This window comes from Scyliorhinus torazame, chromosome 13 (genome assembly GCF_047496885.1).
Source record: "Scyliorhinus torazame isolate Kashiwa2021f chromosome 13, sScyTor2.1, whole genome shotgun sequence".
Classification (NCBI taxonomy): Eukaryota; Metazoa; Chordata; class Chondrichthyes; order Carcharhiniformes; family Scyliorhinidae; genus Scyliorhinus; species Scyliorhinus torazame.
The window spans coordinates 205,179,375-205,456,212 of NC_092719.1; the positions used below are offsets into that span (position 1 = coordinate 205,179,375).

The 276,838-nt window shown below is 47.4% G+C and overlaps 2 protein-coding genes and 1 pseudogene across 8 annotated transcripts; 2 read left to right on the top strand and 1 right to left on the bottom strand.

Moving 5' to 3' along the window:
• Window positions 1-12,044: 12,044 nt before the first annotated feature.
• On the top strand, window positions 12,045-162,033 carry twf2 (twinfilin-2). 5 transcript variants are annotated; one of them, XM_072472942.1, is made up of 10 exons: window positions 12,045-12,150; window positions 34,664-34,741; window positions 103,171-103,349; window positions 118,725-118,820; window positions 125,953-126,057; window positions 127,326-127,340; window positions 149,099-149,224; window positions 152,124-152,274; window positions 153,970-154,091; window positions 154,781-162,033. In XM_072472942.1, exons 1-10 carry the CDS (start codon window positions 12,126-12,128, stop codon window positions 154,952-154,954), a joined length of 1,071 nt encoding a protein of 356 aa, XP_072329043.1. In that variant the 5' UTR covers window positions 12,045-12,125; the 3' UTR covers window positions 154,955-162,033. The 5 variants fall into 5 exon arrangements, with proteins under 5 accessions (XP_072329043.1, XP_072329040.1, XP_072329041.1 ...); XM_072472939.1 differs by lacking the exon at window positions 127,326-127,340 and adding an exon at window positions 137,715-137,750; XM_072472940.1 differs by lacking the exon at window positions 127,326-127,340 and adding an exon at window positions 138,598-138,615.
• On the bottom strand, window positions 111,727-111,932 carry LOC140388684 (U2 spliceosomal RNA; annotated as a pseudogene).
• A 31,916-nt stretch (window positions 162,034-193,949) lies between the features above and the next one.
• LOC140388553 (protein phosphatase 1M-like) lies at window positions 193,950-261,556 on the top strand. Of its 3 annotated transcripts, none has more exons than XM_072472946.1 (10): window positions 193,950-194,212; window positions 226,568-226,688; window positions 229,895-230,167; window positions 230,873-230,985; window positions 232,750-232,834; window positions 236,118-236,236; window positions 247,260-247,323; window positions 248,268-248,375; window positions 257,650-257,798; window positions 259,601-261,556. In XM_072472946.1, the coding sequence occupies exons 2-10, from the start codon at window positions 226,641-226,643 to the stop codon at window positions 259,746-259,748; spliced, it is 1,107 nt and encodes a 368-aa protein (XP_072329047.1). In that variant the 5' UTR covers window positions 193,950-194,212; window positions 226,568-226,640; the 3' UTR covers window positions 259,749-261,556. The 3 variants fall into 3 exon arrangements, with proteins under 3 accessions (XP_072329047.1, XP_072329045.1, XP_072329046.1); XM_072472944.1 differs by lacking the exon at window positions 193,950-194,212 and adding an exon at window positions 212,195-212,582; XM_072472945.1 differs by lacking the exon at window positions 193,950-194,212 and adding an exon at window positions 212,602-212,620.
• The last annotated feature ends 15,282 nt before the right edge of the window (window positions 261,557-276,838 follow it).

Sequence of the window (276,838 nt, forward strand, 5' to 3'; positions counted from 1 at the left end):
ATTCAATTAGCCTGAGCTGAAACTGAGTGTCAACAAGCTATCCCAGCAGGATGGGGCGTCACAACTGAGCCCAACACTGTCCATGTCTCCACATGAGACCTTCACCCACATTTGCCGTGCCCGTGGGCTCGGGCGGCAGTCATCTCATCCTCTCCTGTACAGCCTCACCCCTCAGTATAAACTCCAAATCATTTTGCCATCACCCCTTACCAGTCTCCTTTAGTTCACTGACACCCCCCCCCCAACCCCCACTCCCCGCCCCACTGTATTATATTGAAAATCCCCCACTTTCTCACCTCACCCAGCAATCATAGAATCATAGAATTTACAGTGCAGAAGGAGGCCATTCGGCCCATCGCGTCTGCGCCGGCTCTTGGAAAAAGCACCCTACCCAAGGTCCACACCTCCACCCTATCCCCATAACCCAGTAACTCCACCCAACACTAAGGGCAATTAGGACACTAAGGGCAATTTAGCATGGCCAATCCACCTAACCTGCACATCTTTGGACTGTGGGAGGAAACCAGAGCACCCGGATGAAACCCACGCAGACACGGGGAGAATGTGTAGACTACGCACAGACAGTGACCCAAGCCGGGAATTGAACCTGGGAACCTGGAGCTGTGAAGCAATTGTGCTAACCACTATGCTACTGTGCTGCCCTCCATTTTGTTGGAGGAAAACCCTGAAGCTGTGGGTCAGAGTGGTATTTTTATTCATATAGTTTATAAATCCTTGTTTGCTGACTCCTTGCTGTCATAATACACCAGTATATCATGGTGCAGACACATGCTGATGGACACACAGTGGGACCAATCAACATACACAACACCGCAGCCAATCACCAGTGAGAGCACATGCACTATAAAGACAGGGGACATCAGAGTTCCCGCTCATTCGAGTAGCAGCTAGCTCGGAGCACAGAGCTCACAGCTTGCAACACAGACATTCGCCATGTGCTAATTGCATCAACTGGTTAGGACAAGGCAAAGGTCTTTAGTTAAAGCTGGTATCGTATTTACCCACAGTTAAAGTATGTTTAAGTAGTTAACCTTTTAATAAAATAGTGTTGCACTACTTCAAGTGTTGGTGACCTGTGTGTGATCCAGAACACCCAACACATCATTGCATTAGGAAAGGTTATTGAGACTGGACTGCTCTCCAGCCACTGCACAAATCTTGTGCTATTTCCTGATCACCAGATGGGGCCTGGGCTTTTTGCAGTCTTTGTGCTTATCCTGTGTGTGTGTGTGTGTGTGTTTTGGTGGGACTGGGGAGAGGTGGGTGTCAGTATGTTTTGTTAGGGCCCCGAAGAATCCAGCACGAGTTTTAAGGATACAAAATAATAAAGTTTATTTACTATAACAATATATACATAACAGTAGCAGTAACTTCCCTTGCTACCTTCTCCTTCCTCCTGGTTCCTGGACTGGTCAGCTTATTTATAGTAGGAGTTTCTCCGCCCCCTCATTGGGGAAGTTCATACTCCCATAGGATTGTGGGATAGTCATTAGTCCCCAGCCAATCGTCAGTAGGCAGGTTATAACATCGCTCCCCCCCAAAGTCCAAGGAATCCACCGTAGGCCCTGGCGAAGGAAAGCGTCAAACTCGTTTGGCCGCAGGCCGGATGCCATTTGCATGCGGCGCTGGATCAGGAGGCGTATAACGAGACGGAGACCGGCGCTTCCGTGATGAACGGCGCGGTTGTACATCCACGGCCTGTGGACCCGAGGATTCCCCCTCTGATTCATCCTGTGTCTCCATCTCGGAGTCAGAGTCTGCTGCCTCCATCATGTCAGCGTCTCTGTCCCCATTCGGTCCCGTCACGACCTGCGCAGGCTTCGAGTGAGGCACCAGTGGAAGATTTGGAGGACTACCTTCTTGTTTCTGGTCTTTGCCGCTGTTGAACTGAGCTCCGGGGGCGGGGAATCTTTTGCGGGGATGATCTTCTGGACCGGACGTGGTCTACATGTTTTCGCTGGAGACGACCCTGGGCTTGCACTTGGTACGATATAGGGCCCGTTTGGGAAAGATTACACCAGCAACCCATTGGGCACCACCAGCAAAATTCCGCACGAATACTGGGTCACCGGGCGCAAACTGCCGAATCGGACGATGCCGAGACAATCCCGGTCCCTGCCGTTCTTGTGTGCGGCGTACTTTTGCGCCAATGTCCGGGAAGACCATACTAAGGCGGGTGCGAAGTCTCCGGCCCATTAGGAGTTCTGCGGGAGCTACCCCAGTCACTGTATGGGGGGTGGTCCTGTACGTAAACAAAAACCGAGCCAGTCTCGTGTCCATTGATCCGGAAGACTGCTTCTTTAGGCCTCTTTTGAATGTTTGCACTGCACGCTCTGCCAACCCATTTGAAGCCGGGTGGTAAGGGGCAGTGCGGATATGGCGGATGCCGTTCGTCTTTGTAAACCTAGCAAACTCCTCACTCGTGAATGGAGTGCCATTATCCGTGACCAGCACCTCGGGGAAGCCATGCGTGCTAAATGATAAACGCATTTTTTCAATTGTTGCGCAGGACGTTGTCCCCTGCATCTTATGCACCTCCAGCCATTTGGACTGGGCGTCAATTAGTAGAAGGAACATGGATCCCTGAAAAGGACCTGCGAAATCTGCATGTAAGCGTGCCCAAGGCCGCCCTGGCCATTCCCAGTGATGTAGGGGCGCGGCCGGCGGAAGCTTCTGATGCTCCTGGCAAATGGAGCAGTTTTGGGCCACCTTCTCAATGTCGGTGTCGAGGCCTGGCCACCAGACATAACTCCGGGCCAACATTTTCATCTTGGTCACGCCCGGATGCCCATTGTGCAAGTCTGATAATATCAGCCCCTGGCCTTTTTCCGGGACAATCACACGCGTCCCCCACAAGAGGATGCCGTCTTCCACGCTGAACTCTGACAGCTTGGAGGAAAATGCCCTCCATGACACGTTGAAAAATTGCGCAGGCAGAGGATACTCCAAAGGGCAACCGTGTATATTCATACAGGCCCCGGTGTGTGTTAATTGTTACATATGGTCGGGAGGCAGGGTCCAGCTCCAACTGCAGGTAGGCGTGACTCATATCTAATTTTGTGAATGAGAGCCCGCCTGCAAGTTTCGCGTAGAGATCCTCTATGCGAGGCATTGGGTATCGGTCGAGTCGGGACACTGTATTCACTGTAAGTTTATAGTCGCCACACAAGCGAACTGTGGCATCTGGCTTCATTACTGGTACAATTGGTGCTGCCCAGTCAGCAAAACGGACGGGCCTGATAATACCCAAACTCTCCAAACGAGTGAGCTCCCCTTCTACCTTCTCGAGCAAAGCGTAAGGCACTGGGCGCGCCCGGAAATAGCGCGGCGTGGCTCCTGGTTCAACTTGGATACGGGCTACGGCCCCTTTTATTTTCCCCAAACCAGGCTGGAATACCTCTGGGTATCGTCCTAGCACCTCAGTCAACCCTCCAGAAACTGTTTGGAGGATGTGCTGCCATTGCAACCGCAAATGGCGCAACCAGTCCCAACCCAACAGGCTGGGCCCATGGCCACGCACTACGATAAGTGGGAAACGCCCCTCCTGGCGTCCATAGACAACAGGGGTCATTGTAGTTCCTGCAATGTCCAGTGGTTCCCCAGTGTAGGTGGCCAACCTGGCCTGTGAGTCAGTTAATGTAAGGGTCTGTATACCCTGCTTGATGCGGTCAAATGTCCTCTGGGCGATCACGGAGACCGCTGCGCCAGTATCCAACTCCATCTCCAGCGGGTGGCCATTGACCCGTACTGTCACCTTAATGGGGGCCACACGGGGAGCTGCCACACAATGCAGCTGCAGGCAGTCGTCCTCCGTCTCCACGTCCTCAGGAGTGGTCGCCGCAGGTTCATCCACATGGAAGGTACGGCCTCTGGGCTGGTCCCAGTTACGGCCCCTGGGCTGGTCCCAGTTGCGGTCGGAACGACGGCGGCGCCCCCAGGACCGCCGTCCGCGACGGGGTCGGCGCCTACAAGTCTGACACGGACATGGCTCCTCATCCATTGGCTCTGGAGAAGGCTCCCTTCGGGGAGGAATGTCCGATGGCCACTGGCGTCGGTCTGGTCGTTGCCTCGCCCAAGGTACCGCAGGAGTGCGGGGGGACGTTTTTGGGCGGAAAGGGTTGCGCCCCAAGGCATGCACTTCCATTCCCTGTAGCTCCTGTACTCCTCGCTCTGCGCTCTCTCGGGACAAGACTATTTGTATTGCCTGTTGAAAAGTCAATGTTGGCTCCGCTAACAACTTTCTCTGGGTGGCCGCATTGTTAATACCGCAAACCAAACGGTCGCGTAACATTTCTGACAAGGTCTCACCATAGTCACAGTATTCCGCAATCCCGCGTAGCCTGGATAAAAAATTCGGCAAGGGATTCTCCAGGGGTCCTCTCAGCGGTATTAAACCGGTAACGCTGGACTATCGTGGATGGGGTTGGGTTAAAGTGTTGCCCCACTTATATTCACAAGTTTGTCAAACGTTTTGGTGTCCGGCGCAGCTGGGTACGTAAGGCTCCTAATCACCCCAAACGTATGCGGCCCGCAGGCGGTGAGCAATATGACCACCTGGCGCTCGTTTTCAGTGATATTGTTTGCCCGGAAATAGTAACGCATCCGTTGTGTCTACTGGTTCCAGCTTTCCAGCGCAGCATCAAAAACATCCAAACGTCCGTACAGAGGCATGGTATAATAGAAAACAACTTCCAACCTGTATCCAACAAAAATCCAGGGAGGTGGCTTCAGCAGTGTAGACAGCTATTCACTTTTACCTTCGTCGCCAGTTTTGTAAAGGCCCCGAAGAATCCAGCACGAGTTTTAAGGATACAAAATAATAACGTTTATTTACTATAACAATATATACATAACAGTAGCAGTAACTTCCCTTGCTACCTTCTCCTTCCTCCTGGTTCCTGGACTGGTCAGCTTATTTATAGTAGGAGTTTCTCCGCCCCCCTCATTGGGGAAGTTCATACTCCCATAGGATTGTGGGATAGTCATTAGTCCCCAGCCAATCGTCAGTAGGCAGGTTATAACAGTATGGAAGGAGATATGAGGGTGCTGAAGACAGCGAGGATGATGATGGGAAGAGGGTATTTCTCGGTGGAGGGTGAAATCTTGGTGCAGGCGTTACCTCAATTCTCTCTCTACAGTTGTTGTAGCTCTCTCCACTAAATCTGCCGGCAACAACCACTCCTTAAAAATGTACGTCACCATCCTGGCAAGTTATCACCCCATCTACAACCTCCCTTTCCTCTCCAAAGTCCTGGAACTCATTGTGACCTCCCAAATCCCTGCCCAATGTTTGAATCCCCCCAATCAGGTTTCTGCCCGTGTCACAGTACCAACGTGGATCTTTAAAAAAGGCACAAGTCACAACCTAAGTGACAAAGATAAGCTCACCCTCCTCGTTCTTCTCAACCTGCCTGCAGCTTTTTACATGATATTCTCCTCCATCCACTTTTACGCTCTCTCCTTGACCCTACACCCAGAGCCAAGATTGGTTCGCTGAAAATAATGAGGTAATCCAGAAACTAGTGGAGGAGAAGACCCTACGCAGAGCTGAAGGAGTGCAAGGAAGGGACAACACCTCTCTCGGGCAGGCTCACCACACTCTTTGGAGTGGCTCATACAGTATTCTTCACCCCACTCTCACCTATAGGTTTGATTTGATTTTGATTTGATTTGATTTATTGTCACGTGTACCGAAGTACAGTGAAAGTATTTTTCAGCGGCCAAGGAACGTACACAGTACGTACACAGACGACAAAAGAATAATCAACAGAGAACATTGGCAAATGGTACATTGACAAACAGTGGTTGGTTACGGTGCGGAACAAGAGGCCAAACAAAGCAAATACATGAGCAAGGGCAGCATAGGGCGTCATGAATAGTGTTCTTACAGGGAACAGATCAGTCCGAGGGGGTGTCATTGAGGAGTCTTGTAGCTGTGGGGAAGAAGCTGTTCCTATGTCTGGATCTTCAGACTTCTGTACCTTCTGCCTGATGGAAGGGTCTGGAAGAAGGCAATGCCTGGGTGGGAAGGGTCTCTGACAATGCTGTCTGCCTTCCTGAGGCAGCAGGAGGTGTAGACAGAATCAATGTGGGGGTGGCAAGCTTGTGTGATGCGTTGGGCTGAGTTCACCACACTCTGCAGTTTCTTGCAATCTTGGACCGACCAGTTGCCATACCAGGCTGTGATGCAGCCGGATAGGATGCTCTCTATCGCACATCTGTAGAAGTTTGTGAGAGTCGATGCAGACATGCCAAATTTCTTTAGCTTCCGTAGGAAGTAAAGACGTTGTTGGGCTTTCTTGACTGTTGCATCAACGTGAATGAACCAGGACAGACTGTTGGTGACCCCCGGAACTTAAAGCTACCGACCATCTCCACTTCGGAACCATTGATGCAGCCAGGAGTGTGTGTCGTGCTACGCTTACTGAAGTCGATGATCAGTTCCTTGGTCTTTCCAACATTTAGAGAGAGGTTGTTTTCGGTACACCATGCAACCAAGTAACTTATCTCCGTCCTGTAGTCTGATTCGTCGTTGTTTGAGATATGGCCCACCACAATCGTATCATCCACAAACTTATAGATTGAGATTCAAGTCATTGTTAGCATCAGGCAGTGGCCACGCCTCAATAAACCTCCTTGACTGCCGGGTCAAACCAGCTGAGGGTAGCCATTGGGTCTTCTGCCGCAGCAACTTATGGATTTGTCTATCCTGGCATGTGAAGACTGATTCCAGCGGACTGGACAAATGAGATCAATCTCAGGTTCAACAGTCTTGTTGTGGAATGTGTGGAGTTTGACAAGACAAAAAAGACACCCTGTTTACCCACTGCATCTGGGTCTATCGCCAGCCGAGTAGACTGGTCTTGTCACTGGGCCAAGCTAGATCAGGAAGAGAGAGCGGGGCTGAGAAAGTGCGACTCTCCCTCACTATAATCCAATTCACACACAAGTCATGTTCATCACCTTTCTGTCATTTATCATATATGGTATTATCGTAACTGTCAGAACTGCAAGGGTTAATGAAGTGTCAAGAGTAGCCACTAGAGGGAGCTACAGTTACAACTATATAAGGCAGTGATGCTAAGCCTTGTGGGAGAGCGTGTGCAGGAGTTAGATAGATCATAGTTTAAACCAGTAGTGAGATTAGCTGTAGATGAGTGTAGTTTAGATGTTATTAAACACCTGTGCATTCTTAAATACGTGTCAAATCCAAGTTAGTAGTGTTAATAAATTTATAGCTTTGTTTAAGTTCAAGCTATTTTGTGGTCTTTGTGAACAGAACGCCAACCATCCTGAAATAAGCAACACAAAGAACACCACATCATGTGCCTCTAAGTCCTATGGAAATGGGTGAGTGACACAGCAGCAGAGAGCTGTAGCCATGAACCTGCACACATAACATTTAAGAAGTATTTGGCTGTGCACTTGCGATCCCAAAGCATACACGCCTAGGGGCCAAGTGCTGGGAAATGGGATTAGAGTAGTTGGGTGGTTGTTTTTGACTGGTGCAGACTCAATGGGCCGAAGGGCCTTTTCTGTGCTGTATGACTCTATGGCAGCTCAGGCCATTTTTCACTGGAATGAAGCAGATCTGAAACTTTAAAAAAAACGAATTTAGAGTACCCAATTTTTTTTTTTCCCATTAAGGGGCAATTTAGTGTGGTCAATCAACCTAACCTGCACATCTTTTAGGTTGTGGGGGGGGGCGGGGGCACGCAAACACGGTGAGAATGTGCAAACTCCACACGGCCAGTGACCCAGAGCCGGGATCGAACCTGGGACCTCAGTGCCGTGAGGCAGCAGTGCTAACCACTGCGCCACCGTGCTGCCCTGCAGATGTGGAACTTGGCAGATCCCCGAGCGATTGAGCAGCCCTGCACGGAACCACACTGCGTAATTGCCCAGTATGAGTAAGAGGTGAAATAAAGTGCTGTAAACATTGTCTGCTTCACCACCCTGGCTCGCATTGCTACAACTGGCTGTAACTCAGTGGTAAGTCAATCTCAAGAAAGAAAGTAAAGGTGACACCAGTCACTATTGGTGCATGGAACGCGTGTGCCCTCATGGACAACACTGCAGCAGACAGACCGGAGAGATGGACTGCTCCTGATGGTAGAAAGCTGGCCAGCTACAACACACAGATCGCAGCTCTCTGTGAGACTTGTCTACCTGAGGTGGGTCAGCTCAAGGAAATCAGTGAACGGGGTCGGAAGGGGTGATCAGAAAAACGGGGTTGGCAGTTGCAATGTTCCCCCTTTGATGAAGTTGTGTGCTGAGCTCTCAATCACCAACACAGGTTTCCATCTCCCTAATCCCAACAAGATGTCTTGGACGAACGCCCACTCTCTGCACCACTTTGTACCAAAACATCTGCAGGACGTTCTACACAATCTCGGAGAGATACAAGACATTTGGTCAAATCAGAACACAAGCAAACTTTAGTCATATACAGGTAAGGGGAACTGGAAGAGGCTGCTGTGAAATATGAATTCCAATGCTCCAAAATCCGCCTACAAACCCCAGTTTACTGGATCGTTACCATTCCTCGGTGCTGACAAGTCAATACTTTAGAAAAAATTAATTCAAGAGATGTGGGCATCACTGGCTAGGCCAGCGTTTATTGTCCTTGAGAAGGGGCAGTGAGCTGCCTTATTGAACCGCTCCAGTCATGTCGTGTAGGTACCCCCACATCTCTGTTAGGGAGGACATTCCAGGATTTTTACCCAGCGATAGTGAAGGAATGGTAATAAATTTCCAAGGCAGGTTGGTGAGCGGCTTGGAGGGGAACTTCCAAGTTGTTGTGTTTCCATGATTTTGCTGACCTTGCCCATCTTGATGGTTATGCATGTGGAAGGTGCTGCCTACAGTGCTGCTCACAGAAAAAGTTCAAATTCTAGAAAGCTGGACAGAGCATCTTAATTACACCCTCAATCTGCCCTCTCTTTATGATCATCCCTCAGTGTTAGAAACGATGAGCATGAGTAAACTTCTGTCTGGCAGCAAAGATCCAGGAGCTGATGCCCTCCCAGCTGAGATCTACGAGGCTGGAGATCAATGGTTGGTCAAGAAGCTCACTGACTCTTTCAGTCTAAGTCAGTGCATGGAACCATGCTGCAAGAATATAACAATGTCACCATTGCCCACCCGTATTATCAGGAAGGATGTGACAATCATCGAGGAATCTCACTCCTCTCCATTCCCTAACATTGGGAACATTTGTCCTGCATCTAGCCTGTCCAGTCCCATCAGGATTTTAATTGTTTCCCTGAGATCCCCTCTCATTCTTCTAAACTCCAGTGAGTACGAGCCCAGTCGATCCAGTCTTTCTTCATATGTCAGTCCTGCCATCCTGGGAATTAGTCTGGTGAACCTTCGCTGGACATCCTCAATAGCAAGAATGTCCTTCCTCATACTAGGAGACCCAAACTGCACACAGTACTCAATGTGTGGCCTCACCAAGGCCCTGTATAACTTCAGCAACACATCCCTACTCCTATACTCCAATCTCCTCGCTTTGAGGACCAGCATGCCATTAGCTTTCCTCACTGCCCGCTGTACCTGCATGCCCACCTTCAGTGACTGTTCCACCATGACACCCAGGTCTCGTTGCACTTCCCCTTTTCCTAAACTGCCACCATTCAGATAATAATCTGCCTTCCTGTTTTTGCCACCAATGTAGATAACCTCACATTTACCCACGTTATGTTGCATTTGCCAAGTATTTGCCCACTCAGCCAGTCTGCCCAAGTCACCGTGCAGCCTCTTTGCATCCCCCTCACAGCACACACTGCCACCCAGTTTAGTGTCGTCTGCAAATTTGGAGATATTACTTGCAATTCCTTCGTCCAAATCATTAATGTATATTGTGAACAGTTGGGGTCCCAGCACTGAACCCTGCAGTACCCCACTAGTCACTGCCTGCCACTCTGAAAAGGACCTGTTTATTCCCACTCTCTGCTTCCTGTCTGCCAACCAGTTCTCTATCCACAATACATGGGCAGCACGGTAGCATAGTGATTAGCACAATTGCTTCACAGCTCCAGGGTCCCAGGTTCGATTCCCGGCTTGGGTCACTGTCTGTGCAGAGTCTGCACGTTCTCCCCGTGTGTGCGTGGGTTTCCTCCGGGTGCTCCCACATCCAAAGACGTGCAGGTTAGGTGGATTGACCATGCAAAATTGCCCTTAGTGTCCAAAATTGCCCTTAGTGTTGGGTGGGGTAACTGGGTGCTGGGGATAGGGTGGAGGCGTGTGGTTGGGAAGGGTGCTCTTTCCAAGAGCCGGTGCAGACTCGATGGGCCGAATGGCCTCCTTCTGCACTGCAAATGCTATATAAAATTACTTCCAATACCATGAGCATTAATTTTGCTCGCTAATCTCTTGTGTGGGACCTTGTCATAAACTTTTTGAAAGTCCAGATACACAACATCCACTGGTACAATGGGAGTTGGAGTGGGGAGCAGATGGGTGTTTAAACTGCAGAATATATATTGGTGTCTGGCAACTAAGAGGTGGGGAAAAAAACTTCTTTATAAAGGTGCCAGGGGGTGAGAAAGACCTGTGTCTGTGTTTGGATGCCAGGGGGTTGGAGACAGATATGTATATTTGTGTGGATACAAATGGGATGGAGAAGAGCTAGGTCCTTATGTGGACACTGGGTGAGGAGAGCTGAGTTTATTTGTGGCCATTTCAGATGGGGAAGAGCTATGATTTTCAGAGTGGCAGGTGGTAACTAGTGGGGTACCGCAGGGTTCAGTTCTAGGACCCCAGCTGTTCTCAATACACATGAATGATTTGGACGAAGGAATTGCATGCAATATTTCCAAATGTCTCCTTATTGCTGTCCATTTCGGACAGAGATAAGGAGACATTTCTTCACACAAAGAGTGGTGAGCCTGTGGAATTCATTGCCACAGGGAGTAGTTGATGCTAAAACTTTGAATATATTCAAGAGGCGGCTTGACACTGGACATAACATTTGAGGAGAATGGGATCAAAGGCTATGTGGAGAAAGCAGGATTAGGCTATTGAGTTGGATGATCAGCCATGATGGTGATGAATGGCGGAGCAGGCTCGAAGGGCCAAAAGGCCTCCGCCTGCTCCTATCTTCTATGTATCGATGTTTGAACAGTGATGCTGTGGGGGCGTTGTCCTCTGTGTGGGTTTGGAGTGAGAGTTGTTTCTCAGTGTGGTGCCAGGGTATTGGGATTGATCTGGGCGGCACAGTGGCTAGCACAGCTGCCTCACAATGCCAGGGACCCGGGTTCGATTCCGGCCTCAAGTGACTGTGTGGAGTTTGCACATTCTTCCCATGTCTGCACGTGTTTCCTCCGGGTGCTCCAATTTCCTCCCGCTGTCCAAAGATGTGCAGGTTAGGTGGATTGACCATGACAAATTGCCACGAGGTGGATTACAGGGATCGGGTGGGGTATTGGGCCTCGGTACGGTGCCCTTTCAGAGGGCCGGTGCAAATTCGATGGGCGATGGGGGTGATCGGTGTGTGGGCGATGGGGGTGATCCGTGTGTGGGCAATGATGGGTGATCCATGAGGGGTGTTGGGGGTGATCGGTGTGTGGGCGATGGGGGTGATCCGTGTGTAGGTGATCTGTGTCTGTTTTTAGAACATAGAACAGCACAGTACATTTTATCCGCGAGATGTCGCTATTTGCCTCTTATCCACGGGGGCGGGGCTTTGGAAGGACTGCAATGCCGGCATCTGAGCGTGGGATGGCGCTGCAGCTGGGCTGCCTGCCGTGGAGCACGAGCGGATTGGTTCCGCCCCCACTGCGCTGGAGCTCCGCCCCGGACTGTAGCCCCGCCCTCCGGGGACTGTCTCCGTACTGCAGCTCCGCCCTCCAGGGACTGGCCCCGCCCTCCAGGGACTGGCCCCGCCTCGTACTGTGGCCCCGCCCTCCGGGACTAGCTCCGACCTCCGGGACTTGCTCCGCCCTCCAGGGTCTGGCACCGCCCTGACTGTAGCTCCGCCCCGCACTGTAGCCCCGCCCTCCTGGTACTGGCCCCGCCCCGCACTGTAGCTCCGCCTCCCGCGGTGGTTTGCGGCTGGCACCGTTACTCTCAGCGTCTCTCTCTAAAGCAGCGCCTCAGCAATGTCGCACCAGACAGGGATCCCCGGTAAGAGCCTCCGCCAATAGAACATGAATTTCAGGGACGATCTGTTCCTAATAACGGTTTGCGTGAGGCGCGGACTCTCCGGTTTATTTGAATCGTGGCCGTTTTTTCATTTGACTCCCAGCTGCCGTTTCTGTTGCTGGGGAAACCCGGCGCCTGACTCCCTGAAGCCGGGACCGGAAGTTCCGCCCCTGGGCTGCGCCGATTGATGGAAAGCGACTTCCGGGCAGCGCGGCGTTTGCTGATTGGCCGGCCCGCAGATCAATCACAATCAGTGCAGCTTCCCTGCACCTGGGGGAGGAGGTTGGGGACTGCAGCCACAACATGGGTTTTAAACCTTCAAGGCTCACTTAACCTTCCACTGGCTTTGTGAGGGGGGGTCAAGGTGCAAAAAACACAATGTGCAGCATAGTGTCTGGGATACCTCTCTAAGGTCAGGTCATCCCTTGGGTGTGTTTGCACTTTGCTCAGTGTCTCCATTTTGATGGAAAATAAAACACCTCAGATCACAGCTTATCTGGAAATTGTAATGCATTCTGACGCCAAAAGCTGCAGCAGTGGCCTTTATAGAAAAATAAACCTGCAGCTGGCATGTCACACAAGTGATAGGTTACTGGAAGTGAATGTCAGTTCGAGGGAAATGAAATGAGCTCTCTTCCCCCCCCCCCCCCCCCGCCACCTTGTTAGATTGGCAGAGTGGGGGTGGACTTCTGACATTAGGTTTGCAACGACGCCAAAGTTCCTTCAGATGCGACGAGTTACACATCTGTGGTGCCTACTGTCCATAATAGGGAGCATTGAGGCAAATTGTGTATGTGCATTAATCGTGATGGAGAAATGAATAAATGGTAATGCTGACCGGGTTGAAGAGAGGTAGGAGGAAGGTCTAGTGGGGCACAAACACTGGCTTGGACCTTTGAACCGAATGGCCTGTTTTGTGCATTCTGTGTAATGACAGCAGGTTTCGGTTACACATCATGTGTTGTTGATATACAACATTCCCCAGGTGAATTAATCTTGTTTTATGAAGTTGCAAACAATTTAACCAAATCAAATAGTCCCCATTGTAACTTGTACTGTTTAGTATAAACACACTGCTTTTTATAAGCTTTCTATATCCCATGGCAGTTTGGAATCTCTTTTGTTTAGACTACTGTTTGGTCTACATATGGACAACATGTACTTGCTCCAGATGTCTGAGTGTAGATTAAAATGCAATCTTTTAAATAATTTGTGATAACAAATTACTAACTGCAAATGTTGAATTTATTAAATCAACATTTCGATGCCGCAGTGCCATTAGCAGGGGTTCAAATTATGAAACATTGAGTTGAAGCAATCTGTCACGATTGTGGCTTTGATTGCAATTTTTATTTTTTAAATTTAGAATTAATTTTTTCCAACGAATGGGCAATTTAGCGTGGCCAATCCACCTACCCTGCACATCTTTGGGTTTTTGGGGGCGAAACCCACGCAAACACGGGGAGAATGTGCAAACTCCTCACGGACAGTGACCCAGACCCGGGATTGAACCTGGGACCTTGGCGCCGTGAGGCAGCAATACTAACCACTGCACCACAGTGCTGCCCCTGATTGCAATGTAATTGTGTCTCCTTTCGAGTGACCTGACTTGGTAGTTCTACATCAGCCATTTTTGTCTCTGTAGTTTGGCTTAAGGAACTATCAAATAGAAGGTTGGTGCTTCTGTACCCAAGGAGAGGAGGGAAAGGAAGGGGAGAGATTCCTTTGTTGCTCTTCCGAACATCCTGATATAATGGCCAGAGTATCATTAACAATAGAAGCATGCCACCTGTCATAGTGTCATTTATGGCACAGAAAGAGACTGTATTTGGTCATAGAAGTCAGAGAGTAGCAGTGGAAGTGTGCTTTTCTGAATGGAGAGCTGTGATTATTGGTGTTCCGCAGGGATCGGCGCTGGGACCTTTGTTTGTAGTTTATTTCAATGATTTGGAGGAAAATGTAACTGGTTTGATTAGTAAGTTTGCTGATGACACAAAGGTTGGTGGAATTGGGGAAGTTTGGGTAGTGATGACGACTGTCACAGGATACAGCAGTATATAGATTAGTTGGAGACTTGGGCGGAGAGATGGCAGATGGAGTTTAATCCGGACAAATATGTGGTAATGCATTTGGGAAATATACAGTGAATGGTAGAACCTTTAAGAGTATTGACAGGCAGAGGGATCTCGGTTTAAAGGTCCACAGGTCACTGAAAGTGGCAATGCAGGTGGAAAAGGTAGTCAAGAAGGCATACGGCATGCTTGACTTCATCAACAGGGGCATTGAATATAAAAATTGGCAAGTCATGCTGCAGCTGTATAGAACCTTAGTTAGGAATATTGTATACAATTCTGGTCGCCACACTACCAGGAGGATGTGGAGGCTTTGGAGAGGGTGCAGAGGAGGTTTACAGTTTGTTGCCTGATATGCAGGGCATTAGATATGAGGAGAGGTTGGATAAACTCGGTGTGTTCTCACTGAAGCGACGGAGGTTGAGGGGCGACCTGATAGAAGTCTACAAAATTATGAGGGGCATGGACAGAGTGGATAGTCAGAAGCTTTTTCCCAGGGTGAAGGGGTCATTACTAGGGCACATAGATTTGAGGTGCGAGGGGCAAAATTTAGAGGAGATATGTGAGGTAAATGTTTTACACAGAGGGTAGGGGTGCTTGGAACTCGCTGCCAGAAGAGGTGGTGGAAGCAGATACGATGGTGACGTTTAAGTGGCATCTTGACAAATACATGAATAGGATGGGAATAGAGGGATACGGATGTGGAGAAGATTTTAGTTTAGACGGGCAGCATATTCGGTGCAGCCTTGGAGGCCCGAAGGACCTGTTCCTGTGCTGTACTTTTCTTTGTTCTTTATTTGGCCCATGGAGTCTAAGCCAGCTCTCAATGGAGCAATTCACCCACTCTATCACCATTAATTTATTTCCTTCAAGAGCTCATCCAATTTCTTTTTCAAATCATTGACTGTCTCTGCCTCCACCACCCACATGAGCAGCGAGTTTCTGTCTACCCTTCTGGTTGCAGATCTGATGACAAGTACTCGTGTCTCAGCCGGATATATATTGCAGTTTTGACTTGGTAGTATCAAATATTTGGAGCCCATACAGAATCCTGTTCCCAGTGTGTGCAACTGCATTAAAACATAATTGGCATCATCTTGTAGAAGCTAGAAGCTTAAGCCACCTTCAGAATAAATTACCATCTGCTTCATTATGTGATAATGGAAGGAATGATCTCGTCATTGCTCCACTCGGTGTGTGTTACATTGCTACGGTATGGCTGTTTTGTCAATAATTATGTGAATGTAGTCGTGTGGTCTGCTGTCATATTACGCAAGGATTGAAATTAATCCCTTCACATGTATACCCCAAGCTCACATTACCCATTTGTTTGTACTCTGATTCCTCCACGTAGAGTGTGATTGATTGTGAAAGCGGGAAGGCATCAGGTGGGCGCCACTCGTCAGCCCTCACAAGATATACTTTGAATAAATATTCATGAATGAGCATTGTGTTACCTGACCACAACGCAAATGGCCCTCAGCTAAAATATTAATTAATTGAGAGAATCCACTTCGCTCACCGTGCAATGTCAGTCATAATCAGCACGCTGTTGAGCAATGGGCACCAACTTTTTTTGTTGTTTCCTGTTGAGAGAAACTTTCAGCAGAAGATTGTCTACATGCTGTATTTAATAATGAATAAGAAATGCATCATGCATGAATAATACAGGAGTGCTGTTGGATTTAGTGAGGCTGTCAACTTGCCTTAAAATGCATTAGTTCTGATTAGATTGATTGTATATACTTTTGTGTTTGGCCAGTTATATGTGGCACCGATAGCGAGTGTGCGGACCAATGACATGGATTCACGGAACTTTGAACTCCACAGGGGAACAAGGCAAATGTGCCCGCTTTTGCCACTGCTGTTTGAGCTGGCTATAAAGCCTCTGGCAATGGCTCTTGGGGAGTTGGCAGAGTGGCGAGGGATTACGAGGGGACGAAGGGAGCATCGGGTGTTGCTATTCGCGGATGACCTACTATTATATGTTTCTGACCCCCCGGAGAGCATGGAGAGGATAATGGGCCTGTTGGGGAAGTTTGGGTGTTTCTTTGGATATAGGTTAAATGTAGGGAAAAGCAAAGTGTTCCCAGTGAACGAGTTGGGTTGGCGAGCCAGTCTAGGGGGCATCATTTAAGGTGGCCAGAGACAGGTTTAGATACCTGGGGATTTGGGTAGCGAGGGAATGGGTGATGCTGCACAAAAGGAATTTAACAAAACTGGTGGAGGAGGTGAGGAATGATCTGAAGAGGTGGGACTGGCTGCATTTGACTTTGACAGGTAGGGCCCAAGTGGTGAAGATGAACATTCTGCTGAGGTTCCTGTTCAAATTCCAGACACTCCTGATCTTTGAACCGAAGTCCTTCTTTTGAAAACTGGAAATGATTATTTCAGACTTTGTATGGGCAGGGAAGGTGCCAAAGATTAAGAGGACCCTGTGACAGAGGCAGAAGGGGGATTGGCATTGCCAAACCTGCTACATTATTACTGGGTGGCAAATGTGGAGAAGGTGAGGTGGTTGTGGGAAGGAGAAGGGGTAGAATAAGAATTATTATTATTATTGTCACAACAATGTTACATTAACACTGCAATGAAGTTTCTGTGATAATGGGTTAGGATGGAGGAAGAATCCTGTAGGGGGGTCCAGCTTGAGGGCAGTGGTGAAGGCAACATTGCCAATGGCACCAAGGAAACACTTGGAGAGCTCTGTAGTGCAGTCCACGGTGCAGGTCTGGAACCAGCTGAGGAGGCACTTTAGGATTATGGGGATGTTGATGTTAATGCCATTGTGCAAAAAACATGGTTTTGAGCTGGGGAGGGGATAGATGGCCTGTATAGGAAGTGGAGAGAAGTGGGGCTGGTTAAGGCGAGGAATCTGTGCCTGGAAGATGGGTTTGCCAGTATAAAGGAACTGAAAGAGAGGATAGAGCTCCCGAGAGGAAGTGAGTTCAGGTACCTGCAGGTAACTGACTTCGTGCGGAAGGTTTGGAAACAGTTCCCCATGTTGCCGAGGTACACCCTGTTGGAGCGACTGCTGCTTCCAGATGTGGAAGGGGAGGGCAGAATTGGAGACATATATGGGTGGTTGGGAGAACAAGCTTGGCGGCTTGACTGGGGGACTTATATGACTTTCTTCAGTTGGAAAAGATTAAGTACGAATTAAGGGGTTCAGCGGAGGGCTTCGAGGCAAGGTGGAGATGTTCGTGACCATCTTTGAGGAGCTGTTCGGTGCGGCGGGGGAGGGAGGAGGCGGTGAAAAAGGGGAAAATTCATACACTGCATAATTGTGTGTTGGCCAGTTTTTTCCCTGAATTATTTATGTTTTGCAACCTTTTTTATACGTTTGGAATAAAATACATTTCAAAAATATACATATTTTTGTGATTGCGGAGGGATTTTCTTCCAACAAAAATTTGACAGGGGTTGCTTTGAAGGTTTTAAGTTTTGTTTTTGAGCAGATTTTCTCATGAATTGGTTTGTGCAATCATGCTTAAAAATAGATACTGGTTCATCAAAACAGTTAGCAATCATACGCATGATGCAAAGTCAGGTTAAAAAAAAAATGCAGCATCATCTGGCTAATTCAGTGAAGTAAAGCTGGCTTTTATATGGAGTCTAGTGCCATAAAAATGAATTGGAAGAAAAATATACCTGAGGTAGAATGGTTGATGGTCAGAATGTATGACTGATTTGCTTTTGAAAGGGATGTTAGTTTTGCCTAAAGTAAAAACAGAAAATGCTGGAAATTTTCATCAGGTTAGAGAGCCGCTGTGGAGAGAAGCAGAGTTAACATTTCCAGTTGAGGATGGCTCTGAGCAAATGAAGGAGGGGAAAGGAAGACCAAAAGGGAAAGTCTGTGATAGGGTAGAGGGCAGGAGAGATTAAACATAGACATAAAAAATAAAGCGAAGGCCACTCGGCCCTTCGAGCCTGCTCCACCATTCATTATGATCATGGCTGATCATCCAACTCAATAGCCTAACCCCGCTTTCCCCCATATCCTTTGATCCTCTTCACCCTAAGTGCTATAGCTAACTGCTCCTTGAAACATACAATGTTTTGGCCTCAACTACTTCCTGTAGTAATGAATTCCACAGGCTGATCACTCTCTGGGTGAAGAGATTTCTCTTCATCTCTGACCCAAATGGTCTATCCTGTAACCTCAGACTGTGACTCCTGGTTCTGGACACACCCACCACCGGGAACATCCTTCCTGCATCTACCCTGTCTAGTCCAGTTAGAATTTTATAGGTTTCTATGAGACCCCCCCCCCACCCCTCATTTTTCTGAACTCTAGCGAATACAATCCTAACCGATTCAATCTCTCCTCATACGTCAGTCCTACCATCCCAGGAATCAGTCGAGTAAACCTTTGCTGTACACTCTCTAGAACAAGAACATCTTTCCTCAGATTTGTAGACCAAAACTGCACACAATATTCCAGGTGTGGCCTCACCGAGGCCCTGTATAATTGCAGCAACACATCCCTGCTCCTGTACTCGAACCGTCTCGCTATGAAGGCCAACATATCATCTGCCTTCTTTACCGCCTGCTGTACCGGCATGCTTACCTTCAGTGACTAGTGTACGAGGACACCCAGGTCTCATTGTACATTCCCCGCTCCTAATTTATGGCCATTCAGATAATAGCTGTGTTAGTTTTGCCTGCTGGTTCTTTGTTATTTCACAATACAATTTACCAAATGTGAAGAACCTCAATCTGAGGTCCAAAGCAACATGGAGTTTGAGGAATCACCAATCAATGAACAGGCAAGTGGACTGATTTCCTGAATAGTGTTGTTGTGTATTGTGATTTAAAAACTGACTTTCCTTCAGCTGGCCCTAACATAACAACAAAGGCAAGAGAGAAAGAAAAAGCACAATACATGTTTTCGAGCTGACTAGCAGATGTTGAGAAAGGAGGTGTACTCACTTGTCACAAGACTAAACTAGATGGTTTCCAGAGCCAGCAGGCAGCAGGATGTTAGATTCAAAAATTAATTCCAGTCCTTTCAAACACTCAATGCAGCATTACCACCTACCAGACTTGTTCTGAAGCAAAATACCAGAGAGAAAGAATGAATCCTTCAACTGATATGTTAACCATTTTTATACAGCATGGTTTTATAACCTTTGTACCTCAGTGAAAAATATGACCATTTATGATAGTTTTATTAGGGACCTGAAGAAATGTAAAATCATAGAAAGCTACATGCATAAGGAGACCATTCGGCCCATCACGTCTGCACCGACCCTCCAAAAGAGCACCCTACCTAAACCCACTGCCCCGCCCCATCCCCGCAACCCAACCTAACCTTTGGACACTAAGGGGCAATTTAGCATGGCCAATCCACCTAACCACATCTTTGGATTGTGGGAGGAAACCAGAGCACCCGGAGGAAACCCACACAGACACAGGGTGAATGTACAAACTCCACACAGACAGTCACCCAAGGTCAGAATCGAACCCGGGTCCTTGGCGGTGTGAGGCAGCAGTGCTAACCACTGTTCCATCGTGCCATCCCAATGTGTCAGAAGTTGTAGTAATTTGTTTTCGGAATTGGGGAACTATTGTATACAGAAGTTTTTTTTAAATTAGCCATGTTTTTTTGACTCTCCTTGTTAAAAGGTGCATTGAATGTATATAAAGTAAAGTAATCTTTATTGTCACAAGTAGGCTTACATTAATACTGAAATGAAGTTACGGTGAAAAGCCCCTAGTGGCCATTTTCCGGCGCCTGTTCGGGTACACAGAGGGCGAATTCAGAATGTCCAAATTACCTAACAGCACGTCTTTCAGGATTATGGGAGGAAACCGGAGCGCCTGGAGGAAACCCACGCAGACACGGGGAGAACGTGCAGACTCCGCACAGACAGTGACCCAACCCGGGAATCGAACTTGAACGCCGCAGCTGTGAAGCAACAGTGCTAACCACTGTGCTCCGTGCTGTATAAGGATGCCGTAGTGATGATTTCATACTCTGGATGTGAGCCAGGAAGGAGAACTGACACATTTCACTGTGCTGTCTGCTTAATTATTAACATGTGTACAGAGCTGGTTCTCCTGTTATCTGTAAATCAATAAGACTACCTCACCAATACCTCGGAACTCTGTGTCAATGTAAACTCTTGTGTTTCTCCCTCACCACCATTAATTGTTGTCCTTTTTCAAATATTAGCAGCCAGGTGCAGCAAGCGTGGAATGGCACCTGGAAGTGTCAAACTTACTGTGAAATTATATGTGAAGAATCTTAATTAACCATGAGGATTGCTCAAAGGAACTGTAACATAAAATTCGCTTGCCTGCAATTAATCATTTTAATTGTTTAGTCAAGCGGTTTTTGATTTTGTTTATTCATAATATTTGCTTACTCTTACTCTTTACAGCATACTTAGAGTTATGAAATTATAAAATTAATTTGTATGCAAGAGTTATATTTGAAGTTTAAACTTGCTATTTACTTGTAGTGTGTGCTTCATTGCTTTCTACTTGAAAAGGAGCACTTATAGACTGAAGAATGTACACCATTTTGTACTCACCATTGATAACCTGTTCATATCCCTTTTCTGTAAAGCTTCTGGGCAGCATAGTGGGTTAGCACTGCTGCCTCTCAGCGCCAGGGACCTGGGTTCAATAATAGCCTTCGGTGACTGTGGAGTTTGTATGGTCCCCCCGTGTCTGCGTGGGTTTCCTCCAGGTGCTCCGGTTTCTTCACACAGTTCACTGCGCCACAGTGCTGCTCAACAACATAGCAGAAGCCTCCACCATGTTCTCTTCTACTGAGGGTCAAGGAACATCCTCGTCTGACGGCGATCCCTTGCTCGCCTTCTGCTGAATATTGTATTTGCCAGACATTACTTTTATGAAGGGACCCTAGCCCACCAAACTAAACTAAAGTCCCTCAAAAAATCATCCTTAAACCGAGCAAAAAGTGACAAAATCAAAGTATCCTGGAAAGACCCACTGCTTGTGTGACTGTTCACCACATAGCCACTACTGGAAGTCCCCACCCCCAGGATGTTAATTGTGGGAGCCTCAGTAATGGTAATGCCATTACAGTATGTCATTGGAACCTCTGGTGTTGCTGGGGTTGAGGGAGACATGTTCTGGTGCCCGCCTGAACAAGGTACAGAAAATGTATCCTGAACTCACATGGTTATGGCAGGCAATTGCTACGTGGTCTTCTCCTTATCTCCCTTGTTCTCTGGTGGTGCGTATTGAGGCACTAAGTTGAGTCTATTGATTGTACTGAACCAATTATATTGCTGTACTCCTGTTCCTGTCTGTATCCATATGTATTGAGACCCTTTTATTTTTGCTGAGCAGTACCGTTCCTGTGGTTGTGTTGTGTTATTTGTTCAAATGAAAAATGTCAATAAAAATACTTTTAAAAAAACTGCAGTCCAGGTGTACATAGATCCAAATTATCTTCCGCTGTTAAACTATCTAAACAGACCCGCAAGCCTGATGTTGTTAGTGTGGCTTAGTTAGTAGCACAGTGTTAGTCATCTATTCCATACACATGAATGAAATATCACAGATCATTGTAGAAAATAAATGGAAAATAAAATCTTCCTGTGGATAAGCATCCATGAGACCCTAACAGTTAAAGAAACAATGAAAGTGATCCGATTGTGCAGTAGATCTCAGCTGCAGTGTCATTTAGACTCACAAAATGATTCAGCACAAAAGGAGGCCATTGTATCTGTGCATGCTTGTTATAAAATACACTCAATTAATCCCATACTCTTCCAAACATTTCTTCTTTTTAAGTATTTATCCAGTTCCCTTTTGAAAGCTACAATTAATCTTTTACCATCTTTCAGGTCTTCAATCGCAACTTGAGTGTAATGTAGCACACAGCTCATTGATCATCATCAGTTCAATATAAATAATTTTAAAAAGCCCTGAGCAATAATACAGGTAATCCATAGAGTGATGATCTTTCCCATACATGCTGCATATGCCTGTTGATGAAATGCTGTAGTGAGCTGCATGTATTTGATGTGCTCAGTCAGAAAACTGAGGGTATATAATTAATTATCAAGGAATACAATTTTATTGAAGAGTACAATGTCTTTGTACAATGTAATTGTATAAATGGACATATATCTGGAGTTCACTGCATTCAAATGGTATGTAGTAACCTTTGCTTTTTAGAATGTGATTTTATTTGCAATCACCAGTACTCCACATGTGTCGAAGGGAGATTTCTTCCCTGAATTTTGCTCTTTAAATTCCACTTTAAAATTGGGTGTAGTAATAAGGGATCCGTCTGCAGTTAACATGTAGCCCGAAAGTCCATTGGCCCAGATTAAGGATTATCATAATGTGTTATGTTCTATATTAAGTGATGATACGTCATCAGCCTGAAGAATTTGTGAATACAAAAACAGAAGTTGTGACAGCATTAGGAATAAATGAGCTAATCAAATGCCTATTGTATGAGTGCGTTGTTGTGCAGATCCCCATCTTACTAATGGCTAAATCAGATTAATGTAGAGGCTTTGAAGGTATCTATATTTATAGAAATGTTCACCGAGAAGGAGGCTGCCATGTATCTTCTGTTCTGTGGCAAATGTGTGTAACAGTGTACTAATTTGTATTTTGTGCTGAATCTTTACAGCCACAGAAATTTGGTATCAGCTATGTGTATCAATTCAGATCAGTCTAGTTTTGTCCATGGTCCAAAACACATACACAATATTAGGACAGCTGTTTAAAAAATGAATATAACAGGCAACCAGACCATAATATCCAGAAAGAAAAATCTAATCTAAGACTATATATTTGCTCATTGAACAACTTCAATGTTAATAACTGAAATAGCATAATGTCCTGCATATTGTAAACATGAAATAAAAATCTACACAAAATTGGATACAGCGGAACTGTAAAAAACTATTGGCTATAATTTCATATACAAAATGTCAAACTGTACAATTTTCTGCATTGTCTATTTTTGTTGTAGCATGATGTTTTACTGTCTCATAAAATCATGGCACCAAAGATAGACCACTTAACCCTGTCCACCTTTCAATATGATCATATTGATTGGTATCTTAACTTCATTCACCTTGGCTCTATATTGTCATATACCTTTGCCAGATCACTCACTGACTGCAAACAAGCCTCTCAAGACTTCACCAAAGCTCCCTGTATCAGCTGGAAGAGGATTTACAAAGGGGGAGGGATTTTGTTGTGGATGACTGTCTTTCATTTCCTTCCATCGTGGAGAATGGAGCTTATGTACAACTCCAGTGGTTCCCAAACATTCTTTGGTCACGTACCCTAATTCAGATTTACCAACTTTTTGCGTACCCCGACAGCATTTTCTTTTTTAACTGTCCCTTTAATGGCCACATGTTGTACAAATCATCATAATTTCACATTACAGGTAAACATATGCCTATATTTTTTTTTAAACTTACCATCAATGTGATGGATGAGTTTATATGTTTGTTGGAGCATAAGCACAGAAAGTTGGGAGAAATGGGTGTCGCCGATTGTTTCCAATACATAAAGGGTAATCAATACATACTTTGATTTAATTCCAGTGAATGCCAAAAATTCTGTTTCACAGATATGATGTGCAGAAAAGCATCAAAGCCTCAATAGTTCTGTCTGACAGCTGGCAATCTGCTTGCATCTGGACCCAAAAGTTTACTTTAGTTGTCACTCAAGTCTTGGGAATTCCATGAGTTGCTCTGTCAAGGAGTGTCTCTTGTTCTTTTACAGCCAGCTCTTCTTGTGACTTGGGAATGGGAGAAAAATTTGAAAAAGTATTGTAAATCCAGCTCTTTGTGTTGTCCATCGCGGACGGATGGGAAATACTCACTTAACTTTTGTGCCAGTTTAGTGATATGTTGTTTGATGTTACCTTGAATGCTGTTCTGCAAGATTATCTCATTAGTCATCAGGAATTTATGCAGCCTTGAAAGTATTTCCATGTTATTTTCCTCCACACATTGAGCCCCAAATTCCAGCTTTTTAAGCATGGCCTAAATTCTTTTCCTGGGCGCTGAATATTGTTGTGCTCAGACTTTGGATATACAAATATATTTAGCTCATTTAGGTGAGAGAAAGAATCTGAACAAGTAGCCCAGACACGAGAACCAGGGTGTGGCATGCAGATTTGCAGAGAGGGAATGGGTGATCTGTGAAGAATAGCGTTATTTTGGAGTGCATGGAACCTGTGATTTGCCACAATAACGCTAGCGAACGTCCACGTGGAGCAACAGATTGATGTGTTTGCTTTCCCTTTCGTAACCATTTTCTTTATTAAAAAATATTTATAGAGTACCCAATTATTTTTTTCCCGATTAAGGGCAATTTAGTGAGGCCAAAAGCAGCACGTGGCGCAAGTGGTTAGCACGGCTGCCTCACGGCACTGAGGTCCCAGATTCGATCCCGGCTCTGGGTCACTGTCCGTGTGGAGTTTGCACATTCTCCCTGGGCGGGATTCTCCACTCCCACGCCGAAGTGGCCGCGCCATCGTGAACGCCGTCGAGGTTCACGACGGAGCGGAACGGCCCCGGTCCCGACCGATTCAGGCCCTGACAATGGGCCAGTATCGGGGCCGCCTCATCTACACGCGCCAGGCCTTGTCGCCTGCGTAAAAGCGGCGCCGCATAGATGACGTGGCCGGCGCTGCATAACGGACGTCATCCACGCATGCGCGGGTTGGTCGGCGCCAACCCACGCATGCGTGATTGCCGTCCTCTCTAAGTCCACCCCGCAAGAAGATGGGGGACGGATCTTGCGGGGCCGCGGAAGGAAGGAGGTCCTCCTTCAGAGAGGACGGTCCGACGATTGGTGGGCACCGATCGCGGGCCACCCCACATTCCAGGTGAAGCCCGGTGCAGGATCCCCCCTCCCCCCCCAGCGTTCACGCACCACCCACTACTGCAGCAACCAGGTGTGGACGGCGCCGGGGGGAACCCACCGTTTTGGCCTGGCCGCTCGGCCCATCCGGGCCTCAGAATAGCGGGGGTGCCGGAGAATCGCCATTTTGGGTGTCTCTGGCGATTCTCCGGCCTGCGGCCCGCGAAACTCGACCGGGCCATTCCCGCCGTTTGGGAGAATCACGGGAGGGCGTCGGACCGGCGTCCCCGGAAATCTTGGCAGCCCAGGCGATTCTCCCAACCAGCGTGGGAGTGGAGAATCGCGCCCCCTGTGTTTGCGTGGGTTTCACCCTCACAACCCAAAAGATGTGCAGGATCGGTGGATTAGCCACACTAAATAGCCCCTGAATTGGAAAAAGCGAATTGGATACTCTAAATTTATTTTAATAAATAAATTTAGTGTGGCCAATCCTCCTAACCTGCACATCTTTGGGTTGTGGGGGTGAAACCCACATTGACATGGGGAGAATGTGCAAACTCCATATGGACAGTGACCCAGGGCCAGGATTGAAACCTGAGACATCAGCGCCGTAGTCCCAGTGCTAACCACTGCGCCACATGCCGCCCTCTAAGTTAACCATTCTCGTCCAGCTTGCCTTCCTGTGTTTCAGCAATTCATCCACAATGTATTTGAGGCAAAATACAACAGAAAATGCTGGAAAAACTCAGCAGGTCTGGAGAACGAAACAAAGTTAAAGCTTTGCATCTGTATGACTTCTTCAGAGCTAACTGAACTGGTGTTTTGGGCAAATTAAAAGGGAAGAGTGGGAAGAACAACTTAAGCAAATGTTTGTTATAGGGTGAAGGGCAGGAGAGATTAAATAATAAGGCTTCACGATGAAGGGTCTAAGGGTGAGGTAATGGACAAATGAAGAAACAAAAGCACTGCCGAGACCAGAGGAGGTAAGAGTGGCAGGATCCTGAATAGCTGCCGTTCAAAAGCAAAGTTTTAAGGAAAGAGAGAAACAGGCAAAAAAATACAAACCAGTGGGGGGAAAAAAATCCAAATAGCAACAGAGGTTCCAATATAAAAATTGTTGAACCCAATGTTGAATCCAGAAGACTTTGAAATACCAATTCAAAAGGTGGGGTGCTGTTCTGCGGCGTTATGTTGAGCTTCATTGGAACACTGCAGCGGGCTGAGGGAAGAAAGATCAGAGTGGGATCAAAGCGGAGAACTAAAATAACAGGTGACTGGAAGCTCATGCTTGCAGACTGAACAGAGATTTTCTGCAATGCAGTTAACCAGTCGATTTAATCTCCCCTCTCCAATGCAGAGTGAACCACATTGATTACAGTATATTAAACTGAAAGAAGTACAAGTAAATCGCTGTTTCAACTGGAAGGAATGTTTGGGACCTTGGACAATAGTGAATCAGTACTCCTCCATGAATTGGAGGAAGCACCGAGGAGTGGGAAGGACACAGAATGTTCTCTAGGTGGGGGACTTCAATGTCCATCACCAAGAGTGGCTCAGTAGCACCACTACCAACCAAGCTGCTTCCTGAAGGGCATAGCTGCAAGGCTAGGCGTACGGCAGGTGGTGGGGGAACCAACAAGAGGGAAAAACCTACTTGATCTCATCCTCACCAATCTGCCTGTCACAGATGTATCTGTCTATGACTATAGGTATAAGCGACTGTCACACAACCCTTTGGAGTCAAAATCCCATCTTCCCATTCAGGATACTCTCCAACATGATGTGTGGCACTATCAAAATGCTAAATGGGATAGATGTTCAGCAAATCTGCCAACTCAAATCATGAGGCACTATGGGCTGTCCTGCAACCTCATGGCCCCATATATCCCCCACTCTACCATTACCATCAAGCTGGGCAATCAACACTGGTTCAATGAAGAGTGCAAGAGGATATACCAGGAGGAGCACCGGCCATACCTGAAAATGAGGTGTCAACCTGGTGATGCTACAAGACATGGCTACTTGCATACCAAACAGTGGAAGCAGCAATGCAATAGACAGAGCTAAGCAATCCCATGACCCATGTGTTTGGGAATAGCATCATTGACGGTGGCAGAATTAGTGGAGGATCCATTGAATGCGTAGGTTGGTGGGATGGAAGGCGAGGACAAGGGGAATACGATTGTGGTTTTGGGAGGGAAGGAAACGGATGAGTGCAGAAGTGAATGAAATAGAACAGACCCAGCTGAAGGCCCCGTCAACTATGTTGGGTGAGGAAAATTGACTTGATTGAGGAAAAGGGAAGACATAGCGGACATTCTAATATGGAATGTTGCATTGTCGGAAGGTTGTGACAGTGACTGTGAAACTAAGGCCGGAATTCTCCGGCTATCAGGATTCTCTGTTTCCGCCGGCAGCGCACCCCCAGCCCCGGGTTTCCCACCAAGGCAGGGTGGCTTTAATGGAAAATCCCATTGACAAGCGGTGGGAATAGAGAATCTCGCCAACAGTGAACGGAGCGGCGCCGAGAAACACGCAACTGGGGGACTGGAGAATCCAGCCCAAATTGATAGGGAGGAAGTTACAGGTTCTCTCCAGACCCCAGCAGTGTTAGGAACTCCAGCCTGGAAGAATAGGTGCAACACTTTGTAATAATTCAGAAAGGGAGAGCAGTGAAAGAATTTAGTGTCAGATAAATTAAAGGATAACTTAACTCTCTCTCTGACTGAGCTGATCTGTGACATCAAACAAAATGCCTCTGCCTTCAATGAACTGAAAAGCAACAATACACTACGAACAGGTCATTTGCAGATAAGATTATTCACCCCTTTTGTGACTGATAGTAGTTCATTGTGGCCACAGAGTTCAGTTTGGAATAGAGTTGTGAAATCAATCCATTTTCATCAATTGGAGAATGAACTTAACAATATTCATAAAATCATAGAATCCCTACAGTGCAGAAGGACGCCATTCAGCCCATCCAATCTGCACCGACCTTCCGAAAGAGCGTCTTACCTAGGCCCATTCCCTTGCCCTATGCCCATAACCCCACCTAACCTTTGGATACTAAGGTGCAATTTAGCAAGCCAATCCACCTAACCTGCACATCTTTGGACTGTGGGAGGAAACAGGAGCACTCGGAGGAAACCCACGCAGACACAGGGAGACAGTCACCCGAGGTCAGAATCGAACCTGGGTCCCTGAAGCCGTGCTTGCCACCATGCTGCCCCATATAATATTATTATAGTTGGAAGAGAAAAGGAACAATAATTGACAAAGTAGTAAAATTATAAGAAGATAAAATCACTCCGGGAAACTAGGGAGGTCCTGGTAAAGGTACTGCTTCATATTTGCATTTAAATATACATTTTTTTAAAGTTCATGGATCAGGGGATGGTGTCAAATAATTGGCAGATACCTAATTTGTTTCAAAGGAGACAACAAAACTTGGGAACTAAAGACAGTTAATGTCAATGATAGGCATGGCCTTGGTGTCTGTACTAAGAGAAGCAAAAGAGCATCTAGAGACAGAAAATAAAATAAAAATTATCAAGAGATACTCCAAAAGAATAAGTCCTGCTCAACTAATTTGAGTTCTTTGAAGAGGTTAACTGAAAGAATAGGTAAGTTTAATGCAGTGCATGTTGTATGCTCGGATTTTCAAAAGTCCTTCAATAAGGTACCACAGGCACTTGTTAAAGAACAAAGAACAAAGAAAAGTACAGCACAGGAACAGGCCCTACGGCCCTCCAAGCCCGTGCCGACCATGCTGCCCGACTAAACTACAATCTTAAAGAACAAAGAAAAGTACAGCACAGGAACAGGCCCTTCGGCCCTCCAAGCCCGTGCCGACCATGCTGCCCGACTAAACTACAATCTTAAAGAACAAAGAAAAGTACAGCACAGGAACAGGCCCTTAAAGGTTAGAGTACGGTGGCCAGCCATCTGGGGCTGGAATCTCCACTGTCGGGATTCTCCGTTGCGCCGGCAGCCCGGGATTTCCCGAAGGCATGTGGCTGCCCACAATGGGAAACCCCATTGGCCAGCTGGCGAGATGGAGAATCCCGTGGGCGTGCCGCACCAGATTGTGCGGTGGGACAGAGAATCCCACCCCTGGTTTTCTGCTAGACAGTTGGTTTTATAGCCGTTCTGCCACAGTCTGACCGACACTGGATGGTTTCACACCTGGCATTTTGACCTGTGGTCCATTGAAGCATCGGCAGGGACGTGTGCTCATTCGTTTCCTGGCCTGCAGCAGTCTTTATGCTCCGGGGATGCAAAAGTCAAGTTTGTTTTGATATTTTGTTGATTCTTTCCTTGCATTACACTTCCCGCCACCTCCTGCCCCGTTGTCTCTCGGGCATCTATTTGAGTAATAAAACACCTGAGCCCCAGAAAAGAAGACTGCTTGATTGACAGTTCTGGTATATGCTGTTTATTTGCACAAATCAGGAGGTTTCAGGGGCTTTCAATTTCAGCTAGGATTGACACTTTTATTGGGGGGGCATGAGGGGCCATGGGGATTGTTTGGGGGCATACCTTAACATAGATAGGGACATGGAGGACCATAGGAGTATAGGTTGGCAAAGGAGAATTTTTTGAACTTACCTTTCAAAGGGGTCCCCATACAGACTATGGTGCATAACATCTCTGAGGTGGCATGAACCCCAACTCTTTGAAAAGCTGTCCCAACTCCATGAAAATTGTGGCTGTCTAGGACATGCCTACCTCTGCAATGGAGCTGGCCAGGTCTGGAGTGCTGGATTCAGGATCACAACCCAAACCAGCCCGTACCCTTAAAGGAACTCCTGAAAATAGGAATCCCTGAGAATAGGAACAGGAACTCTGGAATCATGACTTGCTGTAAATTTTTTTAAAATTCTCATGTCATCCCAACTCAGCGAATACCCGGGTATCCAATCAATATTGTGTTATCACAGCATGGGTCCAAGTAAATTCCATGTGATTTTCACAGACAAGAAAAGAAAGCTGGAATGTAACAATTCTGATAGAAAACATTTCTGGTCTTACCTGCATTTCACTTTCTGTGGAGACCCACCATTTTTGATGTTCTCTTTACTGGGAATATCTCTGTTGACATCATCAACAGTTCAACTGGGACTGACAATCTAGCTAACAACTGGTCTGATTAGTAAGTTTGCAGACGACACAAAGGTTGGTGGAATTGCGGATAGCGATGAGGACTGTCTGAGGATACAGCAGGATTTAGATTGTCTGGAGACTTGGGCGGAGAGATGGCAGATGGAGTTTAACCTGGACAAATGTGAGGTAATGCATTTTGGAAGGGCTAATGCAGGTAGGGAATATACGGTGAATGGTAGAACCCTCAAGAGTATTGAAAGTCAAAGAGATCTAGGAGTACAGGTCCACAGATCACTGAAAGGGGCTACACAGGTGGAGAAGGTAGTCAAGAAGGCATACGGCATGCTTGCCTTCATTGGCCGGGGCATTGAGTATAAGAATTGGCAAGTCATGTTGCAGCTGTATAGAACCTTAGTTAGGCCACACTTGGAGTATAGTGTTCAATTCTGGTCGCCACACTACCAGAAGGATGTGGAGGCTTTAGAGAGGGTGCAGAAGAGATTTACCAGAATGTTGCCTGGTATGGAGGGCATAAGCTATGAGGAGCGATTGAATAAACTCGGTTTGTTCTCACTGGAACGAAGGAGGTTGAGGGGCGACCTGATAGAGGTATACAAAATTATGAGGGGCATAGACAGAGTGGATAGTCAGAGGCTTTTCCCCAGGGTAGAGGGGTCAATTACTAGGGGGCATAGGTTTAAGGTGAGAGGGGCAAAGTTTAGAGTAGATGTACGAGGCAAGTTTTTTACGCAGAGGGTAGTGGGTGCCTGGAACTCACTACCGGAGGAGGTAGTGGAGGCAGGGACGATAGGGACATTTAAGGGGCATCTTGACAAATATATGAATAGGATGGGAATAGAAGGATACGGACCCAGGAAGTGTAGAAGATTGTAGTTTAGTCGGGCAGTATGGTCGGCGCGGGCTTGGAGGGCCGAAGGGCCTGTTCCTGTGCTGTACATTTCTTTGTTCTTTGTTTGTTGTTTGTTCCTGAATGTTGGCTTTTATTCATAAATCTGTAGTAAATCATAAAATACTAATTTTGGCAAAAGGTGATTCTTCTGTTTTAATATTGGACATGAAACTTAAATGTTGATGTTCAGAGAGGCCTGAGTGTATTCATACAAAGAACAAAAAAAATGAGCGTGCAGGTACAGTAAGCAATTAGGAAGACAAACAGAATGTTGGCCTTTATTGCAAGGGGATTGGAGTCCAAGAATAAATAAGTCTGGCTATAATTCTACAGGGTTTTGATGAGACCAAACCTGTAATACTTTGTGTACGATCGATCCCTACCTCAGCCCATGCCACACTCTGTCCCTGTAACCCAGTAATCCCACCTAACCTTTTGGACACTAAGGGGTAATTTAGCATGGCCAATCCATCTAACCTGCACATCTTTGGACTGTGGGGGGAAACCAGAGCACCCGGAGGAAACCCACGCAGACATGGGGAGACATAAGGAAGGATATACTTGCATTGGAGATGGTTCACCAGATTGGTGCATGGGGCAAGAGGGTTGTCCTATAATGAGAGGCTGAGTAAATTGGGTCTAGATTCTCTGGAGTTTAGAAGAATGAGAGGTGATCTCATTGTCACATTCAATATTATGAAGGGGTTTGACAGGGTAGACACTGAAACATTGTCTCTCCTGACTCGGGAATCTAGAACAAGGATAAGAGGCTGATCTATTAGAACTGAGATGAGAAATTTCTTCACTCGGGTTTTGGATCCACCATCATTGGGGCAGCACTGTGGCACAGTGGTTAGCATTGCTACCTCACGGTGACAAGGACCCGGGTTACTGTCTGTGTGGAGTTTGTCCATTCTTTCCGTGTCTGCGTGGGTCTCACCCCCACAACCTAAAAGAATGGGGTACTCTCAATTTTTTTTTTTTAAAGTAGATGCACCATCATTGAATGTATTTAAGGCTGAGATAGACAGATATTTGGTCCTTCAGGAAATCAAAGGATATAGAGAAAGGGTGGAAAAGTGGAATTGAAGCCCAAGATTAGCCGTAATCATATTGAGCAGTGGAGCAGACTCAATGGGCTATTTGGTCTTCCCTTGCTCCTGTTTCTTATGTTCTTAAAAAATGCTTATTTCTATCTCTGATTCATCAGTGGAAATTGTCCTTTCAAAGGAAATTGTCCTTTCAAAACAATCTTAACATCTTGGGAAGAAGACAAATAAATTGCCAATCCGTGTTACATGATAACATTCCTGTTTCCAAAGGTAATTTAAATTCCTGATGCACTCTACCGAGTCCTACCTTCCAACCTTAAATAATGTCAGTTCACCCAAAGCTCTGCTGCCTGTGTCCTATCCCAGTCACCCATCAGTCCCATGTTTACAGACCTACATTTGTTCACAGTCCCTCAAAGCCTCAAATTTAAAATGATCATCCTCCTGTTCAGATCACTTCAAGGCATCATCCCTACCCACCCTCATAGTTGTCTCCAGTCCTACACCCCTTTGAGAACTCTGCATTTCTCGAACTCTGTCCTCTTGTATATCCCCAAATCCCTTTGCCCAATCGTTGACAGCTATGCCTTCAGTAATCTTGGCTCCAAGCTTTGGAGTTCTCACCTAAACCTACCATTTCCTTTTTTAAGACCTACCTTAAAACCCTCTTCCTTGACCAAGCTTTAAGTTATACTTCCTAATCTTCCTTTTTGTCTCGCTGTCAACTTTTGTCTCATTACCTCATTACTCATTTTGTCTCATTTGGCGCATCACCTCCATATGCCCAGAACGCCTTGATCCACTGCAATTCGCATACCGCTGCAACCGGTCCACATCAGACACCATTTCACTGGCCCTACACTCATCCCTAGAGCATCTCGAAAACAAGGACTCCTACATTAGACTCCTATTTATTGACTACAGCTCTGCCTTCAACACCATAATCCCAGCCTAGCTCATACCAAAGCTCCAAAACCTAGGACTTGGCTCCCCACTCTGCAACTGGATCCTCGATTTTCTGACCAACAGACCACAATCAGTAAGAATGAACAACAACACCTCCTCCACAATAGTCCTCAACACCGGCACCCCGCAAGGCTGCGTACTTAGCCCCCTACTCTACTCCCTGTACACACACGACTGCGTGGCAAAACTTGGTTCCAACTCCATCTACAAGTTTGCTGATGATACAACCATAGTGGGCCGGATGTCGAATAACGATGAGTCCGAATACAGGAGGGAGATAGAGAACCTAGTGGAGTGGTGTAGCGACAACAATCTCTCCCTCAATGCCAGCAAAACTAAAGAGCTGGTAATTGACTTCAGGAAGCAAAGTACTGTACACACCCCTGTCATCATCAACGGGGCCGAGGTGGAGATGGTTAGCAGTTCCAAATTCCTAGGGGTTTACATCTCCAATGATCTGTCCTGGTCCACCCACGTCGACGCTACCACCAAGAAAGCACAACAGCGCCTATACTTCCTCAGGAAACTAAGGAAATTCGGCATGTCCACATTGACTCTTACCAACTTTTACATATGCACCATAGAAAGCATCCTATCAGGCTGCATCACAGCCTGGTAAGGCAACTGCTCGGCCCAGGACCGCAAGAAACTTCAGAGAGTCATGAACACCACCCAGTCCATCACACGAACCTGCCTCCCATCCATTGACTCCATCTACACCTCCCGCTGCCTGGGGAAAGCGGGCAGTATAATCAAAGATCCCTCCCACCCGGCGTACTCACTCTTCCAACTTCTTCCATCAGCAGGAGATACAGAAGTCTGAGAACACGCACGAACAGACTCAAAAACAGCTTCCCCACTGTCACCAGACTCCTAAATGACCCTCTTATGGACTGATTTCATTAACACTACACCCTGTATGCTTCATCCGATGCCAGTGCTTATGTAGTTACATTGTATATGTTGTGTTGCCCTATTATGTATTTTCTTTTATTCCCTTTTCTTCTCATGTACTTAATGATCTGTTGAGCTGCTCGCAGAAAAATACTTTTCACTGTACCTCGGTACACGTGACAATAAACAAATCCAATCCAATCCAATTATCCTTCCGTGAAGCACCTTGGAAATGTTTTTCAGTGCGGAAGGTACTATTTAAATGCAGGTTGTTGCATCTGGCACAAGACAGTAATTATATTTTTTGTGTCTCTATTAATTAAAATAAAGAAATCCTTAAGCCTGAGTGAGCTGCATGCTGTACAGCTTGGTAAAATATATATATATCATAAATGATCACTTGAGCTCTTCCATTGGCCTTGCCATTCCCAGCTAAATTTGGGGATTATGTTCCCCCATGGTGGTATCAGGTTCTCCTGATCACATGCACACACACACTATCTAATACTGGAGTCTTACAGAACTTCAGTGCTTTACTGTGTACTTCGCAGTTTCCACAACGCAGACTGACTTAGCATAATTGTGTCTGTAAAGCTCAAGTTGGTTGTCAGGTTTTGCTGGGGAAAAGCAGTTTGTGGAGTTTTGTTTAATCAACATGTTTCTGATTCTCCTAGCTACCAGGGAATTGAGGGACTTCTTTGCTAAGGCTCGCAATGGATCTATTCGTATTATGAAGGTTATCATCAAAGATGGTGAGTTTTGTCTGTTTCTCTTACTATACTGTGGCCAAATGTTTAACTGTAATTAAAGTAGGAATGTGTGTATTTGTGGAATGAATCTGCACAGCTGCTATATTTATATAGATTGGGATATTGTATACAAAGTACAGTAAGAAGACGGAGCTCGTGTTGAAGTTTTTTAAAAAAAGCTGCGGTGTAGGCCTTTGAGTCAAGTTTATTACAACGTTAATGTACTTTTTAGTTGCATCTAAGAACATTGTTTTAAGAAATGTAATGGATTTTTATTGCTCGTCAGACACTCAGGCTATCGGTAGCTTTTTGCAGTCCTCCTGACTGGATACTTTTAAGATTCAGTATCTGTCAGCTTTCTCACTCCATTGCAGAAACTCATTTGATTCCTAAGTATGAAATGAGTCTGTGATCCTCCATCCCCAATTGCACGAAATCTTGATTACTTAACTGTGGACATTGTTGACCAGCTGAGAGAAGAGGACCTGTAATCATATCTAATAAACGCTTTGAATTAACATTGTCTAAATATGTTTGAGCACTGTCACCCCCCCCCCCTTCCACAATAAGTTTCAACTCACAGGATAAAACTGCCACAATTAGAGTATAAATGGGAACAAATGGTCAGTCTCATATCGGATGGATGATGTAGAGAAGGAGAATGTTGTACCGGGGCAAGAGGGAATGTTGCTCTGATAATAATGTAAAGGCATCTGGTTGGATATGGTACAAAGACGGTGGTTTATCCAAGATCTATCTAACCCATGTTAAACCCATGGATTGTGAATACTTGATCTGACATGCACAACTCAATCAACACAAAATATGCTATTTACTTTTAAAGATTGCATCTGATTTCTTAAAGGGACTTCTTTGTGAGATATTGCAGTGCTCCCATTTAACATTCACTCTAATTTTGTGATAGGATTTATGAGTTTTGGTGATGATGAGACGTTCAGCAAATAAAATTGCAATTTAATTTCATATCTGGCATATTAGCATCCTTGTTACATGATGGCATATTATGTACATGAAGGACAAATTCTAATTGCTGACTTTTGAGGGTGGGGGTTCCTATACACTTGACCTTTTTTTGGAAAAAATGTACTAAATGGTGTATTTTCAGTTGTGCATGGAGAGTCAGGATGTGAATTTGTAATTTCCCAAACACTCAGCTTGGATTGATCATGCACAGAACTGTTTGCTATTAGACGGAGTGAGTATATGGACCATGTTGGTTGGGGTCTGTGTTTGGGGGGCTGGCTGTGTTATTGTGGGTTTTTTGTCTTTGTTGGATCTTTCCGTTTAAAAGTGTTAAAATCATAAACGCCTTAATAAAATATTTTCTAAAAAAAAAAGAACTGTTTGCTATTAACCACCCACAGCACCCTTTTATGAAAGTTAGTGGTTACTGAGGTACAACTCGCCCTGAGTTGCATGTGCCAGTTCCTGGTGACTAGAGTGGCATTGACAGATGCCAATACCAGTTCACCAGTCTAATTATCGCCTAAGGGATAAGTGCAGGGTGAAGTCTAAAAAGGAGAGAACAAAGGTCCAATTTGTCTTTCTTTAAATGTATTCCTCTCTGCGATTAATTATCTTGTCTGATATTTTTGATTGTTATATACACAACCTGGACACATGATCTGTTTATGACAATCAGTAAATTTCAGAAGATATTTTTCCATTAATCAATGCCTAGCTTGTTGATGGAGTGCACTGAAAAACATAGATTCAGAACAGTATGTGCTTGACTGGGATTTATTTCCATCATGGTGAAATAGCTGTATGGAGCAACTCAGAATTGGGAGGGGGGGGTGACACGGGTGTGGTGGGTGGGCACTGAACATGTAGTGATGTCAGGTGACTTGTCATCTTGCTCTGAAAGTGATGACAGCTGCAGGCTCTGCTTAAAATAGTGCATCCAGCTAATGGGTTCGGCTGGACTCGACTCAGCTGATCAAACAACATCATGAGTTTGTGGCAAAGAACAAAAACATGCTACTGGTACTGAAGATGTTACTCTATAAACATGAAAAGCATGGATTAAGTATCAATTACAGATTTCTGTGTACATAGAAGGTGGCGTAGGATGAATTTGGATATAGTAGTCTTGTTTAATATAGAAATCACTCCATCGCTATTATAATACAGGTTGAGCATCCCTTATCCAAAATTCCGAAAACCCCAAAATTCCGAAATCATACTTTTGTTTTAGCGCAAATGTGGCGTCACTACGGGGAAATCTCACAAGGCTCTGGGGAGGTTCCAGGCAATGCGCAGGTCTCACCGCGCCTCAGATGTGCAGGTCCCAACGCGCCTCACATGCGCAGGTCCCAACGCGCCGCACACGCGCAAGTTCCAAGGCACCACAGATGCACATTATATTCCGAAATCCCAAAAATGTTGATACCCGATACACACTCGGCTCCAAGCATTTCAGATAAAATAAATAAATAAATAATCTTTATTAGTGTCACAAAGTAAGCTGACATTAACAATGCAATGAAGTTACTGTGGAAAAACCCCTAGTCGCCACACTCCGGTGCCTGTTCGGGTACACTGAGGGGCAATTCAGGATGTCCAATTCACCTGACAAGCATGTCTTTCGGGACTTTGTGGGAGGAAACCGGAGCACCCGGAGGAAACCCACACAGACACAGAGGGAACATGCAGACTCCGCACAGACAGTGACCAAGCCGGGAATCGAACCCAGGTCCCTGGCACTGTGAAGCGACAGTACTACCTATAAGGGATGCTCGACCTGTATTGTTCTCAGGAATCCAGCATCTTTTGCATTCTGTTGTGACACTTACAGTTCACAAGTCGCATTTTCCCAAAGTTATGGAAGCTGCTGTTAATTCTAACATTATCCATCAGCTTGAACATTCAGGGCGACTATGTCATTTTTCGCAAAAGTATCCCATCTATAGTTTTGTTGCATACATTATATACTTCTGGAACCTGCTCTTGAAGACTTAGCTGTCATTGTCTTGAACATTTTCAAGGCTGTTGACAGGGCCTGGACGAGAGGGGGGTGGGATTCTATATTTGGGGACTGCTTTTTGCAGATTGTGGGATGGCGCCATTAAGATAGAATCCCCCATCTTCTTCCCACCCACCTGCTGCCTTAAACCCACCATCCCTAAACACCCCCTCCCTAACTTATAATAATCTTTATTCTTGTTACAAGTAGGCTTACATGAACAATGATGTGAGATGCCGGGTTTGGACTGGGGTGGGCACAGTAAGAAGTCTTACAACACCAGGTTAAAGTCCAACAGGTTTGTTTCAAATCACTAGCTTTCAGAGCACAGCTCCTTCATCAGGTCACTCTCCGAAAGCTAGTGATTCGAAGCAAAACTTTTTTTTAAAGAAATATCCCCTGGTCGCCACACTCCGCCGGCTGTTTAAGTACACCGAGGGAGAATTCAGAATGTCCAAATTACCTAACAGCACTTCTTTCGGGACTTGTGGGAGGAAACTGGAGCACCCAGATAAAACCCATGCAGACATGGGGAGAACCCATGCAGACTCCGCACAGACAGTGACTCAAGCCGGGAATCAAACCCAGGTCCCTGGCTCTGTGAGGCACTGTGCTACCGTGCCGTCCCTTCATGTATCTCAGGACTATCACCAGCCCCCATTTCTTTTTTATTCTTTTTTAAAAATAAATTTCGAGTGCCCAATTTATTTTTTCCAATTAAGGGGCAATTTAGCATGGCCAATCCACCCACCCTGCACATCTTTGTGTTGTGGGGGCGAAACCCACACAAACACGTGGTGAATGTGCAAACTCCACAGGACAGTGACCCAGAGCCGGGATCGAACCTGGGACCTCGGTGCCGTGAGACAGCAGTGCTAACCACTGCGCCACCATGCTGCCCTTCCAGCAACCATTTCTTGATTTGGAAGGCTCCAACCATCTTCCCCTCAACAACTTTCTATAATTTACCTGATCTGTACGCATTGGATACATTTGCTCAACCACCAGTCTAGAATGTAGAGAAATAAATTTGTGTATTTATATAGCATCTTTCTCAATCTCAGAACATTCCAAAGCACTTTACAGCCAATGAAATATTTTTTGAACTGTAACCACTATAGGAAATGCAGCAGCCAGTTTGCACACAGCAAGCTTCCAGAACAGCAATGTGCTAATAAGCAGATAATTTGTTTTAGCGATGTTGATTAGAACATAGAACAGTACAGCACAGAACAGGCCCTTCGGCCCTCGATGTTGTGCTGAGCATTGTCCGAAACCAAGATCAAGCTATCCCACTCCCTGTCATTCTGGTGTGCTCCATGTGCCTATCCAATAACCACTTGAAAGTTCCTAAAGTGTCTGACTCCACTATCACAGCAGGCAGTCCATTCCACACCCTAACCACTCTCTGAGTAAAGAACCTACCTCGGGCATCCCTCCTATATCTCCCACCCTGAATCTTATAGTTATGCCCCTTGTAACAGCTACATCCACCCGAGGAAATAGTCTCTGAGCGTCCACTCTATCTATCCCCCTCATCATCTTATAAACTTCTATTAAGTCGCCTCTCATCCACCTCCGCTCCAAAGAGAAAAGCCCTAGCTCCCTCAACCTTTCCTCATAAAACCTATCCTGCAAACCAGGCAGCATCCTGGTAAAACTCCTTTGCACCCTTTCCAATGCTTCCACATCCTTCCTATAGTGAGGTGACCAGAACTGCACACAATACTCCAAATGTGGTCTCACCAGGGTCATGTACAGTTGCAGCATAACCCCGCAGCTCTTAAACTCAAGCCCCCTGTTAATAAACACTAACACACTATAGGCCTTCTTCACGGCTCTATCCACTTGAGTGGGAACCTTCAGTGATCTGTGGACATGAACCCCAAGATCTCTCTGTTCCTCCGCATTCCTCAGAACCCTGCTGTTGACCCTGTAATCTGCATTCAAATGTTTTCGACCAAAATGAATCACCTCGCACTTATCAGGGTTAAACTCCATCTGCCATTTTTTGGCCCAGCTCTGCATCCTATCAATGTCTCTTTGCAGCCTACAACAGCCTTCCACCTCATCCACTACTCCACCAATCTTGGTCTCATCAGCAAATTTACTGACCCACCCTTCAGCCCCCTCCTCCAAGTCATTGATAAAAATCACAAATAGCAGAGGACCCAGCACTGATCCCTGTGGTACACCGCTGGTAATAGTCTCCAGACTGAAAATTTTCCATCCACCACCACCCTCTGTCTTCTATGTGATAGCCAGTTACTTATCCAATTGGCCAAATTTCCCTCTATCCCACACCCCCTTACTTCCTTCATAAGCCGACCATGGGGAACCTCATCAAACGCCTCACTAAAATCCATGTATACAACATCAACTGCTCTACCTTCACCTACACACTTAGTTACCTCCTCAAAGAATTCAATCAAATTTGTGAGGCAAGACTTACCCTTCACAAATCCGTGTTGACTATCCCTGATTTAAGCTGCATTTTTTCAAATGGTCATAAATCTTATCCTTCAGGACATTTTCTATTAACTTACCGACCACCAAAGTAGATTAACCAGCCGATAATTACCAGGGTCATTCCTATTCCCTTTCTTGAACAGAGGAACAACATTCACCACTCTCAAGTCCTCTGGCACTATCCCCGTGGACAGTGAGGATCAAAGCCAAAGGCTCTGCAATCTCATCCCTTGCCTCCCAAAGAATCCTTGGATATATCCCATCTGGCCCAGGGGATTTGTCGACCCTAAGGTTTTTCAAATTGCTGATACATCCTTCCTCAGAACATCTACCTCCTCCAGCCTACCCGCCTGTATCACACTCTCATCCTCAAAAACAAAAAGGTCCCTCTCCTTGGTGAACACTGAAGAAAAGTATTCATTCAACGCTTCTCCTATTTCTTCTGACTCATGCACAAGTTCCCACTACTGTCCTTGACCGGCCCTAACCTCACCCTGGTCATTCTTTTATTTCTCACATAAGAGTAAAAAGCCTTGGGGTTTTTCTTGATCCAACTCGCCAAGGACTTCTCATGCCCCCTCCTAGCTCTCCTAAGCCCTTTTTTTTAGCTCATTCCTTGCTACCTTGTAATCCTCAAGCGACCCAACTGAACCTTGTTTTCTCATCCTTACATACGCTTCGTTTTTCCTCTTGACAAGACATTCAACCTCTTTTGTGAACCATGGTTCCCTCACACGGCCATTTCCTCCCTGTCTGACATGGACATACCTATCAAGGACACACAGTATTTGTTTCATGAACAAGCTCCACTTTTCATTTGTGCTTTCCCCTGACAGTTTCTGTTCCCATCTTATGCTCCCTAATTCTTGCCTAATCGCAAAGTAACTACCCCTCCCCCAATTATAAACCTTGCCCTGCCGTATGGCCCTATCCCTCTCCATTGCAATAGTGAAAGACACTGAATTGTGGTCACTATCTCCAAAGTGCTCTCTCACAAACAAATCTGACACTTGGCCCAGTTCATTACCCAGTTCCAAATCCAATGTGGCCCCCCCTCTTGTCGGCCTATCCACATATTGTATCAGGAAACCCTCCTGCACACACTGTACAAAAACTGCCCCATCCGAACTGTTCGACCTATAGAGGTTCCAATCAATATTTGGCAAGTTAAAGTCACCCATGACAACTATCCTGAGACCTCCACACCTATCCATAATCTGTTTTGCAATTTCTTCCTCCACGTTTCTATTACTATTTGGGGGCCTATAGAAAACTCCTAACAACGTGACCGTTCCTTTCCTATTTCTAACTTCGGCCCATATTACCTCAGTAGGCAGATCCCCTACAAACTGCCTTTCTGCAGCCGTCAAACTATCCTTGATTAACAATGTTACCCCTCCACCTCTTTTACCACCTTCCCTACTCTTACTGAAACATCTATACCCCAGAACTTCCAACAACCATTCCTGTCCCTGTTCTAACCATGTCTCCGTAATGGCCACAACATCGTAGTCCCAAGTACCAATCCATGCTCCAAGTTCACCTACCTTATTCCGGATGCTCCTTGCATTGAAGTAGACACACTTCAACCCACCTTTCTGTCTGCCGGTACATTCCTGCGACCTTGATACCCTCCTCAGTACCTCACTCCTCTCAACACTGGCTTCTGGACTGCAGCTCGTTTTCCCATCCCCGAAGAGCCGTAGCAAATTTCCCTCCCAGGATATTGGTGCCCCTCTGGTTGAGAGAGAACTATTGAGCAGGACACCTGGGTGATCTCCCCTGATCTTCAAATAATGCCACAAGATCTTTTCATCCATCAAAAGGGCAGATTGGACCTCCTCACAAAGAAGGCAAAAACTGTGCAGCATTTCCTCGCTTCTCCACTTGCTGAACTTGGGAACTGGTTACTTGGTGTCTTTTTGTGTTGTGTGCTGACAGGAAACTGGACAAAAAGTATTTAAATCTGATTGGTCTCCATAATTGAGTGAACTTTGTCTATTTTTCTGACATTCACCATAAAGGTTTTGGGCCTTGGCCCAGGGTTATCTAGTTTTGAAGGCATATAAATTAAATTAAATCCTTGTTTAAATATCAGCCAGCTTTTCCTATCAGGATTTGAGAGAAATCCCAGGAAATGTTACATCACTAAGCTGTGTGTACCCACTGGTCTGCATAGCAGCGCCATATTAAGCTGTGTTTATTCACTGATCTGTATTAAGCACCATATTAAGCTTTGTTTATCCTGTGGTCTGTAACAGAAATGTGCATTGGCTAACATAAACCATGAGATGTTTAATCTCTGAGAGAATCTATATTTTGTTGGCTGCAGTGAGTGAGATATATCTAGTATTATGTGATCAAAGTGAAAATAAAATATATTTGTCCTACGGATTGGAAAACTAGACTAATTTATCCCAGGTTAAGAATGGCATTCTCCCTGCACTCAATGTTGGCGTCATTTCTGGTAACAATCACAATATCACAGAAAACATTCAAAGTTCTCCGAACTATAACTGTGAAGCATACGTAAAGTTATTTGAGGTATTTTTATCCAGATGGTAACTAAAATATTACGAAATTGGGAAATTCCAATTTCAGCCGCAGTCTTGTGGGAAAGATGAATGGACTTGAATTTTGGATCAACACCATGTCCGGAACTCTCCAATCAGGTTTCCTCCACTACACAACTGAAACATCCATCATCAAAGTCACAAATGGCACCCAATCTGACTGTGACTATGTTAAACTATCCTTGAAACTGATTTTTGACCTGTCCACAATTTTGACACAGTTGACTGCACCATCTTCCTTCAAAGTTGCTCCTCCCTTGCCCAGCAGCGTGGAAGTGCCCAAATCTGGTTCAATTCCTATCCAGTAGTAACCAGAGACTCGCCCACAATTGCTTTTCTTCCCACATTGCCTCTGGAGTTTCAGTTCTTGGCCCTCTCCTATTTTTCATTTATATGGTGGTTTCAGACAACATTATCTGAAAATGTGTCAGGTTTCACATGTACATTAATAACACATAACTCAGCTTCATTCATTGCCACTTCTCTTGACACCTCCACAGTCTTTGATTTGTCAGACAATTCGTCCTACATGAACATAAATTTTCTCCAGTTAAATAATGAAGAGTGAATGGTCCTGAGCTTCCCAGCCAATGACTCCAGCTCTCTCGCCGGCAACTGTCAAGAGGCAGAAAGAGACCATTCATCAATCTTTTTGTCTTTTGCATCATGACAACTGCCTACTTTTACCTCTGTAAGATCACCCATCTTCATCGGGCGACATGATGGCGCCTCACGGCGCCAAGGACCCGGGTTCGATCCCGGCCCCGGGTCACTGTCCGTGTGGAGTTTGCACATTCTCCCCGTTTCTGCGTGGGTCTCACCCCCACAATCTGAAGATGTGCAGGGTGGGTGGATTGGCCGTGCTTAATTGCTTCTTAATTGGAAAAAATATAATTGGGTACTCTAAATTTATGGAGAAAAAAATCACCCATCTTCACCCTGCCGTATCGCATCCATGCCTCTGCTACCTCTAGACTTAACTATTCCAGTGCTCCCCTGGCCAGCTTGTATTTTGCCTAAAACACATCCTAACTCCCACTAAATCCTGTTCACCATCACAGCTGCCAACACTGGTTCATGGCCTTGGATTTTAACATTCTCATCCCTGCTTTTAAATCTGTTCATGGCCTCAGCAGCATCCTTAGCTCTTCCAGATTTGTAATCCTCGGAGACATCTGTGTTCCTCCAAGTCTGGCTCTTTGCACATCCCTGATTTTAATTGTTACCGATTGATGCTGCCCTAAATCTCTCTCTCCTTTAAGATGCTTCTTAAAACCACCACTTTGACTGAGTTTTTGTCACCTGCTGTCTGTGACTTGGTGTCAGATTTGGTTGGATACTATTCCTGTGCAATGCCTTGCAATATTTTATTATGTTATAGACATATAAATGCAAATTATTTATGTTTTATTCAACTTTACCCTCAAAGCTGATTTTATTGATCAATGCTTTCTCGCAAATGTAGCACCTTATTTCAGAAAGGAAGAAGACCGAAAGCAGGAAACTATAGACCAGTTAGCCTAATATCTGTAACTAAGTAAATGCTGGAACCCATTGTTCAGGAAGTAGTAACAGGCGTTTAGAAAGCCATAATATAAGTAAGCAGAATTATTGTGGTTTTATGGAAGGAAAATCATGTTTGACAAATTTATTAGTGTTGTTTAAAGATGTAATAAGCAAGATGGATAAAGGAGAACCAGTAGACATAGTGTATTTGGATTTCCAAAAGATGTTTGATAAAGTACCACATAAAAGGTTACTGCACAAGCCCAAGAGTTCACGGTGTTGGAGATGTATAGTACAAAGTCTTACAACACCAGGTTAAAGTCCAACAGGTGAACAACTCTCTCATTTGGAGAGTTAGGGCAGACACAATAGACGGAATGGCGCTGAGGGCGGGGCCATTCCCTGCGACAAATGGCCCCGCCCTCAGCGCCATTCCGTCTATTGTGTCTGCCCTAACTCTCCAAATGAGAGAGTTGTTCACCTGTTGGACTTTAACCTGGTGTTGTAAGACTTCGTACTGTGCTCACCCCAGTCCAACGCCGGCATCTCCACATCTTGGAGATGTATGTTAACATGAATCGAGAACTGGCTAATAAACAGGAAACAGTATAAATGGGTAATTTCCAGATTGGGAGATTGTAATGAATGGGATGCTACAGGGGCCAGTCCTAGATCCTCAACTATATACAATCTATATGGATAATTTGGATGAAGGGACGTATTGTAGCCAAATTTTCTGATGATACAAAGAGAGGTAGGAAAGCAAGTAGAGAGGAGGACGCGAAGAGTAGGATTTATCTCATGGGCTTCAGGACCCTGACATCAGCATCAGAAGTCTGCACTGTGGGGTACAGGCAATAAGGCATACCGTATCTAGGCACATGGCCCTGACCAATGGACCCTTGCCAGCCGGTGTCTGCGGGAACCAATCAGAGCCTGATAGCTTTGTATTTGCTGATAGGCTCGTTGTTGAGCCTATCAGTAGGCAATGCAGAGTGACATCAGACTCTGAGGTCGAGTCCCCTTAGAGTGGGGTAACACATGTGGCCATTGAGGGAGAGAGGCAGCATTCAAGGCAAAGATCTCCTGTGTTTACTTAACTAACTCTTTTGTGGATTGGCGAAAAAAGCCACGAGGGAAGGAGGTGGTCTGCCAGCCAGTCAATCGGGACTCGGAAACAAGCCATCGTCAAGGGGAGCAGGGGCTATGACCCCCTAGCCAGGGCTGGGGTAGTCTGGGCAGCGAGATGAGGTGCGAGGTGCCGCCAGGCGAATTGGCAAAAAAAAGCCATGGGGGAGATGATGAGTGAGCCAGCCAGCGGCCCGCTAGGACTCAGAGTAGCTGTTGCCAAGCAGCGAGGGGAACAGGGGTGACTCAACCTCCCAGGGCTGACGAGGGCACAAAAAGCTTAGTCTTTCAGAAAATTCATATTCATTAAAACCAAGAAAGATCACTTAATATAAAGCGCCACTATCAAACTGGCAGTCAAAAACGCAGAAAATTGAAGGCGAGGCAAGAGGGCAAAGCTAGGCAAAAAGACAATTTGGCATTTTACTTTATTAAATGTTCGGAGTATTGAATAGTATGCAAATTGCACATTCATCCTCAACTACCAAAAGTATGGGTGAATTATCTGATGACTTAGACGTGCCGATTTCAGGAGAAACCACATCGCCTGAAAAAGTTGAACAAGAAGTGGAATCTGAAATGGCAATGAAACGACAAGTTGTTTCTTCTGATGAAGTGATGGATGATACCTGCCCTGAAGATATTGCCTTAAAGTCAAAATCTGTCCCATTGGGTATGATAGAATTTTTGTACTAAATGAACCAGAAACATAGGTAACATGGAAAATTTGAGAAAAGAGTTTGAGGTTGAAGGCCGAAAGCACGTTCATAAGTCCCATTTTCTGAGGGTGAAGAGGAATGGGATGACAGAAATTAAAGTTTTTGGGAAACCTCTGAGGCAGTTTCCTGTCATGTTTGCAAATTATTACCCGATCCTAGTAAAGGGAAACAAGCATTTGTCAATGGTACTTTAACTGGTGAAATGTTGGAAGAGATATTGCTGATCATGAAACTTCCAAAGCTCATATTAAGGCGATGTGTATGTTCATTCAAAGATGTAAATTATCTGGAAGAATTGATTCTGTGCTATCGGCTCACTTTGTAAAGCAGTGTTTTGATTGGAGGAAAGTGCTGAGATGTGTTGTGGCCACAGTCAAACTGCTGTCTTCCTTGGGACTACATCTAAGAGGACATGATGAGTCATCATTGCCAACTCAAAGAGGTAAGTTTTTACCCTGCTTGAATATCTCAGTGAATTTGATGAGCTTCTCAAAGAGCATTTGAAAAGTTATCAATATTGTGGCTCAGGAAAAAATAACTTTTTAATGCACAGAACTACAATGGCTTTATTATTGCAATGGTAGAGTGACTCAGAAACCAATTCGCTAATGAAGTCAAAGATGCCAAATACTATTCCATAAAAATTGATTCAACACCAGATGGGAGTCATGTGGACCAATTAACATTAATTTCAAGATATATGATCAGCAATGTTGAAGTTGTAGAACCATTTTTCTATCGTGGCCAGCTACAATCCCACACTTCGGAGTGTCTGGAGACAATTGTTTTGGAAATCATTGTAAATTTAGCTTTAGACACCAAAAATTGTCGTGGGCAGAACTTCGATGATGCCCCAAATATGGCAAGAAAATATTCAGGCCTACAAGCAAGACTAAACAATGCATGTCCCGTGCATTATTCATCCTATGTTCCAGTCACTCTTTGAATTTAATCTGCAATGCTGCAGCTGAATACTGTGAGAGCTGTACATTTTTAAAACTTTGTTCAAAAATTGTTTGCCTTTTTTCCGGCTTCCACGCATTGGTGGAATATTCTGCAATCAAGCTTGGAGCAGGCAAATGGGAAACATTTGACAGTCAAAATAATTTGTGACACCAGGTGGTCCTTTCTTGCAGATGCTGTTTTGGCTTTGAGGATGATCTTTGTTGATATAAAGGAAATCTTATCAGACACAGCCGCATCAAATTCAGAGATCAATTCAGTCCATACGAGGGTCATTCAGGAGTCTGGTAACAGCAGGGAAGAAGCTGTTTTTGAATCTGTTAGTGCGTGTTCTCAGACTTTTGTATCTCCTGCCCGATAGAATTTGATTTGATTTGATTTATTATTGTCACTTGTATTAGTATACAGTGAAAAGTATTGTTTCTTGCATGCTGTACAAACAATGCACCGTACATAGGGAAGGAAGGAGAGACTTAATATAATGCAGAATATAATGTTACAGTTATAGCAAGGTGTAGAGAAAAGATCAACTTAATACGAGGTAGGTCCATTCAAAAGTCTATGGCAGTAGGGAAGAAGCTGTTCTTGAGTCAGTTGGTACGTGACCTCAAACTTTGGTATCTTTTTCCTGACGGAAGAAGGTGGAAGAGAGTGTGTCCAGGGTGCGTGGAGTCCTTAATTATGCTGGCTGCCTTTCTGAGGCAGCGGGAATTATAGATAGAGTCAATGGATGGGAGGCTGGTTTGTGTGATGGACTGGGCTACATTCACGACCTTTTGTAGTTTCCTGCGGTCTTGGGCAGAGCAGACTCCATACCAAGCTGTGATACAACAAGAAAGAAAGCTTTCTATGCTGCATCTGTAGAAGTTGGTGAGGGTCGTAGCTGACATGCCAAATTTCCTTAGTCTTCTGAGAAAGTAGAGTTGCTGGTGGGTTTTCTTAACTATAGTGTCGGCATGGGGGGACCAGGACAGGCTGTTGGTGATCTGTACACCTAAAAACTTGAAGCTCTCGACCCTTTCTACTTCGTTCCCATTGATGTAGACAGGGGCATGTTCTCCACTACGCTTCCTGAAGTCGATGACAATCTCCTTCATTTTGTTGATATTGAGGGAGAGATTATTGTCGTCGCACCAGTTCACCAGATTCTCTATCTCATGCCTATGCTCTGTCTCATCATTGTTTGAAATCCGACCCACTACGGTGGTGTCATCAGCAAATTTGAAAATCGAGTTGGAGGGGAATTTGGACATACAGTCGTAGGTGTATAAGGAGTATAGTAGGGGGCTGAGGACAGAGCGTTGTGGGGCATCAGTATTTAGGATGATCGTGGAGGAGGTGTTGTTGCCTATCTTTACTGATTGTGGCCTGTAGGTTAGAAAGTTCAGGATCCAGTCGCAGAGGGAGGAGCCGAGGTCAAGGCCACGGAGTTTGGAGATGGGTTTCGTAGGAATGATGGTATTGAAGGCTGAGCTGTAGTCGATAAATAGGAGTCTGACATAGGTGTCTTTGTTATCTAGGTGTTCCAGGGTAGAGTGCAGGGCCATTGAGATGGCGTCTGCTGCGGACCTGTTGCAGCGGTAGACGAACTGTAGTGGATCAAGGCAATCCGAGAGGCTGGAGTTGATTCGTGCCATGACTAACCTTTCGAAGCACTTCATGATGATGGATGTCAGAGCCACTGGACGATAGTCATTAAGGCACGCTGCTTGACTTTTTTTTGGTACAGGGATTATGGTTGTCTTCTTGAAGCAGATAGGGACCTCAGATTGTTGTAAAGAGAGGTTGAAGAAGAGGTTGGAAGAGAGAATAACCTGGGTGGGAGGGGTCTTTGATTATGCTGCCCGCTTTCCCAAGTCAGCGGGAGGTGTAGACAGAGTCAATGGATGGGAGGCGGGTTCACGTGATGGACTGGGCTGTGTTTACGACTCACTGTAGTTTCTTACGCTCTTGGGCTGAGAAGTTGCCATATATGGCTGCAAGGCAGCCAGATAAGATGCTTTCTATGGTGCATCTGTAAAAATTGGTAAGAGTCAATATGGACAAGCCAAATTTCTTGTTCACTTTAGTTTGGAAAGTGGTGGTTGGCTGCACATTAAGGACCACATCTCAGCTAATTTCGAAATTTCAGTCAGCTTGTTTGTGACTTGCCAATTCAACAGTTTAGCCGTCGAAGATTACTTGTAAGTAGGGCACGATTCCAACTGTGTTTGAGATAGGAAAGTCCGAATGAGAACAATCTGTTTCTTTATTTGAACAATCTGTTCTAAGATGGGGGTCATTTAGAAAAGAAAATATGATAAAGGTCAGATTAATTCTTTCTCTTGCATCTTGTGCCAGTGATCCAAATTTGTGAGTTTGTAGCAGAATCTCAGGAACTGAACACACATGAATCAGTAGTTATTCGAATTGGATGTCAAGGTTAAACTTCAGTCTCTTTCTTGTCTGATCCGAAATTAGCATTTCTCTAGTTCTCCTCAATCTTCTCTGCTCTAAAGAGAACTTTTCCAGCTTTGCCAGCCTCTCCCTGTAACTGAATTCCCACACCTGTGGTGCCCCTTCTGCACGCTCGGCAAAGCCTTGACATCCTTCCTTTCTTTTAAAAGAATTTAGAGTATCCAATTCATTTATTCCAATTAAGGGGCAATTTGGCGTGGCCAATCCACCTACCCTGCACATCTTTAGGTTGTGGGGGCGAAACCCACGCAGACACGGGGAGAATGTGCAAACTCCACACGGACAGTGACCCAGAGCCGGGATCGGACCTGGGACCTCAGCTCCGTGAGGCAGATGTGGTAACCACTGCGCCAGGTGCTGCTCTTGTCCCCTTGACATCCTTCCTAAGTCTATTGTGCAGAAATGAACACATTATCCATACTCGGCTGTGCCCTAAATAATGCTTTTCTGAAGGTTTAGAATAACTTTCTCGCCTTTCTATTCCACGCCTTTACTTATAAAGCCAAGAAGTCCGGATTTTTTTTAGCGTAACCGAACATTTGCTTCACCTGACAAAAAACCTGTTGGTTCATTAATTCAAATTGTATACACGCACATGACACCGTGATAATCTCTGAAGGTGTAAAAGTTCAGGAATTTTTAGATACTTATTCAGCCGATTGAGTTTAAATCTCTTTTTTTTAAAAAAAATGTTATTAAAGGTTTTCATAAAATATCAATAACAAAATGAAAATGGAACCCAACAGGGTTAAGTACAAAACACAGTCCAGAAGAACAACCCTCCATACCCACCTCCCCCCCCGTACATAAATAATAAATTAACATTAACACCCCGACTTAATACAACAAGTATATACACCCCCTCAGACCCTCCAGCGTAAGTAACAAAAACAAAAAATAAAGTGACGACCCCCCCCCCCCCCCCCGAGTTTCTGCTGCCATTGACCAATGTCTACCGCTCTGCCAGGAAGTCTAAGAACGGTTGCCACCGCCTAAACAACCCTTGTACCGACCCTCTCAAGGCGAATTTCACCCTCTCCAACTTAATAAACCCCGCCATATCGTTGATCCAGGATTCCACGCTTGGGGACCTCGCATCCTTCCACTGAAGAAGAATCCTCCGCCGGGCTACCAGGGACGCAAAGGCCAGAATTCCAGCCTCTTTCACCTCCTGCACTCCCGGCTCCTCTGCCACCCCAAATATTGCGATCCCCCAGCCCGGTTTGACCCTGGATCCTACCACCCTCGACACCGTACTCGCTACGCCCTTCCAAAATTCCTTCAGCGCTGGGCATGCCCAGAACATATGGGTGTGGTTTGTTGGGCTCCCTGAGCACCTAACACACCTGTCCTCACCCCCAAAAAACCGACTCACCCTTGTCCCGGTCATGTGTGCCCTGTGCAGCACCTTAAACTGTATGAGGCTGAGCCTCGCGCACGATGAGGAAGTGTTCACTCTCCCCAGGGCATCTGCCCACATCCCTTCCTCAATTTCCTCTCCCAACTCTTCCTCCCACTTAACTTTTACCTTCACCACCGAGGCCTCCTCCTCCTCCTGCATGACCTGGTAAGTTTCCGAGATCTTCCCCACTCCCACCCACCCCCCCGAGAGCACCTTGTCCTGTACTGTGTGTGGCCGTAGCCACGGGAATTCCACCACCTACCGTCGGGCAAACACCCTTACCTGTAAGTACCTGAAGGTGTTCCCCGGGGGGGAGCCCGTACTTCTCCTCCAGCTCACCCAGGCTCGCGAACTTCCCGTCCGCAAACAGGTCCCCCAACTTTCGCATCCCTGCCCTGTGCCACCCCGCAAACCCGCCACCTGTTCTTCCTGGGGCAAATTGGTGGTTCCCCTGTAATGGGGTCCCCGCCGAGGCCCCAACTTCCCCCCTGTGCCGCCTCCACTGCCCCCAAATTTTGAGGGCAGCCACCACCACCGGGCTCGTGTTATACCTCCTTGGAGGGAGCAGCAGCGGCGCCGTTGCCAGCGCCCCCAGACTCGTACCGACACAAGACGCCGTCTCCAGCCTCTTCCATGCAGCCCCCTCCCCCTCCATCACCCACTTGCTCACCATCGTCGCATTTGCGGCCCAGTAGTATCCACAGAGGTTGGGCAGCGCCAGTCCCCCCCCTATCTCTACTCCGCTCCAGGAACTCCCTTCTCACCCTCGGAGTCCCTCGCGCCCACACAAACCCCAATATACTCCTGTTAACCCGCCTGAAAAAAGCCTTCGGGGTAAACACGGGGAGGCACTGGAACAGGAACAAAAACCTTGGGAGCACTGTCATTTTGATTGACTGCACCCTACCCGACAAGGACAGCGGCAACGTGTCCCACCTCTTGAACTCCTCCTCCATTTGCTCCACCAGCCTTGTAAAATTAAGCCTATGCAGGGCCCTCCAGCTCCTGGCCACCTGGGCTCCCAGATACCTGAAGCTCCTCTCCGCCTTTTTTAGTGGGAGCTCACCAATCCCCCTCTCCTGGTCCCCTGGATGATCTACGAACAGCTCGCTCTTCCCCATGTTGAACTTGTACCCCGAATGGTCCCCTAATTCCCTAAGAATCCTCATTACCTCCGGCATTCCTCCCACCGGGTCCGCCACATACAGCAGCAGGTCGTTCGCATAAAGTGATACCCTATGCTCCTCTCCACCACGCACCAACCCCCTCCAGTTGCTTGACTCCCTCAGTGCCATAGCCAGGGGTTCAATTGCCAGTGCGAAGAGCAGGGGGGACAGGGTACACCCCTGCCTCGACCCTTGGTGCAGCCGAAAGTACTCGGACCTCCTCCTGTTTGTGGCCACACTCGCCATCGGGATTTCATACAACACCCTAACCCACCTGACAAACCCCTCCCCAAAGCCGAACCTCTTCAGCACCTCCCACAGGTACCCCCACTCTACCCTATCGAAGGCTTTCTCAGCGTCCATCGCCACCACTATCTCCGCCTCCCCCTCCCTCGCCGGCATCATGATAACATTCAAAAGCCTCCGCACATTTGTGTTCAACTGCCTCCCCTTCACAAACCCCGTCTGGTCTTCATGGATGATCTGCGGCACACAATCCTCAATCCTCGTGGCTAAGACCTTCGCCAGCACCTTGGCATCTACATTTAGCAAGGAAATCGGTCTGTAAGACCCACATTGCAGGGGACCCTTGTCCCGCTTCAGGACCAAGGAGATCAGTGCCCGGGACATCGTCGGGGGTAAAGCCCCCCTCCTCTCTTACCTCATTGAAGGTCCTAACTAACAGCGGGCCCAACAGGTCCATATATTTTTGATAGAATTCGACCGGGAAAACGTCCGGCCCCGGTGCCTTCCCCGCCTGCATGCTTCCTAACCCTTTGATCAGCTCCTCCAGCCCAATCGGGGCCCCCAATCCCGCCACCAGTCCCTCCTCCACCTTTGGAAACCTCAATTGGTCCAGGAAGCCACCCATCCCTCCCTCCTCTCGTGGGGGCTCGGATCGGTACAATTCCTCGTAGAAGTCCCTGAAGACCCCATTGATGCCAACTCCACTCCGCACCACACTCCCTCCCCTGTCCTTAACTCCCCCGATCTCCCTAGCTGCGTCCCGCTTCCGAAGCTGATGCGCCAGCATCCGGCTTGCCTTTTCCCCATACTCGTAGACCGCCCCCTGGGCCTTCCTCCACTGCACCTCCACCTTCCTGGTGGTCACCAGGTCAAATTCGGCCTGGAGGCTACACCTCTTCCTCAACAATCCTTCCTCGGGCTCCTCCGCATACCTCCTGTCTACCCTCACCATCTCTCCCACCAGCCTCTCCGTCTCCCTCCGCTCCTTGTGGGCCCTAATGGAGATCAGTTCTCCCCTCCCCACCACCTTCAGTGCCTCCCATACCATCCCCACTCGGACCTCCCCGTTGTCGTTGGTCTCCAGGTACCTCTCTATACTTCCTCGGACCCGCTCGCTCACCTCCTCGTCCGCCAACAGCCCCACCTCCAAGCGCCACAGCGGGCGCTGGTCCCTCTCCTCCCCCATCTCCAAGTCCACCCAATGCGGGGCGTGGTCCGAAATGGCTATTGCCGAATACTCAGTATCCTCTACTCTCGCTATCAGCGCCCTACTTAAGATGAAAAAGTTGATTCGGGAATAAGCCTTATGGACATGTGAGAAGAATGAAAATTCCCTAGCCCCCGGCCTTGCAAATCTCCAAGGGTCCACCCCTCCCATCTGGTCCATAAACCCCCTCAGCACTCGAGCCGCCGCCGGCTTCCTACCCGTCCTAGACCTGGAGCGATCCAGTGCCGGATCCAGCACCGTGTTAAAGTCTCCCCCCATTATCAGGCCCCCCCACTTCCAAGTCTGGGATCCGACCCAACATACGCCGCATTAAACCCGCATCGTCCCAGTTCGGGGCATACACATTGACCAGTACCACCCTCTCTCCCTGCAACTTACCACTTACCATTATGTACCTGCCACCATTATCTGCCACAATGCTCGACGCCTCAAATGACACCTTCTTTCCCACCAAGATCGCCACCCCTCGATTTTTGGCATCCAGCCCCGAGTGAAACACCTGACCTACCCACCCTTTCCTCAATCTTACCTGGTCTGCCACCTTCAGGTGTGTCTCCTGAAGCATAACCACATCCGCCTTGAGCCCCTTCAGGTGCGCGAACACGCGGGCCCGCTTAACCGGCCTATTCAGTCCCCTTACATTCCAGGTTATCAGCCGGATCAGGGGGCTAGCCGGATCAGGGGGCTACCCGCTCCCCCTCCCCCGCCGACTAGCCATGACCCCTCCTTGGCCAGCCACGTGCCTGCACCCCACACCAGGCCCATTCCCCACAGCGGCATACCCCCGTCTCGACCTACCCCCACTCGCTCCAGCTCCTCCTTGACCATAGCGGCAGCAACTCGATTCCCCCCCACCCAACCTCCCACCCCTGGCTAGGACCCATCCTAGCTGGTTTACTCCCCCCATTGCACTTCCGCAAGTCAGCTGACTCCTGCTGACCCTGGCCACTCCCGCCTCTCCTTCGACTCCTCCCATTGTGTGGCACACCCTCCTCTCCCGTCCCCATCCACAGGCTCTCCCCCTCCCCCTTCCGTTCTAAGCGCGGGAAACAACCCTCGCTTCCCCGGCCCGGCCCCGCACCCTCCAGTCTTCAGCACAGGAGAAAGCCCGCGCTTTCCACTTACCAGGCCCCGCCACCTCTGACGCAGCTCCTTTTACAGGCCCGGACCCCTCACCCCTGACTTGGACCTCCCCCTCACCCGCGGGGCCCCATCTCGCCTCCAAGAGCCCCCCCGGACCAACCCAAACAGAACAGTACCCAACCCGCCCCAGCCACCCTCACTGACCCAAAAGAGATAAAATAAAAAGAAACAGTAACCCGGAGCAATACAAAGGCCCCCCCCCTCGAAACAAAAATAAACATAGCATATCAGCCGCAGTCCCCAATCGCCCGTCCCGACCCTCAATCTGTGTCCAACTTCTCGGCCTGAACAAAGGCCCACGCCTCCTCCGGAGACTCAAAATAATGGTGCCGGTCCTTGTAGGTAACCCACAGTCGCGCTGGCTGCAACATGCCAAACTTCACCCCCTTCCTGTGCAGCACCGCCTTCGCTCGATTGTACCCGGCCCTCCTCTTCGCCACCTCCGCACTCCAGTCCTGATATATCCGAACCTCCGTGTTCTCCCACCTGCTGCTCCTCTCCTTGGCCCACCTGCGAACACACTCCCGATCGACGAACCGATGGAACCTCACCAGCACCGCCCGTGGAGGCTCGTTAGCCTTGGGCCTCCTCGCCAGTACTCTGTGGGCCCCTTCCAGCTCCAGGGGCCCCTAGAAGGACTCCGCTCCCATCAGCGAGTTCAACATGGTGACCACATAGGTCCCCACGTCCGGCCCCTCCAGCCCCTCCGGGAGGCCCAGAATCCGCAGATTCTTCCGCCTCGACCGATTCTCCATCTCCTTGAACCGCTCCTGCCATTTCTTGTGGAGCGCCTCGTGCGCCTCCACCTTTACCGCCAGGCCTAAGATCTCGTCCTCATTGTCAGAAATCTTTTGTCGAGCCTCGCGGATCGCCATTCCCTGGGCCGTCTGTGTCTCCAGCAGCTTATCAATAGACGCCTTCATCGGCTCTAGTAGGTCCACTTTAATCTCTCTGAAGCAGCGCTGGATACCCTCCTGCTGCTCTTCCGCCCACTGCATCCACGCTGCCTGGTCTCCGCCCACCACCATTTTGTCCTTCTTCCCTCGCACCTTCTTCGGGTCCACCACCACCTTTTTTGTTGCCCCGCTCCTAGTTGAAGCCATATACTGATGGGGAGCTGTTGTAGACTCCTTCCTACACCGGGAAACGTAAAAAAAAGTGCCGTTGGGGGCCCTGAAAAGAGCCCAAAAGTCAGTTTTTGCGCCGAATGTGCAACTTAGCTCCGCATAGCCGCAACCGGAAGTGAGTTTAAATCTCATGCTTCCAACAAGCTGACAACAGCTTTCCCAAGCAAGCTCTTGTTACAGAGTGGAATTTATTTCCTATAATTTTGAAATGCAGCCTGTAAAACAGAATTTGGTTTGACATCTGTTTATGATGCTGCCCTGCTAACATGCCAAATCTCAAAACAAGAAGATGAACAGGAGATCAGTTACTTTGCATTGCAAGCAGTCACTTTTTTAAAAAAATGCTGGCAATTGACACTCAAGCAACCTAATAGAATTGTGAAATGATACAGGATGGAAGGGGGCCATTCAGTCTATGAAGCCAATTTGACGGTGGGATCCAATTGATCCCACTACCCTACTCTGTTCTCATAGTACAAACCTGTGTACAATACTTAGAAGAAGGGAAAGGAGACACGGGGCCTACCTGGGTGCTGTTGGAGTCTGGGTCATGTAGGAGGTACAGTTTGGGGGCGCTGGTGATGGCATCCCTGCCATTTGCTCTGGCAAAATATTCGTCGGAAGGGAGAATAACCCGGGTGGGAGGGGTCTTTGATTATGCTGGCCGCTTTCACAAGGCAGCGGGAAGTGTAGAAAAAGTCAATGGATGGAAGGCTAATGTATGTGATGCACTGGGCTCTGTTCACAACTCTCGTCTTGTATAATAATCTTTATTGTCACAAGTAGGCATACATTAACACTGCAACGAAGTTACTGTGAAAAGCACCTCCACAGTGACTTAAGAAGAATATGTGTTTAGTACCCCGAGAACTTTGTACAATAATTTTACATTGCATTAATTAGTGTTTTATTGGCAAACCAACCAGTCCTGATATATCCGAACCTCTGCGTTCTCCCACCTGCTGCTCCTCTCCTTCTTGGCCCACCTGAGAACTCACTCCCGATCGACGAACCGATGGAACCTCACCAGCACCGCCCGTGGAGGCTCGTTAGCCTTGGGCCTCCTCGCCAGCACTCTATGGGCCCCCACAGGATAATTGAATTCTAGTTTGGTTTGCCAGCTAATTTTGTCAGCTACTTTTAGGAAACCTGTTGGAATCTGTAGGCAGATATAGTTCAATATGTATTTTAATAGCTTGACACGGAGTTACTGACAAGAAGGTTTTAAATAATTGCAATAATATATGAAAGACTTCAATTAAAGTAGAACATTTCCCATCCTCAGGAAGCGCCAAAGTGTTTTACAGCCAGTGAATTGAGTGGCACAGGGTTAGCACTGCTGCCTCACAGCTCCAGGGATTCAGGTTCAATTTCACCCTCCGGTTTCCTCCCACAGTCCAAAGATGTGAAGCTTAGGTGGATTGGCCACGCTAAATTACCCCTTAGTGTCCAAAAGGTTAGGTGTAGTTACTGGTTACGGGGATAGGGTGGAGGTGTGAGCTTAAGTAAGGCACTCTTTCTAAGGGTTGGTACAGCCCCAATGGCCCAAATGGCCTTCTTCTGCACTATAGGGATTCTATTTTATTCTATTCTAATACTGCAGCCTGATCCTAATGAGATGAATGAGCAGTGTAATCTGATTCTGGTGATGATGGTTGAGAGACAAATGTTGGCCAGGGCACCTTGGAAAAAGTGCCATGGAATTGATTATACCACCAGAGTAGGTGGAGAGGTCCTCGGCTTGGATGGGGCTGTTTAGCACAGGGCTAAATCGCTGGCTTTGAAAGCAGGCCAGCAGCACAGTTCAATTCCCGTAACAGCCTCCCCGAACAGGCGCCGGAATGTGGCGACTAGGGGCTTTTCACAGTAACTTCATTTGAAGCCTAATTGTGACAATAAGCGATTTTCATTTCATTTTTTTTTTACAAGATAGCACCTCCAAAAATACAACCTCCCTCATACACTGAAAGATCAGCCTACATTATGAGCTCAAGTCTCAATATCCTTTGGACTCGAGAATAGAGTGTGCTTCCAATGGTCACTTGTTTGATGGTGTACCGAAAACAACCTCTGTCTAAATGTTGGCAAGACCAAGGAACTGATCATCGTCTTCAGGATTTGTTTTGATTTATTGTCACATGTACCGAAGTACAGTGAAAGTGAAGGCCCCCCCCCCCCCGTCTATGTCAATGGCTCCGAAGTGGAGATGGTTGATAGCTTTAGGTTCCTGAGGATCACCATCACCAACAGTCTGTCCTGGTCCACTCACGTTGATGCAACAGTCAAGAAAGTCCAACAACGTCTCTACTTCCTATGGAAGCTAAAGAAATTCTTCATGGCTGCATCGACTTTCACAAACTTCTACAGATTTGCCATACAGCATCCTATCCGGCTACATCACAGCTTGGTATGGCAACTGCTTGCCCCAAGATCGCAAGAAACTGCAAAGTGTGGTGAACACAGCCCAACGCATCACACAAGCTTGCCACCTTCCATTGATTCTGTCTACATTTCCCGCTGCCTCAGGAAGGCAGACAGCGAAGCTCTTACCCACTATGAAATTTACAGGAACATTCTGAAACATGAGCAATGACCCCTCCACACCCATGCTTTGCCCTCTTCCAGCCCCTTCCAACAGGCAGAAGACACAGAAGTCTGAAGACCCACACATCCAGACATAGGAACAACTTCTTCCCCGCAGCTACTTGACTCCTCAACAACTCCCCCACAGACTGATCAGTTCCCTGTAAGAACACTATTCACGACGCCTTATGCTGCTCTTGCTCATGTATTTGCTTTGTTTGGCCCTTGTTCCACACGGTAACCAATCACTATTTGTCAATGTACTCTGTTGATTATTCTTTTTGTCTACCATGTACGTACTGTGTAAGTTCCCTTGACTGCAGAAAAATACTTTTCACTGTACTTCGGTACATGTGACAATAAATCAATCAATCAATCAATGAGCTACTAATTGACATTGATCATCAAGCATCAAACTAACAATACACCAGTAATTCTAAAATGGGCAGGACTATGTGGTGTTGCCCCAAAGTCTCGAACTATATGTCGAATAATAAATCCTATGCAAACAGCTAAGACTTTCATTTAAGAAGTTAGAACGTTAGCTGTAAAGTGCAGAAAAAAATTAATGTCACAATTTAGAGAATTCAGATAGAGTTAGTAGTTTACATAATCATCTGCCACTCAAATGATTTTTTTCCAAAAATATATCTTCTGTCATATACCGAACGTACACTTTTTCTTTTTTTAAATGTATTTTATTTAAATTGTTAATTAAATATGAACATAAATGTATTTTTAAATTTAAGTTGGCTAACAAGAATGTGTGCAACATACAGCATGCATATATTTGCATGCAGACTATATTAATACAATTTTCACCCATTGTTACCAATATTTAAAATGTACGATGGGTGTTTGTAAAGGATCCGACTTTATTGTCAATGAGATTCTAACTGATCTCTCTTTCAGAATAATATCGAAAGTGATGCACATGTTGTTAGAGAGGATCAATGAAAGATGGAGATCTGCCTAAATACTGAATCAAGAAAAGTCCTTCACAATCCCCAACCTAAATAACCAATATTTCTTTATGCAGCAAGCAGATTCACTAAATTACATGTAGCAACAAATGAAACAATTTTACTTATATGCAAACCATTGAAATTATAAACTCCAGATTGTCTACGTAGACCTTTTTGTTGTTCTACCAATTTGATTCCTATACTCACTCTCTAACTACTAGTTAGCCTTAGATTGCTGACAAAAAGCGTTATTAAACAGGCTAATGATATGCCATTGAGCCACTGTTCTAATGAGAGGTTGTTAGATTTGTCATTATTTCTAAACAAAGGTTAATCCTGATAAAATCTTTCCTGCAATTTATATTTCCTCAAATCAGAATAGCCTTCCATTGTGGGCTGTACTGCTTTTTAGTTAATGTGCAGAATTATTTAAGACATCATTATTATATCAGTCATTGCTCATGTTTCATAACATTCCTGTAAATTTCTTAGTGGGTAAGAGCTTCACTGTACACATAGACTGAGATCCTGCAATGTAATCTGAACTCTACATATCATATTCACATGGATAATTAGTGAAGCTTCCCTCATGCGACTGCATGGTTTTACGAAGGAAACTGTACACACATTTTTTTGGTGGTGGGGTAGAGAAGAGATTGCCTAGCTATGCATGTACACATATTGCAGAGGGGAGGAGGATTATTTTTGCACCACGACAGCAGCTGACAGGGAATTATACAGGATGGATTTAGTGCACAATATCGGGAGGGATTTAGCGTGTGCAATGTGGGATGTGTCATGCATCTGCATTGGTATTGAGGTAAAACAGTTATTAAGATTGTTTATTTTAATGCCAGTTCTGATTCAACACATATCATTGATGACATTTTGAGTTCTTTGTTTCCAATTTAAACCATCCCAATGCAAATTTGTTTGGTATTTGCCCTGCATCTATCAAGACTTCAGATGGTATTTCTAAATCTTTTGGCTTTCACCATATCTTGTGTTCAAATTAGAGCGCACAATCACTCCAAACCATATCTCACATGCACAATATCTGCTATTGTAGTTTTATCTAGAGATCAAAATGTAGTTTTAATTTGTTTTCTGAATGTGACACATGAATATGACCTATGATGTAATTCACTTGGATAGTCAAAACATAATCCTACCAGATTGGAAGTTAGATATAAATAGTCGAACAAACTTATTAAAAGTATGAGCTAGGAAGTACCAATAATGTATAAAAGCTTGCTATATTTTAATAGAAGCTTTAATTCACTCTCTTCTCTGGTTCAAAAATAATAAAAGATGCAGGATTTCACTAACTCCACTGGCAATGCTAATCTTGGTCTCAAATCCGTATTTTAACACTTAGGCATTGCAAATACATTTTCATAATGGAACTCCATGTGACCACCTTCCCATACGCTGTGATCCAGTGAATCAAGAATAACTGTCCAGCTGAGGTAGATTACACAAGATAGATATCTGTATGGTCATGGGGCCAGAGCCATTGCAACATAAGTCATAAACTGGTGGCTACGGATCAATAGATCTAAAATTTGGGTGGGGCATATAATAGGCATTATATCTTTTACAACTTGTTCTGAAGGTGAAGGTCAACCCCTTATGAAACGTCTCATTGTCACGATAGCTGGGCCACTTCAGTTTAAGCCTTTCATCTGTTTCGAGGAGAAATAAATTCACATCTTTATCTTCCGTGCTTTTATAAGGTGGCCCAGAATTTAAGATGCATGGGATACCCGCTGATCAGGGATCACATTTTCTGATTTAAGAGCACAATTAGGTAAAGTGACCCAAAATCAACTCCCCTTTTCACGTCTGGAAAAGTTGAGACCTCATTCAGGGTATTTTCCATTTGTCCCCGTACCACCACATGATTTTCCTACCCACTGGAATGAATGGAATGGAAAAAGATCACACAAGTGGAAAAACTTGACTCTTCAGTTATTGAACAACTGCATCAATTACTCTTAGAGCAAAGCAAGTGGTGCTTATTTGGTGTTATATCTGAATGGCTGGTTTGAGATGCAGCGCGACACCAACAACGTGGGTTCAATTCCCGTACTGGCTAAGGTTGCCCATGAAGGTCTTCTGAACCTTGCCCCTCACCTGAGACCTGGTTGGTGACCCTTGAGTTAAATCGCCACCAGTCAGCTCTCTCAAAAGGGGAGAGCAGCCTATGGTCCTTGGGGACTATGGCGACTTTCATTTCATTTCATATCATATCATTACTTTGTGATTTTGCCCTCATGGCATAAAGCCCAAACAAGAACAACAGTCTCAGAGCCTCCTGGTGTTAAGTGCATATTTTCAGTCAGATTTATAGCTAATGTAAGATGAATTAGAAGTGACCAGTTACCTGAATTGAAAATAAGAAATAGACTTGCTTATGATTCGAAATCTGATTAAAATTTCCTATTTTTCATGACACAGATGCTGCACAACTGAAGTTGAATAGCAGATGTTTTGAAGCTGATCTGTCCTCATTTTTACATCCTTTCTGATTCAGGTCAAATTTACCCAATCCAATCAAAACTTCAGATGCCATCTCTTCCCTTTCTCAGAAGTATAGAATTCTGGATTGTGGGATAAAGTTGGAAAGGACCCAGGGAAAGGCGAGAAAATATGATATTAGAGAAAGCTTTAGTTATTTTTCTCTTTGATACGCCCTCTGGGAAGGTCAAATTTGCTATGATCAATTCTGATCTCGGTATTTAGATTCCTCTTGCACAGACCACTTTCATGTCTCATATTCCATTAACTTATAGACACCAGCAACTGGGGATTTAAATTGGACCGTTTGCATCAGTTCAAACCCATTACTTCATTGCCAGCTTTAAGCGTGCATTGCACTTGCCTTGTTTTGAGGGAGGGAGAACACTGAGAACACAACTCAGTTTTCTTTCCTTTATACATACCATGCACCTACTCAAGGTACAGTAAAATCTTTATTATCAGACATGCATTGGGAATTGGTGGTGCCGGTTAGTCAAAAATGCTGGTTAACAGAGTTCCATTTCCCAATGGAATACAGCACAATGCTTGCTTGCAGCATCAACTAATCTGCAAATACTTGGGAAGTAAAGAACAGTGGTTTTTTTCCTTCTAATCTTCAACAACAATAAAAAAAAATGAAATGAAAATCGCTTATTGTCACAAGTAGGCTTCAAATGAAGTCCCTAGTCGCCACATTCCGGCGCCTGTTCGGGGAGGCTGGTACGGGAATTGAACCGTGCTGCTGGCCTGCCTTGGTCTGCTTTAAAAGCCAGCTATTTAGCCCAGTGTGCTAAACCAGCCCCTAAATTCTTAAGTATAAAATAATACAGTATACAGATACGAGTTGGGGATAATTTCATAATTGCATCTGGTGACTGTAAAGTGATTTTGTATGAAGGGAACATCAGAAATCAGGGGCGAAATTCTCCGGTATCGGCGCGATGTCCGCCGACCGGTGCCAAAAACGGCGCAAATCAGTCGGGCGTCGCGCCGCCCCAAAGGTGCGGAATCCTCCGCATCTTGAGGGGCCGAGCCCCAACCTTGAGGGGCTAGGCCCGCGCCGGACTAATTTCCGCCCCGCCAGCTGGTGGAAAAGGCCTTTGTGCCCCGCCAGCTGGCGCGGAAATGACATCTCCAGGCGGCGCATGCGCGGGAGCGTTAGCGGCCGCTCACGGCATCCCCGCGCATGCGCTGTGGAGGGAGTCTCTTCCGCCTCCACCATGGTGGAGACCGTGGCGAAGGCGGAAGGAAAAGAGTGCCCCCACGGCACAGGCCCGCCCGCGGATCGGCACCCCCCCCCCCCCGGGGCCAGATCGCCCCGTGCGCCCCCCCCCCCCCCCAGGACATCGGAGCCCGCCCGTGCCGCCTTGTCCCGCCGGTAAGGTAGGTGGTTCAATCCACGCCAGCGGGACGTCGGCCCATCAGGGCCGCAGAATCGCAGGGGTGGGTCCCGCCAACCGGCGCGGTGCGATTCCCACCCCCGCCGAATCTCCGGTGTCGGAGAATTCGGCAACCGGCGGGGGCGGTATTCACGCCAGCCCCCGGCGATTCTCCGACCTGGCGGGGGGTCGGAGAATCTCGCCCCTGGTTAGTAAAGAATTCCGATTGGTAGAGTGCTGAATAACACAACATTTACTGTGGTGGGTAAGAGGGGTGTTGAAGCAAGAGTTAGGAACCAGAGGTAATTAACAAAAAAATGTAAATTTATGTCCCTGAGTGAATGACAAACCTAAGCTTTTAGCATTCCAAGGTCCATGGCGCCAGCCGTGAAATCTGAGTCATGAACTGTTTGAAGAATGTCTGTTACTCGTGAGATTTAAAAGAGATGCTCAAAATCACAGGCATTGATAGAGTAAATAAACAGAGTGGAAGAGTCAGAAACCTGAGGAACTTGGATTTAAGGTAAATGTAAAGGACCCAGACATGACGTGAGGAATTGTTAGACAGTAAGTTGTTGAGACCTGGAGCACACTTCCTGAAAGGGCAGTGGAAGCATATTCAGTGGTTTCATTCAAAATGAAATTGAATAAGTGAAGGAAATGTGATTTAGTTCCAAATCAGGATGATGTGTGACTAGGAGGGGAACCTGCAGGTGGTGATGTTTCCATGTGCCTACTCTTTCGCCCTCTAGGTTGTAGAGGTCACAGGTTTGGAAAATGCTGTTGTGAAGGAGTCTGGCTGCAGTGCATCAAGTAGATGGTACACACTGCTGTCACTGTGCACCATTGGTGGAGGGAGTGAAGTTTACGTTGGTGGATGGGATGCCGATCAAGTGGGCTCCTTTGTCTTGGATGGCATTGTTGTCTATAAATTATGAAACACTTCAACCAGTTTATTCGTAAAATCTTTTACCCAGGTGCCCTTCTATACGAGATGAACAAAGAGCAAACACAGGTTCACAATTCAACCCAAATTTATTCACAAACAAAATAAACAGTTATTCTCCCAAACTATCCCAAATATTATCTGCCCAAGAATCTGATGCTACCCTTGATCGAGCCGCAGGTCCAATTCTCTGAGTCTCAGTCACCTGCGAAGGTGATTCTTGCACGGCTCTTCTGTCGGACTCTGGTCTGCCGTTGAGTCTTCTCTGTTGGCTCTGTGTCGATTCTTCGCTGGGGAGGGTCTGTACGTGTCTCTTCTTAACCCCTTCTTCGCGCCCTTCTAAACATTTCTCTGGCCCTCAGCCAATGAGGTCAGTGAGGAGGGGTCACAACACCCATAGAATTGCCGATTGCAACTCTGCAGGACACCAGGAACTCGATCCCCCCCCCCCCCCCCAACACCCCAGTGGTCCATCCTCAGATGTGTCGTCCGCACATAACCGTATCCCAAATAAGGTAAAGGTGGGAAATCAAGATGCCAGAAAGTCTGGCTGCATCTGGGTAATCCACAACAATCGATCTATCTGAATGGGGCCAATTATCTCTGAACTCCTGTTTCCAAGGCAAATCCAGACTGGCCCGGCTTGTCTGTCTCTGTCCACTGTATTCAAACTTGGCTGTTTGAGTTCCCATCAGGCATGTCTGTAGTTTAATTTAAAATGTCCAATTCTGAATTTATTGTTAAAAAATTTTTTAAATTTTAGAATACCCAATTATTTTTTTTCCAATTACATACAGAGATACATAGAAGATAGGAGCAGGAGCCTGCTCCGCCATTCATCACGCTCATGGCTGATCATCCAACTCAATAGCCTAATCCTGCTTTCTCCCCATAGCCTTTAATTCCATTCTCCCCAAGTGCTATATCCAGCCGCCTCTTGAATATATTCAAAGTTTTAGCATCAACTATTTCCTGTGATAATGAATTCCATAGGCTCACCACTCTTTGTGTGAAGAAATGTCTCCTTATCTCTGTCCGAAATGGTTTCCCCTGAATCCTTAGGCTGTGACCTCTGGTTCTGGACACACCCATCATTGGTAACATCTTCCCTGCATCTACCCTGTCTAGTCCTGTTCGAATTTTATAAGTCTCTATGAGATTCCCCCTCATTCTTCTGAACTCCAGCGAGAACAATCCCAACCTAGTCAATCTCTCCTCACATGACAGTCCCGCCATCCCTGGAATCAGTCTGGTAAATCTTCGCTGCACTCGCTCGAGAGCAAGAACATCCTTCCTCAGCGAGTGAGACCAAAACTGCACACAATACTCCAAGTGTGGCCTCACTAAGGCCCTGTACAATGTAGCAACACATCCCTGCTTCTATACTCGAAACCTCTTGCAATGAAGGCCAACATACCGTTAGCCTTCTTTACCGTCTGCTGCACCTGCATGCTTGCCTTCAGCGAATGGTGCACAAGGACACGCAGGTCCCGCTGCACACTCCCCTCTCCCAATTTACAACCATTCAGGTAGTAAACTGCCTTCCTGTTTTTGCTTCCAAAATGAGTAACCTCACACTTATCCAAATTATATTGCATCTGCCATTGGTTTGCCCACTCGCCCAAACTATCCAGATCTTGCTGTAGGATCCCTGCATCCTCGTCATAATTTACTCTCCCACCTAATTTGGTATCATCTGCAAGCTTTGAGATGTTACATTTTGTTCCCTCATCCAAATCATTAATATATATTGTGAATAGCTGGGGTCCCAGCACCGATCCCTGTGGTACCCCACTGGGTACTGACTGCCAATTTGAAAAGAACCCATTAGTCCCTACTCTTTGTTTCCTCTCTGCCAACCAGTTTTCTATCCACCTCAATACATTTCCCCCAATCCCATGCGCTTTGATTTTGCACAATAATCTCTCATGCGGGACTTTGTCAAAAGCCTTTTGAAAGTCCAAATATACCACATCGACTGGCTCCCCCTTGTCAACTGTACTGGTTACCTCTTCAAAGAATTCCAATAGATTTGTCAAGCATAATTTTCCCTTCATAAATCCATGCTGACTTGACTGATCCTGCCACTACTTTCTAAAGGTTCCACTATAAAGTCCTTGATAATGGATTCAAGCATTTTCCCCACTACCGCTGTTAGGCTTACTGGTCTATAATTCCTTGCTTTCTCTCTAACTCCCTTTTTGAATATCAGAGTAACGTGAGCTACCGTCCAATCTGCAGGGACAGTTCCAGAGTCTATAGAATCCCAGAAGATGACCACCAATGCATCCACTATTTCCAGAGCCACCTCCTTAAGCACTCTGGGATGCAGATTCTCAGGCCCTGGGGATTTATCCATCTTCAATCCCATCAGTTTTCCCAGCACCATTTCTCTACTAATGTTGATCTCCCTCAGTCCTTCCCTCTCACTAAACTTTTCATTCTCCAACATTTCTGGGATCTGATTCGTGTCCTCATTTGTGAAGACAGAACCAAAGTATGTATTCAATTGCTCAGCCATTTCTTTGTCCCTTATTATGCATTTCCCTGTTTCTGTCTGTAGGGGATCTACATTTCTCTTTAACAATCTCTTTCTCTTCACATATCTGTAGAAACTCTTAGTGTCAGTCTTTATGTTCCCTGCAAGCTTCCTTTCGTACTGTACTTTCCCCTTCTTAATCAATCCCTTCACCATTCTTTGCTGAATTCTAAACTGCTCCCAATCATCGGACATGTGATTTTTCTTGGCCAATCTGTATGCTTTTTCCTTGTATTGGATACTATTTCTAATTTCCTTTGTAAGCCATCGATTGGTCCTCTTACCCCCTTTGCTTTTGTGCTAGACAGGAATGAACAGTTGCTGTAGTTTCTCCATGCGTTCCTTGAATGTTTGCCATTGTCTATCCATTGTCATCCCTTTAAGTAACTCTCCCCAATCTATCAAGGCCAACTCATGCCTCATATCCTTATAGTTCCCTTTATTAAGATTCAGCACCCTAGTCTCCGAATCAACTACTTCATTCTCCATCTTGATAAAAAATGTTCGCATTTATGATCGCTCATCCCCAAGGGGTCTCGTACAGCCAGATTGGCAATGATTCCCTTCTCAATACACAGTACCCAGTCTAAGATGGCCTGCTCTCTGGTTGGTTCCTCCACATATTGGTCAAGAAAACCATCCCATATACACTCCAGGAATTCCTCCTCTACTGCATTGTGGCTAATTTGATTTGCCCAATCTATGTGAAAATTAAAATGACCCATAATCACCAATATTCCCTTATTACATGCATCTCAAATTTCTTGTTTAATGCCATTCTCAACCTCACCAGTGCAGTTTGGGGGTCTATATACGACACCCACTAATGTTTTTTGTCCCGTGGTATTTCTCACCTCTACCCATACAGATTCCACATTGGGGCAATTTAGCATGGCCAATCCACCTAACCAGCACATCTTTGGGTTGTGGGGGTGAAACCCACGCCGACACGGGGAGAATGTGCAAACTCCACACGGAGAGTGACCCAGGGCCGGGATTTGAACTCGGTCCTCAGCGCCGCAGTCCCAGTGCTAACCACTACGCCCGTGCCGCCCCTTCAATTCCGAATTTAAAGTGTCCAATTCTGTGTTTTGCCTAATATTCAGGCCGTTTGCCATTTTACCAAAGCGTTGAGCTTCTTTTTTTTTTTAAATAAATGTTTTATTGAAAATTTTTCCCCAAACAACAATTTTTCCCCTCTTACAAAGCAAACGCAACAATAACAAGACAGAAATTTTAAACAATACACAAGTAACAAAACCCCTTTATCTTTGACCTAAACTAAACCCCCCCTCCCCCCCCCCCCCCCCCCCCCGCCTCCCCCTGGGTTGCTGCTGCTGGTCATCTGTCTTCCCTCTAACGTTCCCCTAGGTAGTCGAGAAATGGCTGCCACCGCCTGGTGAACCCTTGAGCCGATCCTCTCAGGGCAAACTTTATCTGCTCCAGTTTAATGAACCCCGCCATATCATTTACCCAGGCCTCCAGTCCGGGGGGTTTCGCCTCCTTCCACATGAGTAGGATCCTGCGCCGGGCTACTAGGGACGCAAAGGCCACAACGTCGGCCTCTTTCGCCTCCTGCACTCCCGGCTCTTCCGCAACTCCAAATAGAGCTAACCGCCAGCCTGGTTTGACCCGGGCCTTCACCACCCACGAAATCACTCCCGTCACTCCCTTCCAATACCCTTCCAGTGCCGGGCACGCCCAAAACATATGTGCGTGGTTTGCCGGGCTCCCGCCACACCTCCCACATTTGTCCTCCACTCCAAAGAACCTGCTCAATCTTGCTCCCGTTATGTGTGCTCTATGTAGCACCTTAAATTGAATCAGGCTAAGCCTGGCGCATGAGGAAGAGGAATTTACCCTGCTTAGGGCATCAGCCCACATACCCTCCTCTATCTCCTCCCCTAGTTCTTCTTCCCACTTTCCTTTTAGTTCGCCCACCGACTCCTCCCCCTCTTCCCTCATCTCTCGGTAAATCTCTGACACCTTGCCCTCTCCGACCCACACCCCTGAAAGCACCCTGTCCTGTATCCCCTGTGTCGGGAGCAATGGAAATTCCCTCACCTGTTGTCTAGTAAATGCCCTCACCTGCATATATCTCAAGAAATTTCCCCGGGGCAACTTATACTTTTCCTCCAATGCTCCCAAGCTCGCAAAAGTCCCATCTATAAATAAATCTCCCACCCTCCTAATTCCCAACTGGAACCAGCTCTGAAATCCTCCATCCATTCTTCCTGGGGCGAACCTATGGTTGTTCCTGATTGGGGACCCCACCAGGGCTCCCCGCACCCCTCTCTGTCGCCTCCACTGTCCCCAGATATTTAATGTTGCCGCCACCACCGGGTTCGTGGTAAACTTTTTAGGTGAGATCGGTAGCGGCGCCGTCACCAGCGCCTCTAAACTCGTCCCTTTACAGGACTTTCTCTCCAGTCTTTCCCACGCCGCTCCCTCACCCTCCATCATCCATTTACGTATCATTGCCACATTGGCGGCCCAATAGTAATCGCCCAAGTTCGGTAGTGCCAATCCTCCTCTGTCCCTACTACGCTGAAGGAACCCCCTCCTTACTCTCGGAACTTTCCCTGCCCACACGAAGCTCGTGATGCTCCTGTCTATTTTATTAAAAAAGGTCTTAGTGATTAGGATAGGGAGACATTGAAATACAAATAAGAACCTCGGGAGGACCATCATCTTAATTGCTTGCACCCTGCCCGCCAGCGATAGAGGCTGCATGTCCCACCTCTTGAAGTCCTCCTCCATTTGTTCTACCAACCGTGTCAGATTAAGTCTGTGCAAGGTTCCCCAGCTCCTAGCGATCTGAATCCCCAGGTATCGGAAGTTTCTTTCCACTTTCCTTAGAGGCAAGCCTTCTATCTCTCTACTCTGGTCCCCTGGATGTATCACAAATAATTCACTCTTCCCCATGTTTAGCCTATACCCCGAGAAATCCCCGAACCCCCTCAAAATTCGCATAACCTCTATCATTCCCCCCGCTGGGTCCGACACGTATAACAATAGGTCATCCGCATATAACGAGACTCGGTGTTCTTCTCCCCCTCTAATCACCCCTCTCCATTTCCTGGAGTCCCTCAACGCCATGGCCAGAGGTTCAATTGCCAACGCGAACAACAATGGAGACAGCGGGCATCCCTGTCTTGTTCCCCTATATAGTCGGAAATACTCCGATCTATGTCGACCTGTAACTACGCTTGCCGTTGGAGCCCCATAAAGAAGTCTAACCCAGCTAATAAACCCGTTCCCAAACCCAAACCTCCTTAACACTTCCCATAAATACTCCCACTCCACCCTATCAAATGCCTTCTCTGCGTCCATTGCCGCCACTATCTCTGCCTCCCCCTCCACTGGGGGCATCATTATCACCCCTAATAATCGTCGCACGTTAACATTCAGTTGTCTCCCTTTTACGAACCCTGTCTGGTCTTCGTGCACCACCCCCGGGACACAGTCCTCTATCCTCGATGCCAGTACCTTTGCCAACAATTTGGCGTCCACGTTCAACAATGAAATGGGTCTATAGGACCCGCACTGCAACGGATCTTTATCCCTCTTCAAAATTAACGATATCGTCGCCTCCGACATCGTCGGGGGTAGAGTCCCCCCTTTCCTGGCCTCATTGAACGTCCTCACCATCAACGGGGCCAACAAGTCCACATATTTTCTGTAATACTCCACCGGGAACCCGTCTGGTCCTGGGGCCTTCCCTGCTTGCATGCTTCCCAGTCCCTTAATAACCTCGTCCACCCCAATCGGTGCCCCCAGGCCTACCACCCCCCGCTCCTCCACTTTCGGGAACCTCAATTGGTCCAGGAACTGCCGCATCCCCTCCTCTCCCTCTGGGGGTTGAGACCTATACAGTTCCTCATAGAAGGTCTTGAACACCTCATTTATCTTTCCTGCCCTTCGCACCGTGTCTCCCCTTTCGTCTCTAATTCCTCCTATTTCCCTCGCTGCTGCCCTCTTTCGCAATTGATGAGCCAACAGGCGACTCGCCTTTTCCCCATATTCATACCTCCTCCCCTGTGCCTTCCTCCACAGTACCTCCGCCTTTCTGGTGGTCAGAAGGTCAAATTCCGTCTGGAGTCGTCTCCTCTCCCTGTACAATTCCTCCTCCGGGGTCTCTGCAAATTCCCTATCCACCCTTAAAATCTCCCCCAGTAATCTTTCCCTTTCCTTGGCCTCTGTTTTCCTTTTGTGGGCCCCAATGGAGATCAGCTCTCCTCTGACCACCGCTTTTAGTGCTTCCCATACCACTCCCACCGGGACCTCGCCGTCGTCATTGACCTCCAGGTATCTCTCAATACACCCCCGCACTCTTGCACACACTCCCTCATCCGCCATCAGTCCCACATCTAATCGCCAGAGTGTTCTCTGCTCCCTTTCCTCTCCTAATTCCAGGTCCACCCAATGTGGGGCATGATCCGAAACCGCTATGGCTGAGTACTCAGCTTCTTCCACCCTAGAGATCAACGACCTTCCCAAAACAAAAAAATCTATCCGGGAGTACACTTTATGGACATGGGAGAAGAAGGAATACTCCCTAGCCCTAGGTCTAAGAAATCGCCATGGATCCACTCCCCCCATTTGGTCCATAAACCCCTTAAGTACCTTGGCCGCTGCCGGCCTTCTTCCGGTCCTTGAGCTGGATCTATCTAGCCCCGGGTCCAGCACCGTATTAAAGTCCCCTCCTAAAATCAAGTTTCCTACCTCCAGGTCCGGTATACGCCCCAGCATCCGTCTCATAAATCCCGCATCGTCCCAGTTTGGGGCATACACGTTAACCAACACGACCTCCATTCCCTCCAGCCTGCCACTCACCATTACATATCTACCTCCGCTATCTGCTACGCTGTTCTTTGCTTCAAATGCGACCTGTTTCCCCACCAAAATGGCCACCCCTCTATTCTTTGCGTCCAGTCCTGAGTGGAACACCTGTCCCACCCATCCTTTCCTTAGCCTAACTTGGTCCGCCACCTTTAGGTGCGTCTCTTGGAGCATAACCACGTCTGCCCTTAGTCCTTTCAAATGCGCGAGCACTCGGGCCCTTTTTATCGGTCCGTTCAGGCCTCTCACGTTCCACGTGATCAGCCTCACTAGGGGGCTACCTGCCCCCCTCCCGTGTCGACTAGCCATTACCTTCTCTAGGCCAGTCCCATATCCCGCCTCCGCGCTCCCGCTCGCTCCCCCAGCGTCGCACACCATCCCCGCCCACCCACTCTTTAGCCATTTCCTTTTGGATTTCCGCAGCAGCAACCCAGTTGTCCCCCCCCCCCTTCTCCCTCCCTCCTCCCCTCCCCGCTAGATCTCTTTCTAGCTTGATTGCTCCCCCCATATTACTTCCGTAAGTCAGCTGACTTCAACTGACCCCGGCTACTCCTGCTCACTCCCTGACCCCCCCGTGTGGGGAAGTCCCATCCGCCTTGCGCCTGTCTTCCCGCCTTATTCTTTCTGGTGCGGGAACATCCCTTTACCTGACCCGCCTCTTATGGCGCAGCTCCCTTTCCCCTCCCCCTCCCCTTCCCCATTCTCCAACTATGTCCCGTCTTTCCCCCCTCACCGGCGCCCACATTTCCCCAATGTCTCCCCCCTTCCCTGTTTACTTCTCAATTAACTTCCACCGTAACATTAACAATAACATTTCCTGCAGCATCAGTCCCTCAGTTCCGATCCAATTTCTCTTCTTTGATGAAGGTCCATGCTTCCTCCGCCGTCTCGAAATAATGGTGTCTCTCCTGATACGTGACCCATAGTCTTGCCGGCTGCAGCATCCCGAACTTCACCTTCCTTTTATGCAACACCTCTTTGGCTCGGTTGAAGCTCGCCCTCCTTCTCGCCACCTCCGCACTCCAATCCTGGTATACCCGTACCACTGCATTCTCCCATCTGCTACTCCGCACCTTTTTAGCCCATCTCAGGACCTCTTCTCTATCCTTAAGGCGGTAAAATCGCACGATTATCGCCCTGGGTGGTTCTCCCGCTTTTGGTCTTCTCGCCGGAATCCGATTTGCCCACTCCACCTCCAAGGGGCCCGTAGGGGCCTCAGCACCCATCAGTGAGCTCAGCATCGTACTTGCGTACGCTCCACAGTCCACTCCTTCCACACCCTCAGGGAGACCCAGTATCCGAAGGTTCTTCCTTCGCGCTCCATTTTCTAGGGCTTCGATCCTTTCAGTACACTTTTTATGAAGTGCCTCGTGCGTCTGTGTCTTAACCGCCAGGCCCAGGATCTCGTCCTCATTATCTGTCACCTTCTGCTCCACCACGCGGAGCTCTGTCTCCTGGGTCTTTAATGTCTCCTTGAGCCCCTCAATTGCCTGTAGCAACGGGGTCAGCACCTCCCTCTTCAGCAGCTCCACGCACCGTCTCACAATTTCATGCTCAGGCCCCCATGTCGCCTGCGCTTTCTCCGCCGCCATCTTGTACTTCTCTCTTTCTGACCCTTTGGTCGACGATTCCTCGCGCTGCAGCCGCCGCCGCCGGTTTTTTCCTCCTTCGTTTGGGGGGGACTCCCTTCTCACACGCCCCACACCGGGTTGCGTCGTCGAAAAATTCCCCGTTGGGGCTCTTAAAAGAGCCCGAAGGTCCGTCGGAGCTGGAGCCGCCGAAGCGTGCGGCTAGCTAGGCATCACCGCAACCGGAAGTCCCTTCAGTGGCCTTGATGAGGTCTTTTCACAGTTGTTCCCTCTGCTGCTAGAATTCACCTTTGATACAGGCCCTCAGGTCAGCTTGCAGCTTTAAGCTTGCCCTTCCCCCGCCTGCATGCTGGAAGAGGCCCTGTTTATCCTGTAGTTGCAGCCAAATCTTTCACTGTTTCTGCGTGTGTCTGGCAACCAAGAGACATACCCTTCCTGGGGGACACTGTCGGGGGAATATTGCCGCCTTCTTCCCACACCGGGAAATGTCAAACAAATGCCGTGGGGGCCCTGTAAAAGAGCCCAAAAGTCCGTTCCAAGCAGGAGCTGCCGAATGTGCGACCTAGCTCTGCATAGCCGCACCCGGAAGTCAGCGTTGAGCTTCTTGAGCATTCTTGAACTGCACTCATCCAGGCAAGTGGAGAGTATTTTATCTCACTCCTCACTTGTGACTTATAGCTGGAGGACAGGCTTTGAGGAGTCTGGAGGTGAATTACTGACCATAGAATTACCAGCCACTGACCTCTTGCAGCCACAGTCAAACAGCAAGAATTATGGTATCACATTAAAATTTAGCTGCACGGGATTCCAAAGCTCTGTAAACGTTGACATGGAATTATTCTATAGCGTCCTTTCAAAAATATAGATCGAGGGCACTTGTTGGATCACGTTTGTGTGTTTTGCGTATGCAAAAATTGCGCTGTGCATAAAAAGTTAATCTAAATCGATTCTCAGGTCATCATTCTGTTGAAATGTAAGTGGTGTGTCGCCAGAACAGAATTAGGCCCTGAATCTCAATAGCCTTACATCAAAGCAGTCAGTGACTAAAAATAACATGACTTATAAAGTCAAAACGATTTTAAGAGGTGTGGTATGTAGCCAGCTTCTGTGCAGTCAAGGAGATCGTAGCAACTAGAGAAATGTTTTTAGATGCCAGTACAAATATGTAACAGTGGTAATCTTGAGGTTCTGTAAAGAGTACTCAGACGACTTTCCTATCTAGTAAAAGGAAGTATGTGGTTCATGACAATATATGTTAAAATCACTTTGGGTCTTTTTCTCGTCAGTTATGGAGATGGTGAGCGGTGATGGGTAAGCTGTCCTACAAGGCGGCCTCATACTTCTGGCCCAGTTCCCTGCCACCGCTGAGAGTGACCCCATGTGGAACGTTCAGTTGTCCCTTGGGGCTCTGCCCCATGCCATCCTCCAACACCCAGACACCACACCACCCGCATACCCTCTACACCCTGTCCAGACCGTCCCTCACACCGTTCAGGCACAGGATTGAGACAGGTTGGAATATTGGTGAAATGGGGCGAAATTCTCCCCAAACGGCGCGATGTCCGCCGACTGGCGCCCAAAACGGCGCCAATCAGACGGGCATCGCGCCGCCCCAAAGTTGTGGAATGCTCCGCATCTTTGGGGGCCGAGCCCCAACATTGAGGGGCTAGGCCGGCGCCGGAGGGATTTCCGCCCCGCCAGCTGGCAGAAACGGCCTTTGTTGCCCCGCCAGCGGAAATGACATGTCGGGGCGGCGCATGCACGGGAGCGTCAGCGGCCGCTGACAGTTTCCCGCGCATGCGCAGTGGGGAGAGTCTCTTCTGCCTCCGCCATGGTGGAGACCGTTGCGGAGGCGGAAGGGAAGGAGTGCCCCCACGGCACAGGCCCGCCCACGGATCGGTGGGCCCCGATCGCAGGCCAGGCCACTGTGGGGGCACCCCCCGGGGTCAGATCGCCCCGCGCCCCTCCCCAGGACCCCGGAGCCCGCCCACGCCGCCTTGTCCCGCCGGTAAATAGGTACTTTAATTTACGGCGGCGGGACAGGCAATTTATCGGCGGGACCTCGGCCCATCCGGGCCGGAGAATCGAGCGGGGGGGGGGGGGGCCCGCCAACCGGCGCGGCCCGATTCCCGCCCCCGCCGAATATCCGGTACCGGAGACTTCGGCAACCGGCGGGGGCGGGATTCACGGCGGCCAACGGCCATTCTCCGACCCGCTGGGGGGTCGGAGAATGACTCCCATGGTGTTTAATAGTGACTATATACATTTTTGTGCCCTGACCTCTACCTAACCTATGTGCTGCACCCGTGCCAACTTAACTGGTGTCTAACCTCTTTATTTTACGTGGCCTACCGCTCCTTCTAATGTGACCCCAGGCAGCACATCAGAAGTGGAGGCCTGCTGCATATCTTGCCCTCTGACCTGAGGTTCCTTTAGCGGCCGTCCTCTGGAGGCCCTGGACCTGGACGGGCCAGGCCAACGTTCGGGTGTCACAGGTGATGAGGTGCCATCTCGTTCTGCCTGCCCTACTCCATGGAACAGAGTTGAGGCCAGAGTAAGCTCTGAAGGCGCCACCATCGCCTGGTGCTGCCAGTCCTGGAGGCCCACTCTCGTCCCAACCAGGGTCTCGCTATCCTCAACCACGGAGCACGAGACTGGGTCACGTCCCTCAGCAAGTGGGTCATGTCTCTCTGCGCCTCAGCCATGTCCCTCTGTGACTGACCAAGGTCAGTCAGCGCCTGTTCAATGCTCTCGAACACCTCAGCAATGACTCTTTGTGACTGGGCCAAGCTCTGAAGCACCACAGCAATGTCTTGTGTGGCCTGGTACATGGTTGCCTGTGACTGGGCTCCCCTGTCCTGAGCCTCAGACATCGACTGCACCGTATGCCCAAGCCTTGAATGCCTTGACCCATGGCTGTGACCTTTTGACCCAAGGCTTCACTACGGATGCCACCTGTTCAGTATTTCAACACATTGCCAGCACAATTTCCTGCACCCTGTTGCTAACTTTTGGTTGGCTCTTAATTCGTAATTTGCTCTGTTTGTTTAACCTTTGCTCTAGAGTCCCCAGGTATCTTTATGATACCGCCACGAGGTTCAAGTTCAAGTAATGATCAATAACTCAACACACCAATTAGTAAGATTCAAATCAAAACACATTTATTATATACAGTAAGTCACTACTTATGCATATAACTCTACTTTCTAGACTATTTCTATCACTAAAAGGCCTATACTTGGCTTCGGAATTGGCCCACCAGGTCAGGGGAACAAATGGCCTTTTGTTCAGGTTCTGAGTCTGCGGGATTCAAAAGCTGGTATGGACTTGTAGCTAGGAGCGCCTATCTCGTAGCGAGCGTTGACTGGAGACTTACTTGGTTGATGTGGCCGCTTGGGCAGTTCACTCTCGGGTTGATTCGCATTGTTGAGTGACCCTGCCAAGAAGGACGATTTGAACTTGGAGGCTTTACTTTATAGTCCCCAGGGGCTTCCCGCCCTTCGGGGTGGTCCCCGTACCTGGTTCCAAGTGATTGGACTGCGTCCCAATCACTTGGATCGATTTCTCCAATACTGGAGTTGTTCCCTAATCGCTGGGCGGTCCCTAAATGTCCGTTGGCCTTCCTTTGTCTTGGCTCCAGCTGGCGCCGAGGAGTCTGGCTTGGCCTTATTCGCCTTAATGATTGCAATTGTGCCTTGGAATCTCTCATTACTATGCAGATGGCTGCTGGTTTCAGTGCTGTCTGGTTTTTGCAAGTTTCAATGCACATGATTTCTGCACTTGGTAGTCTTTGCCTGTGTTGGCTGAATTTCCCTTCAGTCTTTGCGGTTCTCCATTTTAAGTCGGGAAGTGGCCAACCCAGATGGCTACACTCCGAAGACATTTGGAAAGTTGTTGACACCCCCTCCTGTAGATCCTGGCTCTGCGCCTGCATCTCCACCAGTGATGGGATCATACTTTCCAGAAGCGCGATACCTGTCCGGACTACAGCTGGTTTCTGGGATTGGGCAGCCCTCCAACTGTCTGCTCCCTCTGGACTTCTTACCTCCACCTGATGTGCTGCAGCATGTGTGATGTGCACACCAGAAGGTGACCCAGGAGCCTCTTCACTAAAATGCCCCACCGACATAATAGTCTCTGCAATGGTGGAGGATGCAGGTGAAAGCAGTGCCGAGTGGGTGCCTTTCCCGGACATGTCCTCCAGGGTATGCTGGTGTAGCTGGAGGCAAGGTACTCTAGACAAGCCAGCATGGCCTGTTGGTGATCTTGCATGACAAAAGACAATATGCATGGTGAGATGTGGGTAGGTGGGTTTTCATTGGCCCCAATGGGAGTGAGGGTGTGTTATGAGGAACAAGAGTGATGTCAGGAGAACAGAGGTGGTCACTCACCCGAGCTGCTCTAAGGACATCTTGTGCCACTGCGTGCCAGTCCGCTTGGTAGGGCCACAGCGCTGAGCGCCTCAGTCATCTCCGCCCAGGTCTGGTTGACGACCATGGGCGGTAGCCTCCTGTCCACCCTGGGGAAGAGGGTGTCCCGCTCTCCTCCACCACATCCAACATGCTATTGAGCTCCACATCAGCGAAGCATGGTGCTTCTCTTTGTGGAACCATCTTTTTGGCTGGAATAAGAATGTGTGGGGAGTAGAGTGCTAATAAGCAGCTCCAGCTTGTCAAGCTCTCCAGCGCCAGTTCCGGCCCCAGTGAATCCGAGGCTGAAGGGAATGAGAATTGCTCTAGATTCAATTGGGCGGTGTGCTAGCCTTTTAGCATGTCCCAAATTGCTCGAGAAATAACTTTAAAACATTTTTTAAAAAATTATCTTTATTGTCACAAGTAGGCTTACATTAACACTGCAATGAAGTTACTGTGAAAAGCCCCTAGTCGCCACACTCCGGCACCTGTTCGGGTACATAGAACGTGAATTCAGAATGGCCAAATTACCTAACAGCACATCTTTCGGGACTTATGGGAGGAAACCGGAGCACCCAGAGGAAACCCACGCAGACACAGGGAGAACATGCAGACTCCACACAGAGTGACCCAAGCCTGGAATCGAACCTGGGACCCTGGAGCTGTAAAGCAACGGTTCTACCCACTGTGCTACAGTGCTGCCCACTGGGGAAATACATTGGCCAATATATCTGAATTAGTGTTAGATTCCATGAACTCAATTCTGTTTTATCTTCTTTGAGGAATTTTAGAGAATGCATTCTGTCTGAAATAGTTTATTGTGTACTTTAAAGCACATTCAGAGGAAATGTTTGTTTTGTACCATATTTTCAGATACATGGAGTTGAACCATTTCAAGTCTCTGCTTCCTGAGCTGCTTTAGAAATGTACGTTGGCAAGTTAACCCAGATATGCTCTGGAGTGGCTGGAACGATTCACACTGCTGGAAGTGTCCATTCCACTATCACCACCACTCCTACCACACCACATTCAGGGGTCTAAGTCTGACTTCCATGTCGTTTACAAGCTTTAATTCCTGTTCAAGTATTTTGTGTCTCTCCAGGATGTGCACATACCCCATCGTATCACCAGAGTGGGTTCATAGTAGCACAGTGGGCGGCACTGTGAATACTCTCCACTTGCCTGGATGAGTGTAACTCCAACAACGCTCAACAAGCTTGACAGCCCACTTGATTGGCACCCCCATCCACACACAGTCATTCCCTCCACCACCAATGAACAGTGGTAGCAGTTTGTATCATCTTACAAGATGCACTGCAGCAACTCACCAACACACCTAAGGCAGCACCTTCCAAACCCACGACCCCTACCATCTGGAAGGACAAGGGCAGCAGATACCCAGAAACAGCATCGCCTGGAAGTTCCCCTCCAAGCCACTCACCATCCTGACCGTGGAAATATTTTGCCATTCCTTCACTATCGCTGGACCAAAATCCTGGAACTCTCTCCCTCACAACATTGCATGTGCCGACACCTCATGGACTACAACAGTTCAAGAAAGCAGCTTACCATCACCTTCTTGAGGACAATTAGGGGTGGGCAATAAATGATGGCCTAGCCAGTGCTGCCCACATCCCATAAATGAATAAAGAAAACTCTATAGTTTCCATGAGCTTTATAACATGCTTAAATGGACAAAAACTCATTGAATCTTACAGAAAAGAAAGAGCTAATTGGGCCATCATGCCTGTGCAGTCATTTTGAAATTAATCCAATCCCCTACTCTTTCTCTTTAACTCTACAGTTATTTTTTTCATCCAGTTCCCTTTTGAAAATGATTATTGAATCTGCTCCCACCACCTTTTCAGTCAGTGAATCCCAGATCAGAATACTTGCTGTGTAAAAAAAAACTATTCTCTTCATCTGCTCTGTGGTTCTTATCCAATTACCTTAAATCTCTGTGCTTTGGCTACTGACCTTCTTAGGCAGTCCCTTGGGATGGAGGTTGACTTGCTTCAGCTCCTTGACGATGGGCTCAAAAATGGCTGTTAAGCTGATCCAGTGCCTGATCTGCAGATCCTGCCACATGGGAGGCAGGTGGGGCTTGAAGGGCCAGGGAGATGGCAACATCTCTCCAATATCTTGAATTTATTTCTGCATGCCCCTAACAAAGTTTGTCAATGTGTTCCTTGCCTTCCGAATAAACCTTCTCCATTTTGGGCCCGGCCCCCAATTTGATCCTGCCATTGAGTCCAGAATCAAACCCAAAATCTTACCCAATGTAGAAAGTAACTAATTCCTGGGCTAACTACCTAACGTGATAGATTCCAAGAAGTGACTAAATGGCTGCTTGTTTATGTCTGTGGATTCTTTGGCTTATAAGAACATAAGAACATAAGAACTAGGAGCAGGAGTAGGCCATCTGGCCCCTCGAGCCTGCTCCGCCATTCAATGAGATCATGGCTGATCTTTTGTGGACTCAGCTCCACTTTCCGGCCCGAACACCATAACCCTTAATCCCTTTATTCTTCAAAAAACTATCTATCTTTATCTTAAAAACATTTAATGAAGGAGCCTCTACTGCTTCACTGGGCAAGGAATTCCATAGATTCGCAACCCTTTGGGTGAAGAAGTTCCTCCCAAACTCAGTCCTAAATCTACTTCCCCTTATTTTGAGGCTATGCCCCCTAGTTCTGCTTTCACCCGCCAGTGGAAACAACCTGCCCGCATCTATCCTATCTATTCCCTTCATAATCTTAAATGTTTCTATAAGATCCCCCCTCATCCTTCTAAATTCCAACGAGTACAGTCCCAGTCTACTCAACCTCTCCTCGTAATCCAACCCCTTCAGCTCTGGGATTAACACAGTGAATCTCCTCTGCACACCCTCCAGTGCCAGTACGTCCTTTCTCAAGTAAGGAGACCAAAACTGAACACAATACTCCAGGTGTGGCCTCACTAACACCTTATACAATTGCAGCATAACCTCCCTAGTCTTAAACTCCATCCCTCTAGCAATGAAGGACAAAATTCCATTTGCCTTCTTAATCACCTGTTGCACCTGAAAACCAACTTTCTGCGACTCATGCACTAGCACACCCAGATCTCTCTGCACAGCAGCATGTTTTAATTTTTCATCATTTAAATAATAATCCCTTTTGCCGTTATTCTTACCAAAATGGATAACCTCACATTTGTCAACATTGTATTCCATCTGCCAGCCCATTCACTTAGCCTGTCCAAATCCCTCTGCAGACTTCCAGTATCCTCTGCACTTTTTGCTTTACCACTTATCTTGGTGTCGTCTGCAAACTTGGACACATTGCCCTTGGTCCCCAACTCCAAATCATCTATGTAAATTGTGAACAGTTGTGGGCCCAACACTGATCCCTGAGGGACACCACTAGCTACTGATTGCCAACCAGAGAAACACCCATTAATCCCCACTCTTTGCTTTCTATTAATTAACCAATCCTCTATCCATGCTCCTACTTTCCCCTTAATGCCATGCATCTTTATGGAATTATGGAATTATTTGTTTGTTGACTCAATACTGGGTGGTTGCAACAGTATTATTCTCCCACTAAAGCAATGTAAGCAGCAGCAGGTAACTTGGATCCAATGACGCTACTTGCAATTCATGTTAAAACACATATGTCAGAGATTACCCTTGTGGTTCTTTACACTCCCAGTAAACAGGAAACCATTTTCAACCACATGGAAAGCCAGAGCTGAGATTGCATCGTTGCCTTGAAATCAATCCAGAGTATCTTTTATAATATGTATGGTTTTATTTAGCCTTGAATCACTGACAGTAGCTTCTGGAAAGCTTGTTATTAAAATACAATGAAATAAGTTTTCAGCACAGAAGGAAACCATTTGTGTCATCATGGCCAGGATTCTCACCTACCCGGCGGGTCGGGGGGTCCCGACGGGATGGAGTGGCATGAACCACTCTGGCGTCGGGCCGCCCCAAAGGTGCGGATTTTTCTGCACCTTTTGGGGCCAAGCACTCACCGTAAGGGGCTAGGCCCGCGCCGGAGTGGTTTCCGCTCCACCGGCTGGTGTGGAAGGCCTTTGGTGCCACGGCAGCCGGGGCCGAAAGGACTTCGACAGGCGGCGGATGTCCGCGCATGCGCGGGAGCGTCAGCGGCCACTGACATCATCCCCGCGCATGCGCAGGGGGGTGTCTCTTACACGTCGGCCATCGCGGAGGCTGTGGCCGAGGCGGAGGGAAAAGAGTGCCCCCACGGCACAGGCCCGCCCGCGGATCGGTGGGCCCCGATCGTGGGCCGGGCCACCGTGGGGGCACCCCCCGGGGCCAGATCGCCCCCGGGACCCCGGAGCCTGCCCACGCAGCCTAGTCCCGCCAGTAAGAGAGGTGGTTTGATTCACACCGGCGGGACTGGCATGACAGCAGCGGAACTTCGGCCCATCGCGGGCCGGAGAATCGCCGGGGGGGGGGGGGGGGGGGGGGGGGGGGGGGGGCGCAGCACAATTCCTGCCCCCACCGAATATCCGGTGCCGGAGAATTCGGCAACTGGGGGGGGGGGATTCACGCCAGCTCCCGGAGATTCTCCGACCCGGCGGGGGGTCGGAGAATTCCGCCCCATATCTCCCAACTGTTTAAAGCAATTCAAAGCTAATACACTGCCTGACTCTCTTCCCATTGCTCTGGGTATTTAACTGTTTTTTCCTTAAAACATGTGAGGTATGGATTTGATCTAAAGCTCACAATCATTGTTTTCAAATAATCCAAACTAACCGCTTAACAGATTGATTCCAGTAAATAAAATCGAGTCATTTGAAGGACAGCGTGTTCTGACCTCTCTCTTGTCAACTCAGGTCCTCCAAGTTATTACACACCCGATAACTCCATCCACTTCAGAATCATGCTTGTCATCGATCAGATTGTTGCTTATGGACCTGCAGAGTAAAATTATAATGCACCAATTATATTTCTTTATTTCAGTTTAGTTTTTCTTCAATTGTTTATCTTCAGTCATATGGATGAAATAATGAAGGTTTGGTTCCTTCTCTGGGTACAAGTTAAATCTGGGGAAGAGCGTATACTTTCCAGTCAATCCCCCAGGGAGGAGGGCCAATCTGGGGGTGTGGCCTTTTTGTCTTGCCTGGTCTAGCTTCCATTATCTGGGGATCTAGGTGGCCCATGATTGGACTCTGTCCATAAATTGAACTCCACTAGTCTGGTGATTATGTTTAAGTCCAACTTGCAAAAATGGGATATCCTTCCCCTGTCCTTAGTGGGCAGGGCCCAGACTGTCAAAATGAATATCCTCCCGAGATTTGTATTTATTTTTCAGTGTCTCTCCACTTTTCTCCCTAAATCCTTTTTTGTGAGGAATAATAAATTGGTAGCCTCCTTGATATGTCGGATAAGACCCCAAGGACTCGTAGGGCATTTCTTCAGAGGGACAGACAGTCCTGGGGGGGTCTCGCGCTGTCCAATTTGATTTTTTATTATTGGGCAGCCAATATTGAGAAGGTTTTGGGATGGTTCAGCGATTCAGGTTCCATATGGAGAAAGATGGAGGTGAGTTCGCCAGGGGCTCTAGTTTAGGTGTGCTGGTAACAACCTGACTGCCGTTTTCTCCGACAAGAAATCCGGTGATGGTGTCCACTCTGAGGATATGTAAACAATTTAAGCAACATTTTAGGCTTAGCTCCATGTCATTGTTGGCCCCTATCTGTGATAACCACTTATTTATGCCATCGGGTTTGGACTCGACGTTTAGGTCATGGGTCGTGGTGGGGAGTGATGTCTTGAGCGATTTGGGGACTTATTTGTGGAGGGATGGTTTGCCAGTCTGGAGGAGCTGTCGGCGTAGTTTAGACTTTCTGGGACAAATTTGTTCAGATACCTCCGCAATTTTGTGCGAAAAGCCTTTCGGTCATTTCCCTTGGCACCGTCATCATTCTTGCTGAGGAGGATTCTGTCTTTAATACAGTCTGATTGGGGGGAGTATTTCAGGTAGCTATGGGCAGATCCTGTCAGTGGTGCCGGCCCGGATGAAGGTGAAGTGGGAGGGGGAATAGGGACCTATTTTGAATGAGAAAGTGTGGAGTGAGGCCCTTCATAGGGTAAACACCACGTCCTCCTGTGCGTGGCTCAGCCTGATCCAGCTTAAGGTGGTACAGAGGGCTCACCTAACTGAGGCTAGGATGAGTGGTTTCTTTCCAGGGGTAGGAGATAAGTGTGAGCGGTGTTCCTGGGGGGGCCAGCCAATAACACTCTTAAGTTTTGGTCGTTCCCAAGCTGGTAAGTTTTTTGCGTCTCCTTATTTAACACCATGACAGTGATTCTTTTTTTAAAAATATATTTTATTCAAAATTTTTGGCCAACCATGACAGTACCTTGTGTATCCTTTACACAGTAATATAACAATATAAATAACAATGGCCAGTTTTAAGCAAGAAATAAATAATATATAAACAACATCAAAATTAAAAAACAAAACTAAATGGCAACTGCCTTGTCCCAAATAAATACTCTCCAAAAATACAATTCAACAGTCCAATATACAATTACCTATAACAACAACCTATACATATTATACATGTACACTAACATCCCTGAGAGTCCTTCTGGTTCCTCCCCCCTCCCCTACCCCCCCACCTCCTCCTCCTCCTCCTCCTCCTCCTCCTTCTTCCCCCCCCCCCCCCCGGGTTGCTGCTGCTGTCTTCTTCTTTTCCATTCCCTCTATCTTTCTGTGAGGTATTCGACGAACGGTTGCCACCGCCTGGTGAACCCTTGAGCCGATCCCCTTAGGATGAACTTAATCCGTTCCAACTTTATAAACCCTGCCATGTCATTTATCCAGGTCTCCACACCCGGGGGCTTGGCTTCCTTCCACAGCAACAGTATCCTGCGCCGGGCTACTAGGGACGCAAAGGCCAAAACATCAGCCTCTTTCGCCTCTTGCACTCCCGGCTCCTCTATAAACCCTGAATATAGCCAACCCCCAGCTTGGTTCGACCTGGACCCCCACCACCTTCGAAAGCACCTTTGTCACCCCCACCCAAAACCCCTGTAGTGCCGGACATGACCAGAACATGTGGGTGTGATTTGCTGGGCTTCTCGAGCATCTCGCACACCTATCCTCTACTCCAAAAAATTTACTGAGCCGTGCTCCAGTCATATGCACCCTGTGTAACACCTTAAATTGTATCAGGCTTAGCCTGGCACACGAGGACGATGAGTTTACCCTACTTAGGGCATCAGCCCACAGCCCCTCCTCAATCTCCTCCCCCAGCTCCTCTTCCCATTTCCCTTTCAGCTCATCTACCATAATCTCCCCCTCGTCCCTCATTTCCCTAAATATATCTGATACCTTACCGTCCCCCACCCATGTCTTTGAGATCACTCTGTCCTGCACCTCCTGCGTCGGGAGCTGCGGGAATTCCCTCACCTGTTGCCTCGCAAAAGCCCTGAGTTGCATATACCGGAATGCATTCCCTTGGGGCAACCCATATTTTTCGGTCAGCGCTCCCAGACTTGCAAACGTCCCATCTACAAACAGATCTCTCAATTGTGTTACTCCTGCTCTTTGCCATGTTCCAAATCCCCCGTCCATTCTCCCCGGAGCAAACCTATGGTTATTTCTTATCGGGGACCACCCCGAGTCTCCCGTCTTACCCCTATGCCGTCTCCACTGATCCCAGATTTTCAGAGTAGCCACCACCACCGGGCTTGTGGTGTATTTCTTCGGTGAGAACGGCAACGGCGCCATCACCATAGCTTGTAGGCTAGTCCCCCTGCAGGACGCCCTCTCCAATCTCTTCCACGCCGCTCCCTCCTCTTCTCCCATCCACTTGCATACCATTGAGATATTGGCGGCCCAGTAGTACTCACTTAGGCTCGGTAGTGCCAGTCCCCCCCTATTCCTACTACGCTGCAAAAATCCCCTCCTCACTCTCGGGGTCTTCCCGGCCCACACAAAATTCATGATATTCTTCTCAATCCTTTTGAAAAAAGCCTTTGTGATCACCACCGGGAGGCACTGAAACACAAAAAGGAATCTCGGGAGGACCACCATTTTAACCGCCTGCACCCTCCCTGCCAGTGACAGGGACATGTCCCATCTCTTGAAGTCCTCCTCCATCTGTTCCACCAACCGCGTTAAATTTAACCTATGCAATGTACCCCAATTCTTGGCTATCTGGATCCCCAAGTACCTTCCTCAGCGGTAAGTCCTCTATTTCTCTGCTCTGCCCCCCTGGATGCACCACAAACAACTCACTTTTCCCCATGTTCAGTTTATATCCTGAAAATTCTCCAAACTCCCCAAGTATCTGCATTATCTCTGGCATCCCCTCCGCCGGGTCCGCCACATACAACAACAAATCGTCCACATACAGAGATACCCGGTGTTCTTCTCCTCTCCTGAGTACTCCCCTCCACTTCCTGGAACCCCTCAATGCTATTGCCAGGGGCTCAATCGCCAGTGCAAACAATAATAGGGACAGAGGACATCCCTGCCTCGTCCCTCTATGGAGCCGAAAATATGCAGACCCCCGTCCATTCGTGACCACGCTCGCCATCGGGGCCCTATACAGCAGCTGTACCCATCTAATATACTCATCTCCAAAGCCAAATCTCCTCAAACCCTCCCACAAATAATCCCACTCCACTCTATCAAATGCTTTCTCGGCATCCATCGCCACCACTATCTCCGCTTCTCCCTCTGGTGGGGGCATCATCATTACCCCTAGCAGCCTCCGTATATTCGTATTCAGCTGTCTCCCCTTCACAAACCCAGTTTGGTCCTCATGGACCACCCCCGGGACACAATCCTCTATCCTCATTGCCATTACCTTGGCCAGAATCTTAGCGTCTACATTCAGGAGGGAAATAGGCCTATAGGACCCGCATTGCAGCGGGTCTTTTTCTTTCTTTAGGAGAAGCGATATCGTTGCCTCTGACATAGTCGGGGGCAGCTGTCCCATTTCCCTCGCCTCATTAAAGGTTCTCATCAGTAGCGGGACGAGCAAGTCCACATATTTCCTGTAAAATTCAACTGGGAATCCATCCGGTCCCGGAGCCTTCCCCGCCTGCATGCTCCTAATTCCTTTCACTACTTCCTCCATTTCGATCTGTGCTCCCAGTCCCACCCTCTCCTGCTCCTCCACCTTAGGAAATTCCAGCTGGTCCAGAAAACACATCATTCTCTCCTTCCCATCCGGGGGCTGAGCTTCATATAATCTTTCATAGAATGCCTTGAACACTCCATTTACTCTCTCCGCTCCCCGCTCCATCTCTCCCTCCTCATCCCTCACTCCCCCTATTTCCCTCGCTGCTCCCCTTTTCCTCAATTGGTGGGCCAGCAACCTTCTCCCCATATTCGTATTGTACACCCTGTGCCTTCCTCCACTGTGCCTCTGCAGTACCCGTAGTCAGCAAATCAAATTCTACGTGTAGCCTTTGCCTTTCCCTGTACAGTCCCTCCTCTGGTGTCTCCGCATATTGCCTGTCCACCCTCAGAAGTTCTTGCAGCAACCGCTCCCGTTCCCTACTCTCCTGCTTTCCTTTATGTGCCCTGATTGATATCAGCTCCCCTCTAACCACTGCCTTCAGCGCCTCCCAGACCACTCCCACCTGGACCTCCCCATTATCATTGAGTTCCAAGTACTTTTCAATACACCCCCTCACCCTTAGACACACCCCCTCATCCGACATTAGTCCCATGTCCATTCTCCAGGGTGGACGCCGTTCTTTTTCCTCCCCTATCTCCAAGTCCACCCAATGTGGAGCGTGATCCGAGATAGCTATAGCCATATACTCCGTCCCCCTCACCTTCGGGATCAACGCCCTTCCCAAAACAAAAAAGTCTATTCGCGAATAAATAAACAATAAACTTTGTGGACATAGGAGAAAAACGAAAACTCCTTACTCCTAGGTCTACTAAATCTCCATGGGTCTACTCCTCCCATCTGCTCCATAAAGTCTTTAAGCAACTTGGCTGCTGCCGGCCTCCTTCCAGTCCTGGACCTCGATCTGTCCAGTCCTGGTTCCAGCACCGTGTTAAAATCTCCACCCATTACCAACTTCCCCACCTCTAGGTCCGGGATACGTCCTAACATGCACCTCATAAAGTTGGCATCATCCCAGTTCGGGGCATATGCGTTCACTAAGACCACCGCCACCCCCTGTAATTTGCCACTCACCATCACGTATCTGCCCCCACTATCCGCCACTATGGTCTTTGCCTCAAACATTACCCGCTTCCCCACTAATATAGCCACCCCCCTGTTTTTCGCATCTAGCCCCGAATGAAACACCTGCCCCACCCATCCTTTGCGTAGTCTAAGCTGATCTATCAGTTTCAAATGCGTCTCCTGTAACATAACCACATCTGCCTTAAGTTTCTTTAGGTGTGCGAGTACCCGTGCCCTCTTTATCGGCCCGTTCAGCCCTCTCACATTCCACGTGATCAGCCGGGTTGGGGGGCTCTTTACCCCCCCCCCTTGTCGATTAGCCATCCCCTTTTACCCAGCTCCTCACCCGGTTCCCACGCAGCTGTGGCCCCCCCAGGCGGTGCCCCGCCCACCCCACCCCATACCAGCTCCCCCTTCTCCCCAGCAGCAGCAACCCAGTAAATCCCCCCCCCCCCCACCCCCCCCGCTAGATCCCCCACTAGCGTAGTTACACCCCCCATGTTGCTCCCCGAAGTCAGCAAACTCTGGCCAACCTCGGCTTCCCCCCGTGACCTCGGCTCGCACCGTGCGACGCCCCCACCTTCCTGCTTCCCTATTCCCGCCATAATTATCATAGCGCGGGAACAAAGCCCGCGCTTCCCTTTTGGCCCCGCCCCCAATGGCCAACGCCCCCAACTCCTCCACCTCCCTTCCTCCCTCCCCCACAACCTGTGGAAGAGAGAAAAGTTACCGGGTCGCAGGATTAACAACATAAAAATCATCTCTCCCCCCTTTTTCCCCCCTCTTCGCCCCCCATATTCGCCCCACCACTTTGTCTCAAACGTTCTTTTTTAATAACCCACTCATTCCAATTTCTCTTCAACAATAAATGTCCACGCCTCATCCGCCGTTTCAAAGTAGTGGTGCTTCCCTTGATATGTGACCCACAGTCTTGCCGGCTGCAGCATTCCAAATTTGATCTTCTTTTTATGAAGCACCGCCTTGGCCCGATTAAAGCTCGCCCTCCTTCTCGCCACCTCCGCACTCCAGTCTTGATATACGCGGATCACCGCGTTCTCCCATCTGCTGCTCCGAGTTTTCTTTGCCCATCTTAGGACCATCTCTCTGTCCTTAAAACGGAGGAATCTCACCACTATGGCTCGAGGAATTTCTCCAGCCCTCGGTCTTCGCGCCATAACTCGATAGGCTCCCTCCACCTCCAGCGGACCCGTCGGGGCCTCCAATCCCATCAACGAGTGCAGCATCGTGCTCACATATGCCCCGACGTCCGCCCCTTCTGCACCTTCAGGAAGACCAAGAATCGTTAAATTCTTCCTCCTCGCATTATTCTCCAGCACCTCCAGCCTTTCCACACATCGTTTATGGTGTGCCTCGTGCATCTCCGTCTTCACCACCAGGCCCTGTATATCGTCCTCGTTCTCGGCAGCCTTTGCCTTCACGACCCGAAGCTCCCGCTCCTGGGTTTTTTGCTCATCTTTTAGCCCTTCAATCGCCTGTAATATCGGGGCCAACAGCTCCTTCTTCATCTCCTTTTTAAGCTCTTCCACGCAGCGTTTCAAAAACTCGTGTTGTTCAGGGCCCCATATTAAACTGCCACCTTCCGACGCCATCTTGGTTTTTGCTTGCCTTCCTTGCCGCTGCTCTAAAGGATCCACGGCAATCCGGCCACTTTCCTCTCCTTTTTCCATCCGTGCCCAGGGGGGATTCCCTTCTGATTTACCGCACAGTGTTTTTAGCTGTTAAAATTGCCGTTGGGGCTCCTATTAAGAGCCCAAAAGTCCGTTCCACCGGGAGCTGCCGAAACGTGCGACTTAGCTGGTCATCGCCGCACCCGGAAGTCCATGACAGTGATTCTTAACTTCAATCTGGAGCCTTATCCTTTGGTGGCCATTTTTGGGGTGTTGGGTACGCTGGGGCTGTAGACGGGGGTGAAGGCGGATGTTCTCGCCTTTGCCTCGTTAATAGCCCAGAGTGAGTTCTCCTGGGTGGAGGTCTCCTACTCCACCTCGGTGTGCTTGGGTGACATCAGGGGGTCGGTTGAGGGATTTTTCCTAGATGGCAAACATTAATTTCCATCATAGAATCTCTATAGTGCAAAAGGAGGCCATTCGGCCCATCGAGTCTGCACCAACCCTTGGAAAGAATGCCCACACCTCGACCCGATCCCCGTAACCCCACCTGACTTTTTTGAACACAAAGGGACAATTTAGCATGGCCAAACCACCTAACCTGCACATCTTTGGACTGTGGGAGGAAACCGGAGCACCCGGAGGAAACCCACACATGCGCGGGGAGAAAGTGCAAACTCCACACAGTCATCCCAGACTGGAATTGAACCCAGGTCCCTGGCATTGTAAGGCAGCAGTGCTAACCACTATGCCACCGTGTTGCCCTTTAAAGAGTTAGTCACCGTCAGTTGTTGGGGAGGCGGGGCGGTGCTGTTGTGTTTATTGGTGAGGTGAGGGGTTTTTTCTTTTGGATGGGATTTATATCTTCAATAAAAGTATATATTTTTTAAATTGTTTATTTTCAATGTAGAAAATACTTTCAGTATACATTTACTGTCGACATTTCATCGGTGTCCATGCGTTCTCTGCATTATCCTTCGTGAAACAGTTATACAATGTGTATATTAAATCCCAGAGCTCAGATCACAACTTTAGGTCCCAGAATAAACCAGCAATTGGATTAAGATTATGTGAATCTTCTTTATTGGAATTTTTGAGTATGTAGCTGGGGATATTTTTTATGTTGTCATTATATGTGAGATGGCGCAACATTGTTGTGCAAAACATTTTGTCATCCCAGGGATCTGATTTAGAACTGTAGCTCACACTGAAAGGGTGAAGTATTTTTGTTCTGTTGTTGATCGAGTGAACCTGTTAATGAGTGAATCGACAGAAGATCAGTGGGTGGTGTTCATAAAGGAATTTAATGTGATATCAAGCAGTTCATATCCCTGATGGGCAATCGTACTACTTGCCAAAATGAAATCATGAACAACTGAAGAGATAACAGACTATACAATTAAAAGAAAAAATATATTAAAATGCCAAAAGCACAGATGCTGATGAATGGGAAAGTTACAAAGAACAGTAAGGAGTGACAAAGCAGATAGTATGAACATAATAAGGGAGTTTGAAATGGAACTTGCAAGGAATATCAAAATCAAGACAATTTTCACAATTATATTTGGGGGGAAATGGGTGGTGAGGAACAATGTGGGGACTTGAAAACTGGTAACGTGATATTGTCAGTGAAAATAAATAAATGGCCAACATGTTGAATAATTACTTTGTATAAGTGTTTACTGTTTTTTTTAATAAATGTTTTTTATTGGGTTTTTGAACAAAGTATATTTACCGTTATGTACACAGAATAAGATGTATATATATATATAGAAGAGAAGGGCACACACAAACAGACCAAAAAAAAGTAGTAATAAAAAATAAATAAAAAATAAAGTAACTGGTAAGGTATTATGCACCAGCTCAACAGCAGCAACTCTGTACAGTTGGCAATATTACTTATAACACATAAGTAGGCATCTGTTTGTGGGGAGGGGGGTGGGGAGAGACTGGGGAGGTAGATATACATTTAGGTGCTGGAGAAATAATTACAGTGGGCAATACTCGAATGGGCCGGGTGTTGGTGTTGTCACTTGCTTCTCCCGGACGCGTTTCGCTGCCGTTGTCGTCTCGCGCTCACCTCTTCTTCAGCCGTTCGTCCCTTCTTTCGCCTGGATTCTCCTTGCTCTCTGTTGCTGTAGATGCCAAGTTTGTTATTGTTTCCCGTGCCCTCCTTCCTGCTGTCATTTCCCTGCCTCCCCCCCCCCCCCCACCTCCCTGGTTCTCCTCTATTGTTCCCTGTCTCTTCACTCTTTCCCCCCTCCTCCCCCCCCCCCCCTTCTGCCCCCTCTCCCCCTCCTCTTTCTTTCCTCTTAGGTTTAGCTGTCCACCCCCCCCCCAATAGTCCTCAACACCGGGGCCCCGCAAGGCTGCGTACTTAGCCCCCTACTCTACTCCCTGTACACACACGACTGCGTGTCAAAACTTGGTCCCAACTCCATCTACAGGTTTGCTGACGATACGACCATAGTGGGCCGGAACTCGAATAACGACGAGTCAGAATACAGGCGGGAGATAGAGAACCTAGTGGAGTGGTGTAGCGACAACAATCTCTCCCTCAATGCCAGCAAAACTAAAGAGCTGGTCATTGACTTCAGGAAGCAAAGTACTGTACACACCCCTGTCAGCATCAACGGGGCCGAGGTGGAGATGGTTAGCAGTTTCAAACTCCTAGGGGTGCACATCTCCAAAAATCTGTCCTGGTCCACCCACGTCGACGCTACCACCAAGAAAGCACAACAGCGCCTATACTTCCTCAGGAAACTAAGGAAATTCGGCATGTCCACATTAACCCTTACCAACTTTTACAGATGCACCATAGAAAGCATCCTATCGGGCTGCATCACAGCCTGGTATGGCAACTGCTCGGCCCAGGACCGCAAGAAACTTCAGAGAGTCGTGAACACCGCCCAGTCCATCACACAAACCTGCCTCCCATCCATTGACTCTATCTACATCTCCCGCTGCCTGGGGAAAGCGGGCAGCATAAGCAAAGATCCCTCCCACCCGGCTTACGCATTCTCCCAACTTCTTCCATCGGGCAGGAGATACAGAAGTCTGAGAACACGCACGAACAGAATCAAAATCAGCTTCTTCCCCACTGTCACCAGACTCCTAAATGACCCTCTTATGGACTGACCTCATTAACACTACACCCTGTATGCTTCATCCGCTGCCAGTGCTTATGTAGTTACATTGTATATGTTGTGTTGCCCTATTATGTATTTTTTTTTCTTCCCTTTTCTTCCCATGTATTTAATGATCTGTTGAGCTGCTCGCAGAAAAATACTTTTCACTGTACCTCGGTACACGTGACAATAAACAAATCCAATTCAATCCAATCCCTCCCCCCCTCTCCCGGTCTATCTCTCCCTCTCATGCCTTGGCTACTTTCCCCTGATTCTTGGCTACCTGGCTATTCTTCTAGTTGTTCGTTGGCCACAAACAGGTCCCGGAACAATTGGGTGAATGGCTCCCATGTTCTGTGGAAGCCGCCGTCTGACCCTCGGATGGCGAATTTGATTTTCTCCATTTGGAGAGATTCTGAGAGGTCGGACAGCCAGTCTGCAGCTTTGGGTGGTGCTGCTGACCACCAGCCGAACAGGATTCTACGGTGGGCGATCAGGGAGGCAAAGGCAAGGGCGTCCACCCTCCTCCCCAAGAATAGATCTGGCTGGTCTGATACCCCGAAGATTGCCACTTTCGGGTATGGCTCCACCCTCATCCCCACCACTTTGGACATTGCCTCGAAGAAGGCTGTCCAGTACCCCGCAAGTCTGGGACAAGATCAGAACACGTGGGCGTTGTTGGCTGGGCCTCCTTGGCACCTTGACATCTATCCTCCACCTCCAGGGAGAACCTACTCATACGGGTTCTTGTTAAGTGGGCTCTATGGGACTTCCGGTGGCGGCTATGAGGGAGTAGGTCGCACATTTGGTGGCTCCCGTTTCGGTCAGAGTTTTGGACCTTTTCCCCTGACTTTTTTGCGCTTTTGAGCATGGAACTGGAAAGCAATAGTACTCAGGCACAGGACCCATACAGAATTATATGGACCTAAGAAACCGGAGGGACCGTAAACAGCAGAAGAAGTGGTCGAGTAAGGGCACAGTGGAGGCTGTGAGAGGGACCAGCATGGCTGGTGTGCAGAGCAAGGCGTCGACAGCCCAGCCCACAATGGAGCAGCTGCTGCAGACTATGCAGGAGGGCTTTTTGGCTCTGAAGCGTGACAACTTTGAGCCGCTACAGAAGTCGATTGACTGGATTGGAAAAAAGGCTGGATGATCAGGCTGAGAAGCTCCAGCAGTTGGAGAAGTCAGTGGAGGAGCAGGCTGACTTTCAAGCGGTGGCGGATGTGGAGATTCGGAGGCTGAGGGGCCAGCAAAAAGTGCTTATGGAAAGGCTAGAGGACCTGGACAACAGATCACGTCGGCAGAACGTGAGAATCGTGGGCCTCCCGGAGGGGGCAGAGGGGCTGGACGCTACCGCGTTTGTGGAGGGTATGTTTCAGAAGTTGCTGGGGAACGAGGTGTTCCCACGCCCGCCGGTGGTGGACAGGGCACACACAGTGCAGGTGAGGCAGCCGTGACAAGGGGGTCCCCCACAAGCAATGGTGATACACTTTCACAGGTACCTGGAGAAGGAACGGGTGCTGCAATGGGCAAAGAGCACACAAAGCTGTACTTGGGACAATACCACCATGCGTGTTTACCAAGATTTGAGCGCTGAGGTGGCCAGGAGGAGGGGATGCTACACGCAGGTGAAGGAGATACTGTATAAAAACAAGGTGAAATTCAGGCTGCTTTTTCCGGCGCGACTGTGGGTTACGTATGAGGGTTGCACCACTGTTTTGAGGAACCCGAAGAGGTGATGGACTTCATTAAGAAACAAGGGCTGGCCCTGAGCTGAGGACGTTTGGACTCATGTCAGAACTTTTAAGTATATGTGGTGTCTCTCCCGTTTTGCAAATTGCCTGCATGTTAGGGTCCGTTTTTGTCGTTCTTTTTTTCGACCTTTTTAGGATGTTGGAAGGTGGTAGAGATGTGGTTTTTTTTGCGTGGTTTACCTGAATGTTTCCTTTTTGGGCTCTTTGATTAGTTGGAGTTTGGCTGGGGGGAAATTAATAACAAAAACAGTTAAAAGGGTTGGGTTAAGATGGATGCTTCAGGGGAACATTGTGCAATCTTTTTCTGTGTCTGTATGGGAAGGACTGAGAGTCCCTGTTACTTCTTATCTTTTTTTTCTTGTTTAACTTGACTTGTGCTATTGTGGGGGTTGTTTATGACTTTAATGGAGTGTTTCCTTAAGTCAAGCTGATCTGGGGAAGTGGTATGGATGGGTCGGGGGAGGGGTGACTGGGAACAATGGGTGGGAGACGCGCTGGAGCCGAGGCTGGGAGCCCCAGGCTAGCTGAGTGGGGCTAGTCAACGGTAGCCGAGGTGGGGGGTGTGCATATAGTTAGATTAGAGCAGGGGTTAGGTGATAGGATGGTGTTGCTGGGGGAGGGAAGGGGGGGAGTTGTTCTGCTGACGGGGATGGAAACTGGGCATGGCAACAGTGAGGATGTCATGGGTGGAGCCGGTCAGGAGGCGAGCCAGATGAAGCGCAACACATGGCTGGGGGGCTGGCCAAGGAAAGGGGATGGCTGATCGGCAAAGGGGAGGGGCAAAGTGCCCCCCAACCAGGCTGATCACCTGGAATGTTAGAGGGTTAAAAGGGCCAGTGAAGAGGGCGCCTGTGTTTGCGCATCTGCAGGTTCTGAAGGCAGACATAGTCATGCTGCAGGAGACAGACCTGAAAGTGGCAGACCAGGTTAGGTTAAGGAAGGGCTGAGTCAGTGAGATCTTTCATTCGGGGCTTGATTCTAAGACAAGGGGGGCTGCGATCCTGATTAATAAAAGGGTACAATTTGAGGCGGAAGGTACAGTCATGGATGGGGGTGGCAGGTTCGTTATGGTGAGGGGTAAGCTCGAAGGGGTGAGAGTAGTCCTGGTTAGTGTGTATGTCCCTAATTGGGACAATGTGGATTTTATTAGGAGGATGCTGGGGAAGATCCCCGACTTGGACTCGCGTAAGCTGATCATGGGCGGGAACTTTAATACTGGACCCAAGCCTGGACCGGTCATGTTCAAGAATGGGCAGGTTGCCAGCGATGGCAAAGGAACTGAGAAGGTTCATGGAGCAAACGGGGGGAGCAGATCCGTGGAGACTTAGCCGACCGACGGTGAGGGAGTTCTCTTACTACTCCCATGTCCCAAGGTGTATTCCCGAATCGACTACTTTGTTGTGAGTAGGGATCTGCTGGCCGGAATGGTGGGGGCAGAATATTCGGCAATTGCCATATCGGACCATGCGCCGCACTGGGTAGACCTGCAGTTTTGCAAGGACAGCTTTCAGCGCCCACCATGGAGGCTGGAAGTTGGACTACTCGCGGACGAGGCGGTGTGCGAGAGGCTGAGGAAATGCATGCAGAATTACCTGCAGGTGAACGATACTGGAGAAGTCTCGGCAGCGGTGCTCTGGGAGGCGCTGAAGGCAGTTGTGAGAGGGGAGCTGATTTCAATCCGTGCATACAGGGACAGGACAGACAGGGCAGAGACGGACCGACTGATTAAGGAAATTCTACGGACGGACAGGAGTTACGCGGAATCCCCGAGGCCAGACTTACTCAGGAAATGACAGAGGCTGCAGGCCGAATTTGAGGTGCTGACTACAGGCAAGGCTGTAGAGCAGCTTAAAAAGGTGCGATTTATGAGCATGGGGAGAAGGCCAGTAGAATGCTTGCGCAACAACTAAGGAAGAGGGCAGCGGCTAGGGAAATAGGGACGGTAGTGGATGGGGAGGGTAATCCAGTGGGTGACCCGGCAGGGCTGAACAAGGTCTTTACGGACTTTTATAGGAAGCTGTACTCTTCGGAACCCCCCCGGGGGACCTGGGGGGATAAGGCGATTCCTGGACGGACTGACCTTCCCAAGAGTGGGGAGGGGGTTGGTGGACGGACTGGGGGCCCTGGTCAGGATCGAAGAGGTATTGGGGAGCCTGAAGGTCATGCAGTCGGGTAAAGCCCCGGGGCCAGACGGGTATCCGGTGGAGTTTTACAAAAAATTTGCCGGGATAGTGGGGCCGGTGCTGGTTAGGGTCTTTAACGAGGCAAGAGACAGAGGGAGTTTACCCCCAACGATGTCGCAGGCCACCATCTCGCTTATTCTGAAACGGGATAAGGACCCGGAGGCTTGTGGGTCATACAGGCCGATCTCTTTGATCAACGTAGACGCCAAGTTACTGGCCACGATCTTGGCGACTAGAATTGAGGACTGTGTATCGGATGTAATTGTGGAGGACCAAACCGGGTTTGTAAAGGGGAGGCAGCTGGTAAGCTGCTTAACGTGATTATGATGCCCCCGGAGAGTAGGGAGGTAGAGATAGTGGTAGCCATGGATGCTGAAAAGGCTTTTGACCGGGTCGAGTGGGATTATCTGTGGGAGGTACTAGGGCGGTTCGGGTTCGGGTCGGGGTTCATCGACTGGGTTAGGCTATTATATCAGGCCCTGGAGGCGAGTGTAAGGACGAACAGGATGACATCGGACTACTTTAGACTGCACCGTGGGACAAGACAGGGCTGCCCTCTCTCCCCACTGCTGATTGCACTGGCTATAGAGCCACGGGCAATTGCACTGAGAGCTTCTAGGGGCTGGAAAGGGCTGGTCTGGGGGGGGGGAGTGGAACATAGAGTCTCGTTATACGCAGACGATCTGCTGTTATATGTATCGGACCGAATGGTGGGGATGGACGGTATCATGGCAACCCTGAGTGAATTTGGCCGGTTCTCCGGATACAAACTGAACACGGCTAAGAGTGAGTTGTTTGTAATTCAGGCGAGGGGGCAGGAGAGTAGGCTGAAGGAGTTGCCGTTCAGGCTAGTGGGGGAGAGTTTCCGATATTTGGGGATTCAGGTGGCACGGGACTGGGGCAAGTTGCATAAGCTCAACCTGTCCCGACTGGTGGAACGAGTGAGGGAGGAGATCCGGAGGTGGGATGCGCTCTCACTGTCATTGGCGGGGAGGGTGCAGACTGTTAAGATGACGATTCACCCGCGGTTCTTGTTTGTTTTTCAGTGTCTCCCCATCTTTATCCCGCGGTCCTTCTTTAAGAGGCTGAATAAAATTATTCTGGGATTTGTATGGGCAGGGAAGTCCCCGCGGGTTAAGAGGGTGATGCTCGAAAGGTACATAGGAGAAGGGGGGCTGGCGTTGGCGTTGCCGAACTTCAGCAACTATTATTGGGCGGCCAACATAGCGATGATGAGGAAATGTGGGGTCGGTTTGGGAGCGGATGGAGGCTGCTTCGTGCAGGGGCCCTAGCTTAGCAACCCTGGTCACGCCGCCTCTGCCGCTTCCGCCGGCACGGTACTCCACCAGCCCGATAGTGGTGGCGGCTCTTCGGATCTGGGGTCAGTGGAGGAGGCATGTAGGGGAGGTAAGAGCATCGGTGTGGACCCCAATCTGCGGCAACCACCGATTTGCCCCGGGGAACATGGACAGGGGGTATCGACTGTGGAGGATGGCGGGGATTGTGAGGATGGGGGATCTGTTCCTGGAAGGGAGCTTTCCGAGCATGAGGACGCTGGAGGAAAGGTTTGGGCTGGGGAGGGGGAACAAATTTAGATACTTACAGGTGAGCGATTTTGTACGCAGACTGGTGCCGTCCTTCCCACGTCTCCCACCGAAGGGGAGGCAGGGCAGGGTAGTTTCTAGGGAAGAGGTGGGAGAGGGTAGAGTCTCAGACGTCTACAAGGAACTAATGGGAGCTGAGGATACGCAGACCGAGGACCTGAAGCTTAAGTGGGAAGAGGAGCTCGGGAAGGGAGCTGGAGGACGGTATCTGGGCAGAAGCCCTGAGCAGAGTAAACACGACCGCAACATGCACCAGGCTCAGCCTGCTCCAGTTTACGGTCATGCACCGGACCCACACGACGGTGGCCCGGATGAGCAAATTCTTCGGGCTGGAGGACAAGTGTGCTAGATGCGCCGGAGGGCCAGCTAACCATATACACATGTTCTGGTCGTGCCCTAAACTCGGGGAGTATTGGCAGGGATTCGCAGATGTCCCAGGTATTGAACCCTGAGGTGGCAATCTTTGGGGTTTCGGAGAACCCGGGAGTCCAGGAGGAGAGAGAGGCCGACGTTCTGGCCTTTGTTTCCCTGGTAGCCCGGCGACGAATACTGTTAGCATGGAGGGACTCAAAGCCCCCGAGGGCTGAGGTATGGCTATCGGACATGGCGAGCTTTCTTGGCCTAGAGAAAGTCAAGTTCGCCTTGAGAGGTTCGCTATTAGGGTTCGCCCGAAGGTGGCAGCCATTTATTGACTTCTTCGCAGAGGAGTAAGCGGCAGCAGGGGGTGGTGGGGGTGGTTTGGGTGGGGGGGAGGGGGGGTAGAGCAGAGTAGAATTTGTGTCTTGACTTCTTTTTTTTCGTACTGTACAATGTCACTTTTCTCTATGCCTAAAATACCTGAATAAAATTGTTTGTTAAAAAAAAAGTGGGCTCTATGTACCACTTTTAGTTGTGTCAGGCTGAGCCTTGCGCACATGGAGATGGAGTTGACCCTATGCAGTGCTTCGCTCCAGAGTCCCCACCCTATTTCAATTCCCAGGTCCTCCTCCCATTTCTTTCTTGTTGCGTCCAGTACAGTGTCGGCCCTTTCTACCAGTCAGTCATACATGTCGCTACAGTTTCCTTTACCTAGTATGCTTGCGTCCAGTAATTCTTCCAGTAATGTCTGTCGTGGCGGTTATAGGTGCGGCGAGGAGGCCTCCTGCAGGGGGACCTCGCTCCGGTCCCTCGCCACCGCAGCACTCCCATCCCCACCCAAAAAACACTCCAGCAGTCCAGTGGTGGTAGCCACCCTCCAGACCTGGAACCAGTTACGGCAGCAATTCGGCCTGACCAAAATGTCCGACAAAGCCCCCATTTGCAACAACCATAGGTTCGCGCCAGCATTCACTGACACCACCTTTAAAAGTCGAGACAGGATGCGGGAGACACTGAAGTCAGGGACCTATACACCGATGGCAGGTTCACAACACTGGACGGACTGATGGAGAGATTCCAGCTAGCTAAGGGCAACAAACTCAGATACCTGCAGCTTAAAAACAACCTGCGGAAGGAGACAAGGACGTACCCGCGACCACCTCGACAGATGCTACTAGAAGAACTACTGGATGCAAACATTCTACATAGAGGAAACTGTAGCGACATGTACGAACGACTGATGGAGAGGGCCGACACTGTACTAGATGCGACAAGGAGGAAATGGGAGAAAGACTTTGGGCTCGAAATAGGGTGGGGACTCTGGAGCGAAGCACTACATAGGGTCAACTCCAGCTCCGTGTGCACAAGACTCAGCCTGACGCAACTAAAGGTGGTGCATAGAGCCCACTTTACAAGAACCCAAATGACTAGGTTCTTCCCGAAGGTGGAGGACAGATGTGAACGGTGCCAAGGAGGCCCGGCTAACCATGTCCACATGTTCTGGTCTTGCCACAGACTGGACAGCCTTCTTCGAGGCAATGTCCAAAGTGGTGGGAATGAGGGCGGAGCCGTGTCCAAAAGTGGCAGTTTTTGGGGTATCAGACCAGCCAGATCTCTTCATGGGGAGGAAGGCAGATGCCCTTGCCTTTGCCTCCCTGAGCACCTGCCACAGAATCCTGCTTAGCTGGCACTCAGCAGCACAACCTAAAGCTGCAGATTGGCTGTCCGACCAATCGCAATATCTCCAAATGGAGAAAATCTAATTCGCCATCCGAGGTTCGGAAGATGGTTTCCTCAGAACATGGAAGCCATTCAGCCAACTGTCCCAGGTCTTGTTTGTGGCCAACGAACAAACAAATAGATAAACAAGTAGCTAAGAGTCAGGGGAAAGTAGTCAATCCATGAGAGAAGAGAGGGAAGGGGCAGCATGGTGGCACAGTTGTTAGCAGTGATGCCTCACGGCATCAAGGTCCCAGGTTCAATCCCGGCCCTGGGTCACTATCCGTGTGGAGTTTGCACATTCTCCCTGTATTTGCATGGGTCTCACCCCCCCAAAACCCAAAGATGTGCAAGGTAGGTGAATTGGCAACGCTAAATTGCCCCTTAATTGGAAAAAAAATGAATTGGGTACTCCAAATTTAGGGGAAAAAAGAGAAGAGAGGGATGGGAGGAAGGTGGGGGGTGGGGGTAGGGCAGTGCAAGAGGGAGTAGACAGACACAGCTGAAAAGAAAGGGGAGCAGTAGAGAGGGAGGGGGAAAGGGAGGTAGGGGGAAAGGGAGGTAGGGAGGGAGGAAGGACGAGTGGAGAAGAACAACAGAAGGGAGCCAGATGGGAGGAAAGAGGAGGGAACACAAATTGGAGGAAGAGCGCAGGAAACTTCAATGACCACAACAAGCACAGCAGGGCAAAAGAGAGTAAGTAAGTACAGGAAGAAAGAACGACAGACGGCCGAAGCTGAGGCAAATGGACAGAAATAAAAAAGAAAACCAACCAAGAGATGCAAGTGACATCAGGGGCACTACCCAGGTGCCCCTCCCACCCGGTTTTGTTTTGCTAGTTTAGTATTTGATTAAAAAAACTGAAAAAATGGGGGAGAAAGCCCACCCCCCCCCCCCCCCCCCCCCGCCCCACCCAGTGGCATGTGCAATGACATTTTCTCTGTATACTTCCCCTGTTGTTATGATAGACATATCATAGAATTTACAGTGCAGAAGGAGGCCATTCAACCCATCGAGTCTGCACCGGCTCTTGGAAAGAGCACCCTACCCAAATCCATACCTCTACCCTATCCTCATTACCCAGTAACCCCACCCAACACTAAGGGCAATTTTGGACACTAAGGACAATTTAGCATGGCCAATCCACCTAACCTGCACATCTTTGGACTGTGGGAGGAAACCGGAGCACCCGGAGGAAACCCACGCACACACGAGGAGGATGTGCAGACTCCGCACAGACAGTGACCCAAGCCGGAATCGAACCTGGGACCCTGGAGCTGTGAAGCAATTGTGCTATCCACAATGCTACCGTGCTGCCCTAAATTGGTGTTATCTTCCCACCCCTTGATTTCTTAGTTTTGTAGTTTTTTTTGTTATTTCTTTTTGGTTTCTCTGTGTGTACATCTGTAAATATACCATGTATAAAACCCAATAAAAACATTCTTAAAATAAAAGTAACCTGTGTGCAGAAATAAAGACAAGACTTTGGTTCTAGAACCAATGTGGGCTAGAATTCTTCAGCCGTTCGCTGGCGGCTCGATTCTCTGGCTCCGCCGGCAGCACACCCCTGTCCAACCAATGCAGGTTTTCCGGAGGCGTAGGGTGGCTTCAATGGGAATTCCCATTGACAGGAATTCTGCCACTAGCGATCAACGCGCCGTCTTCCACCACCGATAAACACACGGCTAGGATACTGGACAATCTTGCCCATGATGTTTGAAATTAAGTAATCGGTGATTTTCTGGGATTGCAGATGTCAATTTTCTGTAGGGGGAAATTTTGCAATTTTATAATTGCAAAAGAAAAGTTTACTAATCACTAGTACTCAAAATTATTCTACAATAAAAGCAATACAATTGTAATTAAATAAACATAAAGCAGGAAACCATGGAGTAATTTATTCCAATTAAAAGTACATGAACTTTCAAAGCCAACAGCGCGGGTTCAATTCCCATACCAGCTGAGAATTCTGAATTGTCCCTCTGTGTACCCGAACAGACGCCAGAATGTGGAGACCAGGGGCTTTTCAGAGTAACTTCATTGCAGTGTTAATGTAAGCCTACTTGTGACAATAAAGGTTATTTGTTCATTGGGACTGCTTTCGTTTCACATTTACTTTTGATTTTTATCTTTAGTCAAATAATGGAAGAATTTTGTGCTTGCTATATATAGTATATAAATTCAAAGCAGGGTGTATTGTGTACACACATCTAAGTATCGGAAGATCCATTTTTGAACATGTTTGTTTTGAAAGACTAATTTATTGGAGAATTTATCCAATTTATGCTTAGAAGTTGATTTTTATATTACATGCTTGTCTGAACAAAGGATTACAGTTCCTCCTATTGCAAGATAAAGAAAATAATAAATTGTTTTTGTTTTGTTGATTTTATAACCAGGATAATGGATGATTGGGTATCGAACAGTTTCCATTTAGGGCAAATGGTGTCAGCATCAAACATTCTCAGATCCAAGATGTGACAATTCTGCTTAAAGCATGTGTCCATTGTTGATGCATGTCATTCTGCAAGAATAGATAGACACACATCTGTGCAGTCCGCTGTGCAGTATCTGCCAGACCTCTGGCACCAGCTACTGTGGGATGCACACGAGCGGCTCCAGATGTACTCAATCTGTGATTTTTGTTTGTTGTTTAAAGCAAGTACCTCCTTTTTGCTCACCACCTGACTTTGTGGTTGTGATGTGTTTCAGGTGTCTTTTATTCTTTTACCAGTTAATAGTTTGGTTGGTCGCACTATTAAACTAAAAAGTGTATAGTGTGCTTAAATTTGAAAATACTTTGCCATATTACAGTAACAACAGTTTGAATGTTATTGCGTTTCTCAGCTTTGTCTGCATTTTATATTTTAAAAACTATAAAACAGGAATTTTCAGAAGATAGTTTTAGTTACCTTGCTATTAATACTTGAACAAACTGGACACAAAATAATTGTGGAATATGAAATTAACTGTGTGTGTAAATCTCTTCTAGAGCAGTTAGTGTTGGGGATGTACAAGGAGCCATCCCAGGCATGGGACAGAGACTACGACAATTTAATCCTTCCCCTATTGGAGGACATGCAGCCATGCTACATCCTTTATCGCCTTGACAGCCAGAATGCACAGGGCTACGAATGGCTCTTTATTTCCTGGTCACCTGATCATTCCCCTGTAAGTTGTGCACTATCTTTATTCAATAGATCTAACATTAAGAATGTTAAGTGGTTAGTCAAATTTGGAAGAGAAGAAGGTAGATTAACCTGGACACATTCAGGCTTGGGCTAATGTGTGGTGCGAATGTTGTTTGTCACCTAAGTGACAGGCAATGATCATCATCAACAAGAGAGACTGTATCCATTTAGCCTTGACATTCAATGGCATTACCATTGCTGAATTCCCCCACCATCAACATCCTGGGGGTTGTAGTTGACCAGTAACTGAACTAGGTCAAATACTGTGGCTACAAGAGCAGGTCAGCTAGAATTCTGTGGAGAGTAACTCACCTCCTGACTCCCCAAAGGCACAAGTCAGGAGTGTGGTGGAATACTCTCCACTTGCCTGGATGAGTGCAACTCCAACAACATTCAAGAAACTCGACACCATTCAGGACAAAGCTGCCAGTTTGATTGGCACCCCATCCACCACTTTCAACATCCACTCCCTTTACCACTGATAGTGGCAGCAACATGTACCATCTACAAGATGCACTGCAGCAATTCAACAGCACATCCCAACCCACCACCTCTATCACCTAGAAGGACAAGGCCAGCAGAAGCATTGGAAAACCACCACCTACAAGTTTTCATCCAAGCCACACATTATCCTGACTTGGAACTATATCGCTGTCCGTTCACTGTCACTGGGTCAAAATCCTGGAACTCCATTCCTAACAGCACCTTGGGTGTACCTATACTACATGGACTGCAGTGGTTCAAGAAGGGAGTTGACCACCAACTTTTCGAGGGCAATTAAGTATTGACAATAAATGCGGACCTAGCCAGCAATGCCCGTATCCCATGAAAGAATTTTAGAAACAGTCACCTATGAACAGTGACCCATTATTTGCTTCCATTTTCAAAATACCAAACCTGCATTGAAAGAGCACTACAACAAATGTAATACCTTTTTATTGAATGAACTAACTAGGATATGGACTTGCTTCAATGTTTCTGAGCCTGATCATTTGCAGTTTTAAAGATGAGTCTATCTGAAAATATTTTACAAGAAAATTGTCCCTTTGATTTTTCCGCTTTCTGAAGTTGATCATGAATGTGCAAAATATATACCAAGCAAGGTGGTACTCTGTGTCTTCTCATTAATTTTTCACTACCTTGACTAGATGGGAAATTTAAACCAGTTTTTATACAGCTAAGCTGTCTCTTGGGGAGTATTTTTGATCTATGGAAGTACTTGATCTTCTTTGTCAGTGAATAATAGTAAATAGTATATGATACAGCACACCTAAATTATTAATGCTCATTCTTTAACTATAGGGAACCTGAAACCTTTAAGGCAAAACAAAAATGTGCTACAGATAAGGTATGCCCTTAGTCTCCAGGTTTACCAGAGTAGGGGAAAAAATGTTTTGACAGATGTTAACTGTCCTTTAAGCAGATAATCCAGAAGAAGCACAGGAATGGAACTTGTGCTTCCTGGAATGAGTGCAGTTCTATCTTCACAATAATTCACCCATACAAGGCAATTCCTACAATTTTTAATTCCAAAACAATGGTGTGAATTCACCGTGCAATGCTACTGCCAGAGAGTCAATCAGACTCTGCCAGAATGCACTACAATGACTTGCTTTACAGTACAGCCCTTACAAAGTCGTCTAAATTGCTAGTCCTGTACACTGCCACAGTCAGAGAGTTGACAGACTTGCTCTCCCTGGCATCCACAGCAGTGCGTCACACTGGAAGCAAACCCCCAATTTCAGCTCACAAGCAATGATTTTGTATGTGCAACGTACAGGAGTTGCAACATGTTACATATAAACATAAATAAATAAAGTCATAGTCATTTTACGCCCTTAGATTAAATTCCAGATCTTGTTTCCTTCTTCACATGTTCCAGGCAGATTGCCTTCATTTTCAGGAAAGGCATTCATTTTAATTGCTGGTCCTCAATTCCACAGTCACTTCTTTTTTGAAGGTAACGGCTGCACCTTTTTTTAAAAAGAAAAGTGTTTGAACTGTATGAAGTCCACAGGAAAAGCACTGCATATCAAACAAATGTCAACAACAGCTTGTAGGCCCTTATCAGTTTGCTGCCGGTTACACTGATGGATGGAGCAGGAAGCTGTTGAATACAGACCAGTGCCTCTTTTCTACTGAGAAAACAAATTTGAGCTTTAGGTTAACCTGTATTTAACATGCTGCAATTTGACAGAAGAACAATTTCTAAAGATAGGATAATGTGACACGTTCAAGCTAGAAAGCAAATTAGTAAAGCAAACATTTTTGCCAATATGGGGTTTGTTTTCATTCAAGTTCTCAATATGAAAAAGTAGGTAAAGAAAAAAACTTCAGTTTGTAGATTATCCCGACCCACAGAATGTGTGGCCTGCAATTACATTCAATGTTATGACTGTATGAAATCCCTTTATTACCCTTATTTTCTCACAGTGTGAATTTTGTTAGACCTTCTGGAGCCTAGGCCTAAGGCAGGCTGCTCCCACAAAGAACAGACTGGCTCACGGTTTCCTTCGCTCGATCTGGATCACTTGGCCTCCTCTCAATATCTCCCCACAACAGTGAAAATGAGGACCCAAGCTTTCTCAAGTCCAGGATCAATCCTGTGTCCTTTTATTCAATGGCAGATTGAGACGTAAAATTATCGGCCTTTTCAACATTATCGTTTAAACTTTTACGTCATGAATGGGATTTTCTCGGGCAGCACGGTGGCCTAGTGGTTAGCACAGCTGCCTCACGGCGCTGAGGTCCCAGGTTCGATCCCGGCTCTGGGTCACTGTCCGTGTGGAGGTTACACATTCTCCCCGTGTCTGCGTGGGTTTCGCCCCCACAACCCAAAAATGTGCAGAGTAGGTGGATTGGCCACGCTAAATTTCCCCTTAATTGGAAAAAAGAATTGGGTAATCTAAAAAATTTTTTTAAAAATGAATGGGATTTTCTTTCTTCACAAAATTGCCCCCAAAACATTATGAGTATCCAACCAGTTGGATGCACAAAGCTCTAGCAAGTCTATTAGGGTGCTGGAGACTGTTCAGAAAGAAACTAGAGCTGTTTTGTCCAAACCCCCAAATCTGTTTACTGAAATCCTATCAGCAGTTTTTTCCAACGCTGTTAAATCTTTCCAACTATCTCCCCAAAACTATTGGAGCTCCCAGTTTATTTGTTGCCACTTTTTGGTGTTTGACTATGTACATTTGTCCTCTAACTTCATGATTTTTATAGTAGATTTGCACTTCCTTCAAACTGATACAATTAAAGTAAAGCTGCTGGCAAAACAACTCCCAAATGCATCAACAGTGTTTTAAGTACTTAGCATTTTTTTAAAAAGCTTCGAGCATGACAAAATCAAAATTTGTCCGCCAAAATTCACCGATCCTCATCTCTCCAAACTTGCAACACCAGGTTTTCGTAATCAGCGAATTGAGTTGCTGCTTCTATTGCTCAGCACGTTTTCTGGGTCTCTATTTTAAACTTATGCGCCTTCAGCCTGACCCTATACAGTGGCCACAGTAATGAAGAGAAAAGCATCTGCATAAGGGTTATGGAAAGTTCATTCATGGTGGCAGGATCTTTTTCTCTAGCAGCTGCTCCCAAAAACTAGCCACAGGTTTGATAGTTTGTTTGTTATTTACAGCACAAAAGGAGCCATTCGGCCTATCATGTCTGCAACCTAACTAGTCTCATTCCCCAGCCCTATCTCCGTAGTTCTCTAAATTCATCACTTTCAAATATATATCCAGCACTCTTTTGAAACCTCTTATGAAATCCACCACCACCGCTCTCCCAGGCAGCGCATTCCAAACCCCACAACTCTCTGAGGTTTCTCCTCATCTCACTTATAGCTCTCTTGCTGACCATCTTGAAATTGTGACCCCTAGCCACTGACATACCAACTAGTGGAAACAGAATATCCATCTTTACCCTGTCAAAATTGTTCAGAATTTTGAACACCTCTTAACCTTCTCTGCTCCAAGGAGGACCAGCCCAATTTCTCCAATCTTTCCTTGTATTTAAAATTCCTCATTCGTGGCATCATTCTAGTAAATGTCCTCTGCACTCTCTCCAGGGTTTCCTTAAATAAAGTGCCCAGAACTGAACACAATACTCCAAATGTGGTCTGACCAATGATTTGTAAAGGTGTATCATCACTTCCTTTATTTTATACTTGATGCCTCTATTTATAAACCCAAGAATGGGAAGCACGGTGGCGTAGTGGTTAGCACTGTTGACTCACAGTGCCGAGCTCCTAGGTTCGATCCTGGCTCTGGGTCACTGTCCGTGTGGAGTTTGCACATTCTCCCCATGTTTGCGTGCGTCTCACCCCCACAACCCAAAGATGTGCAGGCTAGGTGGATTGGCCACGCTAAATTGCCCCTTAATTGGAAAAAAATAATTGGGTACTCTTTAAATTTTAGAATAAATAAATAAACCCAAGAATGCTATAAGCCTTCTTAACAACTGTTTCAACTTGCCTGGCCACTTTCAGAGAATTATGCACTTGAATCCCGAGGTCCCTCTGCTCCTGTACTCCCCTCAAAGTTATACCATTGAGCCTATTTTGTCTCCCCATGTTTCTTCTACCAAAATGCATGACCTCACATTTCGCTGCATTGAAATTCATCTGCCAGGTGTCTGCCCATTTGGCCAACTTGTCAATGTTCCTCTGAAGTCGCTCAGCATCATCCTCACAATTCACTATTCACCCCAGCTTAGGATCATCTGCAAATTTAGAGATTTTGCCCTCAACACCCACTTCTAAATCACTTTTATGAATCAGAAAAGCAACGGTCCCAACATTGAGCGCTGGAGAACACCACTTTAATTTGTCTCCAGTGTGAGAAATGTCCATCTATACCTACCCTCTTAGCCAATTTCTCATCCATGCTGTCAAGAGCCTATCAATCCCAAACATTTTTAATTTGCTAACCAACCTGCCATGTGGCATTGTATAGAATAAGCTGAGAGCAAAGGCCAAAAATCGGAAATAGAATTGTAAACTCTAGCAGGTCCATTCTGATGAAAGATACACAACTGAAACGTATTTTTGCTTGACAGATGCTAAATGACCTCTGTTTGTCTAGCATCTACAGCCTTTCTTTTCAAAGATTAAATTTGGTAATTATCGGAGTTCGCACATACAAATATGGTAGGTAGCCTGTTGGCCCAGGTACTGAACTGGAAACCCGGAGGCCTTCAGTTTAAACCTATCTTTTTTAAGTTAATTCATATGATGTGAGCAACTCCCTAACAGTGTTGTTAGGGAGGGAGTGCCAGGATTTTGACCCAACTACATGAAGGAATGGCGATATATTTACAAGTCAGGATAGTGAGTGGCTTGGAGGAGAACATCCAGGTGGTGGTGTTGCCATGTGTCTGCTGTTCTTATCCGTATGATAGCGTCATGAGTTTGGAACGTGCTGCCTCAGGAGCCTTGGTGAGTTACTGCCACGGCGTCGGTGGTGGAGGGAATGGAATGAATGTTTACGTGTTTATGGATGGAGTGCCAATCAAGTGGGTTGCTTTGTTCTGAATAGTGTTTAAAAAACAAATTTGGGGCAATTTAGCGTGGCCAATCCACCAACTCTGCACATCTTGGGGTTGTGGGGGTGAGACCCACGCAGACACGGGGAGAATGTGCAAATTCCACATGACAGTGACCTGGGGCCAGGATCGAACCCGGGTCCTCGGCGCCACGAGGGAACATTGTAATCCAATTCGCCACCGTGTTGCCCTTGGTGTTGAGCTTCTTGAGTTGATGTTGGGGCTACACTCATCTAGGCAATTGGAGAGCTTTCCGTCACACTCCTGACTTGGGCCTTGTAGATGGTGGACAGACTTTGGGGAATGAGGAGGTGATGATCTTGCTGCAGGACTCCTAGCCTCTGACCTACTCTTGTAGCCACGGTATTTATGTGGCTAGTTCAGATTCTGCTGAATGGTAAGCCCCGAGATGTTGGTAATGAGGAATTCCATGATGGTAATGCCATTGAATGCCAAGAGGAAATAGTTAGGTCCTCTTTTAGACCATAAGACATAGAAGCAGAATTAGGCCACTTGGCCCATCGAGTCTGCTCCGCCATTCAATCATGGCTGATATTTTCTCATCCCCATTCTCCTGCCTTCTCGCCATAACCCCTGATCCCCTTGTTAATCAAGACCTATCTATCTCTGTCTTATAGACACTCAGTGAATTGGCCTCCACAGCCTTCTGTGACAAAGAGTTCCACAGATTCACCACCCTCTGGCTGAAGAAATTCCTCCTCATATCTGTTTTAAAGGATCGTCCCTTTAATCTGAGATGGTGCCGTGTCCTCTGGTTCTAGTTTTGTTGGAGATGATCATTGCACGGACTTGTGTGGCGTGAATGTTACTTATTACTTGTCAGCCCAACATGGCAAGTTGTGAAATTGGATTCAAAAATTTATCAAGGGCAGCATGGTGGCTCAGTGGTTAGCACTGCTGCCTCACAGTGCCAAGGACCCGGGGTCGATCTCGGCCCGGGTCACTGTCCTTGTGGAATTTGCACATTCTTTGCCTGTCTGCGTGGATCTCACCCCCACAACCCAAGGATGTGAACGGTAGGTGGATTGGCCACGCTAAATTGCCCCTTAATTTGCAATTTGTTTGTTAAATTCTGTGCCAATACCATAAACCCTGACAATTCTACTCAGTTTCTCTATAGTGCATTTTTATAAAGACCTTGTGCAGCTGTAAACTTTAATCAGTTTGGAAATACACAAGATAGAAGAAAACTACATATGGAAGCATAATTCATATCATGTTTAATGCTTGTTCCAATAATGCTGAAACTGATTGAAAACAGCAACAGAAGAAAAGATGAAATGTTGGAAAATTGGATTGAACAATGTGCCACAAGAAATGGCAGCTATGTTGAAGCTGATGAACCTAAACTGTATTCTGTTAAAACCATATGAATTATGCTTTCATAAACCATTTATGACTTGCTTCTATCCTTTGTACTTTCAAAGTTGTTGAAGTTTAAATTGGCACAAGGGTTTTCTTTGTTAAAAATAAATTTAGAGTACCCAATTATTTTTTTTCCTAATTAAGGGGCAATTTAGCATGGCCAATCCACCTACCCTGCACATCTTTGGGTTGTGCGGTTGAAATCCACGCAGACACGGGGAGAATGTGCAAACTCCACATGGACAGTGACCCAGGGCCGGGATTCGAACCCGGGTCCTCAGCGCCGCAGTCGCAGTCCTACCCACTGTGCCACATGCCGCCCCGCACAAGGGTTTTCTTAGCACCCTAGGCAGGATTCTCCATTGCCCGACGCTGAAATCGGGAATGGCCATCTGGCGGAGAATAGCTCCGAACACCAAAATCGTGGCAGGCACCGGTTTGACGCGGGTCGCGATGCTCCGCCCCCTCCAAATCGGTATCATTGCGACGTGCACCATGTGCAGTTGCAACCGCGTTCGCATCTCATTATTGGGCCCACCCACGATGTCCGCCTCCGATGGGCCGAGTTCCCGACGGCGTGGTCCACATGTGGTCACAACAGTCGTGAACCTGGCGTGGTGGCAGCGGAGAGAGAGGGCAATCAGACAGTGTCTAGCCATACTTTGCCGACAGTCGTGCCGCTGGTCGGGGGGTGCTTCTGCCAAGGCTGGGGGGAGTAGTGGGAGGTGGCCCTGAGGTGGGTTGTGGGGTCGGGCTGGACAGGGACGCGGTCCAGCACTACAGGAGCCATCTTCTTGTGTGCATTCGGTGCAAGTGTGGGGGCCTATAGTGTTCGCACAGCTGCTGCTTGTCAGCCCTGCATGTGTCCATCACGGACCCAGTGATTCCCCCACCGTTTTTTGCATGTTCTGCGGGTGTTCAACATGGCGCCGCTGCTAGCCCCTCACCGGTAACGGAATCGGTGCGGGTGTGGCGCCGATTTTGCCATCGTGGAACTCCACGAGTCCTCCGTTGATGTCAGTACTGAGTCGCAGGAACGGAGAATCCAGCCCCTTGTCTATAATTCCACTGTCACACATTTTCTCTATATCGAGGCAACCACGGGTGGGCAATAGAAATTGCCTAGCCAAGTGTCCCTGAGAATAACTTGAGAATTCTTTTAAAAGTCTTCCAGACCAGAAAACAAATTCTGCTGATTCTAAGCTCTTGCTAGCACTAACAATGGCATAACTTTCAGCTTCAATGCACATTGTTTCCTTTTGATGAGGCGGCACTGCAACAATGTTTGTTGTTGCAGACGTGTGCTTCATAGAAATACAGTTTGAATGGTAAAGCATGTAGCAAAAGGCCTTGTTACAGATGAGGTATGAAACATGGTTGTTACATTACAGATTGGATTTGGAGATTATTTGTCACAAGTGTGCTGTTTTTTTAATTACTTTTTCTGAGTTACAAAGCCAGGGCTTAGAGTGTGGACAGGGGTGAATCCCCAATCCAGTTCCCTGCCCTCTCCAAAAACCAATTCAAATTCAAATTGAATCCAATTCATGGTCCCCACAAGAGGAACATACCAGATCTGAGCCAAAAGGCAGAGCAGATACTACACTTGATCTTAGCCAAAAGGCCGAGAAGTTGTTTTAGTGTAAGCGAAGGTGAAATCGCAAAATGGATGTGTCGCATATTCATAAGCTACTTAAGGAATTCCATTGATGAACAAGGACTTTAATATGGCATGCTGAAATGATTTTAAATATGCCCCCCACCCTCACATTTTCCCATCATTTACTGGAATAGTGGCTCCCAAATGCTTCTCTTTTCCAGTTTTAGCTTTTACTCACTCCATGGCTGAAGTCAGGAAATCACCAGGAAATCATATTTGTAATCCCACAATTAGCGATCATTCTTAGGGCCAGTATTGGCGAGGATATAATGCAAAGCACTGGCAGTAATCCTTTAAATAGAATAGAATAGAAACCCTGGTGAATAGGACCATTTTACTGAGTTACGTCTGTTCATGGATAGCTACTGCCACCTGCTGCCAGGGTTTGTCAGCAGGCACAGCAATCAAGATTTGAAGCAATCAGAAAAGGTGATTAGAGTTAAATTATCCCTCCAACATAAATCTGGTAGGGTGCATTGCTGAAATGAGTATTGACATGTGTGTGTGGTGTGCTTTGTTTCTTCCAGCACTGAAAAACTGTCAATTGATTAAAATCCAGTGCAATAATTACCAATTATCTGTTTTTTTGGGTTTTTTTAAATATTTTATTGAAAATTTTTGGTCAACCATCACAGTACATTGTGTATCCTTTACACAATAATATAACCGTATAAATAACAATGACCTGTTTTATAAACAAAGAATAAATAATATATAACAAAAACTAAAACTAAATGGCAACTGCCTTGTCTCAGATAAACACTCTCCAAAAATATGATTTAACAGTCCAATATATAATTATTTATAGCAACGACCTATACATATTATACATATATATTAACAACCCTGAGAGTCCTTCTGGTTCCTCCCCCCCCCCCCCCCCCCCCCCCCCCCCCCCCCCCCCCTCTGCCCCGGGCTGCTGCTACCTTTCCATTCCCTCTATCTTTCTGTGAGGTATTCGATGAATGGTTGCCACCGCCTGGTGAACCCTTGAGCCGATCCCCTTAGGACGAACTTAATCCGTTCCAGCTGTTTAAACCCTGCCATGTCATTTATCCAGGTCTCCACCCCCGGGGGCTTGGCTTCCTTCCACATCAACAGTATCCTGCGCCGGGCTACTAGGGACGCAAAGGCCAAAACAACGGCCTCTCTCGCCTCCTGTACTCCCGGCTCTTGTGCAACCCCAAATATAGCCAACCCCCAGCTTGGTTCGACCTGGACCACCACTACTTTCGAAAGCACCTTTGTCACCCCCACCCAAAACCCCTGTAGTGCCGGACATGACCAGAACATGTGGGTGTGATTCGCTGGGCTTCTCGAGCATCTCGCACACCTATCCTCTACCCCAAAAAATTTACTGAGCCGTGCTCCAGTCATATGCGCCCTGTGTAACACCTTAAATTGAATCAGGCTTAGCCTGGCACACGAGGACGATGAGTTTACCCTACTTAGGGCATCCGCCCACAGCCCCTCCTCAATCTCCTCCCCCAGCTCTTCTTCCCATTTCCCTTTCAGCTCATCTACCATAATCTCCCCCTCGTCCCTCATTTCCCTATATATATCTGACACCTTACCGTCCCCCACCCATGTCTTTGAGATCACTCTGTCCTGCACCTCATGCGTCGGGAGCTGCGGGAATTCCCTCACCTGTTGCCTCGCAAAAGCCCTCAGTTGCATATACCGGAATGCATTCCCTTGGGGCAACCCATATTTCTCGGTCAGCGCTCCCAGACTTGCGAACTTCCCATCCACAAATAGATCTTTCAGTTGCATTGCTCCTGCTCTTTGCCATATTCCAAATCCCCCATCCATTCTCCCCGGGGCAAACCTATGGTTATTTCTTATCGGGGACCCCACCAAGGCTCCCGTCTTTCCCCTATGCCGTCTCCACTGTCCCCAAATTTTCAAAGTCGCCACCACCACCGGGCTTGTGGTGTATTTCTTCGGTGAGAACGGCAATGGGGCCGTCACCATAGCTTGTAGGCTAGTCCCCCTACAGGACGCCCTCTCCAATCTCTTCCACGCCGCTCCCTCCTCTTCTCCCATCCACTTACTCACCATTGAGATATTGGCAGCCCAGTAGTACTCACTTAGGCTCGGTAGTGCCAGCACCCCCTATCCCTACTACGCTGTAAGAATCCCTTCCTCACTCTCGGGGTCTTCCCGGCCCACACAAAACTCATGGTGTTCTTTTCGATCCTTTTGAAAAAAGCCTTCGTGATCACCACCGGGAGGCACTGAAACACAAAGAGGAATCTCGGGAGGACTACCATTTTAACTGCCTGCACCCTCCCTGCCAGTGACAGGGATACCATGTCCCATCTCTTGAAGTCCTCCTCCATTTGTTCCACCAATCGCGTTAAATTTAACCTATGCAATGTACCCCAATTCTTGGCTATCTGGATCCCCAAGTAATGAAAGTCCCTTGTTACCTTCCTCAGCGGAAAGTCCTCTATTTCTCTGCTCTGCTCCCCTGGATGCACCACAAGCAACTCACTTTTCCCCATGTTCAGTTTATATCCTGAGAATTCTCCAAACTCCCGAAGTGTCCGCATTATCTCTGGCATCCCCTCCGCCGGGTCCGCTACATATAACAACAAATCATCCGCATTCAGAGATACCCGGTGTTATTCTCCTCCTCTAAGTACTCCCCTCCACTTCTTGGAACCCCTCAATGCTATTGCCAGGGGCTCAATCGCCAGTACAAACAATAATGGGGACAGAGGGCATCCCTGCCTTGTCCCTCTATGGAGCCGAAAGTATGCAGATCCCCGTCCATTCGTGACCACACTCGCCACTGGGGCCCTATACAACAGCTGCACCCATTCAACATACTCATCTCCAAAACCAAATCTCCTCAGCACCTCCCACAGATAGCCCCACTCCACTCTATCAAATGCTTTCTCGGCATCCATCGCCACCACTATCTCCGCTTCCCCCTCTGGTGGGGGCATCATCATTACCCCTAGCAGCCTCCGTATATTCGTATTCAGCTGTCTCCCCTTCACGAACCCAGTTTGGTCCTCATGGACCACCCTCGGGACACAATCCTCTATCCTCATTGCCATTACCTTGGCCAGAATCTTAGCGTCTACATTTAGGAGGGAAATAGGTCTATAGGACCCGCATTGCAGCGGATCCTTTTCCTTCTTTAGGAGAAGCGATATCGTTGCCTCAGACATAGTCGGGGCAGCTGTCCCCTTTCCTTTGCCTCATTAAAGGTCCTCATCAGTAGCGGGGCGAGCAAGTCCACATATTTCCTGTAAAATTCAACTGGGAATCCATCCGGTCCCGGAGCCTTCCCCGCCTGCATGCTCCTAATTCCTTTCACTACTTCCTCTGTTTCAATCTGTGCTCCCAGTCCCACCCTTTCCTGCTCCTCCACCTTGGGAAATTTCAGCCGGTCCAGAAAGCCCATCATTCTCTCCCTCCCATCCAGGGGTTGAGCTTCGTATAATTTTTTATAAAATGCCTTGAACACTCCATTCACTCTCTCCGCTCCCCGCTCCATCTCTCCTTCCTCATCCCTCACTCCCCCTATTTCCCTCGCTGCTCCCCTTTTCCTCAATTGGTGGGCCAGCAACCTGCTCGCCTTCTCCCCATATTCGTACTGTACACCCTGTGCCTTCCTCCACTGTGCCTCTGCAGTACCCGTTGTCAGCAAATCAAATTCTACGTGTAGCCTTTGCCTTTCCCTGTACAGTCCCTCCTCCGGTGCCTCCGCATATTGCCTGTCCACCCTCAGCAATTATCTGTTTTATGAATGCAAATTATGCAGAATAACATGTGATGTTACTTACTTTAAAGGAGCATCGCTTTTTGAAATCATTTTTGCACCTTAAAATTGTGGCAGAGATTCAAACTCACTTCTCAGAATTTTATATATTTTTTATTCATCTTGTATGTTCACCAGTGAAAGCTGTGCCTCCAGCTGGCTGGGCCCTAAGCTTTAGAATCCTCTCCCTAAACGAAACTTCCCTCACTCTCTGGTCTATTTTTCTACACTCCTTAAAACCTACCTCTTTGATCAAGCTTTCAGTCATCTGTCCCAATATCTCTAGGTGGCTTGGTGTTAAATTTTATTTGTCAGTGCTTTTATGAAATGTTTTGGGACCTTTCACCCTTTAAAGGCACTATATAAATGAAAGCAGTTGTTGCTGCCTGTAATTGAAATGCAGAGATTTCCTCACCTGCAGTAAATTCTGATGTCAAATTGCCTCCCATCTCCACTCCATTAGCACAAAGGTTAATTGCAGTTGAATGTGATACAGTCTCATAAAGTCAAGAAAATATCCCACGGTCTAGGAATCTTACTGCCTGATTGCTATCCAGCCACTGACGCTTATTTGTGCAATTGCCAGGATTCATTTCAATGGCCCTGAAGGCCCAAAACCTAATTCAATTATATTTAATATGCAGTTCATTCATGAAGAATAGTCATGTTGCCAAAGAATCCATGTCTGCTTCACTGTATCACATGTACCACAGTCATCATGGGGACGAATAAAGGGAGATAATTGGAAAAGGAATGGACCCCATCAGCATGGTTTACCAGACAGTATCCAACTAATGGATTTGGATGAAATCATAAGCCACAAATCCCAGGATTAGACTGTTTTAGATCTACTGAGAAAAATCTGTGTTTGGTTTTGTGCTGACGCAACTTTTTAAAATATGCATTTTAATTCATCTCAGATTTCGTAACATGCTAGAAATGGCATGATTTAGAACAAATTTTAGAGCAGAAACCGCAGAATGGAGAGAAACTATTTCCACTGGTTGGGGGAGTCTAGCACCACATACTGTAGTGTAAATGTTGGAGCCAGACATTTCACACAAAGGGTGGTTGAGGTTTGGAACTTCAGCAAACAGCAATTGATGACCAATTATTAATTTAAAATCTGAATTGATTTTTTTTGTTAAGCAATGGTTAAGAGATAGAGTTAGGTTGCAGATCAGCCACAATCCTGTTTTAGAGGGGAACCGGCTCAAGGGGCTAAATGACCCACCGCTGTTACATCCACACTGGCCGATGCTCAACAAGGCCGCCCCTCAATAGTACACTGCTGCCAGCAGCAGTAAGCAGGCAAGAGTTGGACTTCTGCCCCTCAGTCGGAGGAAATCCCACCCTTGAGAGCTGCTGGCCAATCCAGTGCCACAACTCAGTAATGGTCACTGCTGGGATTGCAAGCAGTCAACCCACATGGACGAGTGATGGTGTCTGTCCAGAGTAAGGCAAGTCCTGGGCTTTTAGGGCAACCTAGGGGGTAGGGTGGGGGAATAGGTGGGTTTTGGAAGCCAGACAGGAAGGAACAAAGGCGGGGATGTAACACTTTGTGAAGGGGGGGGAGGTGCTCCGGATGAGCAATGGGCACCTCCCAAAGGACGTGCCCATCTTAATTCCCATTTTTTAACTAGTGAGGTTAAAAAATATAGGCCTCCCCATTCTGACCCAAGCCAACCGTATTATAGCATGGGCATTGTACTGTTTGAGTAATTTGGTTTGTTAACAAGCTTAGCTGCCTATTAAGTATCTTTTTACAAATGCCACTTACGGTATTATAGGGGGCGGCTCAGGTGCGGCGGTGAGGGATGGACAGGAAGCAGTGGACTGCCAACCCGTTATATTTTATGTGACCCTCCTACCAAAAACACACCCAGTGGGCAGCTGTAAAATCCAGTCCCTTGTTAAAATGACTAATTTTTGCAATAAAGCATTATGTGCATGGCTGAGGGAGAATATCTATTCATGCAAACCTGAAATATATGTGCCTGTTGTTAAATTTGAGATTACTTCCACATATAAAACTGAGTTTATTTTTTAACCTTAGTGAAAGAAATTGGTTTGCAGGCAGAAATTTAGGTATGTCAGAATAGTGTACAAACGACAAACCTACAATTGCTGTCAGAGACTTGGTGCTCCCTCCATGTTTAATTTATTAATTATTGTGATAAAATAGAGCTATTATTAATTCTTCTGTGTAATTTGCTTTCTCTTCACTAAAATACTCTGTATTTGAATGTATATATGTGAGTGTATGGGTATATCTGTGTACTATGCTCAACAATGATTGCTGCTGACATTCAGTTGGTTGGTAGGAGCTACGGAGGCCAGTGTTCAGCTGACATTCCATGAACATCAGTTTATTTACACATGGGTTTACCAGCACGTAGGTTTGAACTGTGCGATGTTAAGTTCAAAAGTCTCGCAGACGACACGGTGACGCAGTGGTTAGCACTGCTGCCTGCAGTGCTGAGGACCCGGGTTCGATCCCGTCTCCGGGGCACTGTCCGTGTTGAGTTTGCACATTCTCCCCGTGCCTGCATGGGTCTCACCCCCACAACCCAAAGATGTACAGGGTAGGTGGATTGGACACGCTAAATTGCCCCTTCATTGGAAAAAAATAATTGGGTACTCTAAATTTATATATTTTTAAAAGTTCAGTAAGTCTTAGCTCTGATGTAATTTCTATCCAAAAAGGATAATGCAAGAACAAAACAAAATATCACTAGCTTAAATGGTGTTTCTTAATTTAATCTATTCTGAAGCAGACTAATGATGATAAATCCTAATTAAAGTCAGCCCACTCCATAAGAGATGAGGGCAGCAATGGTATAACATTCTTCGGGGTGGTTGTCAATTGCCCAGCTTGTTGAATTGTTTTGTGCTCTCCAGTTACAATTGTGTACTTCCATTGAGAAAATCTGCTTTCCCTGTATCCTGCTCCAATTATATACACACTTTAACCCGCATTGTGTTTTACACAGGTCAGGCAGAAGATGCTGTACGCAGCAACACGGGCCACTGTGAAGAAAGAGTTTGGTGGAGGGCACATTAAGGAAGAATTATTTGGAACAATGAAGGTACCTTGATACTTCATTTTAATGGATGAATATTGCAAGTTATTATCTGTTAATTTTGCATTTTTCATGTGAGATTTTGAAAAATGTACATCCAAATCTATTCTTTGCAACCAACCTTGCTTTTAGTTATCTTATTGTAAAGTTATGTTCCCCTGTTCTGGATTCACTTCCTAGAGATGTGTAATTCCGACTTCGGGTGACGGCGGGCGGGACACAGCCGCGCGTTGGAGGGCTCCCGTTAGGGAACGGCATTGTCGGGGGTTAACTCCCGGTCCTAGGGCCAGCGAAGGCAGTAAACGTCGGGAGACAGCATAGAGGAGGGGAATGTCGAAGACCAGCAAAAAAACGGCCGTGAAAAAAGCGGCTGAAAGTCTGTCGGGGAGTGGAAAGGTCACCGCGGGGTCAGTAAAGAAAATGGAGGCTGGAGCACCAGGGGAGGCTGCATTACTTACGGCTGAAGAAATAACTAAGGTGATGGCTGCGGAATTCGAAAGGCAGTTTGCAAAATGCATGGAGACGGTGAGGAAGGAGATGAGGGAGTTTTGGGTGCGCTGGTGGAGGAGGCGATTTCCCCGGTGATGACGGCGGTGGCGAGCGCAGTGGCGGAGGTGCGAGAGCAAGGGGAGGCGCTGAAGGAAGTGGAGGAGATGTTATTGCAGCACGGTGATCAACTTGCCTCGATGGGAAAGGAGATGCGGAGGTGATGGACATTAACAAGGATCTGCGAGGAAAAATGGAAGACCTGATAACAGATCCAGCGACAGAATTTGAGGATTGTGGGCTGCCCGAAGGACTTGAAGGACGAAGCCGACTGAGTATTTTGCCGCGATGCTGGCAAAACTATTGGGGGAGGGGGAGGATCCCTCCCGATATGAACTGGATCGGGCTCATCGGTCGTGGAGACCTGTACCAAAGGCGAGTGAGCCGCCAAGGGCAGTGACTCTGTGCTTCCGTGGGTACAGTGTGAAGGAGAAGGTCCTGAGCTGGGCCAAGCAGAGGAGGCGGGCTGCCTTCAACCGGGTGAAGACGGCACTGTACATTAGCAAGGTGCAGTGCGGCATTGTATATCCAGCGAAGCTGAGGGTGACTTATAAGCTCAGGGACTTTTATTTTGGAACGGCGGAAGCAGCGGAGGAGTTTGCGAAGGCAGAAGGACTGTGGCAGAACTGACAAATTGAGAAATTGGCCATGTGCCGATGTAACCTCATGACTGTATTTTCTCTTTTTTGTTTCACTGCGTGCGGGTGTAGGGGCTAAAGGAGCCCATGCTGTATATATTTGGACAAGGGAAGGGATGGACTTTCACTCGAAATGAGGGCTCTTTGGGGTGTAGGTGGATATGTGGGGTGTGTGTGCTAAAAGGGGATCTCTGGGCTTTCCTAGGGCCGGGCAAGGGGGAAAGGGACCCGGGCGGGGGCCTCCACGCTGGCCGGTTTAAGCCGGCCAGTGAACGGGAGTGAGGTGGGGGAGGGGCTGCGGCCATCGGAGCCTGGCAGAACAGGGTCCAAGTGGTCTAGCCGGGGTGGAAAGTTGGGGGGAAGGAACCGAGGTTGGGAGGAGGAGTTTTACAAGAGGCAGTGGACCGGGAGGAGCTGGACTGGGGGGGGTGGGGGGGGGGGGGGGGGGGGGGGGGGGGGGGTGTACAACTCTTGGGTATCATGTACTGGTACTCTTTCAAAGGCTGGATGCCGTTGAGTGTAGGGGGGGCGGGGGAGTGGGACTCTATAGGTCAATGGTGACCATGGGCGGTCCCCGGGCTCCTTTTTCTTTTTCTCCTTTGTTTTTTGTTTTCACCGTGGGAGGGTTTGTTTTATTGGATGCATATAAATTGACAGGTGGGCCGTTGTTTGGGGTGGTGGGAGGATGGGATCGTTGTTATTGTTAAGGGGATTAATTTTGTTATTTGTTACCATTTACTGTTTGTGGGTGGGGTGTAAATATTTGAAGGAAAATGTGAAAATGTAAAATAAAAAAAATATTTAAAAACAAAAAGAGATGTGTAATTCCCTAACGACGTAAGTTCCCACTAAAACTTTCATCCTTAAATCAAAAGAGGAAAATGAGACCGTTTCTGTGGAGAGAGAAATAGAGGGGCGCGGTTTAACGACCGTGTCGTGCCTGGCGAGAATCCGTGCGAGTCGGTTCAATCGCAGGAGCAGCCTAAATCACGATCTTCAAGGGATTATGCGATCGAACCGGCTGCTCCCGTTAGAGGATTTTGGAACTCACCTAAGCGTGGTGAGATCCCACTAATCACCACTTAAGGCCAATCGCCATCTCAGTATTGAGACAGTCGCCATATTCAACGGCCTCCTGAGAATGAACCGGCTCGCCAGCGAGAGGTCACGATTAGTGGTCCTTTTGAAAAACATGAAGCTAGTGCAGTGGCTGTGGAGGGGATCGGAGGACATGAGTAGCCATCTCCCCACCACTACACCACTAAAGTCAGGCTCACTGGTCTATAATTTGCTGGATTATCCCTGCTTCCTTTCTTAAATGTTGGCACAGTAGCACAGTGGTTAGCACTGTTGCTTCACAGTGCCAGGATACCAGGTTCGATTCCTGCTTGGATCACTGTCTGTGCGGAGTCTGCACGTTCTCCCGTGTCTGCGTGGGTTTCCTCCGGATGCTCCGGTTTCCTCCCACAGGTCCCAAAAGACATGCTTGTTAGGTGAATTGGACGTTCTGAATTCTCCCTCTGTGTACCGAATGTGCCGACTAGGGGCTTTTCACAGTACCTTCATTGCAGTATTAGTGTAAGCCTACTTGTGACAATAAAGATTGTTATTATTAAACAACAGAACAACATTGGCTATTCTCCAGTCCTCTGAAACCTCACTTGTGGTCAAAGAGGGTGTGAAGATATCTTTTAAGGCCCAGCTATTTCTCCCTTTGCCTCCTGCAGTACCTGTGATAGATCCCATTCGGCCCTGTGGACTTGTCTACCTTAATGCAATTTAGGGTACTCAACGCTTCCTCCTTTCATTTTTGACATTCTCATGAGCGTTCGTACACCTTTCCCTGACCTCAACATCCATCGTGTCCTTCTCCCTGGTGAATACTGATACAAAGTGCTCATTAAGGATTTCACCCACGTTGTTTGGTTCCACTCAGAACTTCCCTCCATTGTCCTTGAGTGGGCCTACTCTTTCTCTTGCTACCCTCTTGCTGCTAATATATGCATTAAAAACCTTGGGATTCTCCTTGACCATGTTTGCTAAAGACATTTCATGGCCCCTTTTAGCCCTCCTAATTCCACGTTTAAGTTCCTTCCTACTTTCACTGTACATCTCAAGGGTTGAGTCAGTTTTTAGATGCCTTGACCTATCTCATGCTTCCTCTTTCCTTTTGACTAAGCTTACAATTTCTCTTGTCATGCATGGTTCCCGAATCCTGCCATTTCTATCCTTCATTTCTGCAGGGACATGCCTGTCCTGCCCTTCAGTCAACTGGCCTTTAAAAGCCTCCCACATGTCAGACATGGATTTGCCCTCAAATAGCCGCTCCCAATCCACATTCCCCAGTTCCTGTCTAATTTGGATGTAATTAGCCCTTGCCCAGTTAAGCATCCTCACCCGCGGGCCACTCTTGTCCATATCCAAGACTACCCGAAACCTTATGGAATTATGGTCGCGATACCCAAAATGCTCCCCCACTGAAACATCAATCACCTGGCCTGGCTCATTCCCAATGCCAAGTCTAGTATGGCCCCCTCCCTGGTTGGATTGTCAACATACTGTATTAAAAATCCCTCCAGGATACATCTAACAAATTGCTCTCCACCTGAGCCCCTAGCAATAAGAGATTCCCAGTCAATAGGGGGGGGGGGAGGGGTGGTGGTGGTTAAAATCGCCCATCACAACTACCCTATTTTTTTCACACCTTTTCACTATCTGCCTTAAGTGGTGACTGCACATCTCTCTCCTGCAAGCTTTTGGGAGGTCTATAGTACACTCCCAACATCGTGATTTCACTCTTCTTATTCCTGAGCTCCACCCATAATGCCTCACTACAAGATCCCTCCAATGTGTCCTCCCTCAACACAGCTGCACTCTGCTCCTTAATCAGCAGTACAACTTCCCCACCTCTTTTGTTCCCCCTTGTGTCCTGTCTAAAACAACGCTATCCCAGAATGTTAAGCTGCAATCCTGTCCCTCCTTTAACCATGTCTCCAGAATTGCAATTACATCATAGTTCCAAGCAGTAATCTAGTCTCTCTGTTCATCTGTCTTATCTGTTATACTTCTTACATTGAAGCAAATGCACTCCAGACCTACAGTCCAACTGAGCCCTGCTGCTTCCCTCTGCCTGCTCTTACTCTGCGATATGTTTATCTCAGTCTCACTTTTCTCCCCCGGCTCTACACTTACTGGCCTGCTGTTCCGGTTCCCACCCCTCTGCCACACTAGTTTGAACTCTCCTGAACAGCACTAGCAAACCTCCCGCCCAGGATATTGGTGTCCCTCCAGTTCAGGTGCAATCTGTCCTTCTTGTACAGGTCTCGCCTTCCCCAGAAGACATCCCAGTGATCCATATATCTAAAGCTCTCCCTTCTACACCAGCTCTTTAGCCACGTGTTCAACTGTACTATCTCTCTGTTCCAAGCCTCGCTAGCACGAGGCACAGGGAGTAATCCTGCGATTACTGCTCTAGAGATCCTGCTTTTTAGCTCCCGACCTAACTCCCTGAATTGTCTTTGCAGGACCTCTTTCCTCTTCCTGCCTATGGCATTAGTACCAATGTGGACAATGACATCTGTCCGCTTACCCTCCTGTTTTGTGATGCCCTGGAGATATTTAGAGACATCCAGGACCCTGACACCAGGGAGGCAACACACCTTCCTAGAGTTTCCTCCAATCTTTTGGGTGGCAGTGAGGTGACTGGCGCGGGGGCCACCCCAAATGACCCAGTCCCATCAGGTGGAGATCCTGCAGAAGGGAGGACATGCAGTCAGTGAGAGGGAAGGATCATTTTGTCAGACATGCACGACTCACCTGAGACAAGTCATCAGGGTGGTGGGGCTGAAGTGGGTCCTCAACTCCTCCTCGCTCAGGCCAACCTTGCTGTCGGTGACTGCTCTATCATCTGTCAACCCCGTGATTTCCAGGTCCCGTTCCTCATGGAGGGTGAGGACTCTGATGTATGGTACCCGCCGACCGCCTGGGCCCTCTCCCGCCAATCATGGACCAGCTTCTCCTGAAAGACCGAGAAAGGGCATCGCGAGCCACGTGCTTGGTGCACCAGGAAAGGTGGCCAGTGGCATGTGGCACCACTGCCGGTCATAGAAGGGGCCCGTTGGAGGTCACTATATGGCGGTCCTCCTGGTCAGGCTGGCCACACTGATGGCTTCTGCCACTGCCTCCCAAGAATCATTGGCGACCCTGTGACCCTCCGCCTCCCTCAAGGGAACAGGATGTCCCGTCTCGCACCCACGGCGTCTAGCATCCTGGTCAGGCCAGCATCCCTGAACCGTGGTGCTATTCTCCGTGGTGGCATGTCTGCCTGCAGTCCAGAATATGTTTGGGGATGCGTTTATGTACGGCTGCCCCCTCATTAACGGGGGCCGCAGAACCAGGGCCTTGGCGAATCAGCGAAGAGTCTGTGAGGGATCATTTCAAGTACTAAGTGCCATTCATAGAGGTTAGGAGCTCGTCAACACGGCTGTTGAAGAGCTTGCGGGAAACCTCACCCGCTATGGCACTAAGAACTTATCCCGTTCAATCGCGCCCAGAGTTAACATTTCAGGCCATTTCAATCCTTAAATTCCTCAGCTCCAAGTGATGCAAACTGCATTTCTCCCTTCATCCCAGGTATCAGCCTGTGAATCATATAGTTTTCAAGGCGCAGAGTTGTTTCCCCAGACAAAAATCAATAATCCTAAAATGCTCTGACCAGTGCTTCTTATAGCTGCACCAGGAACTTCTTTGCTTTTATCAAACCTTTTCTGCTGAAGTGTGATATTCCATTTACCTTTCTGATCATTTTAGCATTTGGAAGTTGATTTTTCATGATTTCTGTATCTGAACCTATAAATCATGTTGCTCACTTATTCCTCTACTCTATGTTCTCTGCTGCTATCTTTCCCTATTTAAATTATTGTCCCAGAGTCATTTTAATGTCCCATGTTATTTAAATGGCCTTTTGCAATTTTCTGCTCTTTGCACAATTGCTTTTATCTCAAACATTGTCTCCTAAACAGTTCCTTCTCCATTTTACAAAGTTAGGCACATAGCTCCAAATTTACTTGGAGATGGATGGATGGAAAGTATCCAAGGCCAGAGATTTGTCCTCAATCTTGTTATGTTGGCCAAAATTCTGTTTTATCCATTACATTTCTCAATTGGTGGTATGAATCCTTGTAAAATCTCCCCCTTCTATAGTTTTCCCTCTAACTCTGGTATTATATCCATTACACAACTGAAGGGGAAAAAAATAATTTGACACTTCCATCGCATCCTTATCCTTTAACCGTATCAACTTAAATCTGTTTTCAAAGTGTCTATTTCTTCTTTTATCACAACCTTCTACAATACTTACTTACTTATAAAAGCCTTCAATATTGCCTGGATCCTATCTGAAATATTTTTTCAGACCCCCTTATTTATTTATTTATTTTTAATTAAATTTAGTGGACCCAATGCGTTTCTTCCAATTAAGGGGCAATTTAGCGTGGCCAATCCACCTACCCTGCACATCTTTGGGTTGTGGGGGCGAAACCCACACAAACGCGGGGAGAATGTGCAAACTCCACACGGACAGTGACCCGGGGCTGGGATCGAACCTGGGACCTCGGCAGGTCTAACAGGACAGCAGTGCTAACCACTGTGCCACCATGCTGCCCCAGACCCCCTTATGATCGAGATTTAAAATATAATTTTGTTCCTCATAGAGTCCTTAGGAGTTTCACAGGCATGCTGTACACCTGCAGATTCTCTGCATATCACAACAGTCCATTTTAGGAATTAGTTCATCTACACAGATGATCTTGTCAACCATACTGCTTGCCCCAATAAGAAATTAGTGCGATTTGCCTGAACTCACCCTGCTGATAATATCAATTCTAGTAGCAATTTGATTTTGCACTTGTTCTAATATTCTGATATTGAAAGTCTCAATATGTTTGCCCCAACAGGAAGATGTCTGTTTTAGTGGCTATCAAAAGTTTGTTCTGTCCCGCTTGGGACCGGCACCTCTTACAGCAGCTGAGGAGGAACTGAAGCAGATTAAGATTAATGAGGTAACAATGCCATCAATTCTATATCACCATCCACTTTCCTGAGGTTACTTTTGTTCAACAGTTTTCAGGGTATTAAAGAATATTGCAATTTACTTTATCTGACTCTACAGGAATCATGAAACTAGTTACAGAATCTATGGGCAGCTTGGTGGCACAGAGGTTAGCATTGCGGCCTCACAGCGCCAGGGATCCGGGTTCGATTCCTGCCTTGGGTGACTATGTGGAGTTACACGTTCTCCCCTTGTCTCCGCGGGTTTCCTCCGAGTGCTCCCATTTCCTCCAAGGATGTGCAGGTTAGGTGGATTGGCCATGCTAAATTGCCCCAAAATGTCCAGGGATGTGTACTTTCTGTTCAGGAAGGGGTTATTGAAGGGATGCCACACGGCACAGTGGTTAGCACTGGGACTACGGCGCTGAGGACCCGGGTTCGATTCCGGTCCCGGGTCACTGTCCGTGTGGAATTTGCACAAAAGTGTGCTGGTTAGGTGGATTAGGCACCGCTAAATTGCCCCTTAAATGGAAAAAAAATAATTGGGTACTCTAAATTTTAAAAAATAGTAAGGGATAGGGTGGAGAAGTGGGCTTGGGTGGAGTGCACTTTCAGAGGGTCGGTGCAGACTTGATGGGCCTCCTGCACTGTAGCGATTCTATGATTCTACGACCTTCGAGCCACAGAGTTCTACAGCATAAATTAATTTGAGGAATAAGCAGATGTTTTCTATTTCATTTTCCAGGGGCAGTAAAGATACAACAAAGGACTATTAAATTATTTAATTATTAAACAAAAATCTCATTGGTGTTTAAAAAAAAAAGTATACACTTTTTATGGATGGGCTGCAAAAAACTTAATTATCACCATTGGCAGATGAATGTTCTAGTGATGCTGAGCCTGATGTATATGATTGCACCCCAGACAATCATTGAAAAAATAATGCCAGGCATTCTGTTGAATAGATAGACTTATTTAAATAAAATACCTTATATATCCACTTGTAGGTTAGTCTGCCTAGTGCCAGATATTCAATTGCCATCCAGTTGCTTGCATCTGTAAAGAATCCATTTACAGATGTCACAATGAGATTTTTTAAAAATCTGTCAAGCATTGGATTCACATTTATCACAAAGAGGTTTGCTCCGTAGGTTAATCAGTCATGAATAATGGAAATGCTGTCTGCTGTGAGACAGAAATCTTCTTTTAAAAAAGACATTACCTGATTGTGGCAAAAAGCATTTCTGGAGATGTGAGTTGATATTACTGTCTTTTGCAGGATAAGGTGATCCAGGTAAGTACTTAAACATTTTCTGTCGTTTGCATTATCTTGTGTCTTTTTGAAGTGAGCTTGAAAAAGCTATGAATTTAGTGTAAAGAATGGAATTAGCGATATCAGAGTACAGTACAACGCAGCCTTTCATCCGTGTCTGATGAGATCTGAAAAACAAGATTTAAACGGGCGGTGTTACCATAGTAAATTTGCTCCTGAGATACTTCATCATATTGGTATTGCAGTAAGGGCTGAAGCAGTGTGCAACATGATAATAATATCACATTGCCAATTACAGATTGCACATTTAGTTCGTCACAATTAAGAAGTAAGATAAGAATCGAAAAAGTGGATTTGCAAATGTTGCTGTTGTTACAGCAATCATTTGCATTGATGTAGCAGTCACTGTAAATTTTACATAGTAGAATCGAGGGTACTCAGTTCTGACCGCTCCAAGTATGAAACTCCCACCAAAGGTCTCCAGCATGATGGCATCTTAAATAGTGCAGTTAGTTTCAAAAATCATATTTCACACAGCAGTTGATTCCAGTTCATACTGGGTTGCAAGAGCAGAAATGCAGTGTTTTTGAACCGGACATTTGATGCATGTCAAATCTCTGTGTGCTGATTAGAAATTGAGTTGACTGTAGGTGCAGAAAAAAGCTCTATCATTCCCATCCTTCACCAATAAATCCAGGCGAAATCTTTGAGCCTAAATAATGCCACGTGCTTATTGGATGCCTACATGTCATCTGTTAGGTGGGTGCAGTACATTATAACAGCTGCCTAGTTTTACCCCCCCCCCCCCCCCCATTTTACTATGTTAGCAGTCCCCATCTACCTTGCATTTATGCTGCAGGGCTCCCGAATCAGAAATGTGCCAGACGAAGGAGTGGCACAGTGGTTAGCACTGCTGCCTCATGGCCCTGAGGACCCGGGTTCGATCCCAGCTCCAGGTCACTGTCCGTGTGGAGTTTGCACATTATCCCCGTGTCTGCGTGGCTCTCACCCCCCACAACTGAAAAGGATGTGCAGGGTAGGTGAATGGCCATACTAAATTGTCCCTTAATTGGAAAAAAAAGAATTGGGTCCTCCAAATTTATTTTGAAAAAGAAATGTGCCACACACGGGACAAACAAGCCGCTTACAAAACACAGTCCTTTCAAGATGGGTTATGCGCAATCATGCAGCAATCTTAAAAGGACCGGAAAATGTAAGAAATGGGCCATGCACGACAAAAGGAAAGTAGCAGGAACGTTGGTCCCACCCTTTATAAATCAGATTATTTTACACTTTTCTAAAATTCAAGAATCTATACATGCTGCCAAGTTCGATTTAATAAATTTAGAGTACCCAATTTTTTTTCCCCCCAATTAAGGGACAATCCACCTAGCCTGCACATCTTTGGGTTGTGGGGGTGAAACCCACGCAGACATGGGGAGAATGTGCAAACTCCACACGGACAGTGATCCAAGGCCGGGATTCGAACCCAGGTCCTCAGCGCCACAGTCCCAGTGCTAACCACTGCGCCACCATGCTGGCCTGTAAATATGAGAGTTCCTATATGATTGAGAGCATTATTTTTTTATAAATTTAGAGTACCCGATTATTTTTTCCAATTAAGGGGCAATTTAGTGTGGCCAATCCACCTATCCGGCACATTTTTGGGTTGCGGGGGTGAAACCCACGCAAACACGGGGAGAATGTGTAAACTCCACACAGACAGTGACCCAGGGCCGGGATTCGAACCCGGGTCCTCAGCGTCGTAGGCAGCAATGCTAATCACTGTGCCACCGTGCTGCCCCCGAGAGAATTATTTGTTAATGTAATCGCCAGTCTGCACCTACCCGATAACACTGCAAAGGCAAGGGTTAGTCACATGAGGAATTGCATGCATTAGGGTTCCACTAATAAAAACTAGAATGTAGACTTAAATAGGGACAGTGTTCTGGGACACCATATAATCCTTATCAATGCCTCAGATACACTCCTGTATCTTATATTTGAAACCCCAAGATAGTCTGGAAAAAAAGGACTCATTGGAATTTGTCCAACTCAACATCCCTAACTACCAGGAGTATGGCTGGAAGAGGAACAAGGCGATAATGGCCCAACTTAATAAAATAAAATTCAACACTTATCTGGTGGGCCTCTTTACTTCCATTAGCCTTTCAAGTGGTGAGAGTATACACAGCCCTCACTCCAACTGATCGAACTTGAAACCGCAATGAAGTTTTTATTAATGTCATAGCACTCTAATTCCCATCATAAAAGTGGCCTGAAACAGGCAAGCGTTTTGCACATCCAGCAATAGACCCCTTTCAAAGTGGAACCAATCACATTGTGGCACGGCAAGGCTACTTGACCCTGATTTTGAGCCTGTTATCCCCCCCAGTAACACCAGGCAGAGGTGGTGAAAATCATTCTCAAATTGTCTGCTCTTGAGTTGCCTCTGCAGTATCTGCACAAAACACAAGATTAGGGGCAATTATGAGTGTGTCTTTATTGACCCAATGTAACGGGGTGGGATTTACCAACCAACCCACCACGTGTTTCTCGGCAGCGGAGGCAGCCACCAGCAGGATTTTCTGGTCCCACCGTTGTCAACAGGATTCCCAGTGGGACTGGAATATCCTGCTGGCGGGGACATCCGGTGAATTCCCCCCAACAAGTCTTGTTTGTGGTGTGTGTTTATGCGTGTGTCGGCCTGCTTTTGGCGTTGCAATTTATTTTACTTCCTGTAGTTCTGACAGCGGTGTGGTGAAATGTGCATGTCTGTCAGTTGTTGCTTTTCTGATACTTCTTCACGGTTGCATTTTTATATATTTATATCAACTCGAATTGAAAATAAACTCAACCAATGCAACTCTTTAGAAAGAATTGACTATCTCTGGATCACCATCATGAACTTAAGCAGTCAAATGAAAATAGAGAGTTGGCAAAGGTCTGGCAGTGGGTTACCAACCTTTATTTTGAGAAATTATGCGAAGCACAAAATACAGACAATATAAATAGAGGAAATATTACGCAGAGCGGATGTTCTCAAAAGCTGGCTCTAAACCCTGCATCTGTTGCAGGGTGTTTCCCCTCAATTTTTATCACTCCTTTTCCAAAGAAAGTCATTCACACTGTTCCTCACCTCTGGCTATTCTCAAATCTGTGTGAACCTCGATGATGAGCAGTGCCGTGCTATTTAATACACACGATTTGTCTGCCCTGTCCTTACCTGACATCCACACCTGTGTCCTTCAAACTGCAGGTCACTGGATAGTGATCAGGAGAGGAACTGACTGACTTTCATTCCTTCCTCTCCTACCTCGCCCCTTCCTAAGGCCAGTGTGTAGGTATCTTTACTGCAGCCCCTATTCTGATCAGGTAACTGAACACTGCCTACATTTGGCATCTGGTTTGTGTGGCTCGGTATTTTGCATCACTTTAACAACCAGACAACGTATGAACAATTTTACATCTTTAAATGAGTTCCACTGTGTTAATTTCTTCATTTTCATTTTTACTTTATGCCCCGCCCCCGGATTGGGTTTGAATTGGATTTAATTACCTACTATTCTTTATCGTGATTTTCTGTGCGCAATTAAGAATAAATAAGAATTATAAATTCTTTACAATTGATGAATTAATGTGTATCGTGAGGCCAATTTTCGGTTCTTTTGCATTGTCACAAGATTATTTACAATTTACAGCATTGTTATAATATGAGTTTAATAGTTGCTTTTGACTGGCGTGAATATTCAATACAAAAAACATGCAATTTTCCCCCACAGAAATGCAAAAGGCAAACAAGTGTACTAAGTTCAAAAAAAATTCTGAACACAATAACTCTGTGCAGATGACAAAATATCCCTTTCTATTTTCAAGAATGCTTTTGCCGAGTAATCAAAAACACCTCTTCCAAATAATCTTTTTGTACTTTTTGCCCTGTTAATTATGAACTTCTGTAATTCTTCACCTATCCTAAACGTCCTTGTCACCTTTTTAAATAATGCCCATTACAATTATGTAGCTGCCATTCCATTACACTGAAATTGTCACGTTACATGTTTTCAAAGATTACGGAATTTTGAAAATTGGCCTTCTGGTTAGCAACCAGTTCATATGTGTTTTATCGTGTCTGGAAGGAATGTTTAAAGGTGTGCAAGAATTCACTAGAATATTCATCAGAATGGTACAGGTTGTTGTTTTGTTCTATGCAATATACTTTGATACATGTATGTAGATTGTTACCTGCGTACGTCTGTGTATATGTGTTTTTAACAACGCATATCCCTTGCATATAAATTGTATTCAGCTTCAACCTAGCCGTGCCTACAATTGTATACAGACAATAAACAACGTTAAAACTAAACTAAATTTTTATCATTTTTTAAAATTAAAGATACATTTGATTGAAATTGAGAGCTTGTTCCAAAATTTGGAACAGGAGAGGGACACAGTTTCAGATGCAGCTGAATGTCCATCCATCTGGGTAAACAGTTAACATTACAATTTGTCTTGGAAAGGGATCCAAATTGGCTACGTTAGGCAGCCTATCAGTGGTACAAAAGTGTTTGCAGTGTTCAATCTGCCACGAGATGTCACTCTTGCCTGCTTCAGAATTATTCTATTATATCCAATTTTGCAAATCCTTTTTTCAAAAGTGTATTTTATTCCAAACGTATATAAAAGGTTACAAAACATAAACAATTCAGGGAACAAATTCCTAACACAACTATCGTATGTACGAATTCCTTCCCCCCCCCCCCCCCCCCCCCCCCCGCCAGCGACGAGCAGCTCCTCAAACACAGCCATGAACATCCCCACCTTGCCTCGAAGCCCTCCGCTGAACCCCTTAATTGGTACTTAATTTTTTCCAACTGAAGAAAGTCATATAAGTCCCCCAGCCAAGCTGCCACCCCTGGTGGTGTTGCTGACCGCCACTCCAGCAGAATTCTTCGCCGGGCAATCAGAGAAGCAAAGGCCGAAACATCGGCCCTCCTCCCCTCCATCAGCTCTGATATCCCAAATATTGCCACCAGTGGGCCCGGCTCTACCTCCACCCCCACTATCCTTGTTAGCGCCGCAAAACTCTTTCCAAACCTTGCGCACAAAGTCCCTTACCTGCAGGTACCTAAACTCACTTCCTCTCGGGTGCTCTATCCTCTCCTTCAGTTCCTCTATACTGGCAAACCCTTCTTCCAGGTACAGATCCCTCACCTTAACCAGCCCCACTTTTCTCCACTTCCAATACATGCCTCTATCCCCTCCCCCAGCTCAAAACCATGGTTTTCGCACAGCGGCGTTAACACGGATATCCCGTCTATTCTAAAGTTCCTCCTTAGCTGGTTCCAGACCTTCACCTGGATTGCACTACCGGGGCTCTCCGAGTGTTTCCTTGGCGCCATTGGCAGTGCCACCGTCACCAAAGCCCTCAAGCTGGACCCCCTAACATTTCTCCTTCCCACCACTGCTTCACCTTCTCAACGTTTGCCACCCAATAATAATGTAGCAGGTTCGGCAACGCCAACCCTCCCTTCTGCCTCTGCCTCTGTCACAGGGTCCTCTTAATCTTTGGCACCTTCCCTGCCCAAAGTCTGAAATAATCATATCCAGTTTTCGAAAGAAGGCCTTCGGTACAAAGGAGTGTCTGGAATTTGAACAGGAACCTCAGCAGAATGTTCATCTTCACCACTTAGACCCTCCCTGCCAAAGTCAAGTGCAGCCAGTCCCACCTCTTCAGATCCTCCCTAATCTCCTCCACCAGTTTTGTTAAATTCCATTTGTGCAGCATCACCCATTCCCTCGCTACCTGAATCCCCAGGTATCCAAATCTGTCTCTGGCCACCTTAAATGGCATCCCCCCTAGACTGGCTCGCCAACCCAACTCATTCACTGGGAACACTTTGCTTTTCCCTACATTTAACTTATATCCCGAGAAACATCCAATGAGGTCGAATGCCTTCTCCGCATCCATGGACACCACTACCTCCGGCACCTGGCCTCTTGACGGGGTCATAATCACATTTAACAGCCTCCTTATATTAGTAGAAAGCTGCCTGCCCTTGACGAAGTCCGTTACGTCCTCCGCAACCACCCCCTTGACACAACCTTCCATCTTTCCGTCACCAACTTAGCCAGTACTTTCACATCGTATTTAACAGCGATATGGTCCTATACGACCCACATTCCAACAGGCCTTTCCCCTTTTTTGGCATTAATGTGATCGTTGAATGCATCATCGTCTCCGGCAGCTCCCCCTTCTCCAACGCCTCAATATACGCCCCCACGCGATGTGGTGCCAGGTCCATTGTGAACTCCTTATAGAATTCCGCCGGTAACCATCGGGCCCCAGGGCCTTCCCCGACTTCATACCCCTTATACTATCCAATGCCTCCCTCAACCCCAAGGGCTCCTCTAGCGCCTGCCTCTTCTCTTCCTCCAACTGTGGAAACTCCAGTTCATCTAAGAACTATTCCATGTCCCCCTCTTCACCCCCCCCCCCCCCCACCTCACCGTGGTCAACCTATCAAATTGCCCCTGTAATTGTTTCCTCCTCGCCAATCCCTCCGTGGTGGCCACCCTCGACTACTTCCTATCTACCTCCACGATCTCGTTCATTAGCCGTTCATATTCCTCCCTCTTTCCCTATCAGCATGTGCCTTGAATGAGATAATCTCCCCTCAAACCACCGCTTTTAACACTTCCCAAAATGTGGCCGCCGACACCTCCCCATTTTGGTTCAATTCTACATAATCTTTAATCACAGCCCGCAATTTGTCACAAACCCCTCTATCTGCCAACAGCCCCGAATCGAGCCCCCAATCCGGCCTCTGCTCCAGGCCCGATCTAAGCCGAATCTCCAGCCAGTGGGGCACATGGTCTGAGATTACTATCCCCGTCTATTCTGCCCCCTCCACCCTAACCAAAATCTCCCGGCTCACCACAAAAAAGTTAATTCTTGAATACACTTTATACACATGTGAGAAAAAGGAATACCCCCTTCCCCTTGAGTTCTTGAAACGCCACTGGTCCACCATACCCATCTTTTCCATAAACTCACCCAGCTGCTTTGCCATTAGATCCTACTCATTGACCTGGGACTTGATCTATCTACCCCCGGCTCTAGGACACAATTAAAATCTCCTCCCAGAATCAACTGATGCGTGGCCATGTCCGGGATTGCTGCCCGCAACCCCCTCATAAAACCTACATCGTCCCAATTCGGTGCACACACATTCACCAATACCACCGACATCCCTTCTAATACCCCACTCACCATTGCATATCTCCCACCCGGATCCCTCACTTCCTTCACGCTCACAAACCCCGTTTTCTTACTCATCAAAATTGCCACCCCTCGCGACTTTGAATCAAATCCTGAGTGGAAAACCTGACCAACCCATCCCTTCCTCAGCCTAACCTGGTCTTTCACATGTAGGTGCATCTCCTGCAGCAAGTCCACCTCCACTTTTAAATTTCTTAGGTGCGCAAAGACCCAAGCTCTCTTCACCTGTCCATTGAACCCTCGCATGTTCCATGATATCAGCCATACCGGGGCTTACGCCTCAATTCCCCTCTACCGTCCGCCATCCTCACCTTTCAGCTCTATCCCCCGTTAATTTCACCCTGTACCTGGCCCATCCAAGCTGGCCCCTTTCTCCACCCCTGACGATGTTTCTTCTCCAACCTTGCCTCATCGTATCACCCTCCCTTCCCCCTCTCTCCACCCCCTCTTCGCTATGGCCACCTCTCTCGGCCTTCTCCTCCACTTCACTTCCCTTCACCAGTGATGTACCGTCAATTACCACGGGACGAGAATGGTGGAACAATCGAGGCTTTATTGAACAAGATGTTGTGCCTCCTGTAGCTGGAACCAGACTAGCTGCAGCGTAGGAGAGCACACACTTTTATACGCCGCCTGCTGGGCGGAACCAGCAGGCAGGGATTTACCGTAGTACCTATAATATACGGGCAGTGCCATAATACATATAATATACTACTAGTGGTGTTCACCACAACCAGCATTACCTGCCAGGATAGCAACTCCTGCCCAAAGGCTCCTCCTGCTGACCCCCCACCCCTCCCCGCCCTCACCTCTCTGTTCTGTGAAGAAGGCTCCCTGCTGACCCCTTCTCCCCCACCCAAACAAAGACATCTCAAACCACAGGTCACCTTCCCCAAAGACAAACAAAAAGAAAAAGCACAGCCCCAGGCAGAAGGAGGGGGGGGGGAACAGCCGTCCCCTTACAAACTTTCACCCCTGCAACCCTTTGTCGACTCGACAGTAAAAAGAAGGAAAAACCCTTCACGTCCGTGGAAAAGAAAAAAAAAACTCCATCCAACCCCCACTCTACCCATGTTCTCAATTACTTCGAAGTGCCAGCACCTCAGTCTCCCAGAATTGTTCAATTCAGTTCTCCCCCAGTTCCTGCTCCTTGGTAACGTCATAGTCCACTTCTGGGGTCTCAAATTAGCATTTCTGTTCTTCATAGGTCATCCATAGTTTTGCAGGGTATAGCACCCCGAACATGATCCGCTGTCTAAAAGCAAATTACTGCGGATGCTGGAATCTGAAACGAAAGAGAAAATGCTGGAAAATCTCAGCAGGTCTGGCAGCATCAGTAGGGAGAGAAAAGAGCTAACGTTTCGAGTCCAACGACTCTTTGTCAAAGCTAACAGTCAGAGACTGTGGTGAATATTTATACTATGGAGTGAATCTGTTGTCGGTACAGCACCGCCATGGCCCTGTTGAAACCCGCATGCCGTTTTGCCAGTTCAGCTCCAATGTCCTGGTATGTTCGGACCTTGTTCCCCTCCCATTCGCAGTTGCGCTTTCCCTGGCCTAATGCAGAATCTTCTTGTTCTCCAAGGACTTGTGGAGCCTCACGATCACTGCCCGCGGCGGCTCCCCTGCCCTAGGCTTCTGCGTCAGAGACCTGTGTGCTCTGTCCACCTCAGGGACCATGTACAGCACCCCACCTGCCACCAGCCTTACCAGCATCCTCGAAACTTCCCTCGTGGCACTCGCACCATCCACTCCTTCAGGCAGACCCGCTGTGCACAGATTCTGTCTTCTAGGCCTCTGTTCATGCACCTCCATCTTTGCTCTCAATGCCTTGCAAAGGTCTCCTAAGAGCTCTGCCTCCAATGCTACCACCCTATTGCTGTGGTCCGACATCACCCTCTCACTCTCTCAGATCGGCGACGCCTGCGCCTCCAAGCATTTCTCCACCCTCTCCATTGATCTCTTCAGGGGTGCCAGAGTTCCTTCGATGACCTTCGAGCGATCCCCCTGCATCTCCTTCCTCTACTGGTGGAACTCTTCCTTGATGAAGGCCATCTGCTGTTCCATCTGGGGCTTTCCTACTTGCACTTACCCGCCCTCCTCCACCATCCTTCCACTGGCTGCTGCGCCAAAGGTCCCTTCCAATGCCTTGGCCAAGTCCTTCGCGTTCGGCCGGGTTTGATAACCAGCAGACATGCCACTCCTGGGTGGAACTTCTCCGACCTTCAGCTACACTTATCCGTCGAAGTTGCACCCGATTTCAGGTAAAAAGAGCTCTTTTCTGCGCCATCAAGCAGGAGCAGCCCTGTGTGCGACCACTCACACCATGGCCCTCCACCGGAAGTCCAATTTTCAAATCCTACTGAAGAGACACAGGACCAAGAAGTTATCATAGTACATATTCTACCTCCTGTTTTACTGGATTAAGCCCAGTGATTGGACTTAAAAATTTCCAAACTCCAGAACTAATAAGGAATCAGAAGTGACTGACTACTTAACTACACATCATGGGCAGGATTTTGAGCCCTCACAAGGACTGGAAAGGAGGCAGGCTGGAGCTAAAGATAGTCCCTTCGGCCAGCATGCTAGTTTCCCAGCTCCACCCCACTTTCTCTTCCCCACTGCCATTTATGCAGAGATATAATGCTGGCAGGTAGCCCTGTCACCCCCTGCAAAAACAGGTAGCCAACATGGCCAATTAAAGGAGGCCATCTAGGATTTTCTGGTCAGGTTCCCGGGTATATCGTTCAGTTTGGGTGACTGGTGCTGGCCTCCTGGAGGCAGATGGGGTGTGGGGACAGGCTGGTGAGGGTGCTTTCAGTGATCCAGGTAGGTTGAGAGGCCACAGGTAGCCCTATAGAGTAGCTCCCCAACTCTCCACCCTTCAACTGCCTATAGTGGTGGCCCAGCTGCAAAATACATTTTTAGGGGCTGGTTTAGCACAGGGCTAAATCACTGGCTTTGAAAACAGACCAAGGCAGGCCAGCAGCACGGTTCAATTCCCGTACCAGCCTTCCCGAACAGGCGCCGGAATGTGGCGACTAGGGGCTTTTCACAGTAACTTCATTTGAAGCCTACTTGTGACACTAAGCAATTTCTTCTTCATCTTGTTAAAGGTGACATTGAAAACATTGGAAAGATTTGCCACCATGGTAAGCACCCTTTTTCTTTCTTACATTGTAGAATCCTTCCAGGTTGGAAGGCATCTGATTGGTCCTCCAGCTTTGAGAGCCCGCCAGTCATCCTTAATTGGGCAGCAAACTTACCCTCTGCCATTAATAGACCACTCTGGGGAACATCATGATGAGTGGCAGTTTCTAACTCACATTTCAGCCTGTCGGGGAGCATCAGATAAATGCAGGGAAATCCTGCCCATGTCTTTGTCAGGCCTGAATATTCAGCAATCCAATTGCAATCATGTTAGTCAGTTCTTATTTTCGATACTTGATTTGATTTGATGATTCTCCGTGTGTACAATTAAAAACCCCCATGAAAACAGGGGTGGTCAGAAAGAAATCTCTGCGGTCAGAAATTAATTCCTGTTGCACGATATTCCTTTGCAGTTGTTCAAATAATGAACTGTTCAACTTAATGCAAACTTATAGAAAACGTTAGCTTATCAAACTTGCGTTGAAATAAAGTTCACCTTCAAGAACATAGACAAAGTTAATGGTGAGTCAAGCAAATCCCGCCTGACGGTAGAGACTATAAGTTGTACCTGTGACGAACAAAATGTGTATCACTTAAGTGGTCATGTATTATCTTGTTTCAAAGTGCCTTAGTGGCTTGTGGAAGGTTCCAAATTCAGAACCACTTCATACCTGCAAGCAAGTCTATTGACAAAGCATCCATTACTGTTACTCACTCATGGACTATTGCTGATAATTACAGCAGATCAAACAAAGACAGCCATTGCGTTTCCAGTTCCTGATTATTACAGAACTTTGCTATAATGTTTTTACTTTCTGCTGCATTTCTCTGCCCTTCACATGCCTTCAGAAGTGTAGCAGCACAATGGTAGGCCTTCAGTTCTTCAAGTTTGTTTTTGTTGCGTTATCTGTTCTCTACCTACAGCATTATCGACGTTTAAAGATAAACCATTTCCTCCTAGTAAAACTATCAAAAATGTTATGCTCTGACTAGCTTGGCAACAGAGAGCAAAGAATTTCTATTTTTAATGTTTTACTTCTAAAATAATCTGAGGCTATAAATGTAGATCTCTTGCCTAGCGTGTTTGTCATCCCTTTGTTAATAATGAATTTTATCGGTTTATATTTTATTAATTCCATTATGATGAATATTTGATGTTTTAAAAATGTGACTGCAAAAAGCAGTAAGTGGATCGTGGTACAGTTTTCATATGCAAAGAAGTGGAAAAATGAAAACTGCCCTTTACTTACAATTGGGCATTCTTCCCTTTCCCACTCAAAATGACCTGACCCTTCTCTGCCTCTGGGTTTTATTAAGAAGCTCAACTCAGACATAACAAACCATGATTGCCAGCAAAATGGCATCCAAATGGATTTCTTTTAAGTCGGCTATTCTGGGGTATGACCCAGTTTAAAATGTCCTTATCATAACCACAAATCTTGTTAATAATGGGGTCAAATTTAAACGATATAAAGAAAAGAAAAGAACCCAAAATCTGGATGGGTCGAACCCAGTCAAATAGTCTGAATAAACCAGCTCCAATCCAGACCACCCTTCACCCATTTCAGTTTCTTAAAGTTCTATGAATACACCCTGAAGGCCAAACGTAATGAAGCAAAAACTTGAGATGTTCAGAGTTTTCACCACAGTTGGGCCCTGCCTTGGTTATCCTCATTGAGGTAACATTTTCCTCTTTGTCACAGCATCACTAACTGCCCCATGATCACTAATCCCATTCTCAGCGAAGAATCTATGCAGCTTTTTTTGAAGAAGATATTTACCTCAACTCACAGAGAGGATGTAATTGTTGGGGGAATAATTTTATAAATTGCTAGTCTCGTTGAAGCTTACTGATTTAAGCTAGTGCCTTCAAACTCTGTGCTAGGCCTTAATCAAATAGTCTGCCTACCTCTTCAACATTTCTGCCTGTTTGTGTTGTTTTTCCTCACCAGTAATCCATAGGCATTTACAAAGCCATTCTGGACCAAGACAAATATTGCACTCTAGTAAAAGAAAATGAAAGAGGTGCATGACCTTTTTATTATTCGTTCATGGGATGTGGGCGTCGCTGGGCTGGGCCAGCATTTATTGCCCATCTCTAATTGCTCTTGAACTGAATGGCTTGTTAGACCATTTTAGAGGGTATTTTAAGAGTCAACCAAATCATTTGTGGATCTGGAGTCACATGTACACTGGGTAAGGACCGAGGTTTTCCTTCCCTAAAGGACATAAGTGGGTTTTTATAACATCGACAATGGTTTCATGGTCATCATTAGACTTTTGATTCCAGATTTCTCCAGATTCAAATTTCACCATCTGCCGTGCTGGGATTCGAACCTGGATCCCCAGAGCATTACTCTGGGACTCTGGATTATTAATCCAGCGACAGGGGCTTTTCACAGTAACTTCATTGCAGTGTTAATGTAAGCCTACTGTGACAATAAAGATTATTTATTTATGTATTTATACCACTGTGCTACCACCTCTTGCATTTATATATATATCCTCAAGATACTCCAAAGCGCCTTGTAATAATAATCTTTATTGTCACAAGTAGGCTTACATTAACACGGCAATGAAGTTACTATGAAAAGCCCCTAGTCACCACATTCCGCCGCCTGTTCGGTACACAGAAGGAGAATTTAGAATGTCCAAATTACCTAACAGCACATCTTTCAGGACTTGGGGAGGAAACCGGAGCACCTGGAGGAAACCCACGGGGAGAACATGCAGACTCCGCACAGGCAGTGACACAAGCCGGAAATCAAAGCTAGGACCCTGGCGCTGTGAAGCAACAGTGCTAACTACTGTCCATACCGGGTGGCACAGTTTCCTCCCACAAGTCCCGAAAGATGTGTTGTTAGGTGAATTGTACATTCTGAATTCTCCCTCAGTGTACCCGAACAGGTGCCGGAGTGTGGTGACTAGGTGATTTTCACAGTAACTTCATTGCAGTGTTAATGTAAGCCTACTTGTGGCAATAAAGATTATTATTATTTTAACCTCTCATCCAAATATTTGCACTTCCGAATTATTCGACAAGAGTTTTATAATTATCTCTCTCAAATGGGACTTGTACCAAGAACCTTCTGAGTCAGAGGCCTGAGGATGCACCCATTGATCCACAGCTGTTACTTGAATACGCTAGTACAGGATACTTGGCTGAGGTACCTCTCTGACTGTCATGTGATAATGACCTGGCAGACTGCAATTCAGACTTCAGTAAGGCAATCTGGCCAGATAGATTTTGGGGCTCAATGTTCAATGTAATAGCTATGTCTTAAGTGGTATGTGCAATTCAAAATACACCCAATTCTTACCCTGATGATTAGAATAATCAGAACCAATTTCAGAACTGCACCAGTAAATTCATGAGCCACTTGAATCAGCAATGTATGGCAGAGGTTCTCAACAGGGAGTTGGCAGCCCCTAGGGGTCTGCAAGAATATTTCAAGGGGTCCACCAAAAATAGCCAGTAGAAAATCTCATTTCATCCTCTGTCCCAAACAGTGGCTCTCATGATCAAAAATCTTTGTTTGCCCTGTCATTCTGATTTAACTGTGGCCAATCTAGTTGTTCAGTGCTTTTGGCCTTGTGGATGGACAATGCAAAGACAACAAGCGCAACAATTACAGGTGGGGACAGGGTCAGGGAACATCATTTTGCTTCAGCTATGGCGATGCAGGGTGTTCTGGTTCAGAGAAATATGCACCAGCAATTGGCCAACAGGGAATGCATTGAGGCTGTCAGCAGTAGCATCAAAAAGACAAGTCTATTTCCCCAATTCATCCAGTCCGGCGAGCGGAGAATCCCGCCCAAGGTCATTGGAGTTGTTTCTTCATAGGGACCCAGTGTAAGTCAGCAAACACAATGGTGATGAGTGAACGGGACAGGGGCAGCAGAGTTTTGAATGATGTCAAGTTTACAGAGGGTAGAATGAGGCTGACCAGCCAGAAGTACATTGGAATTCTCAAGCCTCGAGGTAGCAAAGGCACGGACGAGTGTTTCAGCAGAAGATGAACTGATGACGGAGTCAGGCGATGTTACAGAGGAAGAAATAGGTAGTCTTAATGCCAGAAGTTCATCATTAACTTTATACCTCTGGCTTCCAAACTTTCCCAGTGCAACTCTCCCTCATACAACACTTTTCCCCAGGGTAGAGGGGTCAATTACTAGGGGGCATAGGTTTAAGGTGAGAGGGGCAAGGTTTAGAGTAGATGTACGAGGCAAGTTTTTTACGCAGAGGGTAGTGGGTACCTGGAACTCGCTACCGGAGGAGGTAGTGGAAGCAGGGACGATAGGGACATTTAAGGGGCATCTTGACAAATATATGAATAGGATGGGAATAGAAGGATACGGACCCAGGAAGTGTAGAAGATTGTAGTTTAGTCGGGCAGTATGGTCGGCACGGGCTTGGAGGGCCGAAGGGCCTGTTCCTGTGCTGTACATTTCTTTGTTCTTTGTTGTTGTTGTTTGTTTGTAACACTGAGCATTTACATTCCCTCATACAACACTGAGCATTTTACAATCAATCCTCTGGTCACACTAAGTAAATATAACAAAAGTTATATTAAATGTATTGCTTCATTGTATGACTAATTTTTATACTGAAAAAATACTTATGTTACAGGGTGTTTTTGGAATTTTTATAACGCTGGAGGGGGCGGGTCCTCAGAAACACAAACGTCAAGGACCCCAGACATAATCATTTAAACCAGGAACTCCTTTCTTCTATTTTTAAATTGGCCCTTTCAGTCAACTGTCTTGTCAAGTCAGTTTTGTTTTTTCCCTGCATGACAGAAAAGCAGAGTAGTATGTCAGTAGGAGTTATACCAAAAAAACACCACCTTGAATTCTTCTGGTTGTTTTTAGAAAGCTGTGTGAATTTGCTGTAAATAATTCAATTCATTATTTTAAACTTTCCGCAAATACATTAAAAAAGAACAACAGCTGTCAGGTGAACATTGCACACTGTACCCTGTAGCTTGTTTGCAGAATAGAAACTTGCAGAGGAAGAACTTCATTTGTTTTGGTTAGTTTATTTTTTTACTAACAAGAGCAACTTCCTTTTTTTCATGTTGCTTTTTACTCATTCACACAAGGGCAACATTTATTGCCCTCCCTAATTGCCCTTCAGAAAGTGGTGAGAAGCCCCCTCAACAACTTTCAGGCTATATGGTGATGGTGCTGTTAGGTACCCAGAGTTTTGACCCAGAGATGATGGAGGAACAGCCATACATTATAGAATTTATATAGACCATAGAATGTCCTTTACAGAAGGAAATCTGCTGTCCTTACGTGATCTGGCTGCAGCAATAGGGTTGACTCTTAAAATGCCCTCTGAAATGGCTAGCAAGCCACTCGTTGTATCGAACCACTAAAAAGGCAATAAAAAGGGAATGAAACAGAAAAGACTACCCGGTTTCAACCTCGGCACTGGGAACGACAGTGGCCAAACCCAACCTTGTCAAGTCCTCCTTACTAACATCTGAGCAGCTTGTGCCAAAATTGGGAGAACTACCTCACAGATGCGTCAAGCAACAGCCTGACATAGTCATACCCTAAGAATCGTACCTTACAGATAATGCCCCAGACACAAGCATCGCCATTCCTGGGTGTCACCGGACCCACCAGCAGGACAGTCCCAGCAGAGGTGGCAGTACAGTGGTATACAATCGAGAGGGAATTGCCCTGGAAATCCTCAACATCGACTGAGGACTCTGTAAAGTCTTATGGCATCAGGTCGAACATGGGCAAGGAAATCTCCTGTTGATTACCACCACCACCACACACACCGCCCCTGGTGAAACAGGCCTACTTGCATGTAAGCAGCAATAGAGAGATCTCAGTGATTCCACAATCAGCAGATCAGATGTAAGCTCTGCGGAAGATCTTAGGAGTTCCTCAGGGTAGCGTCGTAAGTCCAACAATCTTCAGCTGCTTCATCCTAAGGTCAGAAGTGGGGATGTTCGCTAATGAGTGCACAAATGTTCAGCAGCATTCGAGACTCCTCAAATAATGAAGAAGTCCACGTTCAAATACAGGAAGGCCTGGACAATAGCCAGGCTTGGACTGACAAATGGCAAGTAACATTTGTGCCACACAATTGCCAGACAGTGACCATCCCCAACAAGTGGATCTAACATTGCCCCTTGATAGTCAATAGCATTGCCATCGCTGAATTTCCCCCACTATCAATATCTTGGGGTAACCACTGAACAGAAACTGAACTGGTCTGGCCATATAAATACTGTGCCTACAAGATCAGGGCAAACGTTGGGAATTCTGCGGCATGTGATTCACCTGACTCCCCAGAGCCTGTACACCATCTACTAGGCACAAATCCGGAGTGTGATGGAACACTCTCCACTTTCCTGGATGAGTGCAGCTCCCACAAAAGAAGATGAACACCATTCAAGACAAATCTGCACGCTTGATTGGTACCCCTTCAACAAACATTCACTCGCTCCACCACCACAGTGACAGCCGTGTGTATCATCTACAAGATGCAAGATCTCACCAAAGCTCCTTGGGCGTCATTCTCCGACCCCCCGCCGGGTCGGAGAATGGCCGTTGGCCGCCGGTACCGGAGATTGGGAGGGGGCGGGAATCGGGCCGCGCCGGTTGGCGGGACCCCCCGTTCAATTGTCCGGCCCGGATGGGCCGAAGTCCCGCCCAGAAATTGCCTGTCCCGCCGGCGTAAATCAAACCTGGTATTTACCGGCGGGACCAGGCGGCGTGGGCGGGCTCCGGGGTCCTGGGGGGGGGGGGGGCGCGGGGCGATCTGACCCCGGGGGGTGTCCCCACTGTGGCCAGGCCCGCGATCGGGGCCCACCAATCCGCGGGCGGGCCTGTGCCATGGGGGCACTCTTTCCCTTCCGCCTCCGCTACGGCCTCCACCATGGCGGAGGCGGAAGAGACTCTCCCCACTGCGCATGCGCGGGAAACTGTCAGCGGCCGCTGACGCTCCCGCGCATGCACAGGGAAACTGTCAGCAGCCGCTGACGCTCCCGCGCATTCGCCGCATTTTCGCGCCAGCTGGCAGGGCAACAAACGCCATTTCCGCCAGCTGGCGGGGCGGAAATCCCTCCGGCGTCGGCCTAGCCCCTCAATGTTGGGGCTAGGCCGCCAAAGATGCGGAGCATTCCGCACCTTTGGGGCGGCGCGATGCCCGTCTGATTGGCGCCGTCTTTGGCGCCAGTCGGCGGACATCGCGCCGTTGGGGGAGAATTTCGCCCCTTATGTAGCACCTTTCAAACCCATGACCAGTACCATCTAAAAGGACAAGTGCAGCAGAAGCATGGGAAAACCACCATCTGGAAGTTGCCCTGCAAGTCACTCACCGTCTGACTTGGAAATATCTCATCGTTCCTTCACTGTCGCTGGATCAAGATCCTGGAACTCCCTCCCTAACAGCAATGTCATTGAACAAAGAACAAAGAAAAGTACAGCGCAGGGACAGGCCCTTCGGCCCTCCAAGCCTGTGCTGACTATACTGCCCGTCTAAACTAAAATCTTCTACACTTCCGGGGTAAAGAACAAAGAAACATAAGTGCACCTACACCACAGGGCCTGCGGCAGTTCAAGAAGACAGCTCACCATCACCTTCTCAAGGGCAATTAAGGATGGGCAATAAATGCTGGCCCGGCCAATGACACCCACATCCTGTATGTTATTTTTAAATAATTCTATCCTGCCCATAAGGTTCCGCTCATGCTGCTTATATGTTAAACTTGTGTGTGTGGCATTCGCTCATCATCCAAATATTGGCAGGCTATTTGACCACAGAGAGTCAGTACACCCAAGTCTGATCATATTCTCATCCGATAGTTCAAATACATACTGGAATCCTGAAGTACTTTTGAAGGGTAGGAAACACTGGAGCCTATAGGCGCATGGCAAACTCTCACAGAATCGCGTGGCATTGTTTATGGGGTTAATATTGTCCAGAACACCAGCGATTAAGTCCCCTGCTTTTCTCCGAAATATCGCCATGGCATCTTTCACATCCACCTGAGCAAACAGATGGGGCCTGAGTTGATCATCTCATTGAAAGACAGAACTGCTGACTGTACAGCAATCCCTGATGCTGTACTGTGCCAGCCTGGATTTTAGTACTCAAGTCCTGGAGTTGGACTTGAACCCAGAACCTCGTGACTCTGAGGCGGAAGTGCTACCAGCTGAATCATGGTTGACACTTAAATCATGACTGGTTTCTACAATAACTTTATTTTTCTCCCCTTCTCTCCTGCTATTTTCAACTTCAATGCCATCCTGCAATTTCAGTCACAGCCACTCACATAGATTTTAAAGAATTAAAAGGATCAGTTCAGTGCATGATCTGAAATATGAACTAACACCAATTACACAATGCCTTTGTTATAAGAGTGGGGAGAATATGTGTCTATTTTGCACATTTGTACAAATAGAATAACAAATTGATCACACAATAGTAGTAGGTTCAACGGGCAAGATAAGTTACAGGACGGAAAATATCCGTGGATATGTTGAAGGCTTGACAAAGTATATTTGTTTTTTTAATTGTAGAAACTGGATAATGCCCACTCTTTACAGCGTGCAACCGAAGACACGCTGAATAGTTTTAATTTTTGGAGGTTAAAGTATCTGAAGATGAATTGGCAGAACTTACAACTTCAGTAAAGTAAGCAATGTCAGATTGGCAGCTTGCTATTTAGGAGGCGAAATCGCCAACACCTCCTTTATGCCCAGAGTCAAAATTATCCAGAATTTTATCCACACCTCATCCTCATTATTGTGTACACTATGTATATGTAAAGGAATACATCAGACCAGAACAGAAGACAGCAATGAAACAAGTCAGCGGCATTGCGGGCAGCCATTCTTTGAAGATTGTAGGGATCCGTGGCAACTAATTTAATGAAGAACCAGTTAATTTGCCGAAGAACCATTTTTATACCATGCTAGAAGTAAACATTTGCTTCTTTTTGCTATTTTAACAAAGTTGTTAACTAGTTAAAAATTAATGGGGTAACTGCTCTTTTAAAACAGAATGCCACCATAGTTTCTCGGAGAATAAGGTGGAGTGGTACCACAATAAACAGGATAATACATTAACACAATATGCACGATTCACCGTTAATACATTACAAACTGGGTTATCCTCACATTAAATGACGCACATCATTTTTGTAAAGTGCGCTGAAAAATCTAGTCTGGTTATGGTTGGAAAATGCACCAAAATAAAGTGTCACAAATATGCAACTTTTCTGATGGAACACAATCACAAACTATTCCTATATGTTATTCAGTATAAAAACCTCTGTAAGAGGTCAGCGAACACAAAGATTGTTTTTTTAAAAAAAAATTTAGAGTACCCAATTCTTTTTCTTTCCTAATTAAAGGGCAATTTAGCATGGCCAATTCACCTACCCTGCGCATCTTTGGGTTTGTGGGGGTGAGACCCATGCAGACACAGGGAGAATGTGCAAACTCACATGGACTGTGACCCGGGGTCGGGATCGAACCAGGGTCCTCAGCGCCGTGAGGCAGCAATGTTAATCACTGCACCACCGTGCCACCCTAAACACAAAGATTGTTACCTCAAAACTACTACTCATGCTTGAGTACTTACAAATAAATAGCTAAATATTTGTAAACCTTGTAATATGCATTTACTCAGTCCTGAAATAAGCTCTACCTGTCCATTCAATTGGGCTTTGTTGATTAATAGTGGCATTTGTATTATAGGACCATAAGACATAGGAGCGTAATTAGGTCATTTGGCCCATCAATCATGGCTGATATGTTTCTCATCCCCATTCTCCTACCTTCTCCTCATAACCACTGATCCCCTTATTAAACAAGAACCTATCTATTTCTGTCTTAAAGATACTCAGTGACTTGGCCTCCACAGCCTTCTGCAGCAAAGAGTTCCACAGATTCACCACCCTCTGAATGATTAAGGATCGTGATTAGGCGTGGTTCATCTGGAATTATTTGCAGTTCATTAGGAGGAAACTTAGTGGTGTTTATTGTGCACAAGATTAAAAACATATGTAAAAAGCTACATTTCAAGAATGCAGTGGGGTTGTTGGAATGTATCTTTATAATTGCCAAGAGGTTAATCTCTTGGGTTTTTACATCCCCCTCATTGTATGGGAGTGTCTGATATTCTTTTCACTCCCTCCATTTTGTCCATCCTAACAAATCCTCTGTGGGAAATCATGGTTACAAGCCAGTGTCTTTTCTCATGACCATGTAGAATACATTGAGGTTCCCGAATGCTGCAGTGACATGGCGCAAAGTGCCAAAGGTTTTTTAGCTGTTGTGTCTAGGGCATTTGTAAGCAAGTTTAAACTTAACTGGAATCTCCTGAATAAATAACTTTTGCTCTATTACTAGGCTGTCACTGTCTGAAATCCAATAATTTGTTGAGCCTTTAGACAGGCAGTTCACAGATTCATACAGTACAGAAGGCCAGTCAACCCCATCCTGCCTGTGCCAGCTCTGTGTACGAACTATCTAATTAGTTTTACTCCCCTGTTCTTTCCCAATAACCCAGCAGTTTTTTTCCCTTTTCACCTACACATCAAGTTCCTTTTTAAAAGTTAGTATTGAATCTGCTGTCGTCACCCTTTCATAACTTGCTGCATAAAGAAAATACTCCTCACCTCTACAGTGTGTTTTTTTTGGTAATTAATTTGAATCCGTTTACCACCCCTCCTTTACACCATCAAAGCCCTTCATAATTTTGAAAACATCTATTAAATCTCCACTTAGCTTTCTTTGATCTAAAGAGAATAATCGCAACTTTTGAAATCATTCCACATAACTGAAGCTGTCATCCTTTCTGATGAATCTGTTCTGCACCCGCTCCAAGGCTTTGACATGCTTCCAAAGCTTTGGTGTCTAGAATTGGGGCTGAACCAATGGCTTAGATAGGTTTAGCATAATTGAAGTTGATTTAGTACTCTATGCCTCCAAAGTCAAGGACCCTGTATACCTCTTTAATAGCCTTTCCAGTCACCATCAAAATTTGTAATATATGAACCCCTAGATTTCTATCTTCCAATGTCCCTTTAATGTTGTCAGCTGATTTTCTTACAGCAACCTCTGCATATTTTTGCAAACTGGTGTTGGGCTGAAGAAAGTGTGCGAGAGTAGCAATTAAGGTACAGTTTCTGCAGTAAAATTCCGATTACATAACAATTTTCGAGGGCTTGCTGAGCCTAGAGGTCAGGAACCCCTGGTGAAAAAATTTACATTGTGGAATTGTGTCCTTGGGTCAGTCATGTTTTGTTATGAAGCAGGTGAAGAAGATGCCAATTGCGGTCTGATTATGTAGTAATTTCATGTTTTGCCATTCCAGGTAAAGACTGAGATCAGTGTCCAAAGTAAGCACCAGACAATGCAAGGTATTGCATTTCCAATCCAGGAAAGTGCCATTGCAGCCCTTCTCTTACTTAAAGAGAAGAAGATAAATTACATCCAGATGGTATGTAATTTCCTTTTCATTCAATGTAAATTGAATTAATTTCAGAATTGTGTAAGGCTGCATCTTGCGTGTAACAAAATATATGGGTTCGGCATGTATACGAGCGAACACTACAAGATTCATGTACAGTGACACTTCCCTTGGGACAATTTCATTATACTCTGATACAACTGGTGTTACTTGTCCTTATTAGCTAGGAGCAGAGTAATAAAATAAATTAGAATCGGCTAACCTGCTTGGGAGAAAGGAAAAGAGTTATTAAGTACCGTTGAAATTCATTGGCAAAAGAAAAATCTTGTGCTGTTAGGGTCCCATAGAATTTACAGTGCAGAAGGAGGCCATTCAGCCCATCGAGTCTGCACCGGCTCTTGGAAAGAGCACCCTACTCAAGCCCACACCTCCACCCTATCCCAATAACCCAGTTACCCCACCCAACACTAAGGGCAATTTTGGACACTAAGGACAATTTAGCATGTCCTTAGCAAGGACCAATCCACCTAACCTGCACATTTTTGGACTTAATTTTATGATTATAATAGGCCATTGAAACACTGTTGATGCTCACACAGGTGCAGGCTAGGCTATACCGATAGTATAGCCTAGTCTGGTTCCTGAGCTTTGAGAAAGAGTCATATGGACTCGAAACATTAGCTCTTTTCTCTCCCTATAGATGCTGCCAGACCTGCTGAGATTTTCCAGCATTTTCTCTTTTGGTATACAGATAGTAGTTTCTTTTCAGTGACTTGTATTCATTTAGACATGCTGCAAATAGCTAATGCTAATGTTCAAACAGTTTTTTAATCCTGGGACTTCATGTTTTTAGATGAATAAGCAGTCATGTTGCATGAGTTTAATCCCACTTCTGTAAGGCTGCATCTAACAATATATATGTAAAGTAAATTGAACAGACCTTTCATTTGGAAACTGCAACAGAATTACTGATACTTTACTTTTGCTTTGATAAGCAACATGGCCATATATCTCAAAAATAGAAGATGTATCACATTCTTGGACTCACTTTTGGCAATAAATATGTTAACATTGTGCTTCTTGGTGTTTTCCTGTGATGTATAAGACATAACTTGTAATAAAACAAAAAAAGTGCTGTAAATGCTCAGCACATCACATTGCATCTGTGGAGAGCGAAACAGATTAATGGGGGTGATTTTCCAGCCCCTTTGCACCCGGCAAAAATCCTGCTATGTTAGGGACATAAGCCCTGAAACAGGATTTGTGCCATGCGTCAAACAATTTGCGATTTTCCCGGGCTCTCCCAGCAGACGTAATCTGGTTCATGTCCTCGCTGATCGTGAGCAAAATTAGCACATGTAAATCTTTATTTAAATCTGCAGGGTCTGTTTTAAGCTGGATTCTCACAGTTCCTGTAATTTTTCCATCTGCCGGTGCAGTGTGAAGTCAGGGCAATTCACTACTGATCTCCACAAATGGAGACTAGATGTGATGACCAGGCTGGGGCCATGGTAGCCCCCAGGTGGTTGGGGACACCCCCTGGCAGTGCCATCTAGGTTAACACTATCGTTAGGCATGAGGGGGTGGAGTATTCGGTGACTGCATAGTGGGGTGTTTAGACCCCGTCTTTCTCAATGTCGGTGCAAATCATGCCCCCCTCCAAACAAATGCCCAAGTGGGTGGGAAGATCGCAATGGAAGTCGTGCCCAAAATGACACTTAGCCATTTTTCGGGAAAATTCCACCCAACGTTTCAGGTCAATGATCTTTCATCAGAACTGGAAAAAGTTAGTGATGTAACAGGTTTTAAACAAATGTAGAGGTAGGGAATGCAGGGATAGGCGGAAAGAAGAAAAGGAAATAATCAATTGGATAAAGGGAGGTTAAATACAAAAAGGATGATTGATGGTGCAAGGCCGAAGAAGATGGGAGTGAGGAAAAATAAGCAACAAACAATGGATGTAGAGGAGCTGAAATGACAAAGAAGAATCATTCCCAGCAACTGCTGTCGGAAAGAATGGGAGCAGTGGTTACAATCTGAAATTGATGAACTTAAGTGTTGAGTCCGGAAGACTGTAAAGAGCTTGATCAAAAGATGAGATGTTGGTTGTTCCTTGAGCTGATTTTGAGCTTCATCAGAACAGCATTGGAGGCCAATATCAAAGTGGAAATAGAATGGAGATTAAAATTGGCAAATGCCTGAAAGCTCGGGGGTCACTCTTTCAGGTTGAACTGAGGTGTTCTGCAAAGTAATCACCCAATCTGCATTTGACCTCCCAGTGTAGAGGAGGCCACATCATGAGTAGTGAATACAAATTGAAAGAAGTTCACATGTAAATTACTATTTCATCTGGAAGAAGTGTCTGGACCCCTGGACAGTGGCAAGGGAGGAGGTCAAAGGGCAGATGTCACCTGTACTCGCATGGGAAGGTGCCCTGGAATGGGAAGTGGGTATTCAGATGTCAGTTGAGGAAAAAGGAAGGCATGGCAGAAGCACTGGTTGGAAGGGTGGCATAGTTGGAATCGATGCCACAGAGTGAGGAACTGAGAGAATGGAATAAAGTCCTTACAGAAAACAGGAGGAAGTATAATCAAGGTAGCTATGGAATCTGTGGCCTTATGGTTAATGCAGTAGTCTGTATTCACTGCTCACGTTGCCCTGCAAATTCTCCCCTTTAAATGTCAATGGGAAAAGGGCAGGGAGAGCAGGACAAATTTAATAGCTCTATCAAAGAAGCCCGATAGGTTGAGTGACCTGCTCCTGTGCTGTGTCATTCTATGCTCCTCTGCTCAAGTGCCAGGATGTGACGAGACAACAGGCTTATTTTGCGTGCTCTTAGCCAAGCTTTTTACAAGCTATTCTTGTTAATAAAGTATATGTATAGCTGGACCAACTGCTTTTTTATATTTCTTTCTCCTCTCCTCCTCAGAAACTGGATATAGAGAAGGAAACCATCAACTTGGTTCATACAGATGTTACTGACATCCTTGACTTGCCAAAGAGAATCCCAAGTAATGCTGCTCGCTATCATTTCTTCCTCTATAAGCACGCACATGAGGGAGACTACTTAGAGTCTGTTGGTAAGCTCAAAAATGTATAACTGAAACATTTTGCGTTTTCTGGTTTTTATTTACTTGCTCCTCTTCCCTCCTCTCGTAGTCGTGTCTGCTAGCTCCCCCAACATGCCTGCCAAATGTTCATATACAAACAGAGACAGTCAGTGTTGGCAAACAATTCAACCTTGCGATAGGGGCATCACTACCCAGCCTGTCCGCACCTTGCAATTGCTGTTTAACAGGTACTCCAGTGGTTAACATGTGATTTTACTCCCTTGCTAATGGGTACTGAGGCCACCCCAACCCTTGCCTATATAAGATCAGCAATCTCAGCACTGACTTTCCTGATCCAGGTGGCTCAGAAGGACACCATGAGGTGAAGTCAACCTGCTCAACCATTAGGGAACCTTGCTGCTCTTTTTAAAAAAATGTTAATTGCAATTTTAATGTTTCCTCACCCTCCCAGTTCTCACTGCCTGATTTATATACATTAACATTGTCTAGCAAATATTAAAGACCAATATTAACAACATTTCATAAACTGCCTAAGCTGGTGTTTCTCCTGCAGAAAGACCACCTCTGCTTTTAAAATCCTTGCATGCGCAAAGACCCAAGATCTCTTCACCTGTCCATTGAGCCCTCGCACCGTGCTGCCCCAATTATGTTTCTTCTTCAACCTCGCCTCCCTCCTCCCCCTCCCCCCACCCACTCCCCTACGGCCACCTCTCTCGGCCTTCTACCCCACCGTGGGGTAGCACGGTAGCACAGTTGCTTCACAGCTCCAGGGTCCCAGGTTTGATTCCCAGCTTGGGTCACTCTCCGTGCGGGGTCTGCATGTTCTCCCCGTGTCTGCGTGGGTTTCCTCCGGGTACTCCGGTTTCCTCCCACAGTCCAAAGATGTGCGGGTTAGGTGAATTGGCCATGCCAAATTGCCCTTAGTGTCCAAAAAAGATTAAGTGGGGTTACGGGGATAGGATGGAGACGTGGGCTTGAGTACGGTGCTCTTTCCAAGGGCCGGTGCAGACTCGATGGGTCGAATGGCCTCCTTCTGCACTGTAAATTCTATGATTCTACTTTCCATAAAGTTAATGCATTTGTATGTTTATGCCTGTGAAGAAAAAGAGAATTATATTGAATTACTGTAATCAGAAGGTTTAAATGATCATTGTCGCTGGGTCAAAATCATGCAACTCCATCCCTAATAGCACTATGGGTATACCTATACCGTATAGACTGCAGAAGTTGAAGATGACATCTCACCACCACCTTCTCAAGGGTAATTAGGGATAAGCAATTAATGCTGGCCTAGCCAGCGACACCCACAACCCATGAATGATTTTTTTTTTAATACCCATAAATTGCCAGATCTGCTCCTCAGTAATATGAAGCTAGCTGGAACATTCAATGAAGTTACAATCTGTTACTCAATGCTAGCCAGCTGTAATTATGCATTTTTGTGATATACTCTTTCATTGGAACATATGGCTTTCTTTAATAGATCACCTTCCTTGTCCGTTTTACTCCTGCACGTCCACTGTTAGAAATAGATTTAACTGTGCCTTGTCCTGACATCTCTCACAAATAAAGGATTGCATAAAATTATTTATGTTCAGTGAGGGAATTTCAGTGTGTAGAACTGGAACACAACTCCAGTCACACATAGCTACAATTCACCTGTTTTTTCTAAATGTGTTGAATTTATTATTTTTCTTCCCACAGTATTTATCTACTCCATGCCAGGTTACAGATGTGGTATTAAAGATCGCATGCTGTACTCCAGCTGTAAGGGACCTCTACTGGATGTGGTAGAACAACAGCTACAACTGAAAGTCGTCAAAAAGGTAGTCACCTACGTGTGTGTGTCCGCAGACACCACGGGCTGATTTTTTTGTATTTTGTACTGGGAAATGGGAATTGGTACTATTTCCAGGACCTGAACTTACTCCCAGGGGAAAGTGGCCACTGTTAAACACAAGTTTGAAGCACAGTCCACAGAGCCTTACAATTTACTGAGGAGGGGGGGGGGGGGGGGGGGGATGATTTAAACATGAGGACAAGGATTTTAAATCTAAAGTGTTGCGGAGCTGGGAGTCACTGTAGGTCAGCAAGGACAGGAATGTTCGGCAAATTTTATTTGTTGTGGAATGGGATGCAATCAGCGGAGTTTTGGATGAGCTGAAGTCTACAGAGTGTGGATGGTGTGCTTCCCAGGGGACCATTGGTGCAATTGAGTTTGAAGATGACAAAGACTTCAGAGTTTACTGCTAGTTGGATGTAGGCAGAGGTCGAGCAAATGACATTATAGAAGTAGCAGTTAGGACTTTATGATGGAGAGGATATGGGTTGAAAGCTATCATGAAAGGCGATGGAGCCAAACCTCAAGATTAATTTACTATTTTAAAACCACTCTGAATAATCAACTTAAATGCTTTTCAAATGTTATGTGTGGTATTGTAGACCCTTTTTGCACAATTCAACTGGTTTGGAAATCAGTGAATGAGACAGCTATTTTGAAATTGTACTTTTACAGATCGAGATAGACAATGGTGAAGAGCTAACAGCAGACTTCCTTTATGAAGAGGTCCACCCTAAACAGCATGCCTTCAAACAAGCTTTTGCCAAGCCCAAAGGCCCAGCTGGAAAACGTGGGATGAAGCGGATTATCAAAGGAGGCGGCGATGCAGAAAATGGAGAGGATGTTTAAAAGAAAGACCATCAGGCACAAGGGACTTTGAACTTTCTACTTTTTAACAGTGAATTTAAAATTTACATTAGAATATCAGTTTATATCAGTTGAACCTCATTTTTTTGCCCTTTTTCTCCCAAAACTAATTAATTAACTTTATTATTGTCACAAGTAGGTTTACATGAACACTGCAATGAAGTTACTGTGAAAATCCCCCAGTCGCCATCCTCTGGCGGCGCCTGTTCGGGTACACAGAGGGAGAATTCAGAATGTCCAATTCACCTAACATAAATACACTAAGCACCTTTTTCAGTTTTAACTTTAATCGTTTGCTTGTAACAGAATTTTGGGGAGATTTTTTGATTTCGACAAGGACTGTCATGTCGTCATCTTAGAAACACAAAATAATTGGCGCAGTTTCATGGCAGCTATGAATTTACTGCCTGCTTTACGTGGCAACAACACAAAACCAGTTGAAAATCCCATTGCCACTTGGGACTCGGTTCAGTTGGTTCAGTCGGTCCACTGAATCCACTACCTAATGCACTACAATTATCCCTAACCCAAGGAACACAACAGACAACCTATCAGGTTTCCACCTGGGGGATGTCTAGCATGATGCTTTTCAAGATTTGCCCAAAAGCAACACATTTTTTTAAAATTTGAATGACAATAAATAGGGGATAACTGAAACTATTTTCTTACAAACACTACATGCTGTTCAAGTTCAGAAATGCATTCAAAACTTGCATTATCTGTTAGAGACAATAATTACATTTGAAAACTTCCAAAATAAGGTTCCTGAAAATACATAGACCAACTTTAAAAGGCTGGAGTGCAAATCAGCAATAGGCCACAGGGAACCCAATCTCCAGTGCCAGGGACTCTGATATTTAACCCCTGCAGTAAACTGATAGGGGGTTAAATCCATAGCCTCCCACTTGAATCCCCACACCTCCCCACTCCTGATATGCTGGTGCACACTCTCTTCCAGCAATTGTGAGGGTGTTGGAATACATAACCATAAACATGGAGAATGAGCACATACACCATCACCAGAAAACAAATGTTTGCATGAAAACACCGGTCTGTGGAGTTCCTCCCAGCTCCTTTTTACTCTTTTTAAAAATAAATTTAGAATACCAATTCATTTTTTCCAATTAAGGGGCAATTTAGTGTGGCCAATCCACCTACCCTGCACATCTTTGGGTTGTGGGGGCGAAACACACGCAAACACGGGGAGAATGTGCAAACTCCACATGGACAGTGACCCAGAGCCGGGATCGAACCTGGGACCTCGGCGCCATGAGGCAGCAATGCTAACCACTGTGCCGCCGTGCTGCCCTAGCTCCATTTTACTCTTGACCCTTTGCTGTACACGTGAAAGTTTGGTTACAATAGAAAATGACTTCCTGTTTATTTTCAAAGGGCCAGATGCCCAGTGTAGGCCAGTTTGGCACATCATCCATATTGACCTACTGTATATTAGAGTTCTGTCCACGAGGGGAGCAGGAATTTGGATCACAGTGTTCACCTGAATCTGATTCAAACTTGTCTCCTGATTCCGAATTTGTATTTTTTTTTGGGGGGGGGTGTAAGTTTTTACTCGAAGCTCATGTTGTGGTACTGTAAGTTAATTCACAAATTGCACTTTGCTTTGGTACAGCTATAGATAGGGAATATGTCTGAATTTACAGTTGTGGTGTCTGTGCAACTAGAACCATAGCACTAGACCTAATTGATTCAAGTAGAGCCAACGGTGAATTTAGGTCATAATCGATGCAATGGTGTACATCAGTGAGGCTGCACTCTGCGCCTTTCACTGGCATTTCTTTTTAATGTAGAGTCCTGACCGTTTCTAAAAGATAATAAATGAATTCTAACTTATGTAAATCACGTCAGCTTTTAAATCTGTAATGTTTGTTAGTTGCTCCAGGCGGAATACTTCAATAGGTGTGTGTGGACAAAGCAAGTCTTTAGTGTATTTACGCTGTTTAAGTATCCATTGGTATACAGTCGATCACATCATTGATTAAGATCAGCAATCCCCTTGTCCAGCGGAATTGTATTAATATGAAAGAATGTTTAATTCTTTGGGGATTTGCCACTCGAATGAATGAGATCTTTTCCATCTAAGCTCCCAGTGGAAACACCAGAATAGTGAATGGTATTTTGTAAGACTTCTTACCATCTTAAACAAGGGAGAGTAACCACATTCCCTTGACCTTGCTGAAACCTCAACATCAACATCCCGGGGGTTACAACTGACCAGAAACTTTACCAGACGTATAAATACTGTGGCTACAAGAGCAGGTCAAAGGCTGGGAATTCCGAGGTAAATCACTTACTTCTTAACTCTCCAAAGCATGTAGATACAAAGCACACGTCAGGTGTGTAATGCAGTACACACACCTTGCCTGGATGAGTGGAGCTCCAACAAGTCAAGTAGCCTGACATATTCCAAAGCAAAGCAGCCCATTTCATTGGCACCCCATCCAGCAGCTTAAACATTCACTCCCTCCACCACTGACATACTATGGCTTTAAAAAAAAATCGCTTATTGCTTCAGTACATACCACCTACAAAATGCATTCAATTAATTGTTCCTTCAAGAGTACCTCTCAAACCTCAGACCTTGAACACTTAGTAGGACAAGGCATATGAGAACACCACCTTCTGCAATTCCCCCTCCAAATCACACACTATTCCGACTTGGAAATGTATTATCACTGGGTGAAAATCCTGAAACACCCTACCTGGACTGCCGAAGTTCACGAAGGTAACCCAGCACCACCTTCTCAAGAGCAATTCAGGATGGGCAAAAAATGGTGGTCTTGCCAGCGATGCCCACATCCCATGAATTAAAAATAACCTTGCTATATGTTCTTCAGTTATTGAGAAACAAACCTATGACCAAATCGAATGCATCTCTTTCATTGAATTATCATTATTCACATTTCAACTTTCAATGTGCAATCCCCTGCATCCGGAGCCCTCCAGAAACATCTCCAACTCCTGAGTTAGAGTTCAGAGACTTCGGAGGGTTCCAAATCACTTACCTAGATAGTTACCCAGGAAATGTTAGACTGACCAAATATATCCTTGGGGGTAACTATACAATTGACCCTACCCCAACTCCCCACTAACCCTCTGACGTCCCCTCTGACTCCACCCTCAATGCTCCAACTGGGTCTCCAAATATCCCCAATTCTCTGACTCCTCACCTGACCTTCCGCCCCATCCCCAACCCCCTGACCACTCTCCGACTCAACCTTGCTCCCCACCCTGCCAACCCACCCAGCTGGCACCCTACCCACCTTGCCCCTTGTTGCCTCCCACCCTACTCACATGCCTCATTCATTAACACAGAGAAAAGCTTTTCACTGTGTTAGTGAATGAAGACTTCCAAAATACAACTGCTAATGCCATAAAAATGGCATAGCACCCCAACGATCTGCCCTACAACGAAGGATTCCCAGAACAGGTACGCTCTTCACTTGTGAAGAGGGCCAATTCGGAGATCTGGGCCAGGAATGTGGAGGGTTGGCACTGTTTTGAGAAACAAGGAGCAGAGTGGCATGACCTGACAGGTGATACAGCCCAGGGTGTTATTGTGCTTTCTCTAGTTTATTGCCATACACTAGCTATTTTGCAGACTGGCGGGACATGCATTTCATTCACATTATCCCCATGCCGTGAATCCTACCCATTGTGGGTGTGCTTTCACAGCTTCAAGGTGAGAAGAAGTCATCCTTCAGGCTGCTTTTCAGCATGTCCAAGTGGTTAGATAAAGAGCGAAGTTATTTGCCCAGACTCTCATCTGAGGTAGTTACAAGGAATCTCTAGCGAATCGGATGTCATGAAAATACCCACGTAAATTGGGGTGTCTGGGAGTCCAAGTTCACAATGAGAGGATACAGAAGCTGAGTTACATTTGAGCATGTGTGAGGTGCGTTTATTACACTAGCTGATGGTAAAACCCATTTATTCAAATATTTACATCATAAACCAGTTCATTTATGCATCAACATGTTTTCTGTTCAAATATTTGGGGAACAAATAAATAATTCAATGACTCAAATGCTATAACATAGGCTCCATTTGGACATGGAAAAATCTATTGGCACAATAAATCTTTTCTGAATGGTGGATGACTGGTGCCGAAAAAACTGGCATTCAGACCAGATCATTCAGAAGCCACCGAATTTGAGTTTCTTTGTTGAATACCTTTGGTGACATCTATGTTAATTTCACTGTGCGACCAGTCTGAATTGATTTGACACCTCAACTGACTGTCATTGATTTAACTTATTTAACTTCTCATTACACTTTAACAGCGATACATTGTGCTAATTCTTTTACTATTGTACTACAATATATTCAAAATACCTGTGAAAACATTGTTTTTTGTCAATTGAAATGTCATTTCCAATCAGTTGATTCAACGTCAAACTCATTTCTTCTGTCATGTGACACTAGGCCACTTGGCAAAACTCAGGCATCACATCGATGACAATATATTCTGGGTGGGTGGTGGGGGGGTGGGGGGTAGGCATGGGGCCTGAAATTGGTAAAAAGCCTTTGACGTCGCCATTAAAAATAAGCATCTGAAGTTTCCATCGAGTTTTTCTCAATCTTCCGTCATAAAGTCAATGGAAGATCAGCCGAAGCCCTGGAGAAATGGCATGTGTTATTTGCAGGGGATTGAGGAACTCTGAAAATGTTACCCTGATGTTTGCAGTGTTTTGTATTCTCCTGACAAATCCTGTTTGACAATTATGCGGACAACATTGATTTGCTTAACAGTTTTCACAGTACATCGCTGAATTCAAAGAATGCATACTTCATCCCATTGTTCAATATAAATAATCAGACAATTTGAATATGTACGTATCATGATTTTCATCAATTAGAGGTCAATTAATGTACAGATTATATGAAACCTAAATGCAATTTACTGATTCATTAATGTGAACTGATGAGCTTCATTTCCAGTTATTTTTCCTTGAAGGAATATTGCTTGATTTTTTTTTTACGGTTTCTCTAAAATCCTAATTTATTATCATTATTAATTTTATTATTATTTGATTTCACCTCAACATAGACAACACCCAACTCGAGCTCACAGCCTCCTCTCTCAACTCATCTGTTACTAAATTAATAGGCGACTTATCTGACATCAAGTACTAGATGAGTAGAAAGTTCCTCCAAATGCTCATTTAAATATGCTCATCTGGTTCACATCCAGCAATGGTGTGAACCAGATTGTGTCAGATGCTGCAGGCCGGGAGCACCCATTCCGTTCAGCATCCAGCGGGAACCCAGTTTAGGGGCTCTCCCACTAGTCTCCCAGAATAGCAGGATGGGGGGCAGCACGGCGGCACACTGGTTAGCACTGCTACCACACAGCGCCGAGGTCGCAGGTTCGATCCCGGCTCTGGGTCACTGTTCATGTGGAGTTTGCACATTCTCCCCGTGTTTGCATGGGTTTCACCCCCACAACCCAAAGATGTGCAGGGTAGGTGGATTGGCCACATTAAATTGCCCCTTAATTGGAAAATCAAAAATGAATTGGGTACTCTAAATTTATTTTAAAAAAGAATAGCAGGATGTGCGCCCTGTGTAACACGGGTGGAGAATCGCCCCCATTGTTTTCAATCCCTTCTGCAAACTCCTTTTCCTAGCTACTACCCCATCCCTCTGCCTGGCAACAATCTAAGATTAAGCCAGTCTGTTCACAACTTGGTGTCATCTTTGACCCCGAGATCAGCTTCCAGCCTCATATTTGATTTCCACCTCCATAACATCACCAGACCCTGCCCCTAGTTGCATCTTGTCTGCTGCTGAAACGTGTTTCTGCCTTTGTTATCTCTAGCCTTGACTATTTCAATGCACTCTGGGCTGGTCTCCCACATTCTACCCTCCACAGCCTTGAGGTCATGTAAAACTCAGCTGCCCATGTTTAAACTTGATTCCTGGCCCCCATCACTCCTGTGTTCACTGACTTACACTGGCTGTCAGTCAAGTAACATCTTGACTTTAAAATTTTTATCCTTGTTCTCAAATCCCTCTTAGTCCTTGCCCTCTCTAGCTCTGTAATTTACTTTAGCCCCATAACCCTCCTGAGATATGTTCATTCCTCTAATTCTGTGTATTCCTGAATTTAATTGCACAATCTGTGGCCACGCCTTCAGTTGCTTCATCCTGAAGTACTGGAATACTCTTCCCTCCCCCTCTTGGCCCTTTCTACCTTGCTTTCCTCCTTAAAAATGCACCTTAAACCTACCCCTATGATCACCTTTTGGTCGTATCTGGCTTGGTACTATACTTGTTTTATAATAATCCTATGAAGCACCTTGGGACATTTCATTGCTTTAAAGGCACTATGCATATAATTTTTGTTGTAAATCAGTGCTATTCTCAAACAGCTTATTTCATGACCCAGGATATTTTTAATGCCACTTTATGGTCAACGCACCAGGAAGGTTACACACCTTATACATGCATGTACTTGTGCACACGCAGACACCAAACTGATGAAACTCACTGTCCAGGAAGAACTAGAAAACCTTTCAGTTACATATTACAATTGAACTCCTAGATTGCTTTTCAAGGAGTCCCTACGCAGCTCCTTCTCACTTGTCCTTTCAAACAGGACCTATGTAACATTCTTACGAACACTCCAAATTGTAAACAGCTTTCGTGTATGGTAATCGGCTGCAGCTTATAGTAACTTTGCTTGCTTTTTATTTGTTTCCTATTTCTTAGCCTGAAAGGAAATCCTACTTCACCTGAAAGCAGCAAGCAGACAATGTTGTTTCAACACTAACCAGGCTTTCTGCATGTGCCCTCTTGTACAATGTGTTTCAATTGCTGTTGTAAGTAATTTCTTCAAAATGCTAAAAGAAGCTCAACGCATCAGTGAATGGATTGTTTTGTAATGTTATTCTGGCCTGCCTCTGTTGAAGATGTTCTGTAGTTCAGTTACACCAGTCAACTTTCAAGGAAAAGTTACCTCTGGTCTTATGATGAGAGTTGTGAGGAATTGCACAAACTCATGCCTTGTACAATAAATGTTTCTACAAGTTTTTAGTTCATCTTCTGTCTTCAATCAAAGTGAATGAGTACTTGTGGGTTATTTCCAACAGTATGTTATGGTTGAACACTGGCATCAAAACTAGAAAACTCCAGGTACAGAATCTTATTTTCTCTGTTCCTGATACAGGTCCATATTCCTTGCTGAAGTAGTTTCCTTGGAATCCAATTAACCTCCAGAACCCAGCTCAATTAACCTGACTAGTTGAGTGTTGGTATGTTATTCCATTTTGTGGTTATTGCAGTTGATCTAGTCTCTACACTTGCAAGCTTGCTTTCAATAGCAATAAGAAGAAGAAATGAAGAGGATTTGCCTGACCCTAGTCTAAGGATGCTAATGACTATTTGTCGCTTCACTAATGTTCCCAGCTGAGCTTAGTTGACTCCAAGATTCTCAACATTTTTGCCTCTGAGGCCCCTGTTGTCCACTGTAACGTCAGCTGCTTCATCTATGACCTTCCTTCCATCATCAGGTCAGAAGTGGGATATTCTCTGATGACTATACAAGGTTTGGCACCTTTCGCAAATCTTCAGATACTGAAGCAGTCCATGTCCAAATGCAGCAAGACCTGGACAATATCCAGGCTAGAGCTGACACATGGCAAATTACATCGCGCCACATAGGTGCCAGGCAATGACCATCTCCAACAAGAGTGGAACTAACCATCGCTCCTTGACATTCAATAGCATTACCATCACTGAATCCCCCCAGTATCAACATTTTGGGGGTTACAATTGACCAGAAACTGAACTGTTCTAGCTGTATAATCTTTATTATTGTCACAAGTAGGCTTACATTAACACTGCAATGAAGCCACTGTGGAAAAGAAATACTGTGGCTACAAGAGCAGGTGAAAGGCTAGGAATCCTACGGCAAGTAACTCGCCTCTTGACTCCCCAAAGCCTCTACCACCTACGAGGCACATGTATGATGCCAAGATAATAATCTTTATTGTCACAAGTAGGCTTACATTAATACTGCAATGAAGTTACTGTAAAAAAGCCCCTAGTTGCCACATTCCGGCGCCTGTTCGGGTACACAGAGGGAGAATTCAGAATGCCCAATTCACCTATCAGCACGATTTTCGGGACCTGTGGGAGGAAACCGGGGCACCCGGAGGAAACCCACGCAGACTCCGCATAGACAGTGACCCAAACCGGGAATCAAACCTGGGACCCTGGTGCTGTGAAGCAACAGTGCTAACCACTGTGCTACCGTGCCACCCATGATGAATGCAGCTCTAATAACACTCAAGAAGCTCGACATCATCCAGGACAAAGCAGCACACTTGATTGCTACCCCTTCCACAAACAGTGGCAGCCGTTTGTACCATCTACAAGATGCACTGCAGAAACTCACCAAAGTCCCTTAGACAGCACTTTCCAAACGCATGGCCACTCCCATCTAGAAAGACAAGAGCATCAGATACCTGGGAACCCCACCACCTAGAGGTTCCCTACAAGTCACTCATCACCCCAACTTGGAAATATATCGGCCATCCCTTCACTGTCGCTGAATCAAAACCCTCCCTAATAGCACTGTCAATGTACCTCCACCTCAGGGACTTTGGTGGTTCAAGGAGACAGCTCACCACCACCTTCTCAAGGGCAACTAGGGATGGGCAATATATGTTGGCCTAGTCAGCGTTGTTGACATCCTGTAAATTAATTTAAAAAGTAATTTTTGGGGGATAGAAATGAATATATATACATATGATATACTAGCTTTAATTACTGTGAAACAGGTTGCTGGTTCTAAGCAAACATTTTGCAAAAATGGAGAGGTGTCTTCGGTAAAAATGGGTAAGGATTTTTAAAATAAATCTAGAGTACCCAATTCATTTTTTCCAATAAAGGGGCAATTTAGCGTGGCCAATCCACCTAGCCTGCACATCTTTGGGTTGTGGGGGCGAAACCCACGCAAACACGGGGAGAATGTGCAAACTCCACACTGACAGTGACCCAGAGCCGGGATCGAACCTAGGACCTCAGCGCCGTGAGGGTGCAGTACTAACCACTGCGCCACCGTGCTGCCCATCCGGAGTCAATGTTGAGGACTCCCAAGGAAAAGTCTCTCTCGATTGTATAGCACTGTGCTGCCACCTCGGGCAGATAGGGCATGCCCAGAACTGGTGATGGTGGTGTCTGAGACATTGGGCGAGATTCTCCCCTAACATGTGGGGCGGGGGGTCCCGGCGGGACGGAGTGGCGTGAACAACTCCAGCGCGGGCCGCCCCAAAGGTGTAGAAGGGGCTTGGCGCCACACCAACCGGTGCCGAAAGGCCTCCGCCTACCGGTGCGAGTAGGCGCATGCGCGGAAGCGCCAGCACATGCTGGCGTCATCTACGCGCATGCGCAGAGGGCTTCATTTCCGCACCGGGAATGGTGGATCGGTTCAACCTCCGGTGCGGAAGGATAGAGTGCCCCCAAGGTGAGCATGTATCCGTGTGCTCACCCTAACTTGAAGGTGGTTTGTGAAGGAGCTGTTGTCAAGTGAAGACAGGCATCCAGCAGAGGGGAGTAGAGCGGAGCTGCTGATTGGCTGTTGCGGGGGGAATTTGCATACGTCCGTGTGCTCACCCTAACTTGAAGGTGTACCTCAGCAAGAGACTGTAGCTGTTCAAGTGAAGACAAGCATCCAGCAGAGGGCAGTAGAGCGGAGCTGCTGATTGGCTGTTGCAGAGGGGAAATGTGCATACGTCCGTGTGCTCACCCTAACTTGAAGGTGTACCTCAGCAAGAGACCCTACCTGTTCAAGTGAAGACAAGCATCCAGCAGAGGGCAGTAGAGCTGAGCTGCTGATTGGCTGGTGCGGGGGAAATTTGCATACGTCCATGTGCTCACCCTAACTTGAAGGTGGTTTGTGGAGGAGCTGTTGTCAAGTGACACTTAAACCCGAAACACTTCTTCAGTGTTTCCCTTCCTACCCGCTCCTCTAACCCCCAAAAAAAAACAACCGCTGTAAAGATCAAGAGGAAGGCTCGAGGGCAGGTAGAAGTCGAAAGAAGTTGAACAGTGACGTTACAGCCTGCAGGTAAGGGACTGGCTGGTGACTGGTAAGTAGTTTTTATTTTATTTTCCCTCAGGTGTTATCGTGCGGGGCGCAGAGGTTGCTGAGTGAGTGCTTGCTGAGAAGGGGAGTGAATAACAGGTAAGCTCTTTCTTTTTCTTTTTTTATCTAGAGGGGATGGCAGGGAAGGTAGTGCAATGTTCCTCCTGCAGAATGTTTGAGGTGAGGGACGCCGTCAGAGTCCCTGCTGATTTCATCTGAGGGAAGTGCACCCATCTCCAGCTCCTCAGAAACCGCGTTAGGGAACTGGAGCTGGATGAGGTAGAAGTGGTCATAGATAGAAGCTTCAGGGATGTAGTTACTCGGAAGAATAAAGATAGATGGGTGACGGTGAGAGGGGCTGGGAGGAAGGAGTCAGTACAGGGATCCCCTCTGGTCGTTCCCCTTAGTAACAAGTATACCGCTTTGGATACTGTTGGGGGGGGGACTTACCATGGGTAAGCCATGGGGTACAGGTCTCTGGCACAGAGTCTGTCCCTGTTGCTCAGAAGGGAAGGGGAGAGAGGAGTAGAGCATTAGTCATTGGAGACTCCATAGTTAGGGGGATAGATAGGAGATTCTGTGGGAACGAGAGAGACTCGCAGTTGGTGTGTTGCCTCCCAGGTGCCAGGGTGCGTGATGTCTCGGATCGTGTTTTCGGTATCCTTAAGGGGGAGGGGGAGCAGCCCCAAGTCATGATCCACATAGGTACCAACGACATAGGTAGGAAAAGGGATAGGGATGTAAGGCAGGGATTCAGGGAGCTAGGGTGGAAACTTAGATCTAGGACAAACAGAGTTATTATCTCTGGGTTGTTACCCGTGCCACATGATAGCGAGATGAGGAATAGGGAGAGAGAGGAGTTGAACACGTGGCTACAGGGATGGTGCAGGAGGGAGGGTTTCAGATTTCTGGATAATTGGGGTTCATTCTGGGGTCGGTGGGACCTCTACAAACGGGATGGTCTACACCTGGACCAGAGGGGTACCAATATCCTGGGCGGCAAATTTGCTAATGCTCTTCGGGAGGCTTTCAACTAGTTCAGCAGGGCTTGGGAACCTGAATTGTAGCTCCAGTATACAGGAGGTTGAGAGTAGTGAGGTCATGAGTAAGGTTTCAAAGTTGCAGGAGTGTACCGGCAGGCAGGAAGGTGGTTTAAAGTGTGTCTTCTTCAATGTCAGGAGCATCCGGAATAAGGTGGGTGAACTTGTGGCATGGATTGGTACCTGGGACTTCGATGTTGTGGCCATTTCGGAGACATGGATAGAAATGGTTGTTGCAGGTGCCGGGGTTTAGATATTTCAGTAAGCTCAGGGAAGGTGGTAAAAGAGGGGGAGGGGTGGCATTGTTAGTCAAGGACAGTATTATGGTGGCAGAAAGGATGTTTGATGAGGACTCGTCTACTGAGGTAGTATGGGCTGAGGTTAGAAACAGGAAAGGAGAGGTCACCCTGTTAGGGGTTTTCTATAGGCCTCCGAAAAGTTCCAGAGATGTAGAGGAAAGGATTGCAAAGATGATTCTGGATAGGAGCGAAAGCAACAGGGTAGTTGTAATGGTGGACTTTAACTTTCCAAATATTGACTGGAAACGCTGTAGTTCGAGTACTTTAGATGGGTCTCTTTTTGTCCAATGTGTGCAGGAGGGTTTCCTGACACAGTATGTAGATAGGCCAACGAGAGGCGAGGCCATATTGGATTTGGTACTGGGTAATGAACCAGGACAGCTGTTAGATTTGGAGGTAGGTGAGCACTTTGGTGATAGTGACCACAATTCCATTACGTTTACTTTAGTGATGGGAAGGGATAGGTATATACCGCAGGGCAAGAGTTATATCTGGGGGAAAGGCACATATGATGCAATGAGGCAAGACTTAGGATGCATCGGATGGAGAGGAAAACTGCAGGGGATGGGCACAATGGAAATGTGGAGCTTGTTCAAGGAACAGCTACTGCGTGTCCTTGATAAGTATGTACCTGTCAGGCAGGGACGAAGTGGTCGAGCAAGGGAACTGTGGTTTACTCAAGCAGTCGAAACACTTGTCAAGAGGAAGAAGGAGGCTTATGTAAGGATGAGACATGAAGGTTCAGTTAGGGCGCGCGAGAGTTACAAGTTAGCTAGGAAGGACCTAAAGAGAGAGCTTAGAAGAGCCAGGAGGGGACATGAGAAGTCTTTGGCAGGTAGGATCAAGATTAACCCTAAAGCTTTCTTTAGATATGTCAGGAATAAACGAATGACTAAGGTAAGAGTAGGGCCTGTCAAGGACAATAGTGGGAAGTTGTGCTTGGAGTCGGAGGAGATAGGAGAGGTGCTAAATGAATATTTTTCGTCAGTATTCACACAGGAAAAAGACAATGTTGTCGAGGAGAATACTGAGATTCAGGCTACTAGAATAGAAGGGCTTGAGGTTCATAAGGAGGAGGTGTTAGCAATTCTGGAAAGTGTGAAAATAGATATGTCCCCTGGGCTGGATGGGATTTATCCTAGGATTCTCTGGGAAGCTAGGGAGGAGATTGCTGAGCCTTTGGCTTTGATCGTTAAGTCATCTTTGTCTACAGGAATAGTGCCAGAAGACTGGAGGATAGCAAATGTTGTCCCCTTGTTCAAGAAGGGGAGTAGAGACAACCCCGGTAACTATAGAATAGTGAGCCTTACTTCTGTTGTGGGCAAAATCTTGGAAAGGTTTATAAGAGACAGGATGTATAATCATCTGGAAAGGAATAATTTGATTAGAGATAGTCAACACGGTTTTGTGAAGGGTAGGTCATGCCTCACAAACCTTATTGAGTTCTTTGAGAAGGTGACCAAACAGGTGGATGAGGGTAAAGCAGTTGATGTGGTGTATATGGATTTCAGTAAAGCGTTTGATAAGGTTCCCCACGGTAGGCTCCTGCAGAATATACGGAGGCATGGGATTCAGGGTGATTTAGCAGTTTGGATCAGAAATTGTCTAGCTGGAAGAAGACAAAGGGTGGTGGTTGATGGGAAATGTTCAGACTGGAGTCCAGTTACTAGTGGTGTACCACAAGGATATGTTTTGGGGCCACTGCTGTTTGTCATTTTTATAAATGACCTGGAGGAGGGCGTAGAAGGATGGGTGAGTAAATTTGCAGATGACACTAAAGTCGGTGGAGTTGTGGACAGTGCGGAAGGATGTTACAAGTTACAGAGGGACATAGATAAGCTGCAGTGCTGGGCTGAGAGGTGGCAAATGGAGTTTAATGCAGAAAAGTGTGAGGTGATTCATTTTGGAAGGAATATCAGGAAGACCGAGTACTGGGCTAATGGTAAGATTCTTGGCAGTGTGGATGAGCAGAGAGATCTCGGTGTCCGTGTACATAGATCCCTGAAAGTTGCCACCCAGGTTGAGAGGGTTGTTAAGAAGGCGTACGGTGTGTTCGCTTTTATTGGTAGAGGGATTGAGTTTCGGAGCCATGAGATCATGTTGCAGCTGTACAAAACTCTGGTGCGGCCGCATTTGGAGTATTGCGTGCAATTCTGGTCGCTGCATTATGGGAAGGATATGAAATGAAAATCGCTTATTGTCACAAGTAGGCTTCAATGAAGTTACTGTGAAAAGCCCCTAGTCGCCACATTCCGGCGCCTGTTCGGGGAGGCTGTTACGGGAATTGAACCATTCTGCTGGCCTGCCTTGGTCTGCTTTCAAAGCCAGCGATTTAGCCCTGTGCTAAACAGCCCGGAAGCATTGGAAAGGGTGCACAGGAGATTCACCAGAATGTTGCCTGGTATGGAGGGAAGATCTTATGAGGAAAGGCTGAGGGACTTGAGGCTGTTTTTGTTAGAGAGCAGAAGGTTAAGAGGTGACTTAATTGAGGCATACAAGATGATCAGAGGATTGGATAGGGTGGACAGTGAGAGCCTTTTTCCTCGGATGGTGATGTCTAGCACGAGGGGACATAGCTTTAAATTGAGGGGAGATACATATAGGACAGATGTCAGAGGTAGGTTCTTTGCTCAGAGAGTAGTAAGGGCATGGAATGCCTTGCCTGCAACAGTAGTGGACTCTCCAACACTAAGGGCATTCAAATGGTCATTGGATAGACATATGGACGACAAGGGAATAGTGTAGATGAAATGAAAAATGAAATGAAAATCACTTATTGTCACAAGTAGGCTTCAAATGAAGTTACTGTGAAAAGCCCCTAGTCGCCACATTCCGGTGCCTGTTCCGGGAGGCTGTTACGGGAATCGAACCGTGTTGCTGGCCTGCCTTGGTCTGCATTCAAAGCCAGCGATTTAGCCCTGTGCTAAACAGCCTCTAGATGGGCTTTAGATTGATTTCACAGGTTGGCGCAACATTGAGGGCCGAAGGGCCTGTACTGCGCTGTAATGTTCTATGTTCTACGGCACAGGCCCCCCCGCGGATCGGTGGGCCCGATCGCGGGCCAGGCCATCGTGGGGGCACCTCCCGGGGCCAGATCCACCCGTGCCCCCCAAGAACCCCGGAGCCCGCCCGCGCCGCCAGGTTCCGCCGGTAAGGGACCTACTCCAATTTACGCCGGCGGGACTGGCAAAAGACGGGCGGGACTTCGGCCCATCGTGGGCCGGAGCATTCAGGCAGCCCCGGCGCCCATTGAGTCGCGCTGGACCCCGCCATTCTCTGAGGCGGGCAGCGCGACAGGCCGTGCCGATTGTTGGGGGGCCGTAGAATTCGGAGGGGGCGGGGGCGGGATTCACACCGACCCCCGGCGATTCTCCAACCCGGTTGTCTGTAAGGTACGATTGGGTGAGTATGACTATATCAGGCTGTTGCTTGCCTAGTCTGTGAGACAACTCTCCCAATTTTGGCACAAGCCCCTGTGGTGTTGGGTTCTCTGGTGCACAGATGAGCCAACACAGTTGTATGTGGTACAACTCTATTTTATTTTAACTCTTATATACAGTTCATTCTGGATACTCTGCACGTGCTGTCTCCCTGAGTGTGTCGTGTAGCAGGTCTGTCCTGGTCCTCGTCTCCAGCTAATACTGACCACCAGGTGTCGTGTTTGTGCTTTTATATCTTTCTGTGATTGGTTGTGGTGTTGTGTGTTCTGATTTGTCTGTTGGTGTGTCTATCATGATGTGTGTGTTTGAATATCATGACATTCCCCCCTTTTTACAAAGATATGTGCCTACGTGGTTATAAATATAATCGTGTCGTGAGTGCATCTAAGAGTGTGTGTGTGTGTCGTGTACAGCGTGTGTATATGACGTAACTATTTACATGGGGCGATGTCGGGTGCGTCACACTAACAAGGTTGTACCATAACAAAACGTGAATGCGAGAAAAAAAAAACTTGAACAGTGGTCCAGTCAGACGATATCTGGAACGATAAACAACAACAGGTTATAATACAGAAGTGTTTGACTTTTTGAACGTATGAACAGCATTATAAGTCCAGTCTAATGGGTGACCGCTCAAGAATAGGCTGGTCCTCAAGCCGGTTCAGCTGTGGAGATTTGGGTTCACACTGGTTCACCTTGGACTGTTGGAGGTGATGCTGCTGCCGAAGTCTCTACTTTTCCATTTGTTGTACTTCGTGCAGTGCTTGGTTTTTCATTCGTGCAAATATAACATTCAACATCTTTGTTAGTGTTGCCTTGGCTGTGGTTTGGTTCTGGTGGCGATGGAAGGGGCATGATCCGTGGCATCTCCACAAAGTCATCCTTGGGAACCAGTGGAGGATCCGGCGTGTGCGTACGGTTCAGTTGCGAGCGTGGAAGGCGGCGCAAAGCTCGCTGATTGCGCCTACGCACCAATCCATCCGCCCTGCATGCCAGGAACAAGGTGGAGTCTTTTTTCTTTTTATGTTTGTGGTGGACGTCATCTTGTAGCCGATGGGTCGTTGCCATCGAAGAAGCACCATCACCAATATCATGCAAGGCGTTGACTGTGCCAGATGTGGAAGTTGGCCGAGACCGTGCACGCTGGTTCCGGCCACCTGCTGTGCCGGAAGGGCGACTCCGCAGAGAAACGTCGAAGCATGTCGCCTTGGAGAGAGAATTGTTGCTCGCATCAACGTCTGGCGATGGCGCGAATTGGTGTGTCCGCCTTGGACCGCCGGTGCTGGTCGCCACTGCCGACCCAGTGGGACTGCCACGCGATCCATTCCCTGTCGCCGTGGCATCCGCCGACACCCTGAGCGTGCCCTCACCGAGGCCGCGACACCGCCCGTCCGGAGCAAGGTCTGGCGTGCGCGAATCAGAGTCGGCGCTTGGTTGCTCCCCATCTGGAGTCCGGTCTGCCTTCCGTCGATGCTCCCCGTCCGGAGTCCCAACAGGTTCACTGGAGGCAGCCGAGATTCCCTGAAGCTGCACTTCTGGAGTTGGAACATGCAGGAATGCACCGACCAGTGGAGAGGCTCGAGCCATCGAGGGTGGAAGCGGTGCGCCGCCACCGCAGTCGTCAGTGGTCCCACCGTGATCGTCGAGTGCCTCGGTACGCACTAGGCGAGGTCTGTCACCTTGCACCTTTTGCATGGGAAGTGGGATGCTGTCGTCACTCGTCTCACATCCCGTGGATAGATCCTCATTAGCAGCTTGCTGTTCACTAGGGTTGGGTAAATTGTCAGAGTTTTCATCTGGTGGTGCACACCATGTCGGTGGACTGTCATTGTCTTGCCGTTGTCCTTCATTTGGGCTTTTCTTCTTTGGAATTTTAAATCTTCCCCCAGACATTGCAGAACCTTGTTTATTACCCCCAAATTCTCCCATAGGTATGGTCTCGAATATAGGATCCAATGTTTCTATCGACATTGTACTATTTTCCAAAGAACATTCCGTTTCACTTTTCTTCTCAGGTACCTCATATGTATCTTTGTCTAATGTACATGCCTTCATGGTCTCTGGGTCTGATTTTGCTGGGACTGGCATGGTCACAGTCTCTCTTTTACTGTTCTCAATTGCCCACATTATACTCCCCATACATAACTGCTTAATCACTGGGGTTAGTGTGGTACAATGGATAATCGGGTCGACCTTATCTGCATCTTCACCATTAGTGGAAAGCACACTTGGTTCACTTGAAACTGCTGCGGGTTTTAAATTCGTTATCTGGCTACTCGATGTCGGTGTCCTCAGGATTCTTGCTCCAATGTTCTGCTCATTTATCAGTGGAGTGTGTATAGGTTCAATGCAATTAATGTTCCCCTCAAGGTTTGAAGAGTCATTACTGACTAACTGCTGGTCTCCGAAGTTGGGACTTTGCGGCGTTGTGTTGAAGGAAGACATTTGTCCCTGCTGTAGATATGATTCAGGTTGTGTTATTTCCATTACCTGAGGATCAATGTCTTGTCCATTTTTTCGATCCGTACTAAAACACTGGCAATTCTCAGTCTGCTCCTTGCAAGTTAAACATTCAATTAATTTCTTTAGCAAATCCTCAGCATCCTTCTGTGACCGTGCAGCATTATTAATCTCTGTTCGGCTATAATGATCCTGAAGGTCAGCGCATAAACCTTTTTTCTTCGGGCTTGGAAGAGGCGATTCCTTTGGCTTGTCTTCAGTTGGGCTGGAACAGTCTTCAGCGCTGTGCCCTTCATTGTAGCATGAGAGACCGTCATGGTCATGCTGCTGTGTAGTGGAGCATGGTAGGCTGTTATAGCCTTCTTGCTGTTCACGTGAGCATGGCAGACTTGCATCGTCTGCCGCTGGTTGGTCAGGAGAGGTTGCTAGACCCTCATGGTCTTGTTCCTGCAAGGACCGCACATTGGAGTCTTGCGTTGCTTCTATTGTGGAGGCTGTCCACGAGCTCTCTGTGGAGGCTTGTGACACTGGAGTCACTTCTTGTTCGTGCAAGGACTGCGCTCTGGAGTCTTGCGTTGCTTCTATCGTGGAGGCTGTCCACAAGCTCCCTGTGGAGGCTTGTGACACTGGAGTCACTTCTTGTTCGTGCAAGGACTGCGCTCTGGAGTCTTGCGTTTCTGCAATTGTGGAGTCTGTCCACGAGCTCTGTGTGGAGGCTTGTGACTCTGGAGTCACTTCTTGTTCATGCAAGGACTGCGCTCTGGAGTCTTGCGTTGCTTCTATCGTGGAGGCTGTCCACGAGCTCTCTGTGGAGGCTTGTGACACTGGAGTCACTTCTTGTTCGTGCAAGGACTGCGCTCTGGAGTCTTGCGTTTCTGCAATTGTGGAGTCTGTCCACGAGCTTGCTGTGGAGGCTAGTGACACTGGAGTCACTTCTGGTTCATGCGAGGACTGCGCTCTGGAGTCTTGCATGTCTTCTTTCATAGAGTCGGGAACGTTGAGCGGGACGTGGACCACCCTCTGTGTGGCAGCAGGGCGCTCTCCGTGTGCTTGCACCGCTCCCTGTCTGTTAATGTCAGGCTGCAGCATCATCCGGTACTGATAAGTTGGGACGTCATATCTGCTGGGTTGAAGATCCTCAAATCCGAAAAATGAATCCGCATCTGCGTCGGATTCATTGTGGGGGCCGCCAATGTGCAACACGAAAGGTTCGTCTGAGTCATAGTCGTATAGGACCACGGAGCTATCATTGGGCTCGCGAGGTCCGGAAACACTGTAAAGATCGTCATCGAAGTATTCGAGGTCGGAATCATCGGCTTGTGCATAGGTAACTGCTTGTCGGAGGGTTCTTCGGAGGTCAAATTCATCTCCTGGGTCAATTTGCGGCAATGTGCTGTCATTCCAGGTGAGGGAAGGTTGTTTTACAGCTTTAACAGATTTTTGTTCTTTTGATTTGGGACGTTTCCCTTTTAAATTGGATTTGGGACGTTTCCCCTTCAAATTGGTGCGGTCTGGGGCCTCTGACATCCTGACGCTCGGTATGTAGCACATAGGAAGCGACTGCGCATGCTCAGATCACTGTTCCTTTACCAATGGCCGTTTTCTTGACTGCGCATGCGCAGCATCTCGCGCATGCGCAAACGAAACTTCCGGTTCTGCGCACTGCTCGCGCAACTGTGCTAGCGTGATACCTTTAGCAAGATGGCCGCCGACCTCGACCCAGCCCTCTCTCAGGCCCGGGATTTGGGCCTCTGGGAATTCGGGCTCCGGGATCCCGTCCACGAGGTGAGTACTGCCGCTTTTCTTACCTTTACTTGCCGATTGGATTGCGTTTTCTTCACAGTACTTGGAGAATTTGTCCAGGACTGCCTGGTAATCGTACCTTTGCTGCCTCCTGAAGAACCTGAACCTTGTGAATATTTCTCTTGCCCTTGCACCGGCGATGGTGAGGAGAAATTCAATTTTTTCGCTATCATCCAGGTCTTGGAGTTCAGCTGCCACCAGGAACAATTCGAACACTTGCCGGAATCGCCGCCAGTTTTCGCGGAGATCGCCGTGGCACTGGAGCAGCTGCGGAACCGGGAGCTCTATCATTTTGCCTGGGCACTGCTGGTTGTCTCTGTACACTGAGGTATGCCGGCAGGTATCGATCCACTCCTGTACCATGTGGTGTTGGGTTCTCTGGTGCACAGATGAGCCAACACAGTTGTATGTGGTACAACTCTATTTTATTTTAACTCTTATATACAGTTCGTTCTGGATACTCTGCACGTGCTGTCTCCCTGAGTGTGTCGTGTAGCAGGTCTGTCCTGGTCCTCGTCTCCAGCTAATACTGACCACCAGGTGTCATGTTTGTGCTTTTATATCGTTCTGTGATTGGTTGTGGTGTTGTGTGTTCTGATTTGTCTGTTGGTGTGTCTATCATGATGTGTGTGTTTGAATATCATGACAGCCCCCAGATGCTAGTAAGGAGGATTTGCAGGGCTGATAATACCAGGTGTACCATTGTTGTTTCTAGTGCTTAGTTTGATGGCCGCTGAACTGTCTGGCTCTGTTCCTGTAGCAGTTTGGTACAACTGAGTGACTTGCTAGTCCATTCCACACAGTCATTAACTGTCAATCATATTGATCCTGGCCACTAACAAAGATTTTGAAAGGCAGCACGCCAGCACATGCTACTGCAATCCACAAGGCCACGGGATGAAAGAAACTTGGTGAGAATGTTCTCCTGTTGTACCACAAAGTGTTTTCCATTGCGCCACAGGGCAGTCCAGCGCAAACATAACTGAGTCATCTAGTGGTAGGGTACATAAAGAAAATTGCCTGATAAAAAATATATTTAGAAAGATTCTCTGATCGCTGAATTGTCATCGTAGCTACCCAGTGTCCATTCTGCCTAATTTCTCTATGCTGGTGCTTATGAGCCAGACCACCAGCCTCCTTTATCTAGCCCTAAAAGTTACAGTCGGTTGCAAGAAAGGGATCAATACCTCCAATGGTGTAGCTCTTCCTCTAGTCCTGCACTGCAGCCAGCCTTGACATTTGTACTCGGGCGCTGGAGTTTGATCCTAGTGACTCAGAAGCAAGTGTACTTACCAGCTCAGTCACAGCTGACACACAGATTGCAGTGCTTAAATATAGAAACTAACTCAGCAGTAGTACACACTTTCTGTTTGACATTAGCAGTCCTCCCTGCTTATGGGCATTTTTCACTGCGACTGGAGTTTGGGAGCCAATCAGATAAAGCAGGATTGAACAATGTATTAAGGGTTTATTTTAATTGAGTTTGCGTTCTGTTGAAATAGCAGAATGTGATGAATGTGTTAGGTTTTTGCATTATTCCCACTATGTTTTCAAAGTGTTTGAAAATACACGGCCCTTTGGCCAATGTGAGAGTGGAAAGGAGAAGTGGATGATTACCTTTGACCCTTCAGCGGAACTTGGCTCCAACATTTTATTTCCCTTGTTTTGGACGATGAAAACAAACGTAACTTTCAAAAGGGAATTGGATCAATGCTTGAAGGGGAGAAAATTGCAGGACGATAGTTCTTCCAAACGGGCCAGCACAAGCATGATGGGTTGAATGGCCTCCTTCATTGCTGTAAGGTTTAACAATTCACCTTGATCCCTCTTGAGAGCAGAGTACTGTGAAACAAAACTTATAACACATAGGATCAGGAGTAGGCCATTCGGCCCATCGAGTCTGTTCCACCACTCAATTAGATCACGACTGATCTGACACGATAATCCTCAACTCTACTTTTCCTCCTTATCCCCACAACCCTTGATTCTTTTACTGACTAAAGACCTGTCTATCTTGGCATGATGGGGGCGATTCTCCAATATGGAGGCCAAGTGTTCGCCCGGGCACAACCTATTCTGGCCCCCACAGGGGCCAGCATGGAGCTGGAGTGGGTCACGCCAAATGGGCACCGCGCCAACCCACGCACGCGCAGTTGGGGCAGCCCAATCCTGCGCATGCGCAGTTGGGCCACTCCATCCTGCACATGCGCGGGGAACGTCTTACGCACGTCGGCCCCTCACCAACATAGTGCCGGTGTTCTGGGGCCGCGCGCGGAAGGAGGTAGGCACAGGGGGGGGGAGAGGCCGGCCTGCCGATCGGTGGGCCCCGATCGCGGGTCAGACCCCATCGGAGGCCACCCCGGTGAAGGAGCCCCCCTCCCTCCCCCACAGGCCGCCCGCCCAGCGTTCCCGTCAGCAGTGACCACGGGTGGACAGCGCCGGCGGGAACCTGTCGTGTCGTAGCAGCCGCTCGGCTCATCCGGGCCGGAAAATCGCCGCTGGCCGGTTCTCCGAGCGGCCCGGTGCGAATCGCGCGCCGCTGGTTTCCGGGGGTTGGAGAATCGCGTGCGGGGGTTGGGGTGGCGTGGCGCGATTCGTACGACGCCCCGCCGATTCTCCCACCCGATGTGGGGGGGGGGGGGGGGGGGGGGGGGGGGGGAGAGAATAGCGCCCGATAATTTAATAATGTGATTTTCCGTGGAGATTATCACTCAGTCACATTGTTGAACGTTTCAGCTCACAAATGAACATAACTTAGCTAGTTTTGGATTCCGAATGAAAAGGCCCTGTGGACTAGCATTGAAGCCCCAAGTTCAGCACAGTGACTTAAATCGAGAGTCCTTGTTATTACTTGCACATTTAAAATACCTCTTCCATGGATAAATAATTCTTGACTTGTAAGACTGAAGTAAAGTGCAATCCAAAATGCCAGAGGTTTCAGTCTCAAAATTCTCAGGATGTGTACTCTCCTGGACTGTCCCTGAAAATAAGTCTGCCTTTGCAAACAGGGAGTTCAGCTCCTCGAGCCTGCTCCGTCATTTAATAAGATCATGGCTGATCTAATAGTAACCCCAAATCTGCATCCCGCCTTCCCTCGATAATCTATCGCCCCTTTGCTTATCAAGAATCGATCCACCTCTGCCTTAAAAATGTTCAAAGACTCTGCTTCCACTGTCTTTCCAGCAAGAGCTCCAAAGACCCACGATCCTCTGAGAATTTTTGTTGCCTCATCTCTATTTTAAATGAGCAACACCCCGGGCGGGATTCTCCGAAAACTGGCGCGATGTCCGGGACCCAGCGCCAAGAATGGCACGGATCACTCCGGCGTCAGGTCCCCCCAAACAATGCAAATTCTCCGGCCCCGAATGGGCTAGCAGCGGTGTGACGCCATTCGCGATGGCGGCACCCGACATGGACCGTGACGCCGCACAGCGTGACGGCTCAAAAGACGCGCCCCCTCCCACCCCAGAAGACCTGACAAGATGGCCGTCCGCCACACAGCCCCGAGGTTCCAGGACCGCGACATCGAGGCACTCCTGGACGCAGTGGAGGAGAGGAGGGAGTCCCTGTAACCCGGTTGCCCCACGCCTCAGCCGGCATCTTTGAAGGGAGGTGGCAGAGGCCGCCAGCGCTGTGGCTCTGACACCACGGACAGGCACCCAGTGCCACAAGAAGGTGAACGACCTCGTCAGGGCAGCCAGGCTGAGTCCGTCCCCCTCCCTGCCTGATGTGCGGCACACCCCCAGGTAAACCAACCCTAACCCTAACCTCTGCACTATACGCGCAACCGATGGCGTGCATTCATATACCTGTCTAACACTGTTGCCCTTTACCCCTGCCACCCACCCGCCCCCCACAGGAGAAGCGCGCACACAACAATAGGGAGCATGAGAGGACTGGAGGGGGCCCAGCTGATGAGAGGCCACTCACCGTACATGAGGAAAGGGCCCTGGAACTGGCTGGCGGACCTGAGGATCGTGAGGTTGCCGATGCAGAGGTCGGGGGCCCACGAGCAAGTCAGTCACCGACAGCCCGTCCCCATATCCCCCCTTCCCCCATATCCCCCCTCCCCCATATCACCTGATCACCGCCTGCGTGTCTAACCATGCATGCTTCATTGTGTATTGCAGGAGCAAACGTCGAGGCATCCATCCCCGCAGATGCCGACCGCCCACAGGATGCCCCAGGGCGACCACGGGATACGGAGAGACCCGGACCCTCTGGCACGCAATACCCGCAGGATGCCTCTGGGCGACCACGGGATACGGAGAGATCCGGACCCTCTGGCATGCGATGCCCACAGGATGCCCCAGGGCGACCACGGGATACGGAGAGACCCGGACCCTCTGGCATGCGACGCCCGCAGGATGCCCCACGGCGACCACGGGAGACGGAGAGACCTGGAGCAATAGGGAGACGACGCCCCCGTCTCGTGCGGGTGCAGCGACGCAGGCATGTGCCACCCAGCGATGAGGTGGGCAGCCACAGGCCCCCGTCGCAGCCGAGCCACGAAACCACTACCCAGGACAGCCCTACCCAGGACAGCCCTACCCAGGACACCCCTACCCAGGACACCCCTGCCCAGGAGACCCCTATCCAGGAGACCCCTACCCAAGACACCCCTACCCAGGAAACCGAAATACAGGACAGTGACACAGAGTGGATGGGTGGAGACGAACCGCCACCCCAAAGTACCATGGACTCAGAGTCGGACGATGCGCACGACACAACGCCACTGCTGTCTCCAACACCCTCCACCATCGCAGAGACACTCACCTCGGTTGGGCACTTTAGTGATGAGGCGTCTGGTACAATCACTGGTGCGCACAACACAGCCGTACCGGTACAGCAGGTGGAGGTAGGAGCAGCAGAGGGGCCGGGAGGTCGGAGGGCATCCTGGCGCAAACGAACATCTGCCGCCCAGATGGATCCCAGTTCCTGGAGTTACCACACCCACCCATAGCCCCGATGCAACCACCGAACCTGGGACGAGCGAAGAGGGTGACGGCCGGCTTGCAGCGGCTGCAGTCGCAGGTGGAGGAGTCCACCCGCATCCAGGAGCTGGGGGTGATGCCAGTCATGCGTGCCACCCAGGCCGACACCGCACGGGTGGCATCCGCGGTGGAGGCAATGGGTGAGACGGTGTCAGACATGGGGAACGGTTTGCGAGGCCTGGGGCCTTCCGTGCAGGCGGCGTCTGTGGCCCAGGACATGGCTGCCCTCTCACAGGAGGCCATGAGCCAGCGGCAGATGGCAGAGGCGCTCAACGCCGTGGCTCTGTCTCAGCAGGCCATGGCCCAGTCTCAGCAGGCAATGGCCCAATCCCTGCAGGCCATGGCCCAGTCTCAGCAGGCCATGGCCCAGTCTCAGCAGGCCATAGCCCAGTCTCAGCAGGCCATGGCCCAGTCTCTGCAGGCCATGGCCCAGTCTCAGCAGGCCATAGCCCAGTCTCTGCAGGCCATGGCCCAGTCTCTGCAGGCCATCGCTGAGGGCATCGGTGCCATTGCCCATGTGCTAGTCGGCGTCGCACTGTCACAGACAGGGATTGCCAACTCACTGAGCTCCATGGCTGCAAACCTGCAGATCCTTGTCGTTACAAGCACGGGCCTCCAGGACTGGCAGCGCCAGGTGTCGGAGGGGGCGTCGGATGGCTGGTCCGTTCGCACCCCCGACCCATGTAGAGGCCTGGGGGGTCATTGGGCACCCCAAGGGAGGAGGAGGTGCTGTGGTCCGTCCCGGGTCCCCCTGTAGGGGAGGTCCCGGAACACCGCGACACCTCGGACCCCCCCCCCCCTTCCGTCCCAGGTGCACCGGGTGGGCAACGGGCAGGACAGGCTGGCAGCTCGCCATCCCAGTCGCCCAGGCCGCAGCCTGGCCCATCTAGGCCATGGTGCCCCAGGAAACGGCCGCCAAAGGGATCCCGAGTCAGAGGGCAGGAATCGCAGTAGTCCACCTCCAGTTCTGCTGTACCGTCTGGGGAACCACCTAGGCGTAGTCAAAAGGCCCATAAGGCAAAACAATTAGACGCTGAGTAAGTTGACACAGGTGCAGGGCACAGACGAGTTTTAGGGGCTAGGGCACGTGAATGCACTGTTTGTTATTAATATCACTTTAACACCTACAGAAGCTGCCTTTGTGCTCTGTCCAAAGCGTGCGGGGGTGTCATGTACGTTGAGCGCCAGTGTGTGTGTGAAGGGTGGTCTTACGTCGGCCTCAGGTGAGTCTGCCCCCTTCTCCCAGGGCCGCCCTCACCATTCCCCCGGGCAGAGGACGGGACCGTGCGCTGCAGTGGCACAGCCGCATGCAGGGATGGTCCGGGTGGATGGTGGTACTGTGGCCATGGGTCAGACATAGTCCAACGATGTGGAGCCAGGAGCTCATCGCAGAGCGGGTTGTCATCATCCTCCATGGCCTGCAATAGACAAGCTTCCACCGGCGACTGTGTGAGCCCGGCCCGTTGTGCCGCAGGTGGATCTGCAATGGAGGGGTGGTGTGCATGCGGGTGGGGTGGGTGTGGTTGGGGGCGTGAGGGTGCTGGGTGGGTGGATGAGTGGGGGGGGTGAGGGCGTTCGGGTGTTGCCTCGGTGTGCGGTATGTGGCCATACTCGCCGATTCCCACGCCCCCTAGTCAATGAAGCGGACGGCTATCAGCCTGTCCCGTGCCCGCTGGCCCAGCCGGTAACGGTGGGCAGCCTCCTGCTCATGTCTAGCCCGTCTGCCCTGACCATAGCCCCATCCCCCTCATCTGGGGAGGACTGCACCTCTTCCTGCTGCTCCTCCACTCCGCCCTCCTCTGCCTACGGAACACCGCCCCTCTGCTGGGCTATGTTGTGCAGGACGCAGCACACCACAATGATGCGGCCGACCCTATCTGATGGATACTGGAGGGTGTCCCCAGAGAGGTCCAGGCACCTGAAACGCATTTTGAGCACGCCAAAGCACCTCTCTATCACACCCCTTGTCGCTGCATGGGCATCATTGTAGTTGTTCTCTGCGTCATTCTGTGGCCTCCATATAGGCGTCATCAGCCACGACCGCAACGGGTAACCCCTGTCACCCAGCAACCAGCCCCTCAGCCGGGGGTGGCATCCTTCGTACATGCCGGGGATGTAAGACCGCGACAACACGTATGAGTCATGTACACTTCCCGGATACCGGACGCAGACGTGCAGGATAATCATGCAGTGCTCGCAGACCACCTGGATGTTCATGGAATAGCTCCCCTTCCTATTGGTGAACACGGCTCTGTTACCTGCAGCTGGCCGCACGGCAACGTGCATCCCATCGATCGCGCCCTGGACCATGGGAAACCCGGCCACAGCAGAGAAGCCCACAGCCCGGGCATCCTGGCTGGCCCGGTCCACAGGGAAGCGGATGTAGCGGTCTGCAATGGCCTATAGGGCGTCTGTCACTGCCCGGATGCACCGGTGCACCGATGTCTGCGAGATGCCGGACAGGTCCCCACCTGGCGTCTGGAATGACCCCATGGCATAAACGTTCAGGGCCACCGTAACCTTGACGGACACAGGGAGAGGGTGTCCTCCCCCAGTGCCACGCGGTGCCAGGTGTGCCAGCAGGTGGCAGATGTGTGCCACGGTTTCCCGGCTCACCCAGAGTATCCTCCTGCATTCCCGGTCCGTGAGGTCCTGGTACTACAACCGGGGCCGGTACACACGGGGCCTCCTCGGGTGACTCCGTTGCCATGGCGCCGCGACATCCTCCTCCCCCTCCTCGTGTTCCTCCTCCACTACCTGCTCCCCCTGCTCCTCCTCCTCGTCCTGTCGGGCGGGTGTCCCTCCAGCCTGGGCGGCTGCCGCCTGCCCCTCTGCGGCATGCTCCTCTGCGGCAGCCTGCGCTGCCTCTCTGGCACGCTCCTCCTCCTCCTCCAGAGCAACATGGAGAATAGTGGCTGCCGCCACGGCGGTCAACATCCCTGGCTGGTCAGAAAACATGACGGCCTGCGGGGGGGTGGGAAACGACGATATGTCATCATTGCCCGTACCCCCCTCCCCTCAGCCAGGTGGCATGGGCTGCATGGGCATGACTGTTGGAGGATGGCACCTGGCCAGGCAGACAAACTCACTTGCCCTCGCACCCCCCCATACACGGCACTCACCCCCCCGTCTCCGGCACTCACCCCCCCCGTATCCGGCACTCATCCCCCCCCCCCCCCCGTCACCCTCGCCGGCACTCACCCCCCCCTGCACTCACCCCCCCCCCCCGCCCCCCCCGGCACTCACCCCACCGTCCCCGTCCCCGGCACTTACCCCCCTGTCCCCGGCACTCATCCCACCCCCCGTCCCCCTCGCCGGCACTCACCCCCCCCCCTTCCCCGGCACTCCCCCGAAGCCCACCCAACTCCACCTTCCCTGCCGCACACACACCCACACACACCTCTCCCCCACACACACAGACTGCAGCCACGCCATCACCTCTCCTGCGGCCACCCCCCAGGCCGTGACCTTCCTCCACGCCGGATGGCGTCAACCATCAGCACTGGTTGACGGCGTTAAAAAGGTGTTTTGATTTACGCCGATGTGACCCGTGGGCAGCCCCGGAGTCCATTGTCTCGCGCCTGCCCCTGCCATTCTCCGAGGCGGGTGGCGCGATTGACGCCCCGCCGACTTTTCGCCCTTCGGAGAATTCGGTGGGCGGCGGGGGCGGGATTTACGCCGCCCCCCCCAGCGATGGGTCGGAGCTTCCCGCCCCTTATTTTTATACAGTTTGACCTAGTTCCAAATTCTCCCCCATCCATCCTGTCAAGACTCCTCAGGATTTTATGGGCGGGATTCTCACACCCCGGGGCTGGGCCGGAGAATCGCCGGGACCGGCGCGAATCGCCGGGCAATCAGAGAGGCGAAGGCCACCACATGGCCCCCTTCCTGTCCGGATGGTCCGGCACTTCCGATACCCCCAAGACCACCACCATCGGGTCTGGCTTGACCTCTGCCCCCACTATAGCATCCCAAACACCGCCTCCCCGTATCTCTCCAGCTTCTCGCAACCCGAGAACATGTGCGCATGATTCGCAGGCCCCCACCCACACTTCTCGAACCCACCAGCCACCCACTGGAAGAACCCACTCATTCTCGCCGGGGTCATGTGCATCCTGTGCACCACCTTGAACTGAATCAAGCTCATCCTCGCGCAGGAGGAGGTTGAGTTCCCCCTCCGCATCGCCTCGCACCACAGTCCCCAGCCTATTTCCCTTCCTAACTCCTCCTCCCATTTACTTTTGATCCTCACCACCTGCGCGGTGGGGCTCCCAACCACCTGTATGTATCTCCAATCTTGCCCTCTCCCAACTCATCTGGGAGCGACAGTTGCTCCAGCAGTGTATACTCTGGCAGCTTGGGAATGCCCTCCACTCTTTCCTCACAAGTCCTGCATTTGCCTAAACTCACTGCCCCTCGGTAACTCAAACCTCTCCCGCAACTCGTCCAGACCTGCAAACTTCCCCTCCCAGATCAAATCCTTAACTCGCTCCGGCCCCGCCTCCCTCCATTTCCCACACATCCCATCCATCTCCCCCGGCTTGAACCTGTGGTTCCCACACACTGGCATCAGCACCGACATCCTGTCCAACTTAAAATGCCTCCTCAACTGGTTCCGCACCCTAACCGTCGATTGCACCACTGGGCTCCCCGTATACTTCCCAGGAGCTAATGGCAGAGTAAACCGTCACCATGGCCCTCAGACTGGATCCCCTGCAGGTTTCCTCTTCCACCCTAACCCACTCCACCCCCTCACCACCACACCTTCCAGTCACCTTTTCCACATTTGCCACCCAATGATAATGCAGCAGGTTCAGGACTGCCAACACCCACTTTCTGTCTCTCCTCTGCAACAGAGCCCCTCTTTACCCTCGGCACCCTCCCCGCCCTTATGAACTCCGAGATCAATATCTCCCCCCACTGGAAGAAAGCCTTGGGGAGAAAGATCGGGAGGGACTGAAAGACAAACAGGAACCTTGGCAACACTTTCATCTTCACCACCTGAACCCTCGCTGCCAGAGTCAAGTGCAAGGTGTCCCACCTCTTAAAACCCCCCCTTCACCTCCTCCACTAATGCTGTCAGATTCCACCTGTGCATCGTGGCCCATTCTCACGTCACCTGAATCCCCAAATATCTAACTCTCTCTCTAACTACCTTAAACGGCAATGTCCCCTAATTGGCCTCCTGCCCCGCCACATTCACCGGAAACCCCTCGCTTTTCCCAACATTCAACTTATACCCGGAGAAGGCCCCAAACCTCTCTTAACAGTTCCCTGATCCTCCTATATTCTCCATCAGGTCCGATACAAACAGCAACAGGGTGTCCACGTACAACGACACCCAGTGCTTCCTGCTCCGCCTCACAATCCCTCGCCACTCAGCAGACCCTCAAAGGGCCATTGCCAAAGGTTCAATCGGCAATGTGAATAACAGTGGCGACAACGGGCACCTCTGCTTCGACCCCCTGTGCAATCCAAAACCTGGTGCACTCATCTCGTTTGTGGGCACACTTGCCATCGGGGACACATACAACAGGCGCACCCATGCCACAAACTTCGGCCCAAACCCAAACCTCCCCAGAAACTCAAACAAGTACCTCACTCCACCCAATCAGAGGCCTTCTCCGCATCCTTAGAATCAATAACCTCCAGCGCCCCCCCCCCCCACTTGACGGAGTAAAAACCACATTTTTATTTAAAAAAAATATTTTTATTGAAGTATTTGCAATATTTTTATAACAACAACACACACAATAATAAAATAAACATCAACATGGTAAGAAAAGGACATTTCCCACCCAACCCCGTCAGTACATCCCTCAACCATATTGCACCTACCTGCGCCCCCCTTTGGAATACTGCTTCTGCTGACATTTTAATTTTCCCCGAGAAAATCGATGAACGGCTGCCCCCTCCGGGAGAACCCCAGCATTGACCCTCTCAAGGCAAACTTTATTTTCTCCAGCCTGAGAAACCCAGCCATGTCACTGATCCAAGTCGCCACACTCGGGGGCTTCGAGTCCCTCCACATTAAAAGGATCCGTCTCCGGGCTACTAGGGAGGCAAAGACCAGGACGCGGCCTCTTTCACTCCCTGAACTCCCGGATCTTCTGACGCTCCAAAGATCGCTACCTCCAGACTCGGCACCACCCACGTGTCTAGCATCCTGGACATTGCTTTTCCAAAACCCTGCCAAAACCCTCTAAGCTTCGGGCATGCCTAAAACATGTGGACATGGTTTGCTGGGCTTCCCGCACACCTCGCACATCTACCTTCTACCCAGAAAAACTTGCTCATCCTCACCGCCGTCATGTGTGCCTGGTGGACCACCTTAAACTGTATTACACTGAGCCTGGCACACGATGAGGAGGAATTAGATGATGAGAAGGGGCTGTTTAGCACAGGGCTAAATCGCTGGCTTTGAAAGCAGACCAAGGCAGGCCAGCAGCATGGTTCAATTCCCGTAACAGCCTCCCCGAACAGGCGCTGGAATGTGGCGACTAGGGGCTTTTCACAGTAACTTCATTGAAGCCTACTTGTGACAATAAGCAATTTTCATTTCATTTCATTTCATTTTCATTTCATTAACCCTGCTTAGGGCGTCCACCCACAGACCCGCTTCCAACTCTCCACCTAGCTCCTCCTCCCACTTGCCCTTCAGTTCCTCCACCGGGGTTTCTTCCGCCTCCAACAACTCCTGATAGACATCTGACACCTTCCCCTCTCCCACCCAGGTACCAGAGACTACTCTATCCTGTATCCCCCGTGGCGGCAACAGCGGGAAAGCCAACACTTGTTTCCTCAAAAAGTCCCGCACTTGCAAGTATCTGAAGCCATTCCCCGGCGGCGGCTTGAACTTATCCTCCAGCGCCCTCAGACTGGGAAAACTCCCGTCTATGAATAGATCTCCCATCCTTTTAATTCCTCCTCTCTGCCAGCTCCAGAACCCGCCATCTATCCTGCCCGGCGCGAACCTCTGGTTATTGTAAATCGGGGTCCAGACCGACGCACCGCCACCTTCTTATACCTCCTCCATTGCCCCCAGATCCTCAGTGCCGCCACCACCACCGGGCTAGTGGAGTAACGGGCCGGCGAGAACGGCAGAGGTGCCGTTACCAATGCTCCCAAGCTGGTGCCTTTGCATGACGCCGCCTCCATCTGCTCCCATGCCGACCCCTCGCCCATTACCCACTTCCTAATCATCGCTATATTACCCACCCAGTAGTAGTTGCAGAAGTTCGGCAGCGCCAACCCACCCTTCCCCCGACTGCGCTCCAACAACATTTTCTTCACTCGCGGGGTTTTATTTGCCCACACAAAGCCCAAAATAATCTTGTTCACCCGCTTGAAAAAGGTCTTTGGAATGAAGATGGGGAGGCACCGAAAGACAAACAGAAATCTGGGGAGGACCGTCATTTTCACTGTCTGTACCCTCCCCGCCAACGATAGCGGGAGCATATCCCATCTTTTAAAGTCCCCTTCCATTTGCTCTACCAGCCGGGTTAGGCTAAACTTGTGTAGTGCCTCCCATTTCTGAGCCACCTGTATTCCCAGGTAGCGAAAGCTCCTCTCTACCATCTTGAGCGGCAGCTCCTTCAGTCTCCTCTCCTGCCCCCTTGCCTAGATTCACTTTTTCCCCAACCTCAGCCGCTTTGTGCACACGCTCGCTGCAGGCGCCTGGTAAAGCCCCCCCCCCAAAAAACGTATTTTCTTTGATAAATGTCCATACATCATCCAGTGACTCAAAGTAAAACTGCCGGTTTTTGTGCGTAACTCACAACTGCGCTGGATACTGCATCCCGAATTTCACCCCCTTCTTGAAGAGGATCGCCTTCACCCGATTGAACTCAGCTCCGCTCCCAGGTCCTGATAGATGCGCACCTCGCTGTTCTCCCATCCGCTGCTCCGCTCTTTCTTGGCCCACCGCCAGACGGGTTCTTTGTCCGAAAAACGGTGGAAACGCACCACCATGGCCCTCGGCGGGTCATTCGCCTTAGACTTCCTTGCGAGGGCTCTGTGCGCCCCATCCACTTCCAGGGGCCGATAATTCGACCCCTCAATTCCTTCAGGGAGGCCAACAATCCTTAAGTTCTGCCTCCTGGACCTGTTCTCCAGTTCCTCCAGCTACTCCTGCATTCTGTTGTGGCGATCGTCTAACACCTCCACCTTGTGCTCCAGCACGGTTAGATAGTCCTCCTGGCTGGATAACTTCAGCTCAATCTCTTGTATCGCCTTCCCTTGGGCCGCCTGATTCAATACCATTTGATCAACCGCTGCCTTGATCGGGTCCAACGTTTCCTTTTTCAGCTCAGTGAAACAGTCCTTAAAGAACTTCATCTGTTGCTCCTTAGACCACTGAGCCCCCGCTCCCTGGTCCTGGCCCTCCGCCATGCTGTGCTCCGACAGCTCCGACTTCTTCACTCTATCAGGGCTGAGTCTTTTCACACGATCACTTCTAGTCCAATTACCTATACACCGGAGAGGGAATCCTTCTTAATATTGTCCACTTCGCCGATCAATCCCATAAAGTCCGAGGAAAATCGGGAAAAAAGATCCGAAAATCCGTTTCAGGCGGGAGCTGTCGAATGTGCGACCTACTCCTCCATGGCCGCCACTGGAAGTCGAAGTAAAAACCACATTTAACAGCCTCCTGATATTACTAGAGAGCTGCCTGCCCTTCACAAAACCCGTTTGTCCTCTGAGACCACCCCAGCACACCCGCCAATCCTCCCCACCAACACCTTCACCAATACTTTCACGTCCGTATTCAACGGGGTGGGCCTGTATGACCCACACTCCAGCGGATCCTTCCCCTTCTTCGGAATCAGTGTAATCGACGCCTGTGTCAATGTCACTGGCAACTCCCCCCTCTTCACCGTCTCACCAAACATCTCCAGCAAATGAGGTACCAACATTGTCGCAAACAAGGGCGGCACGTGGCACAGTGGTTAGCATTGCTGTCTCACGGTGCTGAGGACCCGGGTTCGAATCCAGCTCTGGGCCACTGTCCGTGTGGAGTTTACCCATTCTCCCTGTGTCTGCGTGGGTTTCACCCCCACAACCCAAAGATGTGCAGGGTAGGTGGATTGGCCACGCTAAATTGCCCCTAAATTGGTAAAGAAAATAATTGGGTACTCTAAATTTATATTTTTAAAAACTCTGTCGCAAACACCGGAGAAATTTCTGCCGGAAATCCGCCCGGCCTCGGAGCATTCTCCGACTGCATTCCCCTGATACCGTCTATCACCTCCCTCAGCCCCAGTGGCTCCTCCATACCTGCCTCTACCCATCCTCCAACTCTGGGAACTCCAGCTCGTCCAAAAACCGTCCCATATCCCCTTCCTCTCTGCCCTCACCCTTAGAATTTCCTTAGATGCCACCAGCCGCCGCAGCTGGTGGACCAACATGCAGCTCGCCTTCTTTCCATACTCATACTGCACCCCCCTCACCCTCCACAACTGACCCACCACTTTGCCCGTTATCATCCTATCAAACTGCCCCTGCAGCCTCTCCCTCTCTGCCAACAACTCCTTAGTGGTGGTTGTTGTGAAAACTCAGAAGAATATGACATTTGAAACATGAAAGTAACACTGAGAATGCCCGAGGCTTTTTAATGAAAGGGAGAAGTCCCACAAGGGGTTAACAGCAGCAGCCTGTTTTGAAAGCAGACAACTTCACAGACAGGGAAGAAAACAGATAGGAGCTTCATTTTAATTCACAAGTTAGAAAACTCATTTGATAGACTTAAACTCTTAAAGGTATAAGAAAGGTAACAGTATTTCACAAATCTTTAAGCAATGAATTATTTTATTTAACAATTAAGAAAAGCGTGACTTCCGGTTGCGGCGATGCCCAGCTAAGCTGCACGTTTCGGCGGCTCCAGCTCAAACGGACCTTCGGGCTCTTTTAAGAGCCCCAACGGGGAATTTTTTCAGGACGAAACCCGGTGTGGGGTGAGTTAACAGGGAGTCCCCCCCAACGAAAGAGAAAAATATCGTCGGCGGCGGCTACATCGCGAAGAATCCTCGACGATAGGGACAGGAGGAAAAAAGAAGCAAGATGGCGGCGGAGAAAGCCCAGGCGACATGGGGGCCCGATCAAGACGAATTCTTAAGACGGTGTGTGGAGCTACTTAAGAAGGAGGTGCTGACCCCGATGCTACAGGCAATTGAGGGGCTTAAGGAGGCACAAAGGACCCAGGAGGCAGAGCTCCGCGTGGTGGAGCAGAAGGTGACGGATAATGAAGATGAGATCCTGGGCCTGGCGGTCAAAACACAGACGCACGAGGCGCTCCACAAAAAGTGCATTGAAAGGATTGAGGCCCTAGAAAACAGAGCACGAAGGAAGAACCTTCGGATCCTGGGTCTCCCCGAGGGAGTGGAAGGAGCGGACTGCTGGGCTTACGTGAGCACGATGCTAAGCTCGCTGATGGGAGCTGAGGCCCCTTCGGGCCCCTTAGAAGTGGAGGGGGCTCATCGGGTCCCTGCGAGGAGACCAAAGGCGGGAGAACCACCTAGGGCGACAATTGTGCGATTTCACCGCTTTAATGATAGAGAAGTGGTTCTGAGATGGGCCAAAAAGGTAAGGAGTAGTAGATGGGAGAATGCGGTGGTACGGGTGTACCAGGATTGGAGTGCAGAGGTGGCGAGAAGGAGGGCGAGTTTTAATCGAGCCAAGGAGGTGCTACACAAGAAGAAGGTGAAGTTCGGGATGCTGCAGCCGGCGCGACTATGGGTCACATATCAGGAGAGACATCACTACTTCGAAACGGCGCTTAAGGGGTTTATGGACCAAATGGGGGGAGTGGATCCATGGCGATTTGTTAGACCGAAGGCCAAGGAGTTCTCCTTCTTCTCCCATGTTCACAAGATGTACTCCCGGATAGATTTTTTTGTTTTGGGAAGGTCGTTGATCTCGAGGGTGGAAGAAACTGAGTATTCAGCCATAGCTATCTCGGATCATGCCCCACATTGGGTGGACCTGGAACTAGGAGAGGAGAGGGAGCAGCGTGCACTCTGGCGATTAGATGTGGGATTGTTGGCGGATGAGGGAGTCTGTGGAAGGGTGCGGGGATGTATCGAGAGGTACCTGGAGGCCAATGACGACGGGGAGGTCCGAGTGGGAGTGGTATGGGAAGCACTAAAGGCGGTGGTCAGAGGAGAGCTGATCTCCATCAGGGCCCACAAAGGGAAAACAGAGGCCAAGGAAAGGGAAAGATTACTGGGGGAGATTTTAAGGGTGGACAAAGAATATGCGGAGACCCCGGAGGAGGGACTGTACAGGGAGAGACGACGACTCCAGACGGAGTTCGACCTTCTGACCACCAGGAGGGCGGAGGTGCTGTGGAGGAAGACACAGGGGATGAGATATGAATATGGGGAAAAGGCTAGTCGCCTGTTGGCCCATCAGCTGCGAAAGAGGACAGCGGCGAGGGAGATAGGGGGAATTAGAGACGAAAAGGGAGCTACGGTGCGGAGAGCAGGGAAGATAAACGAGGTGTTTAAGACCTTTTACGAAAGACTTTATAGGTCCCAACCCCCGGAGGGAAAAGAGGAGATGCGGCAGTTTTTGGACCAATTAAGGCTCCCGAGAGTGGAGGAGCAGGAGGTGGAAGGCCTGGGGGCACCAATTGGGGTGGACGAGGTTACCAAAGGGCTGGGGAACATGCAGGCAGGGAAGGCCCCGGGACCAGATGGGTTCCCGGTGGAATTTTATAGAAAATATGTGGACTTGCTGGCCCCGCTGTTGGTGAGGACTTTTAACGAGGCCAGGGAAGGGGGGACTCTACCCCTGACAATGTCGGAGGCGACGATATCGCTAATTTTGAAGCGGGATAAAGATCCGCTGCAGTGCGGGTCCTATAGGCCTATTTCACTACTAAATGTGGACGCCAAATTGCTAGCAAAGGTGCTGGCATCGAGGATAGAGGACTGTGTCCCGGGGGTGGTGCACGAAGACCAGACAGGATTCGTAAAGGGGAGACAACTAAATGTCAACGTGCGATGGCTATTAGGGGTGATAATGATGCCCCCAGCAGAGGGGGAGGCAGAGATAGTGGCGGCAATGGATGCAGAGAAGGCATTTGATAGGGTGGAGTGGGAGTATCTATGGGAGGTGCTGAGGAGGTTCGGGTTCAGGGACGGGTTTGTTAGCTGGGTCAAACTCCTCTATGGGGCCCCAACGGCATGTGTGGTCACGGGTCGGCAAAGATCGGAGTACTTCTGACTATACAGGGGAGCAAGACAGGAATGCCCGCTATCTCCATTACTGTTCGCGTTGGCAATTGAACCACTGGCCATGGCGCTGAGAGACTCCAGAAAATGGAGAGGGGTGATTAGAGGGGGAGAGGAACACCGAGTGTCATTCTACGTGGATGACTTACTGCTGTATGTGACGGACCCAGTGGGGGGGATGACAGAGGTCATGCAGATATTGAGGGAGTTCGGAGATTTCTCGGGATATAGGCTTAACATGGGAAAGAGTGAACTTTTTGTGATACACCCTGGGGACCAGAGTAGAGGGATAGATGGCCTGCCTTTAAGGAAAGTGGAAAGAAACTTTCGATACCTGGGGATTCAGATAGCCAGGAGCTGGGGAACCTTGCACAGACTTAATCTGACACGACTGGCGGAACAAATGGAAGAGGACTTCAAGAGGTGGGACATGCAGCCACTGTCACTGGCGGGCAGAGTGCAGGCAATTAAGATGATGGTCCTCCCGAGGTTCCTATTTGTATTCCAATGTCTCCCTATACTGATCACTAAGGCCTTCTTTAAAAAAATAGACAGGAGCATCACGAGCTTCGTGTGGGCAGGGAAAGTTCCGAGGGTAAGGAGGGGGTTCTTGCAACGTAGTAGAGACAGAGGGGGAGTGGCGCTGCCGAATTTGGGCGACTACTACTGGGCCGCCAATGTGGCGATGATCCGTAAATGGATGATAGAGGGAGAGGGAGCGGCGTGGAAAAGATTAGAGAGAAAGTCCTGTAAAGGGACGAGTCTAGAGGCGCTGGTGACGGCGCCACTACCGTTCTCACCAAAAAAATTTACCACGAACCCAGTGGTGGCGGCAACATTAAATATTTGGGGGCAATGGAGGCGACAGAGAGGTGTGCTGGGAGCCCTGGTGGGGTCCCCAATTAGGAACAACCATAGGTTTGCCCCAGGGAGGATGGATGGAGGATTCCAGAGCTGGCACCAGTTGGGAATTAGGAGGGTGGGAGATTTATTTATAGACGGGACGTTTGTGAGCTTGAGAGCGTTGGAGGAAAAGTATAAGCTGCCCCGGGGAAATTTCTTTAGGTATATGCAGGTGAGGGCGTTCACAAGACAACAGGTGAGGGAATTTCCATTGCTCCCGACACAGGGGATCCAGGATAGAATGCTCTCGGGGGTGTGGGTCGGGGAGGGCAAGGTGTCAGAGATATACCGAGAGATGAGAGAAGAGGGGGAGGAGCTGGTGGGCGAACTGAAAGGAAAGTGGGAAGAAGAGCTCGGGGAGGAGATAGAGGAGGGTCTGTGGGCTGATGCCCTAAGCAGGGTAAATTCCTCTTCCTCGTGTGCCAGGCTTAGCCTGATCCAATTTAAGGTGCTGCATAGAGCACACATAACGGGAGCAAGGTTGAGCAGGTTCTTCGGAGTGGAGGACAAGTGTGGGAGGTGCGGGGGAAGCCCGGCGAACCACACACATATGTTTTGGTTGTGTCCGGCACTGGAGGGGTATTGGAGGGGAGTGACGGGAGTGATCTCGAAGGTGGTGAAGGTCCGGGTCAAGCCAGGCTGGGGGTTAGCTATATTTGGAGTAGCGGATGAGCCGGGAGTGCAGGAGGCGAAAGAGGCCGTTGTCGTGGCCTTTGCGTCCCTTGTAGCCCGGCGTAGGATTTTACTCATGTGGAAGGAAGCGAAACCCCCCGGACTGGAGGCCTGGATAAACGATATGGCGGGGTTCATAAAACTGGAGCAGATAAAGTTTGCGCTGAGAGGATCGGCTCAAGGGCTCACCAGACGGTGGCAACCGTTCCTCGACTACCTAGCGGAACGTTAGAGGGAAGATAGATGACCAGCAGCAGCAACCCAGGGGGGAGGGGGGGGAGAGGGAGGGGGGAGGGGAAAGTTTCATTTTATGTTATTTGGTTAGTTTACCATGTTAGTTAGTTACTCTTTATTAGATTGTAGTTATCATGTTACTTGTACTGTTAAATTTTCTTTATGTTTGATGTGTAAGGGGAAAAAATTGTGAATGAAAAATTTCAATAAAATATATATATATTTTTTTGAAACAATTAAGAAAAGCAGCCAGAATCTAAAGTTTAAGATAAGGAACAACTGTTAAGTGTGGAAAGTTGCTGACACTGGTAATAAAGTGAAACAACTGATTTACAAATTAAGAAAACTAGAAGGTGACAAGGTTACACTATAACGTACATCATTTTTGAAGTTAAAACCTTTTAGAAGATGGCCAAAACAGATAAAGTTAGGGTCAGAGGGGATAACCCTAACATGACATTAGCTTAACCCAAAGATGACCCGGGTCGAATCTGGGAAAACTCATTAAAAAAGACATAAATCCCAAAAAGTGCTAACTATGACACAGACAAATTAATTACATGTCAAGCAAAGCGAGAAAATTCCAGTAAGGAATGGCGAGCTGGTGAGGATCAAGCTGTGCTGTCGCTGTTAAAGTAGCGCCACGCTTCTAAACCGATTAGCTTTCAAACTGTCAAGCAGGCAGTCTGAAGGGTGCCAGGTGCAGAGGTTAAGGGGGCCCAAATTGCTATAAAAACTGGTGAAAATGAGCAGATAATCACTTCTTCCTCGGTGATGGGACAAGCAGCATCTGCAGACCGAGCAGCCCAGAGAAGCGAACAGAAGACCAAAAGTTAAAGAAAACTGATTGTCAAGAGAGACTTGAAAGTCTGCAACTGGTCCGAACAAGAAAAGATCTTTTGACCTTTCTGTAAAAGTAGTTATTCTCTTTTAACTTGAAAATAAAGTTAAGTTCAAATTGATAGCCTGAAAGAGTGGTTATTATTATTTTCTTTAGGAAGTTTACTTTACTTCACTTAGCAAGCTGGACCCGTGTGTAAGTTACTAAGTGGTAAGTAAATAAAATTCTTCTATGAAGATACGGGTTATACCGGGGGATAACTTGAAACACTAGTTTGACCCGAATAGCACTTGCCAAAGTCTGCATAGGAGTCGTGGAGTGAGAATCCCTGCTCACCATTTAGATTAAATTGACCCTTTTTTGGTATAGGGGGAATTCTAAGAATAACGGTGAGGTAAAAACTACATGGCACCCAACGTGTTTGAACAGGCTGCCAGGGAGTAACTTGGCGCCCAAACGTGGTTCATTTTGAAAGTTGAAAGTTTGTGGGGCTTCAGGACCTAGCGGGTCATTCTAAATTACTCCATGGCACCCAGCGTGGAGGCTTAGAATATTAGAAGTTTCTAGGTTGGGCCGCCTAGAGTATTGGAAGTCTCTAGGCGAGGCGAGGCTAGAATATTAGAAGTTTCTAGTTGAGTGGGGCCGCCTGGAATATTAGTAGTTCCTAGGCGAGCAAACTATACCGGCCGAGTTTAGTTTGATAAATCATGGGTGATTGACTTAGAAGGATTCTGTAGGATCGGGGGGGGACATAGAACTCAGTTGGGTGCGAGTGTTAGTAGACTAGAAAATACTAACCCTGAGTAAAAGTCTGCAGGACGGCTTAGTAACTAGTACCGAGTGTCCTGCATCCAACTGGTAGAGGTAGGCCAGAAATAAATCCTCCTTGGAGTCAGGCAGATTGTGAGGATAGAACCTGGAGCAATAGGGACGCCTAGAAAACTTTGGGGACCAATCAATCGACCCTTAACGAACACAGGAGGATAGTGTCTTAGGTACCTTTGCGATAACTGCCGACAACGGGTACTTATCCCTTAATTTCAGAGTCGACCTGAAAGGGACCGCCAGTCCCAGTTATAACTAAAATAGTTTAAAAATCCGAAAAATGGCAATTAGGGTAATCCTCTTGCCCTGGAATACGGGCGAGAGAGATGGAGCAATGGAACAGAAGTGGAGAGAATTGAAGAAGCAGAGGAAATCTTGGGAGAAAGTGATTTATCAGGAGGGTGACGTATCATTCTTTGTAAGGGTGCCTAGAGCCCTGCAGAATAGAGGTCCGATCGGGATCCTTCCAGCATTATGTAAATTTCCACTTGAAAGAAAAGCTGAATCACTCATTTTGTTGGGACCCAAGCAGAAGCAAGCAGCTGCTCAAGTGGGCAAGATATACTCTAGATTGGTTAAAATTTTTCATCAGGACAATATGAAAGAAATAACTCAAATTCCTAGTGAATACAAAATTTTTTTTTTAAATAAAATATTTTATTGAAAATTTTTGGTCAACCACCACAGTACATTGTGCATCCTTTACACAATATTATAACAACACAAATAACAATGACCTATTTTATAAACAGAAAATGAATAAATAATAAATAACAAAAATGAAAACTAACCCTAATTGGCAACTGCCTTATCACAAGTAACACTCTCCAAAAATATAATTTAACAGTCCAATATATAATTATCTGTAGCAACGACCTATACATATTATACAGTATATATTAACAACCCTGAGAGTCCTTCCGGTTCCTCCTCTCTCTCCCTCCCTCCCCCACCCCCCCCCCGATCCTGGGCTGCTGCTGCTGCCTTCTTTTTTACATTCCATCTATCTTTCTGCGAGGTATTCGACGAACGGTTGCCACCGCCTGGTGAACCCTTGAGCCGACCCCCTTAGAACGAACTTAATCCGCTCTAGCTTTATAAACCCTGCCATGTCATTTATCCAGGTCTCCACCCCCGGAGGCTTGGCTTCTTTCCACATTAGCAATATCCTGCGCCGGGCTACTAGGGACGCAAAGGCCAAAACATCGGCCTCTCTCGCCTCCTGCACTCCCGGCTCTTGTGCAACCCCAAATATAGCCAACCCCCAGCTTGGTTCGACCCAGACCCCCACTACTTTTGAAAGCACCTTTGTCACCCCCATCCAAAACCCCTGTAGTGCCGGGCATGACCAAAACATATGGGTATGATTCGCTGGGCTTCTCGAGCACCTCGCACACCTATCCTCCACCCCAAAAAATTTACTGAGCCGTGCCCCAGTCATATGCGCCCTGTGTAATACCTTAAACTGAATCAGGCTTAGCCTGGCACACGAGGACGACGAGTTTACCCTGCTTAGGGCATCTGCCCACAGCCCCTCCTCGATCTCCTCCCCCAGCTCTTCTTCCCATTTCCCTTTTAGTTCATCTACCATAGTCTCCCCTTCGTCCCTCATTTCCCTATATATATTTGACACCTTACCATCCCCCACCCATGTCTTTGAGATCACTCTGTCCTGCACCTCTTGTGTCGGGAGCTGCGGGAATTTCCTCACCTGTTGCCTCGCAAAAGCCCTCAGTTGCATATACCTGAATGCATTCCCTTGGGGCAACCCATATTTCTCGGTCAGCGCTCCCAGACTCGCGAACTTCCCATCCACAAACAGATCTTTCAGTTGCGTTATTCCTGCTCTTTGCCACATTCCATATCCCCCATCCATTCCCCCCGGGGCAAACCTATGGTTGTTTCTTATCGGGGACCCCCCCAAGGCTCCAGTCTTTCCCCTATGCCGTCTCCACTGTCCCCAAATCTTCAGTGTAGCCACCACCACCGGGCTTGTGGTGTAGTTCCTCGGTGAGAACGGCAATGGGGCTGTCACCATAGCCTGTAGGCTAGTCCCCCTACAGGACGCCCTCTCTAATCTCTTCCACGCCGCTCCCTCCTCCTCTCCCATCCACTTACTCACCATTGAAATATTAGCGGCCCAATAACACTCACTTAAGCTCGGTAGTGCCAGCTCCCCCCCTATCCCTGCTACGCTGTAAGAATCCCTTCCTCACTCTCGGGGTCTTCCCGGCCCACACAAAACCCATGATGCTCTTTTCAATCCTTTTTAAAAAAGCCTTCGTGATCACCACCGGGAGGCACTGAAACACAAAGAGGAATCTCGGGAGGACCACCATCTTAACCGCCTGCACCCTCCCTGCCAGTGACAGGGATACCATATCCCATCTCTTGAAATCCTCCTCCATTTGTTCCACCAACCACGTTAAATTTAACCTATGCAATGTGCCCCAATTCTTGGCTATCTGGATCCCCAGGTAACGAAAGTCCCTTGTTACCTTCCTCAACGGTAGGTCCTCTATTTCTCTACTCTGCTCCCCTGGATGCACCACAAACAACTCACTTTTCCCCATGTTCAATTTATACCCTGAAAAATCCCCAAACTCCCCAAGTATCCGCATTATTTCTGGCATCCCCTCCGCCGGGTCTGCCACATATAGTAACAAATCGTCCGCATACAAAGATACCCGGTGTTCTTCTCCTCTAAGTACTCCCCTCCACTTCTTGGAACCCCTCAACGCTATCGCCAGGGGCTCAATCGCCAGTGCAAACAATAATGGGGACAGAGGGCATCCCTGCCTTGTCCCTCTATGGAGCCAAAAATATGCAGATCCCCGTCCATTCGTGACCACGCTCGCCATCGGGGCCCTATACAACAGCTGCACCCATCTAACATACCCCTCTCCAAAACCAAATCTCCTCAACACCTCCCACAAATAATCCCACTCCACTCTATCAAATGCTTTCTCGGCATCCATCGCCACTACTATCTCCGTTTCCCCCTCTGGTGGGGGCATCATCATTACCCCTAACAGCCTCCGTATATTCGTGTTCAGCTGTCTCCCCTTCACAAACCCAGTTTGGTCCTCGTGGACCACCCCCGGGACACATTCCTCTATTCTCATTGCCATTACCTTGGCCAGGATCTTGACATCTACATTTAGGAGGGAAATAGGTCTATAGGACCCGCATTGTAGCGGGTCCTTTTCCTTCTTTAAGAGAAGCGATATCGTTGCTTCAGACATAGTCGGGGGCAGTTGTCCCCTTTCCTTTGCCTCATTAAAGGTCCTCGTCAATACCGGGGCGAGCAAGTCCACATATTTTCTATAGAATTCGACTGGGAATCCATCCGGTCCCGGGGCCTTTCCCGCCTGCATGCTCCTAATTCCTTTCACCACTTCTTCTACCTCGATCTGTGCTCCCAGTCCCACCCTTTCCTGCTCTTCCACCTTGGGAAATTCCAGCCGATCCAAAAAGCCCATCATTCTCTCCCTCCCCTCCGGGGGTTGAGCTTCATATAATTTTTTATAAAATGTCTTGAACACTCCATTCACTCTCTCCGCTCCCCGCTCCATCTCTCCTTCCTCATCCCTCACTCCCCCTATTTCCCTCGCTGCTCCCCTTTTCCTCAATTGGTGTGCCAGCAACCTGCTCGCCTTCTCCCCATATTCGTACTGTACACCCTGTGCCTTCCTCCATTGTGCCTCTGCAGTGCCCGTAGTCAGCACGTCAAATTCTACATGTAGCCTTTGCCTTTCCCTGTACAGTCCCTCCTCCGGTGCTTCCGCATATTGTCTGTCCACCCTCAAAAGTTCTTGCAGCAACCGCTCCCGTTCCTTACTCTCCTGCTTCCCTTTATGTGCCCTTATTGATATCAGCTCCCCTCTAACCACTGCCTTCAGCGCCTCCCAGACCACTCCCACCTGGACCTCCCCATTATCATTGAGTTCCAAGTACTTTTCAATGCACCCCCTCACCCTTAGAAACACACCCTCATCTGCCATTAGTCCCATGTCCATTCTCCAGGGTGGGCGCCCTCCTGTTTCCTCCCCTATCTCCAAGTCCACCCAGTGTGGAGCGTGATCCGAAATGGCTATAGCCGTATACTCCGTTCCCCTCACCTTCGGGATCAACGCCCTTCCCAGCACAAAAAAGTCTATTCGCGAGTAGACTTTATGGACATAGGAGAAAAACGAGAACTCCTTACTCCTAGATCTGCTAAATCTCCACGGGTCTACACCTCCCATCTGCTCCATAAAATCTTTAAGTACCTTGGCTGCTGCCGGCCTCCTTCCAGTCCTGGACTTCGACATATCCAGCCCTGGTTCCAACACCGTATTAAAATCTCCCCCCATTATCAGCTTTCCCATCTCTAGGTCCGGAATGCGTCCTAGCATCCGCCTCATAAAATTGGCATCATCCCAGTTCGGGGCATGTACGTTTACCAAAACCACCGTCTCCCCCTGTAGTTTGCCACTCACCATCACGTATCTGCCCCCGTTATCCGCCACTATAGTCTTTGCCTCGAACATTACCCGCTTCCCCACTAATATAGCCACCCCCCTGTTTTTCGCATCTAGCCCCGAATGGAACACCTGCCCCACCCACCTGTGGTGTTGGGTGCTCTGGTGCACAGATGAGCCAACACAGTTGTATGTGGTACAACTCTATTTTATTATAACTCTTATAATACAATTCGTTCTGGATACTCTGCACGTGCTGTCTCCCTGAGTGTCCCCGGCTATAGCTGTGTCCTGGTTCTCCTCTGCCGTTCTTACTCACCACCAGGGGTTGTGTCTGTGCTTTTATATCTTTCTGTCATTGGTTGTGGTGTTGTGTGTTCTGATTTGTCTGTTGGTGTGTCTATCATGATGTGTGTGTTTGAATATCATGACATCCCCCTTTTTTACAAAGACAAGTGCCTACGTGGTTATAAATACAATTGTGTCGTGAGTGCATCTAAGAGTGTGCGTTTGTGTTGTGTACAGCGTGTGTTTATGACGTAACTATTTACATGGGGCGATGTCGGGTGCGTCACACTAACAAGGTTGTACCATAACAAAACTTGGATGCGAGAGAAAAAAAAACTTGAACATTGGTCCGGTCAGACGATATCTGGAACAATAAACAACAACAGGTTATAATACAGAAGTGTTTGACTTTTTGAACGTATTAACAGCGTTATAAGTCCAGTCTAGTGGGTGACCGCCTCAAGAATGGGCTGGTCCTCAAGCCGGTTCAGCTGTGGAGATTTGTGGTCACACTGGTTCTCCTTGGACTGTTGGAGGTGATGCTGTTGCCGAAGTCTCTACTTTACCATTTGTTGTACTTCCTGCAGTGCTTGGTCTTTTTCATTCTTGCAAATATGACATTCAACATCTTTGTTAGTGGTGCCCTGGCTGTGGTTTGGTTCTGGTGGCGATGGAAGGGGCATGATCCGTGGCATCTCCACGAAGTCATCCTTGGGAACCAGTGGAGGATCCGGCGTGTGCGTACGGTGCAGTTGCGAGCGTGGAAGGCGGCACAGAGCCCGCTGATTGCGCCTACGCACCAATCCATCCGCCCTGCATGCCAGGAACAAGGTGGAGTCTGTTTTCTTTTTATGTTTGTGGTGGACGGCATCTTGTAGCCGATGGGTCGTTGCCATTGAAGTAGCACCATCACTAATATCATGCAAGGCGATGACTGTGCCAGATGTGGAAGTTGGCCAAGACCGTATACGCTGGTTCCGGCCACCTGCTGTGCCGGAAGGGCGACTCCGCAGAGAAACGTCGAAGCATGTCGCCTTGGATAGAGAATTGTTGCTCGCATCAACGTCTGGCGATGGCGCGAGTTGGTGTGTCCATCTTGGACCGCCGGTGCTGGTTGCCACTGCCGACCCAGTGGGACTGCCACGCGATCCATTCCCTGTTGCCGTGGCATCTGCCGTCACCCTGAGCGTGCCATCACCGAGGCCACGACACCGCCCGTCCGGAGCAAGGTCTGGCGTGCGCAGATCAGAGTCGGCGCTTGGCTGCTCCCCATCTGGAGTCCGGTCTGCCTTCCGTCGATGCCCCCCGTCCGGAGTCCCAACAGGTTCACTGGAGGCAGCCGAGATTCCCTGAAGCTGCACTTCTGGAGTCGGAACATGCAGGAATGCACCAACCAGTGGAGAGGCTCGAGCCATTGAGGGTGGAAGAGGTGCGCCGCCACCGCAGTCGTCAGTGGTCCCACCGTGATCGTTGAGTGCCTTGGTACGCACTAGGCGAGGTCTGTCACCTTGCACCTTTTGCATGGGAAGTGGGATGCTGTCGTCACTCGTCTCACATCCCGTGGATAGATCGTCATTAGCAGCTTGCTGTTCACTAGGGTTGGGTAAATTGTCAGAGTTTTCATCTGGTGGTGCACACCATGTCGGTGGACTGTCATTGTCTTGCCATTGTCCTTCATTTGAGCTTTTCTTCTTTGGAACTTTAAATCTTCCCCCAGACATTGCAGAACCTTGTTTATTACCCCCAAATTCTCCCATATGTATGGTCTCGAATATAGTATCCACTGTTTCTACCGACATTGTACCATTTTCCAAAGAACATTCCGTTTCACTTTTCTTCTCAGGTACCTCATATGTAACTTTGTTTGATGTACATGCCTTCATGGTCTCTGGGTCTGATTTTGCTGGGACTGGCATGGTCACAGTCTCTTTTTTACTGTTCTCAATTGCCCACATCATACTCCCCATACATAGCTGCTTGAGCACTGGGGTTAGTGTGGTACAATGGATAATCGGTTCGACCTTATCTGCATCTTCATCATTAGTGGAAAGCACACTTGGTTCACTTGAAACTGCTGTGGGTGTTACATTCGTTATCTGGCTACTCGATGTCGGTGTCCTCAGGATTCTTGCTCCAATGTTCTGCTCAATAATCAGTGGAGTGTGTATAGGTTCAATGCAATTAATGTTCCCTTCCAGGTTTGAAGAGTCATTACTGACTAACTGCTGGTCTCCGAAGTTGGGATTTTGCGGCATTGTGTTGAAGGGAGACATTTGTCCCTGCTGTGGATATGAGTCAGGTTGTGTTATTTCCATTACCTGAGGATCAATGTCTTGTCCATTTTTTCGATCCGTACTAAAACACTGGCAATTCTCAGTCTGCTCCTTGCAAGTTAAACATACAATTAATTTCGTTAGGAAATCCTCAGCATCCTTCTGTGGCCGTGCTGCATTATTAATCTCTGTTCGGCTACAATGATCCTGAAGGTCAGCGCATAAACCTTTTTTCTTCGGGCTTGGACGAGGCGATTCCTTTGGCTTGTCTTCAGTTGGGCTTGAACAGTCTTCAGCGCTGTGCCCTTTATTGTAGCATGAGAGACCGTCATGGTCATGCTGCTGTGTAGTGGAGCATGGTAGGCTGTTATAGCCTTCTTGCTGTTCACGGGAGCATGGCAGACTTGCATCGTCTGCCGCTGGTTGGTCAGGAGAGGTTGCTAGACCCTCATGGTCTTGTTCCTGCAAGGACTGCGCTCTGGAGTCTTGCGTTCCTTCCATCGTGGAGTCCGTCCACGAGCTCTCTGTGGAGGCTTGTGACACTGGAGTCACTTCTTGTTCGTGCAAGGACTGCGCTCTGGAGTCTTGCGTTGCTTCTATCGTGGAGGCTGTCCACGAGCTCTCTGTGGAGACTTGTGACACTGGAGTCACTTCTTGTTCGTGCAAGGACTGCGCTCTGGAGTCTTGCGTTACTTCTATCGTGGAGGCTGTCCACGAGCTTGCTGTGGAAGCTTGTGACACTGGAGTCACTTCTGGTTCATGCGAGGACTGCACTCTGGAGTCTTGCATGTCTTCTTTCATAGAGTCGGGAACGTTGAGCGGGACGTGGACCACGCTCTGTGTGGCAGCAGGGCACTCTCCGTGTGCTTGCACCGCTCCCTGTCTGGTAATGTCAGGCTGCAGCATCATCTGGTACTGATAAGTTGGAGGTCCGGAAACACTGTAAAAATCGTCATCGAAGTATTCAAGGTCGGAATCATCGGCTTGTGCGTAGGTAACTGCTTGTCGGAGGGTTCTTCGGAGGTAAAATTCATCTCCTGGGTCAATTTGCGGCACTGCGCTGTCATTCCAGGTGAGGGAAGGTTGTTTTACAGCTTTAACAGATTTTTGTTTTTTTGATTTGGGACGTTTCCCTTTTAAATTGGATTTGGGACATTTCCTTTTTAAATTGATCCAGTCTTGGGCCTCTGACATCCTGACGCTCGGTATGTAGCACGTAGGAAGCGACTGCGCATGCTCAGATCGCTGTTCCTTTACCGATGGCCATTTTCTTAACTGCGGATGCGCACCATATTGCGCATGCGCATACGAAACCTCCGGTTCTGCGCACTTCTCGCGCAACTGTGCTAGCGTTATACCTTTAGCAAGATGGCCGTCGACCTCGACCCAGCCTTTTCTCAGGCCCGGGACCTCGGGCTCCGGGATCCCAGCCACGAGGTGAGTACTGCAGCTTTTCTTACCTTTAAGTCCCCATTGGATTGCGTATTCTTCACAGTACTTGGCGAATTTGCCCATGACTGCCTGGTAATCGTGCCTTTGCTGCCTCCTGAAGAACCTGAACCTTCTGAACATTGCTCTTGCCCTTGCACCGGCGACGATGAGGAGAAATTCAATTTTTTCCTTATCATCCAGGTCTTGGAGTTGAGCTGCCGCCAGGAACATCTCGAACATTTGCCGGAATCGGCGCCAGTTTTCGTGGAGGTCGCCGTCGCACTGGAGCGCCTGCGGAACCGGGAGCTCGTACATCATTTTGCCTGGGCACTGCTGGTTGTCTGTGTACACTGATGTATGCCGGCAGGTATCGATCCACTCCTGTACCATGTGGTGTTGGGTGCTCTGGTGCACAGATGAGCCAACACAGTTGTATGTCGTACAACTCTATTTTATTATAACTCTTATAATACAATTTGTTCTGGATACTCTGCACGTGCTGTCTCCCTGAGTGTCCCCGGCTATAGCTGTGTCCTGGTTCTCCTCTGCCGTTCTTACTCACCACCAGGGGTTGTGTCTGTGCTTTTATATCTTTCTGTCATTGGTTGTGGTGTTGTGTGTTCTGATTTGTCTGTTGGTGTGTCTATCATGATGTGTGTGTTTGAATATCATGACACCACCCTTTGCGTAGCCTAACCTGGTCTATCAATTTCAGGTGCGTTTCCTGTAACATAACCACATCTGCCTTAAGTTTCTTAAGGTGTGCGAGTACCCGTGCCCTCTTTATCGGCCCGTTCAGCCCTCTCACGTTCCACGTGATCAGCCGGGTTGGGGGGCTTCCTACCCCCCCCCTTGTCGATGAGCCATCCCCTTTTTCCAGCTCCTCACCCGGTTCCCACGCAGCTGTATCTCCCCCAGGCGGTGCTCCCCCTGCCCATCCCCTCCCATACCAGCTCCCCCTCTCCCCAGCAGCAGCAACCCAGTAATTCCCCCCTCCCCCCCCCCCCCCCCGCTAGATCCCCCGCTAGTGTAATTACTCCCCCCATGTTGCTCCCAGATGTCAGCAAACTCTGGCCGACCTCGGCTTCCCCCCGTGACCTCGGCTCGCACCGTGCGACGCCCCCTCCTTCCTGCTTCTCTATTCCCGCCATGATTATCATAGCGCGGGAACCAAGCCCGCGCTTCTCCCTTGGCCCCGCCCCCAATGGCCAACGCCCCATCTCCTCCACCTCCCCTCCTCCCCCCATCACCACCTGTGGAAGAGAGAAAAGTTACCACATCGCAGGATTAGTACATAAAACTCCTCTTTCCCCCCTTTTTAACCCCCCTCTTCGCCCCCCACATTCGCCCCACCACTTTGTTCAAACGTTCTTTTTAATAACCCGCTCATTCCAGTTTTTCTTCCACAATAAAAGTCCACGCTTCATCCGCCGTCTCAAAGTAGTGGTGCCTCCCTCGATATGTGACCCACAGTCTTGCCGGTTGCAGCATTCCAAATTTTATCTTCTTTTTATGAAGCACCGCCTTGGCCCGATCAAAGCTCGTCGTCCTTCTCGCCACCTCCGCACTCCAGTCTTGATAAACGCGGATCAACGCGTTCTCCCATTTACTGCTCCGAGTTTTCTTTGCCCATCTAAGGACCATTTCTCTATCCTTAAAACGGAGGAATCTCACCACTATGGCTCTGGGAATTTCTCATGCTCTCGGTCCTCGCGCCATCACTCGGTATGCTCCCTCCACCTCCAACGGACCCGCCGGGGCCTCCGCTCCCATTAACGAGTGCAGCATCGTGCTCACATATGCCCCGACGTCCGCTCCCTCCGCACCTTCAGGAAGACCAAGAATCCTCAAGTTGTTCCTCCTTGCGTTGTTCTCCAGTGCCTCCAACCTTTCCACACATCGTTTCTGATGTGCCTCATGCATCTCCGTCTTCACCACCAGGCCCTGTATGTCGTCCTCATTCTCGGCTGCCTTTGCGTTCACGACCCGAAGCTCCCGCTCCTGGGTCTTTTGTTCCTCCTTTAGCCCTTCGATCGCCTGTAATATCGGGGCCAACAGCTCTTTCTTCATTTCCTTTTTGAGCTCTTCCACACAGCATTTCAAGAACTCTTGTTGTTCAGGGCCCCATGTTAAACTGCCACCTTCCGACGCCATCTTGGTTTTTGCTTGCCTTCCTTGCCGCTGTTCCAAAGGATCCACTGCAATCCGGCCACTTTCTCCTCCTTTTTTCATCCGTATCCAGGGGGATTCCCTTCTGGTTTACCGCACAGTGTTTTTAGCCGTCAAAATTGCCGTTGGGGCTCCTATCAAGAGCCCAAAAGTCCGTTTCACCGGGAGCTGCCGAAACGTGCGACTCAGCTGGTCATCGCCGCACCCGGAAGTGAGTGAATACAAAATTAAGTCAAAACTGGCAAAAGAGTATAGAAAGCAGTTGCAAAACAATGAGACTGCACGTCAATCGTCTTCGACTAGTCATCGTGCATCTCTCTCCTTTGCTGGCAAAATTCCTCGTTTTATGAAGCTCAACTGCTCCGTCTGAGGCTTTCCCACCGGCAACGACCCTTCCCCCTCTGCCATTCCCGAAATTGGTGCTGTGTCACAGGTCCCCTCCACCTCCTTAGCCAAGTCCTTAACTGGCTTCTGCCAGGTCTGGTAGCCAGTAGACATGCCAATATTGAGGAGAACATCGTCTCCTACACCTTCCACACCACTTTCCTGCCGGTGCTACCCCACTAACGGGTGTACCGTGCCCAAACCAACGCCTTGGAGCCGGAGCTGCCCTATGCGCGACCACTCACTCCCTGACTGCCTCTGGAAAACCTCTGTCCAACATTTCCTCATAAGACATAATGCCAATTAGTTATTAGGCAGGTAAATCTTCTCTAAACTTCCAACGCATTCACATCCTTCCTTATATAAGGAGACTGATACTGTACACAGTACTCCAGAGGTTGTCTCACTAATGTTCTGTACAACTTAATAATAATCTTTATTGTCACAAGTAGGCTTACATTAACACTGCAATGAAGTTACTGTGAAAAGGGGCTGGTTTAGCACAGGGCTAAATAGCTGGCTTTTAAAGTAGACCAAGGCAGGCCAGCAGCACGGTTCAATTCCTGTACCAGCCTCCCTGAACAGGTGCCGGAATGTGGTGACTAGGGGCTTTTCACAGTAACTTCATTTGAAGCCTACTTGTGACAAAAAGCGATTTTCATTTTTTCATTTTCAAAAGCCCCGAGTCGCCACATTCCGGCGCCTGTTCGGGTACACAGAGGGAGATTTCAGAATGTCCAAATTACCTAACAGCACGTCTTTCGGGACGTGTGGGAGGAAACCGGAGCACCCGGAGGAAACTCACGCAGACACGGGGAGAATGTGCAGACTCCGCACAGACAGTGACCCAAGCGGGAATCGAACCTGGCACCCTGGCGCTGTGAAACAATAGTGCTAACCACTGTGCTACCATGAAGCATAAACTCCACACTTTTGTATTCAATTCCCCTCGCAATAAACAACAACATTCTATTAACTTTACTAATGACTTGCTGAATCTGTATTCTAGCCTTTTGTGATTCATGCTCTAGGACACCCAGATCCCTCTGTATTTCAGAGCTCTGCCCATATTTGCCAGACCTTTACCCACTCACAACCTATCTATTTCACCCCTCACCCTCACCATTACCCTGTCAGCCATGGTTTTGTGAGTAGCAAGTTCACCTCAGAGTTAATAGGTTGTGAGTTCAAGCGCTAGTCCAGAGTCTTAAGCAGATTGATGGTTCTGTGCAGTACTGGGGGGATTCCTCTGTTGCATCGTTGGATGTGCCATCCTTTGGATGAAACGTCTTGCCCTCTCGGGTGGATGTAAAAAATTCCAAAGATATTAAGCGGGAAATCTCCCAAGGCTGAGATCATAGAACCGTAAATCGTTACAACGCAGACAGAGGCCATTCAGCCCACAGTGCCTGCGCCAGCTTAAAAGAGGAAAAGGAAGCTAGCCGCTCATTTTAATCCCATTTTCCAGCACCTGGTCGGTAGCTTTGCTGGTTACAGCTCTTCAGGCGCAGATCCAGGTATCTTTTCAGTGAGTTGAGCATTTCAGTCCCAACCACCAATTTAAGCCGTGATCTTTGGGCGAAAGGTTTTTCACTCATATCCCCTCTAATTTTTCTACCAATCACCTTAAATCTATGCCTCCTGGTAATTGACCCCTCATCTAGGGGAAACAAATATTTCCTGTCCAGGCCCCTCATAAATTTGCACACCTCAATTAGGTCACCCCTTAGCCTCCTGTGTTTTAAGGAAAACAACCCTCACCTTTCCAATCTCTCCTCTTGGCTGCAATTTCCAAGCCCTGGCAACATTCTTGTTGACCTCCTCTGCACTCTCTCCAGAGCAATGATGCCCTTCCTGTGATATGACGATCAGAACTGTACACAAAACTCCAACTGTGGCCTAACCAGCGTTTTACACAGTTCCATCATTCCATTCCCTGCTTCTGCATTCAATACCTCGCCCAATAAAAGAAAGCATTCCAGATGCTCTCTTAGCCACCTTGTCCACCTGTCTTGCCACCTTCAAGGACCTGCGGACGTGCACTCCAAGGACTTTCACTTTCTCAACCCCTCTCAGCGGCTTCCTGTTTGTTGTGTATTCCCTGGCTTTGTGTGCCCTCCTCAAAACCGAAGACTAAGTTTGGGTGGCATTTTGGCTGTGATTGCTGCTGGGGTTTCCTGGCTATCTCTGTACAAACCCAAAAGTAAATGCTTGAGTCCCTTCTCAAAATTGAAATATCTCAAAACTAAGGGAAACACTTTTGTTTGAGGCATCAGTTGCCAAAGAGAAAAAAGAAAGTTGGAATATAACCTGAGTCCTTCTGTACAGAACATGGTGCCAGAACATTCCCGCTCTGTTTGTGCCTTTGCTTTCCCACATGTCAGGGGTCTCACCCCATATAAGTCACTGTAGATTCCCCTTCATCAACTTTTATACTACATTCAATACTTCTATAAGACTGGTGGTGGTTTACAGATTGGTGGACTTTACATGGTTCAGCAGCAGGCATTTTGAAGCATTGCAGGTGATTTCATAGAATTTACAGTGCTGAAGGAGGCCATTCGGCCCATCGAGTCTGCACTGGCTCTTGGAAAGAGCGCCCTACCCAAGGTCAACACCTCCACCCTGTCCCCATAACCCAGTAACCCCACCCAACACTAAGGGCAATTTTGGACACTAAGGGCAATTTATCATGGCCAATCCACCTAACCTGCACATCTTTGGACTGTGGGAGGAAACCGGAGCATCCGGAGGAAACCCACGCACACACGAGGAGGATGTGCAGACTCCGCACAGACAGTGACCCAAGCCGGAATCGAACCTGGGACCCTGGAGCTGTGAAGCAATTGTGCTATCCACAATGCTACCGTGCTGCCCGAGCATGTACCTGCACTTTGAGTGTTAAATTCGTGCTTTTGTGACAAAATGTATGGTTTCACACCTCCCTTTCCCCAGTGGTTGACATTGATAACTTAGCATAAAACACAGAGGGCCGAATTCTCCATTCCAGCATAAAACACAGAGGGCGGAATTCTCTATTCCTGAGGCTAAGTGCCGGAGCCAATGGAGAATCCGCGGGTGATTCATGATGGGAAAATCAGTGCGAAACCCTCATCAATTCCGGTACCAGGGAGGGGCTAGCTCCAGCACCGCGTGGAACACCCATGGATCGCGCGGAAAACGGGCGGAGAATGGCCGGGTCTCGGGCCGCGCATGCGCAGGGCTGACGAGCTGCACCGATCGCACCGGGAAACATGGTGCCGGGTGTGCTGGAACCCTAACCCGCCCACCCCTACCCCGCAGCCCAACCCCTGGCCACCCCCCACCACTCCCCGCAGCCCCTCAGAAGCCCCCCGGCCACGGTATGGACCCCGGATGAGTGTGGCGGCGCTGGACACTGTCCGCATCCGGCACGCCAGGTTCCTGACCTCTGGGACCACACGTGGCCCGCGCCGACGGGAACTCGCCCCATCGGGGAGGAACATTGCGGGTGGGCTGGCTAATGACACTCCAACGGTCTTGCTACTGCACACAGCCGGTCTCGATGATGCCAAATTGGAGGGGGCGAAGGGTCGTCACACTGGCGCCTTCCCTGAATCCGGCGTCGGAAGCTATTCTCCGCCCGATCGCCGATCCCGATTTCGCCGTTGGGCTACGGAGAATCCCAGAATCTCTCTTCCTGCTTTTTGCTATATCACATTCTATGGACTATTCAGGATTGAACACTTTTCTCACAGATACTTTGAACTGGTGAATGGTGCAGTATTTGTCAGGTTCTGAGTGTGAGGAGGCCAACGTAACAATCTTTGTCTGCCGGGTACTCGCTGCATTCGCCAATGAGGCTGGTCAGAGCACGCTGAAGGTAGGATTGTTGGGATGATGGGTCCAAACAGGATATTCTTTCAGTGAACACACTCCCCGAAAGGGAAATGATCGTGAAGGGATGCATAACATTCAGCCAATAGGGTTTGGAGCCACCCACTTCCCAATAGGTTGATTTTGCTATCATTCATTTCTGATTCATCACAACATCGGTCTGCGAGTGCTGCAAAATGAGCAGTCCTTTCCTCGAATGGGCCGTACGGTGTTGGTAAAGGAGAACCAGTGGATAATGTTTTTAAATTTCCAAAAGGCATTTGTTAAGATGCTGCACAAAAGGTTAATGTGAAAGACGAGGCTCCTGGAGTTGAAGTTGATTGAATAATAATAATCTTTATTGTCACTAATAGTCTTACATTAACACTGCAATGAAGTTACTGTGAAAAGCCCCTAGTGGTCAGGACAGAGAATAGACAGTAGATATAAACAGTTCATTTTCAGGTCGGGAGACTGTTACGTGCCAGTGCTGGAAGGATCAGTATTGGGGCTTCAGCTGTCTACAAGGTGGGGAGGGGGATTCAAAGCAGCAACTGTGGAGGAGACGCTAGAAGAGCTCTCACTGATTTCTGACGCCACCTCAATTCAAGCTCAACATTTCTCATACTGCCCCACATTTTGACTCTGGAGTTTACAGAGTCTGAGGAACACCAGGGGTCACACCAGGTAAAGGTTTGGGAAGCACTGGCCTAACATATGTTGTTCGAAAATTACGAGTAAGTATAATTAAGGATGTGGTGACTAAACACCTTGAATATTTTCAGCTGATCAGAGGGAGCCAACGTGAATTTTAAAAGGATAAATTGTGCCTGACTAATCTGACCAAATTTTATTGAAGAGATGACTAAAACAGCAGATAGGAAAATATCTCTGACTGTTATTTATATGGACTTCCAGAGGATGATTGATAAGGTTCCTCGCACGTCTGTTGGCTACAGTTGAAGCCCATGAAACAGAAGGATATTTTTCTTGATTGTTTCACAGGTTGTGGCCATCATTTTCGAGTCCAGCATTCGTTGCCCATCCCTAGTTGCCCTTGAACTTGAGTGGCTTGTCCCACTTCCGAAGGCAGTTCAGTGTCAACAACATTTCTGTGGGTCTGGAGTCACATGTAGGCCAGACCAGGTAAGGATGGCCGATTTCCTTCCTAAAGGGGGACTGGTGAACCAGATGGGTTGTTACAACAATCGTTCATGGTCACCATTACAGTCACTTTCAATTCGAGATTTTATTAACTGAATTAATAAAAGTCAGCACGGGGCAGCACGGTAGCATTGTGGATAGCACAATTGCTTCACAGCTCCAGGGTCCCAGGTTCGATTCCGGCTTGGGTCACTGTCTGTGCGGAGTCTGCACATCCTCCCTGTGTGTGCGTGGGTTTCCTCCGGGTGCTCCAGTTTCCTCCCACAGTCCAAAGATGTGCAGGTTAGGTGGATTGGCCATGATAAATTGCCCTTAGTGCCCAAAATTGCCCTTAGTGTTGGGTGGGGTTACTGGGTTGTGGAGATAGGGTGGAGGTTGACCTTGGGTAGGGTGCTCTTTCCAAGAGCCGGTGCAGACTCGATGGGCCGAATGGCCTCCTTCTGCACTGTAAATTCTATGAATTCAAATTCCACCAGCTGTTGTGGTGGGATTTGAACCCCTGCCGCAGAACATTAGCCTGGCTGGGCCTCTGGATTAGGAGGCCAGTGACATTAACACTCCACCGCCCGGCAGGAAGTAGAATGATGTTGGCACAAATCCCCAGGCCGGAAGCAGAGGCGATTGTAACAACAGAGGCTGATGAGATGAGAATGGTTTTGTTTGTGCAGTCACTTGCCCTGGTCTGCACTGCACGGCCTGAAGGCCAGTGGAAGCAGATTCAATAATAGCTTTCAAAAGCCATGATGTGGAAATGCCGGCGTTGGACTGGGGTGGGCACAGTAAGAAGTTTCACAACACCAGGTTAAAGTCCAACAGGTTTGTTTGGAATCACTAGCTTTCGGAGGGTAGCTCCTTCGGCAGGTGAGATGATGAAGGAACTGTGCTCCGAAAGTTAGTGATTCCAAACAAACCAATTGGGCTTTCAAAAGAGAATCGGATACTGTTTATTTTCATTGTACTTAAAGTACAATGCGCGAAGTGGACGGAACCCTCCATTTTATGGCAAGCTGCAAAAGAAACAATTCAAATTCAAACTGAATCCAATTCATGGCCTCCACAAGGAGACATACAAGATGCAAGCTGACAAGAAACGGCTTTGCACCTCATAAGGGGCTTGATCTTATCCAGAAGGCCGAGAAGAATAGGGCGTGTACTTCAGAAAAGCTGCAGAGCTTTAAGATGGACTGATTGGTTCGTCCTTTGGAACAAGAGACGGGCTGAATGGCCTCCTTTTTCAGTGCAGATTCTCTCTCTCGCTGTTAAATTAGACGGAGCTGTGTAATTGGGCACAGTCTGCGCTAGGGGTTTACACAATACAGATGACACACTGAGAGGGGAGGGAACTACCTCACTTGTTTCCAAACGGGTTTGGAGAGCAGTGGATCTTCCTCCCTACAAATGGAACAAGAGGGATCTGTTCCTGGTTAGAAAGAGTTTCAGTCCGCCTGGACTGGGAGGAGAGAGAGGAGACGAGGACATTGTGAATTCGCTCCCTCCCGCAGCGGGCATGTTTAAGAGGTTGAAGAGAAAGACCGCGTCCCCGAGCAGCAGCCGCCCGCCCCCGAGCTCCCCTCGCCCGGAGCCCGCACCGACACACAGACTCTACTGCCGGCCGCACTTCCTGCACCAAGGCCCGGCGGAGACGAGCCAGAAGGGGGATGAAAGAGCCAGGCCGGTCCTGCTGCCTCCCAAGAACAAGAAACTGCCCTGGAACACTGGCTACGCTGAGTGAGTTTCAACAGGAAATAACAACCTGTGTTCAAAATGTAAAGAATAACTTTCCACCAAAACATCTGTGTAACCAGGACAGATACTGTCCCCTTAATTGCAACAAAATGTTACTAAATAATCTTTAACGCGCCTTCCTAAAAGCATACTGTCCTGAAGTAATCGAATTAATCTTTTGTACACAGACCCTTTTTGTTCTTAAAAGAAGCTGTGATATAAGGAGAAGTTGTCAGAGGACCATTGGCCGCTTTTAACTTTTTAAGGGCGAGAGCTGACTGGTGGTAATTTAACCTGAGACTAAAGGGATTTTATAGTGAATTTTTAAGTTTGAATTCGAATTGCACTATCTGCCACGGAACCTGGGTCCCGACAGTGTTACTCAGTGTCTCTGGATTATTAGTCCAGTGACAACACGCTAAACAATAGAACATTACAGGCAGTACAGGCCCTTTGGCCCTCAATGTTGGGCCAACCTGTGAAACCAATCTAAAGCCTATCTACACTATTCCATTATCATCCATATGTTTATCCAGTAACCATTTAAAAGCCCTAAAGTTGGCCAGTCCACTACTGTTGCAGGTAGGGCATTCCACGCCCTTACTACTCTCCGAGTAAAGAACCTACCTCTGACGTCTGTCCTAATCTATCTCCCCCCAATTTCAAGCTATGTCCCCTCATGCTAGCCATCACCATCCGAGGAAAAAGGCTCTCATTGCCCACCCTATCTAATCCTCTGATCATCTTGTATGCCTCTATTAAGTCACCTCTTAACCTTCTCTCTAACGAAAACAGCCTCAAGTCCCTCAGCCTTTCCTCATAAGATCTTCCCTCCATACCAGGCAACATCCTGGTAAATCTCCTCTGCACCCTTTCCAATGCTCCCACATCCTTCCTATAATGCGGCGACCAGAACTGCACGCAATACTCCAAATGCGGCCGCACCAGAGTTTTGTACAGCTGCAACATGACCTCATGGCTCCGAAACTCAATCCCTCTACCAATAAAAGCTAACACACCATACGCCTTCTTAACAACCCTATCAACCTGGGTGGCAACTTTCAGGGATCTATCTACATGGACAAGGAGATCTCTCTGCTCATCCACACTACCAAGAATCTTACCATTAGCCCAGTACTGTGTTCCTGTTACTCCATCCAAAATGAATCACCTCACACTTTTCTGCATTAAATTCCATTTGCCACTTCTCAGCCCAGTTCTGCAGCTTACCTATGTCCCTCTGTAACCTGCAACATCCTTCCACACTGTCCACAACTCCACCGGCTTTAGTGTCATCTGCAAATTTACTCACCCATCCTTCTACGCCCTCCTCCAGGTCATTTATAAAAATAACAAACAGCAGTGGCCCAAAAACAGACCCTTGTGGTACACCACTAGTAACTGAACTCCAGGCTGAACATTTCCCATCAACCACCACTCTTTGTCTTCTTACAGCTAGCCAATTTCTCATCCAAACCGCTAAATCACCCTCAATCCCAAGCCTCCGTATTTTCTGCAAAAGTCTACCGTGGGGAATCTTATCAAATGCTTTACTGAAATCCATATACACCACATCAACTGCTTTACCCTCGTCCACCTGTTTGGTCACTTCTCAAAGAACTCAATAAGGTTTGTGAGGCACGACCTACCCTTCACAAAACCGTGTTGACTATTCCTAATCAAATTATTCCTTTCTAGATGATGATTAAATCCTATCACTTATAATCCTTTCCAAGACTTTGCTCACTGGTCTATAATTACCGAGGTTGTCTCAACTCCGTGGTTTTTGAGGAGCTGGAGATGGGTGCACTTCCCACAGATGAAATCAGCAGGGAAACTGACAGTCAAGAGGCTATGCTATCACCTGCCTCTTGACTGAGCTATAAGAGCCCCTCTGCCTAGCTCTTTCGCAAGAGGTAGGAGTGTTCCATTTACTCCTCGAACCTGCTCCACCAGTCAGTAAGATCTTGGCTGATTTGACTCCACTTTCCCTCCAATCGTTGATTTATAGTTTAAGAACCTGCCTAGTTCAGCCGGGAATATATTCAATAACCAAGACTTCTGGGGTAGAGAAGCCTAAATGTTCGCCACTCTTTGAGAGAAGACATTCCTACTCTTCTCTATCCTAAATGGACGACACTTTTTCCCAAATCATGCCCCCTCGCTTTAGATTCTCGCCCTAGGGTAAGTGGCACGGTAACACAGTGGTTAGCACTGTTACTTCACAGCTCCAGGGACCCCGGTTCAATTTCCAGCTTGGGCCACTGTCTGCACTGAGTCTGCACAGTCTCCCTGTGTCTACGTGGGTTTCCTCCGGGTGCTCTGGTTTCCTTCCATAAGTCCCGAATTTGAATTGGACATTCTGAATTCTCCCTCTGTGTACTCAAACGGGTGCCGGTGTGTGGCGACTAGGGGATTTTCACAGTAGCTTCATTGCAGTGTTAATGCAAGCCTAGTTATGACACTAATAAAGATCATTATTATCATGTCAGCATCTACCCTGTCAGGGTAGCGCAGTGGTTAGCACTGCTGCCTCATGGCAGCGAGGACCCTGGTTCGATCCCAGCCCCGGTTCACCGTCCGTGTGGAGTTTGCACATTCTCCGTGTCTGCGTGGGTCTCATTCCCACGACCCAAAATATGTGCATGGTAGGTGATTTGACCACATTAAATTGCCCCTTAATTGGAAAAAAAAAAGAATTAGGTACTCTAAATTTATTTTAAAAAAGCATCTGCCCTGTCATACCCATTCAGAATCTTTTATTTTTCAATGAGATCACCACCCATTCTTCTGAGCTCCGGAATGAGACGGGCCCAGGGATCTCTGAGCTGTCTCCAATTCGAGTATATCCATCCTTGACGAAGGAGACCAAATATTTACACAGTGTTCTATGCGTGCTTCCACCAACGCCCTGTATCGTTTTAGTGAGACTTTCCTACTTTAATTCTCCAGATTCCTTGTAATAAGGGTCAACACTCCGTCTGTATTCCTACTTACATCCTGTACCTGCATGCTTTGTGCTTCATGTATGAGGGGATCCAGGTCCCTACGTTTCACAGCATTATGTAGCCTCCCTCCAATTAAACAATATTTTGCTATTCTATTCTCCCTACCAAAGTGGATGATCTCACATTATACTTCAGCTGCCAATTTTCTGTCCACTTACTTAACCCATTTATATCCCTGATAGACTCATTATATCCTGCTCACAACCTACTGTCCCAACCAGCTTTGTAGTGTCAACAAATTTTGATACATTGCTCCCAATTTCTTCATCTAAGTCATTAATATAGAGCAAAGATAGTTGAGGCCCAGCATTGATCTCTGTTCCTTGTTCCCCTTTGCTTCTTGAGTTTGTAGTATTATTGAGTGGCACAGTAGCACTCTTGACCAGGTTCGACCACAAGAAACTTCAGTGAGTCGTGAACACCACCCAGATCATCACACAATCCCGCCTCCCATCCATTGGCACTATCTACTCTTCCCGCTGCCTTGGGAAAGAGGGCAGCATAATCAAAGACCCCTCCCACCCGGCCCACTCACTCTTCTAGCTTCTCCAATCGGGCAGGAGATACAAAAGTCAGAACTCGCACGAATAGATTCAAAAACAGCTTCTTCACCGCTGTTACTAGACTCCTAAACATATGGACTGATACTACACACTTTGTTTCACCTGATGTTTGTTTCTATGTATTTTCACTGTGTACCTGTGATATTGCCTTATTACGTTTTTTTTTTCACGTACTAAATGATCTGTTTGAGCTGCATGCAGAAAAATACTTTTCACTGTACCTCTGTACACGTGACAACAAACAAATCCAATCCAATCGATTTCCGGCTTGGGTCACTGTCTGTGCGGAGTCTGCACGTTCCCTCTGTGTCTGTGTGGGTTTCCTCCGGGTGCTCCGGTTTCCTCCCCAGGTCCCGAAAGACGTGCTTGTTAGGTGAATTGGACATTCTGAATTCTCCCTCAGTGTACCCGAACAGGCGCCGGAGTGTGGCGACTAGAGGCTTTTCGCAGTAACTTCATAGCCGTGTTAATGTTATTTGTGACACTAATAAAGATTATTATTATTGGGATGCTTGTAGCATCTTCTGCTACGAAAAGAGATTTAAATTATTTGTTCAAAGTCTTTGTTATTTCCTTGTTTTCCCCATTATTCACTCACCATAACCTTGCATTTTGTTTCCTATTCAAGTGTTTCTAATTTCCTTTTAGAAAGTAACTATTGAATCTGCTATCCGGGCCATGCGTTCCAGACAATAACTTCAGGTTCCAGGCAGTGTCACGTTTGACTTAAAACATTAACTCTGTTTCCCTCCCTACAGGTGCTGCCAGACCTGCTGAGCATTCCCAGCACTTTGTTTACGATGCATAGCAACTTTGTTTCTCCTTGTGTTCCCTCCCCTCTTACACTCCATTGTGCAATCCTTTTTTTAGAAACGTATTTTATTACAAACATGTATCAGAACAGGTTACAGCGAACAAACACCCTGGAAAACATGCTTCCCTACAATCAACTATTCAGTCTGTACAGATTTTTCCTCTTTTTCAACACCCCCTTCCCCGTGACGAACAGCCGCTCAAACACTGTCTCAAACATCCCACACCTTTCCTCAAACCCCCCCCCCCCCCGCCCAAAGAGTCCCTCATTTTATCTTCTCTAACTGCAGGAAGTCGTACAAGTCACCCAACCAAGCCGCTACTCCCGGTGGCAATGCCGACCGCCACTCCAGCAAAATTCGCCGCCGTGCAGTCAGAGAGGCGAAGGCCACGACATCGGCCTTCCTCCTCTCCATGAGTTCCGGCTTCGCTGAGACCCAAAATATTGCCACCAAAGGGTCCGGGTCCACTCCCTCCTCCACTATCCTGGCTAAGACCGCGAACACCCCCGCCCAGAATCTTCCCAATTTTTCGCAACGCCAAAACATGTGCGCCTGATTCGCTGGCCCCCGCCCACACCTCTCACACTCATCTGCTACCCCCTGAAAGAACCCATTCTTTCTCGCCCGAGTCATATGCACCCTGTGCACCACCTTAAACTGTATCAGGCTCACCCTTGCACATAAGGAGGTCCCGTTTACCCTACGCAGTGCCTCACTCCATGCTCCCCAATTGATCTCCCCTCCCAACTCCGTTTCCATTGTGCAATCCTGATGGGAGCTTCCTGTTTCTCCCTTCTCAACCTCTACTTAAACTTTAATTTCAGCTTTGTTGGAAATTTGCATCAAAATAATTTTGTGTTAATGTTTGTAGATCCATGGTCGAAGGAGCAAACTTATTGTTAAGTGAAGAATCATGATTGATTAGTATCAGACACCTAAAGTTTGAAAAGGGGTAGTTAAATCAAGAATCATTGATTAAGTAGTGGCAAGCTTGGGGTTTAACTATTACTGATTAATAGTTCCTTTATTTCCATTATCTCATTTCTCCGTCCTTCATTTCGTTCATGAACGACCTTGACACTTTCTTTCAAATGTTAAACCTGAGGTATAAATCCAAATTGTGGTTGTTAAAATGAGAAAACTGAATAAATCACTGCATATTGGGTAAGAAGCTACATGAATTTCAAATCTGAAGTTTAAGTGCAATATTCTCCAGGCCTGCGGAGAGTTAGCTACTCCGAACTAAACAAATGAGTTGGAGGAAATCACTTGTATGGAAAGCCTATCATTCACTCAGACTCTAATTAATTCACGTTGAAGCGTTAGGATTTCTCTCCCACCCCTTTCATTCCGTGTAGGCAAAGTTTCCGTCCTTTGTTCCATACCTTGAGTTGCAGATCAAAGCTGTGGGGAGATTTATGAACATGGAGACTTTGACTGAAAATCACTTTGATAGTTGGGGGTCAGATGTTTACTATTGATAATGTCTTGAAGCACTTCTGCCCAATTCTGCTGTGCTTCATAAAAAGTCTTGGTTTCATTTAACACGTTGGCATATATACAGCGCTTCAGCTGGATATCAGAGGGGCCCAGAGAAAACAGAGGCCAGCGAATCATGCACCACCTCAGCCCAAAGTTGTCTTCTGCAGTAAATGCTGCAGTGCCAGAGGGGGGAGGGGGGGCGTTCCTTAGGGTGGCACACAGTGCAAACTCCACACGGACAATCACCCGAGGTTGGAATCGAACCCGGGTTCGGATGTTGTGAGGTAGGAGTGCTAACCACTGTGCCACCGTGCCGCCCCATGTCCTGAAAATACTTCCTGTTGACCTGACCAAACAAGGACTGTGTTTCAAGGAAAATGATCATCCTTTAAGCCTGTGAAATTGTATTTTTATTCTTGCATAGTTGGCTAGCATTCTCCTTTCATAGTTGTCCACCAGAGGGTGTTGCTGCTAGTCCAGGATTTGTTGCCCATCCCGAATTGCCCTTGAGCTGAGGCTTGCTAGGCCATTTCCGAGAGCAGTTAGTGGTGACCTGGAAGCTAGACCAGGTAAGGATGGCAGATTTAATTCCCTAATGGGGCATTTGTGAAGCAGATGGGTTGGTATGATCATCAACACTGGTTTTGTGGTCACTGAGACTAGCTTTCCATTTGCTGATTTTATTAACTGAATTTAAATTGCACCAACTGTTATGGTGGGATTTGAATCTGTGCCCCTCCCCCAGACCATGAGCCTGGACCTCATCATGCCACCATCTGCCCTGGAGAGCTGAGACGGGCAAGGTGAATGCTTCAGCCTTTTCCGTGACCTCTAGCTGGACCTCCAAACAGTCGGGCACCATTGCCTTGGCTTTGGCAGACAAGCCCAAATTGGGTGCACATTGAGCCAGTACTGTGCTCTGCCAGATCCCACGTGGACCCTGCTAATGTTACAAATGTTTCCAGCTGGTCATAGGGCCATGTTAATCACCTTCTAGGCAACAAAAAATAACTCAGCTGGAAGCTTGTGTTTAGAAACAAAACACAAATACAGATTCTAGCAAGCGCTGAAGAGAATCCCATTTCTTGGATTTGATGGATAATATCTCATTATAGTGTTAATGTGTGGTCATGTGACTATCAATGCTGTGACACTGGATAATAACATCAGAGTTTCATTTAGATGACAGTGTGGTGTAAAGTATCCTGAATCATTGGACACTCTTGCGACACTTGGTTACTTCAATTGTTTTTAAATTATATAATATGTCAGTCTTCGCCCCCAAAATATACAACCGCATGCATGAGCACCATTCCAGCTGTACCGAGTTTGAGTGAATGCTGCCTGAAGCAGTTGGTGTGTGTTGTGAAGCTGTGGAATTCATCTCCAAGGTCAGTCTAGGCAGAAACTATCTCCTGGGTAGCACATGGCGCGTTGGACGGAGTTGGGTCCACTGCCCCTGGATGCAAATCGGAGGCAGCCACAGAGGCTGGTAAGTGGGCTGTTTGAAAGGCCCATTTGGCTTTCTGTCCAAGTTGTTTTGTTACGTCTTCGGCACCCTAACCCACATCCCTCACCACCCCTGCCTACTCTCCATGCCCCATCCATGTTAACTCATTCCAGCCCTCCCACCTACCCTCATGGCTCCAGTATAGCCCCATTGCCAACTTAATGCCAACCCATCCACTACCCTTTGTCCTTGCATCCTTTATGCCAACTCTCCCTGTATTCACCTCAAGAGCCACGTTGTGATTAAATAATATAAAGGTTTCAATATCTGTTACAGTCTTTACAATGGTTAAAAAAGCACTGCATTTAGGAAAGCCCATTCAAAACGTTTAAATCTCTTAAGTACTTAATCCCTTATTTAAAATGACTTGTATTCATAATCCCACATCAAATACAGCTAATCTTTTAGCTTCTTTGAGCTACCAATCAAGTTGTGAATTTAGGATCCCTCTACTGAATTAATAGGTTGAGCAAATCTTAATAATGACATAATGGTATCCCTTAAGGGATTGGATTGGATTTGTTTATTGTCACGTGTACTGAGGTACAGTGAATAGTATTGTTCTGCGTACAGTCCAGACAGATCATTCCATACATGAAGGGCATGCATAAATAAACAATGTAAATACATAGACACAGGCATTGGGTGAAGCATACGGAGTGTAGTAGCACTCAGTAGAGAACAGGTGTGAAGAGATCAGATCAGTCCATACGAGGGTCATTCAGGAGTCTGCTAACAGCAGGGAAGAAGCTGTTTTTGAACCTGTTAGTGCGTGTTCTCAGAGTTTTGTATCGCTTGCCCGATGGAAGAAGTTGGAAGAGTGAGTAAGCTGGGTGGGAGGGGTCTTTGATTATGCTGCCCATTTTCCCCAGGCAGCGGGAGGTGTAGACAGAGATGGGGGGGTTTGTGTGATGGACTGGGCTGTGTTCACAACTCTCTGTAGTTTCTTACGGTCTTGGGCAGTTGCTATACCAGGCTGTGATGCAGCCAGATAGGATGCTTTCTATGGTGCATTGGTAAAAGTTGGTAAGAGTCAATGTGGACATGCCAAATTTCCTGAGGAAGTATAGGCATTGTTGCGCTTTCTTGGTCATGGGTGGACCAGGACAGATTGTTGGTGATGTGCACACCTAGGAATTTGAAGCTTTCAGCCATCTCCACCTCTGCCCACTGATGCAGACAGGGGTGTGTACAGTACTTTGCTTCCTGAAGTCAATGACTAGCTCTTAATTTTGCTGACATTGAGGGAGAGATTGTTGTCGTTTCACCACTCCACTAGGTTCTCTATCTCCCTCCTGTACTTCGACTCATCGTTGTTCGAGATCTGACCCACTATGGTCAAGTCATCAGTAAAGTTGTAGATGGAGTTGGAGTCAAATTCTGCCACACCGTTGTGTGTGTATAGGTAGTATAGTAGGGGGCTAGTACACTGCCTTGTGGGACCCCGGTATTGAGGACTATCGTTGAGGAAGTGTTGTTGTTTATCCTTACTGATTGTGGTCTATGGATCAGAAAGTCGAGGATCCAGTTGTAGAGGGAGGAGCCAGGTCCGAGGTTTCCGGAGCTTTGATGTGAGGATGGCTGGGATTATGATCTTGAAGGCGGAGCTGCAGTCAAAGAATAGGAGTCCTTGATGTCAAGATGCTCCAGAGATGAGTGTAGGGCAGGGAGATGGTATCAGCTGTGGACCGGTTGCGGCGGTATGTGAATTGCAGGGGATCAGGGCATTCTGGGATTATAGAGTTGATGTGTCTCATGACCAACCTCTTGAAGCACTTCATAATGATTGATGTCAGGGCCACCGGATGGTAGTCGTTGAGGCACGTTGCTTGTTTATTCTTTGGCACTGGTATGATGGGAGAGGTTGAGGATGTCCACGAACACATCCACCAGCTGGTCAGCACAGGATCTGAGTGCACGACCAGGGACTCCCATCCGGACCCAACGCCTTCCGTGGGTTCATTTCAAGAAGGTCGATCTGACTTCGGAAGCTGTAACGGTGGGTATGGGTGCGTCCGAGGCTGCTGGGGCAGTTGACAACAGTTCGATGGTTTCCTGCTCGAACCGGGCATAGAATGCATTGAGTTAATCGGAAAGGGATGCGCTGCTGCCGGAGATTCTACTCGGCTTTGCTTTGTCGCTCATTCTGTTGTTTAAGCCTTGTCGTGACTGACAAGAGTCCGTGACGTTAATCTGTGACTCTAGTTTAGTCTGTTATTGTCTCTAGGCATCCCTGATGACTTTGCGGAGGTCGAACCTGGGTTTCTGATATAGGTCAGAGCCGCCTATCTTGAACATCTCAGACCTGGCCTTCAGTAGGGAGTCAATCTCCCGATTTAAGCCATGGTTTCCAGTTGGGGAACGTAAGTATTACCGTCGTTGGCTGGTTGCTGAGTTCTTAAATATGGACCAGTCCACTGACTCCAATCAGTCACATAGGAGCTCTTCTGTTGCCTCGGACCAGCACTGCACGACCTTCTTAGCTGGATTCTCTGCTTAAGTTTCTGCTTGTTTTCCGGGAGAAGGAGCACTGTCTTATGGTCCAATTTTACGAAGTGTGGTTGGGGGAAGGAACGGTAGGCACCCGTGATTTTTGTGTAGCAGTGGCCCAGAGTGTTGGCACCCCTGGTGGGACAGGAGATGTTTTGGTGGAATTTTGGCAGTACACTCTTGAGGTTGGCCTGGTTGAAGTCCCCGGCCATGATGAACAAGGGTGTTCTCTTTCTTTGTCATTTACAGCAGTGTACAATTCATCAAGCGCCTTCTTCACTTCCGCTGGCGGTGGGATGTAGGCGCTGTGACAATGGCTGAAGTGAACTCCTGTGGAAGGTAGTACGGGCGGCACTTCATGGTCAGATATTTCAGGTCCGGGCAGCAGTAGGTCGCCAGGGTCATCACGTTCGAGCACCAGGAGGAGTTGCTCCCTTTGCTTTGCCCAATGATGCCATGTGGTCCATCCGGTCTATTGAGAAGCCTTCAAGTTGTATGGCACAGTCCGGTGAGGCAGGGGTGAGCCATATCTCTGTGAAACAGAGCACACAGCAGTCTCTTACTTCCCTCTGAGAGATAAGTCTGGCATTAAACTCGCCCAGCTTGTTTTCGATCGCTTGGACTTTTTCCAAGAGTATACTGGGGGAGAGGAGTCTTGAAACCGCGTTGTTTTAGTCTCACCTGCAGACTGCCGCGTTTCCCTCGCTCCCTCGGTCGGCGGCTGCGTCTGGATGGCCCCGGGATCCGATGGGAGAGGTCTGACCTTGTGGAAAGAAGTGGTTTGTCACCATGTATTATCAGTAGCATTGTCAGCAAATACCCATTGTAACTGCTAGAACAGATATTTTTGTCGACTCTCACTGACATAGGCAGCCTAAAGGTCTTAGAACTTAAACTTAACAGCTTGATAGTTTTATAACTCACTGACATAGGCTGTATTTTTATTGTTAAAGAACTGCGGTTTAAATAGCTTCACAGCTTGAAGGTTTCTGGACCTGATCTGCCCTTCAAAAGCATATTTATGATACCTCTAAAAATGTTTAACTCCCACACTGAGTTGAGGCCCTTGAAATGGAGTTTGTTTGAACTCAGCAATATGGTCAAATGGCCTTGCTGAGTTTGAATTTCCCTTTTGTGAGTCACGCACCATCCACTTTCCCCAACCAGTGAAAATGGGATCTGTCTGAGATGGGGGGGCAACTTTTAAACTGGGTCCCGCCTGACGATTTTTAAAGGTTCATAAGAGTCTCCATCAGCCAGTGAAAATCTAGCACTATGTCAACATTACAATGACTGGGGAGATGTAGGAACAGGGATTAAAGGGATATGGGAGCAGATTGGGTAAATGGCACTGGGACCAGTTGCTCATGTGAAGAGTATACACCAACACCGACTGGCTGGGCCATTTTGACGCTGTAACAACTACACATTCTGTATGTTTTATGCCAAGGTGCTGTGCCACAGTTTGCTCAAGTTCTGGAGCCGACAACCTCACCTGCATTCCTTCTTTCAAACAGCAGGGAAGTATCAGATACGGAGAGGCTTGCCTTTGATTTAGTGCACATATTTTGCTTGAATTAAAAAACTAAGAATGCTGGCTTAGTGATGCGGGATGTCATTGGGTTGTGGAGCTGTCGTGCAGAACAGCAAGAATTTTTCCAGCATTAATTTCCACATCTTGACGTGTCTAACGAGCGGAATCTCAATTTGACCACGGGAAAGACTTTCACTTCTGTTTTGCCTTTCATATATTCAGGGAGCCCTACAGGAGTCCACAGACAATTAATTATTATTGATTTGGGAACCGGCTGAGCAGCCAGCTTGTGCAATGAGGACCGACAAGTGAGACGAGAATAAATGACCAGTGAATCTTTTTTGACTGTGTTGATTTCAGGTTTTTTTTTGTTGGTTGAACAGGAAACTGCAAGAACTCTGGTCTTTGCAAAGCTGTTGTATCCAGTTGGACAAGGATAATGGGGGGCATTAACTAAATTGCAAAGCTGAAAGGTGTTAACTTGGACAACACAGCATTCCTGGGTTCTTGGCCTACGATATGTGTCATGTATTAAGTCTCTGTATGGGACTTGCCAGGTCACAAAGGACAAAGTTCAAGAGTGGTACCACTGAGCCAAGTTATGCTAACATAAGGGCAGGATGATGTTGATAATTAAGTTTTGCTGCATCAAATCCTGTTCACCCATCAGCCCTGTGCCCATTGACTTTCATTCGCTCCCAGTCCCCTAATGCCTCAATTTAAATCATGTTAATCATGTTTCCTCTTGAGTTCAGAAAATATTTTTGTTCTGCTTTTCTGTTCCATCTGGCAATTCAGAGGCTCGAGTTTGATTTTTGAAAGGTTTTCATTGCGCTGACTCTGCACGTAGAGACCTTCAAATAAATGACTTTCAAAGAGCTTGTAGAATAATGGGCAACCTGTCAGGAACACGGGCACAATTAGGGAGGGAATTCTTTTGGATGAGGATGTGGTCATTCATGGTGAGCCAAGTGGAGGGTAAAATGCAAAAGTGACAAGAGAGCGATAGGAAACTAGGGAGTGGAATCTGTCTTACTGCTGAAGGAGGTTACAGATGGCGAACTGTGAGATCACAGAACAATTTAAATACAAGGCCAAGAATTTTTAATGTGAGGTGTTGGTTTGCCACCCACCAATCTCCCTCTGCCCCTCCTTTCCCCACCCCCTCTGGTCCTCAAGTCCCTGCCCCAAGACCCCCACATTTGCCTAGTCCTGGACCCCCTGCTGGCAATCCTAGCCCAGTCCACTGCAGCTTCTGGCACTGCTGGGACTTGAGAGCTGTCAGCCAACCAGTTTGCGCGGCAGCTCTCTGAGGTGGGGACTGCCCCCCGACTGAGGGGTGGAGTTCCCATCTCCGTGGCCGTGGCGCATCTTCGGATTGGGGGGAGGGGAGAGTGGAATCCCACCACCCTAAAAATCCTGGCTGTACCTAGTGGTTTAAAATATTCTAACCACACTGTACTGAGACACCGGCTGACATCTGGACAAATCTGAAACATCCACAAATGTCCTGTTATTAAATACATCGCAGTCCCATGTGGTAATTGTCTACTTTTATTGCCTGGGGTATATCCTCAGTTTCATTACCCTGTGCTGCTCTGCATTGTCCTGGTAGCTTGGGAGTTTACGAACCTCTACACTGTTCTCGGTTGGGGTCCGATGCAACCCTCGAGCAGAACGATCGGGATAAATAAATGCTTAAAAGGCGAGGGAGGGAGTTCCAGAGTTCGAGGCCAAGGCGACGGGGCAGGAATGGTGGAATGATTAAAACTAGGGAGGTGCAACAGGCCAGATTTGGAAGAATGCAGAGTTCTCGAAGCTCTGCGAATGTTTTCTCCTCCAAGGAAAACAGCTTAGTTCGTGCTCCACTTTTCCATCGAACTGGGTGCTTGTGATCATCTGTCGGTGTAGCCTCGTTTGGATGTTTAAACACGTTTTATATCCTATTCATAGCATATTGTTCTTATCCAGCAGTGTTTTTCTCTGTACCACATTGTACATTTAACAAAATTGGAGCTGCTGTTTGTCAAGTTGTCTCTCTGCATCATGCCATCTGTTTATAGAAGGGTTTTTTTTTTTTGCTAAAGTGAAAATAAAGAAACAGTTGGCCCTGAAGTGGCAAAACCTGCACATACAATCTTTCAGCTTGTTAGGTGAATTGGACATTCTGAATTCTGCCTCTTGTGTACCCAAACAGGCACTGCAGTGTGGCGACTAGGGGATTTTCACAGTAAGTTCATTGCCGTGTTCATGTAAGCCTACTTGTGAAAATAATAAAGATTATTATGTGACAATCTCTAAATGAAGTCATTTGTTCACCTCCTTAAGCAGCTCTATTTTTCTTGTTAGATGGACACGAGTACAAATCTACTGTGCTTTAGTTACCCCTATTAACATAGGTTTCTCTATCTTAAGAGCACTGTGATTGGCCTCAACATTTTCTCCAGATCCAAAAGCACAGAATGTATTGACACGCTCGCTCAAGAGCACAGCTAAAATGTAGAGTAAAACCTCTGGACCATGGTCAAATAAAGGATGATTTGGAGAAATAATTTCTTGTTTAACATTTGTAATTTTCCTTTACAGGGTTATAAATGCCGGTAAAAGTATTCTCAATGAAGACCAGGCAACCTGTAGACCAATTTTCCTCCGAAAAGCAATGGACATTGAAGAAGAATGGATCCTCTTGTGCCCAAATGAAGACACTGTATGTACCACACAAAACAACATGGATTTAATTGAACTGTTTTGTGTACTGAATGTCAATGATAGACTGGTCAGACAGACATACCTTGTTCTTAAGCAGTCCCTCTGAGTCGAGGTTGACATGTTCTCTCATTAAAAACGAGTTCTCTGGTGACTGGCGAGTCCAATGCACGACTTGCAGTCTCTGTCACAGGAGTTAGGAACACCATGTTGTTCTATTCCTTATTGTAGCCTCAAAGAGAGAGAATTGAGGTGGCACAAGTTTATATAACGTAGTGCAAGGGATTTATATGAAAGATGCTGCTCAAACAGGATACACAGACGAACTCCCCAAAAGCCCGCAAAACGCTCCGATGATGTCATTGCTTAACACGTGACATTACACCAGCCAATGGTGTTACTCTGATACATAGCACCCCTCCCTCTTTACTCCTTTAGTGTCCCCGGCATTTTTATTTAATCAAACACTTCAACCCAGATCCAACACAATGTGCCATAACTAACATTGTCATGTGACTGATACATATGTACATTAATAAGAATGTCTTTTAGGTGGACGTCTGTCTCCTTTTGACAGAGCATGATGTAGGAACTTGACTCTTTGGGGTACTAGGGAGTGCTTTCCTGTACACTGGTCGGTGTTACATCTGGCAAAACAACTCCTGAACTGTCTCTGGTTGTGTGGATGGTTCTGTCGTAACAGATTTCATTATTTCGGCAGTTGTGGTCCTCAGGTCTGGCATGTCACTGTCCATACTCTCTGTGGTGGAAACATCTGGTACAGATTCTGTACTCTCTCTACGTGCAGGCTAAATTCAGTCATCGTTGGTTTGTAGAGTGTATGAAATCGGACCCATTTTGGTTAGTACAATTGCTGGAGTCCATTTTTGACCTGAGGTGTAATTTCTCACGAGAACATATTCCCCACGGTCAAAGGCTCTGCTTTTGGAATGTTGTTCCCTTCTAACCACTTGCGTCTGATGTTGCCACCTGTCTATCTCTGAAGCTGAAAGAGTCAAAAGGCCAAACTGTGAGCATAGTTTCTTTTAAACATCAGTATAGCCGGTGAGCTTTGTGTTGTTAAATGCACAATGTTTCTGGTATGTCATTAGGAAGCTATTAACACGTTTAGGTAGAGAGTCTTTATCCCTCAACCTTCACTGCATGCTTAAGTGATTGTACGAAATGTTCAGCTAAGCTATTGATACCTGGATGTTAGAGGGCAGATTTGTACCCCTTCAGGTAGTCCTCGAATTCGGCTGATGTGAACGGAGTACCGTTATCGCTCACGAGTTGTTCAGGTCGCCCGAATCTTGTAAATACCTAGTCGAGCCTTTCTGTGGTCTGTTCTGTTGTTGTCAATTTCATGATGACAACTCCGGCCACTTCAAGTGCGCATCAACCATGACCAAACACTGGTCCCGCATAATCAACATGGATTCTTTGCCATTTCCTGGTAGACCATTTGGATGCAAAGGCTGTAGTGGATGTTTCTTTTGAAAGGCTTTAAACTAATCGGTCACAAAGTGCACCATCCAAAGTCTGGCCAAATTCTCCGTACTTTGCTAGCTTTCGTAGTGATGCAACAAATTGTGAAATGTTTGCCCTTCCTCCTGTGCACGACGGTGAAAGCGGAATCTTTCAGGTATTAATAGTGGACGGGGAGAGAAATGTTCTTTGCAAGACAGTCATTAACTCATCAGATGACGTGTCTCCAGGTTTAGCTGGGTGTACTAAATTCTGTAGAAACATGAATGTTTTCCTCTCAACTGAGCTGAGAAAGGTCACAGTTTGCAGGTCTGCTGCTGTCTGATTGGCTTTAAGGAACGATTGGAACCTTTCCTCAGAAGAGCTCCATATCTCCTCCTCCTCATCAAAAGTGCCCATGGTATCTTTTCTACCTGCCATTATTGGATTGCAGCTCTCTGATCTATGCTCTTCGGCCTGTCTTCTCTCTGTTTAATGCAGGCAAACTGCACAGGCAGACTGACTGTTCCTGGGCCTCGTTATCGATTCCCGGGCTATAGGTGGCAGAGTGGGCAGCCCTGTAGGTTTGCCTTCCTGCGTGCGGCCCGATTCAGTGCCTCGTGCCCGTTTTCCCACTACAACGGCAAGTGTTCCGAAAACTTTGATCCTCCATTTGAAGTAAGCCCTCAATAACACGCAGTTGTCCAATAGCTTTTTTTTTTCCAAAACACTTTTATTGCACCAGCGGCCGGCGTGATCAACCGGTTGATTCGTCACCAACCCGCTACAAACTGCATTGTGTCCACGTATTTACTTCAGAGTTTACACTTGCCGCCATGGTGATTTTGCATTGGAAGTTGACAATATATCTCCTGACCTCACTCCCAATGGTGTAGCCCTGGATCTCCCTCGATGATTCCTTCTTCTGGCTCACAAAATTGTCTCCAGTTTGTTTTCAATCCAGATCTCCTCGCCAGTTTCTATTTTGTTCTAGTCTTTGTCAGTCGCAGAGAGAATTCGAGGTGGCCCAGATTGAGATCATGTAACATCGTGCGAGGGGTTTATTTACAAGATGCTGTTCAAACAGGGTACAATGGTGAACCCCACAAAAGCCCGTGAACGTTCTGATGTCGTCATTGCGTAACACGTGACATTACACCAGCCGATAGTGTTGCTCTAATACGTAACACCATATAAACTGCTATTGGAAGAGATGTGGTTTATTCCATGTCGGTAAGTTCCTCTCCAATTCAGGTTATTATTGGCATTTACATGTTGGTAAGCTGAAAAAGAGGAAAAGAAAAACAAGGTTCATTTCTAAGAACAAATCTCTAGGGAATTCTCCCAGACTAAATAAGGCAATTGAGCAACATTCACGTCAAGCATGACTAGCAGGTCAACATCCTTAAATCCGTGGCCAGATATATCCCTTGGAAAAAATGTAGGCGTGCAGATGGCCAGAAAAAACTGTGTGTCCTTCATTTCCTTCTTTTGCAAATCAACTTAAATCTGTGTTCTCTATTCTTGATCCTATTACGAGCAGGAGCAGTTTCCCCCCCATCTCCTGTGTCCAGCCCCCTCATGATTTTGAACATGTGCATCGAGCCGGCGAACACGAGCTCCAGCCTCCAATGCGGAGTTCCAGCCCAAGATAACGTTGTTTGAAGTTTGCTATCACCGGGCTGGGCTTGTGTGAGGGACAAAGCATTCTGCTTGCTAAATTATTTTCTTCCTCCACAGCAAGACCAAGGCCTTGCAGCCACCTACTGGGGTTTGTTTGATGGTCACAATGGCCCAATGGCTGCGGTGCTGGCATCCGAGCAGTTACATCACTGCATCAAAGAACAGCTGGAGGAAATCCTGGATGTCATCAGTGGCCCGTGTAATGTCCCACCCCCTTTGCATCTTGCGGGACACAAGGGGACGCAGACTGAAATAAGCTATGGAGTAGAGAAAAATATTTGTGTCGAGAACCTGGTGAAAGGAGCATTGGAGACTGCCTTCAAAAACTGCGTGAGTATACGACGCAGATATTTTGATTCCCATTCATCCATCACCCGTAATGCTAGCTGACCAGATTGGCTTCCAACGATGCATCAGCTCACTTCTGATATTGTTGTCTGGGTTTTTTTTTTTCTACTCCCTTCAGGGGCCTGCCCCATCCCATTTCCCCAGCCCCTCAACCCCCCAAAATATCCACATTCCTTCATGCCTGGCCTCCAGCACATGCTTGATTTTAATTGCTCTGCCATGGGCTGCTGTGCCTTCAGCTGCCCGGGTCCAAAGCCCTGGATTCTCTACTTAAGCCTTTCTGATCTCCTTTACGCCCCTCCTGAAAACCTAGCTCTTTGAAAATCTTTGGCCATTCGCTTCAATATCCTGTTACGTGATTTTTTTAATTTATTTTTTGTGATGTCAGTTGAGGGATAAATATTGCCCAAGACGCCAGAGATAATTTCCCTGCTTGTCTTCAGAATAATGGCAATGGGGATACACCTCAGAGAGCAAACGGGGCCCCAGTCTAGCTTCTCATCCGAAAGATGGCAAAACTCCCTTGGTACTACACTGGAGTGTCAGCCTAGACTTTCGTGTTCAAGTCACTGGAGTAGGACTTGAACCAACAACCTTCTGACTCTGAGGCAAGAGTGCTACCTATTGACCCACAGGTGAAATTTTAATCAATTACCGAGCTTTCTATCTTGCTTTCTCCCCCCACAGGATGAACTGATCGAACACTACCAGGCATCTCACAATCAGGCAGGAGGCTGTACCGTCCTGGTTATTCTCCGATTGCTGGGAAAGTTGTATGTGGCCAATGCTGGAGACAGCAGGTTGGTGTGTGAACAGACTGATCTTTTCATCATTGCTTCTCCTTTGCAACTTCTCCTTTGGGCTGTCTGCTGCCGCTGCTTTATTTGTCTTTATTCCGCAAATTATCCCCCCTCCCTCTTTTAGGTCCCTGCTCTTGTGCGCAACTTTCCCCAGCCAAGTAGGTGTGAGCCTTATCTCAAGTCTGTTTTCTACTGCTCTTGAGCTTCTTGTGGTCAGATCCAGACCGTGCTGGGTGAAGACACAGAGCGGGCCATCTGGAATCCCCTCTTTGATGGGATTTAGTACAATCGAAGAAATCCATGTTTTCCGAATCATTCATGGGATGTGGGTGTCCCTGGCAAACCCCAGTATTTGTTGCCCATCCCTGTTTGCCCTTGAGAAGGTGGTGGCAAGGGCAGCATGGTGGCGCAGTGGGTTAGCCCTGCTGTCTCACGGCGCCGAGGTCCCAGGTTCGATCCCGGCTCTGGGTCACTGTTCGTGTGGAGTTTGCACATTCTCCCCGTGCCTGTGTGGGTTTCACCCCCACAACCCAAAGATGTGCAGGGTAGGTGGATTGGCCACGCTAAATTGCCCCTCAATTGGAAAAAATGAATTGGGTACTCTAAATTTATTTAAGAAAAATAGAAGGTGGTGGTGAGCTGCCCTCTTGAACTGCTGCAGCCCCTGTTTTGTAGGAACACCCATAGTGCTGTTAGGGAGGGAGTTCCAGGATTTTAACCCAGCGATAGATGATTTTCGTCTCCTTTTCCTAGGCTCCTGTTGTTTAAAAGTCCGCACCGGATTATTTTCAAGGGTAGGAATCCTATATTTTTCTAACTTGCTGAGGGTCACCAAGTCTGTACCTAGAATTCCACCCTGGCTGAAATTAGCAATGGTGGGATTTGGAGCTAGTGGCCATTGGAGAATTTTATTTTTATACCATGAGAACATTAAAGACCATAAGATGTTGGAGCAGAATTAGACCATTCAGCCCATCAGGTCTGCTCTGCCATTGAATCATGGCTGATATTGTTTTCATCCCCATTCTCCAGCCTTCTCCCCATAACCCCTGATCCCCTTATTAATCAAGAATGTATCTATCTCTGTCTTAAAGACACTCCGTGATTTGGCCTCCACAGCCTTCAACGGCAGAGTTCCACAGATTCACCACCCTCTGGCTGCAGAAATTCCTGCTCATCTGTTTTAAAGGATCTTCCCTTCAGTCTGAGGCTGTGCCCTCGGGTTCTAGTTTTTCTTTGGTTTTTTTTCTCCCCAGTTCTTGTGGTCAACCTAACCCGACTCTGCAACACCCATCCTCAAAGCAGTACCCTAGCCTAGAACTCAACCAGTGCGAACCCAGCTTCTGGGAGCATGCAACATCATTGAGACGACGTTCCACCTAATGTGACTTTCCCCCACGTGCTGATCTTAACCTTACTGCAGTGGAGAGTGAAGACTAGGCGGTACAGGACAGCAACAACAGTGTTAATTTATCTAGCACCTTCAACATAATAAAACGCCCCAAGGTGCTTTACAGGACCATATCAAACACAATTTGGCACAGGGGATTGAAGAAGCATCCATAGTTTGTAAGGTGCAACACACATGTAAGCACTCCCCATCTATTCTCCAATCTTATTTGACACAATACTGTATCTATCTTTCACTGTGAGTACCAAAGCTTTGCAGCACCCCTGAGCATGACTATTGGGTTGTCTGGAAAATTATTCTCTGTGGGGCACAAACCAATGAATGTTAATTATCCTTTTTCTTTCCCTTGAAAGAGCAATTATACTGCACAAGACTCAGGTTCTACCTCTGTCCAACGAATTCACAGCTGTGACTGAGAGACAAAGAATTCAGCATCTGGTAAAACACAACATTGTATCTTAGTCCTGTTAATTGTCGAAGACTCTATGTGCATGTTAATTTAGCAGGCGTTTAAAGCAATTATTAAGCAGGATAATTTATATTTGTTTCAAATGAGAGTCTAATAAAGGTTTGGGGTGCTCTCTTAGAACTTGAGAGATACAAATTTTAAATTGGAGTCATTAGGGAAGAGGGAGGCAGCAACGTGGGTCAGGGTATGCGGCAACACTAAGAAGGTTGTGTCCCAAGTGTAGCCGAGGGTGATTATACCTAAATTTGTTACAACATTATATTTACCTTTGAAACCAGGTGTAAACGCCCACTGTACATGCATGTTTTTGGTTAAATTATTAGACAACAACCTGCATTTGGATGGCATCTTTTAAGTAGCACAATTTCCCAGGGTGCTTCACAGAAACTTTATCAGACAACATGTGACACGTGCGGAGGAAGTCGGGCAGATGACCAAAAACTTGGTCAAAGATGTAGGGAGTGCCGCAAAGGAGAAGAGAGAGACTGAGAGGCAGAGATGTTTAAAGAAGGGACTTTTATTTCCATTGAATTTTGGCAAGGTCAGCATTATCGCCCTTGAGAAGATGGTGGTGGTGTATCTGCTGCCCTTGTCCTTCTAACTGAGAGGGGTTGAGGGCCAAGAAAGTGTTCTTGAAGGAGCCTTTGGTGAGTTGCTGCAATGCATATCTTGTGTATGGTACGCACTGTTGCCACTATGTGTTTCGTGCTAGGTATGAATCCAACCAGTGGAGGGTTTTTCCCCCCTTATTTCTATTGACTTCAGTTTTACTAGAACTCGATGCCGCACTTGGCCAAATATTGTCTTGGTGTCAAGGGCAGTCACTTTCCTCTTACCTTCGAGTTTGGTGCCTAGATACCTGAAGTTTGAGAAATGGCTGCACGTGAAAGAGTGATGAATGTTATGGAGGGAATTGTTATGTATCTGGGAATACATTCTTGCTGGTTCCGCATCACGTGATGTGCATTATGACGAGTTGAGCTGCACCTAAAAATGAAGCCAGACAGCACACTCGAATGTCTCTGCTAGAACCATACCATACGCCATCAAGTCTAAAGTTGAAGAAGTACTAGAAAGATTATTAGAGAAAGGAGTCATTGAACAAAGATTGCTTACGCAAAGAAAATGCGTACAAGGAAGTGAAAGAAGCTTTACTGACGTCCGAGCTGTTGGTTCATTAAATCCAAAAATGAAGTTGCAATTAGCTTGCGATGTCTCACCCTATGGGATTGATGTAGTTGTCTCGTACACTGTGCCTTCAGGAGAGGAACGATCAATAGCGTTTGCTTCACACACTCTTACTAGCGCAGAAATGAATTACGCTCAGTCAGAAATACAAGCTTTGAGCATAACTTTTGATCGTAAGAAGGTTCTGTCATTACCTTTTATGGGTGTCATTTTACCCTTTTGATGGATCATCGACCTTTGACTACAATCTTTGGGCTATATATGGTTGTAGTTTCTGTGGCAGCTAGTAGATTGCAGAATTGGCCATTGATATTGCCGGCGCACACTTACAATATCCAATATCGCACGTCCGTGCAGCATGTAAATGCTGATGGTTTGTCACGATTACCGTTACAAGTCAAACATAACCCAGAAGAACATTCCATCAATAATTTGCATTTCTCACCTGTGGATAATCTACCTGTGACTTCATAAGTTCAAAGATATGCAAGAACCCATCCAGTGATGGGGAAGGTGTTGGGCTCAATCCAAAAAGGAACGCTGTCAGACGTTCATAGAGAAAATCCAGCCCACAAGCCCGACATCTCACACACACTTGATTGAGTTGACAGTATTGAATGGCGTTTTATTATGGGGGGGCGGGGTCGGTCTGCGTATTCCTCAGTGTTTATAATAATAGAATCCTTGACCAACTGCATGAGGAACATCCTGGTGTAGTGAGGATGAAGAGATTGGCACCCAGTTATTTTTGGTGGCCAGGATTGGATGCTGAAATTTAAGAGAAAGTTGGGGAATGCCAATCTTGTGCAAAGCTAAGGAACGCTCCACCATTATACCCATTACATCTGTGGGAATAACTGACTCAGCTACGGCAAAACATATACATTGATTATGATGGTCCATTGGAGTGGCACATGATCCTAGTGATTGTGGACGGCCACTCAAAATGGCCAGAAGTCTCGATAATGAAATCGGCGGCGGCTGAGCAGACCCTGAGAAACTAGACTAAATATTCAAAGGTTTTGGAACACTGGAGCAGATTGTCAGTGAGAATGATACACCGTTTACTTTGAAGGAGTTTGAGGACTACTTGAAGGGGAACAGTATAAACCAATATCAAGTCAGCTCCATATCATTTTTTTTCCCCATAAATTTATGAGTACCCAATTATTATTTTTCCAATTAAGGGGCAATTTAGCGTGACCAATCCACCTAACCTGAACATCTTTGGGTTGTGGGTGTAACACCCATGGAGACACGGGGAGAACGTGCAAACTCCACGCAGGCAGTGACCTGGGCCGGGATCGAACCCGGGTCCTCAATGCTATAGGCCGCAGTGATAACCACTGCGTCACCGCGCCGCCTGAAATCAGCTCCATATCATAACAGCAAAGAATGGATTGGCCGAATGTTTTAAATGACTGAAGATTAGTTACGATTGCACAAAACGTTCTATCAAAACATCGAAGAAGAGTAAACCCATTTCTAATATCTTATTGGAACACCATACACGCTACTTGAGGTTGTCAAACGATAATAACAAACACCGATTTCTCCCAGGGCGAAGTCTCTAAGTATTCAACCAGTGAGAGAAGGTGCTAGCTAGGGGCTACACCACCAATGAGAAATGGGTACCTGCTTTGATCCCAGCAAACACCGGTCCGATATCACACACCGTACAGACGGATGATGGAAGAGTTTGGTGACGTCCTGCTGATCAGTTACTTGCTGCAGTTTGCAGAAACTCCTCGAGGTTCTACCTTTTAGAAGACTTAGAGAGCTTTGGAATGGAGACCAGAGACAGGGATAAGTTCAGATTCCATTTCTGAGGACTTTTCAATACCGATAGTGACAGAAACTGAAATAACTACTCGAGAAATACCGTCTACAGAAAGGAATGAGGACACTTCTGAGGTCACAAGTAGCTGAGTTCAAGAATGTCGAATTCTACCAAAAATGAACATCAGAGACGATCTTACCGAATTGTATATATGCATGAAAATAACATATCTGAGGATCTGTTGGAAAAATGTTAATCATTGTCTTTGCACTATTTCCTCACAGGCCTTCTTGAAACCCGAGTTAATTGGTGACGTGTTTTCAAGATACGAGTTTCCTCGCAGAGTGAAAAGGAACGATATTGGGAAAAAAATCTTGTACCGTGATTACTTCATGTCTGGCTGGTGAGTATATGTTAAACCATCCACAACCTGGGAAAACAAGAGTTTCCATATTTTAAAAATAATAGTTGCTGGTTTTCCTCCATTAATTTTATTAAAGTTTCCCGGCCCCGGGTCACTGTCCGTGTGGAGTTTGCACATTCTCCCCGTGTCTGCGTGGGTCTCACCCCCCACAACCCAAAAGATGTGCAGGTTAGGTGGATTGGCCATGCTAAATTGCCCCTTGATTGGTGAAAAAAATAATTAGGTACTTTAAATTTATAAAAAATAAAAGTTTTTTTAAAGTTTCTTTTTCCCCCTTTAATCTCCGCTTACTAGGAATAATTCTGCTAAGTATAGGCCAGCAGTCCAGCTAATATTGCCATTTATTTAGTTAGTTAGTAACGTACATTCTTCCTTTTCAGTTCCCCTTCATCGTTGTGAGTGAGTACCAGTCCTCTGTCCAGAGTTGTCCTTCAGAGTTGAATGTTTGGTCCTAATTTGTGTTCACAGTAATGGGTATTGCTCGACATCAAGGTAGCATTTTACTAAGTGCGTCATCAAGATGCCCTAGGAAATATGGAGTCAATGGGAATCAGAGGGAAAGCTCTCCACTGGTTGGAGTCATACCGAGCACGAAACGCACAGTGGCAGCAGTGTACAAGATGTGCCGTGTACAAGATACATTGCAGCAACTCACCAAAGTTCCTTCAACAACACCTTCGAATCTGCACCGACCCTCCAAAAGAGCACCTTTCTCGGCCCACTCCCCTGCCTTCTCCCCATAACCCCACCTAACCTGCACTTCATGGCCAGTCCACCTAACCTGCACATCTTTGGACTGTTGGAGGAAACCGGAGCACCCGGAAGAAGCCCACGCAGACATGGGGAGAAAATGCAAACTCTACACAGTCATCCAAGGACCAGAATTCAACCCAGTCCCTGGTGCTGTGAGGCCACACTGCTAACCACTGTGCTGCCCAGATATATATATATATTTTTTATTGATCCTCTGGATTCTTGGTTGCCCTGTGCAGGCGGTTTTGACCCTTCTCCTTGAACCACTGCATTTCCCAGCACCGCTGTTTGATGCAATGAGTGGCTTACCAGGCAGTGGCAGCAGGTATTTTAGGGTCAGTTACATTGGTACGGTATTGCAGTCATACAACAGTCATTACCAGACAAGGGTATTTTTCTCTGGGGTAAATTAGTAAACCGGTTGGACTTGTAACAAATAAAAAAATCAGCTCAACCAATGGTCACCTCCGGTCACACATCCTGACTAGAAGATAAATCCTTAACCCTGCTCGGAGAGTATCCTGGAATTCCTTGACCAACTCCATCACCAGAAAGACTGCACGCGAAGGCTCAGCACCACGTTCTCAGGACAATAGACCATCCACGTCCCAAAAACAAAGGCTTTTATAAAACATTTTAGAAGTATTCTCTAGATCCTTAATCTCCCTGAACCTTAATCTGTTCTGTGGAATATGCCGACACATTTAAACTTTCTGCTTTAATATCTTCCCAAAGATTATTTTCTAAATATTGGGCAGAGCAGAGGCCCACAACACTGATCACAACAGTCATTGAACCAGTTGCACTTAATCCCTGCACTTTCTTCCTATTATTTTTACAATTTACAACCCCACGTGAATCTAGAATTACACCAGCAACCAATTTAAGATGATCAGTCAGCCTCGCAATGCGGTGCTCACTTATGCATGCTAGAAGCTGTATATATTCATATACAAGGCCCTGTCCTCTGCAAACAAAACAAACATGTCCAGGCATCTCAAACCTTTTTAAGCACAAGATCACTTTTCTAATCTAAATGCAGCACAAGATCTACTCTTAAAAGTTCGACTTTACTAAAATCCCCCAAAATGTTCGCTGTGCATAACGCTTGCCTATTCTCAGTGTGACACCTGCACTTGCACACTATCTGTGAGTGCTGTGAAGTCTGGGTCGTAGTTTGAGATGGTCAGTCTCATACAGTCCCATCAGATGGGCATCTCTTGAGTCCTATACTGGGACTTGATTTTCATTAGCCATCTCACAAGCGGTTTGTGGAACTAAAGTAGGCCTTCACTTTGAATGCGCAGGATGTCAGAAGAGTTTCTGTCTACAAGTCCCCAAAGGTCTTTGTCCCTTGACCTAGCTTTCAGCTCTTGTCATTTTGCATGGTGTAGATTTCCATGTCAAATCCACTGCTTTGTTCAAAAACCTGCAGAAGTTGTGCTGCCAGTTGTCCGATGTCCACTTGGGGGGGGGGGGGGGGGGGGGGGGGGGAGGGGGAGATTTGAGAGAAACCGTGATTTCTTCCATCTTGCCCAACTCCTGAAATAGTTTGTTGAACTCATTTTCCAATTTGTTCAGGTGGTCACAAATGTCATGATATGTATATTGACTGGGATGCAAAGAGTTAACAAGATAATGATAATGTTCATACCACTAGTGGGAACCTCAGAACAGTCATATATATATCATGTGACTTGGGAATTCTGGGATTAAAAGATGATTAAGAAGATTAGAGAGTAAGGATTAGATGGTGAGGTGTAAGAGAAAGAAGATTAGAGAGTAAGGATTAGATGGTGAGGTGTAAGAGAGAGCAGTTGTATACTTGATGTTCTGTAAGTTAGAGATAGCATAGTTTTATATAATAACCTTCTACTTTAGGAATGTGACTGAATCTTAGTAGTTGATGTGTTAAGTAAGTTGGTTCAACGTTGACTGCAACTGGATGCAGTGAAACTAGAAACAGGCTTCTGACACAGGAGATGGTCCAACACTGTTTTATTGAACCTTCTGATTGCTGTACATCGTCTGCTGTGAGTTGACACTCTATTAATCTAACTGATAACCTCCTACTGGCTTGACCAGACTAACTCTCTACCTCATGGTGACAGTGCTCACTGGCTTGTGCACTCTTTTTTTTAAATAAATATTTTATTGAAAATTTTTGGTCAACCAACACAGTACATTGTGCATCCTTTACACAACATTATAACAATACAGATAATAATGACCTTTTTTATATAAACAAAAAACAACAAATAAATAAATATTAAATAACAAAAATGAAAACTAGCCCTAATTGGCAACTGCCTTGTCACAGGCTATACCCCCCCCCCCCCCCCCCCCAAGTCCTGGGCTGCTGCTGCTGCCTTCTTTTTTCCCCCATCTATCTTTCCGCAAGATATTCGACGAACGGTTGCCACCGCCTGGTGAACCCTTGAGCCGACCCCCTTAGAACGAACTTAATCCGCTCTAGCTTTATAAACCCTGCCATGTCATTTATCCAGGTCTCCACCCCCGGGGGCTTGGCTTCTTTCCACATTAGCAATATCCTGCGCCGGGCTACTAGGGACGCAAAGGCCAAAACATCGGCCTCTCTCGCCTCCTGCACTCCCGGCTCTTGTGCAACCCCAAATATAGCCAACCCCCAGCTTGGTTCGACCCGGACTCCTACTACTTTTGAAAGCGCCTTTGTCACCCCCACCCAAAACCCCTGTAGTGCCGGGCATGACCAAAACATATGGGTATGATTCGCTGGGCTTCTCGAGCACCTCGCACACCTATCCTCCACCCCAAAAAATTTACTGAGCCGTGTTCCAGTCATATGTGCCCTGTGTAATACCTTAAACTGAATCAGGCTTAACCTGGCGCACGAGGACGACGAGTTTACCCTGTTTAGGGCATCTGCCCAAAGCCCCTCCTCGATCTCCTCCCCTAGCTCTTCTTCCCATTTCCCTTTTAGTTCGTCCACCATAGTCTCCCCTTCGTCCCTCATTTCCCTATATATATCCGACACCTTACCATCCCCCACCCATTTCTTTGAGATGACTCTGTCCTGCACCTCTTGTGTCGGGAGCTGCGGGAATTCCCTCACCTGTTGCCTCGCAAAAGCCCTCAATTGCATGTACCTGAATGCATTCCCTTGGGGCAACCCATATTTCTCGGTCAGCGCTCCCAGACTTGCGAACTGCCCGTCCACAAATAGATTTTTCAGTTGCGTTATTCCTGCTCTTTGCCACATTCCATATCCCCCATCCATTCCCCCGGGGCAAACCTATGGTTGTTTCTTATCGGGGACCCCCCCAATGCTCCGGTCTTTCCCCTATGTCGTCTCCACTGTCCCCAAATCTTCAGTGTAGCTACCACGACCGGGCTCGTGGTGTAGTTCCTTGGTGAGAACGGCAATGGGGCTGTCACCATAGCCTGCAGGCTGGTCCCCCTACAGGACGCCCTCTCTAATCTCTTCCACGCCGCTCCCTCCTCCTCTCCCATCCACTTACTCACCATTGAAATATTAGCGGCCCAATAATACTCACTTAGGCTCGGTAATGCCAGCCCCCCCCTATCCCTACTACGCTGTAAGAATCCCTTCCTCACTCTCGGAGTCTTCCCGGCCCAAACAAAACCCATGATGCTCTTTTCTATCCTTTTAAAAAAAGCCTTCGTGATCACCACCGGGAGGCACTGAAACACAAAGAGGAATCTCGGGAGGACCACCATCTTAACCGCCTGCACCCTCCCTGCCATTGACAGTGCTACCATATCCCATCTCTTGAAATCTTCCTCCATCTGTTCCACCAACCGCGTTAAATGTAGCCTGTGCAATGTGCCCCAATTCTTAGCTATCTGGATCCCCAGGTAACGAAAGTCTCTTGTTACCTTCCTCAACGGTAGGTCTTCTATTTCTCTACTCTGCTCCCCTGGATGCACCACAAACAGCTCACTCTTCCCCATGTTCAATTTATACCCTGAAAAATCCCCAAACTCTCCAAGTATCCACATTATTTCTGGCATCCCCTCCGCCGGATCCGCCACATATAGTAGCAGATCATCCGCATATAAAGATACCCGGTGTTCTTCTCCTCCCCTAAGTATTCCCCTCCATCTCTTGGAACCTCTCAGCGCTATCGCCAGGGGCTCAATCGCCAGTGCAAACAGTAATGGGGACAGAGGACATCCCTGCCTTGTCCCTCTATGGAGCCGAAAATATGCCGATCCCCGTCCATTCGTGCCACTGGGGCCCTATACAACAGCTGCACCCATCTAACATACCCCTCTCCAAAACCAAATCTCCTCAACACCTCCCACAGATAATCCCATTCCACTCTATCAAATGCTTTCTCGGCATCCATCGCCACTACTATCTCCGTTTCACCCTCTGGTGGGGCCATCATCATTACCCCTAACAGCCTCCGTATATTCGTGTTCAGCTGTCTCCCCTTCACAAACCCAGTTTGGTCCTTGTGAACCACCCCCGGGACACATTCCTCTATTCTCATTGCCATTACCTTGGCCAGGACCTTGGCATCCACATTTAGGAGGGAAATTGGTCTGTAGGACCCGCATTGTAGCGGATCCTTTTCCTTCTTTAAGAGAAGCGATATCGTTGCTTCAGACATAGTCGGGGGCAGTTGTCCCCTTTCCTTTGCCTCGTTAAAGGTCCTCGTCAGTACCGGGGCGAGCAAGTCCAAATACTTTCTGTAAAATTCAACTGGGAATCCGTCCGGTCCCGGGGCCTTTCCCGTCTGCATGTTCCTAATTCCTTTCACCACTTCTTCTACCGTGATCTGTGCTCCCAGTCCCACCCTTTCCTGCTCTTCCACCTTGGGAATTTCCAGCCGATCCAAAAAATCCATCATTCTCTCCCTCCCATCCGGGGGTTGAGCTTCATACAATTTTTTATAAAATGTCTTGAACACTTCATTCACTCTCTCCGCCCCCCGCTCCATCTCTCCTTCCTCATCCCTCACTCCCCCTATTTCCCTCGCTGCTCCCCTTTTCCTCAATTGGTGTGCCAGCAATCTGCTCGCCTTCTCCCCATATTCATACTGTACACCCTGCGCCTTCCTCCATTGTGCCTCTGCAGTGCCTGTAGTCAGCAAGTCAAATTCCACATGCAGCCTTTGCCTTTCCCTGTACAGTCCCTCCTCCGGTGCTTCCGCATATTGTCTGTCCACCCTCAAAAGTTCTTGCAGCAACCGCTCCCGTTCCTTACTCTCCTGCTTCCCTTTATGTGCCCTTATTGATATCAGCTCCCCCCTAACCACCGCCTTCAACGCCTCCCAGACCACTCCCACCTGAACCTCCCCATTGTCATTGAGTTCCAAGTACTTTTCAATACATCCCCTCACCCTTAGACACACCCCCTCATCCGCCATTAGTCCCATGTCCATTCTACAGGGTGGGCGCCCTCCTGTTTCCTCCCCTATCTCCAAGTCCACCCAGTGTGGGGCATGATCCGAAATGGCTATAGCCGTATATTCCGTTCCCCTCACCTTCGGGATCAATGCCCTACCCAACACAAAAAAGTCTATGCGCGAATAGACTTTATGGACATAGGAGAAAAACGAGAACTCCTTACTCCTAGGTCTACTGAATCTCCACGGGTCCACACCTCCCATCTGCTCCATAAAATCCTTAAGCACCTTGGCTGCTGCCGGCCTCCTACCAGTCCTGGACTTCGACCTATCCAGCCTTGGTTCCAACACCGTGTTAAAGTCTCCCCCCATTATCAGCTTTCCCGTCTCTAGGTCCGGGATGCGTCCTAGCATTCGCCTCATAAAGTTGGCATCATCCCAGTTCGGGGCATACACGTTTACCAAAACCACCATCTCTCCCTGTAATTTGCCACTCACCATCACGTATCTGCCCCCGTTATCCACCACTATAGTCTTTGCCTCGAACATTACCCGCTTCCCCACTAATATAGCCACCCCCCTGTTTTTCGCATCCAGCCCCGAATGGAACACCTGCCCCACCCATCCTTTACGCAGCCTAACCTGGTCTATCAGTTTCAGGTGCGTTTCCTGTAACATATCCACATCTGCTTTAAGTTTCTTAAGGTGTGCGAGTACTCGTGCCCTCTTTATCGGCCCGTTGAGCCCTCTCACGTTCCACGTGATCAGCTGAGTTGGGGGGCTTCCCACCCCCCCCCCCCCCCCCTTGCCGGTTAGCCATCATCTTTTTCCAGCTTCTCACCCAGTTCCCACGCAGCTGTATCTCCCCCAGGCGGTGCCCCCCCGCCCATCCTCTCCCGTACTCACTCCCCCCTTTCCCCAGCAGCAGCAACCCAGTAATTCCCCCCTCCCACCCCCCCCACCCCCGCTAGACCCCCCGCTAGCGTAATTACTCCCCCCATGTTGCTCCCAGAGGTCAGCAAACTCTGGCTGACCTCGGCTTCCCCCCGTGACCACGGCTCGCACCGTGCGACGCCCCCTCCTTCCTGCTTCTCTATATCCGCCATAATTATCATAGCGCGGGAACCAAGCCCGCGCCTCTCCCTCGGCCCCGCCTCCCATGGCCAATGCCCCATCTCCTCTCCCTCCCCACCTCCCCCCATCACCACCTGTGGGAGAAAGAAAAGTTACCATACCGCAGGATTAGAACATAAAACCCCTCTTCGCCCCCCCCATTCGCCCCACCACTTTGTCCAAACGTTCTTTTTCATAATCCACTCATTCCAGTTTTTCTTCTACAATAAAAGTCCACGCTTCATCCGCCGTCTCAAAGTAGTGGTGCCTCCCTTGATATGTGACCCACAGTCTTGCCGGTTGCAGCATTCCAAATTTTATCTTCCTTTTGTGAAGTACCGCCTTGGCCCGATTAAAGCTCGCCCTCCTTCTCGCCACCTCCGCACTCCAGTCTTGATAAACGCGGATCACCGCGTTCTCCCATTTACTGCACCGAGTTTTCTTCGCCCATCTAAGGACCATTTCTCTATCCTTAAAACGGAGGAATCTCACCACTATGGCTCTGGGAGTTTCTCCTGCTCTCGATCCTCGCGCCATAACTCGGTACGCTCCCTCCACCTCCAACGGACCCGTCGGGGCCTCCGCTCCCATTAACGAATGCAGCATCGTGCTCACATATGCCCCGACGTCCGCCCCCTCCACACCTTCAGGAAGGCCAAGAATCCTCAGGTTGTTCCTCCTTGCGTTGTTTTCCAGTGCCTCCAACCTCTCCACACATCGTTTCTGGTGTGCCTCCTGTATCTCCGACTTCACCACCAGGCCCTGTATATCGTTCTCATTCTCGGCTGCTTTCGCCTTCACGACCCGAAGCTCCTGCTCCTGGGTCTTTTGTTCCTCCTTTAGCCCTTCGATCGCCTGTAGTATCGGGGCCAACAACTCTTTCTTCATTTCCTTTTTTATCTCCTCCACGCAGCATTTCAAGAACTCTTGTTGTTCAGGGCCCCATATGAAACTGCCACCTTCCGACGCCATCTTGGTTTTTGCTTGCCTTCCTTGCCGTTGTTCCAAAGGATCCGCTGCAATCCGGCCACTTCCCTCTCCTTTTTCCATCCGTGTCCAGGGGGAACACCCTCCTGGTTTACCGCACGGTGTTTTTAGCCGTTAAAATTGCCGTTGGGGCTCCTATCAAGAGCCCAAAAGTCCGTTTCACAGGGAGCTGCCGAAACGTGCGACTCAGCTGGTCATCGCCGCACCCGGAAGTCCGGCTTGTGCACTCTTACTATCTCAGTAGCTGTGTCCTGTAGAGAGAGAGAGAGTCTTAATGCCCTGTGTGCTTTATAGTGGTGGTGTCCTGTCTGGTGATAGGTTGTTATGTGTCGTGTGTGTTCATTGGTTATCCTGTGTGTCAATCACTGCCTGTCTGCATCTCATTATATACATGAGTGGATATTATGACAGTAGTGTAAATAAAATTATAGTTTTGTTTGTTAACAAAGCTTTGTGTTCTTTATTCAGCACTCTGCATCCGAACCATCCAGGTAAAACAAAATAGAGAACATAACAACAAAGTGTGTTGGGATGGAAACCTTTCTGTTTGACCTGTTGTTGGATTTTCTCCAGATTTGGGAAGTGCTGAGTAATTATGTTCTTTAACTGGGAGGACATCTGGCCCAATTTCAATTTGAACGCATTCACTACACTGATCATGTGTGACAAGCCTCTGTCGCTCCCTTGCAGTTCGCGATTCAGCTCATTCCATTTTCCACTTGTATCCGTAAGAAACATCGTCAAGTCCAGTAATCACGCGTCATCTGACAGCTCACTATGCGCCTCCTTTATTTAAGCAAGGTGACAATTCCATGGAGCCGATTTTAAAAATCTCTGGTGTACCTTTCCTCAACTTAATCACCTCACATCTGCACGAGGGATTAGTTCACTGTAGGTGGCATCAAGCTCATTGAGTAAGGATTTGAGCAAATGATGCTGGCATGAATTGAGTTGAATATCTTGACAGCAACTGCCATTACATGAGGGAAAGTCAATAACTTGCTCGCATATTGGTGGATAACACAGTGGTAATTGACAAAGGAGCAGAATTCAGGATCATTTCTGCAAAGCGCAACAACGACAGCATTGATCCCAGTATTTATGGTACACACTCAGTTGTGATTGAAACAAGTTTCTTGATCGGAATGTTGTTCCCAATTGTGCACCTTTTGAATTTGTTGTCGGCATCCTCGCCTCTTGTCTACAAAAGAATTTTTATATGACATGCAAACAAAAACAATCAGTTGGGTCATATCTGTCATGTCTACTGATTCCTCAAACTGCAGTGAGAAACATTCACAGGCCAAAGACTCTTGGTGTATTTGCTGAGAGACATCTTCGGACAATTCCACCCTTTTGGCTACTGTTAAAGGTGCCAAGCAGGATGCTCTTGATGGTTGTCATAACTTCACCTTTGTTTTTCAAGTCTTTGAACGAATTGTCGGCAGCAATTGTCATAGCCTCCCTGATAACTTTGCCATTGGTGAATGGTTTTGTGTTTCACCAGTAGATGTCTAATGTGAAAAGATGCCTCTTTGCTGGCCTTGCTTTGAGCCACAGGTTTTCAAAAGAGCAAATTTCAAAATCCCCATTAAGTCCCAAATTTCTTCACCCGAATCACGCTGTTTAAAGGGAAATTATAAAAACAATTTTGCATGCATTTTCTACTGATGCAGTTCTAAATGACCTACTTTACTCAAGGCTATATTCTGTTGACAAGTGGTCTTGAAGTTTGTTTTCCCGTTCCTGGTTTAAATGGTAGATTTCTGCCCTCCTTGGAGGTCCTCGGCTCCTTCACTCATTTTGCCTTCAACCAGCTTATTCCAAGTTTTGGCACCTGCGTGAATCTCGTTGCCCAAGTCCCATAGAACTTTTGCCGTTATTCAGCAGGCAGTGAGCTGATTCACTCATCGTTGCGAGAAACCCCGAGTCTTGCGCAGTTCGGCAGGCAGCGATGATCGAATGTTCGAGACCCCGGGATCGACGACCACTGGACTAAAGAAAAGCTTGGCGGACAATTGTTCCTTGGTGTGTCCCCCATAGTAACACCTCTGCCAATCAGAGTCGACTTGCCTGGTTTGAATTTAAACAAAAGCTTGGGGGATAACTCTTCCCTGGTGCATTCTTCATGGCACAGGCTCGACCAATCAGAGTTAACTTGCTAGCCAATCCGGTCGCTTTTCTCGTGTGGTATAAAGTTACTGTTCCCTTTGAAATTTGGTATTCTTGTGTCTGTCTCAAGAACGTGCAGGATGAAGTGGCTTTGGCTGCATGTCTCTCTTCAGCAATATTATTTCACCAGTTATTATCCAATTTGCAATAACTTGTCCAAAGACCTTTTAAAAGCAAGGAATTTCATTTGTATAGCATCTTTTGTGACTTCAGCATCTGAAAAACTCTTTCAAGTGTAGTCACAATTATAAAGTAGGAAGCCAATTTGCACACTGCAAGCTCTCACAAACGCCATATTGAGCACAGGATTTGTTTAGTGAGAAAACTGTGGCCAGGACTCACCCGCTCCTATTCAAGAAGGTGCCATGGGATCTTTTGCAATTCCCTGAGAAGGTAGAGAAGGTAGATGGGGGTCTCTAGAATGGGAATTGGACCCACACTCTTGACACTGAGGGAAGAAGGCTACCACAGCCGATAACCGGTTTCTTCTGAACTGTGATACGTTACGTAATATTCTCCTCCGAAGCATCCTTTTCATGCCAGCAATGGCTGCAGCCCCTCTCTATTAACCCACGCTGATTTAAAACCATTGCCAACAGTCTTGTTATGTCTTTTTTCAGGGGATACAAAATGGCACAAGAAGACGACCTCAAGTACCCCGTTGTGCACGGAGATGGAAGACAGGTACACATTTGAAAAATCGCTGTACAAACTGCCCTAGGTTGTGCAACATTAAAGAGGCTGCATTGCCCTGATAAGGCCCATAGAGGCAAGCGGTGATATTACTGCCGTCATCGTTTTTAGGAACACAAGTTGATTGGCTTTGTTACATTCCGCCGTGAGTGGGCTATTAACAATTGTGCACAAAACGCTGTGGGTTTACTCCTATGATTAGTGATATTTGAGGAGAAACGGGATCTGCTGCAGATTGAGCTGAACTTTACGAATGGTGGAACCGGAGCAGGTCGGTCGCACACTCCCAAGTCCTCTTTGCCATTCAGTTCGGTGAGAGCTGATCTGTGCCCCAGCCCCGTTTACCCACCCCTGGCCCACATCCTTTGGCACCCTTGCTGAACAAAGGTTTCACAGTGTGCTGTCTGAAAGTCCTCTGCATTCAGACATGGCAGCATGAGCTACCTCGAGCAGGCCAGCGTCTCAGAGCTTTGATACAGTGGTGTGCTTCCCGTCTCTTGTGATCCCTCACATAGCAGGTTTCCATTCTTGGGTGGTCCAGAGTGGTGCCTGGCTGTTTGCCAGAGTGAAAGTCTTGGGGATGTGATTTGCTGTTGTGTTTATGTTCACTAGCAGCAGACTCCAGACCATCAATTGCTAGTTCCCTGCTATATATCCAGTTGCCTCATTTCAGCAGGGGAGTGGGAACAGAATAGTCGCCATCAGCTTGGGGGGGCGGGGGGGGTCATTCCTGTTCATTGGTGACTTCCAACATGTGGATGTCTACACCACCGCTGAATGCAATATTGGACTTGGCTACAATTTATCTCCCTCCTCCTTGGCACACACACATCCGCTAAGTGCCATTTTGTATTGTTTCAATATTTCCATCCATTAAGAGCCTTCATTTCTCTGAATTCTTGCCAGTCATACTGCCATTTTGCCTTCCCTTTCAGACTCGAGTAATGGGGACAATCGCAGTAACACGAGGCCTTGGCGACCATGGGTTGATGGTCTATGACAGTGACCTCCAAGTGAAACCATTTTTATCCTGCATTCCTGAGGTAAGTACAGAGGCGAAACAGCAACGGCTTTTAGCACCCGTATCTCGGTCCCTGTATTGTTCCTGGCAGTGGGTGGGTGTGAATAGAAGATTCTTCACTCATTTGTCTTTTATATCACCAGTATTCTTTGCTACAATTACTGCACTCTTCTTCCAAACAATTAAGTGAGTGAGCGTTATGGACTCATTGTCGCTAATGAGGCTGAAATGCTCAAGTAAGCAAATATAGGGGTGAGAGTGGTGATATAATTGGAATAGACATGGGTTCCATTCCCACCACGGCAGCTGGTGAAATTTGAATTAATTTGTAAAAACTAGGATTGAAAGTGAACCTCTGAAATGGTGACCATGACAACTATTGTTATAAAATCCTGCCTGGTTCACTAATGTCTTAGGGATGGAAATCTGCCATCCTTACCTGGTCTGGCCTACATGTGATTCCAGGCCCACAGCAGCGTGATTGACTCTTAAGTTCCCTCCTGAAATGACCTGCAAAACATGGGTTCGAGGGCAATTAAGGGTGCTGCCGCTGCCAGAGGCTTCTACATCCCGGGAAATAAATGTTTTAAATTGAGAGAGGTACGGGAAGAGTAGCCAGCAATCATAAAACCACAGCCCTGGATCAAGTAAGGATTTGGGAAGAATGTGTATTGTGATTCCTAGCTCTGCTCACAATAGTGGTCAGAAAACCAGTGTTATAATCTCATCAAGACACACAGAATGTTGTATCTAGAGAATGAAGCTTAATGAACTAATTGCTGTATTTGAACTCGAGGTGAGCTTGCTGCCCTTAAATCATTATACAGATGCGCAGAAATTTATTTTATTTTAGATTTCCTATTTTGTTGACAACATTTTACAAAGCCAAATGTTGGCTGATATTCAGTTTTAATTATTGTGTGCAAATCATTGTGAATTAATAAAGCATAACTTTTTTGTAATGACTTGAACTTATATTCTTTTGTAACCGCTGATGTCTCAAAGTGCTTAACAGGCAATGGAATATTTTTTGAAGTGTAGTCACTATTGTAATAGAGTAAATGCAGCAACCATATGCACAGCAAGATCGCACAACCGCAATCAGAACTTGTACAACACACCAATTCGACCTCAGCTGGAGTATTGTGTACAGTTCTGGGCGCCACACTGTATGAAGGATGTGAACACATTGGAGAGAGTACAGAAGAGGTTTACAATAATGGTTCCAGGAATGAGAAACTTCAGTTATGAGGATAGATTGGAGAGGTTGGGACTGTTCTCCTTGGAGAGAAGAAGGCTTAAGAGGGGATTTGATGGAGATGTTCAAAATGAAATGAAATGAAATAAATCGCTTATTGTCACAAGTAGGCTTCAAATGAAGTTACTGTGAAAAGCCCCTAGTCGCCACATTCCGGCGCCTGTTCGGGGAGGCTGTTACGGGAATTGAACCGTGCTGCTGGCCTGCCTTGGTCTGCTTTCAAAGCCAGCGATTTAGCCCTGTGCTAAACAGCCCCTTAAATCATGAGGGGGCTGGACAGAGTAGATAAGGAGAAACTGTTCCTGCTTGTAAAAGGATCCAGAAAAAGTATGAGGTTATACACTTTGGAAGGAGGATTGGAGGCATAGGCTATTTTCTAAATGGGGAAATGCTTAGGAAGTCAGAAGCACAGAGGGACTTGGGAGTCCTTGTTTAAGATTTTCTTAAGGTTAACGTGCAGGTTCAGTCAGCAGTTAGGAAGCCAAATGCAATGTCATCGTTCATGTCGAGAGGGCTAGAATACAAGAGCAAGGATGTACTTCTGAGGTTGTATAAGGGTCTGGTCAGACCCTATTTGTGTTAAATTATGGGTTAAGAGACATTCCAATTAGTTGTCCCATTTATGTTAAGTACACAATAATTGACACTGATATGTAAAGGGGCTTCAGGTGGCCTTTGTGTCAGGTGATGTGATGTTAGAGTCTGTTGAAGTAAATTAAAGGTGTTTGTGGAAAAGGAGCAGAACCTTTGAGTCTTTATACAAAGCAGCTAAACGTCTAACAAATGGTAGCAGAGGATAGTTGCTGTGCAAATGTGAAGGGTTAAAAGATACAACTTTTCCAGACCAAACATGTGAGAAGAAAAAAACCCAAAGATATATGGCTGAACCTAGGATAAAGATGGCCGGATATGACTACCCCCCCCCCCCCCCTTATTTTCTGAAAGGGGATCGTACGACCAATGGCGAAGTGCAGTAGTTATGTGGACTCAGGTAGCTGCCTTGGGAAAGAGAAAACAAGGTATGGCATTGGCTCTTTCTCTACCTTATGACAGTAAAATCCGGAGCAAAGTGTTTTCTGAGCTGGAATTGGAAGAGTTAGACTCAGAAGAAGGTCTGCAGACTCTATTACATTATATGGATCAGATTTATAAGAAGGATGACTTGTTGAGCTGATAGGTTCCAGAAAATAGTGGATTTCTCCATTGAAGACTATATAATGGAATTTGGCAGACTATATAAAAGGCTGCAGGAACACAGTCTGTATTGGCCTTTAAATTACTTGACTGTTCTAGAGTGAACAACATGGATAGGCTCCTGGTTTTGACAGGAGTTCAGTTTACTGATAAGGGTACCTTATTCGAACAGATGACAAAAATGTTTCTGGGGAAACATTCGATTCCGATGGCTCTGATGACCCAAATAGGTCAGCCAGCAATAAAGCAGAATATGGCAGATACACTACTAACAGGATGGCGAAATCGTACGGCTACAAACAGGTTCCAAGACTATAGAAGGAGATCGGGACCTGGAAATTATGAAGACAGAAACCCAGTTAGAACCTATAATAGGAAGGTGAACCCCAGATATGCACGGGGCATGATAAATCGATCTTTTCAATGTGACTCTCAATACCATTATGCTTTCAACTGTCCAACACTGTAGAAGCCAGCTGTTTTCTATAGGTAAGAGATAGCTATTTTGCATTAAGCCCCCTAGTCTATTAAATACCATTTAAAAACTCACTCATAACCTCAGGTCATTTCAAAACATGGCTTCAACAGAACACAGAAGCAGATAGATTAAAACAGCATTCTTTCTCGGCTAACAAATACATTTGCAAGATAAAGTGACCACGGACAGGGCAAGCTCCATGGCAACGCCACGGAAACCTAAAGGCGCTATTGTATTCAGCAACAAACCAGTTCAGGTCACTTGCGATAACAGCATTCCATAACTCATACAGGAATTCATTTTAGGTTCATGTTGCATATTAAAGATGGACAGCTTACCATCAAATCAAATGTATTTGAATCTAACTCCAACCCAATTAGGATTATATTGGGGTGTAATTAGATGGCTAAAGACAGATATGATCCAGTATAACAGTGAAGTTTCGTTCGGCCATTTTTAGCTGGATCATTTTCTCATTCTCTCCGGAATCAATCTGTACTTTGACTTAACTATTCGCTGTCTTTCATATTTCACTTTCTGACTTGACTTTTGAAGTTATTGCGAGCTGTTGGCCTAAGCAAGAAAATCATTTCTGTGATTCTTTGAAGGTTTCAAATGTCTACAAATTGCCTTTTAAATGACTCTCAATTGTAATCAATAGAAGACAAATAAAACAATTCTTATTTGCACCTGAGAAGTTTTAACTTCAATTTCTATTGAGATCTAGTGATTCGCAAAGTGCAGCTGAATCCGGATGGTAGATCTAACAAACATGTTATAATGGGGTGTTTGAAGTGACACATGACACAGAAGAGGAAAAAGATAGTGACCAGAAAGAAGGCATTGTCCTATTAACAAGCAGTTTTACGCCGGTAATGAGGGTGTTGGTTGCAGAATCCTTCAATTGTGCTGTATTGGACAGTGGCTGCACATCTATTGTGTGTGGAATTGACTGGTTGAAATGTTACCTGGACTCCTTGACTGCTGAAAATCGTAACAAGGTTAAGGAGTTTGAAAGTTCCACAAGTTTCAGGTTTGGGGATGATAATACTCTGAAGTCGCTGAAAAGAGTCATGATCCCTTGCAATATTGCCGGAGTGAATCATTTCATGAGATACCTTTGCTTCTGAGCAGACCGTCGATGAAGAAAGCACACATGAAACTGGATATGGAACAGGATAAGACAACAGTTTTTGGAAAGACGGTGGACTTAAAATTTACACAGTCAGGACACTATTGTATTCCATTACTGACAAATAATATTTCAAGTACAGTTGGTAAGGATGTGTTAATGGCAGTTGAAAATGGGACTTTAGCTGATAAAAAGCTTGTTGTATTAAAACTGCAAAGGCAATTTGCAAATCCGTCTCCGCAGAGGCTGAAAAATGTATTAAAGGATGCAGAGGCAAGGGATGAAGACTATACTAAGCTAATAGAACAGGTTAGTGATCGCTGTGAAGTTTGTAGGAAGTACAGAAGGACACCAGCACGACCGATAGTAACCCTACCTTTGGCCAGGGATTTTAACGACGTTGTGGCCATGGACCATAAGATCCGGGATAAAGCAAATAATATATTTATTTTGCATTTTGTAGATTTAGCAACCAGATTTAGTCAATCGACGATTGTACGAAGTAAAGAAAAGAGAGTAATTTTGGATCAAATCGTGGAAAAGTGGATAGGGACAGGAATGGGCCCATCGGCAAAATTTCTTACGGACAATGGGGGAGAATGTGCAAATGATGAGTTTAGGGATATGTGTGAAAACGTGAATATCACAGTTCTGAATACGGCCGCAGAAAGCCCATTTAGTAATGGTGTGTGTGAAAGAAACCATGCAGTAATAGATAACATGCTCTGGAAAATTTTCGCAGATAGACCAAACTGCACATTAAATTCAGCTTTAGCATGGGCGGTACATGCAAAAAATTCATTGCAGATGGTTGGGGGCTATAGCCACTATCAATTAGTGTTTGGTAGAAATCCTAAAATTCCGTCCATTTTGGATGACCAGCCTCCAGCTTGGGAAGGGACTACAATTAGCTCTGCCTTTGCTGAGCATTTAAATGCATTACATAGCAGTAGAAAAGCTTTTTTGGAAGCAGAAGTCTCTGAAAGAATTCGCAGAGCTTTGAGGCATAATGTACGGCCATCAAATACCGTTTTTCAGCAAGGAGACATAGTATACTATAAGAGAGACAATTTTAATGAATGGAAAGGCCCAGGGAAGATCATAGGCATAGATCGCAAAACAATTATTTTGCAACATGGCAATCAAACTGTTAGGGTACATTCATCAAGGATAATGGGTACAGATTACAAATTTTCAAATTTAGACAGAGCAGACAGATATGATGAGGAACCAGGGTCATCTGGTACGCACATGTTACAGAACTATGAGGACCAGTTAACTGATATAGACAGGGTTTTTGTAGAGGAACACGAACAGGCCATTTTTCCAAAAGAACAACTGCCAAAAGTTGGTACAAAAGTGACATACTTGCCTGAAGGGTCTAGTCAATGGCATGATGCAACTGTTATTAGTAGAGCAGGGAAGGCCACTGGAAAGTATAAACATTGGTTGAATGTACGGCATTCAGGGAGGGAGTCAAGACAATGGATTGGGAACACTAAGTTCAAAAATGGAGGGCACAGAAACGCAGTGCCAGTTCAGATAGTTCATCGGATAGTGAACAGGTCCACAGGAAAAGGTCGAGAACTATTGAAAGGACATCCCACAGCAGAAGGGAAAGATCAAGCAGTAGCAGTACAGAACGAGATACCAGGCAGGAGAGGGGACGTAGTTTATCAAAGTCTCGGAACATGAGTAAGACTACAAATACTAATAGGAGTAGAAGCCCACATGCACGTGAGATTTTGGTGGCTTCCAATAAGTTAGATGAAAAACTTATCAATGGTGCCAAACAGCAAGAACTGCATAGTTGGACTGAATTTGGGGTATACACGGAAGTACCGGATAGGGGACAAAGAGCTTTATCCCACAGATGGATTTGCACGGAAAAACGTCTTCCGGATGGAACTTATAAGGCAAAGGCCAGGCTTGTGGCGAGGGGATTTGAAGATAACTTAGAAGATCAGGATTTAAGGGTAGATTCACCTACAGCAGGAAAGGTTATTTTAAAGATCTTCTTGGCTCTATTAGCCACAAAGGCATGGGAATGCAAATCTATAGATATAAAAGCTGCCTTCTTGCAGGGGCTTCAGCTCCCGAGAGACATTTTTCTCCGTCCTCCTAAAGAGGCAGCTAACATAGAAGGGGTACTCTGAAAGTTGAACAAATGTGTATATGGATTAAATGATGCGTATAGAGTGTGGTATTTTTCGGTAAGGTCAGTTTTGTTAAAGTTAGGCTGTTACCACTTGGAAGCAGATCCGGCAATGTTTTACTGGCACTATAAAGGAAATCTTTCTGACATCTTTATAGTGCATGTCAATGATTTTTTGTGGGGTGGGACTAGTGATTTTGAAGCTATTGTATGGTTTGAGGAAAGAATTCAGGATTGGAAGCCAGGCTTCAGGTGCATTTAAATATATTGGACTGGAAATCGGACAGACTAAGTTAGGGGCAGCTTTATGTCAGCAATATTATTTGGAAAGCATCCTCCAATAGCAATTAGCCGTGGCCAGGTTTCACAAAAAGCCGCAATGGTTTCAAAGATGGAAATAGAGCAACTGCAAAGTCTAATTGGGCAACTAATTGGTTAGGTAGACCGACTAGACCGGATGTGAGTTTTGATGTCTTAGAGTTAAGTACAAAAATGAATGACCCCAATGTGATGAAATGAAAATCGCTTATTGTCACAAGTAGGCTTCAAATGAAGTTACTGTGAAAAGCCCCTGGTCGCCACATTCCGGCGCCTGGTATGGGAATTGAACCGTGCTGCTGGCCTGCCTTGGTCTGCTTTAAATTAAATGCCAGCTCTTTAGCCCTGTGCAAAACCAGAAGACATAATAAGAGCAAATAAAGCGTTGGTCAAACTAAAAATGCAGGAGTGTGTTTTGAGGTTGCCAGTTTTAGGTGACCTTCGGCACCTGAAACTCATAGTTTGTAGTGATGCTTTCTATGCAAATTTATGTGATGGGGTATCAAGCGCAGGAGGTTTTATAATTTTCCTTTTTGGGGAACTGTGGTAAATGTTGCCCTCTTGTATAGGAAACAAAAAAATAAGGAGAGTGGTCAAAAACACTTTGGCTGCTGAGACGTTAAGCCTTGTAGAGGCGGTGGATTCGGCCTTTTATATATTTCAGATATTGACGGAGATTGGGGGATTTGGGCAATATACCTATTGAATGTCACATTGACAATAAATCTCCGTGGGAAAAGGTGCACTCTACAAAAAGTGTCAATGAAAAAAGGTTAAGGATAGACATCTCAAGTTTGAAGCAGACGTTGGACAGATGGGAAATAGCACAAATTAAATGGGTTGACAGTAGCCATCAATTGTCAGACTGTTTTACAAAAAAGAGGGGCGAGCTCACAGAAAATTTTGGATATTGTTAATGAAGGGTGCCTGTTTCTGTGACTGGTCCAAAAAAAAAAGATAAATAAAAGAAGGGGGGAAATTGCGTGTGTGTTTTTGAGCGTCTTGTAATTTTGTTTTCACCTAATTTTTTTTCTCCAAGGAAGGGGAGACTTTTAAGTTATGGGTTAAGAGACATTCCAATTAGTTGTCTCGTTTATGTTAAGTACCCAATAATTGACACTGACATGTAAAGGGGCTTCAGGTGGCCTTTGTGTCAGGTGATGTGATGTTAGAGGTTTGTCCAGAGTCTGTTGAAGTAAATTAACGGTGTTTGTGGAAAAGGAGCAGAACCTTTGACTCTTTATACAACAGCAGCTAAACGTCTAACAATTTGGAGTTTTGTGAGCAGTTTTGGGCCACATATCTAAGGAAGGATGTGCTGGCCTTGTGAACCTCTGGAGGTTCGCAATAATGATCCCTGGAATGAAGAGCTTGTCGTATGATGAACGGTTGAGGACTCTGGGTCTGTACTCGTTTGAGTTTAGAAGGATGAGGGAGAATCTTATTGAAACTTACAGGCCACTGTGAGGCCTGGATAGAGTGGGCTTGAAGAGGATGTCTCCACTTGTAGGAAAAACTAGAACCAGAGGACACCATCTCAAACTAAAGGGACGATTCTTTAAAACAGAGATGAGATGGAATTTCTTCAGCCAGACGGTGGTGAATCAGTGGAACTCTGCCGCAGAAGACTGTGGAGGCCAAATCACTGAGTGTCTTTAAGACAGAGATAGATAATTTTTGATTAATAAGTGGTCAGGAGTTCTGGGGAGGAGGCAGGAGAATGGGGATGAGTAACATTTCAGCCATGGTTGAATGGCAGAGCAAACTCGATGGGCCGTGTGGTCTAATTCTGCTCCTATGTCTTATGGGCTTACAAGACCGAGAGGATACAGATTTAAGCTGATTTGTAAAAGAAGCAAATGTGATGTGAAAATAACTTTTTCACACAAAGTGTGGTTCAGGTCTGGAATGCACTGCCTGGAAGTGTGGTGGAGGCGGGTTCAATCGAGGCATTCAAGTGGGCATTAGATGATTACTTGAATAGAAAGAAGTCTTGCAACACCATGTTAAAGTTGAACAGGTTTGTTTCCTCAGTTTCACCTGAGGAAGGAGCTACGCTCCGAAAGCTAGTGATTTCAAACAAACCTGTTTGACTGGTGTTGTAAGACTTCTCACTGTGCCCACCCCAGTCCAACGCCGGCATCTCCACATCATACTTGAATAGGAGCAATGTACAGGTGTACGGGAAAAAGACAGGGGAATGGCGTTAAGTCGTGATGCTTGTCTGGAGAGCTGGTGCAGACACTCTGTGCCGAATGGCTGCCTTTGTCTGCGGCTTAACAGTTCTGTGATAGTGACTTATACAGATAGAGTATCTATTATCCAAAATCCTTGTGGCCGATCACGCTTCGGATAATTTTGGTTTTGAGATACCACATATAGGTATGCATCGAGTGCAGGCAAACAACTGGACTTCCAGTGCTAAAGGTCAAGTGGGGTTCGTGTCGGCTTGGGTGAGGGACTTCCCGTGCTAAATGCTGATGGGGTTCACCACAACGCAGGTTTTAGATGTGCCCGGTTTTTGGATTTACAAATCAAAGATACTCGGCCTGAAATCTGTTCTTTAATGTTGATTGAGGGATAAAAATGTGGTATTCTGGCAGTGCAGCACTCCCCCTGTACATGGAGCTGGATACCAAAAAAAAAATAACTTCACACATTGTAAAATAATTCTCAATAGGTTTGCCAGGAGCCAGGATCGTAGATGTCAGATGTACTTTGTATTCATCAGGGCTTCTCCCCATTTTCTTTTATTTAAAAGGTTACAGTCTTCGACCTGGGACAACAAGAATTTGGGCAAAGCGATGTCCTCGTAATGGCCACTGACGGATTATGGGATGTCATGTCTAATAAAGAGGTGGCGGACACCAGCCAGAGATTTTTGGAAGATCAGAATCACAATCCACGCAGGTAAAGGATGGTCATCACTTGCAGGTTCTGGTCACCATAATGCAGCAAAATGCGACGTGAACGATGATGCAGGCTGTCAAATTCCAAGATCTGATATAAAATCAATTTGTTGCTGCACTAGTGTACCATTAATAAAGGCAGCATATGCCTTAACAGGCCAAAAGGCCCAGAGTTCAATTTCCCATTTATATTCGACTAGGAGGAAGGGACACGGTTTTCACTGATATCCAACTCGGATACAGAGGGGAAAATCAGCCAAAGAGTATTATTCCTGATTACCTATTCCGGGAAACTTTTTTTCAAATAAATTTAGTGTACCCAATTCATTTTTTTCCAATTAAGGGGCAATTTAGAGTGTTAAATCCACCTACCTTGCACATCTTTGTGTTGTGGGGGTGAAACCCACGCAGACACGGGGAGAATGTGCAAACTCCACACGGACGGTGACCCAGAGCTGGGATCAAACCTGGGAATTGAAATGAAATGAAATCGCTTATTGTCACAAGTAGGCTTCAAATGAAGTTACTGCGAAAAGCCCCTAGACTCCACATTCCGGCGCCTGTTCGGGGAGGCTGGTACGGGAATTGAACTGCCTTGGTCTGCTTTAAAAGCCAGCTATTTAGCCCTGTGCTAAACCAGCCACGTAACCCGTAATGGGACCTCGGTGCCATGCCCCAACAGGGCTAACCCACTGCGCCACCGTGCTGCCCTTATTCCGGGAAACCTGCTGAACTTGTTTGGTTGAGGCTTGCCTACGGTGCTGAATGTAGGAATTTCCGATGTATTACAGGTTGAGCATCCCTTATCCGAAATGCTTGGGGCTGAGTATGTATCGGATTTCGGAATATGCATCTGCGGTGCGCAGGTTGGGAACTGTGCATCCCCCGGGAACCTTCCCAGAGCCTTGTGGGATTTCCCACTCATCACAGCGACGCTCAAAAAAAAGTGCAGATTTTGGAATTTTGCAGTTTTCGGAATTTCGGTTAAGGGATGCTCAGCCTGTATAGGTATTTGGTGCAGTAAGGGTTAGTGTGTGGGGTGGAGCGGTGGTGTAAGGGTGTGTGTGTGAGTGGGTGCGTGTGTCGGTGGAGGTGGGGCTGTAGCGGTATTGTCGCTGTACTGGTAAACCAAAGACCCAGAGTAATGCTCTGGGGATCCCGGTTCCAAATCCCGTCACTGCAGAAGGTGAAATTTGAATTCAATAAAAATCTGGAATTACAAGTCTAATGATGACCATGAAACCATTGTCAATTGTTGTAAAAACCCATCTGGTTCATTGATGTCCTTTTAGGGAAGGAATAAGCCATCCTTACCTGGTCTGGCCTACATGTGACTCCAGACCCACGGCACTCTTGATTGACTCTTAACTGCTCCCTCAAGGGTAATTAGGGATGGGCAATAAATGCTGGCACAGCCTGCGAGGCCCACGTCCCATGAGCAAATTTGTTTTTTAAAAATCATGTTTTAAAATAAATTGGGGAGAACGTACAGACTCCGCACAGACAGTGACCGAAGCCGGGAATTGAACCCGGGACCCTGGTGCTGTGAAGCAACAGTGCTAACCACTGTGCTACCGTATTTAAAGTAGATTGAGAGCTGAGATGGTTTTTCTTGTTGTTTGAGTGGGAATAAAGATAGCAATTAAGGATTGTGTATTCAGTGGATTGAGTAGCTATTTTCTGGTGTGATGTTAAAGATATTTTAATACTGCGCTGGTAATAAGGTTTGTTTTTAAAATACAATATCCTTATTCCTTCGTCACGTAGCCTAGCCTTGAAAGTAACCCATCTTTATTTCTGCAGGTTCACGATGCTGGCCCAGTGCCTTGTAAATAAGGCAAGAGGAACGCTACAAGATGGTGACTGGAAACTAGAAGATGGCAGCTTTGCCTCATTCGATGATATATCTGTATTTGTGATACCACTGCTTAATATAGCAGATTCCGTGTAAGCTTTGGTTTGGAGAGAGCTGCACGGTTTCCGCTGTTGCCCACGGATTTTGGGTATTCCGAGCTTTAAACTTGTGTTCGGGGATGGATTGGAGGATTGCTGCAAGTCGAAGAGAGAAACCATAATACGAATCTGCCTGGGCCACAATTCTCGGCCCTGAGCAATTCCACAAGTTTAAATGAATGAATGTGTGCTCAGGTGAATCTGCACCGTCTGAAGTGGCCAGTTCAGTTCATCCACTTAATGTTTTACCGCCAGAAGGAGCTTTTCTTTCAGTGGGGGAGCATTGTGTGTTCAGCATTGGGCCTTGACCGAGTGACGTGCACTGTTCCCAATCAACAAAGGGGCATTTTTTACAAGTGACGGGCTGCATTCCTGTACATCTGCTGGTTCCTAACTTCCAAGCCCCATTCTGGGTGGCCCCTCTCCTGGCTGTCAGTTTATGCTGTTGACCAACTTGAGCGAGCGGGACCAGTTTGAGCAACATGGGGGAAAGGGGACCCCTATCCATCCTTTTGCTCATTGTGACATTGTAGCAAAGAGCATGGGTCTTCCAGTTACTGAATACAAAATGAGGACTTTTCTTTAAATAAAGGCAATTCCAATTGACCCATTTCGATTGGATATTAGATATATTGGTGGAAAAAAAAGCTTTAACTGGCATAGAAAGTGACATATCTACTTGGAAAGACCCGCCCATGGGGAGAGAATAGATTTAATGTGTTGATGAGGGAACAAACGTTTACCATTTTCATACCTCCCACCACTCAATGCCACCTATCGTTCTATGTATAATGAAGGACAGTTAATTTTCTGCCGTTATATAACAAAGAGGACTGAAGCAGGAGTGCCCTGAAGCAGGAGTGCCCACAACAGTGTTGAGACTTCAGAAAAGATCAACACCGCTGCCATCCGAAATAGAAGACCGCTCGACTTTTTTCAGTGTTACCCATAGAAAAATCAAAGATTGTTTAATGAATGATTGATGGCATTTAGAAATGTAGAGACCTTTCATTAAGCTGTTAAGCACGTCTGTGTATTTAAATTGAAGTATTCCGGCAGGAACATAAAGGAGGGGAAGAGTGTAATGCCGAAGGCAAGTGAGGCTGAGTTTCTGCAGAGATTTCCTGCCTTAACTGTGCCAGAGCAGCTGTGGTAACCCAGTTTGATTTTAGAAGTGGAACGTATGCAGTTTTGGGGATCTATGCGACTCTATTACAAACATTCCAGAGCATGGGTGAGAGAATAAAAATAATCTTTATTAGTGTCGCAAGTAGGTTTACGTGAACACTCTGAAAATCCCCTTGTCGCCATATTCCGGCACCTGTTCGATACACTGAGGGAGAATTCAGAATAGCCAACCTAACGAGCACGTCTTTCAGGACTTGTGGGAGGGAACCGGAGCACCCGGAGGAAACCCACGCAGACAGCGGGAGAACGAGCAGAATCCGCACAGACAGTGACCCAAGCTGGGATTCGAACCCAGATCCCTGGTGCTGTGCGTGCTGCCCTCCCTGGGGAGTCCTAACCCCCATGGTGGTTTACTGAATCTCAGCCTCATTGGGTTCCTCAGTAAATATAAAAGCGGTTTCAATCGCTGGAGTGTGTCAAATTTACTATAGGTGCGTGCAGGTTACTCCCCCCTCCAGAAACCCATTGTGCCACACTTAACTGAGAGTGCTTATCTCTAACTGTAATATGGCATCTGAATGACTTTTGTCAATGTTTTAATTGCTGAAATGTATGGTGTTTACAATTAAAGAATTTTTGTGAGTTGTTAATAAAATTAGAACTTGAGCTCTGGAAGAACCAGCTGCAATCCACTGTCCTTAAAACACACCTTAAAGCTTAGCTCTTTGGCTAAGGTTTTGCACACCTGTCCTGACCTTCCCTTATGTGTTTTGGGGCTGTTTTATTGTGCCGAAGTCACTTAGTTGCCAACAGGGGAGCAAAGCAATATCTCCGCCTTGATATTCAATGGCCTTACCATCACTGAATCCCCCACTGTCAATATCCTGGGGGTTACCATTTACCAGAAACTGAACTGGACTATCCATATAATAATAATAATCGCTTATTGTCACAAGTAGGCTTCAATGAAGTTACTGTGAAAAGCCCCTCGTCGCCACATTCCGCTGCCTGTGCGGGGAGGCCGGTACGGGAAATGAACCCGCGCTGCTGGCCTTGTTCTGCATTACAAGCCAGCTGTTTAGCCCACTGTGCTAAACCAGCCCCAGCCGTATCGAAAAAGTAGTATATAAATACTGTGGCTACAAGAGCAGGTCAGAGGCTAGGAATCCTGCAGCGAGTAACTCTCCTCCTGACTCCCCAAAGCCTGTCCTCCATCTACAAGGCACAAGTCAGAGGAGTATGATGGCATACTCTCCAGTTGTCTGGATGAGTGCAGCTCAAACAACGCTCCAAGCTCAAGATTTGGATTGGTTTATTGTCACGTGTACCGAGGTACAGTGAAAAGTATTGTTCTCCGTGCAGCTCAAACAGATCATACCATACATGAAAAGAAAATACATAATAGGGCAAACATAAAATACACAATGTAAATACATAGACACAGGCATTGGGTGAAGCATACAGGAGTGTACTACTCGCTAGGGAAGATATGTGAAGAGATCAGATCAAAATCTTCATGGACGAAGCAGCCAGCTTGGTTGGCACCACATCACCACCTTAAACGTTCACATCCCCCCCCCCCAATCGATGCACAGTGGTAGCTACACATAGTTATCTACACCAGCGGTATCCAAATCTTTCCTTTAGGTGGCTCACCGAGTGTTTTCACCAGTTATTGCGGATGACCACGTACGCAAGTTGCTTTAAACATTATTTGTTACAGGTAGAACCACATGTCGGTGCAGACTCGATGGGCCGAATGGTCTCTTCTACATGTGGTTCTGTGACGCCCGTCACTTTTTAAAAATAATGTTTAAAGTGACTGACCTACTCAAGCCCATTAGCCAGCACTTGGCCCAGACCAGTCATCACATTTAAGGCTAAGCGCTCATTCAAGTACTTTTTTAGGCATGTGAGGCAACCCGCCTCTCCCGGGCGGTGCGTTCCAGACCGTCACCACCCTCTGGGTAAAAAAAAGCGTTTCCTCACATCCCTCCCCACTACCCAAAACCTCCTGCCCCTCACCTTCAACTTGGGCCTCCTCTTAACTGACACTTCAACTGAGGGGAACAGCTGCTCCCTATCCCCCCAGCAATCCGTGCCTCTTTTTTTAAACAAATATTTTTATTCAGACATTTTTCATTATACACAAACTACAACAACCGCCCAAACCCCCTGTGAGAGGAAAAAAAGCCAAACCTTAAATAAAATGCAGAGTCAGATGACAGGCTGCCCCCTCCAATAGAACCTTTCCACTGACCCCCTCCTGGAGGATTAAATAATTCCGAAAGGTGCAGTTAATGCAGAAAACTTGGTGCAATAACCACCATAGCGAGAAGGTATTGACTAAACTACTGGGATTAAAGACAACCAAGTCTCTGGGCTCTGATGGGTATTAAAGGATGTGGCTGTTTTGTTACCTGTGTGGTAGGTAACATGTGCTACTCAAACCTTGGTTAGTGATGAGGTATTCTGAATCTCAATGAAGAAGATTCAAACTCGTCCAGTAGTAAGAAAAGGTTTATTGAGTAACTACAACAATATTTACATGAGTTCTTTACTTTAACTTTGATACTAGTGATAAGGTTAACAAGATCTAACTATGGTAACTATACGTAACTCCACTGACCATCTAAACTAGTCTGCTGTTGCTTTGATCACAGTGCACCCAAGAGAGAGGGAGAGCCCACAATGTAGTTGCCTTTTATACCCCTGTTGGTCCGGCCCTCTTGTCATCATGTGCTGCTGCTGATGACACATTAACCCCTTGTGTACATGCACACATAGAGATCACTACATCCCCCTTTTTTTCGTGTTACATATTTTCTGTATGTTGTAAAGAAAATTGAACAAACATAATGGATGCAGTTTGCAAATGCATTATATTAAATCAGTGAATTAGTCCGTCAAATGTTAATACATTAAGTCTCAAGTTTTTTTTTGCTTGCATGAAATAGGTAGACAAATGATGTACAAGTTATGATCTTGACGATTATACAAAGCCAATTAATATTTAAAAGTCCAATCTTAATTTTTAAAAAATCTTTGTGAGTCCATACTTTATGAGTTTGCTTGGTTGAGTTGCTTTCTTCTGTTGTTGAAGTGGTGATGTTGATGTTGTTATTTCTTTGTGAACGTCATCAGTGTTCCGGTGTTTAAGTAACCAAGAAGTCAGGTATTTGATTGGTCGAATCACTTTGTTGTCTGATTTATGGGTTTTTGTTTCGATGCTTGCGGTAGCGATTCTGTGTCACATCTTTATTGTCTGACCTGGACTTTTTCTTGTGTTTGTGGAATTGATTCTGCATGATATCTTTCTTGAAAGCTGGTTTGCTTGTTTGTTGTGGAGCAAATGTGAATTCATGAGATTTGCTGCCATGCCATGGCATGTTTGTACTCTTGCCAGTGTTTTGCAGTGTGCTGTGGCATTGTCCTTCGTGTGCAGAGTTGTACCATGTTGTACAGGTCATTGTTTCATTGTTGTCGTTTCTGTCTTGGTTGTTTTCGTTGTCGTTCTTGTTGTTGTTTGTGTCGTGCTTGTTTCTGTTTTTGCTGTTCTTGTTCTTGTCATGCTTGTTATTTCTGTTTTTGTTCTGCTTGTTGTTTTTGTTGTTGTAGTTGTTGTGCTTGTAGTTTTTGATGTTGCTGTCGTTCTTGTTTCTGCAGCGCTTTGTGTTGTTGCTCTTGTTGCGCTGGTATCATGTTTTCATAGAATTTATCAGAGAATTTACAGTGCAGAAGGAGGCCATTCAGCCCATCAGGTCTGCACCGGCTCTTGGAAGGAGCACCCTACCCAAGGTCAACACCTCCACCCTATCTCCATAACACAGTAACCCCACCCAACACTAAGGGCAATTTTGGACAATTTATCATGGCCAATCCACCTAACCTGCACATCTTTGGACTGTGGGAGGAAACCGGGACACGCGGAGGAAACCCACGCACACACTGGGAGGATGTGCAGACAGTGACCCAAGCCGGAATCGAACCTGGGACCCTGGAGCTGTGAAGCGATTGTGCTATCCGCATGGTGCATTTAAGTGCGATAGTGAGAGTTTGGTGACCGAGGGAGTATAAGGCTTCATTTTTATCTAAAGTTTAGTCTTTCTTTTATTTAGTTAATTAACTTAAAGGTTGCTGTTTGGTTTAGAAGAAGGTGAATTTTCAATCAGCTTTAAACAGGCTTCTACTTGTAGGCACTTGCAGCTGGAGCTTGTTAATTAGTTAATTGGATTAGGCCAGTTTTTCAGAGGCTAGATTCACAGTATAAAAGTGATCCCCTACAGTGCAGACTTTGTTTGCACTGAGTGCTGAATTTGGTGCATTTGAGTGCGATAGTGAGAGTTTGGTGACCGAGGGAGTTAGGTGAGGAGGGAGTAAGGTGCTCCTTTCATTTTGTTTCCGACATTTCCGCAAAGAGTGAGAAGAGAGCCAGGAGTTTACAGAAAGTGTAGCTGACTGGGAGCAGAGTCGCAGGGCGGAGATCTAGTTAGTCCACACGGCAGCTATATTCTGTAAGGTAAGAGGGGATGGAGGCTAGGCCAGTTACATGCTCCTCTTGTAGGATGTGGGTGGTGAGGGATACCACTGGTGTCCCCGCTGACTATACCTGCGGGAAGTGCACCCAACTTCAGCTCCTCAAAGACCGTGTTAGGGAACTGGAGCTGAAGCTGGATGAACTTCGGATCATCCGGGAGGCAGAGGGGGTGATTGAGAAGAGTTACAGGGAGGTAACCACACCCAAGGCACAGGACAAGAATAGCTGGGTTACAGTCAGGGGGAAAAAAACAAACAGGCAGACAGTGCAGGGATCCCTCGTAGCCGTTCCCCTTCAAAACAAGTATACCGTTTTGGATGCTGTTGGGGGGGATAACCTACCGGGGGAAGGCCCTAGCGGCCAGGTCTCTGGCACTGAGTCTGGCTCTGGGGCTCAGAAGGGAAGGGGGGAGAATAGAAAAGCAATAGTTGTAGGAGATTCAATGGTTAGGGGAATAGATAGGAGATTCTGTGGTCGCGAGCGAGACTCCCGGAAGGTATGTTGCCTCCCGGGTGCCAGGGTCAGGGATGTCTCGGATCGTGTCTTCAGGATCCTTAAGGGGGAGGGCGAGCAGCCAGAAGTCGTGGTGCACATTGGTACCAACGACATAGGTAGGAAAAGGGGTGTGGAGGTAATAAACAAGTTTAGGGAGTTAGGCTGGAAGTTAAAAGCCAGGACAGACAGAGTTGTCATCTCTGGTTTGTTGCCGGTGCCACGTGATAGCGAGGCTAGGAATAGGGAGAGAGTGCAGTTGAACACGTGGCTGCAGGAATGGTGTAGGAGGGAGGGCTTCAGGTATTTGGATAATTGGAGCGCATTCTGGGAAAGGTGGGCCCTGTACAAGCAGGACGGGTTGCATCTGAACCAGAGGGGCACCAATATCCTGGGAGGGAGGTTTTCTAGTACTCTTCGGGAGGGTTTAAACTAATTTGGCAGGGGAATGGGAACCGGATTTGTAGTCCAGCAACTAAGGTAGCCGATATTCAGGACGCCAAAGCGTGTAATGAGGCAGTGGGGAAGGGAACACTGACAAAGGAGAGTACTTGCAGGCACGGAGATGGGTTGAAGTGTGTATACTTCAACGCAAGAAGCATCAGGAATAAGGTGGGTGAACTTAAGGCATAGATTGGTACTTGGGACTACGATGTGGTGGCTATCACGGAAACTTGGATAGAAGAGGGGCAGAAATGGTTGTTGGAGGTCCCTGGTTATAGATGTTTCAATAAGATTAGGGAGGGTGGTAAAAGAGGTGGGGGGGGGGGTGGCATTATTAATTAGAGATAGTATAACAGCTGCAGAAAGGCAGTTCGAGGAGTATCACCCTATTGAGGTAGTATGGGTTGAAGTCAGAAATAGGAAAGGAGCAGTCACCTTGTTAGGAGTTTTCTATAGGCCCCCCAATAGTAGCAGAGATGTGGAGGAACAGATTGGGAAACAGATTTTGGAAAGGTGCAGAAGTCATAGGGTAGTAGTCATGGGCGACTTTAACTTCCCAAATATTGAGTGGAAACTCTTTAGATCAAATAGTTTGGATGGGGTGGAGTTTGTGCAGTGTGTCCAGGAAGCTTTTCTAACACAGTATGTAGATTGTCCGACCAGAGGAGGGGCAATATTGGATTTAGTACTGGGTAATGAACCAGGGCAAGTGATAGATTTGTTAGTGGGGGAGCATTTTGGAGATAGTGACCACAATTCTGTGACTTTCACTTTAGTAATGGAGAGGGATAGGTACGTGCAACAGGGCAAGGTTTACAATTGGGGGAAGGGTAAATACGATGTTGTCAGACAAGAATTGAAGTACATAAGTTGGGAACATAGGCTGGCAGGGAAGGACACAAGTGAAATGTGGAACTTGTTCAAGGAACAGGTGCTACGTGTCCTTGATATGTATGTCCCTGTCAGGCAGGGAAGAGATGGTCGAGTGAGGGAACCATGGTTGACAAGAGAGGTTGAATGTCTTGTTAAGAGGAAAAAGGAGACTTATGTAAGGCTGAGGAAACAAGGTTCAGACAGGGCATTGGAGGGATACAAGATAGCCAGGAGGGAACTGAAGAAAGGGATTAGGAGAGCTAAGAGAGGGCATGAACAATCTTTGGCGGGTAAGATCAAGGAAAACCCCAAGGCCTTTTACACATATGTGAGAAATATGAGAATGACTAGAGCGAGGGTAGGTCCGATCAAGGACAGTAGCGGGAGATTGTGTATTGAGTCTGAAGAGATAGGAGAGGTCTTGAACGAGTACTTTTCTTCTGTATTTACAAATGAGAGGGGCGATATTGTTGGAGAGGACAGTGTGAAACAGATTGGCAAGCTCGAGGAAATACTTGTTAGGAAGGAAGATGTGTTGGGCATTTTGAAAAACTTGAGGATAGACAAGTCCCCCGGGCCTGACGGGATATATCCAAGGATTCTATGGGAAGCAAGAGATGAAATTGCAGAGCCGTTGGCAATGATCTTTTCGTCCTCACTGTCAACAGGGGTGGTACCAGGGGATTGGAGAGTGGCGAATGTCGTGCCCCTGTTCAAAAAAGGGACTAGGGATAACCCTGGGAATTACAGGCCAGTTAGTCTTACTTTGGTGGTAGGCAAAGTAATGGAAAGGGTACTGAAGGATAGGATTTCTGAGCATCTGGAAAGACACTGCTTGATTAGGGATAGTCAGCACGGATTTGTGAGGGGTAGGTCTTGCCTTACAAGTCTTATTGAATTCTTTGAGGAGATGACCAAGCATGTGGATGAAGGTAAAGCAGTGGATGTAGTGTACATGGATTTTAGTAAGGCATTTGATAACGTTCCCCATGGTAGGCTTATGCAGAAAGTAAGGAGGCATGGGATAGTGGGAAATTTGGCCAGTTGGATAATGAACTGGCTAACCGATAGAAGTCAGAGAGTGGTGGTGGATGGCAAATATTCAGCCTGGATCCCAGTTACCAGTGGCGTACCGCAGGGATCAGGTCTGGGTCCTCTGCTGTTTGTGATTTTCATTAATGACTTGGATGAGGGAGTTGAAGGGTGGGTCAGTAAATTTGCAGACGATACGAAGATTGGTGGAGTTGTGGATAGTAAGGAGGGCTGTTGTCGGCTGCAAAGAGACATAGATAGGATGCAGAGCTGGGCTGAGAAGTGGCAGGTGGAGTTTAACCCTGAAAAGTGTGAGATTGTCCATTTTGGAAGGACAAATATGAATACGGAATACAGGGTTAACGGTAGAGTTCTTGGCAATGTGGAGGAGCAGAGAGATCTTGGGGTCTATGTTCATACATCTTTGAAAGTTGCCACTCAAGTGGATAGAGCTGTGAAGAAGGCCTATGGTGTGCTCGCGTTCATTAACAGAGGGATTGAATTTAAGAGCCGTGAGGTGATGATGCAGCTGTACAAAACTTTGGTAAGGCCACATTTGGAGTACTGTGTACAGTTCTGGTCGCCTCATTTTAGGAAGGATGTGGAAGCTTTGGAAAAGGCGCAAAGAAGATTTACCAGGATGTTGCCTGGAATGGAGAGTAGGTCTTACGAGGAAAGGTTGAGGGTGCTAGGCCTTTTCTCATTAGAACGGAGAAGGATGAGGGGCGACTTGGTAGAGGTTTATAAAATGATCAGGGGAATAGATAGAGTAGACAGTCAGAGACTTTTTCCACGGGTGGAACAAACCATTACAAGGGGACATAAATTTCAGGTGAATGGTGGAAGATATAGGGGGGATGTCAGAGGTAGGTTCTTTACCCAGAGAGTAGTGGGGGCATGGAATGCACTGCCTGTGGAAGTAGTTGAGTCGGAAACATTAGGAACCTCAAGCAGCTATTGGATAGGTACATGGATTACGGTAAAATTATATAGTGTAGATTTATTTGTTCTTAAGGGCAGCCCGGTAGCATTGTGGATAGCACAATTGCTTCACAGCTCCAGGGTCCCAGGTAGGTAACATGTGCTACTCAAACCTTGGTTAGTGATGAGGTACTCTGAACCTCGATGAAGAAGATTCGAACTCATCCAGTCGTAAGAAAAGGTTTATTGAGTAACTACAACAATATTTACATGAGTTCTTTACTTTAACTTTGATACTAGTGATAAGGTTAACAAGATCTAACTATGGTAACTATACGTAACTCCACTGACCATCTAAGCTAGTCTGCTGTTGCTTTAATCACAGTGCACCCAAGAGAGAGGGAGAGCCCACAATGTGGTTGCCTTTTATACCCCTGTTGGTCCGGCCCTCTTGTCATCATGTGGTGCTACTGATGACACATTAACCCCTTGTGTACATGCACACATAGAGATCACTACAGTGGCAGCAGAGATAGTGGATGCATTGGTTATGATATTGCCTGGATTCTAGGGCAGCGCGGTGGTACAGTGTTAGCACTGCTGTGTCACGGCACTGAGGACCTAGATTTGATTCCGGCCCCGGGTCACTGTCCGTGTGGAGTTTGCACATTCTCCCCGTGTTTGCGTGGGTTTCACCCCCACAACCCATAGATGTGCAAGGCTAGGTGAATTGGCCACATTAAATTGCAGCTCAATTGGAAAGAAAAGAAATGGCTACTCTAAATTTATTTATTAATTTTAAATTTCCTGGATTCTGGGAAGGTCTCTGCGAATTGGAAATACGCTAATGTAGGAAACTATAGACCGGTTAGCTTGACCGGTGTGGGGGAGGGCGGGAGGGCGGGGGAGAGAGTTTCTGGAATCAATCATTGAGGAGATGAGTGAACATTTGGAAAGACATAGCTCAATCCACCATTGTCAGCGTGGTTTTATGATGGGTAAGTCATGCTTGACAAACTTGATCGAGTTCTTTGAGGATGTAACCAGCAAGGTGGATAATGGGGAACCTGTGGATGTGGTAGATCTAGATGTCCAGAAGGCATTTGACAAGGTGCCACATAAAAGACTGATCCAGAAGGTGAGATCGCAGGTGATTCTGTAGATTTCCCCACAAGTAACTTCCCAGTCTACCGTGGTGAGATCCTGCTTTGTATTACTAAACTCCTCTCTTCCCCCAATCCAAAGCTTTCTTTGCAACTTGTGTATTACTTTGTCCATAACAAACGGAAATTTACCATGTTGTGGTTGCTATCACTAGAATGTCCCCCCCCCCACCACCTCAACCACATATCCGGCTCCATTCCCCAGAATTAGGTCCAGCACTGCGCCATCCCTTGTTGGACCCTCTACATATTGATCTAAGAAGTTCTCCTGTATACATTTTAAGAGATCCACTCCATCTAAGCACTTAACACAGTGACTATCCCAATTAATGTTGGGAAAGTTCAAATCACCTAATATAATTATCTCACGCAGACACTGGGAGAATGTGCAAATTCCACACGGACAGTGACCCGGGGCCGGGATTGAACTTGGGTCCTCGGCGCCGTGAGGCAGCAGTGCTAACCACTGCGCCACCGTGCCGCCCCATGCTCCCTGAATACTTGATGCAAGACCTCATCCCTCTTTCTATCTATGTCATTGGCACCAACATGTACCATGACCTCTGCCTTATCACCCTTCCCTTCAGGATGCCCTGCAGATGCTCAGTGACACCCAGACCCTGCCACCAGGGAGGCAACACACCATCCTGTAGTCTCGTTGATGGCCACAGTAGTGTCTATCTGTTCCCCTGACTGTAGAATCCCCTATTACTATTGCCCTTCCTCCTCACCTGTACAGACAGGTTGTTTGTGGTGCCAGAAGCATCCAAAATAGAATACTGGTTTATGAGCGCGACCCCCATGGGACTCCTGGACTACCTGCCTGTTTCACCTGGACTGCCAGTTGGTCCCCCATTCCCTTCCTTCCTCAAATCCCTTCAGCTGCAGTGTGACCATCTCTCTAAACGTGTTATCCATGGTGCTCTCAGACTCACGAATGCTCCACAGTGTCCCATCCATCTTTCCAGCTCCCGGAGTTTCCAGGAGCTGCAGCTGTCCACACCTCCTGTGCATATGCTGGTCCTGGGCACTGGAAATGTGTGTGGCTTCCCACATAGAGTAGGAGGAGCACACTACGGCTTTGAGCTCTCCTGCCTAGACTAAGCCCTTTAAATTTAAATTTTTTAGAAGACTTTTTAAAATAAAATAAATCAAATAAGACCCTACCCTTGCATAAACAATGACTTACAATTTAATATAGTTTGAAAATACCCACCAGGACTTACTTACCGATCAGCTGCTCCCATTGGTCCCAAGTCACTTTCTGAACCGTCACCTCGGGCGCTGTTGTCTATCCCCATACGACTGCCAATTTACCCTGCCGCCCCTCCGCCACTGAAAAGGTAAATGGAGAAGGCCTTACCGCTCTTTTGTACTCCCCTCCTCTGAGGGCCTCACTCCCCTCCTCTGAGGGCCTCAGAGACCCTTCCCAAGTCTGAGCTCTGCTGCCGCTGAAAAGGTCAAACTTGTATATCAATGGGTATTAAAAACACTGCTATGTCTTTTCTTTAAATAAACTTAAGAGTACCCAATTAATTTTTTTTCCAATTAAGGGGCAATTTAACATGGCCAATGCGTGGGTTTGTGGGGGTGAAACCCGTGCAAACATGGGGAGAATGTGCAAACTCCACACGGCAGTGGCCCAGAGCCGGGATCGAACCTGGGACCTTGGTGCCGTGACGCAGAAGTGCTAACCACTGCACCACCACGCTGCCCATAAACGCAGCTATTTATAATAGTTTCTGATGTTACTCGCAAATACATTGTGGAATATATTACACAAGGGTGTTTGTGAAGCTAATTACATTGTGAATAACAATGTAACATCAATTATGATACAGAGAGGTACACGTAATTGGGTTTTTTCCCCATGGACCATCTGCAATACTCTCATCGACCACCGGTGGTCCACGGACCACAGTTTGGAAACCTCTGATCTACACGATGTGCTGCAGCAAACTCACCGAGGATCCTTCAACAGCACCCTCGAAACCTGCGACCTCTACCACTCGGAAGAACAAGGGCAGCAGATGTATAGAAACACCTGCACATTCTCCTCCAATCCGTGCACTACCCTGACTGCACTGTCGCTGGAAGGGCGGCACGGTAGCACAGTGGTTAGCACTGTTGCTTCACAGCGCCAGGGTCCCTGGTTCAATTTCCGGCTTGGGTCACTGGCTGTGCGGAGCTGCACGTTCTCCCCGTGCCCGCGTGGGTTTCCTCCGGGTGCTCTGGTTGCCTCCCACAAGTCCCGAAAGACTTGCTGTTAGGTGAATTGGACATTCTGAATTCGCCCCCAGACTACCCCAACAGGCGCTGGAATGTGGCGACTAGGGGCTTTTCACAGTAACTTCATTGCAGTGATAATGTAAGCCTACTTGTGACAAAGATTATTATAAGGTTATTATAATACTGGAACTCCCTCCCTTTTTAAAAAAATGTATTTAATTACAAATGTGTAAAAACAGTAACATTTACAACAACACACTCCACAACCTCACAATCCAGTTTGTACAATTTTCCCCCTTTTTACCCCCTCCCCTCCCCCACATCGAACCATTCCTCAAACAATGTCACGAACAACTTCCAGCATAACTCAATGCCCTCCTCCCACCCTCTCAACTCATGTTATTTTTACACACACTGTGGATTGAGCACATATTTGTTCTTCAATTTCCTGCTGACTATCTGGGGGTCTATAGTTTTTTTAAATACATTTAGAGTACCCAATTCATATTTCCAATTAAGGGGCAATTTTAGCGCGGCCAATCCATCTACTCTGCACATCTTTGGGTTGTGGGGGCGAAACCCACGCAAACACGGGGAGACTGTGCAAACTCCACACGGACAGTGACCCAGAGCCGGGATCGAACCTGGGACCTCGGTGCCATGAGGCTGCAGTGCTACCCACTGTGCCACTGCGCCACCCTTTGGGGGTCTATAATAAACGCCTAGCGTTTATATGCGGTTGTCCCTCTTTTACATTTCTTTACCATTCTGGGCCGTTCCTATGTACTAATATGCGGTTGTCCCTCTTTTACATTTCTTTACCATTCTGGGCCGTTCCTATGTACTATTCTGGGCCAACTCATGCTAGTTCTCAATAGTCAGCATTTTCTCATTCTTGGTGTATCGCACTCCCTAGTGTTCATTGTATACATTTCACCTTCACAAACCACAGCCAACACTTAAGATTTGAAAAAAACAGGGGTGGTGAGTTTTAGACTAGTAATCCAGCAGGACTATATTGAAGAAGCTTCAAATCTCCCTTAACAGTTTGGGAATTTAGCTCATTAAGTAAATAGTAGCAGTAATGGTAAGCATGCATTTACCAAATGGTTATTAAAAATCCAACAGGTTCACTAACGTCCTTGAAGGAAACCTGCCATTTTGCCCAGTCTGGGCTGTTGCGACTTCAGGTTATTTGATTTGAATATTTTTTAATGTTTATTCATAATTTTCAACCAAGCACTCCAGAAAGAAAGAAAGAAAAACAATTTGTACATAGGAAATCAAACCAGGATACATTAACCCCATTTAATCAATAACTACAAAAGTGGGGGAAACTCCCCCTTTTAACAAAAACATAACACCCCCCCACCCCCCCCCCCCCCCCCACCCCGGGTTGCTGCTGTCTCGACCTCCACCTAGCTTTCTGCGAGAAAGTCTAGGAACGGTTGCCACCGCCTGGAGAACCCCTGCACAGACCCTCGCAAGGCAAACTTTATCCTCTCCAACTTAATGAACCCTGCCATGTCATTGATCCAAGCTTCCACGCTCGGGGGCTTTACATCTCTCCACATTAGTAGGATCCTCCGCCCTGCGGCTACCAGGGACGCAAAGGCCAGACCTCCGGCCTCTTTCGGCTCCTGCACTCCCGGCTCGTCCGATACCCCAAATAGTGTCACCCCCCAGCTCGGCTTGACCCAGGTTGATTTGATTTATTATTGTCACATGTATTGGTATACAGTGAAACGTATTGTTTCTTGCATGCTGTACAAACAATGCACCGTACATAGGGAAGGAAGGAGAGACTGCAGAATATAATGTTACAGTTATAGCAAGGTGGAGAGAAAAGATCAACTTAATACGAGGGAGGTCCATTCAGAAGTCTGGTGGCAGTAGGGATGAAGCTGTTCTTGAGTTGGTTGGTACGTGACCTCAAACTTTGGTATCTTTTCCCTGACGGAAGAAGGTGGAAGAGAGTATGTCCGGGGTGCGTGGGGTCCTTAATTATGCTGGCTGCCTTTCTGAGGCAGCGGGAATTATAGATAGAGTCAATGGATGGGAAGCTGGTTTGTGTGATGGACTGGGCTACGTTCACGACCTTTTGTAGTTTCCTGCGGTCTTGGGCAGAGCAGGCTCCATACCAAGCTGTGATACAACCAGAAAGAATGCTTTCTATGGTGCATCTGTAGAGGTTGGTGCGGGTCGTGCCTGACATGCCAAATTTCCTTAGTCTTCTGAGAAAGTAGAGTCGTTGGTGGGCTTTCTTAACTTCGGCATGGGGGGACCAGGACAGGTTGTTGGTGATCTGGACACCTAAAAACTTGAAGCTAGAAGCTCCCGCCGGTCCGCGATATCGCGGTCTTTTTCGGGGGGTCCCCCGCAGATTTTTAAAAATAAATAAACCTCTCCGGGTTGGCCCTGCCTCCCTCACCCTGTTAGAGCATCAAGGCTCCGTTTCACGGAGCGGGAGGATTGAAAAGGCGGGAGGGGAGGGACTGGTCCTGGTGGGTTCGGCGGGGCGGCTGCACGTGGAGGAGGAGCGGGGATCGCGGCTTTGTTCCCCAAGGGGCATCCTGAGAGCCGAAGGTCTCAAAGAGCACGGAGAGGAAAGGAGAAAAAAAAAAATTCTGTTTTTTCTCTCTCCTGAAAACTTAAAGGAAGCAGCGGGGGCGGAGCCAAGCGGAGGCCGAGGCGGCAGGCCCGAAGCCAGGGCGCGATGTAGGTGAGGTGTCCCACATCGGATGGCTCCCGCCTAGAATGTGTTAAGGAAACTGAAGCCAGGTCCAGGGAAATTCTGGAGGTATATAAAAAAAAAAGAAGAGAAATAAGTTTTAAAGAAATTTGAGATTGAAGAAGGAAGGAAGATTGAGAAAAAGGAATAATAATAAGCCGTTAAAGGATGCGAAAAGCAGCGTCAAGGAAGGGAGCAAACGCGGGCTCGCCGCTGAATGTGAAGACGAGCAAAAGTGCTGACAAGATGGCGGAGGCCGGACCACCTGGTGGGGCCGCACTACTTACAGTGGAGAAGATGCCCGAGGTGATGGCGGTGGAGCTAGAAAAGCAGTTTGCGAGGCACATGGAGGCTTTGAGGAAGGAGATGGCGGTCACATTGAAGTCATTGGTGGAGGCGGCAATCGCCCCGGTGAGAGTAGCTGTGGCAAAGACATCGGCCGAGGTGAGAGAGCTGGGCGAGAAGATGGAGGAAGTAGAGGAGGCCGTGTCGCAGCACAGTGACCAGTTCACCTCGATGGGGGACGAGCTGCGGAGGGCGGTGGAGTTCAACAGAGGACTCCGAGCAAAGCTTGAGGACTTGGAGAACCGCTCGAGGTGGCACAGGGGCTGGTTTAGCGCAGGGCTAAATCGCTGGCTTTGAAGGCAGGCACAGTTCAATTCCCGTACCAGCCTCGCCAAACAGGCGCCAGAATGTGGCAACTAGGGGCTTTTCACAGTAACTTCATTTGAAGCCTACTTGTGACAAGCGATTTTCATTCAATTTTAAATATCATCCATTGTGGGCTTGCCCGAAGGGATAGAGGGTCCAAGGCCAACAGTGTACTTCGCTAAGAAGTTGGTGGAGCTGATGGGGGAGGGTGAGAACCCCTCACAGTACGAATTGGACCAAGCTCATCGGTCGTTAAGGCCGAAGCCCAAAGTGAATGAGCCGCCAAGAGCAGTAATCATCTGTTTCCATAAGTACTGCGGGAAGGAGAAGGTGTTAAGCTGGGCGAAGCAGAAAGGCGAGGTGCAGTGCGATGGTGCCGGAGTTCGGATCTACCGGGACTTGATGGCGGAGTTGGCAAAAAGTCGAGCGGCATTCGGGTGAGTGAAGGCGGCATGGTATGGTATACCCGGCGAAGCGGAGGGTGACGTATGGTGCCAAAGACTTTTATTTCGAGACAGCGGAGGCGGTAGAGGCGTTTGTGAGGGCAGAAGGCTTGGGACAGACTTGAGGAACGGAGCTGGAAGAGAGACTGTGGACTGTGATTGGGGAGCTGGAAAATGTATACTGACGTGTATTGTAATTTACTTCTCTTCACCTTGTTACAGAGTTCAAGTTATTAGTTGGGTTGATTGCCGTTCTGTGTTGCGACGGTTATATCTTAGTTCAGTGAATTGTATGGGTTGGATTGTTGTTTTTGCTGTTTCTTTCTCTGGGACTGGGTGGGAGGGGACGGTATAGCGTGGCGGGGGGAGCCACCCGCGCTAGCTAACTAAAGTCGGCTAGTGAACGGAGGCGAGGTGAGGAGGGCTGTGGACATTGGAGCCTGT

What these genes read in the sequence shown, in the direction of transcription:
- LOC140388553 (XM_072472944.1), top strand. Translation starts at nt 212,362, where the DNA reads ATGTTTAAGAGGTTGAAGAGAAAGACCGCGTCCCCGAGCAGCAGCCGC. An exon ending in GCCAATGCTGGAGACAGCAG is followed by an intron (nt 230,986 to 232,749) that starts GTTGGTGTGTGA and finishes TTCCCTTGAAAG; the next exon opens with AGCAATTATACTGCACAAGA. An exon ending in TGCACGGAGATGGAAGACAG is followed by an intron (nt 247,324 to 248,267) that starts GTACACATTTGA and finishes CTTCCCTTTCAG; the next exon opens with ACTCGAGTAATGGGGACAAT.
- twf2 (XM_072472939.1), top strand. Translation starts at nt 12,126, where the DNA reads ATGTCGCACCAGACAGGGATCCCCG. An exon ending in TGGAAAGATTTGCCACCATG is followed by an intron (nt 137,751 to 149,098) that starts GTAAGCACCCTT and finishes TTGCCATTCCAG; the next exon opens with GTAAAGACTGAGATCAGTGT. An exon ending in AGACTACTTAGAGTCTGTTG is followed by an intron (nt 152,275 to 153,969) that starts GTAAGCTCAAAA and finishes TTCTTCCCACAG; the next exon opens with TATTTATCTACTCCATGCCA.